Source organism: Citrus sinensis, chromosome 5, assembly GCF_022201045.2.
Source record: "Citrus sinensis cultivar Valencia sweet orange chromosome 5, DVS_A1.0, whole genome shotgun sequence".
Taxonomy (NCBI): Eukaryota; Viridiplantae; Streptophyta; class Magnoliopsida; order Sapindales; family Rutaceae; genus Citrus; species Citrus sinensis.
In genome coordinates, this window is record NC_068560.1 from 38,229,920 (window position 1) to 38,473,712 (window position 243,793).

A 243,793-nucleotide genomic window follows, 5' to 3' on the forward strand; every position below is an offset into this window, starting at 1 on the left:
AAATAAATTTTATTACATTATGTCCAATTTAGTCATTCATATTCTTACAGCAGTTTAATAATAAAATTTATCAAACACTAAAACTGACAATACTTTTAAAAATAAATTTTACTAAACGTTTAACTGATTATCTTCATACCTAATTATTTCTACAGCACAGCTACCCGTAATTATTTTAAAAGTTACAACATTACCAAATTGACCCTTAAAACTTTCATTAAAAACATAATTTATATCTAACAAAAATTAGTTACCTCTATAATCCAATTTGAAATTTTATGTTTTCAATAGCAAACAAAGTAATCATTGATTTAACGAATTGATGGTCATTAGTTATGTTAATTAGCTAGGGTGAGTTGTTTGTGAACATAATTGTTTGCAAACATAAAAGGGACCAAATCTAATACTTCCTTGTGTGTTTATTTATGAGATTAAGGATGGGAATGAAAATCATTGATAGTATTTACTTGCTAAATATGAGAATGAAATTAGAGTAATCTTCATAAAATTGAGAATGAAGCATTATGGTTGAGAATGAGAATAGAGGAATAAGAATGAATGGTGAATTAACATTTGTACCTTGGTAAAAATTAAAAGTTAATTTTTACCCTTTTAAATATATATATATATATATAATAATAATAATAATAATAATAACATCAACAACAACAATTACAATAATATTAATAATAAATATTTTAATAATACTAATTGTTATTATTATTATTATTGAACACCCATATTTCCATATGGAGATCAATTGCCGATTGGTCACTTTTTCAAAGTACTTTTGTGTCAAACCATAAAGACACCTTCCCTCATATGATATAAATCATGCACAACTCAGGTTAATATGCCAATTTATTCCATGCCACGTTACATGCTCTCAAAATGTGCTTTTAGTATGCTAAGGGCTTATTTATTAAATGCATGAAGTCGAAAGTTTTATTAATTTTTTAATTTTTTAATTTTTTAATAACTTATATTTAATTTTTAAATATTTACATTCTAATAAAAAATAAATTTTTGTAATTTTATTTAAATAAAAAAGCTCTGAATGAAAATAAGTATTATGCTAAAAAAAACTCTATAAATATAATTATTTCCTTTATAAGAATATAAATATCAAATAATTATTTTAAAGATTTTTTAATTTATAAAATAAACAAAATATCACTTACATTCAGATATTAAAAATAATTAAATATATTATTAAAATATTTGTATCAAACCTATTCGAACTTCAGAAAAAAATTCAAAATCATTCATATTTCACAACAAAAGACAATCCTACTCGACTGATAGGATAATTTTACTAATGATACTCTTGATGTAATAGTCTGCTCGAATTCATGAACAACAGCAAACTGAGCTCACTTGAGCAACACAATGAGATCACAATCATTGCAACTTAACTGTCCAGCTGATTTAAAACTAAAACAAATTCCAAAAGAAATTAGAAAATTGAGGGCAGAAGAGGGAAGAATGCCTTTCTTTTAAAATTAAGAACCTACAGGGTTCATTCAAGTAAACTTTCCTTCTTCAATTCGTAAATGAAGCTCATCATAAGCTTGTTCGGAGTTGGCAGCGAATCTCTCAATAGCCATGAAGGACTGTTTTAGACCAGAGTGCAGACTACCTGTACTGGTAATTTTATTCCACTCCCTAGCCAACGAAGTCATCTTTTTCTCTCGTTCTTGCATTGCCTTTTGCATCTTTTTCTCCTCCCTCTCCAAGATTTTTAATTTCCTATCCACATCCCTCCTGCCCATTGCCATTTGCTGCAGCTCCACATGATGTTGTTCCAGGAGTTGATTTATGCTAGAGCAAAAACTTTGCAGTGCTTCAGCCACTTCCTTTTCCGGTAGCATACCCATGGCTTGCAACCAATGATGAGAAATTACAAACACAGCGGGTGCTCCAATCCTACCCGGAGAGAAGGTCGCTCTGCCATCAGGCGGTTCTTCTGGTTCATGTGCAAGACATTTCAGTAGCCAGCCATTCAAGGCCTTGACATAGCCTTTCTGGGCTTCATTCCAATCGGAGAAGTTCAGGTACCAATTTTGTAGCTCAAACTTTAGTTTTATAGCAGCTTCAAGATGATGATTCTCAAGCTTTGCATTAGATGCAATAGCATCCAAACTTTTGGCTTCCATAATGATATGGGACTGACGCCTATGACATTCTAGCATAGCTTTCCACATAATGAGTAACCTGCCAACATCGCAAATAGATTACACTTGAAACAAGTATAACCAGCATCAGAAGCTAGAAAACTTCATTCCTAAGGTTTTTACAGACTAGGAAACCTAATATGGAAAAAGGGGAAACTGGCCATACAGGATAGAAACAGAACCACTGCTGATGGCAGTCCTAAGTGCAATATCTTTCAATCACAAATATAATAATAATAAGAAATGTACAACCACCAAGAAAATAAAAACATTTTTCCATCTCTCTTCATTGAATACAACAATTTTTCTATTTGCAAATGATGTCCTGGTATCTTCCTCTCTATAAGAGAACGTTGACATTTCCACTCATTTTCAATAAATATCTTACTGTCATTATGTTTTACTTGGACAATAACATTCATCAAAATTGACATGTCCATTATCAACTTCCAGTTAGATTCTCAGTGGTGCATGGGAAAGAAAAAATATATTTTCGTCTGAAAACAGAATTGTCACGCACCTGTGCACCAAATCATTTATCTGAGGCCACAACTCTTCATCCCTCAGCTTGTTCATAGAAATTGACATCTTGTCAATAACATGAAAGGCAATTTGAATTTTAGTAGATAAAGCCCTGAGCATTGTTCGAGCTGCTTCAAGAGTTTCGGCACCCTTATCATCCAAACTTTTCATCTGCTTGTACTTCCTTGCATAAAGTATACGTAGTTTTTCCTCAGCCTGCAAAACAAAGAATGCATCTTCATTTGCAACTAGCCAAAATATCTAATCGCCCCTGGAAAATTTGAAACTAAATGAGGCGAAGAGAGACTGCAAAAAGAGTTTGTGGTGTACTCATTACCAACGAGATGGAAAGAAAAAACTGCAAATTGCACTTTTTGTATCTAGTAGCTATGATCATTATTGATTCTCCATCTTATTGCAATTGCTTTGTCTTTTAGCAGCAAATTGAAGTTTTTCTAGTTCATTATCATGCTATTCTACAAAACTGCATCCAGTAACCCAGAAAACAAAGGAAGTCACTAAATGAGCTATTGTTGTTTAATTAGAGTGATGAGCAAATTTGCCACCATTGATTATTCCTAAGGATCCATCTTATGGTTAGATCACACTTTACATAACATATAGACAACAGCCTACACAATTAATTAATTCATAGCTAATGATCTACTTATGTTTGCTTCCCCCTGGGTAATCTCAAGGTATATCAACTTAAGAGGAAGTTTGGATGCACGGATATACCTTGATCCAGAGCAACGCAAATGTATAAATCCTAAGCAGATTAACATTCGTGAGAAAGTGAAAAGTCAAATCAAGTTTGGAGATAATTAGGCTTATATATAAAAGTGAATGACATGATTTTAAAACAGATGGGAACGGAAAATATCATAAACTCCAAATTTTTCAATAAAAGTAAGTGCGTCTTTATAATTTGAGTTAGTTATTTGTTTAATCTTATATTTAAAAAAAAATCTTAATATATTCTTATTATTAAACATGTTACATTCTTACCCTTATTTTTTCTTTACTTTTACAATACCCTAAAAAAGTATTATTGACATTAATTTATTTATTTATAAAAAAGTTAATTAGTAAATTAATGAATAATCATTTATTAGTAAATTAACCAATAAATATTGGTATGAAAGAAGTAGTATTTTTTGTATATTTGCAATAATATTACTAATAATTATTGATAAATAAATTAATATTAGCCAACTTAACATAATCTTATTAATAATCGCATTAAAAATTTAATTTACTAAATTAATCCTACACGAAAATAATAACATAAAAATTTACATCAACTGTTATTTTATTTTAAATGTGAATTTGATTAGTTAATTTTTTTTCATTAATACAACTAAAAATATTATTGTAAGAGTATTACTGTAAAAAAAATAGTAAAAATAGAAACATAATATATTTAACAGTAGAAATGTTTTGAAATATTTTTTAAAATATAAGGCTAATAAATTTTTAAGTTAAAATATAAAGAGTAAATAATTTATTTATCCTTTTTAATAGTAACTCAAATCTTCATCCAAATATATATACATTAAAGTTAATGCCATTATAAAAAAGATCACACCTAACTTTGCATTCGCCAAATGTTTCCTGTTCAGCTATTTTATCAATCAAGAGTCATAAAAAGTGAAAAAGAAAAGATACAACATAGACAAGAAACGTGGACCACAGTAAAAAGGCAAAGTCAGAGCGTACCTTGACTTCATCATACAGTTTCCTCTCCCACATACACAGTTTCCTCAGACTCGCCGTTAAATTCCTCGAATTCAGAACATCATCATCATCCAGCCTCTGATATCTGAGAGGTTTTGACGGAGCCACAGCTTTAAACATCTTGGAAGATACTGCAATGCAAGATAAAGCTGTAAACAATTTGACGTCTTCTTCTGTGTAATTCTCTGCAAACGCTAAGCTAATACGTACAGTATTGATTAAAGACCAAAAAACCAACAATCCAGAAGCATTTGCATATACACAATCAAGAAAAAAGAAAAGAAAAGAATCTAAAAATTCGAAGATAGTTACCTTGAGAAAGAGAATAGTACTTGTGATGATAACGAAATTTACCAGCATCAAACATCTTCAGAACATCGTTACCAGACTCCGACGCTTTCTCAAACAGAACTTGAACTTCTTTCAAAACCTCCGAGACGCCCGGTTGACCAATTGGAACCTTAGTCTCAATCCCCGTTGACCGCTTGTTCTCTGAAACCGGAACCTCCTTCTTACTCTTAGTGGGCCCAACCTTATCATTCTCTGCGGAAATTGAAATTGTGTCATGATTTTGTTTACTTTCGTTGACTCGTTTCGACTCACTTTCAGGAATGTAAGCCGGTTCATATTTCTCCAATGGCTCAAAGAAGTTCAAAAAATCCCAAGCGGAGCTGCTCGGAGTCGGCGGTGGCGGGGTCTTATTATGAGCCGGCCAATCACCGGCGTTAAATTCAGCATTGTACGTGGAGTAATTACCAAACCGGTAACTTGAACTTGAGGTATCTAGATTAAAATAATCCCGGTTAGAGGGTTGAAAATCTTTAATCCTCTCTTCCTCTTCAGAATCGGTATCGAATTGAATGTGCGAATCGGAGGTCAAACTCGAGGGAGAGCGATCAGGTGGAGAAGATATTGACTCTTTGGCTGCATGATCGCCGTTTGATGAAGAAGTAGCATCGTTATCGCGGTGATGATTGGAATTACTAGAACTAAAATGATCGAAAAACTGATGGAGAGTGGGGCCAAGAGTCTTGAGAGACTGCATGTAAGCCACGTGTGCATCGGCGAGGGCGTAGCTATGGCGAAGCGCTTCTTCGAGGAACCTGCAGCGGTCGCGGCAGAGAGCGACGGCCGGAAGGTTGTCCAGCTTTGACGTGGAGCATCCCATGGGGATGGGGATGGGGTAGCTCCAGCTCCGGTGAGGTTTTCTAAACGTCGCCGTTTACTTTGAATTTGAATTTGAAATTTGACGGTGCATTTAAGCTGCATAAGATGAGAGACAAGGGAATAAAGAGAGTGAGGGGGAGTGGGACTGGGACTCGGCTCTTTTCTTTTCTTGGTGAGACGGACTGGCTGAGAGCTACGCTACATATAAATGAAAACAAAAGGAAGCAGCAGCCAAAACATCGGCTTCGCATAATGTAACGTCTCTTTATTTACTTTTGCTGTTTTTGGTTATTTTAAACTATATATCATATTCTCTCTCTCTCTCTCTCTCTCTCTCTCTCTCTCTCTCTCTCTCTCTCTCTCTCTCTCTCTCTCTCTATATATATATATTTTTGCGTTTATGCCACTTTGATTCGAATTATTGCCGTTTTCCTTTCCCTTTTTTTTTTTTTTTGTTTTTTTGGGTGGGTAAAAATGAAAAGAAGAATGGTCCTTATTGGTTGTTTGGAAAACATAAAAAAAAAAAGAAAAAAGAATTACTAACTATTCAGACCTTACCTAAATTAATTCTACCATAAAGTAGTTGAGGTTTTTGTAAAAGAATCACATCCATTGATTATTATTCAAGGAGAGGTCACTACCCACTATATTGTGTATAGTCCTGAAACTGATTCTATATTTATTAAAAGAATTTATAGATTGGATTTTCATTTAATAATTGAAGAAAAAGATTTTGGCCTTTTTTAGCAAAACAAATAAACAAAGACGCAAAAAAAAAAAAAAAAACAGCTACAAGATACACACAGATTGCTGTTGCAGTTAATTTTAATTAAATAGATCTTTTTCTTTTTTCCCACAATTTGGTAGCTGATACCCATCTTTTATTTGATTATTTCTTTAGTGTATATATATAGAGGAAAGCCGGGAGATATTATTACATTAAATTAATAAATTGAACAATTGGCCAATAAATCTTTTCAAATGGATGATCATGCCGACGCATGCAACAATCGGCATTGCTGACGTGGTATAAAAGTTTTGTTACCCTACATGCAACAACCAACCCTAATGATTTCACGAGCCAAAGGGAAATCTTCCTATTCAAACTTCCAATAATACCGATCATAATTACGTTGGTTTTTGCTTCAAACTCCAAAATGATTGTTGAACCAAAAGTAGATTTAACCGCTTCTCAAATGCATAACGTCTCTCCATATCTCGAGGAATGCTATGAATTAATTAAGGGAATCGCGCACAATGCTTGGGAGAAATTAACTTTAACCCCAGCCCCAGGTACGGGGTATTTCTGCCCTAACGCGACGTGAAATGATTATAGAAGAGAAACCAAAAATTGGAAAGCGTTCGAATAAAAGTAACTAAAAGGAGCTAGCTTCAAGTGAAACCATGCAGAAATATAAAGATTCTTTTCAAAATTTCCAAGGTGCTTTCTAAAATAGGAATTTGAAACTAGATAAAGTTACTTATTTAAATTTGAATGTACAATTGGAGAAATTAAATTTTGGGAGAAAAACTCTGTAATTTATCGTCTGAGAATAGCCATTCACTACAATCTCAATGGTAAGCTAGCGCTTTCACTAATGTTGAGTTCGATCTCTTATAACAGAGCTCTTTTTTTGTTTTTCCAATTTTTTTAACAGAAAAATATAGATTATAAATAAAAATTTTTCCTCAATATTTATAACGTCGGAATAGATTTCTGTAGTATAAATGATGGGTGAGATTTTATTCGATTAATTATGAGGATACATATATAGACATAGATATCTCAAAAGGAGGTAATACAACTCAGTGAATCTTGTCTCTATTGTCTCCGCATTTTGTTGTTTTTTAGAGGACGAGAAAGCATGGTCCTCACTTCAGCTTGCCGCCTGCCTTTATCTCGAATTCTCTGTATCGATATGTTTGTTCATCACGTATATTCTCGTCGTTTTCTTTGGCCTTATGAATTAAAATAAATGTGGAACAAGTGATGGAAGGAGGATATATTCGTTACTTTCTTTTTCACTTTCATTTACGTGCCATCAACTTAGCTTTTGCTACGACATCAGCAAGGTCGACCTTCCCCAACCCCCCACAACAACACTTCATTCCTGCAAGTTGCAACTGCTGCTCTCTTTCTTAACCCAATAAGTTTATAAAAAAACCTGCCACGTTGAAACTTCAACATAACTTATTACTTGACTGTTACTAAATTTCTTGCTTTTACTGTTTAACAATTTTAATGAATGTGTCGAAACCAAGAGAAAGGCAGCCATTTTCAAACAAGCCTAAAGTGCCATTAGATATTGAGATTAGGCAATTGTTTTTTAAAATAACAGCATTCAAGTGTTTAATAAACACTTGTTGTTTTAGTTTTAGAAACTATTCTTTTTTAAGATATGTTTATCATATATCATCAACTTTGATTTCAAGATAATTGTGACCTCAATATGAAACAAAACCTAAGTTGAACACTACATCATTAATCATTATCTTTTTGTGAGGGTTTGCATTAATAGATATCGACATTCACACCTCTGTAAAATTCAAATTTTGTTACAATTAATTAATACACACAATAAACTATAGCTACAACATGTATGCATGATTTATTGTATGTCTAAATTGTGAAAATTGACTATTACATGGATATTTGAGCTTATAATGAGCCGAATTTATTTTCAAATTATCAGAAGATAATCAAATCCCACTAATGCATGGTAAAAAAAAATTGAAGTTTAGAGATTCTAAAGTTTAGGGATTTCTTATGCAGAAGGGAATCAGGGATTTTAAAGTTTTATTTTTATTTTTCTTTAATGTGAATTGGTGGGAGTGGATTAATATATATTTGTATTAATTTTTTTTTAATGAAAAATATATACGTTGCTATGATCGAAAAGGCCTCATAAAGGTTTAAATAGCTTTCCCCTATTGAAAATTCGTAATTTAAGGGAACTTTTTTTGTCTTATACCTTTTTGTCTCCCATGTATCTTGCTTTCCCGGACGTGATTTTAAATTGTAATTTACCTTTTCCTTTTAGTTTGTATTCTTCTTTTGTTTAATTATATTAATTTATTTTGGACTCCGTGTAACTGCAAAGGAAGCATTAAACTAGCTTTTATTTTATTTTATTTTTTTCTCCGAAGGAGCATTAAACTGGTTGCCCTTAAATCTAAAAAGTTCTCAATGGAAACGGACTCTTGTCCATAATGTTCGAGTGTCGGTGGGTGGAAAAAGGGCGTTCCTGAACGCGCAAGAAAACTATCTAAGCATACTCACATGTTAATAATGGGCCGTCATCGGTAAGTAATCCTTTCGGTTGAATCAACAATCTAAATTCCAGGCCATGATGGATTAGCCCACGGCTACTCGGGTAGTTTCCATGAACTTTGGGTTCAAGTAAGTCCTTGAAAAGGAAAATTTTCCAAAATTCATGTGCAAAACAAAATCAACTGTAAAAGAATTCACCAAGACTGTAAATCTTTTAATATATGAATGATGATCCCAATAATTGAGTCTCAATTATAATGAATCATTTATTTATTAGATATTGAAGTTTCAAATTAATAAAATTAATATTTAACATTCAATAAATGAATATCACATTAATTAGGAATTCAATTGTTGGAATTCTTAATATTTAATATTCTTAAAAGCACTTCTATTTTGGAATGCTAGGGAGGGGTTAAAAAAAAAAAGGCCCCCAAAACATGTACCGCTTCTCATTGAAAATATTGCTCATTGGCAAAAATAGGTAAAGATTATTAATTACCTAAATTAACTGAAATAAGACTAATTGAAATTAAAAACCTTTTTATCCGTATGAGTAGGTTGTAAGACAAAGTCTCTTATATCACCCAAAAACCAACCAGCGGTCTAGCACCGAGTTACCAAATTAACTTAAAACTATCCCAAAGCAAAAGAATTTAATAGACCAAAAATCAATTTAACAAAACTTGGAATGTTTAATGATAACAACTGGCCAACTCAAAAATGCCAATGATGAGAATACTCGGAACTCAATTATTTGAGGGGCCACAATCATGGAGCGTTGCGTAATTAATGCAAGCACGATACAGCTCTTTTTGTCGCAAAAATCTCCTTCTCATTGGACCTCATTGCAACATGTTCAATTCTTGAGCTCAAATCTGCTGTCAATCACAAGTGGAGAGGGAATGCCAATTATGTGAGACATAATGGTCGCGTATATTAATTCTCTTTAGAAGGCTTGCATTATCGTGAGATAAAAACAAAAAAAAAAAAATCATGATGAGGGGATGACTGGCTTGCTTCTAAATTATAGCATGACTTTCCAGCAAAACTTTACGTTTTGTTTATTTATCAATCACCTGTTTCGATTCAATATTATGTCTAACAAACCATGTGCGGTTTTGTTCTAATTACTCATATGCTCTGTCATTATGAACGTGCTAATAATCCCTGCAGTTTTATTTTCTTTTTAATAAAATTTGTTACAAGAACGTGCAGTTAAAAACTTCACAATTAATTCGATCCCATATGATGCAAAGAGGGAAACAATGTGAATCAATCTTTAGCATGTCTGGTAATTACCAAGAATGAGAATTTACATAATTTTAAAGAATCCGTTTTCTAGTGCAGATATTATACGCTTTAAAATATAAATTTAAATAATTTTAATTAAATCCTTTATGTTCTAAAAACTTTAAATGTAGATATAGTGATCTAATTTGTTGAATGTACATGCGTTACAGGTTGACATAAGTTAAGTAAAAATGGATGCTTGTGATTGCCTTTTTATTATTATTATTATTATTTCCTATTTTGTCGCGTGCATGATTTATTAAATGCACATGAGGGAATTACTTGCATTATCACCAAAGGAAAAGGAGATCATTTTACTTCAAAATAAGAAAGAAGACGTTAAGCTTACCTAACAAGTTTAGCAAAATGATTTATTATTATTTTTTAAATCCGAAACTTTGATTAACATTGGAGATAATAATGCACTTGTTGTAGAGCGCGCACGCACACATATATTTGCCTTGATCGCAATTGTTCAAAATATTGTTCTAGTTTTTTAAAATCAATGTCAAAATTAACATAATCTAAATTAAAAAATGGTCAAAAGTTAATTCTATGCTTTAATTATTTTTCATGTAATGAATCTACTAATTAATTATTGTAAACCATTCTTTTGATTTAATAGGGAAATCAATTTACAGAGAAAAAAAAAAAAAACTATACATCATTCAAGTTCTTCTATTCACATATGGAGACTAACTTTTCACAATTTCCATTTCTTTCTAGCGGATAGCACAGAGGAAAAAGAGATCAAGTGTTTTTTTTTTTTTTTTTATAAAAAAGAAGAAGAAGAAGAAGAAGAAGAAGAAGAAGAAGAAGAAGAAAGGAAGTACATCCCTTTTTTTTTGTTTTTGTTTTTTGTTTTTTGGTCTACTGTGTGAGCGTATTGAGCAGTGAAACCCTGGTGGTGATCAAACTTCTGAACACTTTCTCACTAGCAAATTCAATTTCACAAATGCAGTCCTCCAAATTTTGCATTTTCATCAAAACCACCTTCACTTGTTCATCTCCTTTCTTTCTGAAGCCCCACAAGCTATCAACACCGACCTGTTGAAACTCTTGAATGCCCTCTTCGAATTTTACTCTGTTGTCTTTCTTGCTCAGTCTCAAACCCATCCATGAAGATTTTCGCGGCGCAAAAGCCGTTGAAATCCCATTAAAAAGGGCAACCGTAACGAGCATTGTCACTCGAACAGCATCAGTGACGACACCGGCTAAATCAGAATCTACAACGGACGCCAGCATTGGTGGCGGTACCTGGTATTGGCCGATACACCGAATTGCACTGACAAGCTTAAGCATCTCTTTGGCCAATCTTTTTCTTGATTTCAAATACGAAGCTATCTTTGCGTCGTCTTTTTTCCTTATAGCAACTTTGGCAGCAAACTGCTCTTCCTTGAGTGTCATAACAGATGTTTGGAAGATTCCAAAGACATCGACGAAGCGAAGAAAGTCTTCGAGAAGCGTCTCGACCCACTCGTGTTGATTGCGAAGAGAGTCTTGTGTTTGAGGAAGATGGAGAATTTCATGCAGAGAATCATGAACGTCTTTGAGACGGCTCAAGCCGTCACAAAGCCAAGATGATGTTCTGTTATCGGGTTTAGTAGACCAAGTCTTGAGCTCGCTGATCTCATCTTTGATCTGGGAAACCAAAGGGTGTGATCTGCACGGAAGACTGATGGATCTAATGTGATGAGACATGGGTGGACGGTTGGGATGTTTGTTAGGGAATGAAAGGGAGCGCCCGAAAACGCCTACCATTTTTTGCTATTTTAATCTCAACTACAGTATTTTGCTTCAATTCGGTTTTCTTGACGATTGAATGAGAAAGAAATCAAGAGAGCTGGAGGGAGGAGGAGTAATGGGCGGGCGTGTGTTTACATACAGTATGCATATATATTCACACACACAATATAAAGGGAATATTTAAGTGGGAAGACAACTAAGGCGCACGAGGGGAGGAGACTGGATCCGCGAATAACTATAGCTGTTAACGCGGGCTTTAGACTTTAAATCATGTGGGTTTAGCGTTTACGCTTGCAAAAACTAGTCGTTTCTGTGTTCCTTTTCCTGTGGGGAGGAGACACCACGTGTTTTTGGCCGCTGGCTTTTCTTGATCAGCTGTAAAACTTTATGTCCAAACACCCAATTCAATTTGTGTCACTGCTCACTCACTAACCCATTTGTTAAAAGATATATAATTAAACTGATGAGGAGTTGGCGTTAATAATCTCAAATTTGTATTTGGAGAAAGTTCTTGTACATACATTCTTTTTCATTAAACTTTTGTGATCATGTGTGTATTTACAAGTAATTTCATGATTAGTGGAGAAAGTATTCATGACAAAAATCTAATAAATCCATGTGTAAATATATTTGGGATTACCCAAAATTTTCATATGTTTACTGTTCATTCCCAATAGAATGAGAGAGTCGTGTTGGATGGAATGTGTATACCACCACATCATCCTATGCCTAGCTTTTCAATAAATTCTTACTACAAACAATCAACATGCATTTTTAAGTTAACACATCAGTATAAATATTTTGATTGAAAAGAGGGAAATCGAGTCAAAAGCATTTGCATAGACTTTTGTTGCATAATTTGATTGCTAATTTTGTTTGCCCATGTTCAGTTGAAACGATTCGTTGAGTATGTTCGATCATATAATATGCCACAGGAATTATTCATCAAACTAATAATTTTATTTTGTTCGTTATTGAAAAAATGATTCAAAATCATTCAATGCTTACTTTGCATCCGCTTGAACCTCACCATTTTGGTCATTATTAGGGGAACACCCATCGTTGGACTTGTGCTGTGCCTGTCGCCTTGGCTGGTGATAAAACGTGATGGGTGCGACTCAAAAAATTCTGGACAAGGCACTGAGCCATCTCCATCTCCATGCTTAGTTATTCCAACTTCCAAATTCATTCGTTTTTACCAAACTCCACCTAACTAATCATAGAGATTGAATACTCGAGTGTTTTCAGCTTGGCTGTCACAAATATGACAGTGAAAACTATACGGCCAAAGGCGCGTATAAAGATTTGAATTGTTAATGCAAGTTGATGATCGAATCAGCGGCTGGTTGTCAATATGCCAATCTCGAGCTCCTCACTGGAGATTATTGATACCCTGAAATTTTAAGAAGTCGAAGAGGATTACACGGAAAGCTAATAATTAATAACCACACGCGTAATCTCGAATTGAGTTAATTGGAACTTGAAATAAAGATTTATAGGCACCTTAGAATCTTTTACACCCCAAGTCTTCAAATGGAGCATCTACTTTTTTTCTCTTCTGGCTCTCTCTCTTAGAGAAACAGAATGAGAGTGGAGAGTGAGTCTATAGGACTATTGTGGTCACTCACATAAGTTGGGTGTTTTGGTTCATGATTTTATCTCCTTTTTTCTTTCTTCTTCAGCTTTTAGCCGATCGTGAAAGTAAACAACGATATCTCAGTTTTCGGAAGCAAAATAGTTAAGCACTCTTAATGGACATTGATGAGCTGATTCGAAGGTGCCAAGAAATATCCTTGGAGGGTGAGAAGAGAGGTAGAGTGTCACTTAAAAGCAAAATGAAGATAGACAGGCCAAAAGATGGTGGACGGCTGTCTCCTGGCAGGGGCAGAGACAGCATATTGATTGACTGGGGGCTTACCCAACGGCGATAAAAAAATATAAAAAGTAATAAATATATAAATTTGAAAGATTTATCATACTTCAATATATGTTTACAATTGTCCTTTACGAGTTTTCATACATTGATAACGTTGCATTACAACTTCATTATCAATATTATTAAATAAGTCTTTTTCTATGTAAACAATTAAACTATCATTCATCCATTGCTCTCCCATTCGGTTTCGTAACCGATTCTTCAAAATGTTCATGGCTGAAAATGCTCTCTCTACACTCGCAGTGGCAACATGTAAAGTCAATGCCAATGTTATTAACAAGTAAACTAATGGATATACATTATGTCTCTTAGTCTCGATCATCCGCTTTGCAAGATCACCAATATCCTTTAATTCTGAAAACTCACCACTAGTGCGCATATCCAAAATATATGTATCAAGTTGAATCTCAAGTGCCATGATATCAATTGTAGAGAACTCATTTGGATACAACTGAGCTAGCCGTAATAGCTTCTGCTTGTTGAAAGCTGAAAATAAATCATTTGGAGATAAACATGCTAAGCAAAGAAGCAACTCAGTGTTTGTCTCATTAAAACGAGAATTAAGCTCTTGAAGTTGCATATCTAAGACTGCATAATACAATTCAACACGATAACGATGCAAATTTGTGATTTCTTGAGCTTTACGTCGTGATCGCCCTCTATCCACAAACATATCATCCATATTAGGCACATCAATATCATGCTTCGCACAAAAAAAAGTAACTTCATCAATCAAAGAATTCCATCCACTTTGTCTCATTGTTTGAAGTTGTAGTTTACATAACCTAACTAAGTTCATAGCATTCACAATATCTTGATCTTTCCTCTGTAATGCTTGTGATAACTCATCTGTAGCCCCTAAAATATTCCTCATCAAATGTAAACAGAACACAATTAAATGACAACATCAACTCTAGTAAATTCTTTGCTTCTCCTCTTTGCCCATATTTTGGTCCATCATCAATAATCATTTCCAATACACTAATTACTGCTGAAAACATGTTAATAATGCTCAATAATGTATTATAATGTGAACCCCAACGTGTATCACCACAACGTTTTAGAGTAGTCTCTTGGTTTAGGCCTTGCCCACTCGAGAGATCTCCAAGATTAAGTGCTTTAACAACTACATCAATTCAACAAATAATTATATATGATTTATAAACAATAAAATAAAAAGTAAATAAAGTGTTAACTTGTACCTTAATTTTATTGAATGAAGAAACGAGGGGTTGTTTGAAATTTGGAGGAATAAATGAAATCACTTTCCACTTTGCTTTTGGAGATGTCGAAACAAGAAGATGATTAATGCAAATTCCACTGTCAGTCTGTCACTGCTGTTTTGCTTTTGGAGATGCCGAAACAAGAAGATGATTTAGGGATTTTAGATTTGCGTATTGGTGCAGGCAGTGGAATTGGAGAAGGTACCGAATAATAAAATATTATTAATGGGTTTGTGGGCTATTTAAAAATTTGATTAATATTAATATTTGTGGGCTTAATTTTAGTTTGCAAAGCCCATCTCTTTTTATTTGTTTTAAAAACTTAAAGTATGTAATTATGTTTATGTGTTAGGGGTTTGAATATAAATTAGTGGGGGCTTAGGAAAAATTTATTAGAAATTTTTTATAAATTAAATTAGTTAGTAAAGGATTTTTTTTTTCAGTGGGGACTTAAGTCCCCACTGGTCCTAAGCTGGATCCGCCACTGTCTCCTGGGAAAGGTGTTGTTGGCTAGAGAAATCAACATCGTGGGTCTCAAAGCATCCCTGCAACAGGTGGAGAACTCTAAGAGAAGTGCAGATTGAAGAAATGGGGGACAATATTTTCTTGTTCAAGTTCGGAACAGAAACAGATAAGAGGAACATTCTAGCAGGGGGGCCATGGCACTTTGATAGAGCTTTGATAGTGTTAGTTGAACCAAAAGGTATCGGGGAGATCAATAAACAAGTTTTCACTCATGTATCCTTCTGGGTCCAGATACATAATGTCCCCATATTGTGCATGAATGAAGAGACCATCAAAGAAATTGGGGGAGAAATTGGATCAGTGGAGGAAGTGAGGACAAATGCCTCAGGAGAATGCTTTGGCAAATACGCCAGGTTGAGAATTTCAATTGATATTACTCAACCTCTGATTAAAATACTAGAGCTAAAGGATGAGGAAGCTGTAGAAGGGGAGAGTGCAGCAGAAAACGAATCAGGAAGGGAGTCTGCAGAAATGGTAGATACAGAAGCTAACAAGACAGAAAAAGAAACTACCAAAGGAAAGATCATCCCAATGCCGGTACTATATGAAAGGATGCCATATTTTTGTTTTGTTTGCGGATGCATAGGACATCAATACAGGGAATGCAAGCAATACAAAAACCAAACAAGAAAGGAAATGGCTTATGGGCCATGGCTGAGAGCACTCACAATGGCAGAAAAAATCAAGCTAAACAGAGGAAAGGAGCGATGGAAAGCAGAAGAAGAGAAAAAGGACAACATAATATACACAAGGTCCAAACCAGAGGTGGCCTCAAAGATGATGAAAGACCAACACAGAAGCAACATCAATGGAGCTGAGAAAGAACATGGGGTGACCCGATTACAAATGGATCTAATATTAGATAATCCGCAGACGGAAGGGGCGGGTGTTTCAAGGTTGTCAGAAAAAAGTCTCATAAAGTCAATGCAATCAACAGATATTAGTACAGTGCCTCAAAAACAGGGCCAAAAGGCGGATCCGAAATTTAAATAAGAGGGAAGGAGAAAGGGGAGATGAGCAAAATGGAGACTGGGTGAAAGAAACAAGAGAAAGGAGAAGGATATCACTAGTGAATGAGGCCCAATCAGAAATGAGCCCAATAGAAACCCAAGTTGTAGTAAGCTGCGAAGAAGGTGAGAGGCTGAATAAAACAAAGACTAAAATAAAGAAACGAAAATGGAAGCTCCAAGCAACCATCGAAAAGAACTCTTTGGAAGAAAATGGGCCAAAGCTTTTAAAAAAGCCTTCAGGAGAGGCTAATTGGGTGAGCCCAGATGGAAAAAGAAGAAAAATAAGCAGTTTAGACTAAGGTGCAATTTGTTCGATAAAAGCAAAGAACATGATAGAACAGGCAACCCAGCAAGACGGAGATGTCGAAATGATAGCAATGGCAGCTGTTTCAACTCCGAAAGGATTAATGGCGGTGGCTGGTAGCCAGCACCGCCCACAACTATGAAGATCCTAAGCTGGAATGTTCGGGGTTTGGGGAATGACCGAGCATTCTGGGAATTTAAAAAGATTCTCCAAATGCAAAGGCCTCAAATTGTGTTTTTGTGTGAAACTAAGATGAGGGCTGAGCAAATGCGGGTGACAGGTAAGAAGTTAAATTTCGAAAGTTGTTTTGCCGTTAGTAGTAGAGGTAAAAGTGAGGGGTTAGCTCTTTTATGGAGCTCGGAGGTAGTTGTGGATATTAAATCCTATAGTAGCCACTACATAGATGCAGTGATCCATTCGGAAAAGGGTAGCTATTGGAGAGGTACAGGGATTTATGGCCATCCTGAGGTAGAGCAAAAGCAGCATACATGGACTTTGTTGAGGAGATTAGCTAGCTTATACTTATTGCCATGGCTCTGTTTTGGAGATTTCAATGAGATTCTACAGAAAAATGAAAAGACGGGGAAGATCGACAGGCGTGAGTCAAATATAAAAGATTTCCGAGATGCTGTAAAATTTTGTGGATTGAGAGATTTGGGCTTCAAAGGCCACCCCTTCACTTGGTCTAACAGAAGGTTCGGTCCTCAGCTGGTGGAAGAAAGATTAGAGATTCTTTTACTGCAAAGACTGGGGGGGTATGTTTCATGCAGTTGCAGTAGAACACCTTAAAATATGGACCTCAGACCATAATCCGATAATGATGGCGCTCGAAGAAAGAGGCAGAAACAGAAGCTTTAAGAGAAGAACTTTCACAAGGGTGCATTATGAGGATATGTGGAGCCCTTATGAGAAGTGTCAAGAGATTGTTAAGCACGAATGGATTGAGAGTAGAAGCTGGAATTGTGAAGATCCCGTCTCTCAGTTTAAAAAGACAGCCAAAGATTCGCTTGCAGAACTAAAGATGTGGAGTAGAGAAGAGTTTGGTGGAAGGGAAAAGAAGTTGGGAAAGTTGCTGGAAGATTTGAAAAATTACAGGCAGAGCAACAATCAGTATGAAGATGGTAATGAAATTAAGATAATAGAGAGGCAGATTGATGACTTACTTGTGGATGAAGAGATTTTCTGGAGGCAGAGGTCGATGGCTGTTTGGTTGCGAGAAGGAGATAAAAATACGAAGTTTTTCCATTCTAAAGCCACAACAAGAAAAAAGAAGAATAGAATTGGAAGGATCTTTGATGAAAACAATAGGTGGACTGAGGAAGCAGAGGATATTGAGAGGATTTTTTGCGAGCATTATGACAACCTTTTCACCTCCAATAATCCATCCCAAAGCCAAATAGAGAATGCATTAAAAAACATGCCTCGTAGAATCACAGAGGAGATGAATGCCCAGCTAGACCAGCCCTTCTCTGAAGCAGAGATCACAGAAGCATTGAGTCAAATGCATCCAACTAAAGCCCCTGGTCCAGATGGCCTTCCAGCCGCTTTTTTCCAAAAGCATTGGAAGTCAGTGAGCCAAGGAGTCATTGCCACATGCCTGCAAGTCCTTAACGGCAGAGGTAACCTTACTCCCTTGAATCATACTTATTTAGCTTTGATCCTAAAAGTTGATAAACCGAAGAAAGTTAGGGATTTTAAACATATTAGCCTATGTAATGTAATCTATAGGATTATTGCAAAAACTGTCGCAAATAGGCTGAAACTGATCTTAAATGATGTAATCTCACCAGCTCAAAGTGCCTTTGTTCCAAATAGACTTATAACTGATAATATTATTATTGAGTATGAATGTCTTCATAAGATAAGGCTTAGTAAAGGGAAAAAGCATGGGTTAGTGGATCTGAAGTTAGACATAAGTAAAGCTTATGACAGGGTGGAGTGGAATTTCTTGAAATGTACTTTAGAAAAATTGGGTTTCTCTCTTGGCTTTGTTGAATTGATAATGCGTTGTATATCTACTTCATCATTTTCGGTGTTGATAAATGGGGTAGCTAAAGGGCTAATCTAGCCTCAAAGAGGGCTCAGGCAAGGATCCCCGTTGTCCCCATATCTTTTTATCCTTTGTACAGAGACTTTTTCAAATCTCCTAAAACAAGCAGAAGCTCAGCAGCTCATTCATGGGATAAAATTCAACAAGGAGCTCTCCATTACTCATCTCTTGTTTGCGGATGATAGCTTGATCTTCACAAGAGCTACAAGGGAGGACTGCACAAATCTGAAGGAGATATTCGATTGTTATGCAGCGGCTTCTGGCCAAATTTTCAATTACGAGAAGTCATCTATGTTTTTTAGTGAGAGTACCAGGCAGGAGCAGATCGCTGCAATTAAGGCCATTTTCCAGCTACAAGTGGTCTCAAGGCATGCAAAATACCTCGGTTTGCCCTCAATGGTGGGTAGAAATAGAACAAGTTTTTTCAAAGACATTAAACTCAGAGTTCTTGGCAAAATTTCGAGCTGGCAGGCAAAATTATTCTCTTGTGGAGGAAAGGAGGTGTTGATAAAAGCTGTTGCTCAAGCGGTGCCTGCATACGCGATGAGTGTTTTTAAGCTCCCTATAGGTCTTTGTGAGGATATGCAGAAGGCCATTGCTGGTTTTTGGTGGGGGAATAGCCAGAATCATAAGTCAATTCACTAGTCAAAATGGGAAAATATGTGCCAAGCAAAAAGTAGAGGTGGGCTGGGGTTTCGTGATCTGTCGAGTTTTAATCATGCCTTAGTTGCAAAGCAAAGTTAGAGGATTATCCAAGAGCCGAAGTCACTGGTAGCAAGAGTTTTGAAGGCCAGATACTTTAAACACTCAAATTTAATGCAGGCTCAGCTGGGTTCACATCCTTCATTCATATGGAGGAGTATTTTATGGGGCAGAAAAGTGATAGAGCAAGGGCTACGCTGGAGAATTGGAGATGGTCAGCAAGTTCTAGTGTACCAAAGTCCATGGCTTCCAAGACCTATGACTTTTCAACCGATATCCCCCCCATCTTTAAAATTAGACACAACTGTTACAGAGCTGATAAATGAGGATCAGGAGTGGAAAGAAGAAGTGATTAGGCATCACTTCCTGGAAGAGGATGCTGACCAAATGTTGAAAATACCACTGCCAAGGCAACCGAAACCAGATCAAGTAATGTGGCACCATGACAAAAAGGGCAATTATTCAGTTAAGAGTGGCTACCAATTGGCTTTAAAGCTGAGATTTCCGGACAAGCCAAGCTGCTCCGGGGAGAGATACAGATCATGGCATGCTATCTAGTCTCTTCAAGTGCCAGAAAAAGTTAAAATATTCATGTGGAGGGCAGCAAAAAATCTATTGGCAACGGCAGAAAATTTATGGAAGAGGAAAGTTGTTCAATTCCCCTGGTGCCAGAGATGCAAAAAAACAAGAGAAACTGTCTGTCACATGCTTTTCGAATGCAAAGTTTCAAAGCAAATTTGGAGGCTGACCCCTTTTGTTGTGGACTCTCAGTTAGGCAAAGTCAGAGATGTTTTTAGTTTGTTACAGGATCTTACTACAAAAAGGACAAAAGCTGAAATGGAGTTGATAGTTGCTGTGTGTTGGAGCATTTGGCACTCAAGGAATCTTGCCATTTTCAAAAATAAAAGGGAAGATTCCCATCTATCAGTTGCGGCAGCAGAAGCTTTGGTGCAGTCCTACAAAAGAATCCAAATGCCCCAAATGTCAAAAAGTCCCCCTACGAGTCCTGCTATCCAGCAAAAATGGAGCTACCCCCCTGAGGGCTGGTTCAAAGTAAATGTTGATGCAGCAGTAAAAATGGAGCAATAAAGAACTGGTTTAGGAATTGTGATAAGGAATTCTGAAGGGAAGGTTATGGCTGCAGCAATGAAGCCCTCAAAACAAAATCATTTAGCTCTAACGCCAAATTTGCCAGTGAGTGAGCTAAGGAATTACACCCTCGTGGAGTGTGCTGTATCTTCACTTTCTTCAGCCTCTTCATCCGATCTTGGATTTCAGAGATGACCCAAAAGATTTCGGTTCTTGTGCTCTTCTTAAGAGAGATTAACTCCACTACTTCCTTAGAATCAGATTCAATAATTAGAGGGAAACATCCAACATTTTCTGCTATCTCCAGACCGAACTTAGCAGCTTCAGCTTCTGCAGCATCAACCTTGCTAAGAAACTTGGGTAGATAATATACCAACAAACTTTTTGTACTTATTCACTCAATTGAATGAATGAAAGTTATACTTTCTCTCAAAAAAAAAAAAAAGAATCTTTTACACCCACACACCCGCATGAATATTTTAAAAGTCAAACTAAATTTTAAGTTTTGGATCCACGATTTGGATAAGCTACTACAATCATATTCATGTGAGATAGATACAGGGATAGTGATAAGTATGCTAAAATATATTAGGAAATTGCATCTCAATTAATGTGATATACAATGTGACGTAATTGAATAGTAGAAGTAGAATAGAAGTAAAACTAAACACACTTACTCAATCCAAAGTCGTGTGAAAATATGCTTACACTTGATATAGTGGTTATGAATCACTCTATCGTTTTACTTCTTGAGATTTTGTAAATTGTGAAGGTAAATATAATAAATCTAATTCAAGAAATACAATAAATAGGATTAAAATAATAACATGATATAAGCTTATTTCTCTAACTTAACTTAAATAAGAAAACTAACTGGCAATTAAAATATCTAAATGAATGCCTAATGTAACTCTAAATAAAATGACAACCATTGAAAAGGACCTAAAATAAATAAAACACTAAAATCTTCCCCCATCAATAGACAATCATCAAGTGATTGATGGATTTTAACAAATTTTGAGTGAATTAATCATATCATCACAACCTCGACTTGATAAATTTTAAGTGATTTAAGATACAATTTTGAGATGTCTAGTACTACTCTACAAAAAATAAAAAGGGTGTGAAATTAAATAATTAAGGCAACAATCTGAAATTGAAAATTATAATTAAGTTATATTTTATTTCTTCATATACCGTTATTCACGGGATCTGCTAGACATGTCGCCTTACTTATTTCATGTTTTATATGATTTCTCCGATGACTCAATTATTAATACGTAAACAATGACTCACGGACTAGCAGAAACATTGAATTATTAAGAAGAATTCTGAACTTTATGACCTGTGACTTTACCCAAAAGTAAATAAATAAATAAAATTGAAGGGTAAATGAAAGAAATGTTGCTTTAACATTGTAGTTAGATAAAACTAATCGTCCTTTCAGGGGAAAAGGAAAAAAAAAAAGGATAACCAAATTTCTATGAAATGCCAACTCCCAGAAGTGATGATCTAAGTAGTTGCAGCAGTCCTGAATCCAGACTCCTGATAAAAAATTAAAGATGGTTGAAATAAACATATCATCGGAATTTGCTAAGCATTTCTTTGCCTTTTTTTTTTTTAGTACTTGTAAGGTACCTCGGTGGCTCCACATCATTGACTATTGAGGTAGCTAATACGTTAACAAATATAATTTGGCTAAAATGACTAAGCCAATCGTTATCAGAATTCATAATTGAAGAAAAAAAACTATTCAAGTTGCAGATGTAGACAGCAATCGGTAGCTGCGAATGTAACAAAAGCGAGCAAAATAATTGAAGAAGGGCGTAATTTGCACTTAAAGAGCCGAGGATGTATTGGCGAATTACCTCCCCTAGTGGTATTGAATTTCGACCATCCCACTATCCAATTGAAAGCGTATTCTGATCCTTTTAATATGTTTTTTTTAATGGCTTATTGGTTGTTGGCCAGAGACTATTTAGTATAAATGGACAAAATTATGTCTTTATTTTTTTTTAAAAAAATATAAGAGACCTAAATAATAAAACCTATCCGAACTAAAATGTCAGATCTAAAGATTGACCAACTAGGTGAGTAGCTGACTACGTGGCGTTGAATCTGACTCGTGAATTAAGTTGCATATAAAATGAACTAATTAATTCAAAGTGTTGTGGAATTAATGGAGAACTGTCTAAATGCAAGTAAATAATATCAATGATAAAAGTTAAAAGGAAGGCAAAGATAATAGACAGGCTTGGAGAGCTTCCGTTGATGTGGCAGTGGCTTCTGTATTCAACTATTCTCTGTCAATATTATAAATTACAAACAACATGCCTCCTATTAATAGAATTATAGGTTAAAAAAAAAAATGAGCATTATTGAGTGGTGGAATCATTTGCCTGGTTTGAAACCCACGTACCAAATACATTACTACTGTTTGTACCCTTCAATTGACTCGGTGTTTGTTTCTCAACGCCATCTAATTTTATACGTTCACTAGTTTTTGCATCACTGCACCCAAGTGATGATGGATAGACATTACACAACACAAAGTAATTTAAATAATAATAATAATAACAATGATCACTAAGTACTAATCAAACTCCACTAGTTTCCGAATTCAGGCGCCTTTTTGAAAGTGATGACGACTTGGTAGCTCCGACAAGACAGATTGGCTTCGAACAACTTGTAGACTTGTTGTCGTCGAAGCTCTCAAATGACTGGCGGCAGAGGCACGAGATTCTTTCGCAAATTAACAGCATATGCATGAATCAAAAATCATGAAGTTTGTTAAAGGAATTCCCGTTTTGCATATTGCAAAGGATGATTACAAAGCATAATATTTTAGATAGGCATTTGGGCATTGCGGGTGTTGAGTCAGCCCACATGGAGCGTTGCAAATGGTAAGATCAATTAAGAAGGCATCGATCTTCGCCTAAACTTGAAAGAGGAAGAAGTCACGTTTTGTATTTGTGAGAATAATCTTTTGTTAAATTATTCTTTAGTTGGTGCTCTTTCAGAATTCTTTTGTTAGGTAAACCAAGGCGAAAATGAGAATAAAGAATCGAAATCTAGAAACAGCAAAAGGAGAACTGAGCCGGTTTGTTTGTTTTTTTTCTTTTTTTTAAATATCGTCGTCGTAAAAATCTTAAAATAAACCCTATAAATCTTACTCGTAGTCCCCATTTTCCACACCTTTACTATTTTAATCTCTTATTCTCTCAAATCCTATCCTTGCGCCACTGACTGTTGATAACCGATGGCAACAAAGCAACATTACCAATTAGATATTTTCATAGAAGTTGAAATGATGCCAAAATTGTATAGAATTTTAATTAGCTTGGAAAGTGAAACTGTCAAGACTCCAAAAATTTTTGACTGGTACATCAAAAGCAAAAAAATAAAAAATAAAAAATCAATTTAATTCGTGGCATGAAATGACTCTGTATTTTTCCGTATTCTGTTCCCACCTGCATCCGTATATAATAAACAACTCAGGCATATTCAATCGACAACCACCAGTTAGCACAAAATTTACAATCTGACATCGTCTTTTGGCTCACTATATAAACCGCAAACCACTGAAGATAAGAAAATTTACTTCTTTTATTTGTTTGTGTTGTTCTTCCATGGAGCTAAGGGCAACTGTGCAAGGCTTTTTCGTCTTCGTAGCAACCAAACGATTAAAAGGCTAATAGAACTAAATAGCTGCCGCTGCATGCAACGAGTGACGGGGCTGGTCATTTCAGATGCCACGTAATCAACATGTAACACGTTTCCTATTACCGGTTCTTTTGATTCGTTGACACGTGTGCTGCAACGACCCCGCGGATGGAGTCTTACAAAAAGGCTACGTATTTGATAAAGGAAAATGATAATCTCGTAACAGTGAAAGTAAAAGCAACGGAAAAAGACAGTGAGAGGCAGGGACAAGAGGGGAACCAGCAGCAGCACTAGCCACCGAACATTTCACCGATCAAGCCGCTGACACGTGAGCAGAAAAAACGGGGAAATCCTCCCGCTAGTGAAGCGCAGAGTGCTGATGCGCCACCTGGGTCTGACGCCAAGCACCAAGCTCCTCCTTCATCGGGTGACCGTGACATTGATATCACTGGCCAGTCTTATATTCAGTGATTAAATCACTTGTGTTTTTTTCCTTCTCCAAGAAACATGTTTTTCATTTCCTTTCTATTAAAGTTTGTACTTATCTAACTCTTCTTTCGTTAAAGAGCAGCCCCTTATAGTTCTCCCCAGCCCCATTCCATCATAGACTTTAAAATAAAATTTCTCTCCCAATACGAATTACATAATCCTAATATGCCCTTTACGAGGTTCATCCTTTTAAAAAAAAAAAAAATTCCACCCACTTAAAAATCCTAGTTCTTCTTTGGTGGTCTGATTGTTTTTTAATTGGAAGTTTCATATAGATTTAGAAGCCATATATATTTTCTTTTTTCTGTTTACACTCGTTGCTTGTAATGTTAACACATTGTTGAATTTTGAAAATAGTCTCACTTCGCAATAAAAAAAAAATATTGAAATTTAATTACTCATAAGAATTTCACAAATCACAAAATAATTAAAGAGTAACTGAATTGTTGAATATTATTTACTTGACGGTATCATTTTCTATAAAAATTTACATCAAGATTGAATCATTTTTAAAATCACACATCTATATTCAAGAACCACAAACAAAAACCCGAAGAATACTTTAACACCATATAAAAATACTTGCTTCTGCATTTTCGTTGCTTGGATAATGGCTTTTGCATGGATTCCTCTCCAACAACTCCATTCTCTTCATACAATCGATGAAAAAGCACGATCTCGATATGCTCGATCTGGGTTTTGAGCCGGGCATGGGTCAACGAGTTAGCCGGGCTCAAGGAGCTTTAAAGTTGGCGTGTTTTTAAAAATAAATTAAAATTATAAGAAGGATAAATTAGCGATTATATAGACTATATTGAGAGAGAAAAAATTACTTTGAAGCTTATGATGTTCTTAATTAAGAAATGGGGGTTAAGCGAAATTGAGATGTTTAAATATCACTATTCTTTGTCGAATGAAATCAGTGAAACGGCAAAGAAATCAGTGAAAATTAATTTGTTTCGTATTCTGGTTTTAATTAAAAAAATGTTACTTGGACAATTAGTGTGGGCTAAGCCATTTTTTTGAAGGAGTGGAGTTATTAACACCTTTAAAAATCTTTGAAAAATACATATTTTCTTGATATACCACATTTTAAGTATTTAAAAATTATATAATTTCTTTTAACACTATTTAATATTAAAAATAACTTTAATTTACCTATTCATAATCAACTACCTTCAACAAGATGTTCTTCTCAATTCTTTAGGTTTGTCAAACCTCTTCATCAATTAATTTTACTGTGACCTATTTTAATTTTTTTAATCCAATGAGCAAATACAAATTAAAGTAAATTTAATTATTTATCAAACATACTCATTAAAAAAAAATATTGGATAGTTTGGGAGGTTTTATTTTTTATTTTTAACTTGCTGTGATTAAGAGATGACAATAAAAGTTAAAACACAAACACGAAGAGAAAATCCTGAAGCCTGATCATTGAATCTCAAATAATCGTGATTTCGAGAATGTACTTTTTCTCTCTCATTAATCCCATATTTGACAATAACCAAACACCTACTAATTAGATTAATTTGTAACCGATTATGTAAATTCAGTAAAGTCTAAAATAGTAAATATGCATAAGGGTTTATAAGAACTTTGGAGGCATGCTAATTGGCTAACTAGCTATACCCTTTTTCAAGAGCTTTTCCATGCCTGGTGTTGAGAATGAGAGCTATAAATAATATTTTGCAGTCTGCAAGGCACATAAAACAAATTATCAATGCCAAAATTATCTTTGGAAAAGGGCCAAAATGTCTATTAGGCTGTGATCCAACGATCAAGGGCACTGCCAACTAGAAAGTAGAAACACACACCAACCCGATATGCAGCGTTCTTTTGTTTTTTTTTTTTCTTATTCGTCTTGATTTCGTTGAGTCAATCTGAAAAATGACAGCAATTGAACAAAAAACGTGATACCCAAATTCTCTAACTTAGTTGCACTTGCACAAACTCAACCATGGAGCAAGTAGCGTTCCGCTCCAGAGCAAAGCCCCACCACGCTGGACGCTACAGACCAAAACCGCTAATTTTCAGGAGTGCTCCGCTTAGCCTCAAATTAGTGTTCTCGGCTCTGCTCCTCCAAATCGAAGAGAGAGCAAAAACATGATATTTGATATCTCTTGTAAATTTTAAACGGTTTCCCTTTGGAGTTTAGTAGATAATTAGTAATAGACTTTGAACCTTGACTTAAATTGATTGTTGTGTTACTGTTCATATTTGTAGTCCCCGGGATTCAGATGCAGGTGTTTTTTTTCAGTTTATGTTAATGAGAGCTGGTGCACGCAAAATAGGGTTGGCAAAACCCTGAGCTGGTTTTTTAAGCCCCGTATTGGGCTGAGTTTTAACCTAGGTACTGGGATTTTTAATTTTTTTAATATTATATGTGTATTTTTTTATTTTTTAGTAATTTTATAAGCTTTAAATTTATTTCAATAAAATTTGATATGAAAATATAAATTTTAAGTGTTTAAAACTTTATATATGTGTCATGAATGAGTCAAATAAATATAAATATTTAAAATAATATATATTTTTTAATATTTTTTTAATAAAATTCGGGTTTTGAGTTTATCAAGTGATGTTCAAGAACAGCCCAGCTTCATACCCGGGCCGGATCACAATGTCTGGATACGGTCCAGGTTTGGACCGAGCGAGTATTTTTGGCACCCCAAATGCAAATGTTCATCTATTCTTTTTTTTTTCTTTTTGTTATTGAAATGTAAGAACATCTCTTCAAATAAAATTTTATTATTTATTTAAAGAGTGAGAAACACTATATTATTTAGAGTCTTTTGGAACGTTTAGTTTAATATTATATTAATTTTTATCTCATAATTTATGAAAAGAGAAAAGTGTTATAATTATTATTACGGTTATTGAGAAAATAAAATTAGATTAAAATTATATATATATATATATATATATATATATATATTATTTAAAGAATCTATAAAGAGGTGACTTTTTTTTTACTCTTCTATTTATCATATAAATAAATAAATAAATATTTGATGATACTCTAACAAGGAACAAAAAGCTAAATCGAATGAGTGGTGGCCATGGCTTTGTTGGTTGCCCGTAAATCGTTTAATTATATTATAAATATTTTCAACCCTTAGATTAAAGAAGGATTCATCGAATGGTTTATATAATACAAAACAGAAAGTTGAGCATGGTCAATAGCGCAAGTGCCGCGCAACAGTTGAGTAAAATAAATATAAATATTTAAAATAATGTATATTTTATAATATTTTTTAATTAAATTTGAATTTTAAGTTTATCAAGTAATACTCAAGATTAGTCCAGTGTCATACCCGGGCTGGGTCATAATGCCTGGATGCGGTTTAGGTTTAGACCAAGCGGGTATTTTTACCACCCCTAACGCAAATGTTCATCTATTCTTAATTTTTTTTTGTTATTGAAATATAAGAACATCTCTTCAAATAAAATTTTGTTATTTATTTAAAGAGTGAGAAATACTATATTATTTAGAGAGTCTTTTGGAAGGTTTTGTTTAATATTATATTATTTTTTATCTCATAATTTATGAAAAAAGAAAAGTGTTCTAATTATTATTACGGTTATAGAGAAAAAATTTGATTAAAATAATATATATATATATATATATAAGGAGGTGATTTTTTTTTTTACACTTCTATTTCTATTTATCATATAAATGATAAATAAATATTTGATGATACTCTAACAAGGAACAAAAAGCTGAATCGAATGAGTGGTGGCCATGGCTTTGTCGGTTGCCCGTAAATCATTTAATTATATAATAAATATTTTCAACCCTTAGATTAAAGAAGGATTCATCCAATGGTTCATATAATACAAAACAGAAAGTTGAGCATGGTCAATAGCGCAACAGTTGCAGCACAGTTGAATCCCACAACCTATGGCAGTATACCGAAATTATTTCCTAAAAAACCCAAAAATAACTTTTTTTTAAATTTTTTTTTTCATTTTATACAACAAACACACAAAAAAATAATGATTACAATAACAATGATATATGCTAGCTCCCTAAGCCAAGTCGGCAAATGTCCTCCGGTGGAGGAGCTTCCCAGCTAAAAGCTCTTCTCTTCATCTTATTAAAATCATCAACACATCTTCTCACACCCAAAGACCTAACCTTTTTTCTCGCAGAAGCAAGTTTCTTCCCAGCAACCCTATCAAAAATCTCCTCCCAATCACTCTCCCACCCACCGCGAGCATCACACAATTCAAGCGTCCCATTTTCCCAGTTCGTCCAACTCCACCCCTTGTAGAGAGAAAGCATGACGTCATTCACGCACGATCCTCGACACACGGCCGTACACGGCCTGCACTTGGCCCCACTCAACGGTCCCTTACTCGACATCGCCGCTACGGGCACACCAAATCTAGATGGAGGGAACCCGTACTTTCGGTCCGTTACTATGCAAAACGGGAGTCGTTTTGTTAAACGAGGCACGTGGTGGGTAGTGAGCTGAGCTTTGAACGCGGTCTCCGAGTTGAGTTGGCGAAACCCGGCCAAGTCGAGTTGAGGGATTAGAGACAAGCGTGAAAGTGCTACTATCGATGTGTTGAGGTCGCCGATACCCAGCCGGTCGTTGAGCCCGCCGAAACTGGATCCCGGCGGGACTAAATATTGATCCGGAATAAAGTTATCCGGATCAAGTGGCAAGTTCCAATACCCGTCAACACGGGTTCGGACTATCCATTTGTATGTGAAATTGTTCCCTTTTTGGTAGGCTTCTATCATGTTTAGACATCCTTCCACGAGATTGAAGTACTGAAGCAGACCCTGCGTAACATAGCAATTGTCAGTTATACCCCCGTTTTAATAATTAAACTCGTTGTACGCGCGTGGCGAGTACTAATGACTGGGTTCACGTGCTATATGTGCGCGGCCGCGAGTTATGAACCTATTCAACAAAGCAACTAAGCAAGGGAGACTTTTCTCCAGTAATTCAAAATTTTCGAAATTTAAGATCCGATTGCTTCTAGCATTGGATTCAGGAAAATTGTACCAAAAATATCGTTTTGGTTCAACAGAAATTATCTGCAAATAATAATAATAATAATAATTCATTTAAATAATAGGGATCTGGTTGATAAATTTCGCAAGCTCAATATTCAAAACCAAAAACGCTTTTTGCAAATTAGCTCGTGGAAAATGATAATCATTAAAATATTTTTAAAATTATTATAAATTTTGAATATAAAAAGTTCATTATTTCAAATAAAAATAGAGCAAGTTTGAAACATATAATAATTTTAAAAGATTTTATCATTTTATATGGGGTTATTAAACAAAATGAGCAAAGTTGTGCGGTTCCCAGTTTAAACCAAACACACCCATTAGTAAAACTATTTAAAGTCACAGACGCGGGGACCCATTTGGAGATAGATAGTTAGATACGGGTATACAGGTACAACCACAGCATACCTATCTCTTTGCTACCATTTTCGAAATCATTTAAAAAAAGAAAATTAAAGATATTTGAAAATTCTAATAATAGATAATAACCGGAAAAAAAATAGTGCGAACCTGGATGCCATTAGGTGAGTGGGCGGCGGTGAGAACGCGGACTTGTGACTCGGTCTCATTCAACGGCTTGGGCTCGAAAATTCGAACCGATGCGAGCCGGGGCGCGAGTTTTAGTAAAGAAAATTTGTAAGCATTTTTATCCAAAGGGCTGTGCAAGAAAAGGTCAGCATTAGGATACACTTCGAGAATATTCTCGATAATCGACGGACCGGTGAGTTCGAATCTCCGGGCCCCACCGACCAAACACACGGCGATTCTCGATCGAAGCAACTCGTCCTTCCACTGAGCCGCCGCAGGGTTAGCCCCATTCGGAGATGAGATTACGAAATCGGCCGAGTTTGTTGAGGTTGTGGTGGTGGGGGTGAGGGTACGGTTGGAAATAAAAGATTTGATAGGGGTAAAAGTGGAAAATGAATTAATGGGTATGGAAGATAAGGAGAGGAAGACAAGGATGGACAGAGGAGGAATAATTAACAAGAGAAGGCGCCAATCAAGATCGATTACCCATCTAGTGATTTGCATGGTGCCTTTTGTAGGACTCTTTAGCATTTTTTTTTCCCTAACGGCTGTGTTTGGATCTTGGTTTTGGATTCATTCGCAAAAGAAATTTACATGGAGATGGAGAGGTACTTAAAGAGAACAGACGACTAATATTCCCAAAAAAAAAAAAAAAGAAAGAACGAAAGAAAGAAAGATACAGAAGATGACAAGTTAAACTGTTATGGTGGTTTTAGAAGTAGTTGAGAAGGAAGATGAATCCGTCTTTTAGTGTGAAGAGAATGGACTTGGGTGGTAAACTTTTAAACTTTTGAGGGTAATTTTTTAATTTTGAAGTTTGGCTAATATGCTTTTCTTTCAAGTTACATAATAGAATTTGACTTCTCATGCCTAACAACTACGTCTTCAATTTTTATTTTTATTTTTCAAGCTTAAAAGAGTCGGTCATTATATTATATTTTGGGTAAAAGCTTATTTAGTCCCTATATTATGAGGTTAGTGTCTATTTAGTCCCTGTATTTTTAAAAACACCTTAAAACGTCCCTGCTACTACATATTAACACTTATGCCATTATTTTTTTTTTATTTTTAACTTGCTTTTACAATGTTACATTTTTACAATAATGTTTCTTTTTTGGATATTAATAAAAAATTAAATTATCAAATTAAACTCAAAAATAAAATAAAAACAAAAAAGGTATATATTAATTTTTGTGGAAGCTCACGTATGTCTAAAAAATTAATATCGTAAAAAATTACATTATCAATTTTTTTAGAAAAATTAATATTTTAACTCAAGGGCGTGTTCCACAAAAATTAATATATATTTTTTATTTTATTTTATTTTTTGTTGTTAAACTGGTAATTTATTTTTTTCTTTTTAATAATGTCTAAAAAAATTATTATAATAGGGTTATTTTTTTCTTTTTAATAATGTCTAAAAATTATTATAATAGGACAATATTATAAAAATAAGTTAAAAGGAACAAAAGATAATGGTAAAAATGTCAATAATTTAATTGTAGGGATGGTTTGAGGTATTTTTAAAAATATAGGGACTAAACGGACACTAACTTCAAAATATAGGGACTAAACGAGCTTTTACCCATTATATTTTATTTCAGGTGGGATAGCAATTTCGGAAAACCAAAGTTTATTTTTTATGATTATTATCTAAGAAGTTGAATATTGTACCACGTACAAAACTAATAATATTTTCTTAGATAAGTAAGACAGAACTCGTATAAAAGCTAACAATGGTTTTTGTAAAGTAATAAAATGGCGTTAATTAATAGTTTTTCAAATATTTTTATTCTTTAAATATTAGATTAATTCTATTTATATTTAGAATAAAAGAAAATTTGACAATGTATAAATAATACTCTTCGGTGTAGCTAAATAACTGGACTCAAAATGGATGACACTTTTTTTAAATAAATAATAAATAATGCTGTGAAATCTGCATAAATTAAATGCATGAGACCACTGAAATTTTATTAATTTAGCGAATATTAGTTAATCATTAAATTAATAAATTTATTAATTTATGAAAATGTTATTTTTTCTGGACAGTACGACCACATTGATTTATTTTGATTTTGTATTTGTTATGTTTTATTTGGATGGTAATTAGTTGCCTTATATTGGTAGTAATTTATTGTTAATAAATGATAATGCCATTTGATTTTTTTTTTTTTTTGCATTATGAAAAATTAAAGATGAGATTTAAGTCAAAATCAATTTCAAGAAGGGATTAAGTAATAATGAGAGCATATTTTACACAAAGGCATATAGACATTATATATAGATTTAGTTTCAAATTACGCAATTAATAATATAAATGGGAATATATGATTTTTTTTAAATATTATTTTATAAATTTATTGAATTATAATTTATCAGGCTGGCCTTAATTTGTAGCTAGTAAAAATGATTATTTAATTCAAATTATTAAATTATTGAGAAGTAATTTATTTAAGTTCACTTGTATTTAGACTTTTTCAATATTAATTATTTAGCCTAATGTATTTAAACATAATTATGCCTAATCAAAACATGCATAATAATAATAATAATAAGAAGAAGAAGCTATTTTTGAAGCAAATAAAAAGAGGTTCAGACAGAAAGCTTAGCATAAAGTAATAGACTTTTTAAGCAAAAATATGGAATTTATACCCTGAGAATTAATCTTGAGATGTGCGGGAATCAACATTAAGTTTTTATATTTATCGGCAGAGGACGAGAAGCGTTGACACGTTTGCACGTTTATCGAATTGATGGCGCAGATGTTTTTATTGGCAACGTGTACTCGGAAAGGCGGCCAAGGACGATGGTAATATGATTATGATCCCTTTCTAATCTGATTTTTATTCGATCAGTGATATTAATATAATTAGTGATTAATAAATAAATAAAATTAAATCTTAATAATTTATTAATATTAAAATATATGTGATATAAGATATGTAAAAGATTAAGAGTGCTTAGATCAAGAGAGGATCTCAATCCATAATAATATGATATAATGACGAATATAATTAATTTGAGGTATTAGCTACGGAGGAGTTGTTCGATCATAGAGGATTGCCTTAAAATTATATGATTAAAGTGATAAATCATAAAAAAATATGTTTTTATTATGATTGTGTGGTTATTAATTGTGTTTACGGTAAAACAACTCAACTATAATTAGATTCTTAATTTGATTAGTGAAATCCTAAATCCTGACGCTGACAAAATGGTTAATGACTAATCTCTATCTCTCTCTTGAGTTATTTTTATATTGTCTCTGATCATTATTGTGACTTAGTAACTGAACAAGATAATGAAGCCAGTATGACAAAACTTGAGGGAAAAATGAGAATTAACTAAAAATTTAGTGAAAATTTTCTTACATATTATATTTGATTAAAATTTTACTGTAGTTATGATGGTGTTGATTTTATATATTATTTTATTATTTTACATCTATTCTTGACGTTAGACATAAAATTTAAATATTTTGAAAATATAAATCACACACAATTGCTCCTAATAGTTGTATAAAGCATAATTTAAATTGCAATAACAATAGGCCGTATGTAACCACGGGAGCTCTCTCATAAATTATAATCCTATATAAAGGGGAGGCAAATAGAATATACTCCTATATAAAATTGCAATAATATTTAGCCAAAGTTAATAGCGCCAATGCAACAAAGAAGCCGTAATTTTTGGAAACCGCGTAATCATTTTTTTTTTTTAATATTTGTTCGATTTACATTTTCAAAGTAATTAAATTCTATGGCTGATAATAAGACTGGGCTAGAATAATAAATTGATATATAAAATTAACACCTTTATAATTGCAGAAAATTTGAACATATTTTTCTAAGAGTAATGATACAACCACAAACTCTTGTACAAACTGACATGGTATTAATTCATTGGTTGAATGAAAATATAAATTAATAAAAACAAATCATGTGGGCCAAGTGATATTTAATTCAACCAATCTTATTATGCCACATCAGTTTGTACAAAATAAATTTGTACAAGAGTTTGTGGCTATATCATTACTCTTTCTGTAAACAACGCAAAGATAAGCCTCACTCCCAAAACTTGAGCTGCAGTATAAAGAAATTATTAAACGTTATTATTATTGCGGTAAAACAATGGATTCATACCCATGCATTAATTGCCTGTGCTAACGATTATGGACAGATTAGCTTCTTGTTTCTTACCAAGTAAATAACAATTGGATCTTAAATGCGAAACTTGCAATTTATTAACTTACTCATCAAGAACTTCAAAATCATTTGCAAGCATATTTTGGCGTAAAATTGCTTTAAAAGTTGTTGAATTTTTGCCGCATTCAAATTATTTTTCATTCGAAAATTGACAAATTGTCAAGTTTCACGTTAGTCTTTGTATCTACACAAGCTGCATGCATACTCAAATTATTAAGCCCCGGATGGAAATGCATGATTGATTCGTCCACCCAAATATCGTTTGGGTAAAAAGAGCATGTGCAATTTTTATTTCTTATTTTTTTTTTAATCTTTTTGAAACTCTCTCTAATCTAAAATATGCATCATCCTCAAGCAAAATAATATAGATATAAATTCTTATGTGGTCGTGTAAATTTTTTGTCTATACAACCTATAAAAATATTAAATTTAATACAATTAATGAATTGAATTTATGTGAAAATTATCCAACAAAAATGTTATTGATATATATTTGTAAATAAAAAAAAAATAGGAAAATTTGTATTTATACATCGTTCATGCTCAATTGATTAGGAGCTTGTGCTGGTGGAAAATGCATAATTCATAAAACTAGAGTCTAAAAGGCCGGTTCATTGGGCTTTAAAAAGCCCAAAATTGGGAAAAAAATTTAAAAAGAAAAAGGAAAATGATGGAAATATAAGCTACAGTAATGGCGTTTGCCGATTGATGACTAAACTCCGAGTTTCGTTGAATCGAATCGAAGTGCAACAATGCAAGGAGGATCTTCAGGCATAGGCTATGGTCTCAAGTATCAAGTAACTCACAAAACTCGAACGCTCTTTTTCAATTTTTTTATAAATCCTGGTTCATAGATTCTCAAGTTTTGTCTTCACACGCAGGCTAGATGCATATCAGATGTCAAAGCAGACACGGATCACACCAGCTTCCTCACTGGAACTCTCAGCCTCAAAGAAGAGAACGAGGTTTTATTTCTTTTTCATCTTTAGAGATTAATTTGAATTTATGTTCCAAGTTTCGGTGGCTAGATCTAATGAATCAAAAATCTTTTAGGTGCATTTGCTTCGGCTTTCATCCGGTGGAACCGAGCTCATTTGCGAGGGTTTGTTCTCGCATCCTAACGAAATATGGGACCTCAGTTCGTGTCCGTTCGATCAACGGATTTTCTCCACTGTTTTTTCCACTGGTAACCGTTTGATTTCTGTATGTGTTGCGTTTGATTAATACATTTTCGTCAGTTCTTGTTTTGATTTTGTTTGGTGTGTTATTGAAGGTGAGTCATATGGGGCAGCAATATGGCAAATTCCAGAGTTGTATGGCCAGCTAAATTCACCTCAGTTGGAGCTTATCGCCGCTCTTGATGCACATGTTGGTAAGATTAATTGGTGAGTTTATTTATCACACATTCTCAACTTTTTCCTCAAAAACTCCAAAGTTTGACTTTTCACAATTATATTTTAAATTACAAGAACACTTGATGAAATTATAGAATAAATTGAGACACGACTTAATGAATTCAGTCAGACGTATTCATTTTTGATATCCTATTGCATTATATTATGGTAAATTTATTGTTGGAAGCACAATATGCTAAACAAAAATTTTAGGTCTTTTTGTGCATTTATGAGGAACTTAGGATTGTAGCTTTTTTTTTTTTTTTTTGTTCGCTGAATGTATATACTGTATATCCTTGATAGCGTTCTTTGGTGGTCATCTGGAAGACATGATAAATTGGTCAGCATAGACGAGGAAAATATTTTCTTGTGGAGCTTAGATTGTTCAAACAAGAATGCCCAGGTAAAACTCTTAATCAAATTCATGTAGTACTCTTTGCAATTTTGATTCGGTATGTACTTCTTGCCATGAAACTAAATTTTGGTGATAATGAAGTGCCTTGTGCTGCATTTTGAATCTTTAGCTGGTGGAATGGAAACTTATAGTTGCTGCTATGCAGAAATTTAGTGCAGACCCTAACATCAACCATAGTTTCGGTTTTCTCATTTTGCATCTTATTTGTTTATTTTTTTTAATCTAGGTACAATCTAAACAGTCATCTGGTATGCTGCATTATTTATCTGGTGGAGCATGGGATCCGCATGATGTAAATGCTGTCGCAGCGACTTGTGAATCATCAGTCCAGTTTTGGGATCTCAGATCAATGGGGTATGTTATTGCATCCCTTTTTCTCTTGTTTCTCTTTAAAATGATTATCAATTGATCACAACCTACTCACATAACTGTTACTAGATGCCTTTTTGACTGAAGCATGAGTATACGTATTTGTTGTGTTACTGCTTTTTATTTGGATAACCAGTAGTCCTTGTGAGTAAAATTTGCATGTGGATACCAACTTAAATGCAATAGGTTCTACTTTCTCTTTTCTTTTATTTTTGGTAAACACCAAACTTGCCATCCAGTTGCTTTACTGTGGACAAAATCTACAAATATTTTGCAATTCCTAGATTCTCGTTTTCTTTCAACCACGATTGGAGCGGAATTCCTGAAGCTCTTAATCATCTGATGTTTCTATTTATACAATGCATGCATTGAACATAAAGTTCTGCCATGGCTAATGATAAAAGTGATATTATTGCAGGAAGACAAATTCAATCGAGCATGCGCACGTCCGCAATGTGGACTATGACACCAAGAAAAAGCATTTACTTGTAAGATTGCTGTTTTCATGTCTCCTTCACACATATGAATCAATTAAGTGTACACAGATTGGGAAAAAATCTGCACAATCTGGGGTGCTGATTTGATTAGTGACCAAAAAGAAAAATGATTGTTTGGGCTATTACTTGTTGCACTAGCAGTCATGTTGGATTCTAGATCTGCTGGATAAATAATATGGTATTGTCAATCACAGATCATTTTGTGTAGTATCTTTTTCATTTAGTAATCTATGTAGATGACAGATTCTCGTCATTTGTTTTTGGTCACTAATCTATGCACTAGCAGTCATGTCGGATTCTCGTCATTGCAGTGCTATGTAGATGACAGAAATATTATCACTTGTTAAAACTCAAAAAATGAGCATAGTTTGAGTTTACTAAGGCTTAATTACCTAACAAAAATATATTTAGGCAAAATACTAAACTTAGAGACTTGTTTAGTTGAGTCAAGAACAAAATGTTTTTCTCTCAAAACTACTCTCCTGAATGTTATTTTAGTCATATCTCTTGAGGTTACTCCTGCGTTTGATCTTTTAAATATGATAATGTTAGTAACTTCTGTTCACTTCTCTTGGCAAAACAAATTTGTTACCTGTTATAGGTTACTGCAGCAGATGAATCTGGGATACATTTATGGGATCTTAGAATGCTGAAGGCACCTATCCAGGAACTCCCCGGACACACACACTGGTAATAGGTTAATAGGTTTTATCTCACTCACTACTCTGTCTACCTTTAGATTACTTTGTTGCTTTTACAAGATGCAAGTTTCCATGAGTGTGTGATATAGCCATTTTCAAGTACATTTATTTGATTTTTAATGATCTGAGTCCCTTGTAAATGAGATACTCCTATTGCAGTAGTTTCAGTTTTCTGATTGTGACCTGTTTTTGATAATTTTGGCAGGACTTGGGCTGTCTGCTGTAACCCTGAGTATGATGGATTTATTTTGGTAAGTCTTAATGGTCTCTCAAGTGGTAGATAGTTTTACTGATCTTGAATGCCAGAAGAATCTCAGATCTACTTATTCATCCTATGTGGTTCCTCTTTTGGCACTCTTTTGTAGCTATGGAAAGTGTTAGTTTCAAGTTTGAATACAGATTGCCCATTCATGGCTGCATGAGAATATTCTTACATTTTAGGGACGGTGTATTCCTTGTTGAAAGTAGTTAAATGACTGAAAAACATATTGTGTGCTTAAACAATGAAGATTTTTAAGCAGAGTTAAAATACTGCAGAGCGCTGGTACGGACTCGACTGTAAATTTATGGTTGGTTTCCACGTCTAACCATGATGAGCTTCCATCCGAAAGGTTTGTCTTCTTGTCTGTGTATTAGATGTTGTATTATGCATCTTATTCCCTTGTTTAATTTGATCTATAATATTTATTTCTTTTTGTGTTTTTGACAGCTTAGTTGAATCACCAAATCAGCGTGCTAATTCATTACTCAATTCATATAGTGATTATGAAGACAGTGTGTATGGTAATTGCTTCAATCCACTGGTTCATTATTCTCAGTAAATGTTGAACTTAATTTGACTATATTCTTATTATGATCACAGGCCTTGCTTGGAGTTCTCGTGAGCCTTGGATTTTTGCTTCTCTGTCCTATGATGGGAGGGTAAGAAATCATATGTTAGAGAAGTGATCCTGAAAGATAAAACAGATGTTTCATAGACATACTTAAAGTTTTAATATATTACGATCTCAGATGAGATCTAGGGTTAAATTAGTTTTGGATCCATGATTCTTGATTTCAGTGAAATCTTGTTCAGATAAGTTACTTGGAATTTGCTAATTTGCCATACGACGTTGCCTTTTGAGTGTATTATGTTTCTTATGTTTTTCCTTTACACTGGCTTCAATTGAGAATGTCAGTGTCTCATTGATTTAAATCTTTTGGTTGCAATGCAGGTAGTTGTCGAGTCGGTGAAGCCTTTCCTCTCGCGAAAATGAAGTCTATCATAAGTCGCGACAACCAGCATTGTCATCAAATTCGTGTAAATTTGTTACAGCTCATGTCTTTCCCTTTCCAAAATCTGAAGCAAGGAAACGTTCCACAGCTCCTTTTATATAGTTCAATTACATGGATAAAAATTGTGAGTTTGTGACCATGACATTGTTTTTCCGTGAGTAGTTGAAATTGTTGTCCAACTGGACGTTAAGCTTATCCAAATTGCATAATCCAGCGTCAGAACGCATGTCGGGTTTCCTCGTCTAACGGCAGACAACCTAGTTCTGGGCCTTTTTATTGATCGTTCCGACACGTGGCATCTCGATCCCCAAGAATTCTCTGCCACGTACTTAGTAACACGTAAGCTCCACGAATTCAGCTTATCCGCTAGAAGAAGATTATGGCCAAAAGATGTTGCCATGTCATCGATATCTAGAATGCGGACACGTGGTGACCCAGGTGAAACAAAATTAGACGAACGTGGCAGTACTAGTTGGATAAGATGCGGAGATTTCGCTTTCCAACAGGACTAAATAAAAGTCTTTTTTGATTCACGTCAAGTGGACACTCACCAGCGGTTGCCACGTTGTCATCGCTAAAGATTGCATTATGAAAAATCCGGAGATTCTTTGAGGAGTCTCTTAGATTTTGGGAGAACTAAGTGGATTGAGACCTTCTCCTGATACGAGTATTTTGGATATTTTATAGATTTTTTATTATTTGTATTTTAATATCAGTGAATGATTAATATTTAATTTTTTTTATTAACCACTAATTATATTAATAGCACTTGCTCAGATAAAAATCAGATCAGGAGATGATCTTGATTCGAACTAAGAAGGCTTGATGATACACTATGACCCTCTCTAGAATCTAGAACCATTAATAGGTTTGTTTTCACATGGCGTTTGTTGTTTCATTTTTTCCCAAAGGCAAATATATAGCCAGTGTTCACATTCACACATATCGCCATTTTTATATGAAAGCCGCTTAACCATAGCTTGCATTCCGTTTCAAATTAACCTTCTTTTCATTATAGTAAAGGAATGAAAAGTTACATATACAATGAGTTTTACGGTCTTAGCTTCTTATTTCGAATTTATGGCTTAATTTTGTTCTTATCGTGTCAATTTGAGTAACTTGCAAATGATACATTCCTCGACTTTTCCTCCCCCATTTATCATAGTTATCATGATTATAATTTTATAAAAGAAGCTTACCAACGTTCCACATCATGGTTTGTGTCACATCCTATATTTTTGATAAATTTGTATGCCAATAGATTTTAAAATTTGATAAAGCAATATTTGAAGATCCATACTTAAAGTTATATATTCATTTTTATAGATATCCTTGATTTATCTAATTGGCTTTTCAAATGCAAATGTAAATAATTTAATTGCCCTTCGATATTTTAATTCTTCAATATACGTAAATATTTTTTTTTTTAATGGAAACAAAAAATAAAAAATTGTGCCTAAATGTTGATAAATATTAATTAATTTTAATTGATTCAAATAATTCGCACAAAAGAAAAAGGCCAAAAAAAAGAAAGTGACGGCTCAGTGTGGGACACGTGGCAAATCAATTGGGGGCATTATGGATATAAAATAGCAAAAAGGTGGGTCCGGTTGTGCTCACGTGTATGATTAAATCCCAGGATTCGTAGCCGTGGCCGAACAAACAACCACCGATCTGATCTCGCCCCTCACAGTGTCAGTCACCCGCTCTCTTCTTTTTTAGCTTCTTCTTAATTCTCATCACACGACTGACCAGTGAAGACCCTTCCCTTTCTCCTTCAAATGCCCTTAACGCAAAGATTCCCCGAAATTCTCTCCTCCGCCTCATTTATCCATTTTTCAAATTTGTTACTTTTAATTTTTTAAATTAATTTTTTTAAAAAAAAAATCATAACAAGTACACGCACGGTTCCCCCCTTCTCTTCTGCCTCTCCTCTCCTCTCCAAGTTCATTATTAACACTTCACTCATTCACCCTTAATGGCATTTTCGTAATCTTTCAATGGCGTCGAGTTCTAGAGGGTTCACCACTCAGCTCGATTTCCGACTCCGCAGACCCGTTGATATCTCTCGCGGACAAGTTAATGGATTGGACGAGCCGAGGAAGCGGAAACGAGTTTCTTTTGAAGGTGAACGAATTGGAGTGAGTCGAATTAGCTGCTGTTGCTCTGACCCGGTAGTTCCGATTCGGTCATGTAAGAGTGTTGAGAAATGCGAGGAATGGAGGTTCGATCCGAAAAAGAGCTCTCACCGCTCCCGAATCCAAGCCTCTCCTTCAATGCCCTTCGCTTCCTCTCAGTACGTCACTTTTAATTTTATGCGACCCTGCTGTGCATATTCGCATTAACATTGAATTTCACCAGTTATATAATAAATAAAATAGGTTGCAATTAAGATTTGATTAGTTTTAAGTTCTAATGCTGTAATCACAAGTTCATTTAACCATCAATATATTATTGTGATTAGTGGCTAAGAAGCTATCTTAGTGTTTTTTTTTTTCAAGTTTGCCCTGGTGTGCTGATGTAATTGAGTTATTAGTGACATGATTAAGGTACTGTTTGATCCTTTGGCCTTGCTGTAGATAAGTTTGTTCCGAATTTATTTTTGAAGTTATACTGTGAGCTACTTAATTTATAATGTAAAGGATGATTGAGGGAAGCCTTTGCTTTTTTGCATAATAATATTAGCAGATCTTGTTCTGTCTCCAAACAAGGAAAATTTTATCCCCGTTGTACCCCGAGGAATTCAGGTCCACAGTCTCGCGACAGTCCGCCAAAAAGAGGTAATTTGTTGGAGGTTAAGAGGATTAAATATGATTTTCTTCTGGCTAATATAGCATTTCGAATGTCGTGCCTAATAAAAAGACATGTTCGCTGGTTTATTCACTTTAGACACTGGTATTGCAAATGAGAAAGACTGGGGCATCAGCTTATTAAATGAAAATGTTAATGAGACTGGCACTAATGAAGATGGCAGTACTTGGTATCGTGAAAGTGGGGAAGATCTAGGAGAAAATGGATACAGATGTAGATGGACAAGGATGGGTGGTCGGTCCCATGATGATTCCTCTGAATGGAAAGAAACGGTACAATTTTCTTTTCTTAAATCACGTTTGGATGTATGAATGTTGTTGATGCTGGAGTGAAACAAATTGGAAGCAATTCTGTGTAACAAGTATGCTTAAATGGGTAACACTCACCCATTTGCTTTTGAAACCAAAGTTGATTTTGAATGCTATTTTTTCAGATGTTTTATTTGAATCTAAAATTGTTTGATCAAAGCCATTTACACACTTAAGTTAATATAAAAGAATATTGATTAATTTGTCTGTATATTACATTTTATCTTAGTTGTGATTCCTGGGTTCTCCTCTGGTTTGCTTTTATCTCTCTCTCTCTCCTTTCCAAAGTGCCCTTTTTAGTAGCAGAACCTTCTGCCTTTTCTATTGCTTTGATGTTCAAATATCTATGATTGGATTTGGTGGCCTAGACCAGATCCAGTTGACTGATTGCATCTGCATCTGCATCAGTCAACTGTCATGATCTGTCTAGGTTCTTCTAGATTGACTTTGGTTTTATAACGCTATTAAGTATCATCCCAGGTAGATGCATTTAATTGGATTTATTGATCTCCTTGACAGTGGTGGGAGAAAAGTGATTGGACTGGATACAAAGAGCTAGGTATATTCCTTAACTTGTCAATACTTGATATGCTGTTTATTCACTTAATTATTCTGGGAGATGGCGGAAGTCTTTGGACAGTTTTTTGCACAGTTAGCTTCAATTTCAAGACATTAGCAACGTAATCATATATTTTGAGAGACTAGAAAACGAAAGGACTAATATTGAGAACTGTTTGAAAAGCCTGTATTGGTAATATAACCTACCAATTTGACACAATGAAATGTTGTCTAAAATAATTAGATTTGGTGTACCATTATGATACTCCGAAAGTAGAGAGGTGTTGGAAGTTTTCAGCAAAGATTCAAATGAGAGTGCTTTGGCCATGGCATTTCAATTAGGAATAACTTGCAGTTATGCAATACATGTGAAAGAAGGTCATTGAATTTGTTAGTGCCGAGTTTCTTTCATAAGGAAACAATCATCTAGATATAGGAGATGCTCTTCCTTCTTTATGAAAAGTGCTCACTTTCGGTAGAGTTCATATTTTGTAGGTGTGGAGAAATCTGGAAGAAATGCTGAAGGGGATTCATGGTGGGAAACATGGCAAGAGGTGCTTCATCAAGATGAATGGAGGTCCTTTACTATGTTTTACTATTCCCCATGAGTTTGCATCTTGTTTTCTTATTTGCTTCCTATCCATGAGATGCAAATCAATCATTCAATCTTACCATGAATATATCAGTTCATTTATTGTGCCAATTTGAAATTTGCAGCAATTTAGCAAGGATAGAGAGGAGTGCCCAGAAACAAGCAAAATCTGGCACTGAAAATGCAGGATGGTATGAGAAGTGGTAAGCTAATATTACAATGCTTAACAACTACAACAATAATATTTCGTTTGCATTAAGGATGCAGTTGATCGATGCCCAGGTATCCGGTATCTGCTACTTTACTAATGCATTTTGTTTTGGATTTAGGTGGGAGAAGTATGATGCTAAAGGCTGGACTGAGAAAGGGGCACATAAGTATGGTAGACTAAATGAACAGTCATGGTGGGAGAAGTGGGGAGAGCATTACGATGGAAGAGGATCTGTTCTAAAATGGTTCTCTCTCTTTCTACCTTAGATGTGTTTTTTGCAAAGTTCTAATGCTATAGGGAATCTTAATATTTTTTTGTAGTTACTGGCTGTAGTGAGTTGTTCAGAGCAATAATTTAGCACGCAGCATATTTGTTGTGGGATGTAGAGCAATGGAGAATTTAATTAATATTATAAACGCTGGAAGTGCTTTGACACTTGCTAAAATTCAGTCCAATTATGAAATTTTTTTCCACTAGAGTTGGTGTATGACTAATCCTTCCCAGTAAATCTGATAACGATCATGCTCTGTGGAAACATTAAGTGAAATAGGCATGTTATGTATGGCCAAACAAAGAGATGAAAACTATTGTCTTTCCAAGAGTACTTGTTTTTTCTTTGGAGAGAAACAATGAATAAATAATATTTTCTTAAATGTAGTTTTGCTTAATTCCTTTTTTCTTCTCCTTCAGGACAGATAAGTGGGCTGAGACTGAGTTGGGAACCAAATGGGGAGACAAGTGGGAAGAGAAGTTCTTCGCTGGCATTGGTTCACGTCAAGGGGAGACGTGGCATGTATCACCCAGTGGTGAACGTATGCCTTGTTCTCATACCTCGTCTTCCTGCCTGAATGATTTTCCTTTTCTCAAATTCTGTTGGTTATTTGCCCATTATTATCTCTTGTGACATTAGTTAGTTTCTATTATCTTACTGATTTTCTTATAGAGCTGCCGCATTCATGTATACGACTTTCTGTTTAGTTTGGACAATATGCTTACAGATCTCATGATTTCATAAAATGTGACAAGATCAGTTTCTTGTATATATTCTTCTTGGGCATTTCTTCACAGTTTTTTCCAAACCAAATCCTTTCACTATGCTGGTAATAAACATGGAATGATAGATGGTTTAGTTTATATTTGATCTAATAGAGAGTTTTATTGTGATCTTTGCACCTTTTCGTTAGGACTTTTATGGCTGTTATTGAGGAGTTGCACAGATACGGAATTATAGCTTTGACATCTGTTGTTTGAATAACACTATGCTATTGAGATGAAACAGTAGTTTGCTTTGTGAACCATCCTCACAAGGTTATTGTGATATTTGTACATAGGTTTGAAACTATGAATTTCAGGTTTTGCTTTAACTAAGAATTTATTATTTCATCTCGTGACTAGGTTGGTCAAGGACATGGGGGGAGGAACATTTTGGAAATGGGTATGGATCTCTCAATACCCTAAATTCAGTGAACACATTGCTAAGAAATTGTCTCACCTTATCTAACATTTCCAACTATTGCATCACTTCTTCAAATAGACATTTGAGTAGTTGTCTTGCCTTTTTGCTTCACCAGGAAAGTTCACAAATACGGAAAGAGCACAACCGGCGAAAGCTGGGATATAGTTGTGGATGAGGAAACCTATTACGAGTAAGAACATGTTTCCTTTCCACTTTTCTGCTTTTCCTGTTGTGTTTTGGACAATGCTTAATTTGGAATTTAGTCAGATTAACTCTCCTAGTACGGGCTGTAAGTGCCTAATCTTTATTGACAAAAGACAAATACTTTTTCGCTTTTTGAAAGGTCACAAAGTAATTGACAAGATCTAACATGTTTTTATCCAATGAAGGGCTGAGCCTCACTACGGATGGGCTGATGTTGTGGGAGATTCGAGTCAGTTGCTGTCAATCCAACCACGGGACAGGCCGCCTGGTGTTTTCCCAAACCTAGACTTTGGGCCATCACCTGATCCAGCTGACGACCAACCGGGCTAGTCTCCCCCAATCTTCAGTGAAGAGCTATGTTTAGGCCCCCATTATTTTGTTTTAGGTGGTTTCAAAATTATTGGATCGAATCATATCGGTTGAAAGAAACTCCTCTTGTAACTGAATATCGTGAATTCCTGTTCAATTGATTCATTCTTTCAATAATCAATTTTGCCCACTTCACGTTTTGATTAAATTGAGGACGTAATTACATTATTTGAGCAAAATTTTGGGAAAATTGTAAGTTATTTATTTCCTCTTTGGGCCGGGAGGAGCGCCAGCCCGCTGTTCATTTGAAGGTGAGTGCATTTATTAAGTCCCGGCGTTTCATCTCATAAGACCCCTCTAATATTCAAATTATCGTAAAGGACAGGATCTGTGCTGTATTTACTTTTCAATCAAACTCAACAACCCAGCATCTCTCCTCTTTTGTATTTTTACTTGCATGCTATAAGCATAAAAATGTTTTTATTTTTCAAAACAATGTATTTCACTCTTTTTATAGCGATTTGATGATGAGTACAACATAATCTCAGCTTGATCATTTTTTAGTTCTTTATTTCTTTTTCACTCTAAAATATGTAACTTCAGAAATTTATTTGTCTAAAAGAATCTCTAGTGGACACTTGCATAAGAGATGATCAATTTAAAATAAAATACAATAATGGATGATAAACTTGTACCTAAGTGTGTTGGTGTAATTCTTTAAAAAGAAAAAGATAGTTATAACAGAACACAAAGGAATTTGGAAGTAGATGGAAAGGGGGAAAAAAAGATAAGAGTCCCCTAAAATAAGAGAGTAATTTTCGAAGTTAATGGAGTCTTGTGAGATAACATGCGCAGGTTGAATATCATTACTCTTTAAAATTTAAGCTGTTGGGCTTCGATTGTTATGACAAGTTGTCGGGGAAGGGAAGACTGGATAGAAATCGCCCCCATCGATTATCTATTTATCTTACTACACCACCCTTGCCAAACCCTTGCCAAAAGGGGCACGATTCTATAACTTGTGCGTGTATAATACAACCTTTTACAGATTGAAATAAATAACTTCCTAGACTAAGGCATATCAACAAGAAATTTTTTTCAGTTCCAGAAAATATTGTTTTCTAATCTTAAGCTAATCACAAACAATGAAGTCCTAATCATTTGTTCAATTCTCTTCACCAAAAACTATTGTCATACACGATGATTCTTACCAGTGTTGTTCAATGAACATGAAAATACATCATCAACTAGAAAACCGGGCCCAAAAAAAACACCCCTATATATATTTATATCACCGTAAATGCAAAATTAATATGGATCAGGAACATAAGAACTAAGAAGTGAAAAAGGCCGATTCAATGATTCTTAAAATTTGTTTTCGTCCACCATCCACAGATCCAACATGCAAATCCGTTGACTGTATGGCGTCAGCAATCAGCACTTCAGATGTTAACGTACGGCATGGTTGAATGAACTTGAAAAGACTTACAAAACCAGTAAACATGCTACAACTGTAAAATTTCTATTCTCTCTATCCTTTTCTTTTGCATTTTTTAGCAAAGATGCCTCAATTAAATATCTGTTCACACAAATTAACTAAACAGTTGAATTACACAAACCTTTGGCTCGAAAACTTTTCTTGCACCACCCATGTCTGGCATTGCATTCTGCTGCAACATAGACTAAGAAAGCTTCTGGTAGATTCCATTCTCAACCAAGTGCCCCAACACATGACTAATAGAAATGCAGATCGCTTTCAATATGATTAATAGCTCACTGTCAGAAATTCAATGTTGCAGCCATCATCTCCATTCCAATGGTCTTATATACATCACTCTGACGTTTCTGCAGGATTGTTGAAGTTTTGGTTAGAGCTGCAAATTTTGCTAATGGGGGACACAAGGATGTATGAAATTCACAAATGAATTGGTGTGGTAGACCCAAAAAGCTCTTTTAAGTGTTATTCTGTTTAATCAGATAGCATCTCCTCCAACTCAGGTTCCTCAGAGATGATTGAATCATAATCCAAAACTGTTCCATTATTCAGTTCCTTGTCTTGAAGTCCTCTTTGGTCTTCATCATCATCGGGATCAGACCATTCTGGATCATCCTCATCATTCTGATCATCGCTTACCATAACTTCCTTTCTGGTTAAACTATCCCCCTTTCCATATTTCCTAGGCACTGAATCTTTCTTTGTCCGGGCCTCAGAATCTTCACATATGCAGGTGGCTGGATTCTCGTGAAACTCACCCCTGCCTGGTCTTACCTCATTTGGCTCTCCCATGAAGCCTCGCTGGTAACTACGAACTTTTGAGGCAAATGTGTCCCATGTCGTGCTGGTCTGGTTCAAAAATAACCGATAGAGCTTTTTAGCATTTGGACGAATGGTTGGCTTGTGCCCAAAATATTTCCTGCAAACAAAAGAAAGAAATTCTAAAGTTAGCCACCAGTTACAAGTATGAAAACAGCTCAAGACAGAATAAAACATGTGTACCTTCTTCCAGCTAAAATTTTGGCCATATTACCATTGTTATTGGTAACAAATATGTCACTTTCATCACAAACAATAAAGTCCAATGCAGCCATCCGCGAAGAGAATGAAGAAAATGGTTCCAACTCCTTGGACGCGATAGTCTCTTTAGAATAGAAGTTCGGAAATAGTGCCTTTAAGGGTGCCAATGTCTCTTCTCCTCCATAAACTTCACCAGAAGCCACATAGATATGAACGTCACTGCCGTATCCTAGTGCTCTTAACATTAGACCAACTTCTAGTGGAGTGAGTGGACATTTTCCATGCCTTCTTTCCTTATCAGGATTGCTTATCTGAAAATCAGTTGAAACAAGGTCTCTTCATACTGGATGTCCAAAATTTGGCAGTAGAAAAATCTAACAGGACCAAAATGAAGCTTATATCGAAGTGAAAATAGAACACAAGTCAAATACAACAAAAATGACTTAATTTGTCTTCTCTCTAGCAGATGTCAGAGCAATTTCCTAGCATCAATTTATTTTCTTTTGCTATTGTTTTTTTTACCCTAGCTGCTCTGCGCCATTTGTTGCAGAAATTTTTATATGAAATCTGTATTTCTCTTTGTATATTCACACATTCTAGGCCAAAAATGAATTATAAAAAAAAAAAAAGTCAAATATGTCAAGAAAACAGGAATTTTTTACTAAATAAATGTCGGTAGATGATCATCCTAAATCAAGGTTTATATTTTATAGTCTTACATGTAAAGTTTTCCATCTCTTCCGTATTGCACCCAGTTCCTTTCTCTCCTTATCACCTCCACCGTAATAGCATCCAGAGAATGCAAGCATGTCAGGTTCAAACCTGTAACAAGAGAAAAACATGTACGTCAAAACTGTCTTGTGAATGTTAGGTTCACTGCTCAAAAAAAATTATAATACAACACAAGCAAGATTCTCAGAGTGTCTATGCCATAATCAATGAATCACAACCAAATGATGCTCCGCTCTTATCATCCATCAATTACAGGCTTCAAAGGCAATGTTACCACAGCTTTATTTTTAGGATCAGCAGGTCAGGCCGGGCCTGCGGTTCTAATGATTCCGTAGATACAGAAAGAGTCAGTCTCAAGTGTGCAGTACATCAGACCATTATATGTAGTACGCAATTTCTACATGCATGTATCAAATGTGTGTGCACAAACAGTAGTACAGTATCCATGGGTGTCTAAAACAGTAACCAGAAATATAGAGGACCGAAGATTAATCATTCTACCTCAGATGCAAAGCAATGTAATGCTTGCCTTTCATCCTCATTTGATGGACCAGTTTTTCACCCATTTTTTGGATAGAATCAGTAAAACTTAGAGCATGGTAGTTAACCCTGCATCTCAACTTCTGCAGATCTGTATCCAACTTGTTTGCAAGTCTGTAATCAAACTTGGATAGCTGAACAGCCTGCCGCACAATGAACACCAAAAATCTAAATTTGGTTGATTATACATAGGTCCAACAAGCAAGTGAATTCAATTAATATCTAAACTAATTACATATGCACAAAAGGGGGAAAGAAATAAAGAAAAGGTATAATGCTAATTAAGAAATGTGATTAATCACAAAGAATAATCATATTTCTTCCCATGCGTGGATAAGGAATCAATCAAGCGTTGCAGGTGGAACAAAAAAAAGTGAGCTATAACAGGCATAAACAAGAGGAATGGCATCCTATGAAATGAAAAAAGAATACTGAAAACTTGTAACATATAAAAGAAAACAGGAAAAGGTTTAGAGAACTGAAACTTACATGCCTTTTCAAAAGAACAGGTAATACACGATTCTGATAACATTTTTCATTGCATTTCCTTGGGACACGCATGTGATATGGTGTCAAAGATTTTCCTCCTTTCCTTGGGATCTGCTTTATGATTTTAACATCTTTTGACAAAACTGATATAAACCGATCAACATCAAAAATCTCTGAAAAGTCGCTGCACAAAAAAAAAAAAAAGAAGAAAGAAAAAGAGAAACAAATGTAATAAATTAGTCAAAATTAAGCATCACACTATCTTTTCAAACTTGGACAGACATAAGAAACTATAAATTCAAATTGCAATAGAGATGACATAGAAAATGAAACCAGGTATTAACTAACCTGGCATCCTTCCAGAAAGACTTTTGGTCCAGCTTTGGTATAACAAGAGTAGCATTCAAAATTCGGGCAGCGACAACAGCATCTATGATCTGCCAATGACGTGCTCAGTTATCTTGGAACCAATGATAAAGAATTTAAAAACTTTAAGGTAATCAAGAAGTAACATTGCAATAACAAAATCAACTGATAGTTGATGTGTTTGGTCCATTCATTATACAGCCCTATCATTAAGCTTGTTCATAAATTAATAGAACAAAGTTTCATGTTGACTAATGACAACTAATCAATGTGAAGTAGCTGTGGACCACAAAAAAGAAAAAATTGTGATTGTTTGTAATGTAAGAAGCTCAGAAAGTTACCCCAGTTCTTTGCTGATTCAAGCCTCCACTTGTAACAATCGCCAAGTACCTATTTGAATGTGTTACGTCTCCAGCTTCTGCAACAACGTCAATACGAGCTCAAATGAGAGCAATAGTAGCTAATTTGTAGGGGAAACAGCTTAATACAGAATGGTTTAGTTAGAGCAAAAACCTAATTGCAGTTAAATCAGATCATAAGCAACAAAAAGGCAACATTGAAATAAATACACACTTGCAAACTTGCTGCTGGCTATGCTGCATCCGTGATAAAATTGGGCGTTTCTTGAGCTCCAAATGTCACGATCTAATTTGCCACCATCTCTCTGTTTGTTCCTCAAACGCAAGCAATCGTATTTAATTAAAATAAGATCCGATAATTTTAACGAAGATTTTGAATATATATATATATATGAATCCCTAACCTGAACACGAAAAACGGGTACTCCAGTTGGACCATCGACGTTGTCGGTCTGCATACCAAATAGATAAAGACAAAATAAAAGTAAGCCGCAAATCCGTTAAAAAAAAGGGAAGTAAGGTAAATAGGGAGAAAGAGAGAGAAAGCATACTGAGGTGAAGCGGCGAGGGTGATGGAGATGATCTGTATCTGACGGAGACGGAGCCAGAAAGGAGAGGAGCGCGAATAGAATGAGAAGAGCGGAGAAAACGGAGGAGATGATCGGAACTACCACGCGCAGGCGGTGCTGGTGGTTGTGGTGTTGCCGCCGCCGCTGAAATGCCATTATTAAACCGCCGCTGCCGCCGCCGCCGCCGCCAGTGGCTTTGTTTGTTTGTTTGGAGAAAGAAAAAGAGGGGTTCTGATTTTGAGTTTTGAGTTACGAATCACTCATTGCCAGCCTGATCCCGAATAAGTGTTTGGAGTGTTTGTCAGAAGCTAAACAAGAAGAAACGACAATAATTCATTCCCATTCATTTTGCGCGGGCGCAGAAGGCTTTCGCGCACAACCAGTGTGACACCGACTCGCTGTTTAATGAACAATGAGAGTGTCACCGTGCCTTGTCTGTCTCGAGCTGCTTGCTTTTCCTTTTATTTACATCTTCTATTTTTTAAAATTTTATTATTTATTTAATTAATTCATTTTTCCAAATCAATTTGTGTTGTGCGCCTTAGCTAATTTGACCAACCATAACTTATCACCCCAACCCAAATCAGACGGAGATTTGCTTACATAAAAAGTCAAAACAAAATCAAAAGGAGCCGCATCGGTATTCGTGTTGCAGCATACGTGATAATTCTTGACAAATTGAGAGCTTTTATCTATTTTTATGAAAGTAACCGACTGTGAATTTGAATTTGTAATAGTGTTTATGAAGCAACATTCTTTTCTTCTTTGGTGTTATTTTTCATTTTGTCATAGATTCTAAATGGGTAGGTAGTATTGTTAAATAACTAGATTCATGGACGAAAGCTCTCCATTCTCCTTGATGTTTCTCTATTCTAGTATTAGCAGTAGTAATGAATGACAATTTTTTTTTTTTTTTGGTTTTTATTTTTGGACGGGCGGTCAATGAGTCACATGGGAGCAGGTGAGAAAGCCAACCCCCACTGATATATAATGGTAAAAAATGATTGCTCGCAGTTTTAGTACAGCGAGAGAGAGAGAGAGAGAGAGAAGCAGAGCATTTTGTGCAGTGACAAAACACAATTTGTCATTTGCACGGTTACTTTATTTGGTAGGCAAAAGGTTGGAGCTTCGGACACAATTTCTATTTTTCATGTCTTTCAGTTGGATTAGATTCGCGAGACGGACAATATTGAAGTTGAAGGATAACATTTTGTTTACTTTAGAACCCAGAATCCTAGATCACTGTTCGTAAAGAGCCCAAAATCCTAAACCTAGAGCTAGATGGGTTCCAAAAGCAAAAAAAAATTATAAAATTTTGACAGCTGTGGGATTTGAACCCACGCCCTTTCGGACCAGAGCCTAAATCTGGCGCCTTAGACCACTCGGCCAAACTGTCAAGATTGGAGCTATTGGACGATTTTTAATTAATATATAAATAAAATGATAAATGAACAAAACCATGACAAAAATTTTTATCTTTCAGTTAATTTTGATGATTATTTTTAAATGTAAAATCATCAATTTTTTTTTTTTTTAAATTTTACAAAAAGGCAATTTTTATAGTTTATAATAGTAAAAAATAATGTTGCCGACAGAAGGTTAAACGAGCAGGAATATGCACATTTCTTGTGTCTTACTTCAAGCAATAAAACTAATGTGATGGTCTTTACTCTTTAGTCTTTACCTAAGTTGAGGAAAGTATTGCCGCCATTCTTTTCTTGCAACTCACGACTAGATGCAAAATTGAGTATTTCATGTGATTTAATATGTCTTGTTTAAATCTTTTAGCAAATTGGAATCAAGCTAGTGCTATTAATAATAACCGGAGTTGGTACGTCAAATCAAGATATAATAGGCATCCATGATCTTGTTCATTATTTGTGTCAAAATCTTGAAAAATAATATTAATATAATCTCTTAACAAGTTAGGAGTAAGGATTAAAGTGTAAATTCTACGTATAAATTAACATTGCACAGCTAACTAAAAATATGATAGCATATATGATAGTTTGATAAAGTTCTACGTAGGTATAACTCTCTTAAATTCCAAAATTTAAAAGGATATCTGCATGAAAAAAAAAAAAAAGTCAGTGGAGAAAAGACTCATGTATACATGATTTTATTGGGGGTGTTCAAAATCTAATCCGATCCGCTCAACATGTTTGATCCGTAAAAATTTAATCTGTGGATTGGTGGATTGGATTTGATTGAAAATTTAAAAATCCGTAGTCAGTAAATTTGATATAGATTTACTTCTAGAAATCCACAAAAAAATTTATTTAATAAAAAATTAAACTTGTAAATACAACATTAGTACTTATTAATAAACAAATAAATTAAAATATAGTTACATAATACCATATTATATCTTATCTGATAATAATAAAAAAATAAAAATAATTAAATAAACAAATATATCTTTCTAAGTAATTAATTTTCATGTATTGATCTAAACAAATAAGATTTTTTGTTTTTAGTGTGCTATATTTTGAAAATTTGATTGTATTTTCTAACTTTATTTAAACAATTAATTTATTTAAATTTTATTTAATTTTAAATTTGATCAGCAGTTAAATTATTTTTATATTAATTTTTTTATTTAATTTGCTGATAGATATGACATAATTAAAAAATTTTAGCCTGCAAACCAATCCGTAAAATGATGGATTGAATATAAATTAGGTCAAATATGCATCCAATCCGCAGACATAAAAATTAAATTTAGATTAAATTTTACTAATTGCTGAGTTGAATTGGATTAAAAATTTATAATCCATAAAAATTTAGATAAAATATAAAATGATATATAATCCGCGAACACTCTAATTTTTATTAGAGAGCTGCCAAGATACAGCCGTTCGATGGTGGCCGACCGCGTTGACTGTTGGTAGCATAAACAATATCAACGGTCAGATACGAGAGCTATAAACATAATCCTAAGAATGAGAATCAATTTCAGCCATCCGATTCGCAATCGATCTTCACGGTTTGAATGATCTACGAACCACGCCTCTGTTCAGAGATGAAAGCTTCACATTTCAGATTTCACAAACGGAACAAACCCTCATCTCTGCCTGTGACCTCTGGGAAACCCCGCAACACATCTTAATGGCGTCAGTCACAGTGTAAAGTAAAAATAAAAAAGGAAAAAGTGAATTGATTGAAAAGGGAGAAAAAAAAAGTTTCTGAAGCAGCTGCCCGGATGAATTCGTTGACAGCGAAGCCTTGCTTTATTTATCAACCACCATCTTCATCAGTTACTGTTGTTTCTTGTAGGCCGAAATTGTTTAGTTCAGTGAGATGCCCAATAAAGACGAAGAAGAACAATAACGGAAGATTGGCTTTGAGGATTCAAGCTTACGATTCTTCCAAGAACGAGTCCAATAATAACGGCTCCAATGATTCCAAGCCTCCCAACGGCGCTCTGGTATTTCTTTATTTCACATTACTCCTTCATTTACTTTGATGATTTTCTTTCACCATCCTGTTATCTCTCAGGCGTGGATATTTAAGTATAACTAAAACTGGGTTTGTATTCAACACTTTGGCTTCTGTGCTTGCAAACGTGCGCGAGCTATTTGTGATTCACCAGACAGTTGTAAAATATTTTTTGTATTTCAGTATTTGCTTCAGTTATTTATTGCTTTGCTGGATTCAAATTGTGTGTGTCTGTGATGCGTTGCTTTGTTAATTGGCAGCCCAAGGGCAGAAGGGATATTCTACTGGAGTATGTCAAAAATGTGCAACCAGAATTTATGGAGTTGTTCGTGAAAAGGGCTCCTGAACAGGTTTGTTTCCTCATCTCTTTTCTTTTCGAGTCTTGTGGTACATATTTAATATGGGAAAGAATGAAATTCTAATTTTTCGTGCTTTCTCTTTGGTGTTATGTATAGGTAGTTGACGCAATGCGTCAAACTGTGACAAATATGATTGGAACGCTACCCCCGCAATTTTTTGCCGTAACAGTGACCACTGTAAGTTACTTCAGATATTACAATATCATACACTTGTTGACTAAGGCTTGGTCAATATATAATAATGTTTTGTGGTATCTCAAGATAATGGAAATTCAGATATTTACCAATATTTCCCATTCTTTGTTTTAGGTTGCTGAAAATCTTGCACAGCTTATGTACAGCGTTATGATGACTGGATATATGTTCAAGAATGCACAATACCGTTTGGAATTACAACAAAGTTTGGAGCAGGTCGCTCTTCCTGAGGTCCTAGACAAAAAGGTCTTCTTGCTTTTACTTCATCTTCTTCTTCTTTCATTTGTCATTGTAACTCTTCTAGCATATTTGCACAAGTGTTAAATGGGTTATGCATTTAACTTTCTGTGGTGCTGTTTATATAATCCAGTCACTTGACTGTTACAGGATACGCCAGATTATGCACCTGGTACACAAAAGAATGTGTCTGGTGAAGTTTTTAGGTGGAATAATGTTTCTGGCCCTGAGAAAATAGATGCTAAAAAGTACATTGAGTTCCTAGAAGCAGAGATCGAGGAACTGAATCGTCAACTTGGTAGAAAAGCCACCAATGGTCAAAATGAATTGTTGGAATATCTCAAGACACTTGAGCCCCAAAATCTGAAGGTAAGGAGTGTCGCATCCCTTTTCATTATCTCTGTTGTCTTCTTGGCATATGTTGGACAGGTGGATGTTTTCCTGCTAATTGGTATTCTTCCGGCTGGATCATGTATATTCCAATATGACTAGGATGTTTATATGTACAAAATATGGTCTTTACATAAATTGCCAGTTACTGCTTTGGGTAAGAATTTAGTCTGCATGATCTTCTTTAAATGACGCATGTGCTGTGTTGTAGGAATTGACAAGCAGCGCAGGAGAAGATGTTGTGCTTGCGATGAACACATTCATTAAGCGTCTTTTGGCTGTTTCAGACCCTGGCCAAATGAAGGTTTGAGTTTTTTTATATTTGAAATGAATTAACAGTTGCAATTAATAATTTAGCTGATGATCTGAACTTTCACCGACCAATTTGAAGAAAAAGTTTAGTCTGTTTTGGTTAGCTGGCTTTAAGCATTGAGTTTTTGTACCCATGCTTGGTGGTGCTAATTTGCATAAAAGATGTTCAACATGCATTCTTCTGATGAGTGTTTTTGGATTATAAGATCCTACTGTCATTTCTAAGTTTGAGCTGGTGTAATTACAGACAAGTGTGACCGAGACAAGTGCGCCAGAACTTGCGAAGCTGCTTTATTGGCTGATGGTTGTTGGATACAGCATTCGAAACATCGAAGTTCGTTTTGATATGGAAAGAGTTCTCGGCACTCCTCCAAAGCTTGCGGAGTTACCTCCAGGAGAAAACATCTAAACATGTACTATGAAACTGCAGATGATAGGATTTTATGGCACAGTTAGAGGTCACCAATCTGAATGCTGTACTTTCTGTGCTACAGAGGCGCTGTAAATTTATTTTACAAAGAAGCTCTATTGCTCGAGGTAGGGACATTATTTTTTTACGTGACGCAGATGGTTGGCGTATCAGGGATAGTGATTAAACATGAGCTTGGCAACAAATATTCTTATTTTCTTAATGAACCGAGTTAATCTTTTTTAAGTCGTATTGACTTCTTCGGATATATTTAATCTTCTTACCATTCTTTCCGGGCTTTTTGATGATGGACTCTTCTTACTGCATGGGCTTTGATCGATCATGTGACCAGTTAGAATAATGCCTGTTCCAACTTCTGAGCACAAGCCAATTTTAACCGCAACGTTACGTGGAAGATCCACCCCGCCATTTTCGTAATATTATTAAACTATTATACGGAAATTTTGTTTCGTTTGGCTGGCATCTGCTGCCAAGATGATGAGCCAGCAGTCAGCAGAGTTGTATGGCTTAGAATGCCAACTGAGGGAGGGAAGCCGGAAGCATGCAATAACAGAACTTAATGGAAAAATGAATTTGTGAATAGCATACAAGGTGATCGGGGGTTACTTTATTATCTTGAAGCAGTGAAATATGAATGTGAAACTTACACCATTTGCAGCGGATAAGATTTATATTTTCTAGTTTGAACGTAAATTTTATTTTAAATATCTTGATTCTGGATGATGGGGGAAGCCAAATTGGGCAGGCATTTGATTTTGATTTTCCATGTGAAAGAAATCCCCTTGAACTTGCTGTACACTAAGGAGGCAACTTGGGGAACAGATGGGGGGGGGGGGGGGGGGTGGGGGATTCTTGAGGGTGGACGTGCATATTCAATATTGAATTCCACAAGCCAATTAAGCTTTTGTTTCTCAGACAACCTCAGATAGATACAATACAACAAAGGCCGCCAATACTTGTCCTTTTCCTTCGTTCCATTGGAATATTAAAGAAACAAACTCTTCAGTGTTGAAATTGCTCCTTCCTTTGGTTATCAATTAGTGTTATTTAAATTGTTTCATAGTCGGAACTGGAATAAGATAAGAATAAGCTTTGGATTTGAAGTGGCGCGCTATTTTTAATGCTCTATTACTGTTGCAGGGCCCGCTAAGCTTGTCTTCTCTTGTCTGCGGCCCAACTTCGATCTTATTCGCAAGGTTGATCCACAAATAGAGTCAAAGAAGTGAAATAGTTGCACAAGTTAAGTTTATCAAATTAATTATTATGTTTAATATATAGCAAATTGATTATCCCGATGAGTTTTGACGTGGCGTTTTTGTTCGCTGTATATATTCCTTTCATATTTGGGTCACGAGAAAGAAATTCCCTCCCACTCCCCCACCAAACAAAAGTGCCAATTTATAGCATCAAGAGTCTGAAAAATAATGTGTGCGCGCGCGCGTGTGTATATATATATATATATATATATTAAATTATTAATGCGTCTAGGCACTGCTATGAGCGCTATATATATGTGTGCGTAAGTCGCCTACCATATATAATATAGAACATTTCGAATTGAAGATTTGGAAATCATCAATGAAAATGGAGGTTGAAATACTTTCGAAAGAGTGCATCAAACCATCTTCTCCAACTGCCCATCATCTGGAAACCCACAAGCTGTCTCTCTTGGATCTTTATCTTCCTCCCGCTTATATTCCTTTGGTCCTCTACTATCCCATGAACCAACAGCACTCATCGGCCAATATTATTGATGATCATATTATCTCCACAAGATTGCAACTGCTAAAGCAGGCTTTATCAGAAACCCTAGCTCTCTTTTACCCGCTTGCTGGAAAGATAAAAGACCTCCATTCCATTGACTGCAACGATGAGGGGATTTATTTTATAGAGGCCAGAGCTAAAAGTCCTCTCGATGAATTTCTTAACCTTCCAAGTATCTCTTTGATAAAAGAATTTCTTCCAGATCCAGATGATGCCAAATGGAGGAGTATACCAACCCCAGGAGATTATGTAGCTAGTGTGCAAGTAACTACATTTTCCTGTGGTGGTATGACAATTGGTGCGTATGTTTCACACATGATCGGTGATGGAACAGCATTTAGCTTGTTTCTCAAGAGTTGGGCAGCTGCCACAGCTCGTAAGAGCTATAATGAAGAATCAGAAGCAGCACTACTACTGTCCCCTAAATTTGATGCTTCACTTTCATTTCCTCAAAATGATGCGTATCCAAGACAGGCTTGCTCCACCTCCATTCGCAGTAATCTACCTATCAAATTTGGTAGATGCGTTTGTAGGAGATTTTTGTTCGATGCCTCAGCAATAGCCAACCTCAAGGCCAAGGCAAAAGGCTCGACCGTGCAAAATCCAACACGCGTCGAGGCTGTAACAACACTACTCGGCAAATGCATCATGGCTGCCTCAAAAACGCAAGCAAGGTCATCATCATCTGATCGTGATTCTGACAAACCGTTTGCACTGATACATGCTGTAAATTTGCGGGGAAGAGCCACGCCGCCATTCTCAGAAAATTACATGGGGAACTTTATTTGGATGGCATCGGCATTATGCAAAACTGAGGAGGAACCAGAGTTGCAAGGCTTGGTGTGTCAACTGAGGGAAGCAATAGCGAAACTTAATGGAGATTTTGTGAATAGTTTACAAGGTGATGAAGGGTTGCTTAATTTTCTCGAGGCTTTAAAGTATGAAAGGGAAACTTATACTCGCGCAGCCGACAGAATTGCATACAGCAGTTGGTGCAATTTTGGTTTTTATGAGATTGATTTTGGATGGGGGAAGCCTATTTGGGCCAGCGTTACTGGTCCACCTGAATCACCGGCCACTGCGATTCTGAACGCAATCCTTCTCATGGATACAAATATGGGGAACGGGATTGAAGCATGGGTGTATTTGCACGAGGATACCATGGCTATTTTACAAGTTGATCAACAACTTCTTCAATACGCTACCGTGGATCCAAGTCCCATTAAAACAAAAATATGAATTATGCTTTCTCGTATCTTTCTTTTATCCAAAGCCACGTCATTTCAGTTGTAATTTTTGTCACCTTTTTATTAGAAAAGTCGTGTTTTAGGGATAGTATTTTCATACGTTCAAATAAGCCGTTCCGTTATTAATTACTGTTTTTTTATATTGCTTGTTTATGTTCCTGGCCGGAATTTGGATTAGCTTTGGATTTGAAGTGACTCATAATTTAATTCAATGCTTTATCGCAAGGCTGGCCTGGCTGGCTGGCTATATTTCCCCTTCAGCTGTTTTACTCGTCTTGTTGTGTAGCAGTGTTTGGCCAGATTTCATCAGGAAAGCTCGAGAATGTAAGCAGATCATCATCACTTGAAACATGTTATCTATAGATTTGATGCATTACTTTCTACCTTTATCAGCTTAATTTCATATTAGCAAACAACCAAAGAAGCAATCAACGACTATGCTTGCGATGTTCCGTTTTCATCAGTAGCGGCAAGCTAACAGCTGTAAGACGTACACGGTTACAAATGAACGTCTAGTATATTCGCCTCACTTTGTCGATCGAGGTTTTGTTTTGCTTCATTTTTCATTTTCAATATTGATGTTATAGGAAAAGATGAGAAAAATAATTACACCCTTAATTATAGACAATGGAGAATATGTTACACCAAGTAATACTTTATCTATTCAATTGAGATAACTCAATTCGTACCTTAACTAACGTGGTATTTTTTATTTATTGTCATGTCTATGTTATTAATTCATCTAATAAAACTACAAATTATCTCATATTTATTTTCTCAACTGTACGTGATGAATTAAATGATCTATTAGAAAATGGCTTGTACCAAAATAAATTTTCTATTACACGCAGTTTCTAATTTTTAATTAATAACATGTCTCAAGTTATGAATTACACATTTTTTGTAAGTCTTAAAAATTTGAAACATATATATGATAAAAAAAAAACAGGAGATATATAAATAATATAAACTCTGGTGAGATTGCAGAGAGCTTATTACTATATAGGTTCATCTTCAAAAGTCTGGGAAAATTTTGAAACTTACTAATTATTAAGTGAAAAACCAAGAATTATAAGCACTTTTCCGCTCTCATTCTCACCGTCCTCTTTTATTGCTTTCATAGTGTAGACACAGAATTTCTGGTCAACTAGGGAAATAAATAAGTGGGGTGATGTAATAAACAATACATAACGAGTTTGCATAGTTTAGCATTTAACCATCTCTTATGACTTTGGATTGTACGAATTGAGTAAAAAAACCATCGGAATCCAATTTGAACCTACCGAGCTAATTTAAAATAAATAAGATTGGATTCAAATTGAATGAATTTGAGTTTTGATTGATTCGAATTGAGTTCAGATTTGCGGCCATTTTGGCAATTTTCACATAAAATTTATGAAACCCATTACTAATTTTTTATTTAATTATTTATATTTATTTTTTATTTTTCCAGTAAGTAGTGCAGTTTGATCAGATCTGATGCCTAACCCTAACGACCACGAAAAAAAGAAAGAATAATTTCATTATTGTATTATCATTACAATTGAATTTTTGTTTAGCTATTTCTCTATTTATAATACAATTTAGACAACTCAAATTCTCAATAACTCATCCTTTTTTATGATCTTTTATCACTTAATTAAAGTATCATATGGAGTCAACATTTATCTTCTGACACTTCTCTTTTTTTCAAACTTAAATTGAACTTCTAGAGCCTCTAGATTCTTTTTATTTTAATGACTGTGAATAAAACTTTTCTAGGCCTGAACAAGGCTTCAAGCAATTGGACTCCAGCTGTTGGATTCACCAACTAGGTTATTTCAATTAAAATTATCTCCTATAATCATGCTCTCCTATTGCCGTCTTGATTTTGTAAAATGCTAAGAAATAACAAGAATAATGCTCAAATCAAGAATTTATTCTAAGAAATAATCAAGACCTACTTGTAAAAACTATAAAAAAAAATATTTATTTATATTTATTATGATTTATCCTAATTTGACTAGGCAATCTATTTTAATAAGACTCATACCTAAATTAAAAATACAACTCATATAAGTAGTGTTTTAACAATAAAACTCTAAATTGATAATCAAATTAAACTAGAATACAAATTAATTAAAATATTCTTAAATATTACAAATTTCAATTTAACTAAAAATTCTTCAATTATTTGCTCTACATCATGTATCAACAATTCTCTTTCTATAATATAATTTAGATAGCACAAATCCTTGACAACTCCTCCTTCTGATGATCTTTATAACTTAATTTGAGTTTCATCTAGAGTTGATATTTATCTTCAGCACTTATTTCCTTCTCAAACGCAAATTGAGCTTTTAAAGGTTCTAATTTCTTCTTATTTTAATAATCATGATTATAACTTTATTGGACCTCAATAAGGCTCCCAAGTACTGGATTTTTTTAATTAAATTTATCTCCTACATCTGTGCTTCCTCAGTTGCTTTGTTCTCCTTCTATTGTGCTCATTTGATTTATTCAAGTTTCCAACTATGGTCTTCCTAGCACCCAGACTTATTTGATTAAAATCTTATTTTCATTTTTTTGACCTTCCAAATTTCTTGTTAAAACGAAGAGATTAATTTCTTATTTTATTAAAAACCAGAATAGGAGAGAGAGAGAGAGAGAGAGAAAGAAAAAGAGAATGCTTCCAATTCTTCTTGTTTAGAGATGCTTTAATTTATACATTATAGGTTGCATATATATAGCCCTGAATCCAACTGGCTATTAAAATTTAATCTTCTTCAGATAAGATCAAAATTAAAAATAACAATTAATGGAGGTCAAATTAATTTCCATCAAGCCCTCTTCTCCAATGCCCCATCACCTAGAAAACCAAAAGCTTTCTCTTTTGGATCAGTCTCTTCATCTCATGTACATTCCTATGGTCCTTTATTATCCCATGCGGCAAAACATGAAGCTTTGTCCTACTAATAGCATTGATCATATCGTCTCGAAAGATTGCAACTACTAAAACAGTCTCTGTCAGAAACACTTGCTGGCTTTTACCCACTTGCTGGAAAGGTGCAAAAATAATCTTTCCATAGACTGCAAGGACGAAGGGATTCATTTCATGATAGCCCGAGCTAAAAACCCTCTAAACGAATTTCTCAACCAACCTGATCTCTCTTTGATCATTAGAGTACTTCTATTTGAGGTGGGCGATGAGGTTGGAGCATCTGCAGGGAGTCATGGAGCTAAGACACAAGTAACAACAAATTTCGTGTGGTGGTATTGTTATTACTTCATTCGTTTCATAAAAGATCAATGACGGAAAGACATTTGAGTCGTTTCTGAAGAGTTGGGCTGCTGTGGCTTGCAACAATGTTACTGAAGAAGCTGACGGCATGCACATCTAGTAACCCTAATTATGATCATGCTTCATCCTTGTTTCCTCAAAATGATGTATACCCAGGAGAAGCGACATGGGAAACTAGGACCACCCCGTTCGTCAAAACTGACGTATGTGCTACTCCGAGATTTGTATTAGATGCCCCAGCAATATCCAAACTCAACGCCAAGGCCACAAGCTCCAGCATGCAAAATCCAACACGGGTCGAGGTCGTGTCCGCACTCATTTCCTACTTTGCTGACCGATGCAGTAAATTTGCGACAAAGAACCAAGCCATCACTCGCACAAAGATACATGGGAAATTTGATTCGGATGGCGGCAACAGTATGTCCAGGTGAGGGAATAGAATTGAGTGGCTTTGTGCGCCAACTTAGACAAGCGGAAATTTTGTCAAAAGCCTACAAGGTGACCTAGGGTTTATAAATTTTTGTGAGGTAAATAAACATGAAATTGGAATGTACAGCGGTGCAAAGGAAAGGATTACGATTGGAAGATGGTGCAGAGACTTGGTCTTTATGATGTTGACTTTGGATGGGGAAAGCCAGTTTAGGCAGGCGTCGCTGGTAAGCTTAACTTTCCTACCTTTTCCGCTAGACGCCAGTGATATTATTCTGATGGGATCGAAGCCTGGGCGAACTTGCACGAGGAAGATACGACACTACTACAATTCGGCATACGACTCTACTACAATTCGACGTACAACTTGCTGCGTTTGCTAACCTTGGATCCAAGGTCCCATCAACCAGTGGTGTACTCACTCGGACAAAATGCTTGCGGATTGCTGGTGTTCTCTCTCTCCCTTTCCCTTCTTTCTGTTCTTTTCAAGTGGCGTTTGGATAATTAATGATGAATAACAACAGTACTATGTGGGATAATCAAATTCTCTGTGTGGATGCTCGCACATGTTAAAATGCAGTTTCAAGCTAAAAATTGTAGCTAAACAATGTTAATCTCACCTAGGTCCAATTTAATGCTACCATATTGACGTTAAACTATGCCATCTTGCTGGAATCTGCGTTATTTCAAAACGTGCAAACATCCACTGACAAGTAAATACCATTGGTATACACTTGCGCATATGGCAATTGATAGGCCTTGCAACTAACAGTTAATACAGATCACATCTTCAGCATGGGCAGGGAAAAAAAATTGTCATCTTTACCGAGCTTAAGCTTTAAACAAACTTCATTTAACCATTTACATATCACTACTAGAAACTCTTTTGCATCAATAAACAAGAATTAATGAGAACTGTATCACAACTAGTGAACTAACAGGATTTTCTTTTTCCTTCTTATCAACAGGGAAAAATATGCTCCCCATTGACCGCAAACTCACCATGAACAAATAAATAAAAGGGAAAACAAAAATATAAGATGTGGTGAGGGGATTGGCAAGATCAAAATAATGAGATAAAAAGGTACAATCAAAACCATTTTCCTCAACTGCTTGAACTTACAGCAATCTTGAAATTGGAATCGACAATCTGAACCAGAGCTTCATTCCCATTGACAATACTGATGCAATCTTATGCTTCAGAACCAAGCATAAGATATTGAACACCACCATTGTCTGTCAAGTGTCAAGCATCGGGAATCGATGTTCTGGCCACTTGGGATACGCACGCTTGTACAAGCTCATGCAAACAGTGTCACGCTGCTGAAGAATTCCATTGAAAACACACTTCATTGCCCCTGAGGAAAATTAAACGTTAATTGAAGAAATTTAGTTTCAAATTATCATCCAACCATGTTCTTTTATCTATAGAAAACCAAAAGTACATTCAACATCTACAGCTAATCCTCCCAATTGCAATGCATGGAGAGTTTCAACTATCTAAACAACTCTAGGAAAAATAAAGGTAATAGATAATTTTCAGGTCCTTAAGAGCATCACATGTATAGATACATACAAACAGACATCTCAAGCAGAAGAAGTGAATTAAACAAAGCGCAAGTATTTTGCTAAATCATATTTAACCATTTTCTTCAGCCTACAGACTGAAGAGCATTTAATCCCAGTTGTAAGATTTATATGGTCAAAATAAGCACCATACCATGTGTACCAACAGGTTCCTTAATGCGACCACGACGACCGCATTTTGTCCAAACTTCAACAGGCTGAAATCGTACACAATTATGTGAGTGTACAATAATTCTAAGGAACAAAAACAAAAAGAGCTCTCTTTACCTTGAACCATCTCACATCCTCCGGGTTATGAAACATATATCTTACTATGGCTTTTAGTTTTGATACTCGTTGAGGGTAACTGCAACAAATATTTTCAAGGTTTTAACAAATTAGAACCACTACAAATCATTCTTAACAGACCTTAGAATTAAACCAGTACATCGAACTTGACCAAATAAAGTATACATTGGTATTATGTGGTGCATATTAAGAGGGGACAAGTTGCAAAGATCATAAAAACTTCAATCAAGAAGTTTAAAATGAATCATACCCAGTTAAAACAATTTTCTTCAGAATTATTCTATCTGGGTCAATGCTTCTCAAGGAACCCACAGCAGCAACTGCAGGTGCGACGCCTCCATCTGCACTCTTCAGAACTATCAAAGGAAGAGGTGGAAAACAAATGGGAGCATAAATTGAAGCTACGGAGAAACACCCTGCATGAAGAAACCTCTCCATCTTATGCTTATCTGAATTCATATTGTCTGAGGAAAATATTGGCCTGCAAAGAGAAATACAATGACATCTAAAACTTCAATAGAAGTTCATTAAATGTGACAATTTAGAGGACCAGATACCACCTTGCAACAAACTGGCGAAACCCAACATGAAATATTAATTCTTCTTTTGCTTTTATAGGAGCATCATAGGTATCATGCTTCTTTACACTGCAAAACAATAGTAATCTCATAATCTGATATGAATTGATTACAACGCTATTTCCAAGGACAAGAAAAGTTGAACGCAGAAAATTTGTTCGTCGAACACACCTAAAATGAAGGACAGACATCTTGGATTCATGCTGCAAAAGTCCAGATGCTATTAATGGGCTTCTCTCTGCCATCTCACATAATCTGTGAGCAATACCTGCAGGTACTTCTTTGATATGAAGCCTCACATATAAACTAGCTGGTACACTGTCATCCATGTTCTCTTGCTCCATTTTTAAGGCATTTGCAAAAACATGCTTCTGTGTTCTTGTGAATTTATCAAATGCAAATATTCTAGCATATTCTGGAGGTAAAGATTCCTGATATTTCGTCAACAGGAAAATTAATAAAGCTCTTGTAAAGTTGATAGATGATAGAGAATATCAACAAGAAAAACTAATATTACTTTTGGGTCCCATGAAGAGGTCCTAAAGGACTTAAGGCCCCTATATTTCGCGAAGCGTTTTCTGGCGGGAACATCAAGCGGAGTATCCACTTCATCAGGAAATTCTGAAATATGAAGCCAAACAATGAACAATCCATAATAATACATTAATACTAAACTGTTAAGAGAAACATTAGTTCAACTAAAGTATAGGGTGCCTTTTCATGATTATAACAATCTCCAACTAGTTACAATAGTAAAACACATAAGTGTAGACATTAACTTCAGAAAAGATTTCACTGTTATTCGAGAAATCCCATGGCTTTGCACTGGAACGAAGTTTTCAAATGCATTTTCTTATGCATATTTGTTACCATGCAGTAAACTTAATAAATCCATGTCTATTAAGAGACACCTAAATAGTAGTCCCCAACCCAAATATTTAAGAATTGTTAGCAATAGTTCAGTTTGCCGCAGTGTGAATAATACCCCATAAGATACTATTTCTTAGAATGGATAGAAGAAAAATACCCTCATCTTCAGCATGTGCCTCTTTAATTTTTTTAATTTCATCCTCTATCTGTTCTCTTGTCAAGATTTCACCTTCCTGCATGACAAAGGAAAGCAACCGAAATTCTGAGAAGAAGTTGGATATAACATGCAAAGATGAGTAGAGAGAACAATTATCTTATGCGAACAAGAACTTCCAGTCAATCCATAAAGTAATTATTCCAAAGGACAAATTATCAGAATTGATGAGAAAAGTGACTCACCATCATCACAGAATCATTTTCAGTTCCATCGTCAGCATATCTGAAGTTTAGGGAAGCTTGATCATCATCAATGTCTGAGTTATTGGTTCCCTCATAGCCAGGAAAACCTCTATCTTCTTGGTCCAATACCATACCATCATCAGCATCATTATCACTATCTGAATCAGCCTCATCACTATCATCCACGATCCAAGCAGCCTACAAGACTTGAATTATAAATCAATTCCTTCCAAATGTTCCATAAAAGATACATACAGATATTTTAGAACAAACTTATGCATACCTGGTACTCTGAAGTGCCTCGAGGAAGAGCTCTTTTCTTCTGCTTTCTATGTTTTTGATTTTGGTCAGCCTCAGCCATTTCTGCTTCAGTTGGCCATGTCTGATCAAAGGAACAATAAGATAAAAATGCCAATAGACAAAACCATTACCAATTATCTCTCAACATATGGATAAGTTTTTACACTTTCATCAGAAAGTAGAACTTTTGCTCTTGGTTACGAGAAGATTCTGCCTTTTTCAATCCAGATTTAGATTAAATAAACATAAACATAATCATATTAACATGCCACCCCAAGAAAACTATTTTTTTATGCTATTAATTAACTAAGCCTTAATCGCAATATTGGGTTGGCACCGAAACTCATTTTTATAGTTGTTTTTTTTCAGGGATATAAGTGCCGCTCAAAGTTCTTATTAAAACGACAAAGATGCTCTTTCGATTTACCTGTTCTCCTGCAAGAGGATCTGGAACATTCTCAACAAGTAAAGGCTCCAGTTTCAAAGGGTCAGGAGACAAGGTACGAATGACCTGGAATCATGGAAAAAAAATCCATCAATTAATAGTTATCTAATCAGAAATACACTACAGTAAGGTAAAAATAAAAAATAAAACAAAGCCTGTTGCAGAAAGAACAATATTATCACAGCCAATGTAAAAAAAAGTAGAAAAATGAAAATCAATAGCATTTCTGCAGTGCACATGGGATACAACCAATCTGTAACCTTAAGCACAACAAAGAAAAAGACAAATAGTAACGATGTTCACCACTGACCCTCCACTAGTATATATATGAAACAACTAATACCTCCAGATCATGTATTTCATCCGATTCCATGGCATCAGATTCCTTTCTTGCATTCAAAGGAAATGGATCCTTCAAAATTTCAATTTTACCTAACTGGAAATCTCCCGCTCCAGAAATGTGAACCTGATTTGAAGAAAATGAGTCATACCTGTAAGATCCACCCATAAAGTCAAGAAGAAGGCTGAATTAATTACCAGCTGGTTCACAGAGAGACAGTGAGCACGCAAATAACCATGAAGGAGAAGCGTACATTTTCCTGAATTGCAATCATCTGCTACTACATCAACCTGTAACGGATTGGTGAATGAATTATCTTCTGAAGGCACTAACGTGAAAACTTATTTAAAAGGAAATTAAGAGCAAGATTTGCTACCATTCAATACAACATGAATGCGTGCAATAAAAGAGAATCATACAAATGAATCTTTGCAGCTTCTTCAGTAAATCAGTTTAATAATAAAACTAATTAGAATACCTTTTGCGCCATGAGGAAAGGCCGTTGATTTCGCCAGTGAGGCACTGTGAGTCTCTGTTCCTTAAAAAGCCACAGGAACTGCAACCATAAAAACAATTAGGGTAAATACTAGTAATGTCAAAATGATAAGTGAAATTCATTGCACATATTTTAACCGAATACCATTTATTTCTGGGTATCCCCAAAACATAATTGCTGAGTCAGCATTCTGAATAATTAGTTTAGAGGTGCAGACAATCACCTTATGTAACTCATCTTTTGTATCAGCAGCATAAAACTTACAGTCCTCAGGAAATTCAGAAGTAAGGCTAGAAATACACATCTTCTTTAAATCTTTCCTTTTTTTCAAATCGGTGGGTAAATCCTACAAGTGCAGAAAAAAAGTTTTAGCATCAAATCAACAGAGAATCCAAACTTTCTTCTCTATAAATTTCAAGCAAATGCAAGGCTCATCAACCAAGAACTTACACGGATCAACACAGCAGTACTTGGTAGTCCAAGAGATCTGAACACCGAAAGACATTGATTTCCAAATGAATCAATATAATAAGACATGCTTTCTTCACTGAAAGAGCTGGCTGATGCCACAAAAGCAACTAAATCAGCAACCTACAGTCATTCAAAAAATCATCTAAGCGTTAAAAACTAGAAGGGGAGGAATAAGAAATATGTAAACCAGTAATTCAGCAGAACATGAAATACAGGCATTAGAGAACGACTTACCTTCGCCATTTCCATACATCCCACTAAATCCCCATGAGGTGCTTGCAATACCTATGGTATACGACTTTAGTCAGATGGCTACAGATTGTCACAAAACGAATGATAAAAAAAATACATTTCTTTAACGTACAGATTAAAAATTTTGAAAATTCCAAATAACATCATCATAAAGTAGAACGATAACCCATATGCAACAAAAATAATTAAATGAAAAAGAAAAAAAATAGCAAATCTTCTCAGCAAGAGCACCCCCCAAAAAAAATCTCGATTTAACTACGGCTGAATGCATTAAAAGAAGTGACAACTTAGTTTAAAGTAATTCTTTTTTTTCAAAGAAAAACCCCTTCAATTATTATGTTTTCCTAAACAAATTCCTAGTGCCCTCAAGATGAATTACTGGCAAGTGGAAATTTAGCTCACCGTTGTTCTTAGTCTGTATTTGGAAGAAGAAACAGTTGAAGACAAAGCTCCAGTACCTTCTGAGGACAACTGTCTCAAAAGATCTTCCCTAACTGAATTCAGATTCACGGAAGCAGAGAGACCAAATAGAACCTGCCATTAAGCCAAATTAGAAACCCAAAACAGGAGATTAAATTAAAGTCCCAAAACATAAACAATTGATGACAGAAATCAAAACACATTAATACCAAAAATACAGTTTCAAATATAAAACACTTACTATAACACGAGGAGGACTCGCTATTCCACTCGAAGCTCTCTTTTCTTTCAAAAGTGCTAGTCGTTTCTGGTCCCTTAGCTAATAACAGGAACAATAAATTTGATTGAAATTCCACAAATTAATCTCAGAAAAAGAATTTAAAAAGAAAATTACCATTTTGTTACGCTGGACTCGGGCAGCCTTGGCTCCCTTTGCAACATTGCAGTCCGATTTTCCAATCCGGCTCTTATCTAATACATCAGAAGTTTAATTAAAAGAAATGATAACCAATAATAATTATTCGAACAATAAAAATAAATATACGAGAGTGATGGAAGAAGAACCTTTTGCAGCGGTTTTGTGAAGATTACGAGATGATTTGGTGGAGAATCGGGATTTGTGGGATTTGTTGACTTGAACTCGAGATCCTGTCATGGCAACTGCAAGAACCGAACACTGCTAGCTCTTCGAAAAACCCTAATGAGTCATCAGCAGTCAGCAGACGGCAGACGGCAGACGGCAGACGGCAGACGGCAGACGGCAGACGGCAGACCGCACGCAGGCACGCAGCAGCAGCCAGCCAAACGCTCAATTTTTGCTAAACCCTACTACGACGTTATGTGTAAATAGCGGCAAAGGTTTTTGGGTTTTATTAATAACTGTCGGTTAGTAGTTAACGTTATTTAATCGCCTAATTATAATTACCTACTTCCATTTCTATAATTGGCGGATTAATCCAGCATATAATCGAAGCTAACTGGGTAAGTGGATAGCACCAGAGCTGTACATACAACCTTAACATTTTCCTTAATATGAACTATTACCCTCAAGTTTTGAACACGGTCAATAAGACCCCTCACTTTTATCTCAATACAACCTCAACTAGTACCACACTGTAATATACTTTTATTTTTAAAAAAATTATTAATTTCAAATCAGCCCTTAAATTTTTTCACGAAAAATTAAGTAAAAATTTAATATTATTAATTATGAAAATGATAATAATAATAATAATAATCCAAAATTTTCTTTCAATATTTTTATTAAAAAACTTAACATTTTATTAATGTTAAATTAACCCAAAATTTTATGATAAATTAAGTACAAACTTCAATATCAAGTAGTGTTAGACATCTCAAAATTTCATTTTAAATTATGTGATATTGCAATCAGGTTATTAATGTGATTATTTTATATGGGTAGATCACTCTCCACAACAGTTAATTTGTTTTCTTTGAGGTTTTTTTTTTGAAATAATGAGAATTTGGTTTTAAAAAAAAGAAAAAGTATTAGTTTTCCTTATTGATATAACTTTCTTAACTTCGGTTTTTAATATATGAGAAGGAAGAAAAAGCCTATAGTAAATGGCAAATGTTGCCATTCAAATTAAGACAATCTAAAGAAAGAAAGATTGTCCCTTATACACCATTAATTAAATAATGAGATAATATGATTAATTTATTTAGAACTTGTAAAACATTATCAATTGTTAGGAATGATACATTACATGTCACATTAATTTTTTTAGAATTTTTATAAATAGTTTTAATTTTTTTAGAGAAAAAATTGATTTTATTTAACAAAAGTCATGTTTTTAAAAAGGCCAGTGATGAAAAAGTTGAAAAATAATAATGAGGATATAGTTAGAATGAACCGGAAAAAAATAATAAGAAAATGATAAAAATAATAAAAATGTAATAAGAATGAGAGCGTGATAAGCAAGCGATGAGAGTGTTATATAAATGTAGTAAAAGTAATGAAAAGAGAATTTTAGAGAAATTAACGAGAGGTGACCAAAATGTCGTAGAAAAATGGTAATACGCGACGAGAAGTGATGAAAAATGTGCAGAAAAGTGGTGAAATAAAGCTTTTCCAGGTTCAACTGAAGTCGATAGCTTATCCTGATGGTTAGAGAGATACCAACGGCGTCGTCGGGCCTCATTGCCTATTTTTCGAAATCTTGGCATGATAAGTACATTTAAGCTAAACACGAGTGGGCTAGGATGATTTTTAACCCAGTAACCGCTTCCCAAGTGGCAGTTAACAATTGGCCATGTTTTAATCTTCCACAACGGAACACAGCACTGAATTTAAAAAATAAAAAATAAAAAAGCACAGAATTAAGAAGCTCTTGATAAAATCCAGTACTTCGCGATGCAGGAAAATATCCGCAACCGTCTCTTCAAGAAGAGTAGAAGACGCACACGACTCGAAAGTACGACCACAAACTAACCAAAACAAAACCGATAATGCAACCTTCGCTCTTGCATAGTATCATCAACACTCACTTGTAATTCTAAATAAAATGATTCTTTTGCCTCCACAGCCTCTATCAGTTCGCTTCCCTGCAATTCATTCCGCTTGTCCAATCACACGCCACCACGTCATTTTTCAGCCTGCGTTTTCCGTTTCAACCATCACCGGCATAACCACCGCCACAGCTTCTGGAGAATCATCTTTTTCATCCTCTTCTTTTACTTCAAAACAAAACGACACCGAAGAAGAAGAAGAAGACGACGACGACGTTTTATCCCTACAAAAGCAGCGTTACGATTTCACTCCGCTTCTCAATTTTTTATCAGAAAATAGTAACTCTGAATCAGCTTCAGCTTTAGCTTCATCACCGAGTTCTCTTAATCGCGTTGAGTTCAAACTCGCTGAGTCATACCGAGCTGTGCCTGCTCCACTCTGGCACTCACTTTTAAAAAATCTCTGCTCCTCGAATTCCTCCATTGATTTAGCATACGCTGTCGTTTCGTGGCTGCAAAAGCACAACCTCTGTTACTCCTACGAGCTTCTTTACTCAATCCTTATCCACGCGCTTGGGCGGTCGGAGAAGTTATACGAGGCGTTTCTGCTCTCTCAAAGGCAAAGGTTAACTCCGCTAACGTACAACGCGCTTATTAGCGCATGTGCTCGCAACGACGACCTCGAAAAAGCCCTGAATTTGATGTCGAAAATGCGGCAAGACGGCTACCATTGTGATTTTATAAATTACAGTTTGGTTATTCAATCGCTCACGAGAACTAACAAGATTGATTCTTCACTTTTGCACAAGCTTTATAAAGAAATTGAGTGTGATAAGATTGAGCTTGATGGGCAGTTGCTAAATGATGTAATTGTAGGTTTTGCAAAAGCTGGTGATGCAAGCAAAGCTATGAGGTTTCTAGGAATGGCTCAAGGGGTCGGATTGAGTCCCAAAACGGCCACGTATGCGGCAGTTATAACTGCATTGAGTAATTCTGGTAGGACGATAGAGGCAGAGGCTGTTTTCGAGGAATTGAAAGAAAGTGGATTGAAACCTAGGACTAAAGCTTTTAATGCTCTTTTAAAAGGGTATGTGAAAATGGGTTATTTGAAAGATGCTGAATTTGTAGTATCTGAAATGGAGAGAAGTGGAGTGTTACCTGATGAACATACTTATAGTCTTTTAATTGATGCTTATGCGAATGCGGGTAGATGGGAAAGTGCAAGAATTGTGTTGAAGGAAATGGAAGTTAGTCATGCAAAGCCTAATTCTTTTATTTATAGTAGAATTTTAGCAGGGTATCGGGATAGAGGAGAATGGCAAAGAACCTTTCAAGTTCTGAAGGAGATGAAGAGTAGCGGAGTAGAACCTGATACACATTTTTATAATGTCATGATAGATACTTTTGGTAAATATAATTGTCTTCATCATGCTATGGCTGCATTTGATAGGATGTTATCGGAGGGAATTGAGCCTGACACCATTACGTGGAACACACTTATAGATTGCCATTTCAAGTGTGGAAGATATGATAGAGCAGAGGAACTGTTCGAGGAAATGCAGGAGAGGGGATACTTTCCTTGTACTACGACATATAATATTATGATTAATTTGTTAGGGGAGCAAGAGAGATGGGAGGATGTAAAGAGATTGTTGGGGAATATGCGAGCTCAAGGATTATTGCCTAATGTTGTAACATATACGACTCTTGTGGATATTTATGGACAATCAGGGAGATTTGATGATGCAATAGAGTGCCTGGAGGTGATGAAAGCTGCAGGGTTGAAACCCTCATCTACCATGTACAATGCCTTAATAAATGCCTATGCACGAAGGGTAGGTCTTTTACTTCATATGTATGCCTTAATATCTGTGTTTGTTTAAATCTTTTTCCTCATTTTGTATGTTGATGGATGTGGATAACTAGCGCAGTAGCATCAAGTGTGTGCTCTATACAACCATGATAGCTTAGTGCTTTTGACGGTATAAATTTTACTGAAATTGCAGTAATTGTATGGGAGTTTGTGATTCAAATCCCCATCGGTGTCAATGTAACCATCTTCTGCATGATTGGGATGCCTGTGCTCACTGCCACTGACTTCACTTTTCAGTATATTTATCAACAACTTTAATATTCCATGCTTTAAAAAAGGTCTCCTGAAACTACCTGTTTCAAAATGTTGGATTTATGTTTACGTTTGGGCAGATGACATTTGAGAATTTGAAGTTCCTTAAGATTATGTTATCTAGAATGTCATATGTTGAGCATGCAATTGATTCCTTCCATTTCATTTCTAACAGGGTTTGTCAGATCAAGCAGTAAATGCATTTAGGGTCATGAGAACAGATGGCCTAAAGCCTAGCAATTTAGCTCTCAATTCATTAATCAATGCATTTGGCGAGGATCAAAGGGATGCTGAAGCATTTGCTGTGTTGCAGTATATGAAGGAAAACGTTAGTTGCTATCTTAATTTTCCCCATGTTTCCCCCTTTCTATGGTGAAAGTTAAATCATCTCACATTATTTTACTACATGTCCTTTTGATTCATTACAATTGCAGGGCTTGAAGCCAGATGTGGTTACGTATACCACACTTATGAAAGCTTTGATTCGTGTTGATAAGTTTCATAAGGTATTCTCAAGTTACCTGTTCTTTAACATATATAAAATGCTGTCATATTCAGGTGAGAAATAGCAGAAGCACGATGGAACTGTTCATTGGTAATTCGTATGCGTGCAATCATACCAAAGATTGATGACAATGAAATACAAAATCATCACTACGTTTGTGTTTGTAGCAGGATTACCTAGAAGCTCTTATTTGTGTTGGGAGCTGATCCAAGTGGTTTATGCCTTTCAGGTTCCAGCTGTGTATGAAGAAATGATCTTGTCTGGGTGCACTCCAGATAGGAAAGCCAGAGCAATGTTAAGGTCTGCTTTGAGATACATGAAACAGACACTGAAAACATAGTTGACAAGCTGCGAATCTTCCAGCCAAAGCGAAAATTAAGACTAATTTTCATGTTTGAACTAGCTTGTCATGGTAAGGTTAGTGGACCCGGTCCTGAGCTGCAAGATTTTTAAGTTCAGTTTTGACATGTTACTGTCTTTCTTTTGAAGGAAACAGAACTTTTAAAGTTATTGATAGTGAAGTTTAATAATTTTGAACTTGAAAGAAACGTGAATGCTTTGCAACGAGATGACTTGCTGAATTTTGCTTTATCAGCAATTTCTCATGCTCTGTTTTTTTAAATGGTTTTGCAGGGAATATTGGTCCATGCTATTGCCAGGTCATCCTCTCCAGACTTTTGAAGAAATGATATCTCCAACAGCAATGTTTGGGTCTCTTAAATTGAAGAAACGAACCAAATCAAAATCTAAATAAAAATAGAGTAGAAAACCCACATTCCACTCCTTGAAGATAGGCTGTAATTTGGTGTCTGTTTTTTAAAAGCTTCGTCCACAAGAATGAAAATGAAGAAGCAGTTTGTTGCTGGTTCTTGTATTATATACATTACCACATTCACATAGGCAATTTCTGTATTTAACTACATTGCTTCGTACATAATTCGTGAAAGTTTAGTAACTATGAAGAACGCATCTGCTTATAATTTAAATCGGAAGCAGTGATTAGACTGGCGAGGAAAAAACAGTACCTTCAGGGCTTCAAATTTCAATTGAAAGAATTTTGTGTTCAACTATAAGATCAAATATCTATCTGGCGTCTACTTCTCAAATCAAAGTGAGTACCTTTTTTTTTTCCTACAGAATTTTAGCATTCACAGGGGGTGGTGGGTCTACTATACTTGTTCTTTGAAATTCTAGAACAAAACATAAACATTAATAAAACTGATGACAACAAGAATAGCCTGAAATATGTTCTAATCTCCTGCATTCCAATATCAAGCACCTCCAATTTCTTCCCATCTTTCTGTGTTCTTTGCATTAAGTATCCATCAAGATATTCATCGATAGATACCCGCTTGTCCCCATTGGCTGCAGAGGCCTTTGCCCGGAGTTCATCTAAGTAATGTGGTCCAAATTTGAAAATCGTTAAGAATGCAGCTGACCAATCATTAAGAACTCTCTGAACCAGGAAACAAGATACACCATCTTTAGATTTAAACCAACCATATTCATCATTAATCAACTGCAAACTGCCTCCTCAAAAAAGTTGGTTTTATATGGTAAATTAAAGAATAGATTAAAATGAAAAGTAAGGAAGGAATGAATCAGACAACTAGAAGGAAACAAAAGAGAACGAGCAATCGATTTTAGGAGTCACTGGACATACATTGAAGGTTGAGTGGTCAGTAGGATTGAACATTTTAAAGCAGTCCTTTGATGAGGCTGCACTATCTCCATAGATCTGATAATAAATGCAAGAAGTTATGTGCATGCATAACACAAGCCAGCTGCAAGAAATTATGCGCATGCATAAGCGAAGCCAGCTGTAAAGAAGTCAAAAGAGATTGCATTTCACAAACCTCAAAGGTAAAAGACATGGGAACCCTCACAACATTGAACATATAATCCGTTGCTGTCCCGTGAGCCAGATACCTAAAATCAAGCACATTTTTAACTCCAAGGAAGAAATCAATGCGTGAACACTAAAGCATAGGCAGGAGAGAACCACTGAGAAGCACTCAGGGAATAACCTATGTGTGGTCCCTTAGGGCCTGCAGCCCCATCGACACTAAGCCCATGTGGCCAAAGGACCACTTCAGCATTAATATGGCCTCAAGTAGAGGAATATTTACATATAATCAGCGTTCTCAGTCTTAAGTAAATACATACCCAACAGAGCCTCCTCCTGATCCGATCATGCAACGCTTCTGGCAGTGAATTTTATTGAGTTGTTCAAGCAATCTTCTCATCCGCTGTGAAGGTAATCCATCAGGTGTCGTATTTTTGTGGTCGTATGGCATAAATAGTGCCTGAAAAGTTAAAGTTGGCAACAAGAACTATGTCATCACTTGGGGCACATAACCAATAGCCCTAGAATGAAACAAAAATATTTAGCAGGTAAGATTAATTCTGGACTAACAATGAACATTTGGCAGGGAAGAATAATTGGGAACTGACAACAACTCACCTCCATTCCAGAGTGTACATTAACCCATATGTGAGGATCAAATGATAAGGCAAGTTTCCGCATTATTTGACTTTCAGGCTCACTGAAAGGAGCAGTTCCAGGATTTTCTTCATAAGGATCATAATCCTGTATTTGAAGTCACGACAATAATTACTATTAAAAAAAATTGACAATAATTACTATTAAAAAAAATTAACAATAATTACAAAGAGGGGCTTTTTCACATATTTGTGACATTTGAATAATCAAGTAATAGAGAGAACGGACACGAAACTTCAATATTGAGCCCAAAGTATCCAGCACTCTCCAAAAGATAAATTGTTAATGAGATGCACTTAAGTTAATATTACAAAATACAACTTAGCATATTTATGAAAAATGAAATAAGAATTATAAACTTAGACTGAATTTTCCATAATGAATAGGCATAATGGACCTTCTCCTTTTTGCCCCAATCTACGCTCCAGTTGCGGTTCAGATCAACTCCTCTGCCTGCCAAGAACTCAAAATCTTGTGAATTTTAGTATTCTAAAAGTCACATGAAATTTCAAATCACTAGATCAACTGACCATTCCTCCGTTCACAAAGATCTCCTTCTTCAACAAGTTTCCGGCCATTTAAGTTTTCCATTGGCACCACCTGATAAATTGTTTAAAAATTGAATATGGAAAATACCTAATTTCAACTTTTGAATGATGCAAGAGTTACCAAATAAGTATATCGGCAGTAACAGACTGCAGTTCCTGCAGTAAGTTGAAAGTCACCTTAATAACAAGCTCGTCAAGGGTACTGTTTAGAGAAACTGGATTCGTGTTAGGTAGAAACTGCTCTTCACTTAAGATTGACAAGATCCTCAAGGCAAGTTCCGTTGTAATAAGCTCCCTACCATGCTGCCCAAAACTCTGGAAGACAAGGAATCATCTGTCAAAAAAACCAGCAATTACCAATTTGAGACAATCTAAAGACTACATATCAAATTCACAATACATGACCCTATTTGATTTTCCAATGGAAAATACATGAGTTCTCCACCTGCTTCAACAACGCAATAACCTGCTTTACTACTGCCAACAAAACGATATTGTTACAATCTAATTATAAACACAACAAAAAGGTGAAAACTTACAAGAAGGATCCGAATCTTTGACCGGTCATCACTGTCTTTCCTTCTATGGCAATAAGTAACAACTCTGATCTCTGCATTATAGCCTTTGTTTCCCGCTTCGATTGTCTCCATCTATAATTCAAGTATAAACAGTCATAAGTTTAAATTCAGAAGTAGCACACAGCAGTTACCCCCCCCCCCCCCACCCACCCCCAACAAAAAAAAAAATAGTAAGTAAAAGCTTACACTGAGTTTGTCCGGGTGCCTATGTACCAAATTTTTTATCATTTCCATCAAATCGCCACTGCAAAATGACATAGAATTATAAATCATTGCATGCAAAACTCGGTAAATATAGAAAAGCAAAATAGTCCGCAGCTAAGTGGAATTGTTTCTAACACGTGTTGTTTAATAATCATTGAGTTAAGAGTTCGAACTTATAATTACAGCTAAGATTTGTTCAACGCGATTCAATCAAAAATCACCAAATCATCATATTTATATTCATCTATTTATTTCAAAAGAGAAAAATAAAAATAAAAATAAAACCTGGAATGATAGAGATCGCGATTAATGGGGGTAGAAGATGTTCGGTTGAGATTATCATCGCAATTAACGAAAATTGGCAGACAAGCAGCGAAAATGGAAAGGGGAATATAGTACAGAGAAAGGCTACGGCGTCGTATCATGGCCATCGTGAGCAAAGCCGAAGCGAAAAGAATAATGTTCTAATTGCTTTGTTTCTTTCTTCTCTTTTCATTTCATTTTATTTTCCATGAAAAATAAAATATATAAAATAATAAAGCGACCGATGCGATGCGATGACTTTGCTTCTTCGATGACGAAGATGGATTGGGCACCAGAGCGAAAGAAGGAATATGAGGTCTTGTCAGTTTGTCTCTGAATTTTCCTCGATCAATGGTCATTTTCCTTATCTTTTTTTTTTTTTTGCCCTTTATGCTATATATTCGGTCATTGCATCAGACGGTGAAAAAAATAACCAATCAGATTATTCAGATCCAAAAGCAAAAGTCGAAAAATGGATTATATCATTATGGTCCCTTTCCCTTCGTTTTGTCCTGATGTGACACATTCAATATTAGAGAGTGCGGAGGTATATTTATTATTTTATGGAAAATGCTACTTTAATAAAAGATTGGGTTATAAAATTTTGATTAAAAAAATACTAAAACATCTTAATCAAAATTAAGTTGTTTTTTTAACTCATTTTTCATCACAGCAGCATTGTTGGCATTCTATCCAATTCAAAAGCTGAATTAGCTAGAAATGTGGTAATAAGTTTAAATAAAATTCACCTCTCAATTTGAATAACTCAAACTCATGATGAATTTAGTAGGTATTTTTGACACCCCTAATTTTAAAAAAAATCTTTTTAATTAAAATTATTTAAATAATTTAAGTTAATTATTGTTTTGTATAGAAATTAAATTAAACATTTAGATAAATTAATTTTTTTTACTCCCACCTTATTCCATAATTTATATTTATATTTTAAATTTTTGTTGATTTTTTTCATAGAAATTATAAAAGTTTGGAGCTATGAAAATAGAAGTTATGTAATAAGAAAAAAATTAACATAAATTTTATATTTTAGGATTTGTATGTATAATTTTATGTGAAAATAATTATTTTTAATATATAAATTTGTATTTTATCAATTAAACTAAGGATATTCGAAGAAATAACATTAAAAAGGAGAGGGTGTTATAAGAATTTTAAAGGGGTGTAGGGTGTTAAAGCTCCGCTCTAACCAACTACAAGTCATAAGCTCGCTTTGTATTATTGATTCTACGCTATGTACAGGCTGTACAGTACAGCCTATGCTACAAATTTTTTAGCAACTTCTCCGTTCAATTTCCAATTTTTTGCAGTTCGTTGATTTGTTACATATTGCCTTAGAATTAAAGTAATTTATTTTTTAATTCAATTTTTAAGTAAATTAAGACGTATAATGAAAAGTTTACAAAATGTAAATTAAGACGTATAATGAAAAGTTTACAAAATGTACTAAAAGTTGACTTTACAATTTAGTAGTTGAAGTAGTAAAATTGGTTTTGTCTTGCACTTTAAAACAAGATATTTCTGGACCATCTAAAATTTGCAATTGACCATTGAACTAATAATTAAGTCCGGAATGCAGGCATACAGCAATCAAGTCTCGAAGTCAGTATGATTTGGATCCTTCGCATAGTTCTGAACTTCTGATCTGAAATGTGAAATTATGAGTCTGCGTGTAACTGAAAGGCACCATGTATATAGTTATGTAAACCACATACAAAACAAAACAGAAGTTGCAGAAAAATGATCAAAACCAGATTTATCATTTATGAACTTGAAGCAGAATGACCAATGAACGTCAAAGGACTTGGATCCATTGAAGCAAATTTGATGTACTCTGAGCTGCATTCCAAATTAGACATGTCTTGCTCATCCAAGGTCATCCAAGCTTCTATGCCATCACCATACCTTGTTTCAACCAAGATGACAAGATTCATAACTGGTGAACCACTTAAACCATAACTGCTAACCCAAACAGGCTTGCCCCGGCCAAAGTCAATTTCATAGAAACCAAAATTGCACCAGCTGCTGAATCCAACATGATCCACTTCATCTTTGGAGCATAGCTCGCCTATCTGTTTGAGAGACTCACACATCAACGAATTCCCTTCATCACTGCTTAGCTTCTTAACAAATTCACCATCGAGTTTTGATATTGCATCCTTCAACTCGCCCACCAGATCATGCAACTCTGGCTTGTCCGGAGTCATGCATTTAGCAGCTGCCATCCAGAGCAGATTTCCTGTGCAGTTATCTGATAGTGGCGGCGTCATTCTTCGACGCAGATTCACTAAGTGGGTTAACACACACGGCCTTCGAGTTTGATAGCCATGTTTTTCTTTGGACGCAGCCATGATGCACTTCCATATGAAGGCAGAAACTGCCTCAACTCGTGTAGGAGGAGTAGGACATTTAATTTTTGAACTAGTTGCTACCACTTTGAGTGCAGCTATTGCTGAAGCATCAAACACGAATCTTTTAGTAATACACTTGCCTTTCTTGAACAAGGAACCCCACATCACCATTGATGTATCTCTAAGCCACAGATCGTTTGCAGGGAAGAGTGAAGGAGCAGCGAAATTTGGATATATTACTTCCTCGCAGCCCCGAGCTGTGGCACTCCAGGCCCGGAGGAAGGTGCTTAGCGCTGCACCATCAAGCATCTTGTGCGAAATGCATATGCCGATGGCGATACCGCCACAATCAAAAACATTGACTTGAATGTTAGTCAGGTATGTTACTGCAGTTAATTCCTTCATGAGTTCGCAAGGAAGGAATCGATGCAATAACAAAAGATCAGGCTTTGTAAGGAACTCATCAAGACGACAGTTAACTTGAGCCTCTACAAAATAAGCCCCATCATCATTGCACTCGATGGAAAGGTCATCTTTAATTTTTCCAGCTAGAGGGTAGAAGCGAGTTAAAGTTTCTGATAAAGACCTCTTTAGCAAAGCTAATCTTTTGGGAATTTCAGCAAGAGTCATGCAATCATTGGGATAAAAGAGAATAATCGGAGCGTATGGAGAAGGAATGAACTGATCCAAAAGAGAAAATTTGAAGGTTTTAAGGTGCGGGGGTGTTGGGGAAGATGGTTTTATGTCTTCTTTGGAAATGATTTGCACTTCTATTTTCATTTTCAATCTCTTGGTTTTTCAAGATGATGAATATGCTTTATTTACATGGGAAAGAGGTAAAGATTGATACAAATAAAGCATTTTCAAGCAAGTGCAAAACTTAATGCCTAAAGATTCTCTATGCATCTAGAAAGTGAAATTTGGTTCCCACTAGAATTGCCCTCATAGATGGATAAATAAATTACATATCTTTTTTTTTTTTGGTAGAAAATAAATTACATATCTAATGATAGATAATGTAAGTAATATTTGTTCTTTTTTTAACTTTTATGGTGATGAAAAGTAACATGCTTGAGAACCTTGTCAGTTAAAAAGGGTCAGTGTCTTGTTATTTCAATACTATGCGTGAGTTTGTCAAGTCTGACGGTCTTTTTGAAGGACATTAATGATAACGCAAATGGCATCATGGCTGCCGTCGTGTCACGAACACCGGTGAAATTAGGGAAGGTAAAATCTTGTATGAAGTCTCACAAGGCTACCCTCTAAATTAGATAAATTTTGAATAATTTTTAAAAAATAAGGTGAGAAATAAAAATAATAATTTTTAAATTTTTAATAAGATTGGGTTTGATATTTTACTCTCTATCTCACTCCACTCCCACCCCAATCCTCATTATATATAAATATTTTTTTTAATTTTTATTTGATAATTTTTGTTTCATCTGTTATAATGTTAGTTAATATTTTTTTTTATTTTTACGTAATATAAATGAGTTATAATTAAAAAAAACTTACAATATAATTTTTATTTAATCTAAAATATTATTATATTTTTTTTCTCTCTTAAGATATCATTTTTTTCAAATATTTTTTAATTTTGATATTATTTTAAATATTTAATATTTTTTAAAAATTTTATTTAAATATTTTATAATATATTAATAATTTTATTTAATTTTTTAATTTTTAATTTATTAAAATAATATATTTATATTTATTATAAAATAAATAATTAAGTAGGGATAGAAAAATTATTCCCCAGTAAAATTTCCTATCCTAGATGAAATCCTGCACGGCTCTTGCTCAAAAACTGATGTTTTCTAGATGTGAAGGTGAAGCTCCTTGTTTTGTGACAAATGGCGCCGCCTTGCCTTCCTTGTCAAAATGAGCACATCTCGTAGGACACAAAACAAAATGACCTAATTTTTGGCCATTGGATTTGTTCTTTCTTTTTATCATTGGCCAGCACATTCCTTGATCCTTCACTACTTAGTAAGGTGAGTTAGGTCCACTGAAACTTGACTTTCTAAAAGTGTGAGCTACTTTCGTTTTGTTGTCATATCCATTCCGATCTGACGATCTGCCCATCGTTGTAGATTGTAGTAATCATAAATTTTATATGAAGTTAAGGCATAATTTTATAAACGAAACAAGTTAGGTGAAGATTTGTAATCGGTAACCAACAAAAAAAAAATCTAACCTATCATGAAAAATTTATAAATTCTGTAACATATTAAAGTTGTAAAGTACCATTTCCCTACCAATTTGATCTTGTAGATTACTATGAAAAGTATTAGCCCATTCTCGTATATAATTATTCATTGAGGGAACAACAGAAGTTCTGAGAATACTAAATCAAAAGAAAAGGGTAATTAATTAGTTGAAAGTCAACGAGTAAACTAATCAACTCAAGACAAGTTTCTGTAATTTTTAGCAACACAAGCAGCAAAGAGCTCAGCCAAAAACCATTTTTTCCTTCTTGGAGTTGCATCCCATGTCCTTGCACAACTGATCATTGGAGTATTTTTGCAGCAAAACACTGACACAAGATCTTCTGTAGCTCTCACCGGCATAAAGCCGCATGCTTTTTTCCCAATTCATCACGTTATGTTCCATCTCTTTTATGGTTGGTAAATTAGAATTCCCAGCAAGAAAATGTGCCAGGCACTTGCTTCTCATCTCTGTTGTGCGTAAAATTGAAGGACTATCTGCATATCCAAGTATTGCTAGCTGGGGGATTTGAGGATGAATGCCCTCCCTTATACAGAATAATGAAAACCTTTCTTAGATATTAGATTATGGTTATATGAGAACTACACTTTTTTCCTTTTTTTCTTTTTTTCAGGTTTCAATGGAAATAAAATTCAGAAGATATATATCATCAAGGAAATCCTGTGGCCCAATACCTGTACAATGGAGCTGATGATCCAGTTATCTGTTTTTGGAAGTAGGTTGATTTGAAAATGTTTTTGAGTTTTTCATCACTTTTATATCCAGTTGCAAATATAACAATGTCCGTCACCAGTGGAGTTGTCTCACCATCTATAACCAACCCATTTTTGCAAAAAGTAAAGCTTCTAGATTTCATTAAGCTGAGGCCACCTCCTTGGACTCTGTCATAGAAGTTACGTGGCAAAACTGTGAACATGCATGAAGAAATCTGATTAAGGAAGCTATGACCTGGAATCATGTTATATTTCTTCAACGGAAAAGTCCATTTGAGACAGCTCTCCACCACTTTTGAAGATAGCCAAAGCTAAAATCAGCAGCATAATGTCAAGTAAACTATATTTGAAATCTAAAGTAGTTGAAATTTCAGAAGTATTATAATAAAAGTTGACAGCTGATGTATATGTAGCTGACAAGTCAAAGGTGTCTGTGCATATTTATCCAAATAAAGGCAGAGCTACAGCGACAGAAAGTTACCAGGGGTGAAAGTGAAAGGGCTAAAAGCCAAGAAAAGAATCCTTCACCAGGCTTATGGATTATTAACTCTGTCCAGCGATTTAAACTTCGAAAAGTTGACCAAAGAAAGTAATCAGGAACCATCCAATGCACTGTCTTGAATAGCAGAGTACACGGGTATCTCACCCCTGATATGATAATCAAACAGAACATTCAGGTATCCCTGCTTGAAAGATATGATCCTAGATGGACAGTTACATCTCTCATTAAGTTCTTTCATGATGGCCCTATTTATCATATCCAAAGATCTGCTCTTATATCATCAAACATATATACAAGTCATTATTTAGCAAGGGTTCTCTTACTTTAATATGATAAGGATAAATTAAAAGATAGAAAAACACAAATTTCAATACATTAAAAGACAAAATATATTACATTAAGTGTGTGTTTTTCTTATCTTTTAACTTATTCCTTACTTTATGTAAGGGATCTTTTATTAAAAAATTTAACTGTATATATAATAAACAGATATGTCTTAATTTTTCAATGATGAAGATTTGTATTATCAATGATTTAGCTGGATTGACAATGAAAGTAGTTAACAAGAATCTAATGAAATTAGCGCAAAAGTTCTTTAGTTCCTAAAGAACATAATCCATTACAGTAATAATTGAAAAGAGAAGCAAAGGCTTTTACCATTTCTATTAGCAACCTCTGCTGCCACATCCACAGCTGATTTTTGGAATCCAATGACTGTGACCCGCTTTCCATTGATGAGTTCAGCAGCGAGATCATCATTCATTGAATGTAAGACCTTGCCGTCAAACACTTCAGGGCCTTTGTTCATTGGAAAATCCGGTGTGTTAGGCAAGTCACTGTACCTTCCAATGCAGAGGATCACAAAATCTACTTGGTAAGCCTGGCATCATAAACACACCAGTTTAAGGCTCTGAAAGTTTTGGCTGCTCTAAATTCAACAAAATCTGAAATAATAATTGGATAATTTTTTTCTTCCAAGGAGGACATTCCACGTCCTCGGTGCTGCTTTATTGAAATGTGTTACTTTTGGCGCTAATGGCTCATGACTTGATACATAGCCAGAACAAACTTATAGTACTAGTATGCTTACTTCAGTTGCAGACGATACATTCCGAGCTTCCTGTACGGTCACATTCCATTTCCCTGAAGATGAAAAAGGCTTCCCGGTGCCTCCCCACAAGTCCCAAGAATGCTCATCTTCATCAGATGGTACAAGGCGGTCGATGCTAGTGACTTTTGTGTCAAATTTGATCGAGGGGAAGAGGTTGAAGTGAGCAGCATATGCTTGGAGGTACTCCATTACTTTGTTGTGATCCGGAAAAGTCTCGGTCACTGAATTTGGCCATGCAAAATCCGAGAACTGGTAAAAACTCTTGGGCGTTTGGAGCTTAGTAGATTCGATGGTTTGGCTCCACACTCCCCCTATGCCGCTCCTGGCCTCAAATACAATGGGTTTAAAACCATTTTCCAAAGTGTATTTGCATGCAAGCAATCCACTAACTCCGGCGCCGATGATTGCAATCTTCCGCTCCATTTTTGGTCCAGAAGAGAAGACGGTGAAGCAAGAAAGCGATAACTGTTGGTCTAGTGTAATTTGGCAGCCTTCTCCTTTTCCCATTTACATAAACGGGTGACAATAGCAAAAAGCAATAGAGACACAAATTCAACGCCGAAGCTTATTTTTGGCTTGTAATAAGAATCTAATGTTAAACAAGTACCTGCGACTGCAAGATAACTGGAACAAGCCTATGACGAGTCATGAATCACCCTCTTTTAGGTTAAAGAGGACATAATTCAACCGATCTTGAAGAACGGGACAAATAGAGTCAGCCTTAGCACTGTTATACCAGCAAAATGAACGAGTGCTTGCCGTCTTCCACGTCCGTGCCATGCATTTGCTTGGCTAATGGCTTGACGTAACAGAGTATTGACATGTATTTCAGTCATTTTATAATTCCAGTACCTATGCTCACCCTCAAAAGGCAATGGGAGCAAAGCAGAAGATAAAAATTTCTAGGGGTAAAACCAATGGCTGTAGATTTGCAGACAATTTCAAATGGATAAATTGTATCCACACACTAACAGCAGTGAATATGCTTGCCATCAAGGGTAATATAACAACACTCATAGCATAGCCATGTGATTACATTGTTATGCAATTAAATAACTACAATTATAATTTAATCAAGCTTGTATTACAATTTGCTGGTTCCTTTCTTTGAAATGCTTCCCATGGCCTTCGCCTTCTCCCTTAGGACATATTTTTGCGTCTTTCCAGTTGAAGTCTTCGGCAGATCTTCAAAAACAACAGTGCGAGGAGCCATATAATGAGGCAGGCGATCCCGGCAGTAATTGATAATTTCTTCACCATTAGCAACACATCCATCCTTCAACTTCACAAATGCACAAGGTGTCTCCCCCCAGTGGTCATCAGGTCTTCCGACAACAGCTGCTTCAAGCACAGATGGATGACTAAAAAGCACCGACTCCACCTCAATCGTGCTAATGTTTTCTCCCCCAGAAATAATGATGTCCTTTGATCGGTCCTTTAGTTCTATGTAACCATCAGGGTGTCTAACTCCCAAGTCCCCACTGCGAAACCATCCACCATCAAATGCATCCTGTGTTGCCTTCAAATTTTTCAAATAGCCATTCATCACAGTGTTACCTCTGAACATGACCTCACCAATGGTTTTTGCATCGGATGGCACACTCTTCATGGTTACAGGATCTTTAATATCAATTTCGTCCAGGCCAAGATGGGGCACACCTTGACGGGCCTTGATCTTTGCCTGTTCTTCTCGAGGCAATGAATTCCAATCGGGTTTCCAAACACAAACTGTCCCAGGCCCATAGGTTTCTGTCAGACCATACGCGTGAGTCAGTGTAAATCCTAGTTCCTCCATTTTGTAAAGCACTTGTGGGGGTGGTGGGGCGGCTCCAGTCATCACTGCCACCTTCCCCGGAAGCGGTTTTCGAACACTTGGCGGTGCATTGGCTATCATGTTCAAAACTGTGGGTGCACCTCCGAAGTGGGTCACCTTGTGTCGAGTAATATTATCAAATATTTCTTTTGCATTGACAGTCCTTTGGCAGACATTAGTGCCACCCTGAGCAGCCACAGCCCACGTCAGGCACCATCCATTACAGTGAAACATGGGGACACACCACAGATAAGTAGGCATTAAGCCCATCTCATTGAACAGAGCTGCAGCCAGAGAGTTCAGATAGGCCCCTCTGTGACTACAAATAACACCTTTCGGGCTTGAAGTCGTGCCCGAAGTATAATTAAGCGCGATAGGATCACATTCATCTTTTGGACGTCTTACTTCTCGCAGTTTCCCGATAGCTAAAAGACTCTCATACTCTAAATTTCCAGAACTCGAAGCAACTGTGGAAACCGGTTCTCCACACTCTGGAACCAGGACTAGAAGAGGCAGCTTGGCTGAAGTCTTTGATAGAATTTCAAATGCTCCTTGAGCAATAGGTAGAAGCTGGTAATCTACAAAAATGATTTTGGCTTCTGAATGTCTCAGTAACACTGACACCATAGCTGAATCATGACGTGTATTAAGTGTACAAAGAACCGCTCCAGCCATTGGAACACCAAAATGTAACTCATACATTGCAGGAACATTTGGAGCCAATGCAGCAACCTATTCAAATAAGCAAAGGTCAACTATTTTATGCCAAACAAGTTCTGGGAGAATGCCTCTAATTCATCAAAAGCAGTTAAAGACAAAGCAATACTTAAAACAGCCAAATAGTCCCTTTACTTTCGAGAGATCTATCTCAATTACATTAAAGACAAGGGGAAAAATTGTCATACCGAGAAAAGTACACTAGAAAAGTAACCAGCAAGCTGAAATGTCAGCAAAGAGTTCCGACGCCAATGAGAATAGAACTTAATATTCGAGTCTCGTAGTTGTGGCTTTTAATTCAAAGTGTTTATCGAACACTTTAATGGAAGTACAACAATTAAATGGGCCCCAAGAATTCAATAGTGACCTATGAATAAACCCATCTTCCATAAACAATCTATGTATAATGTCTATCAACGACATAATTCAAAAGGCATCTTTTTAGTTAAAAACTTGAAAAAGAACAAACTTTCCCGCAAAATTTCCTCCGAATAATTCCATAAGGTTAGTTGCATGCAGACAAAAGTGATAATCAACAAATCATCAAATATCAAATATCAAATATCAAATATCAATAGATGGGTGCAAAAAGCTCAACACTTACAACATCTCCTGGAGAAATTCCCAAGTGGGCGAGCCCAGAAGCGAGCTTGACACACCTTTGATGGGTCTCTTTCCACGTGTACTGAACATCACCATAGACAACAGAGGGCCTGTCTCTGTAAACAACCGCCGAGCGCTCCAAGAAACTTATGGGAGTTAAAGGTACGTAGTTCGCGGAGCATCGGATCATACCCTCCATTGAAATTGCAGGAAGATTTAAGTTCTGTGAAAGATTAACGGATAAGTGGACTGGCTACTCGATGATGCCAACAAAGTGCAATTATATTCGGCGAATGTCTGTCTGGTTGTAATCACATGCATTTCCTTTAATAAATAAATAAATAAATAAAGCAGTAACCAAAAAATAAATAAATAAAGCAATTCTTTACTTGTGCAACAGCCCAATTGCGTCCAAAGTCGATGACTGGTAAGTACAGATTTTAACGGGGAAATTTTTTAATTAAGATGGTCGATTATATTAAAATTAGGAATAGATTAAATAAAAAATAATAATATTAAATTATCAGATTTAAAAATGTGTACTACAAAATTTTTTTAATCTGAGTTCAAACGGTATATTTTATCATGTAACATATTAAAATTTATATTTTTAATTTTTAATTTATTCCTAATTTTTATATGATCAAAATCTCTTGTTAAAAATTCATTCAAGCCATATATATTTTTCGGTTGATAAAATCAGAATACTAATTATTTTTCATCTAAGTGGTCTTTCATTTTATTATTAAAAAAATGGTGAACTTGTATTAATTCACCTTGAGCCACAATGGAGAAAAAATTTAGTATGCTATAACATTCATAAAATATAGTATGTTATAATGTAATATTTATAAAATTGATAAATATACATGCAAAACCAATATGCTAATTAAAAAAACTGAGTATAATCAATTAGAGTTCTTTAAAGTTGGTAGTTCATGTTCCCCATATGGTCGGCAATGTATAATTTCTCCTAATTTAAAAGTAGGCTTTCCATTAAAAAAAATGTTCTTTACTTTCAAATATCCATGCCTAGGCTGGCTTCTAATTATAATGCTAGTAAAATGTATTTTTGAGTGAGGCGGTGTTTGTTCTTTTATCTAAACGTGAATGTATCTGAATTTTTATAAAGTCCAAATAAATTTGAATATGAATATTTAAAATACATTTTTTTAAATATCTAAATATAAGTGACATCTTATTTATTAAAAAAAATCTCAAATATGATTATTTGGTATTTATATCCTCACAAATCAAAACAAAAAAAATTAAATTTTATAGTTTACAAAATAAATATATTTTGTAGAGATAATTTTGGAATATAATACTTAATTTGAATTTAAATCTTTTTTTATTTAGATAAAAGTCACAGATGTTTATTTTTTCTATTCAGATGTAAATACCAAACAAATAAGATATAAGTTAAAAAGACAAATAAATTTTATAAAAAGATTAAAATTATATATAATTCTTAAAATCAAATTTTAAAAACTTTTATACTTTAGACGTTTAACAAACAATCCCTTAGACTTTAGAGATCATTTGGATTACTTTTGAGAGGTTCAAAAGTAATCTTAAAAAATTAAACATTAATTTTGGCATTTAGTAAATTTTTTTAAGAATTATTTTTGACAAAACCATCTTTTCTGCACCATATTTTAGAAAGTAGGAAAGAATAATTTTTTAAAATCTGATTTTGATAATTATATATATATATATATATATATATATATATATATATATATATTATAAAAATCTAAAATTATCCCTATTCAAATAGGAAATAAAATCATTAAATTTAAAAAGATTATTATTATTATTATTATTATTACCAAATATATTGAATAACAAAATAAAAAATAAACTTAATAAAATAAAAATATTAATTTTAGTTGTCAATTGCTTTATTAAAAAAATAACAATATATACATGTATATGAATATGTAAATAGATAAATTGTATTCAACATTATATCCATTTTTATAAGGGGAGGGGCAATTTGCAGATTGAAATGTACTCTGCACACTTAATTACTCAGATCACTCATATATAAAAATTCAAAATTAAACTTTTACTATGTATAATTTGCCCAACCTCAAAAATAACCTTAATTATTTTTTCAACGCCCACAACTTTCTTCTTATTTGTTTTCTTTGCTTTTATTCTCTTGGTTTTGCTTTTGTAAAATATGTTAGGGAATTTTAATTCCACCCAAGATCTAACTAGTAAAAATATCAAAAAAATAATAAGTAGAAAACATATATGGTGAATAAAACTAGACACATAATATAAGAATTTAAGTGGAAAACTTCTATACCAAAAAAAAAAAAAAAAAACCACAGCTGTCATGGATGATGAGAGAAAAATATAATATGTGAAAAATTATTACAATCACTATAGTATTTTTCCTCATACCTAAAACTGTAATAACACTTAATCTTTTAATAGACTTATCGTTTCTCTCACATTACAAACTATTTACTTACAGAGAAACTAATTGTTATGTTATACAAATAAGTGAACCGAACTTCTTATATATAGTGATTATTTCTTATAGAGAAGTATTCCTTTTTTTTATACAAGTTATTCCTCTATGAATAAGCTAAATCTCAAAGGGGAAATTACTTATTCCTTAATTAAGAAAATATCTTAGGAAATCTTTATTAAAAAAGGAGATAAACTTCCTAATAATCTCCACCTTAGAGACAATATATAATCTACTGTATATATATACAACCATGTTGTCTCCACCTTCTATACTCCACCAAAACTATTTGATTACTCAGCATGATAGGAATTCCTATGAGCCCCATCACCCCCTTTTGGTAAGAATACGGTGAAGGTCTATACTCAATTCCTATCAAAATTGTGGCACTCACATATGGCTTATAAGAATCACTCTAACATTGATAAAATATTATCATATATCCAACAATCATAGCTCTCTACACTAAAGTCATCATACTTTACTAATTTACTTTATCCAGAATACTTAGATTCACATGTCAATTACCTTGCTAAAAATACACACTCTCATGTTTGACTTCCTTAAGAGTTCTCAGTCATCAATAGCAAAATTTCACCATGCACCTTGCATAAATACCAAACCATATCTTATGTGCATATCTTGTGGACTTGTTAGTAGTAACACAACATTTTCTATGCCACACCAAAAAGAATAAACCGATCTCTCACAAAGAAAAGAGACACATCACTTGGTGACATTATTAGTATCTCCATCTACTGATTTTGAGCTACTTGTCATACTAGCTCTATTCCAACAATCTTCTTTAAGGTGGTTTGATCATCGACACACCTTCAGGAGTTTCCATCAATGGGAACATAATTTACATTGCCCACACTTTCATTGTGTAACAAAATTTAACCAAAATATCTTTGACTTAAACTTTTCAGAAGCCAAAATTGATTCTTCCATCAAAATTTTATTTTTGAAAAATCATTGCTGACATATTTGCTATGCATTGCAGCCTTGGATTTGATATCACTTGTTAGGAAAATTTTAATACCATCCAAGATCTTCAAAAAAAAAAATCAAATAAATAATAAATAGAAAATTATAGATGAAAAATAAAATCAATCACACAATACAAAATTTAATGTGAAAAACTCATAATCCGAAGAAAAACTACGGTCGCAAAGATGATGAGAGAAAAACCCATAATGTGAGAAATAATTATAATCGCTCTAGTATATATATATTTTTTATACTCAAAACTGTAACAATACCCATTCTGTAGACTTACCGTTTCTCTCACATTGAAAATTATATTTGCAGAGAAATCGATTGTTGTATTATATAAATAAGTGAATCCAACTTCTCTATATATAGAAATTATATTGTAGGAGAAGTATTTATTTTCTTATACAAGTTATATTCCTCTTTAAATAAGTTAAGTTTTGAAGAAAAAATTACTTATTTCTTAAATAGTAATCCTCCTAACTAAAACAGTATTCTAAGAAATCTGTATTAAAAAAAGAGACACATTTCTTAACAAAATAAGCATATAAGATAAAATTTGAAGAAAGAGGTCACAACTCTTTCAATATATCAAAATATTCAAGACAAATTTGCAGCTTTATAAGTGTATCATTAATTGATAACTAAAATTCCAAGTAAATTACACAATATTTAAGAGCCGCAGCAGTTGTTTAATCCTTTCATGAATGTTTAGCTTTTTCCTTTATGAATCTTCATTCTTGCTATTTTGAATTTTCTGTGTTGAATTTTATGCCATAACTCGTGGAATTTATTTTTTATTTTTAACTAATGTGATCTGTGACATGTAATTAAAACTCATTGGTGAAAGCATTGAGGTTTTGATCTGTGCAGCATCTGGTTTGTATCTTTCATGAGTCTCTGATGGTGAAATGTTGAAGAAAATATAGATTTAGGGTTTATAATAAACAGGTGTAAAGAACTTTTATAGTTTTATTTCTTAAGTAATTATGTTATTTTAATAATTTCATGAAAGGGTATTTTTGTAATAAAAATATTTTTAAAATAACGAGTGTTGAAAATATTTGATAGAGTATAAATAGTCATACCATTTAATTATTTATATTTTTATAATAATTTAAAAATAATAATTACTAAATACATAGAACTATTTTTAAAATTTATAATATTTTTTAAAATAAATTTTATTATATTTATCTTATTTTTTTTAACTACTAATAATTACTATTTTAAAAATTATAATATTATCAAATTCCCCGTGCACTGCATCAAAGTAAGTCCTGCAAATTTTTAAAAGTAAAATTCTTAAACGAAGGATGGGACCGTCAAGATTTTATTTCATAAACTCAAAAAGGAAATAAAACCTCCGGATTCCATTACCTTTAATATCCCCATTACACACCTTTTAAATTTCAAACAATTCAGACCGTCCGATCAAAAATAGGACCGTTAGAGACGCTCCTATTCTGACGTGTAAAAATTCGAATTGACATCCATGTCTCCCAATAAAACCAAAACATCAACAGGCGAAAAAAGCAGAAACACAAAGAACAAGAAACCATCCTCAATCTAAAACGAAAAGGCAAGTAAATCTTATAATATAATATTTCTTGATAAGTCTCTCTTTGCGAACAATTTTATTCATTCACCGATTCTTTATTTCTCTCTTTCTACAGTTTTTTTTTTCCCAAAGAAAATCGGCAATGTCTAAGATGAGAACTGACCGGAAACCACCGCTGGCTAAATCGCCGATTCGAACCCGGCCGCGTCGTGTCCTCCGATCAAACTCAACTACTCTCCAAACCCCTCCAGGTAAATTTTGTTTGATGAGAGAAGCATGTGACATCTGCTTACATTTTTTTTCTTGAACAGTTTCTTGATTTCATACTCTTTTTTTTCTTTTCTTTTTTTTCTTAAATGTGACAGGTTCTTTAACGAAATCCCAGAAGCCGATTCGTTCATGGGACATGGAGGAGACGGATTTTCGAGCCGAATACCGTTCAATTTCTTGTGAGTTAAGGGCTTTGGCAAGGATGGTGCAAGACGAATTTGGGACGAATGAGACTAATAAAGGTGGTATTGGTAAAAGTTTATGTGCTAATTCGAGTCCTCTATTTGAAAGGGGAAGGTTTTACGAAGAGTACGCAGCGAGAAGAAACGAGAGGCTGAAGAGAAAGAAAAGTGAAGCTTGCAGTGGAGAAAAGACCCCGTATAATCTTGGAGTTACTGTTGAGCCTGCGAAGAGAAGGGACTCGAAGAAGCTTGAGAGTTTGAGGAAGTCGGTTATTGCTGCTTATTCAGTTGAAAGGAATGAGCCGAGGTATATGCTTAGGAGCATGAGCAAGGAGAACAAGAAACCTCCTCTGCCTCTCAATTCATCTGCAATGGCTACTACTGAAAAGAAGACCGTGTCTCGCAGAGCTGGAAAGATATGAATTTCATTTTCATGGCCACCATTTTGTATTAGGGATACTTCATTTACTTTGTTCATGGACTAAATATATGTTGTTGATTTTATGAATGCTCTTTCAATGATTCTAGACTCTACCATCACAAATTTATTAGTTGGGTTTTGGTTGTGTCCAGGTTCTATCATATTTTTCAGTATGTGATGTATCTGGATGGACCACAATTGACTGGCCTTGTGCATAATCTTTTTACTAAATTAGGTTGAATGAATGACGCTTTATTTCACTGATTCTTTGTTATGTTATTTGAATGCATTTAAAATTCATATATGTTCAAAGATTATTTATCTCTACTTCTCACCTCCGAACTTCAGCAGTAATGCAACTTTGAGTTGTTATAATCAAACACGGATTGCAGCAGCGTATTGATCAAAACTGAATTTTGTCAAGTATTGCTTGAGAATTTTCGCCTCCAATTACGAGAAACCAAAATGCCAACAAAACTGAATTTGAAGAACGCATGCATGCCGCTTATAATTACCTATATCAAAGAGCAGGATGATGCAAATCAGACTCGAAAAAGAACTTCAATCTCTCATATGAAAAAACCATATTGACTCTCATCAGCCATCATTAAGTTAGTAATCATTCGTAAGACTACCAGATAATTTGCTACCTGAATTCTAGGACTCAAGAGCATCAGGTAAAATAAAAAAAAGGGCAGATCAGAGACTTGAAATAATGTGATAATTTTTTCAACATCAGTGGAGGAAGAAATGATCATAAGAGAACCATCCCGTGACTTGTGATCAACAGCTTAATCCTTGAAGAGTGAAGTTATAGCATCTTATGTTGTGATGAGAAGATATAGAAGGCCTTTAAGATATTCGACAATTTCAGATCCTCCAAGCTTTGAACTTCCAAATACTCTGTCAACAAATGTAATTGGAACCTGCGGAAAATGAAAACATGAATCAACCAGCTTAAAAAATGCAAGCACAGGAAAAATAAGCAGATATACCAGTTTGTTTAGAAGAAAACAGATCTGCCGGTCATTGCACCAACTATGGAAAGAAAATTTTGAATTTTTCTATGGCCTTTAATGCGTTGAAATTTGAAAGACAATGCTCATTCCACGGAACATCAAGGAGAGTTTAAGGATGTAACAATCCAAATATGGTACAAACCAAAAAAATAAAAACATAAAACACAAAGCAATTGACTGAATTGTCATGCATAAATTTAATGATCCTAATGCTAACAAACTGGCAATATGCATGTTGTTTAGGGAAGATCTGTCCTTAAAACACAGCAGCAGCAATAACATCTGAGCAAATAATTCATTCATCCACTACCATTGGAACACAGCAGTTCATGCCACTACATAGCCAGTGTAGAATGTTACACCAGCAAGAAGAGCAGTTGTGTGTTTGCTACTATAAATAACAGCTATAAAGGAAGAATTGAGAGTATCTTGACATTAGGAGAGAGTGAAAAGCCTGTGGCATGTGCACATACCCAACTATAATTAATTAAAAATTCAAGTGATTAGCTTATCACAATTGAGTCCAAAACTAAAGGGAAAAGGAAAAAAAAAATGATTCAACTATGGAAAGCTAGTCAATCTCAAATTATCAATCATACATCACAACAAGATTAAAACATAATTTTACCTCTTCAATGTGGTACCCCTTTCTACAAGCACGAACAATCATCTCCATTTGAAAGACATATCCCTTACTCACACAGGAACTAATGACATCTTCAAGCACTGATTTCTTATAAAGCCTTCAAGAACCCAAAAAACATAAGTTCTCAAATTGTGAAAGTGCAAAGAGTCAAAGAGCTTAATACTTCAAACTAATTCAATTACCGGAAAGAACCAGTGAGATCTGATACACCAGGCCATAAAAGTGTTTGAGCAAGGACATTGGCTCCTCTACTAGTCAGTTTGCGCATAAGATTCCACCCATGCACACCACCACTTCTAACGTACCGGGTTCCAGTTACAATACTTGCACCTGTCTCCAACTGTTTCCTAATAACCATGTTGTAAGAAGACACCAAAAAATTCCAAAAATTAGGCATCATCCTACACTCTATATGATATGATACAAGAGAAACAGACTAAAAAAAATTCCTCACTTTATGAAGCTCGGCAAGTACTTTGGCTGCAAAACAGAAATGTGAAAAAATCAAAAGGATAATACATTGAACAAAACAAGATTACTCAAAATTACCATCTGCAAAGCACTTACATGGTGGGATAAATCAGCATCCATAATCACAACAAAACTGCCCGATGCATGTTTCAAACCATGAATGTAAGCAGTTCCTAAAGATTGAAGACGTGCATTAAGATCCAGTTTCTCCTGATCATCAACTCAAAATCTTAAACACATACCTAATCCAAGCTTCTTCGGTCTAGGTCTCAACAGCTGCACCATCCAAGAAGCTATAAGCATTAAAATCAATATAAAAGTCGGCGTCTGTAAAAGAAGTCAAATGCAAATCCAAATTCAGGAGTTAATTACGGTACTTACAATTCGATCTTCTCCGTATAATTGCTGCAGTTGTTTTACAACTTCTTGTGTACCATCAGGACTTCCATCATCCACCACGATTATTTCAAAATCTACATCCCTAAACAAACCAAATTTTCATCATTTGCAATGAGGATTAAATAATATCTCCAATTTGAAGAAGCCAAATGGAAATAACAATCATTTCTAAAAATAGAGAGAAAGTGTGGAATTGTATACCGAAGATGCTTGAAGATGAGGTAAACGATCAGAGCAATGTTGAGTCGTTCGTTGTATGTTGGTATAATTATACTGTATTTGTTCTTGTTCTTGTTCGTCTCTTCCATATTATTCCTAATTTGTTTCAAAACCTAAATTTCAAATCGAGAGATCAAATTATTCAAACCGACTCAGATCGTCGTTTTGTTTCCCCTTCTCGAGTTTTTTTTTTTAATTTTTTTGGCAAGTCAATATCTCTGTCCCAAACTTCGTGCTTTTAAGCCAAATTATCGTAGGCAATTTCTAAAATACCCTGAGAATTGTTTATTATTGTATTTCTAACTTCTGACGTCGCTGAATATATTATTCTAACCTTAGTAAGTTTGAGACAGTTTGGTAATCATAATAAGTTTGAGCCTTTGAGAGTTGTTACAGTTATTGTCTTTTTTTTTTTTATAATTATTTTACTACTTAATATTTACTGACATATTATTTTACTATCAAATTTTTTTATAATTATTTTTTCTCATTTAGTATTTTAGTTTTGTCATTTTATCACACAATCATTAGAGTTAACAAAATTTTTAATAAAAATATATTTTACTCCGAAATTGTGTAAGTGTAATTTAATCTTTTAAATTAAAAAATATATATAAATAATTAGAACAAGAGGGTGCTAAATAGAATTCACCTTCCCAGGCCATGGTTTAAAAAGTATCAAGCTTAAAAGAATTATATATACCACTATAAGTCATAGGAGTACAATATATAATATATTAACGTCAGCTAATTTCTCTATAATTTATAATTCATTATTAAATTAATTTATCAGTAATAGTGCATAAGTCATTTCACTTTATCTGTATTTACAAAATATTTAAATTTTATAGCTAACATCAAGGGGTAGAATAATATAACATCCTTATAACTATAGGGGGTTTGAACTTATTTTAAAATATGATGGGATTTTACTTAATTTCTTTAAACAATAGTGAGGTAATCCTCATTTTTCCTATGAAATACTGATGTAAAGAGTTCTTCAGTAAAAAAAATTGAGATTACTATTTATCAAATAGGAATGTCTTTTTAAGTAATATAATTTGCACACAAAAACGTATAAATATAACAGGGGTTCATAAGATTTTTTTAGGGATGCTAATAGCTCAACTCTAAGAATTGGGTTATTTAAATCTACTAATTTCCTTTTAGAACACACTTTTTTAAACTAAAATAATTATCAAATTATAACTTATTATTTTAATTCACAAATTCTCAAAATTTATAAAATTACCCTTAATTAACTACTTTTTCTCTCTATTGTAAATATGGTTAAAACCTAAATTAACTACTAATTTCTCTTTTTTCTATTCTTTCTCGCTAAATTACCTTTATTTTTCTGTTAGTTTTTACCATAACATTACAAGTTTTTACTTATTATTATCACTTTAGAGTTTGTGCTTTTGAAATTTGACCAAAAGAATTCTAAAAGATTCAAAGTGGTACAAAGACTTTTACGTTTGATTTCTACATGCTAGGTATTAATCCTTTCATCCCAAAGTGATCAGTCTTTTATTGAATAATTGATAATTTTTTATAGGATCTAATGAATTAGTTATAATATTTTATCAATTAATTAATGAATACTACATTATTTGAGATAGTTTTTTGGATAAAAATTTGAATGTTTTAGCATTACTTAATTATATTTTCACAATAAAAAATTTAATTAAAAAAATATAGTGAATAATTTAGTGGGTTCAAATAACCCCACACTTATAATAATTGTGTATTTTTTTTTAAACAAAAAAAAGTTAGTGTTAATAAAATTTTTCGGTCTACTTTTCATACTTTATTATTAATGCATAGTGGAGACAAGGATTGGTGAAATATTACTTGCAAGCAAAGTAGCTAACATTTGTCCATGGTCGAGACTTGTTTTCGTTGGTGTTTGCTAACTTAGTTCTGATTCCGGATCTGAATTGTACATTCGCAGTTGAAAATCTCAGTTTTGTAATCGGATTCTCTTGACGAAAAATTTGTGGCGAAAACTTTTAAAATATCTCATTTTTATAATTGGATTTTTAACCCAATAACCTGTTCTCATGTAATATGAAAAAACTGACAGGATAAAAAAATCTTATAAAACAAAAAACAAATAAGTGACTAGAAGTTATTTTGCAATTGTGGGCCGTCTAAAATTTGGTTACAACTTAACCCATAAATTTAAACAACGGCCTGGCCCCACCACAATAATTTTTTTTTTTGCAGGAATAGTTACTGTATTGGACATTTGGACAAATAGAGCTGAGATCATATTATTCGCAATCCAGAACCAGAAGGAATGCTTCAGACAACTAGACCACCCAAATGTTAAATTTTATGCGCATCCTGACTTCTCAACAATCAAAATCCATTGACTCTTGCAAAAATATCCCGTCCAAAGCACAACCGGATTCGCTTTTACACCCTATATGTATGTACACACACACACACACAAGAGAATGATTTCAAATGCAGATATCAGAATTTACAACCCATAGAGGATTCAGTGATAAATTCCCTATTATTTAACAGAGCTGTCCTATGAACAGCTGAGTTTTGCATATTAAACATTGGACTCCCCTCCCACGATTCTATTTTGCTTCTGATCTTCAATCTTTCTTGCAGTAACATCATCAACATCATCTGCTGCCAGGGTGGCTGATGATTCAGGACTTTCCAGCTCAGCTGGAACATCTGCTGCTAATTTTCCTTGAACATTCACTGGCTCACTATTGTTGTGCCCTTCTTGGCTTTCTTCTACTCTATAGTAAACCTGTTAAAGAATTTGCAACAAAATTAAGCATTTCATAATCATTGTTTTAAGCTGCCGGCAACAGACCAGGCAACAACATCAACTTGAAACCATTCTTTTCTGAAATTACATTCCATTTCAGAACATTCTGATACGTAAACTGATGAGCAATTGAACCACATGTAAGGTTTCCACTTTAAGAAAAAAAAAAAAAGAATTTGTAGCAAAAAACATACCACACTCGTGCGAGGTGGCGATAGTACTCTGAATGAGTTGGGACGGTTGTTGAAATTTGTTTCTGCAACTCCTGGTATCCCTTCTGGAGATGTGAAATGATCTATGTTATGCCCTACCTGCCAAAAGTATACTTCTAGTGAAAAAAACAACCGAACAAGCCGCACATTCAAACATAAGATTTCCCTCCCTTGAACCCACCCACCCCTCTTCTTTTCACTCTCCTCTTTGATCCACAGCCCCTAAATCCTTAACTGATATCTTTTCACGACTGTGGACAGGAGAAGAATACAAGTTACACAATGTATTCAGAAATTATGTTGCTTCTACAAATTTTCATTTATCTTCCACTATTCTAGCAATAACAAGAGGACTGCATATAGTTATAGAGGGGATTCCTTACTCTTCCATCTCCTCCGAATCCCCAAGCATCACTATCCAGAGCAACTCTGTACTTCCCTGGCAAGTCGCACCCAACTTTATACCTGTATATTTCAGATTATAAGTCACTGAGTTGAAGAAAAAGAAAGAGAAAATCCAACAAAATTGATGTTTTCATCGTAGTCCAAGCCCTATCCAAACTCCTTTAAACTATTGTAGTCCAGATAGCATGCAGCCATCCACACTATACAGACCATATTAACTCAGACAAACACAAAGCCCTGTCGCGTTATATAAAGCATGAATACCCTTCATATGTGTTTTCTGGATGAAAATTGAAGACAAAAACAAGATCTCCACGCTCAAAAACGATAACCTGTAAAGTCAAACAATTAATTAGTATATTTGTATAAAATCTGAATCACTGCCCTAGAATGTTCTTCACAATCCATGCTATAGTATAACCTTCACCCAAATTTCAATTTCATCAATTAGTTTAGAGCATAAATAGTTAAATATCACACAGCAGCATCCTTACCTTATCTTCTTCATTTGTACTGCTCACAATCTGCTTTGTCGATGCAAGGAATGGAAACTTATCATCAAGCTCATTCATAGCTCTGCCAAATGCATTCATGAACTGGACAATTTACAAGCACAAAGAAAAATATGATTTTAGTAATGTTAGATGAGAAAACAGAGGCGTCAAATGCAGATTAATTAAGCATGCAGCATCCATCATTCAAATGTCCACAAAGGCCCATATCCATAAACCAAGATGACGCAAACAAATTCTTTTCCTTTCTTTTTCTTGAGTGCCTTGGGCCCTGCCATGGAACATATTCTTAAGTTTTGATGAAATGGAATATGGTAGGGCCATTGAGTATCCTAAAAAGCCCAAGTGTTTATGGCCTAAAAATCAAAAGCAAAGCATGACCTTAAAAAATGAATGTTTTTCAGCAGTTGCTCCATTGTGCAAAGAGGACATGATTGAGAATCCACAATGAACGATGGAAGGAAGAGAGAGAACTAAAATATAATTAATGAAAATGAGATCTCAAACCTTATATCTTAAGTGATCAGCATCCACCAAGTTCCATTGGCGCCTGCATTTTTCATAACTCCACTCGTTGCCTTCTCTTGGAAAGTCAATCCACTCAGGATGACCAAACTAAATTATCACATGTGACAAATAGCTGTCAGAATTTGAGAAATTAACTCAGATGCAGTCTTTTGTCTGTTTAAGCACAATAGATTTCATGATTGTTGCAGTGAAAAGTCCACGGTGATTGACGATCTGCCTCATGCTTTTAATGTTTTTTAACAAACTACAAAGTTGCTCATGTAATTAGTAGCTCAAATAGAATTGGAATATGCCTAATTATTTCATCTCGTTAGAATATGTAGATACATGCCTCAAATTATTATTTTAGAAAAAGAGAAAATAATGTGCCTGTTGTGAGACAGTTGTTTTCTTCCTTTCTTAGAACTCAAGAATTTTGCATTGGCTGTCAAATCAAAGTCTTAATGAAAGACTCCTCATTAATCATATAAGTAAAAATCCCTGAGTTTGTCAAGTAGGATTTGAGGCACTGTATTTACCTCATTCCCCATAAAATTAAGGTAGCCCTCGCCTCCTAATGCCATAGTTATGAAATGTATCATCTGCAAAAGATAAAGATAATGATTATCAAATGTGCTGTCAGCAATTGTCTTAAAACTTTGTCAGAGGGATAGGGCCAGAGGCTTAAGTTCAGTTGCCCAACTTAATGGTTATGCTAGATTCTCTATAATTTGGTAAACAGCATACCTTATGGAGAGTTATTCCTCGTTCAATAGTTGGAGAAGCATCTGTTAAACTAGACATACCAGTATACATCTCTTGATCCATCAACAAAAATGCAATAGTCTTATCACCTACAATGGCCTGCAAAATAAAGCAACTCATGAAAAAAATAGTCAAATCACAAGGGCTGAATGAAAATTGGAAAGAAAAAAAACAATGATTTTGGGCCAGACTTGGAATGGAAGAGATATACTGTGAAGAAGCCTGTGAAAGTCTTGAGTGTCATTTCTTTTAACATCCTGGCCAGTAAGAGCTGACTTGGAGTTTGAGACACTTCCAATTGGAGTAAGAACGGAAACCAATATAAAGGTAATTGGATTAAACAAATATGTTATAACTACAAACGAGATGGTTCATACCTGGTCATGACTTTCTGCATAAGATATACACTTCTCAGTGTATCTCCTATTTGTCAGACTCTGCGATATTTCCTTCATCGACCATTCTTCATCTTTCTTGTTCTTCAAATAATCAATCCACCGGTCAGGGATGGCCATTGCCAAGCGGTAATCGAAGCCTATGCCCCCCATAGAAACAGGCGAACCCAGTCCAGGCATACCAGAAACATCTTCGGCAATTACAGTTGCATCTGGAAAAATATTATGAACCAGACAATTTGCCAGCATCAAATAAACAACAGCATCAACATCTGTTGCCTCACTGAAATATTCATTATAATTCCCAGTAAAACTCATGTTGATTCCATGATGATGATACAACATTGAAGTTACACCATCAAATCTAAATCCATCAAATTTGAACTCCTCAATCCACCACCGCAAGTTGGACAGAAGGAAGCGAAGTACTTCCCAGTTAGCATAGTTGAAGAGCCTACTATCCCACAACTTATGATAACCTTGATCTCCAGTGTGGAAATATGACTCTTGTGAGCTTTGGCCAACATCAAACCCATTAAGACCATCAGTGACATTGTTACTTGCATGGCTGTGAACGATATCCACCAAGACCCGCAGACCTAAGCTATGGGCTTTATCAATTAAATACTTAAGGTCCTCAGGAGTTCCAGATCTGCTACTTGCAGCAAAAAAGTTCGTAACATGATACCCAAATGATGCATAATATGAATGCTCCATCACAGCCATCAATTGGACTGTGTTGTAGTTATTTGCCCAAATACGAGGCAAAACATCATCTGCAAACTCTCTGTATGAATTCACACGAGGTTCTGAACTACTCATTCCAACATGGGCTTCATATATCCGTGGGGCCTTGGGTTTTGGAGGTCGAGGGTACTTAAACTCATACCTGAATAAACAGTTAAAGAATGGGTCAGAAAGAAACTCTATGTAACATATTCTACTTTTGCCACAGACTGCACTCATACAACAACACTCAAGCTTTTTGCCAGATTTTGATTGCATATGTTCACCCTGTAACAAAGACAGGTTGAGTAAGAGCCGTTACCTTTCTGAAGGTGGTGGATCCCAGTAGACACCATCATATGGTGCTCCAAACCTTGACGAATCCACGGTTGCATACTTAATCCATGCAGGGATTCTATCAATGAATACCCCATCATGTTTGAATCGGAATTTGACTCGTGAGCCATGTGGAATGGCTGGTTTTCCACCGGAATCAGGAATACTAATACTCCAAACACCAAATTCATTCCTTTCCATCTTGTGGTTAGATCCGTCCCATCCATTGAAATCCCCAATAAGTTGTGCTTCCCTATTTTATATGACAGATAAATCCTAATCAAACAATTAAAATATGAACTGACCCAAAAATCAAGTAATTTTGTATTTTCAAAGCTTCGAATTAAACTGAGGCCTTACTTCGCTGCAGGAGCCCACTCACGATACACAATGCCACCATCTTCTCTGTTAAATCCAAATTCGAGATAACCTACAAAGTGAAGTGGGGTGAATTTACAGTGAACTATTAGTCTGAATAAATAAAAGGAAATTATCCACCGACCACCCTTTTTTCAATTTTTTCAAAAATACATAATTTTTTTTTTTGACAGCGCTCCACCTGAAGTTAACATTTTTTTCATTGGTCCACTCTCGTTATAACACCATTAGAACTTTGCTGACATCATAAGAGTAAAATTGTCATTTCACAATGACACAGTGGTGGATAGGTACAAAACAATATAACTTCAAGTGGAGTTCAACAAAAATAAAAATTATGTATTTTTGAAAAAATACAAAAAAAAAGTGGTCGGTGGATAATTTATCTTTTACATTTGAGGGTAAAAAGATCATTTAAACAATATTCCGTTAGTTTTCTTAACGGTCTCCAAACAGAAGTGGAAAAGTGAAAAGAAATGTAACTTCAGGTGGATTCCAGTAAAAAAAAAAAAGAATTGTGTATTTTTAAAAAAATTGGAAAAAACGAGTAGATGATGGATAATTTCCCATAAATAAATAAGTAAAATAAAGCCAAACATGTAAGATATAACCAACATCAAAACAATACAGCAATGTAATGGCTTTTTGAAAAATTAGCATGCATCAAATTTTATTGTAGAAGAGAATTTAAGCGTTAGTCATTTCTAAAGAAAGCTAACTCATGTATGCACTTGCATGTCAAGTGTCAGTAATATCTTTTACCTCTTATGTCCACAATTTTTCAACTATTTACTAGTGTATATCATGCAAGTGTTCACCATGTCATTTTCCAAAAATGAGTCAAAAGTTAAGAAAAGAGTAGAATGGCAATATGCATATTACCTTTTGCAAATTCCTCCAGACCACCTTCATGCTTTTCAAGCAGCAGCTTTTGATCTACATATCTCTTCATTCTATATTTAAAGTGATCTTTAAATGGTTCCAAGCCTTGATCAGTGCTCAAGATACCAATATTTTCTGTCTCGTCCTCCATCCTCGTCATGGATGAGCTGTCATCAGTCAAAACAGACGAGATTGGGAAGTTTTGCTTCACCTGCTAAGGTAATAGAATAAAAAATAGCAACAGAGAAGCACCTGATTACCAACTCAGAAAAGAAATATACCTGCAGAAGAATTAACAGAAAATATTTTGTAGAGGCAATGCAGGGGATATGAAGCGAATCCTTGTTTTATAACTATAAATATTCACCATAGAGGATTTAATGTTTCAAATTCAATAGGAGTTCTAGATTCTACTTTTGAATTCGTTTTATTTAATTTATGACAATGACAGTGAAGTTGAATTTTAGATGTAATGCGAATGAGAATTTCTTGACCCAGGTTTCTCTATGATGAACAATCAATGAGTCTTGGTTCATACAGTCAAAAACCAACCAATCCAACAAATTTAACATGCAAAATCAATAATTTCATCAAACCAAGGACCAGTTTACTCCCACATAACTTCAATGCAACATGAATCACGCACAGTTTCCCAGTGTTTAATATTAGAAATGTCAAACATACTCTCTGGGGCACCAGAAATCTTGAAGTACTTATGTGATGCCTAAGCAATTTTTGAAATCCACACGTTCTCTTGATTGGTAATTGTTTGGCAAGCTCATTGTTTTCTGCAACCTGTTGAAAACATTGAGCATATCAACTTCAAAGAGATAGACTTCTTAAAAGTAAGTCAATAAACAAAATCTCAAAGCATATAAACTACTCTACAATTCAAAAGTAGGTTGTAATAGTGGAATTCCTCCAATAGGCAACAACAATAGCCTTCTTGAGCCTCAAAATAATTTTCCCAATTTCTTTATTTCTTTACTTACATTTCCCTTCACGAAGATCACGCGTAAAATGAAACTTACCATCATTCTGAAGAAACGTGAACCCATCATTCCATCAGCACCTTAATTTTAGCAAGCTCACCTATCTAAATATCCCGTGCATCTAAGATTCTAATATTAAATTTCGAGTAAAATTCAAATGAAGTACTACATACTGCAAAATATATTCAAGCAACATCAAAATTCATGTGAACACACCCACTCCCCCCGTAAAAACTCACTTCAGCTCAAATCGAATATTGATCATTTCATAAATACAAGAATGACTTCCATGTAAACTGAAGTTAACTCAAATACAAGTAATAACTAACATCAAATGTGAAAAAATAAAAATATGAAAGTGAAGCTGATTTTACTCGTGTGTAAGTTTTGCTTGATGGAAGTGAGGAACAGCCAGCAGTAAGCTGCGAAACTAGACTCAAAGAACCCAACATCTTCTCCAATTCAGCTTCTATTGTTCATCTGTAAAAGCCAGTGTATTATTGACCCTCAATAAAGCAGTTGTACCAGGAGTCCAGGACACGTATGCATGGCGATATTTTCAATCAGTAAAATCTGACCGTTAAATCTTTTTCTGGGCCCACGCTCGAAATCATTGCGATTTTTTTATTGTTTAATAGGCGATGATGATTTGATTGCGAGGAAGGCAACAAAGGAACGAAGTAAAGCATATGCTCCACGTGACTACTCACAGGCCGTCAAAATTTCTTAAATTTGTGAAACAGATCCCGCTCGTAACAGCTTCCCTCCAGTTTCAAATGTTTACGGTGATCGGACGGCTGTGAATTGATTAGATGACGAAAATCTATGAATTCGAGGAGTAATAATCTACGGGTATTTGAATTTTATATCTACTGCAACGGCTAGGCTACCGCCTACATATTACGCCACCTCAGACGTTCTGGAAGTTCTTTGTCACAGAAATATTCCAGCACTCTACTAATGTTGCATTTTATTACTAACACGTAATTGAAATGAGTTGGAATATTGAATCAAAATCTGCAGAAATCAAAATGGAGAATGAAAATATAAGTAAGTTTAATAGTAATAATTGAAATCAGAATGAACTATATTATTATTAATATGTTTATTTTATCTTGTAATCATAATAAAATTGTTATAAGTTATCAAAGTGACCTTAGTTCATTATTGTCATTATTTATAACAACAACAATAACAACAATAATTATTATTTCATCCCATTTTCATTTCTATTTTAATAAGTAAATACTATCAATCCTTCTCATCCAGACTCCCCAATCCCACAAACAAATACACCATAAATGACATAATTGCATCAAATTCACAATTTAGCCTTACGATTACAGTGCAGTATTCGCACTGTTATCCCCTAATACAATCATTCCAACAAATAATAATGCTAGGAATTCATATATTTGAGTCTCAACATAAGACCAATGTCATATGTTATTTTTATATTGAATGATGAATTTCATAAATTATAAAATTATTTAACCATCGTTCAATTAATGAATGACACATTAGTTGGGAATCAGATTAAGACTTGAATATTGGGTGCCTAACATTAGTTTTATGAAATGGGGTAGGTGTAAAATATTTATTAAAATAATTGTTTATCTAAATGTTTAATTAAATTTCAATTAAAAAAATGAATTAATTTGTGTTCGGTTTTTTAAGTAATTTCAATTAAAAATAAATTTTATGAGGAATTTTGAGAGATGTGAAAAGGCCCGCTCTTCAATGAATGCATTTAGACTCACTATAATAAAGAGTCTCTCTTCATGAATTAAATTCTCTATAGTTTACAAATAGTTATAATTGATTATCATTAAAGAGATAATAACATAAAAGTTATTCAAATATGGTTAAGGACTCTTTTGGAATAACTTTTAGAGGCTTAAAAGTAATTTTTGAAAAATTAAAGTTAATTTTGGTGTTGGATAATTTTTTTTAAATCACTTAAGAAAAAAAGTTTCATTATACAACAGATTTTGAAAAATAGAAAAAAGCAACTTTTCAAAATATGATTTTGATAATTAGTTTTATAATTAATACAATTCCTTATATATCCTCACTTATATTGTAAAATTTCAAAATTATCATTATTCAAATAGGAAATAAAATCATTAAACTTAAAGAGTTTATTATTATTATTATTATTATTATTATTATTATTATTAAAATAAAAAATAAACAACAAATTTAATAAAATAAAAACATCTCTTTTAGTTGTCACTATTATATATACAATTAAAAAAAATCATTTATACATGTTTATAAATATGTCAATAAATTTTATTGAGTGTTATATCTATTCTAATCATTAGAATTCCAATGGTAATTTGACAACAAAATTTACTGAATACATATAATTATTTTTAAAACTCATAATACTTTTGAAAATAAAATTTACCAAACATTTAATTAATTCTCTTCATAACTAACAACATTTATAACAATTATTTTAAAAACTATAGCATTATAAACTGGTTTTAACACATTTTGAAATGCCAAATTGACTTTAAACAATCATATATGCTTACAAATTTACATCTGACAAGTTTTTTCTTCTTAAATTTTTCGTTTGTTTCATTTTTTTAACCGCGGTAAATTTTACACTACACAATGGTGGTGTCAAATTAGATGGTCGTCTAAAATATTTTTGTAAAATTCCCATCGGGTCAGCTGTGGGAGTGGGAGGATTGAAACCTATAATTAAAAGATTCTGACATTAAATTTAACAATATAAAATTACTAAAATTGTAATGATTATTGTATTTTTTTCTTTGTAATTAGGTAAATTAAAAAAAAAATAATTACATCACATAATTTATATATGAAAAAATATTATATTACGCAAGACAATACAAAACAAAGACATGATTCGAAGTATCATGATTGAAGTCCAACATGAGAATGTGTTCAGTGCTAGAAGTTTAATGTAGTAGGGCATAATTCAAATAATATTATAATTTTGAAAAAAAAAATCAATAGAAAATGGTATGAAAATTCATATTTATTAAAATCTTTCAAATTCAATTCATTTACAATTGTAATTGCCATATTTTTATATGTTGAAAATGTTTAAAGATAACACTGCAAAATATATTATTATTTTTACGTATGTAATTATACTATTATTCAACAATTGATCTTTCATCCGGTTAGGACATTAATTCATTCACTATATTCAAATAAATTTGAGGCATTAAATACTAGGCCGGTGCTACGTTACGTTAAGCGTAACATACGCCACACACAGCAACAGTAACGGATCTCACCATAGGAACTGTTGCTGTGTGTGGATGTACGTTACACTTAACATAACGTAGCGGAATCCTAAATACTAATAGTATTATACACTGTACAATTTGTAAAAGTAAAAGGTGTTTTATTCATCCAATTTATTTTACGTAGCCTAGCGTCGAGTTTAGCAATAATGGAATGGATTTGCTGCAGAAAGAGAGAGACATTTTAAATTGGAAAAAAGAGATTTGAAGTAGGCTTCGTGGGGGTGACGGGTGACCCGATAAGGTCACTATCCACTTGAAAATCTGGGCCACGAACAAATTCGACGGGCCTCGGCAATCCGAACCAGCAAGGCCGCACAGGCTTTGGGCTCGGTCTCTCCCGTTCGGTACCTCTGGCCCCACAGCTGCTGCCTGCTGCGTCATCAAAACTGCGCCACGTCAAAGCTTCTTTAAACTATTTCAGATTTTCAGTACCAAAATTCCCTTTCCAAGTTGTCATATGACAAAATTGCCCCAAACTTTTTCATAATGCGTCTTTAAATTAAATCACTGTTCACAGACTCCTCTTCGGTCTAAAAACAGCGGGCACGTTGTCGATTAGGGTTTTACTTTTACTTGCACACAGCATTTGTGAGGCACAGAGAGAAAAGAAGAGAAGCCATGAGCAGAAGCTTGGGCATACCAGTGAAGTTACTTCACGAGGCCTCGGGGCACGTGGTAACCGTCGAGCTCAAGAGCGGAGAGCTCTATCGAGGAAGCATGGTAGAATGTGAAGATAACTGGAATTGCCAGCTCGAGAACATCACTTACACTGCTAAGGCACTCTAATTAGCTATTCGTTTGTTTAATTATTGCTTGTTTTTGACTTAGTATGCGATTTTGCGCAAACCCTAAATTTGATTTTTTTATGCGATTTATTGATCTGATGAATGTAACATCTAGATTGGTGAATTTTCCCAGGAAAGTCATAGTGAATAAGCCGTTATTACCCAGTGGCTGCTAAACCCTGATGTTTTGGGTTTTAGGGAAGAATATGATTTTTGAAATTTTTGTGCAGTGGTTGTTAAACCCTAATATTTGGGTTCTGGGTTTAGTATGATTCTGAATTTGGGGTTTGAATTATTTAATGATATGACATGGCATAGGATAAAAACTTTGAAAAGAAATTTAGCTTGTTATTATGCCTGGCTTGTCATGGAATCCATATTCTTTCACAGAGATATTTCAGAATAATAAAACTAGATGAACTAGAGATGATTTGTCTTCTTTATTCACTGATGATTAGAAGTCCCTGAACCTTTTTTTTATGCCGATGCCAAATTTTTATGTTTTCTTATTGGTTTCACGTAAATTATTGGGGGCAAAAAAAAATATATGTATATATATATATTTGACTATGATATCTGAAGAGGCAAAAGAGATAGAGGGAGGACGGTAGGGAGCACATTGAAATAAATAGTTGCTTAGGTCGTGCTTATCTTTTTGTCCTGGCTAAGTGGCTTGTGTGTAAGCTTGAATCTAATTTGATCCTTCAATTGAGTCTTGTATACTTTTCTCAAAGTCGTCATCCTGCTCTAATGATTTTTTCTTTTTCACTATTTTGGTTGTGTACTAGACTTTTGTACTGAAATTATCTTCTATTTATGTAGATCTTTCAAGCTTGAATAGTTATTTATTTATTTATTTATTTTACTGAATTTAGTCAGTTTCTTTCTCAACAGGATGGAAAGGTCTCTCAGCTTGAGCATGTGTTCATTAGGGGCAGCAAAGTCAGGTACTGAGATACCCATGTCATTTTGGTTATAATCATCAAGTTTACCATGCATCAACTGAGATGTTTGTTAGCTATTTAAATATAAGTGAACTGCCTGGAAATAATTTGAAATTTGCAATTTCCACAGGTTTATGGTCATACCAGACATGTTGAAGAATGCTCCAATGTTCAAACGTCTCGATGCTAGAATCAAGGTACCTTACAGTTGGTAGTTAAATAGACTCTTAATAGCTCACTTTGTAATTTGTGACTTATAATACTCTCTGTGTCTTGAAGGGTAAAAGCTCATCGATTGGAGTTGGCCGGGGTAGAGCTGTTGCTATGCGGGCTAAAGTAAGTCTCTCTCTCTCTCTCTCTTTAAAAATAAAAAAATATTTCAAGTTTTATCAACATTAGGAGTCACTTTAATCAATGTAAAAGATACTTGGATGTTCCAAATTCATTTGGACCCCCGAAGGATGGATTGTTGCTAGGTTACTGTTTTTGCATGAAAAACAAGTGCTTAAGTTGCAGTTTTGTTTGTTATGTAATGGTTCAGGCTTTCAAACCAGATCATGTGTAACCTATATTTATGGCCAATTCTTACTTACCAAACCATTTTTTATTTTTTTGGGTGCAGGCTGCAGCAGCTGGGCGTGGAGCAGCACCTGGCAGGGGCGTTGTGCCGCCTGTTCGAAGGTAGTCATCCGCTTTTTGGAAGAATGGTTGCTAATCTCCTTGGTCCTGGATCATTGCTTAGTTTACTGTAGTTCATGCCTTCAGTTGAAAATTCCTGCCATTGTGACCCTCAAGCTCCATGTAAAAGGATGATTATTATTCTAGCTTAAGTTGTTACAAATAGGGTGGGGAATGTTACCTGGACTTGCATTTTTGTAGTAATGTATTGAATTTGAATATTACTAACATGTGATATTTCTATAATGTGTTTGAGTTGAGCACAATTTCCAGCAGGGATCATTGCATTGCATAAATTGTGAATGGGTATATTTACCTGGGTAATTTTCAGGAGTGAGGGGAATTAGGTGATTGCAGTTTTTGGTTGGGTAATTTGATTGTATTAGTATATATGGCTTATGATTTTTGAAATAGAGAGAAATTAGGTGATTGCGCTTGTTATCTCGCCAAATTTATGGTTATCTTGATTGGGACAAAAAAATTCCCAAATCACTAGCTCATGTTGATTTGTCCCTGCATAACATTTGACGCAAGGAAGTCATGCAGTCGTTATTTTTCAAAAGCCTAAATGTAAATTTGTGGATAAGAAGAAATACAAGCCGCAATTTTCAACTGGACCACGGCCGTGGGCGGCTGCGGCTGTTACATGCCGCGAAAATAATCAAATTGAAGGTACCCATGCAAAAACAATTGAATCCAAGATTTCAAATTTTCAATCAACTAATAAAATGCGTGGGCTTGGCACTAAAATTTATTAGGCCATTTAAATAAAAGCCGTTGGATTGAATTGGGGTTAAATCCAACGCCTTGTTGTGTATACGAAAATTTCGGGATTAGTTGCCTCTTAGGCAAAGTAGCTGAACCCTTTTCTAACAACAACAACAATAATAACTCTTAAAAAAGTAGAAGAAGAATAATAGTAATGTTAATAATTAAGGATATTTTAATAATTTATTCATTCCGATTGTAATTTTAAGTAAATATATTAATATTGATACAATTTATTTCGATTTTGTTTTTTACAGTTTTAATAAACAACTTATTCTGATTTTAATTCCAACCTATTTTGATTACTGAATGATAGATGCAGTATTAAAGTGTTTTTTTGTTTTCATATTGGGTTATATTGACTAATACTATATAATTTTGGCTGGTCTCATTGTCCATTCCAAAGAGTTCGCAGATATACAAGTACTTTTTGAGTGTGCTTGGTATGGGTAGAAAGAGTTCGCAGATATACAAGTACTTTTTGAGTGTGCTTGGTATGCAGGGTAGGATAGGATAAAATGAAATGGGATGAGATAAGATATAATTATATTTAATAATGTCTTGTATTTGGTGTAATTCATGATTAGATTGGATTGTAATAATAATTTTTTTAATTACTATTATTAAAATTAATAAAAAATAAATAAATATTTACTTATTCACAATTAATTGAATCAATACAAATGAAAATTCATTTTATATAAAATATAAAAAAACATTTTTAATATCAAAATATTTTAATATTTTTACTTATAATAAGTTATATCATAATATTATGATTTACAAGTTATTATTATTATAAACTAAAAATCTTGTATTATTAATTATACCAATCAATGTCAATGATATTAATTAAATATAAATCATAATTTAAATAAATTTTTATTTCCATTTATTAAATATATTTTTAATATTTATATTATTGTTATTTAATAATCTATTATTTTATCAAAATTTATATTTTGAATTTAATAATTAATTTAAAATGCATATTTGAAATTACAAAAATATTTAATAATTATATAAACTAAAATAGTAATATAATTTAATGTGAAATTAATGACGATAATTAGCATGGTTTATAATTTACATTATCAAAATTAATATTTTTAGTACGTTTATCATAAATAATTATAATTTTGATATTTATAGATTGTTATGTTTGATTGATTGACAATATAATCCGGACCTAACGGCTCACCACATGCCATAACTTTCTTTATAAAATTAAGATTATCTTGTGGCCCAAGATAAGAAAATCCTAGTGCTCTTAACAGTGAGATTAGAATAAAATTTGGAAAAATGGTCCGATCCCCACTTTTAGTACTCCAACTACACGCACCCATTTGTTCTTGAAGAAGGATTAGCATTCAAAAGAAGATTTGGTACCGCGGTCCCTGTGCCGCGTGGTTCATCACATTAATTTATTTGGTGACTAATTTCTTTCATTGGCCATCTTGTCTGCTATAGATCATATCTGCTCTGATTTTTTGCTTTTATTCCTTCTTCTTCTTCTTCTTCTTCTTCTCCTTTTTTTTTTTTTTGCCAATTCAACACCTTATTCGAAATGGCACGGCGACCTGTTGCCTTTCGTTTTATTGGTTTATTCCCTGCGAGAGCACGCAGCTCTAACAAAGTCTCCCTTGTTGCCATCTTTGGGTGGTTTTAATTTAACTTACCGCATTCACTCATTTTCACGCGACTTGATGCATATACATGTCAACCTTTTTCTGTTCTCTCCTGATCAGATAATTAATAAATGTGCTATTGCTAGCTGCAGAATCTCCCGGTTCTTGTTGCTACCACTTAATTTGCATGATTCACAAGAGCGATTATTGTACCGATCACACTCCCGTATGCAAGAACCTCCAAGTCATTTTGCACAGTGCTTGTCCTCACATTCTTATAGTCTGACAAGAATTTAAGGTCGTTCACACTGCTGATACCCCATGCATAACCATGGGGGCTAGGTTAAATGTCTCTCTCAAACTGCTGCAAGACAATAAAGCTCTTAATTTTTTACATGTGAGACAGAGTTCGCTTATTCTAGGGCACATACCAATACAATAAATACCATGAGAGAGATTTGTTAGCCCCCCACTTATAAGTTTTCTTATCATCAGCTATACTATTTTATTACCCATACATTGCCGGCCATTACTTGCCGATAAGCAAAATACACAACACAACACTGCTGAAAAATTTTGTTACACTAAACAAAATAAACCCACGCTCTCCTCTCAAATCAATGGAAGTAGCCATATAGTTCCAAGAAGCAGATGCAAAAGTTCCAGGAGTTAGCAGCATCGGCAGTAGGCCCCATGAGAACAACCCGAAAGAATCTAAATGGACGCAGTGCATTTGGTCCAATTACCGCCCACGATGCAAATTGACCATGCTTGCACATTGTTTGATCATTCTCATGAACTCTGAGGTTTGTCCAGCTCTTTCCATCCATAGAGCCCTACAATGGAGATAATTCACCAAAAGCTCTTAATTCGCCGTCACTTCACTTGGGTTTATTTTGATACCAATTTCATGACCAATAAAAGAATATTGACTAAAAACAAGTGCAGCTGAAGATCATTTTACCTGAAAATTCCAATATCTTATGTAAGCCCTGGACCCATCCATTCTCAAGGTGTAGTAATTGCACATAAGCTGCATCAATACACATCTTGAGTCAGTCCTGATTTTAACTACTTAATATTGTTACTATAATGAGGAACTCTATGTGACTGAATCGATAGAATGAAGAGCAACATTAATGATCTCTTACTTAAGGAGTACAACTAATTGAAGTCAAGTAAATGAAAGAAACCTGGTGATCTTGGCCAATGTCGACCATCCACCAAGTGCAATTGTGTCCATCTTCCATCCGAGGCCCAGCAAAAGATAATCCCTGAAGTGAAAAAAGTCATCCAAGTACAATTTCATAAAACTTGGGGTAATTCCTTTGCATTTTTAACCCTAATGTTTGCTTCAACATACCTGGTAAGTTCTTGAAGCCAAAGCCTTGGGATCAGTGTATCGCGAAATGGGACTGCTAGCTGTAATGTTAATTCTCTGAAACATCCGATTTAATAAGGTACTCAAAAAATTAATCCTTTGCCGCCCCACCCACCAAAAAAATAAAATAAAATAAAATGAAATAGTCCAAGGAATTTACCTTAGCCAGAACTGGATTCACCCATGGATGCTCCCCATATGATGTGCCAGCAAAGTACAAAACTCCATTGCTGTCACCATCACATATGTACTGGAGCTCCTTGAAACTAGATCGTCTATGTTGAAATCTCACACTGCAAAGTATGATCACATTACCTAACTTCTTCTTAAGCTTGTCATCACTAAATAACATGTCATCATAGAATTTACTACAAATGGAAGCAAAGACTATTGAAATAACTAAACAAACGAGGTTGCATAGAGTTTCTTTCAGAATTGAAGACCAGCTCATCTGGAAGTTACGATATTTTATTTTAAAAAATAACCTCGTATGATATAATTCCTATGAAGCATTTAGAAGCAAACTATTCCAGGATAATAGAAATTAGGTTAGACCATCAACCACAAGATGAATAAAATTAAGAATCAGGAAATTTATTTTAAGTCCATAATAGAAACCCCCCCTCCCAAAACCCAAAAAAAAAAGAAAAAGGTTGTAATGATGCAAGATCAAGATGCATGATGATACTTAATGCTTACCTTTGGTTGCTTCCTGGCACTGCCAATCCAGATTCTATGAAAATGATGGCCTCCTTCACCTGACTCATTAACATTGAAAAACATTACAAGATAGTTCAAGTCAAAAAGAGACAGAGAGAGGAATGTCAATTTTTTAATTCAAGTTATTATCCCGAAATAAAACTGTCAAACTCACAAGATTATCAAAAATAGGAATCTGTCTATTGAGACAGCTGTTCTCCATCTGCAACATCATTACAGAAAAGCAAGTCAGACCAAGCTCTCAATCTCATTCGTAAAAGAATCACAATAAAATGTTCATCCAGGCCAACATACCTTCTTCAACAGGGCATGTGGCAGTAATGGAAATCGCACAAATGGCAATAAGTAATTAACTGACTGAAGCCTCTCCTCAAAAACTAGTTCAGGAGTTAATTTTATAATTAGTTCATCCATCTCCTCCCACCCACACAATTCCTTTGCTTTCATGCCCCACATGAGGATAGCATTGAGAACTCTTTCTTCAGATGTCACCGTCAGGTCCGGGTGCTGCAAAGCCCATAATTTGTTCTGATAAATAATTACATTTAACCAAAGCACTGAACACTATCTATTGGCTATTACTTCTAGGATAGAACCCTATCACTGTGAAGTAATTTTCATGTAATCCTAATCCACTAAGGTTTAAGAATTGTGACTTAAGACATTAAAACTTTCACCCCTTAAACTGAATCATTAGTCCAAGTCCTATACTCAAACTCAGTAATCGGTGGGTCAGATCCCAACAAATACCCTCGGAGCACTTCAGGACCCATTCTTGTATGTGAACCAAAAAAAGGGGAAAAAAATTAGAGCAAGAGAGTTATCCCCGACTATTTTGTCATTCCCAACTCTTAAAGTTAGCAACTAGTCTCCACTCGTGGAGAACTTGCACCCTCATGGTAGCAAGCTACTGGACCATATCAGCTTGTTCTAGAAGAAGTGAGTGTATTTAAATGCTTTAGTCCACCATGAATCTTAAAGTAAGTTAGCTATTATAAAGCAAGCACCTACCCGAATGATACTGCTAAAAGTTGCCTCATCTAAGAAGACAAAGTCAAGGCTCGCAGTTGTGCAGTAGTCAAAGTGCAATGCAAATTTCCTTTCACATGTTTCTTCAATAAGTTTACAAGACGAAATCGGTGTAACCACTTGAAGGATTGGACATACTGAGTCCTGCAACAAAGTTCAACAGTTAGCTTTAACAGCAACAGCACAATTACTTTGCCAAATTTGTCTGCTTCCTCGTCCAATAAACTTGTGCATAATAGAAAAACTGATGTTGTATGACCTTCATCCACTAGGAGAACTCCATCCCTGCATATAATATGTACATGAAAGAAATCAATATCTTTTAATTCAACAAAAGGGTTCTCTTCTTTTGTTTTCAGAAGTCCGAAACCGCAGGTATCTTCTCCGTTCATTTAGTTCGAGTCATACAAAAAGCAATTGTGACAACATGATAAATTATGCTTATAAAATCTTCATATCAAGTTAATTGTACAATAAGGATTACTAGACTACCTCCGAGAAGCATTCTAAAAGCAATTTGCAGCATTCCTGATGAAGGAGGGTGACTCCAAATTGATCAGACAAAATGAGAAGCTGGAGTAACAAGCTACCAAAATCCAAGCTATCTTCTATATTGAGCTCGCCACTGTACATGAACTCGAGCATTATCTTGAATGCTTTTAGTGACACATCTCTGAGATGAACATCTGAGGAATAGCTCTCACTCATTCCATTTGTGAACATCTGTCATTGCAAATAACTACTTTTCAATCATTTCTAGTAAATTGATAAAACAAATATTACCAAAACACAAGACAATCAATATGAATATATGCTGTTTACTTCACAAAGGGCATAAAGGAGACACAAAAATGAAGAAATATCAAGTTGGCTTACTTTGGCAAATGGAACACTCCATAAGCTGAGAATAATTTTATGAGATTGGGCAACAAGACCATGGCTCTCAACGTAAATGTTTACATCAGCATACTCGCAATTTGAGGCCAACTGCTTGAGCCTTTGTGAATTGATGGGGAGACCAAAGGGAAAGACTGTACAGTGGGGCCGAGAGCTTGGATATGACAATTCCACATTTTTACCCAAATCAAACAATTTTTTATTTAGCTTAAATCGTTCCATTGTCTCCTCACACTGCTTCACCAATGGCATCACTTGAAATTGTGAGCTCAAAGCCCATAAGGGACCAAGTAGTGGCTCTGAAATCTACACCAGACAAAAACCACATTTGAGTTTAAATAATATTAAAAAAGCTTGAAATAATTCTCACTACTTAGAATTTGCTTAAAAGAAACAGAGATGAAAAGAAAGACAGATATCGAGTAAAAAAGCAAGGAGGAGATAGATGCAAGATGAATAGATATGAAATATGACATGAGCCAGAAATGAAACCAGAGAGGTTAAACCACAATCCTTGAACCCAAACCAGAATGCCAATTTCAAAACTACAAAAGATATGATTTGAAGGCAAAGAAATTAAGCAACAGGACAATGCTGCGAGATGTATCGGATAGTTGAGACGAGTGGTGAGAAAAATGGATACCTGGGTCCGCCCCGTGTAAATAAACTGGAGCAGTGCATGTAGGATTGGATATATTACTTCTTGCAGCTGAACAATGCCTTCACCTGTCAAACTCAAAGGGAAATTACCAGATGCTTGCAAGATAACCTTGTGGGCTGGGACAAGCTTTTCCTCAGTACCAACAATGAAGAACATATCAGATAATTCCCAACTCTCAAAAAAGTTTTCAAGCCCCCATTTTTCATAACCGGTGCGTTCATCTATCATCATTTCCACATCACCATCCTCTTCCTCTTCATATTTATCACAATCCACATGTTTCCAAAGCATTATGTGATTCTGTGTTAGTGGCAAAACATTGACATTCCTATACCCAACATGTTTATCCCAGCTACTTAGTCCAACATATCGAACACTGCAATTCGGACTCGAATCAAGCCATTGAAACACAAGATTCTGAAAAGGGTACCTTCCCTTACCAATACTAATCAACCCATCATAGATACTGATCCAATAACTCTGAAATGCAGAAGAACAACAAAGACCAACACCAGCCACATCAACCACAGTTTTTCCATCCACCTCAATTTTCAACCTACGATTCCTATTACTACCAATAATTACAGTATAATGAGGACTGTTATCTCTCTTATAATGATAATGTTGGCTTCCCACATTCTCTCTAAAAACAACCGTTACATCATTGTGAGCAAAAGCTTCAAAAGCCACACAACCCCTCCCAGCTTCCCGGAATTTCAAATCTTTTCTCCAAGCACACTCAAACGGAGCTACTGTAAGGAATTTTTTCTCTTTTTTCTCAGCCATCTTTCCTCTGCCAGTTCCCCTTAACTGACACATCAAACCGAAAATCAAGAATGTTAATATAGACCTGAGAGACAGAGAGAGACAGCAGCCAATTTTCTGGAAAAAGAAAAAAAAAATCATTGGGAAATTACAAAATACCTGGCTCTAAAATTTACACCAGCCATTTACAACAAACTCAATAAAGTCAATCAAAAACACATGACAACATTAGATTTGTACTTAAAATTCACAATATATATGGTTAAATGGAACAATTAAAGTTAAAGCATCACTATCTGAAAGGAATCCAGAAGTTGCAACAACTGACCAACTCGACGAAAAATCTGAACCCACTTACAAACTGTAAATATCAATCAGAAGCTCACTATCAATCCTACACCACAAATCTTCGTCAATTATATAAAAATCTCAACCAATAACACAAGAACCCGGCCCACAAAAATCCAGAAAAGAGACAATAAATGAAATGGTCATGGAAAGGGACAACGAAATATCAGCTACAAAGAAAAAAATTCTCATGGTGGGTATTTATTTTCATACCTTGAAGAAACAATGTCCGTTAGCCAACTACACACGAAACTGGGAACCATACACGAACAGGATATTTAAAACAACAAGGAAGCAGTTGATGTTGCCGAACAAGTGAAAGGGAAATGGAAGTGGAATTGGAGTAATAACATGAGGGTCCCTGATTTTTGATCAAATGATAATAAACTACAGTTTGGAACTTTGCTCACAAATTTCTGTAATTAAAATTCATTTTATAAAATCGAATTTCTTTTGAAGTATTGATATATTAGTCGTCAATCGTCATGAATGTATTTTCAAAAAATATATATGCCTTTATTATTTGGTGAAAAAAAAATGGCAATTTGGTTAACGGATTAGAGTGCCAGCGAAGCAACTGTGGAGTGTGGGGTATTTGCTGGGAATTTATGGCATGATCGGTGAATGAAAGTGAAACGTGGCAAGTTGCCATGCACTGTGGCAAGTCTGATCCTGATCCACCACAAATTTCGTCCACTTCTGACGTCACTCCAGCTGGACATTCTCGGGATCGTATTATTTTTTTGTACCCATTCCATTGTTCAGTAGAAAGCCTTAGGCGACTCTCTCTCGTTCTCTAAAAAAAATTCGTAAATAATTTTCTTTTTCAATTTTGAATTTTGGTACTTGTAAAAGAATTGGAGAACGAGAACTGGGCTGGCTGACACAGGCGAAGGGCTTGCAGTCTAGGCATCCATTGGGATAGCCCAAATGAGGGATTGGGTTCAGAGGCACGGGTTGCTTAGTAGTTATCTATGTGGGCATTGCACCGGGTTTTTTTTTTTTTTTTTTACACACCCACAGTAAAAGAATTTACTGAAAGTGGGGTGGTAGTCAGATCGTACCCGCAGTGCTCGTCAGATTAAACAATATCGCCCTTTTGGGCTCTGTCGCTTTTGCTGCCTCAAGATCCAGTGTCGAATTAAAGAATTATAATTGGTTCAGGTTGACTCTCGCCCGTAACATGTTCGACGAAATTCCTTATATATGAGAATTATTTTCGTCACAATTTCAGTGTTCAATATTTTGCAGGCGCGCTCTAGATGTCTTGGCTGCTAGTAATTGTATCAACAATAGTAGTCTGGGTGGCTTCTCTATTCAAAATTCTCAACTCTTCACGTTCTCAGTCCAATGCCGCATTTCTTACTACCGGTAAAATTATTCCTATTTGTGTTTCTTCTGTTTTTGGTAATTTTTGTGGTTGTTTTTAGTAAACCCTTTACTTGTTAAAATCAGGTGACAAGAAAAATGTGTTGCTGGTTATTGCTCACCCAGATGATGAATCTATGTAAGTGTTATCGAAAACGGACTAGTAATTTGCTTTCTGCAACCTTTTGTTCTCACATTTATACTTGATTAATGTTAGTTTTACATCAACTATGTTAGTTTCCGATCATCCAATTATAATCTTTGTTAGTTTCTAATTCTGTTGAAACAAATCAACATGTGGCGTTTTTGCAGGTTTTTCTCTCCAACAATTAATTACCTGACTTCGAGGCGACATAATCTTCACATATTATGCATGTCAAATGGTAATATGATATCTTTATTAACTATTCAGTTTCATCATTCAGTCCATTGGGTTACATAGGCTTCATTATGCTTTATGAATTTGGTTGGCTCTCAATGCCTGACGATGAAATAGGCATATAAAGCCACTGAATTCTACCTCCACCATCTCCTGTAAATGCAAAAAGACTTTACTTTTTAGCTTATAGCAGCTTAGTGCATGCATGTTAGTGGGTGTCATTTGTTAAGGATGTAAATTGCTGCTTTAAGAGATGAAAACTGAATTGACAATGAATGATTGTTCATCATAAATCTTTGTTATCTGTTCGGTTTCAAATGGGATGGTACGAGTGTTAGTTTGTGACAAGTGTAAAGTTTCCATTTGTTCCTGATTTTACCTTTTGCATATTGCTGAGAGGGACAGTAAATCATGTCATCATTCATTAATGTTTTTGTTTTCTATGTATATATTAACCTTTAGTTTTACTTTAAGCAGGTAATGCAGATGGAATGGGAAACATCAGAAAAGATGAGCTCCATCGGGCTTGTGCAGTTCTCAAGGTAATGTGTAATTTGGTGTGAAAACAAGCTAGAACTAACATTTCAGTGTTTTTAACTTTTGTTGAGTAAATGTTTAATCCACTATGCTTCACTCTCGTTAGTGATAGCAGAAAGCACCAAGCAAATGAAGGACTTTGTGGTTGGCTTCTACTTGTTTAACGTTTGGTTCATTTACGCAGATTCCATTGGAACAAGTGAAGGTCCTGGATCTTGTAGATTTCCAGGTGACCCTATATCTTGAAATCCTTCTGCTATTGTTTAAACAAATATTCATTACATAAGTTTGACTTCAATTTGATTTAGCTACTGTGTTAGGATGGCTTTGACAAATTGTGGAATCATAAGTCACTTGCAAAGATTGTTGAAGAGGAAGTTGTTAATTGTAGCATTGACTTGGTGAGATCTTTTCTCCAGTTAATCTCATTAACTACTTTGTTCCCTGTCACTTAGTTTGATTGCCATTTTATAGCAAAATGTGCACATCTATTCGCTTAAGAGTTGTGAAAGTTTTCTAACATGGTATTCCAGATAATCACCTTTGATAACTATGGTGTTTCGGGTCATTGTAACCATCGTGATGTGCATCATGGGATATGGTAAGTCAAAGATTCTTTAACTATATATTGAATTGATGATATATTTGCTGGCTGACCTGTCATAAACGAAGAAGTAAAAGTCATTGAGGATGGTGTACAAATTATGTCGTCATACTCTCCATGCACATAATTGAAAGAAAGAATGTCATTAGAAATTTGTTTAATTTTAATAGTTATGCAAAATCTTCAATAAGTTTCATAAGATAGTATACTAATGAAAGCTTAAGCATAGCATAGATAAAGAAAATGAGTGACAAATCCGTTGTTTATGTAAACTTGCCGTTGTACAAATTATGTTGTTGTACTCTCGTGCACATAATTGGAAGAATGTTATTAGAAATATTTTTATTTTAATAGTTACGCAAAATCTTCAATAAGTTTCCTTAAGATGGTATAGTAATGAAGCTTAAGCGTAGCAAAGATGAAGAAAATGATTGACAACTCTTTTGTTTATGTAAACTGGCAGTTGGGTTCTTGCTACTACTGTTTAAGGGATGATAACTTGTTGGCAGATTTAGTGGATGGCTAATGCTTTGCTAGATTTTATGGAAATTAACATTGTTTTTTATCTACTATAATTGTAAGCAGGAGCTACTTGAATGGAACTTCAGAAAGAAACATTGAGGCATGGGAACTTGTAAGTCTGTTTTGTCTTTCCTTATCTTCTGTTTTCATTTCCTGTTTACTAGGCAATCTATCTGTTCTGCTATTCTTTAAACTGGAATATCTGGAACTTCTTGTTGTCACTGACATACATTCTGAGTGGGCCCCTATTTTTGTTGTATTTTTCCTCTCAGATGACCACCAACATATTGCGCAAGTATAGTGGACCCCTTGATATCTGGTTATCCATCTTATCTGCCACGCAGTACCGCAGAGGACAGGTTCATTGCTTGCTAAACGAACACCCTAAGAAAAGCTTTCTAGCTATGTCGCAGCACCATAGCCAATGGGTTTGGTGTGACTTCCTCTATTCTTTCAATCCTTAACTTTCATTCAACCTTTAGTTCATTGCCAAGTCAACTCCGTTCTCTCATTTTTCCATTTATCCTAAATTATGATAAATCTGCAGGTTCCGGAAGCTGTTTGTATCATTCTCCAGCTATACTTATGTAAACACCCTCAAAAGGATTAACGATTAGGCACATATGATTTTAAGGATTACATATTTGTAACAGCTTAACAGCTGTGCTTTTATTTTGTACTTAAGATGCACAATCCGGATTAAACGTGTCCAACTTTATTTTGCTCTAAGTAACAACAATAACATGTATTTTGGCCAAATGGAAATTCTGTCATTATGCTTCGAATGGAATTTTGCCATTTAGGCTTCAAATGTGCCTCAAGCGTTGTCATACATATCAATTACACTTGTCATTCAGATTAAATTCCATTATTTTGCTCTAAGTAACAACAATAACATGTATTTTGGCCAAATGGAAATTCTGTCATTATGCTTCGAATGGAATTTTGCCATTTAGGCTTCAAATGTGCCTCAAGCGTTGTCATACATATCAATTACACTTGTCATTCAGATTAAATTCCATTATTTATCCCCACTGGAAGAAAAAGAACCATTTATGTTAAGGAAAAAGAAAGATAGAATTGAAAGACACCAAAATCAGTTGTGGTGATGAAGTTCCCAGGGGCAACTTCTGTTGCTCAACTGCGCACACACCCCCCATAGAATGCTGAATTCCTAATTCCTTGGTCATTGCTAGAATCCGGCCCCTAGGAGAAAGTTAGGTAGCCGTGTTTTTGCAGCATAACCAAATTTTGATGTACTATACTTTCGGTGTACACCAGTGAGCTTCCCAGTTCCTGCCTTCTGATGGAAAATAACCATCAGCCTTGAGCATTCACTGCAGAAACACCAATAATCAGTAATAACATCAATAACCTGTAATGTTATGAAGGAAAAGAATACTTACAGAAGTTGTTCTTCCGAGTAGCTGGTATACCACTCACTGGTCTTGCTCCATTGTTTAAACCCACTTAGAGTACACTGAGCTGTGTAAACAGCAGCAGCAGCTAACAGAGAAGGCGGAAACTTGAGCATTTCATATTCAACAAGGCAAAGCTCTATCAAGAAGAATGACAGAAGCTCAAGCTGCTAGGTCATAATAAAATCAGTCTGATCAGAACTTGAAAAGCTAAAAAACCTAAAACCAGTCCAGTAATATAACAAACCTTTTTGTCGGATTGAGAAGCTTTAAGAAACCTCCTCATAAACACATACGGAGTGGGAACAGACATATTAAACTGTAAGGTATTGACCATTAACTTCTCCTGCAGCACGAATATATTGTCATATATTCATATTCCAACTCTGAACTGTTCTAATTCACATGGAAAATTGAAACTTGTAGTTAGAAATCTGTTTCAATCAAGCATACCATATCAAGCACTTCTTTTCTGCTGTATGCCTTATCAGATATTAGGATTAGATCCTCCACCACAGGAACTGATACTTCTTCATATTTGCATGCAAGAAGCATGGCAGTTACACCTACTAGCTGGAGCTTCTTCCTTACTACTGGTTGGACTGTTAAGAATCTATCGATGAGATTAACAGTAAGATATAAGGTCTCTTCCATTAGTTCAAACTTGTAGTGAACCTGTGAATTCCATCAAGATTGTTACTGATACCTTAATGTCACATTAATATCGGATTGCTGGGGTATAAGATGATGGTAAAAGTGTTTATGTACCTCAATTAGCCAGTCAATGAGGATGCCTCTCATCCTCTCATTGATATCAAATTGCTGGGCCATGTAGTTTGGTGGGACATAGCCAGAACTCTGCAGGCAAACATTGATATAGAATGTTAGCATTCTGCAGCTATTTTAGTTATCACAGAAACACATATTCCAGTAACAAGCTGTGAAAAGCTATTGCCTTATAGTTGTGAGTGAACAGAAATATTAGAGAATTTATGAATGACCTCTGCTTTCTTGTAGAAGTTATATATATCGTCAATATATTCAACAACAGCTTGCGGATTCTTCTTCTCTTCGTAGTCTATGTCCATAACTGGATCTTCAGCTACATCTTCCAATTCGTCCTCCTCCTGTAGAAAATAAAACATCCGCAACTCTCAGCCAATGAGATTGATACCAGTTCATGAAAACAGGAAAAGGTTAAATAGCAGTAGGAGGCTGTCTAAATACCATGCGATCAATCTCCTCCAGCATAGCTTCAGTGTGTTGCACGAACATCGGCACAGTTGATTCAGTGGTTGGTTTATAATTGTGCACATCTTTGATGGTACGATCATCCAGCTCACTTGAAATAGGGACCACTTGCGCTGATTTCTTAGTTTCCTGTTAAAGCAATCATCAATTCAATTTTATGATGGACGAAAAAATTTAAAATAATTTGTTAATTCACAAAAATGGCACCTCAATCTCTGGTTTTAGTTGCTGCTGCTTGTTAGCTATCTCAGCGGCAAACTTCCTACACAAACAGCAAAATCATCCCAAAAAGACCAATGAGAAGTTACATTTTGGCACAACTAGAAAGTGGTTAAGAACTGCAAACAATGGGCAGCTACTCACCTAGTAATTGGTCGATGCACCGGAATAGGTGGGTTCTTATCACAGATTGCATTGCTTCTACATAAAATAATAAGAATGAGAAGAAGAAGAAGAAGAAGAAAATCAAAAGTGGCTAACCAAAAAAATAACTTAAAAAATCAACATAAAGCTCCTTCTGCTTAGTTGAGATTAACTTAAATAGTCATCTAACAAGGGAAATTGAAGATAAACATAATTCCCAAAATCTTTTATTCTGCGAAGAGATAAGGGCAAATAGAACAGAGAAACCCGCACTCATTGAGCACCAAATACAATTTCTTGTCTTATTTGAATTTATTGAGTGAACTTAACTGAAAATAATAGAAATTCCTGTTCTTCGTACTCTCTTATACTATCAACCAAACAGAAAATAAAACACTGGGGGTTCTAAGAAATTACTCGGACAAAGTTCTTTTGTTCACTGCACAAGGATAAGGTGGAGCTGCGATTATGTTCCGATTAATGGCACTTAATGCTCGCCGATTTTGCCCAACCGCCCCCACGAACTTTCCTCCTCCAGCACGTATACACCCTTTTACATCAAAACCAAAAGAACCCATTTCTTGAATTAGGGTTTAACACTCAAATTAAAAAAATTTGAATCAAATTTGCTAAAGAAAGAATCAAACTTTGATTCAATTATACCATGAAGATTTGATTGGCCATTAACTACTGGGTTGTTCTCGTCTGATCCAGCCATTTTCACTTATCTACAAAGAACAGCAATAAATATTAAAAAAAAGAATAATAAAAAAATTCAAAAAAAAGAAGAAGCCCAAATCATAAAATAAAAATCTCAATACGGTACCCAGAATCCAGCGAGGTTTCTTTATCGATTTCGATCAAACAAATTTGAATTTCATGCGTTGATCCTGAACTCGAATGCGAATCACAGAGAGAGATTGATCAGAAGCTCTCCATTAATCACAGATTAGAATCTCTCTCTCTCTCGGTTCTGGTTTCTCTAGGTTTCTGGGTTCTGGAGGAAAAAAAAAAGAAAAGAAAAGAAAGAAGACGAAATGGGTAGCGAAATCGAGTCGTCGTAAAGAGCGGATATATGTCTGCCAAAAACAGGCTCTGTTATATTTTTAAATGTAACGGCTAGTTAATTGTGACCGTTGGATCTTGTTAATCAAAAGTTGCGTTCTTCTGTGCGAGGCTTAACGGTTATCTTGCCATGTGGTTTCAAAATTTCACTTCTTTGTGTGACACGCATGCACGCTCAGCAAATCCCTTTTATCGTTATTCGCTTGTATTAAAATTTCTTCCACGCTTCATTAATTCTTGTACAAGCGGATACCAAGGGGAACCCCCGCCCAGGGACACTGTCTATGGGTGGCTTTAAAGAATTTCTCAACGTTCTTATTTCTTCTGTTATGTGGCCAATAACTAGATTCATCCAATGTTAATTACCATATGTCACTTTCTGATTGGGTGTGAATCACACGAAATTCGATTTGGATGTCGTTGAGGAGGAGATTGTTGGCCTTAAAGGGGCAGTCAAATAATTTGATGTTTATTCTCCCAGCACCAAGTGATGTTTACAGTACGTAATATGACACCCATTACTTCAAAACTCTCATTTCACCTTATCATTTTGTCTTAAGTTTGATCTTGAGGTTCGTTATGCTTTTTTAAGATTGTTGCATTCATGCCACTTCGGCCTTCGCCGAAGTGGTGGGCTGCTGCCCTCACAAGCATTGTGAGGGCAGCGGTTCTAGCCCCCACAAAAGCATTGTGGGGGCTAAATGTTCTTTATATCATTCTCCCTTGCGAAATGCAAGTGGAGTATGGACATCCTCTCCTGTGATGGGTTATTTGTATTGGGCATGTACTTCATAGAATTCATTGTAATAATGTAAGTCCCAATCATGTATATCTGATTGTAAATATCAGTGTAATATCTCTGCTACAATAAGCAGTTGTTGTAAATATCTGTGTAATGCAGTAATCTGATGATTAATCAGTCTCAAAAAAAAAAAAAAAAAGATTGTTGCATTCATATGGCATATGGATGGATGGGATGATGGTGAATAGACATTTTAAATATTTAATTTTATTAATATCCATATGTGCATACAAGGTATTATTTGAAATGTCGGGTAATGTACGCTTAACAATTTTGTATAGTTAATTAAACAAACTTGATCCTCCACAACTAATTAACAATAAGATCGTGGGGGAGAAAATTATGGAAAGAAGAGAACTGCGATATCTTCATGATGGTTAAGAATGAACGGATATTGCTAACGAAATCTCATATGACACCATGGACCATGATGGCTATCACACTGTTATTAATTTCGAACATATAGGCCATGTGTCATTATGATTTTGAATGATGCAGTAGATAGTTTGAAACCATCGAGGAACGTATGGTGATCCTTATGAAATTAACAAATTTTCAAAATTTGTTTCTATTTTTAAGAACCAAAATCCCGGAAGAATATTGCCTAGAAAGACATTGTGCTACCCGAAAAGCCCGCCAAGAATTTCAGAATCAATCTGAAGCAGACCAAATTCGGAAAGGAATCCATGGGAACTAGGGTTAAGGTTTCGTTAATGAGCATTTCACGCTTTTCTTTCCCTCTTTTTTCTGGAAATTAAAATATGTTTATTTCCATCAAAACCCTATCGTTGCTTTCAGAAAACTAATAATTAACATACGTACCCCTAAACCCTGGCTAAGAAACTGAAATTTTGATATTTTTGTTGTGAAATATCAACTGCAGATGGTGATCATGGAGGGAGGAAGACGGGGAGGAGGGGAGATTATCATGGAGGAAGAAAATGAAAATTTCGCACCATCAAGCCCACAAGAAATTGATAATGTGATTCAAGAAATGTTGAGTGCCATTGAATCTGTAGCTCAGCTTGGAGATTACCGGAGAACTCAAAAAAAAGAATGTTATGGCCTTGTTAGACGTATGAAGCTTTTACTACCACTTATAGATGAAATTCGAGAACTTGACACACCCATCTCTGAAACTAATATGGCTGCCTTGTGTAATTTAAAGAAGGCACTAGTTGTGGCGAAAAAATTGTTGAAACTTTGCAATGAAGGCAGCAAGATTTATCTGGTAGGTTAACTTTTTCAAATGTTAATATTTTACGGGATTTTTTTTCACTTTTTATTTTTGTTCTGATTATTGTTTGCAATCCAGGCATTGGATATGGAGACTGTTATAATAAGGTTCCATGCTGTGTGTGAAAAACTGAGCGCAGCTTTGGATGGTTTGGACTTTGATGAACTTGGTGTCTCAGATGAAGTTAAAGAACAGGTATTTTATTGTTTCTATTATTATTATTCTTTTAAGAAATACTAATGAGATAAGGAATTACATATATAAAAGATATAGTTATTCGGGAAACGGATTAATGAGTATTTATTAAAGATATTATTCTACACATTGGTTGAGAATAGTTAAGCTTGAGATAATTTGAACTAATTTGAGTATGAGTTAGACTTATAGATTTCAATACAGCGGACAAAATGTTGATAATAAAATTTTTAATATGCCAAGAATTATTAAAACAAAAATTATATGAATTTTAAAAATACAATGTATCGCTTTTCAGGTTGAGCTTATGTGCCTACAACTTAGAAGAGCAAAGAGAAGAACAGACACACAGGACATAGAACTTGCAATGGATATGATGGTGGTATTTTCTAAAAATGAAGACAGAAATGCCGACATTGCAATAGTAGAAAGGCTGGCAAAAAAGATTAACCTACACACAACTGAGGACTTGAAGTATGAAACTATAGCTATAAGGAATCTTGTTAAAGAAAGAGGAAGCCAAAGTTCAGAAAGCATTCAGCAAATGATTGATCTTCTTAATAAATTCAAGCAAGTTGCAGGCATGGAAATAACTAATGTGCTTGATGATCCTATTGTTCCTAAGATGCTGGGGAAGAGCCTGTCTTTGGTGATCCCTCATGAATTTCTGTGTCCAATCACACTGGAGATTATGAGAGATCCCGTCATCATCGCAAGTGGACAGGTGATCATAATACATACTCACTTAAGAATTTTCAAGAGCTAACCTAACATAAACATATGGACCGGCAATTCTTTACACGGAAAGTCGATAAAGGATAAGATCTCGTCAACTTTGTACATGCGTATGTATAGAGTCCAACAAGTTTGATGATGGTTCAGATTTTAAGAATATGCATGCATGATAAAGACCATATTTAACATTAATGCTATTGGTTCGTTGCTGCGTGCGTGCATATACATATTTGTAGATTGAATTAGGAATCATATGGTCTGCTGATGTGCAAACTAACAAGCTTGTTTTTTCATTTCTTACATAATAAAGACATTCGAAAGAGAAAGTGTACAAAAGTGGTTCGACTCCAACCATAGGACATGTCCTAAAACCAGGCAAACACTGGCTCATTTGTCAATAGCACCAAATTATGCCCTCAAGAACTTGATCTTGCAATGGTGTGAGAAGAACAATTTTAAGCTTCCGAAAAAGGATGATTCCGAAACCTCAGAATGCACCGCGGAACAAAAAGAAGAAATCGTGTCTTTGGTTGAACAATTATCTTCTAGCAAGCTAGAAGTTCAAAAGGAAGCTGTCAGGAAAATTCGGTTGCTGTCTAAGGAGAATCCTGAGAACAGGATTTTAATAGCCGATTGCGGAGCCATTCCTCCACTAGTTCAACTGCTACCCTATCCAGATTCCAAAATTCTAGAGCACGCAGTCACAGCTGTGTTGAATTTATCGATCGATGAGTCTAACAAGAGACTCATTGCTCAACAAGGAGCCATTCCTGCTATAATTGAAATCTTGCAAAGTGGAAGCACAGAGGCAAGGGAAAACTCAGCAGCAGCTTTGTTTAGCTTATCAATGCTTGATGAGAATAAAATAACCATAGGATTATCGGATGGGATCCCACCACTGGTAGATTTGTTACAGAATGGGACAATTAGAGGTAAAAAGGACGCTGTGACTGCGCTTTTTAACTTGTCCCTCAATCAAGCTAATAAGGCCAGGGCCATTGATGCTGGCATTGTGTTACCCTTAATGAATTTACTTGAGGAGAGAAATTTGGGCATGGTAGATGAGGCACTTTCAATCCTTTTACTGCTTGCAACGCATCCAGAAGGGCGACATAAGATTGGACAGCTCTCGTTCATTGAAACTCTTGTCGAATACATCAGAGAAGGCACGCCGAAGAACAAGGAGTGTGCAACGGCAGTTTTGCTTGAGTTGGGAGCCAACAATTCTTCTTTCATTTTAGCAGCACTTCAGTATGGTGTTTATGAGCATTTGATTCAGCTGACAGAAGGTGGAACCAGTAGAGCTCAGAGGAAGGCAAATGCTCTTTTGCAGCTTATTAGCAAGTCCGAACACTTGTAATAATTAATTAGTTTCAAGTTGGTACGTAAAACTTTCTTTGATTCTTAAGTTAAATTGAATTAGTCTCTTTGTTTTCACGTTAAAAAGTTTATAATGATGGGTTATAACAGTAATTTAACTCCACATCATCACATCAAGTTGACTCTCGCTTTCTAAGACAGTGCTAGAGGAAGGAGAAATTTAAAAATAAGTATGGCCGTAAGAAGAATATACAATACCTCGAATCAACTAAATGCCAACCCAAGTGCAAAAAAATAAAAACCCAATTAATTAACAGTACACAATTCTTTTCCTTTAATTTCTGTCGGATGCAAGTGATTTGCAAATTTTATTATTTAGACTCTATTTAATATTAAGGTTGAGTAATTGTAGTTTAAAAACTACAATCCTAAAATATTTAGTAAACTTGACATTCTAAAACTAAATTGATTTGATGATTAAAAAATATATAATATTTTTATTATTTTTATCATACTATAAATTTTTATTTTTATTTTTATAGCTATAATTATAATTTTTTTTATAATAATTATAAATTTTAAATTACAATACCTCGATACTAAGAAATATCCGAGAAAGAGGCGAATGTCTGTCCGGGATGCGAACAGAGTTTTCAATGGGAGAGAAACCATGCTACTGTATGTGACGCACTTGAGATTGGGCAGTTGATCGTGGAAAAGAAAGAATGCTGGGCTGGGCTGGGCTACGCTGATATGTACGAACATTTGTCTTTCTGATTTTTTTCTCTCCAATCCAAGCTCTGACTCAGAATCATTACCATACCCATCATCATCACAGATATTAAACAATACTGATTTCTTATTGTATTTTAATTTTTATCTTAGTAAAATACAGAATGAACAAATGGTTAATGAATGAAAACCAACTGGTCCTTATCCACCTCAACACTATTCTCCACAACCGGCGCCACCTTAGCACCAACTCTTCCACCAACAGCGGCAACAACAAAACATACCTCAAATCTTATACTACTTGTTCGTTATGTTTTACAAAGATAAAAAGTTAAAAAATTATTAAAAATAAATGTTATTCGGTATCCACGATTGAAATTCAAAAAAGGGTTCAATCTAAAACAATTAAATCGTACGTCTGAGGTACTTAAAAAATCCTCAAATAATGGAAACTTACTGCTGAGTATCCAACGGCTGGGATTGAGATGGTGAACGAAATCAGAAAACAAAGCGGCTGTTTTGTTCAAGCAGAAGCAGCATCTCAGAAAAGAACGAGAACACTGAATGAGGATGACAGTAAAGCAGGCCGCGCCCCGCAATTCCCTGATACTTAAAACTGAGCGATTAAAGATGACGTCATAAGAACAAAAGCAGATTTTGTCATGACTCGGCGGCTGTCGGAATTAATCGTCTTTGTGGAACAACGACAAGGCACGGAAAAGCGCACACGAGGATATATACGCCGTGTTTTCATAGGCAAATTTGAGTCCGAAATGAAGCACGCCAATGAGTATAAGTAGGCATGGCATACCAAGCGCGTACGAATTTACATGCTAATTAATTAAATAAAGTGGATAAACTTATAAATATTACCCATTTAAGAGACATTAAGTCATAAATTAAAGTGTTTTAACTTATTCACTTATTTGATGGAAGGAAACGATAGATAGAGTTATGTTAACTCACTTTGTTTAATAATGGGAGTTCAAAAGTCTTAAGTTAAATCTTAGGGCTAACTATAAAAGATCTCTAGCCTTCCAATTCAAACTTGCAATAAGCTATGTTATTAATCAAAGAGTGACTCTGAGTGAAATAGACTATATTTATAAAAAGCTTTTATAAAATTAGTGAGTGTAAAGAACTTTCGATGCTTGAATTAATGACTATATTTAGAGATATGGTTCTGTCTATAATTTATCTTACATGTGGTATAAGAGCCACTTTCAATTCTACTTTGATACCATATATATTAAAAGTCAATTCTACATTTTTTTTAAAGGTTAGGCATATATTAAACTGTAAAATATACGTGGATTGTAAAAAAATCAAAAGAAAAAAAAAAGAGATAATAGTTTATGACTTTTTGTTGTTGGTCATTAATATCTACTTCAGTCGTTAATTAGGCAGAAAAAGATCGGCATAATATATGGGGGGTAACATATTACATATTTTTCGATGGTAAAAATATGATTGTAATTAGTTACCAATTAATCTAGCATTTTTTTCATTAAAAAATTATACAAACGACATCATGAGTTTAAATCATTAAATTATTGTATGGATGTATTATTTTAGTATTTTCAATGCACGCTATAATTAATTTCACATATTCACAACATTTATTAACTTATTTAGTTCAACAAAAAAAAAAAAAATCAATACATTAGAGATATCACATAAATTAATTACGTAGAGTTGTAATAACAATTTATATTAAACAGCTATCAAAGACAAAATAAAAGTTATATATACCCATATTAGACAGAGGTAAAGCTAAGAGTTGGCTAACCTGGGCTGTATCCTGGGTAAGCTTTTTGAAAACAAAAGTTAATTATAATTTATAAATTTGTCTTTATTAATAGTTATAAAAAAAATAATAAATCTAATAGCCCACCTTAAAAAATGATGCTAGCTTCGCCACTGATCTTAGATAGATTAAATGTATTTGTTTTATGATGTGATTATCTATCGGTAATTCAAATGATTTAAAATCAAAATGGATTGAAATCAAAATGGGGAACGAAAATTAAAATAAATTATTTATTTTAACTTATCAATTAGAACAGTAATGAGTTGTATTGCTATTAATGTGTTTACTTTATTATTTTGGAAGTGGAATGAATTGTTGCAAGTCATTGAAATGACTTTAATTGATTAATTATAATAATTGTGATTATTATTGTTCAAGTAATCATTGTTAATAATGATAATAACAACAATAACATTATTATTATTATTATTATTAACAACAATTACAAAAATAAGAATAGTAACAATAACAATAATAATATAATATAATAATAATATTGTAATTAAGGACAAAAGTGAAATTATAAAATTTAGGTGAGATAAAATGATGATTTTAAAGAATAGGAACTTGATTTCCTATCCTTATATGTATTAAGTTACCATTTCTTAATTTCGAAATATATGATCCTAATTCCTACATATTTCATTTTTATCTTTACCACTATTTTAATAAATAAACAGTATCAGTCATTTTATTTTTAAATTTGTATTCTTCACTGATTCGATAAGTAAATGCGCCAGTAAACGAACTATTGATACAATGAATAAATATTAATTTTTTTTTTCAATAATAGGATATTGAAACGGAAAAATAAACTGTGAATGTGACAGGCAAAAATACGCGGTTAACAAAATTTCAACAAATTAACTGACAGGGAAATTTTTCATCAGAAAGCCTAGCTAGCCTCCAGTTAAGGCTAGAATACCGTACACAACCACCGCCTATAATAAAGATACTGCATTGCATTATTGCAGCTGCAAGCTGCAAGAAAAGATTTATGCCGACACTACTACACCGCAGCAGCTTGCTAATTAATGCCATCTAATATATATTAATATAGGGGTGCGGTGCTCTCGCTCTGATCCACAAGTGTTATGGTGTCACGCGAATATCTATAGAACTGGATCGAAAATGACAAGCTAACCTAAAAGAAGACTTCATAATTTATGCCTTGAAAGGAAAAAGAAAAAGAAAAAGAAAATCAATTAATTAAGGTCCGGACGCCCTGTCCTACAATCCACGCCGGTCATTAACTAATTTGTTTCTGTGTTCATTTTTCTCATTCGTCTTCTGCCAAAATCGCTAGATTCTGGACCATCTTTAATTTTCAACAAGAACGTGCTTTGACATTGATTCTTTAACTACCCCGAGGGAGGGAGGGAGGGAGTATAAACTGAGTAATTTCTGTGTTGTACATAGATATCTAAGTAATTTCTCTTTCGCTGCCAACATCCATGCGTTAATTATAACATTGTTTCGGATTCTTTTATTTGATGTTAACGGTGTATGACATTGAATTCTAAATTGGATTTTGCTATGTTACATTGAATGTACCATACACAACTAACAAGAACCACACAATTATGTGGGTTCCATAATTTGTGTGGTTCTTGTTGGTTGTGTATGGTACATTGAATGTAACATAGAGGCTCCCTTCTAAATTTAGTCTTATCAATGCATTCATGTAGCAAATATAATTACACACATGTGTGTCTAATGCACATTTTAAAAAAAAATATTACTAAATATATGTCAAATTTTGTTTGGACATTTAAAGAAAGTCGTTAACTCAAAGTTTAAATATAGGATTACGGATAAGTTTTCGTCACATAAAATGTAGATCTAAACAAAATCATGTGAAATTAGAATGGATGATCTAATATTTTAATTAAAGAGCGAGCATTTAAACACAAAAATTCAGTTTTAAAAAATTGCTTAATTGTAACTCTCTCTTTTTTGGAATTATTATATTGTTACTTTACTAAGGTTCTAGATATACATTTACGTGGCACTCATTTAATTCAAAAATCTACTTCTACAATTATTGATGAGAAATCTACGTATAAAAAATGAAATTTCTCTTATAATGACATTGAGCGCGTACATCAACTGAGTTCTTAAACCATAAGGACACCTAGCATCTCCAACTCCAAGTTAATAAATACTATCATGTATGGTACGATCGATCGAGTCGAACGGTTAAGATCGACTTAAGAGTCGGTGAACATAACCCAACAATTGAGGTGACGCTGATTTGATCACTCCGCTGCCCACTTCCTCGTTTGGTGCATATTCAATTGCTGCTTTTGAAGTGCGTCAAGTGACACTTCCATGATGGAATCACCACGTGTTAATGTTTTAAAGCCAGGACTCCAAAGCTTATAATTATTAATAATTTAAATTAAAAAAATTATCGGTCATATACTTTTAAATAGCGACCTTATTAAATGTACTATAATATTTTTTAAATATATCACTCGTATATTTTAAGTTGATAAAATATTTCTATCGTCTATTAATTCATTAACTTATATTAGAAAGTTAACAAAATTATGATAAATTGACTATTTCACTCTTAAAACTCAAAATAAGGTAAAAATATAAATTTATTCAAAAAATTAATATAAATTTTCAATACACTTTCTTTTGTTATTAACAATACGTTTTTTTATTAAAAAATATGAATTATTAATGGTATATATTATTAATAATTATTCGTAAAAAATATCTATATTATACCATAAAAAATTATTAACAACATATTATTTACAATTATACATATTATACCATAAAAAATTTCAATTGGAGCTTAAAGGAGTAGATCTTAAAAAATTTAGGTTAAATTTTGGAGGAGTAGATTCGGTTGTAAAATAGTTTTTTTTAGCAATTATTAACAATTATTTGATAAATGAAATGACATGTCATTTTTATCAATATATATCATATGATATGTTATTTTTTATTAGATAAACAGGATGACATGTCATTTTTTTAAAAAGATTAGATTATCCTTATAATATCAGCGCTTGCAAACGACAGTTAACGGATAAGTAGATGGTAGAAGTGTTTTGTCAATTTAAGATATACAAATAATACACTTAAAAAATATTATAATATATTTAATACATGTATTATTTAAAAATATATGACTAATAATTTCCCATTAAATTATCCTGTGTAGTCGCGACCGAGGACGAAAAATATCTGCGTGACCGTGATTCCTGGGTCCAGAATATCTGGTGTTGTGGCTAAGCTTGTGTTCGCGCGGTCCATCCTTATCTTATCACCCCGTGACTTTATCGCAATTAGGGAAATAAAGTAATAAAAAACTAATGAATGAATTTGCAGAATTTTTGGCCTCCCAGTTCCCACTCAACGAAGTAACTTGAGAAAACTGCAAAAATTTCCAAAAACAAACGCGTGCCCAGTCATTTTCTATTTGGATCTCTCTGCGAAAACGACTGCCATTCTTGCTCATTTTCTCCGTGAGTCACATCATAGTTGCTACAGACAATTACCACACCAATTGGGCGTGCAATCACGAAATTACGACGTGCCTCCTCAATTATTGTTGGATTATTAGTATATTCCCATTAAATAAAAATAAACAGTAAAAGAATATCCAACGTTCCGCATCTCGCTTTTCATTAATTTTTTTTTGTAATATGCACCCCTTGTATGTATTGTTTAACAGCGAAGCAGAGCAATCAACTTTGTATGAGTAAATAACCTTTCTATAGTCAAAATTGGAGTTCGAATAAAAGTCTTAAGAGAGACAACAGTGATTCTTCATCCTTCGATGCTGACTCTGCATCGATCTGATCACTGACTGGCTGATTGCTCTGGATATATGTAATCCATATTATCCATTAATCTGATGACTTTACAGCTCAATCGTGTCCTACCATGGATAACGAAATGATGGGGTAGGAGTCGAATAATACTATATATTAATGTACGTTAAGTCTTGTTTGGAGCAAATTAAAACTAGAAATATATTGAAGAAATTAATTCTGAAGATAAAACACTGAATTTAGTGTTCGGCGACATTTCCCCATTTTCCACCTTGCAAATAAGTTATTCATTTTACAAAATACGAACTGCAGTCATATATAAGCCAAAATAATAATAATAATAATGATAATGATAATGTTGCACTAATTCCGTGAAAATTAAAATGCAGATGCTTGCAGCGGAAAAGAATAAAAATGGAGAAGAGAAGGGAGAGAATTTGATAGCGTATAAAGTCCGAGTGTTCGACACTTCGACCCATCCTGGAAATATATAATTAAACAAGCAAACAAGTTGCATATAAAGATTACTTCTCTTCTTTTTCCCCTTTGAGGAATTGTAATGTTTCTTTGAACTTGTGTTACACGACTCATACACATATGCATCCTACATATAAGGAACACCGTGAGATATTAGCATATTACTAAATATAACAACTTTACAAGTTCACAAAATACAGGTGAGAGTGGCCTCACTTTCCAATTTCTAATGAAGGAAAAACAAAAATCATTATGGTTATAACAATTAAATCACTAAAACATTGTATTTTCCATTTAAGTTTATGGTCAGCGTACCGTGCACATTTAGTACAAATATTCGCATTTTAAAGTCAATGAATTTGAGTTCATAAATTTTTTTTTTTTTGTGTGAGCATGTAATTCTTTGTACCAGAAACTACTTGCAAAGAATTTCTTGGGTCTCCACTTTTCTTAAAATGTTGCAGCACTAAGTAGCGGCGGTGTCAGAAATTTGTCTTAGCAGGGGTTAAGTTTAAATAATAATATAATCTAAAAAATGTCAATAAGTAACAAGTATCAAAAATAAAAATTTATTAATATATTCAATACATTTATAATTGATCTCAACATGTTTTTATATGTTAAAAACGTTAAAAAATAAACTTATTATCAAGAATACAAAATATATATTTCTCTACATTTGCAACAATAATGCTACTCAATTATTAATCTCTAATCTGATTTCACATATGATTTTTCCTAAAATCCATAGTTGAAAATGCATTTTACTATTGTAGTCATGTCAACTAGTAAAATCAATGTTAATGTTATCAATAAATAAATTAATGAATATAATTTATCTTTTTCAGTATCAACTATTTTTCTTGTTAGCCTATCAATCTCTTTCAACTTTGAAAATTTATTATTAGAACCCACCTATGTAATGTAAACATCAAATTGAATTTTAAGTGTCATAAGATTAATTGAAGAAAAATCATTTTGATAAACTCAATAAGATAAAATAATTTCTGTTTTTTTGTGTGAAGAGAGTTAGCGTGCAACGAATCTCAAAATATCAATTTCTTTGTGGGTTAGAAGTTAAAGAAAAATACTTAATATTTTGGTTATTTTTAAATTTTAATAAGGACTTTTATGATAAATGAGACAAATATTAAATTAAATTTATAAATTTTGCAAAGTTAGAAGGGGCTTGAGCCCCCCTAGTTTCTAACGTGCATCGCCTATGGCACTAAGTGTCGCTGTGTCTACACATTTTAAAAAATGAAGAATTAGATTTGATGGTATGATCTACTTAGCAAAAATTGATTAGATATATATATATATATATATATATATATATATATATATATATATATATATTAGCATCATATTTGCAGTTAGATTGCTCGTCTAGACCAAATCCATATACACTTAAAAATGTGTGCAGGCGTCAATCTAGAAAAAAACATATACCACCTCTCTCTCTCTCTCTCTCTCTCTCTATATATATATATATATATATATATATATATATATATTTTTAGAAATTATGAATGTATATCGTTAACAAAATACAAATGAGAGATTATTGTTGTTATGATAACTACACTGCATTATTGCAAAACGACATCATATTGTTCTATTTTTACTGTTTAAATTAGTGGTGTGTCGTAAGTGTGGCCATTGATAGAGAAAAAGGATATACTAAAATATTTAATAATAACTCAAAACTTCTCTTATGATTATATAAAATAATTAATTTTCAATAATTCAAAGAAATAAACACAAAAGATAATTATAGATGGAAGAAGATGCCGTTGGGGGTGGAGAACTTCCAAAATACTAAAAATTAAAGGAAAAGGACAAGACTTGCATCCCACAAAGTGAATAGTGCATGAAAGGAGACACAGACAACTTGGCCGGTCCCATTCCCAAATAATTGACTCCTCACCGTTCTGAGTAAGTGACGATTAAATCGGCCCGAGTTACTCGCGCTTGCCACGAGCCCCTTATAAATATAAACCCATCTCCACGTTACGCTTGCCACACTCTTCTTGAGTCTCGACTCAACTCCACTTCTCCTTTCTTACGATAATAATAACAGTAGCAAAATCTTCAGCAAGAAATATCGCCATGGATCCCTACAAAGTACATATACTTTTGCTCTCTTACTATTTAGTTCTTCATTTTTTTTTTCGATATGATCACTTGATTCTTAATTTGCACTCTTATATTGCTGTGGCCGTGGCTACTAATTAATTAGATTATCTGTTTGCTATTGATCTGGTTCATGTTCGTGACACCTGGTTTCCCCCCACCTTTTTTTTTTTTTTTTCTCTCTTTACTAAAAGTTCAGTTTGTATGTAATATGATCTGGGTTGCTACAATTTATTCATCGGATCGAGATCATGCATGATGTGGATTAATTTATACATATCACATGATGATCTGGGTAATTGCTATAAGTTTATTCATCAGATGGGGAGATCATGCATGATGTGGATCATTCTCTTTTGGTCCTGAGTTAGTTGTCACCTTTTATTTATTCTATATTTTTTTTGACTGATCGCTTGCTTTAAATTGATCCCCTTTAGAGTTTTCAAATGATTATTTCACGCGCTCCTAAGGGTTAAAGGAGAGGATACCAAAGAGAAGTTAATTTAATGTTCCGCATACGCATTTATATATGTAGGCAGTAGCCAGATCGCCAAAGGATCGAACAAGAATTTGATAAAACAATCAAGGAATTAATTCCTTTTTACATAAAATGGGCTCAACCGCCTGTGTTTATTACTGATCAGGCAACAGATTAATTAGATCACGAGATAAATTTGGTAGCATAAAGAGTATTTCGTATTGAACAATTTACATTATTTTTTTAAATTATTATTACCGTTTTAAGATCATGTCTTAAAATTCATTTTTTTTGAATTAATTAAATTTCTACTTAAAATAAAAAAAGTTGTTTAAGTAATTTCAAATACAGAGAGATTTTAAAAGAGATTTTGAAAAGGCGTCAAAAGGCTACTCTAAATTAAATCTAAATCTAGATCACGAGCTGTCCGAATACGATCATATAACGTCCTTTTCCAAATAAATATTTCTTGTACGAGTATCACCGTACGGAGGCTGAAAGGCCCGTTAAACAACATCGACCCAAAATTGACTGACCCAAGAAACTTCCAAATTACCGCCTCAATCACAAACAAATCTTTTTTTAATTTAAAAAAAAAAAAAAAGGCGAACGAACACTCCAAAATCCAAATTCTGTAAGAAGAATGAACGCACACTCTTTGCTTTCGCGTTCGAGTTCGCGCTCGAGTTCGCGCTCGAGTCTTGCCGCTAATACAAAATTTTTTCAATTAGGGTTTCAAAATCTTTTTTGTATTTTAGGAGGTTATGATGTATCGGATAGTAATTTTGAATATATACATGTTGATGACGAGTGCAGTTGCTTCCGTCAACTACTCACAATGCCCCCTTTATGACTACAAATGCCGGCGCTCCTGTCTGGAACGACAATCACTCCTTGACTGTTGGAAGTAGAGGTATTCATTTTATCTAATCTGCAGCCCTTTTCTTTTTTCTTTTTCGGTTGGTAATTGCTTGCTCTCGTCTTGGAATGCAATTATTGAGATCATCATCACAATAACAGAATCTCTGTTTAATTACTTCGTTGTTGTTGTTATTATCACTAATAAAGTAATTAAGGAACTAAACATGGTGTTTTGGATCACTCACTAACAGGTCCTGTCCTTCTTGAGGATTATCATCTGGTGGAGAAACTAGCTCATTTTGCCAGGGAGAGGATTCCAGAACGTGTCGTCCATGCTAGGGGAGCCAGTGCTAAGGGTTTCTTTGAGTGCACCCATGATATTTCTCACCTTACTTGTGCTGATCTTTTTCGAGCTCCAGGGGTTCAGACACCTGTCATTGTTCGCTTCTCCACTGTTATCCATGAGCGGGGCAGCCCTGAGACACTCAGGGATCCTCGAGGATTTGCAGTCAAGTTTTACACCAGAGAGGTGAGGGTCTATCTCTAATGCCTTTATTTTTCTATATTGATCACTAAAATGTATTAGATGATAGCATATGTATCCACGTCATGGCTGCCAGAATCATGAAAACAACATTTAATCAGTAGATTTGATGGATGTTCTGTTGTGTTACATAGTTCCCGTGGGATTCTAGAAGTGCCAAATAAGAAATAGGGAAAATGAGAATTTTGTAACTCTTTGGAATTCTTTGTATAATCACATGCGGCTTTAATTATATCTTTCTAAGATTATTTCCTGTACTTCTTAACATTTCATATATGTATGAAGTTACAGAATTGTAAGCTAACAAGCTCTTATTTGTTCTATTGCTTTACACATTCTTATTGTGATTTTTTCTTGTGAACTCAGGGTAATTGGGATCTTCTGGGTAACAGTATCCCTGTTTTTTTCATCCGTGATGCAATCAAATTCCCAGATGTGATCCATGCTTTTAAACCTAATCCAAAGTCTCACATCCAAGAGTACTGGAGGATCCTCGACTTCTGCTCCCACCTTCCTGAAAGCTTGTCCACATTTTCCTGGTTCTTTGATGATGTGGGTATTCCACAAGATTACAGGCACATGGAAGGCTTCGGTGTTCAAACTTTTACACTGGTCAATAAGAATGGGAAAGTGCACTATGTGAAATTCCACTGGAAACCAACTTGTGGAGTTAAGTGTTTGATAGATGATGAAGAAGCAGTAAAGGTTGGTGGATCTAATCACAGCCACGCTACTCAGGATCTCTACGACTCAATTGCAGCTGGAAACTATCCTGAGTGGAAACTCTACATTCAGACTATTGATCCCGATCACGAGGACCAATTTGACTTTGACCCACTGGACGTAACCAAGTGGTGGCCTGAGGACATCATCCCTCTGCAGCCAGTTGGACGCTTGGTCTTGAACAAGAACATCGATAATTTCTTTGCGGAAAATGAAATGCTTGCATTTAACCCTGGTATCGTGGTTCCTGGGATCTACTACTCAAATGATAAGATGCTCCAATGTCGAATCTTTGCCTATGGTGATACCCAGAGGCATCGCCTTGGACCCAACTACTTGATGCTTCCAGTTAATGCACCCAAATGTCCTCATCGCAACAATCATTATGATGGTTTCATGAATTTCATGCACAGGGATGAGGAGGTACTTAGTTTCTACTTTCCCCCCTGGAAACAAAATTTATGAATCAAAATAGGCTCGGCACCTATAATCTATCCACATTTATCTTAACTTAGATAATGGTGCATGTCTTAAAGATACAAGTGCTTAGTACAAGTGGATGGTATCAGAATCTAACCTGTTGTGTGCTAGTGTTATAAAAAAATGCTCTAATTGGATATTATGATGCTTTGTTTTAGGTCGATTACTTTCCTTCGAGGTATGATCCTACTCGTCATGCTGAGAGATATCCCATTCCTTCTGATGTAATTACAGGAAGGCGTGAGAAGGTAAATTTCTGTACTTGATAATTCTTAAATCTTGAAATTCTATTTTCACTTACATTAGGAGATGGGTTGGTTCATAAACATAATTGGAATATATTTATGAAGGCTAAATTTTCCAAATCTATTGGTAAACGCAGGCTTGCATTGAGAAGGAAAACAACTTCAAGCAGCCTGGAGAGAGATACCGATCCTGGGCCCCAGACAGGTAAATTCATGTTTGCCCCCATTTTTCAATTAAAATATATTTGTGAAATCAAAACATTAACCTCTTTGCTACATTTTTATATGGCTTAGGCAAGAGAGGTTCCTTAATCGATGGATTAAGGCTTTATGTGACCCACGTGTCACCCATGAGGTTCGCAGCATATGGGTCTCTTACTGGTCTCAGGTGAGACTCCCTTTCATTTCAACCTGTTGCAAATTATGGCTGCAACTTTGAAAGTTGGAATTTTTGGTGATATTGTTCTCAAAATTGAATAATATATGTAGCGTGTATCAGCTAAACTAATCATACATGGTATTCTTTGCTGTTATGTATATAGGCCGACAGATCTCTGGGTCAGAAGCTAGCTTCTCGTCTCAATGTGAGGCCAAGCATTTGAAGGTGTCACTTGAACTGGAACACTGGATGCTTTTGACTTGCCAAGAGTGAGCAAGGAGTGAACACCAAGGGTGCAGCTATGTGAAGAATTTCGATCCTATGTTTGCTGTTGTATATTGTAATATAGAAAATAAACTTGCATGTTATGTGACTCTTTTCCTGTTGTTTCAATTAATAAAAGTCTGTTTTATGAAGTTCAATATCGGATCTAGAGTTGTTGAATCAATGTTTGCTGCTCTGGTTGCCTCAGTCTCCTAATTAGTGATCCTCTTCCAGTAGAAAGTTTCGTAATTGCAAGAGCTTATTGTATTGCCATTGTTTTGCATCAGAAAACGAATAGATAGATTCTTACTCACTGGTTGAATGCTTGAACTGTCTTGTTCTAGAGTCTCGATTGCTTTCAACTTTGTTATGCTGCAGATTAGAATTCTGGAGATCAGTTATAAGTTTACTCTGCAAAGTGATTTCATTCTACTGTTCGTGAATTCACAACTCTTCCTGCTCAAAATTTCATTTTGCCATCTATAGACAAATGTGGTTTATCAAGAGTCGTGTCTAGACGACAACCAAACCCTAGATATCTACGGTGCGCTCTCACTCTTTTCTTGTGTAGGCATTCATATTATGTGTTTTAACTTTTTCATATCTGTGCATTTGTAGTAATAGATTTGGTGTGTTTTGTGTTTAAAGTAATTTTTAGAAGCTGTCAAGCTAGTTACATATCAGAATTTTTTTTTTTTTGGTGGAAAAACTAATCAAGTGGCAGCTTAACTGAGTACAAGACTCATGAAGAGATTGACAAATATATATATATTTTTAATATTTTTGAGAAGACCAAATGAATGTTTGCAGCTGAACTTTGAATGACTATAAAATTTTCCGGACATGGATAATAGCACAAAGACCAAATTTTGCTTGATGTAGGTGACGTGGAAAAGGAAATCAATATAGTAAGTGTTCCTAATTGCTGCTAAACCACTGTAAACAAGAGTTGAGTTATTGAGATTTAAAATATTGTGCCAGATTTAACACATTTCTTGTTTGTAAAATAGATTTGTTTAGTTGGGCTATGATCTTTTCTTCGTCCATGTCATTATTTAACTGTAAAGCAGAGCAGAATAATATAGCAGCGGGGAAAAATGAGGGAAGACACATTGCTCTTTTGATTTTGAAGCACTGTAAAATTCCTTCCATTTGGAGTTCTAGCAAGTTGCATACCATAGGACATAGTGATTTATGCATGTTTGATTTGGCATTTCCCAAGTGGCTATCAGTCAAGATTTCTTTCTTTCATTCTGCAGGAGAGAAGCTCCCGACACCTACCATGGTGCCTTGAGAAGTGAAGGCTTTTGGGAATCAGTTTGGTTCTGTGTAGATGAGTTTGCACTGATACTCAGGAAGTTATGTTGACCTTCTCTATAGCATCAGAAAGGCACAATGCCAATATATTTCATTTAGCTTAGAGATTTGCTAGGAGAGCACAGTTGTTCATTTGGTCTGTGGTTTTGTTTCAGATATACGAATCAATGCTGCCAGTTTTCCAAATACAATTCCTGTGGGTTCAGGTGTTAGCTTTAAAGAAAGTGGAGCAAGGCAATAACGTGGTGATGGTTTGTAACTATCGCTGTTCATTGGACTTGGTTTTGATGGACTTCTTGGAACTTGGATGTGTTTTCTGGTTTATTTGAATGATACTAATCACAGCATGATGATAAAGAATCCTCGTTTGTGTGAAAAAATTATCAGAATCAGGAACTTGCTCAAATCTTCAACAATCTTTATATTCACAAAGCAATTGTAAAATTGCTATGAATCATGAATGGATATCAGGGAGGCTTTGTGAAACAATAACATGATCCCAAGCAACATCGATTTTTTACCTGTTGGATTCATCATGCTTAGCCACTTGTTTGAAATATTTAGAAGCACTCTCGAACTCAATAAGTATGCCTGGGAACACAAGAAATGCTCTTGCTTCAGCCTTATTTGCAGTTCTTCCCAGATGACAACCCATTATCAAACCATGGACCGATGCTGGAGGTAAGCTTTCAATTTATCCAAAAGTTCCAACATTTATGTTAGATGTTTTGAGTGAATCATGTTTGCTTCTGAATATGTCTGCTGATCGATATTTTGCTAGAAAGACCAGTTTGTCAATATCATAAACTGCGTGATTGTAAATAAATGAAAAATTTCTTATAAAACTCCACATGCTAGATGAATGTGCAGCCTAATCCTACAAATGCATCGATTGACCATAACATATGCCGCAGTTCCCTTCTTACTACCATAGAGTCACTTTTCCTGAGGGTAGCCCTTGACCGTTAGGTTCGTAACACCATTTTACAAGTTTGTATTTTATTTGTACCATGGACCTCAGCTAAACTAGGGTGCAAAACTCGAGAGTAGATTATATAAACTCTAATATAAACCTTCTTTTAGGAAGGAAAATGAAAGATTGCAGGTAAGGCTTTAGGCCACTAAATTGTTTGCTTAGCAGTTTCAGCATAGTACACACAAACACACACACACACACACACACGAAGGTACATATATACACTTTTTTAATGATGTGTTGGCATACGTATATACAAAGTTCTTCTCTAACGAAGATATCCTCACATTATTAAAGTGAGGATGTTACAAATATACAAAAAAATACAGATTTTACTACATTGAAAACTGTGTTCATTTTAAAAAAGTGCTATCAGAATGATAAATATGCACCCAAAAGATTCCTTTATTCTCTTTTGTATAATAAACATTACATTATTATACTATATGATTTAATCATTTTTTTTGTCTTTTAATAAAGTCAGGAAACGTTTATCAAATAAGTACTATATATATATATATATGGAGAAATAACAAGATTTAGCAACCTCTACATAGCATAGTAAATTTTATTGAGAAAGAAATGAAAAGATCATTGATGGGTAGAAGAGAGAGAGAGAGAGGGCGGCGAAGCTGAACTTGATAATTGATTTTTGATACCCATTTAATTTAAGTTTTAATGAAAACGAAACACACTCAATTAGGAAGATACTAATATTCTAATAGAAGAATTCGCAATTTGAAATTATTAGTAATGGATTATTTAAAATTTAAAATTATTATAATTACATAAAGTGGATTGTATAGATGGTTCAACCAATAAAACATTAAAACTATCAGTAATGCTTGATGAGACTTTTACGGGAATGTTATCCACTTTCGCATCAGAGTTTGAGAGTGGTTTTTCTTAAGCAGAATAATTTATTGATGCACTGAAAATAGTTTAGACAATTAAAAATAATATACAAATATGATAATTTATCAATGCTCAGAAATGTATGCATTTAGATCCCCCCCCCCCCCCCCCCCCAAAAAAAAAAAAAAAAAACAAAGAAGGTATGCATTAAAAAGTGGGTCCAAAAGAAGTCAGTCTTGTGGCGGCAAAGCTCACCTCACCACACGCCCATTTTACTCTTTATCAAAAGCGTAAATTATACCGTTCACATTGTAAATCAGCAGCTTTCATTTCGCGCACACACTCGCACAGCTCTTCGAGTCTATCTCTTGACACTTTTCTAATGATAGAGCACACGTCTCAATGCTCTTCTGGAGACGTGGCGTCACCAAGCTGGTCCATGTCATCTTCTGCCCATAAGTGGTTACGAATTCTTTGTAGTAAACTTCCAAAACACTGGATAAGGAACCTTGAAATCCTGTCGTTCGCAAAATATATAATTTTTTAATCTTTCATCACCTTAAGGATAATCATCTCTGTTGCGGGTCCCATCTCTTGCCTTGAAAGAATCAATATCGGCGGAGAATTAAATTTAATATAACATATCATCCAATCCACGATATTTTGTCCTAAATTATTCAGAAATATTTTTTTAGATTATTTTATAATTGGATAAAAAAAAAAGTGGGCATAACATTTTAGATTATTTTGGCCTGCAAATAGGTACTATTCAAGGCCTTGCTCTTTTTCCTACAGCCCAGGTCTTCAGTTTGAATTTCAATATATGCATGATTTAATAATAAAAAAATATTTTAACATAAATGATAATACAGTTGAAAATTTTAGTAGAAATTGATATGACCTAAATTTATTAGTTTAATAAAAATATAAAATAATAAAAATAAATTATATTGACGCAAAGTTATTTAATTCAATTAATTGAATTATATCATATTAGTCTGCACAAAAGAAATTTGTATAAAAGTTTATAACTCTATTATTATTATTTTTTATTTAACACAAGAAAATAAAAATATTTGACATATTATTTTTACTAAGACATTTATTAATATCGGTTAGTAAACTAATATATATAGATTTTTTAAAGCTTATAAATTAAAAAAACTTATTAATTATTTTTTAGATATACTAAGATTATCCCAAATACTTTACCTTGAATGAAGTGATAATATTGAATGACTATTCTAGGTATGTACTAAATAGCCTTAAAATGATAACAAATAAATAGAGTAATGATATAGCCATAAACTCTTGTATAAATTTATATTGTACAAACTGATGTGGCGTTAATTCATTGGTTGAATTAAATATTTATTAGCCCACATGATTTATTTCTATTATTTTATATTTTCATTAACCAATGAATTAATACCACATCAATTCGCATAAGATAAGTTTGTACAAGAGTTTGTAGCTGTATCATCACTCAAATAAATATCTTACGCTTTTCTAAAATAAAAAGATAGGATAATTTTTTAAAATTCTAATAATATAGTAATACTCGTTTTCTATAAATGCCTATTAAACTAAGGCTCCGTTTGGTAGAGCTTATTAAATAGAGCTTATAACAGTAGAGCTTATAGCAGTAGAGCTTATACCAATAGAGCTTTTGAACAAAAAGTCATTGGGTATTTGGTTGTCAATAAAAAAAATATTTTTGAACCATTAAACTGTGTGATATTTTTTATATTATATATTTTTAAAAAAACTCTATAGCCTCTACTCCCAAAAGCTCAAAAATAGAGGTAAATTAGCTTATTTAAGCTAAAAAAATTCTATTAAAAAAATAACTAAACACCATAAAAATTTTTAAAAAGTGCTTATACGATTAAATAAGCACTTATGGTTCTTAAATAAGTCATACCAAAAAGGCACTAAGCCAGTTAGAGACTTACATAATAAAATTGAATCTTTTTTTCTTTTTCATAAGTCAAAAAATTGATTGTACTCTTTCTATACTAAGATGAAAATTAAGTAATATAACATTCTTTTTTTTTTCAGGCTATTAAGTATGAATAATATTCTCTAATTTTAACTTTTAAGTAAACAAGAATATAAATGACTTTTAGTTGTTGTATTAGATTAATTCCCCTATTTTATTATAGTAACATAGAAGGAGAGTGAATGAAGATTTTTGAACATTGTTTTTATTTTTTTTTTAAGTAGTATTTAAAGAACCACCAAAAAAAAATAATAATAAAAGAAGGAATAATTATCAATTTATATTAATGGCGAGACGTGATATTGGCGAGAAAATGAACACGTCGAAGCTTGTTTGTCTCATTACGGATTTTTGGTGTCGCTATAGATAGAAAAACGGGTGAGGCCTCTCTGACATCTGAGGCTGGCAGAAATTAGAAGCGCGAGCCACGAGAGTCTGTGTATATAAATAAATAATAAGGCAGTAGTATTGCATTCGTGATCACCGGCTTTTGGTTGCCACACAATCCCCATTTGTCTACTCTCTCTTTTTCTTTCTCGTAGTGTAGCTTCTCGTTCAATCTTTTTTTCTGCTTCCCTCCCGCTATGGATCCATACAAGGTACTAATCCCATCTGTCTATTTGTTTTAACTCTTAATTCAATCGATTGCTTTATTGAGTTTCCATCCCAATATCTCTATTTGATGGGTCAGGCTATTTTAACTTGAATTTTTGAATGATTGGAATCTGTTTCGGTTTTCATCATCTGCTTTATTAGATATTCAATTTCTAGATCAAAGCTATGATCTTCCTTTTTTTTTTTTTTTTTGGTTTGAAAAATTTTACCGTGTCGTTAGGGTTTCCCCAATGATTTTGAGAAGAAGTTTTAAATCTTTTCGCTTGTATATGTTTAGCTCCCATTTAAATGAAGAGACTTGTACTAATAATCTAATATTGTTTGTGTTTTTGTATCATGATGATACAGTTCCGCCCTGCCAGTTCTTTCAACGCCCCCTTCTTTACCACCAATTCCGGCGCTCCGGTATGGAACAACAACTCATCAATGACGATTGGACCTAGAGGTATCAACACGTTATTGTTTATTCACTGTTTTCTGTTTGGTAATTGATGTTGTTTATTGTGCTAGGAGTTAGCAACTTGCCCTTTTGAGTTGTTGGATTTGTGTTTGACTTATTTGCCATTCTCTCGAATTAGATTTATGTATATTATTGCTCAGCTGTTTTATTATTTTGGTTATTGCTTTTATCGCATATCAAAGTCTCTGTTAATTTGGTGAGCGGGGGCCATTATCATCATCTTTGTCATTATTCATGTAGCCAGTGGAAGTAAAATAATCAGAATATGTGCTTTGATCGGATGAGTAGCAAACTATAGGTATTCTAGTCTCTTTTGTAGACTATCTTATCTTTATAATATGGATTTCCGATACTGGTCTCTGCTATGCAATGTCAAATGGAATTAATAAGTTAGATCTATTTTCAAAAGTATTAATCTTGAGGTATATTTTTTAGTGTCAATCTACAAAACCAGAATATTTTTCCTTTCTCCATCTGGCTTGGCAGAACATTTTAATTCATAATAAGATTCCTTATTGGCTAGTCCTTTTTATTTTTTTGCTTCACTTTGATGGATATGGTTTAAACTTTTTAATTCAGGGATTTAAGTTGCTTCAATTTGACAGGTCCAATCCTCCTTGAGGATTATCATCTAGTGGAGAAACTTGCAAATTTTGATAGGGAGCGGATTCCAGAACGTGTTGTCCATGCCAGGGGAGCCAGTGCTAAGGGTTTCTTTGAGGTCACCCATGATGTTTCTAACCTTACTTGTGCTGATTTCCTTCGAGCCCCAGGGGTTCAGACGCCTGTCATTGTCCGCTTCTCCACTGTTATCCATGAGCGTGGCAGCCCTGAAACCCTGAGAGATCCTCGAGGATTTGCGGTCAAGTTTTACACCAGAGAGGTGAGAGGGGCTTATGTCATACTTGTTTTATTACTAATGTGTATTAGATGGTATGTAATATGTGGGGGATCATGGAGATGATCGTTTAGTTACAAATGATGCATGTATTTAGGGCATGGGTACTTGTAGCTTTAAGTTGCTTTTGCTGAAAGAACAGGAGATTTTTCTATTTTGATTATGATGCTTCAAAAATTTTATAATTGTAATGGTGAAATAGGGAAAATAAGAGTTCTTCAATTGCTTCGGCAGATTTTCCCATGTGATGTGGTTGCTATAACATATTTTCATGTGTCTTCAATCGTATGTAAATATGTAATCACTTAGTCATGAAGGCTGCATAGGTTCAGCATTTCGTGTGTTTTAAGTCATCCGATATTTTATTACTCCATGAAGGTGGACAAGTTGCAGGCTGTCAAGAAGTTAGCTCCCCTACTTGTTGATAGGTTCTTACGCTGACCTTTTTGTCATGTGAGTGCAGGGTAATTTTGATCTTGTGGGAAACAATTTCCCCGTCTTTTTTGTCCGTGATGGAATGAAATTCCCTGACATGGTCCATGCGCTTAAACCTAACCCAAAGTCTCACATCCAAGAGAACTGGAGGATTGTTGACTTCTTCTCCCATCATCCTGAAAGCTTGCACATGTTCTCCTTCTTGTTTGATGATGTGGGTGTCCCACGAGATTACAGGCACATGGAAGGATCTGGTGTTAACACTTACATGCTGATCAATAAGGCTGGGAAAGCACATTATGTGAAATTTCATTGGAAACCCACTTGTGGGGTTAAGTGTTTATTGGAAGATGAGGCAATCAAGGTTGGAGGAGCCAACCACAGCCATGCTACTCAAGATCTTTATGACTCAATTGCAGCTGGAAACTATCCTGAGTGGAAACTCTACATCCAGATTATGGATCCCGACCATGAGGACAAATTTGACTTTGACCCACTTGATGTAACCAAGACCTGGCCTGAGGACATCTTGCCCTTGCAACCTGTGGGCCGGTTGGTTTTGAACAAGAACATTGATAACTTCTTTGCAGAGAATGAACAGCTTGCTTTCTGCCCTGCTATTGTGGTTCCTGGCATCTACTATTCAAATGATAAGTTGCTCCAGACTCGAATCTTCTCCTATGCTGATACTCAGAGGCACCGTCTAGGGCCGAACTATCTTCAACTCCCAGTAAATGCACCCAAATGTGCTCAGCACAACAATCATTATGACGGTTTCATGAATTTCATGCACAGGGATGAGGAGGTACTAAAATAACTAAAGAAAATATCGGTTACTTGCTATTTTAAACTACTTGTATCTCAACCAAGATCATGATGCATGCCACAAGATATTACTGCCATGTGTTAGTTGCCAAAATGGTCTGCTGGTGTTGTTTGTTAAGATTGCTTTCTAACTAGGTACAATATGATGATTCTTTTTAGATCGATTACTTCCCTTCAAGGTATGATCCTGTCCGTCATGCTGAGATGCATCCAACTCCTCCTGAAATCTGCGGCGGAAGGCGCGAGAAGGTCAGATCTCTACTTGGCTTTTCTTTTTTTCCTGAAATAATCTTAATACAGATTTGCATGAAGGGGGATACTTTACATTATGTCTATACTTGCTTAGTGACCGAGTGAGATTTATATCTTGATTCTGTGGAGTTTTTGATAGAATGGGTTTAATACTAGACAACAGTGGATGGAAGTATTTTATTTATTTATTTTTTTCAAAATCTAAACTAGTTGAATCTGTTGTGTTCAATGCAGTGCATAATTCCAAAGGAAAACAACTTCAAACAACCTGGAGAGAGATACCGATCTTGGGCACCAGACAGGTGCCATGTTCTATCCAAGTTTTTTAGTAATAGTGATTGTTGAAACTGTACCATGGATCTCTCTTAAAATTTCTTCATTCAATTGCTTGTAGGCAAGAGCGATTCATCTGCAGATGGGTTGATGCTTTATCTGATCCACGCGTCACCCATGAGATCCGCCACATATGGATCTCATACTGGTCTCAGGTAAGACTTCTAGTCCTTGCAACTTTTTGTAAATTGAACATGGGTTTGCGAAATTGTTCTGATGTGATATTTGATTCAATACATATTCAGGCTTGCAAGTCTCTGGGTCAGAAGTTGGCATCTCGTCTGAATGTGAGGCCTAACATTTAATGGTGATGCGGAGCTGAGTGATTTAGAAAGAGTTAGCAAGGAGTAAACACAGAGGACGTCAGCAGTTTAAGGAATGCGAATTCGTTTTCGGGTGGTGTGTTATTTTGTAATACTAAAAAAAACATGTTGGTCCTGTAATTCATAAACATGATGTTCCTTAAAATAAATGCTGGTTGTACGCTCAAAATTTGTATAAAGTACAATCATATTAGTACTTTTCTGTTATTTTCGTTGCATGCCGCTGGATTTTGTTAAGTTGACGCTTTTGCTGTTCTAGTTCTTCAGTATGGTGGGTTTTGTGTGTTCAGCTGTCTGCATCAAATAGGAAGCCGGGCAATGATTGTGTTTGTGGTGTTAGTTTGCTTTGAATAAAGAATGCATGTAGAGTTGGTAATGGGGGAGGTAATATGCAGATTTCTAACTTCTGAAATGCAGATTTGATCTAGCTATAATTTAATATTTATTATAGATTTATAACCAAACACACGCACGATAAATAAATCTTTGGTTAATACAGTATCTCTTTTATTAATTTATAGACAGAATAGATAAATTTTTTAATGTTTGTAATTATTTGTAAGAGTTGATATTTAAACTATGTTATTATAAAATAAATATAATTAATTCTGATAAATATATGAGGTAAAATATCATTTAATTATGTGATACATGTCACTAATAAAAAAATAACAAGATTGAAGATGTTGCTGCGTGAAGTCTTTTTCATTACACAAGACACAAGAAAAGATTTATCGACGGGGAAAATGCGTTTCGAGTTTTTTATTTGAAAGGGTTATGATTACGAGAGATAAGAGGGAGGTGAAGAAATAGAATAACGACACACGATCGATGTAACCATTAGAATCCTAGAAATATGCAAGCAATAAAGAAAGTTACAGTATTTTTTTAAATTTATTAATCGAGTGGACCACAGTTAGTTTATTATTTGGATCCAACTAGAATCCCAACCATCCTCGTCGATCGTCATGACTTGCCTTCTGCGTTTTGATTTGATTACCAATCACAACTTGCACCTAATTTAATTTAATAAACTGCATTTTCTTTAAAATGCAGCATGAAGGTTGAAATAATCACTAACTCCCCTTTTGAGTACTTAAATTAAATAGACATCATTTTTGTTTTGTCTTCTAAATATTTGCAAATTTTTATATATACTTAAAAATAAATAAAAAACCTGTATCTCCTTTCCCATTGACTTGAGGAATAAGAACAACTGGGCTTTCCCTCATTAATATGGTCTTCATTTCATTTGGGGATCATTCATTTTCCAGCCACGTCTTTTTGGCTGAGGCACGTATTTGTCTAATGAAGCTGTGGCCGGAATATTTGTAGAACTAGCTTTTATTTTGTTTTATTATTATTATTATTAATTTATGATTCGTCTCTGAATAAACAAAAGGAGCTTCATAGTCATGGGAAGTCGTACTTCAGTCAACACAGCATCGGTGCCTGAATGGATAGCTATTTGATATAAATGATTAAACTGGTCATTATTTCATAAAACAAACAATTTAGGGGGCCTGAATGTTAGTATCCGCAACTGACAAAAGAAGACTCCCAAATCAAAACACAAAACGCCCACACAAGTCTCCACAACCAGTTATGCCATGCCCCGGTTGTCGTCTGAATATCGCCAAACCCAAAATATTATGGAAGGGAGAATCTACTCCCATTATTATTTGGCTAATCCTAAAATACATGCATGTAATTTAGGGGATTCTTATTATTTATGATTATGGAGGAGAATTCAATCCAGTGGGGAGCAGAGCATCTGAGCAATGCAAGTGGTGCACACGCAACACACCCCTCCAGTTTTTACCACTTCGAACAAATCTCATTCCTCTCTCTTATATTAATTATTAAAGTACAATTCCTTTGAAAAGAACAAAAAAAAAAAAAAAAAAAAAAGCTTTTATCAAACCATTGCATCAGCAAAAATGATCAGCTCCCTATCTCTATCCGAGCACAAAAGTTTCGACTATGCAGCGAGTATTACAAGGTCTAAAATGCGAGTTGTTTAAGTGGGGTCAGGAGTCAGACATTGGAATCAGCATCTTCTCTTTGCAAATTGCCGGGAATCACCGAGTGTGTTAAAATTCTTAGGATTGGCTTTGGCTTGCCAGATAATTACTATGTACACAAATTAATTAATTTATTTTTTGACAGACTGTTTAAAGCTTTTTATGAGATTGTCTGTTTGTTTGTTCCGTTCATGTTCCAGCTCCTCAGACACTCAAGCTTTATTGGGTATTTTTGGCAACTTATATTTTGGAAAAAAAAAAAAACACACCCATTTGAGCGTCTTCAAGAATCTGAAACTAGTGAGTTATTCTGCTGCCTTTGATTTTTGTTTTGCTTAGTTTGCTTATTATGAATGAAGATGTTATGTAAATTTCATGGCTTTTTTCCTTTGTTGGTAAGTGTGTAGTTAAGTGTATCCCTGTGTGCTCTGAGCATATTGAACGAATCTGTAGAAAGTGGGTTGTTGACTTATTGTATTGTTTTGTTTTTTTCCTTTTTATGTCTGAAATTTATGGCTGCTTTGATTGATATGATGGTCCATAAATTGGGTTTTATTCTCTAATTAATTTGCCGATGAATGATGATTCTTTGACTGATATTGGATGTGATGGCAAAAAAGACAGAGGGCTTAATCTTCGTACAATATGCATAAAAAAAATCATTTTTTGTTATTTGCCTGTTCAATATTCTGGACTTTCTTGTTCTTATCTCAACTTTTTCTTCTAAATGATTCTTACCAACAATGTCTCAACAACAGGAAGAAATTATATTTTGAAGATTGGATTTGGTTTTGGAGTTTCATCTTTGGAAAAGTTACTAATAGTTGGGAGCCTTAGATTTCAACAATTGTGCTAGACAAGATTGTCAAAATGGTGTTTTGAGAAAATATCAACATGGAAGATACTGTTTTTTTGCCCGGTACCATGCGTGGAGCTTCATTGGATTCTGCAATGGACTTGGACTACATGAATGAATTGCTGGCAGAAGGATGCTGGCTGGAAACTATTGATGGATCTGAATTTCCTCATCCAAGTCCCTCTACTTCTACAGCCCTCTTTGACTCTTCATTTGTATGGCCAGCTTCAGAGATTACCAATGGTGATACGGGCAGAAACCCTTCTCAACAGGGCAAGCAAGATGATATGCAACAATCATTCTTTCTGCAGACTTCATCTATGAATGACCCCCAACAGAACGGCCCTCTTAGTACCCCGTCTCTTAGCCAGGGCATGGTTAATGTTGATGAAGACGATGGTCAATTGGATGATAATATTGCTGAAGGTTCTGAACTCAGTAAAAGACGGTGGATTGGGCCCAGGGCAAATCTGGGGCCTGCAACTTCCGTTATTCAGAGATTAGGATGGGCAGTTGGGTATATTAAGGATTTCTCAATTAATAAAGATGTCCTTATACAGTTATGGGTGCCTGTGATTAGGGCTGGTAGACAAGTTCTGACGACTTATGATCAGCCCTTCTCACTTGATCTTAAATGTCAGAGACTTGCAAATTACAGGGCTATCTCTATTAAGTATTATTTCTCAGCTGAAGAGGATTCCAAGGATGTGGCAGGATTGCCTGGTCGGGTTTTTTTGGGTAAGGCTCCTGAGTGGACTCCTGATGTCCAGTTTTTTAGAAGTGACGAGTATCCACGAGTTGATCATGCTCAACAGTATGATGTCCGTGGTACCCTTGCTGTGCCTGTTTTTGAACAAGGTAGTAGGACTTGCTTGGGTGTTATTGAGGTTGTGATGATGACCCAAAAACTCAAGTATAGATCTGAACTTGAAAGTGTTTGCAAAGCACTCGAGGTCAGCTTTCTATCATTACATTATAGTTTCTCCCTTAAGTTTCCTCTATATTTTCTAATTCTTTCATGTTTTTTACATTATCGAGCTCAGCAAGTACTATTGTTAAAAACTATGCCATCATTGAATATTAGACTTTTTTTTTTTTGTTGAGTGTTGATATTTGTACAATTACTACGGGATCGGTTCAATTAAACAATAGAATGTCCTGTAATTTCCCAGGACGAAGTAATATGTAATCTGGATCTTCAATTGTCTCTTGCAGGCTGTTGATCTTAGGAGCTCTGAAGTTCCAAGTACTAAAAACATGAAGGTAATACGGTAATGGTTAAAAGCTAATTATCTAATTAATGGATATATTTCATTTTGTGTTCACCAGTAGGATTCCTTTTATATCAGGCATGGAACACGTCATATCAAGCTGCCTTACCTGAAATTCGAGAGGTCTTGAGATGTGCTTGTGAGACGCATAGATTACCATTAGCTCAAACTTGGGTCTCATGCATCCAACAGGGAAAAGTTGGTTGTTGGCACTCTGACAAGAACAACAATCATTGTGTTTCCACTGTAGATGATGCTTGCTACATTGCCGATCCTGATATGTGGGGTTTTCAAGAGGCTTGCTCTGAGCATCACTTGCTAAAAGGTCAACGTGTTGCTGGGGAAGCATTTCTGACCAACCAACCGTGCTTTTCAAATGATATAACCTCCTTGAAAAAGACCGAGTATCCTCTGTCTCACCATGCAAGGATGTTTGGTTTGTGTGGCGCTGTTGCAATACGTTTGCGGAGTATTCTTACTGGTAACTCTGACTTTGTATTGGAGTTCTTCTTGCCCAAGGGTTGCCGGGATCCTGAAGAGCAGAAGAAGATGCTTAGTTCTTTGTCCATCGTAATACAACAGGTCTCCAGGAGTTTACGTGTTGTAACAGACAAGGAGATGGAGGAAGAAACTAGTTTGCCAGTTAGTGAAGTTATTTTCCCTTCGGATGGTAGACCCAGCAGGGAAAAGATATTAAAAGTGGACTCTCATTCTGAAAAGTATTCTCATGATAATTCATTTCAATCAGCCTGTCTTACGAAGGTCCAAAGAGATTGTGATGTCTCATTAAACCAAAATGGAAAACCAAGGAAGGTATCGGGTAAAAGGTTTTTGGAGGGGGGGCACCGCAAAGAAGATTTTAGCCTGAAAGGAAGTGCTGAATATTGTGATGATTCAAATTCTGTTGAGGGTAGCTTCTCAAGTGTGGCTTTGGGTAAAACAGGAGAGAAAAGACGTACCAAAGTAGATAAAACTATCACCTTGCAAGTTCTTCAGCAATATTTTTCTGGGAGCCTAAAAGATGCTGCAAAAAGTATTGGCGGTAAGCTTACAAACAGCTCTCATTTCTTAGCAAAACTTTAGTAGTGTATTGGTGGCTGTTACATTCTGTTTTCATTATGGACTGTTGCTTTCTCCGTAGAGCCTTTTCAAGCAAATTATTAAACTCTATATATTGTGCTTTAATAGAAGTTTTTATTGTGTTTCTTTTGAGTAAGTTATCTTCCCAAGCATATCCACAGGAATATTCCAGCGCTTTTTTACCGTACTCAAAAGCATAATACACAACTTCCAAGCAATGTGAATAACGTTAAGCTTATACAAGTAATCTTTATTCTGACATTTATATACTTATTACAATTCAGTTTGTCCCACAACCTTGAAAAGGATATGCCGGCAACACGGGATAAAACGTTGGCCTTCTCGAAAAATCAAGAAGGTTGGTCACTCCTTGCAGAAACTCCAGCTGGTGATTGACTCCGTTCAAGGTGCCTCTGGTTCTTTTCAAATTGGTTCCTTCTATACAAACTTCCCAGAGTTGGCTTCCCCAAATTTATCAAGATCAGGAGCTAGCCCTTTTTCGAATTCATTGCCAACTGATCAGCAAAAGCTGACAGGCATGCAAGCTAAGGGTGGAACTTTAAGCCCCCAAGCCCAAGCTGCCAAATCACCATCTTCCTCTTGTAGTCAGAGTTCAAACTCCAGCCAGTGTTGTACCAGTGGGACTCAGCAGCACCGTTCTACAAATAACATTGCTGGTAGTGAGGATCCTGTGGTTGGAGAGAGCTTTGATGATGTTGTTCTGAAAAGGGTTAGAAGTTATGAAGAGCTGCATGCCTCAAGTCAAGAACCAAGACTATTACCGAGATCCCAAAGCTACAAATCTTTCAGAGAACAGCCTATTCCTCGTTTACCAGAAAATGGTTGCCGGATGTCACAAGAGGTTGTTGATGGACGAAGAGTAAAAGTCACATACGGAGAGGAGAAAATCCGGCTCCGCATGCAAGACAATTGGAAGTTTCAAGACTTACTGCAAGAAATTGCCAGGCGATTCAATATAGATGACATGAGTTTATTTGATGTCAAGTACTTGGACGATGACTCTGACTGGGTGTTATTAACCTGTGATGCTGATTTAGAGGAGTGTATTGAAGTATGCCGATCATCTGAGGGACAAACAATAAAACTCTTGCTCCAAGTCTCTCATCATCTTTTCGAAAGGCGTTCAGGTAGCAGTGGGAATTCCTGATCCTAAGAAATTCTGTTGCTCTCTTGGAATTATTACGAATCCTTCAATTAATTCAGGTATGGGTTTTTTTTTTTTCAAGTCTTTGCCAGTAAGCACTGAGCGAAATGTTCTAGGCTTCAAGCATTGTAAATGAAAAGCTGTATTAGGAAAAAGTTTCCAAATGCATGCAATCTAAGGCTTCGGTTATTTGACATTGGAAAGCTGGATGAATGGGTTTCTTTTCACAATGTCCGAAAGAATTACTGAAAAGAAAAATGTTGGAACGACGGGACAAATTATTTGTAGTGTAATATTAATTTAATACAAGCAGTTAGAATTATAAATCTGCTGCGTCAACTGTCAAATTTTCAACTCGAAGTTGAAATGAAATGGAATTTTCTCCACGAATACTCTTATGTTGCGTTTACTTTTTGGATTGGAGTGGGAATCCTTGGATTAAGAGTGTGGAGTGGGAGTGGGAGTAGGATGTTTACTTAAACTAAATAAAAGTATGGATTGTCAATCAGAATCCTAATTATTTGTTTATTTTGTCTTGGATTAGGAGTAAATTGTTTAAAATTATAATTTTATTCTTATGTACAGAATTATAATTTGTAATTAAAAAATTAATAAAAAATATTTAGAAAATAAAATAAATATTTTATTATATTTATAAATTAATAATAATTACTAATATTCTTAATTATGTAAATCATAATTTTTTATTAATTTTAATTTAAATTATGTGAATAAAAATTATTAATAATAGCAACACAAATGAAATATTATTATTGATAATATAGTACAAAATTAATATTTTTTTAGAATAAAATATTTATTATTATTAATTAAATAAATAATTAATATTTATTAAAATTAATGTTTAATATTATTAATTTAAATATAATATTTATTTATTTTTATTTTATTAAATTTAATAAAATAAATATGATATAATTATTATTTTTAATAAATATGATATTATTTATTTTATTAAATATGATATTATTTATTTTATTATAGGGATAAAATGGAAAGAGGGGGAGTGGATTCCCACTCCCACCTCCCCCCATGGGAGTGGGAATTCCACTCCCCACTCCAAAATTGAGTGGAACTCACGGATTCCCACTCCCACTCCTACTCCTCCTTTTTTAAAGGTAAGTAAACACTGAAGTGGGAGGAATCCACACTCCACACTCCTACTTCAAAAAGTAAACACTACCTTATTGTAGAATTATTAGGTGGCTTATTTTTATTATTTTTTACTGTAAATATGGGTAGCCATGCGTCCACAATTAGGCAATGTTGTGTTCTAGAGTATTCTAATATTACTCAAAGCAAGGTCGTGATTTGATTCAGGTGATATGATGATAACTATTGAAATCTTCTAATATTGTTTTTTTTTTTTTAAATTAATCTATTAATTATCATTTTATGATTAATGCATAAAATAAAGGATCCAACTACGGTACCACCGTGTTACCCGTACCACTGGTTTTGTCTTTTGTGCCAACTGTGTTGTAAATTTTCATTAAACCCCTTTCATTCATTTTTATTTAAACTTTACCTCATAAATATTAAATTAATTTCTATTGCATCCATATAAACATTATAATTAGCACCTTATACTATTTGTTATTTATACATTTTTCTTCTATATTACACATTTATCACAATACCCCTCTTTTTATCACAAATACCGGCGAACCCGACCCGAATTTCGTTTCCATTTCCGTCCACGCCACCGGCCAAGGTTGGTACCGATCGGAAGATCGTGCGACGCCGGTCATCTCCACGCCATCCTTGTCACAAAAATAACCGGGTCAACCCGACCCGCGAACCCGACCCAGATTTTGTTTTCGTTTCCGGCAACTCCACCGGCCAAGGTTGGTACCGATCGGAAGCTCGTGTGATGCCGGTCATCTCCATGTCATCCTTGTCGCCGTAAAGCATTCGGAAAGCTGCCAATCGAAGCCGTGAAAAGTCACAGAATCCCCGCTTCAATTCGCCGTTGTTTCTCCAGTTTCCGGTGACGCCACCACTTGAGTTTTGTTCTCCACAATTCTCTCTGTCTTTTCTGACCAACCACAGCCACCGGAGGAGCCGATTTGCCGTTGATCGGCCGTTGAAGGATTCACGAGTTTGGGAGAAATGAACTTAATATTTTTGAAGCAAAGTTCAAATAAGAATAAGTGAAAGGGCTTCATGAAATTTTACATAAAAAAAGACAAAAGTAGTGGTATGGTGCCACTGTTGCACGATAGGCGAGTCCTAAAATAAAATGCTTACAAAATCATAAAAAAGTAAAAGGGCGAAGTGGGCCCATGGTGATTGATAAATGTGCGGTCAAATCCACGATATTATTGATATTGGTGAATATGAGATTCTACGTCATTCAGGTTACGTACATAATCGGGAATTGGTTAATTTAATGCTAAAACGAATAAACGATACGACCATCTGATTTGGTTTAAAAAAACGACCTTAGTCTTCTATTTTTTGAGTGCTTCTAGAGACGATGACGATGGAACCTTCCGCAGCGGATTTGTCATTATTAAATATGTTTTTATATAAAATTTATTTGTTATAAGTTTTGATAATTATTAAATCCGTAATGATATTTGACAAATTTGTTATGAATTTTTATATTTAAAATTATAAATATTCAATATATAAATTTAATGACTTAAAAGTTTACCTAACACACTCAATTCTAAATTTAACCAATGTAAATGAAAAATTAAATTTCAACATCAATCCAACACAAATACTCAAATTTAAATATAAAATGTACAAATTCATAAAAAAATGTCAGAAATTAATATTTAAAAATAACAGTTATCATTTCATATTATCATTTGACAAAAGTTCCAAGGGAATATCTCCATTTTATTCACCACCATTAGCACTCGTCCAGTATGATTCTTACAACAATGGTTAATATTAATATTTTCTAAAGAATAATATTTTTTAAATACTAATCCTAAGAACAAAATTATAATAATAAAATAATACATGCATTAAGTTAAAGAAAATTTAATTAAATTATAATAAGTATATAAAGTATATTTTGAATTTAATTATTTTGAATTTAATTAAAAATAATTAAAAAAACTGCAGGTTCGTGAATACCAATGTGAGTATCTGTTGGATATTTGACTAATACCAAACTCACCTGTAACCTAATATGAATTATAATTTATAATACCAAACCCGTCTGCAATCCATAAAATTACCCACAACAAGTGAATTTTGACAGGTGCAGATTTGCGGGTATTATTGTTATTCCTAATGTGTTTCTCTATTAAAGAGTGTAGAGATACCATCATAAGTAGTAATCTTGGATTCTTAGTTCATGCCAACGATACTACTATACAGTTACGATAAGCTGTCTTAAACTTTATTATAGTTAAAGATCAAGCTCACAAATTTTTAAATACAATATCTGATAAAATACATTATATTTAGAATGTATATTTTTGTGTCTTTTAATTTGATCCCGAATTTATTACAATCCGAAATATCTGATTACTAAAATGTGATTGCAAGAGACCAAACTAATTCAGAAATCAGATATTCCTTAAAAGAGGCGAGAAACAGCTGATATACTTGGGGTGAAAAGAATAGTATAATAATAATTTTTGCTAATGAATATTTTCATTTTTCTCCTTTCTCTAGGTTAAAGATTTTAGTACGCTTTACAAGCTATTCAAAGTACTTTTGAACTATAATAATTATACAAGGAATTTGAGTATCAAAACTGCAGAACTTTAACCCTGCCCTAAAAAGAAGGAAAAAAAAAGAATAAAAATTGATGTACTGCCATGGATTCAGTCACAGCGAAGAAACTGATGGTCTCTCTTCTTGCCTCTCAACAAGCATACATCTTGAAGGTGGACCAAACACGCTTAATACAACCTGTGGCCATAGGGAAATTGTTCACAAAGTTATCTTTACTTGCATACAGAATATAAATTTTTGTTTCACTTTACGCCACTTGGGGTTTTGGCAAAAGTCTCTACAAATTGGAGACTGCAACAATGTACCATGCGTAAATCGATGCACTTACCGGTAGAAATACAAGGCCGTGCAAGAAACCGAGAAGGACCAGAGCTAGGTACATTTGGAAGTAATAAACCTGCAAGATATAAAATGGTAAAAGTATTAAGTGGGCTGGACAAGTAGTGCCTCCTGCAATCTGAGAGTTAAGTGTAGGAAAAGATACCACAAAAACTTCTGTCCTTGAGAAGCAAAGAACGATAACTCCAACTAGCTTTGTGAGCGTGATTCCACTGCAAAAGTGGTTAAAGGGATGGTCAAAAGCTGAGATGTGTGAAAAAAATTAAGCTGAGGGAGGAAGCTTCCTTTTTTTTTTTTTACATCTGAGTTAGGAGGATCCTAAATACTCGGGATCCATTGTTCCATTAGCAAAAAGGGATGGTCAAAATGTCAATCAGAAGTCACAAGTTCATTGAAGAGAACAAAAAGAACCTGAAGACAGAAGCCCCCATCGTACCAAGAGCCTCTTTCATGCGCTGGTTTTTGTCTCCACTGCTTACCTGTTAAAGAATTGCTTGAGAACATGCTAGAAGAAGATATGTTTAAAGAATAGCATAAAGAAAATGAAATTATAAGGGGAGTATCAAATAAAGAAGGGATAAAATTTCCTTCGAGATGCACTATATAATTGGTTGTAGTGCTAAAAAAATTCATCCTACCACTGTAGTATCAATGGCATACTTACAACTGTTCAAATACAAATCATTAGGGATGCGAATTCTGTGCTGGGTTGAGTTTTAACTGAACATTGAATCAATGGTTGCTAGGCAACATAAATGAAAAGATAGAAATAAAAATAAATCCTAATCATTGATTTAGTGCTTGGCAAAAACTTAGCTCAACGGTAAATCTTAATCCAATCATCAAATATGTATATGTGTCTTCAAAGAAAGAGAGAGAGGACCCTTCTTCTCTTTCAACTAATATATATAAATAATATTTATGGGATTTATGGTATTAATTTGGGAAGAGTGTCTAGCTAATAGTTTATGCAAGACATGGGATGTAAAACATAAATTTAAGAAGAGAAAATGGAAAAGATACTGACGGAGAAAGCATGTGTTATATGCACGCAGAACTCGACAGCAATGCCAACTGCCATGACAAGATTAACAACAGAGACTGCATTTAGTTGGATCTTCAGAATTGCCATCACACCCTACAGAAGTTCAAGTTTTAAGCAGATGTTAAAAAGTAAACAGACAATTGATAACAGAGCTGCTTGAAATGAAAGAAGTTTAGCACAAGTACCATAAGATCCACCACAATCATTGTCAACACCAGCAAAATGATTGCTGAACTCCAAAAACTACATTTAAAAATCAAAGAAGGTAAAAAGTCATCTTAAAAAAAAATACAAGCCTAATTAAAAAAAGGCTAAAATTAGAATACCGACCTGCATGTGGTAATTAAACAAACAACAAATACGGCGCCTGGTAAAATATTTAAACGAATCAAATCAATGTTTTGGACCAGTGGAAATAACTCCCAAGTCAGCATAAAAGTGAAGAAATATATATATATATATATATATGAAGTCAGAATTATAAAAATACAAATCCAATAGAAACAACCGATTACTGTTATGTGGGAATAGTGAGTATTTTCTTCAGAGAAAGCCACAGGCTATAGGGCCAGTAATAAGCTTGTGTGATTTCCAAACATACTTATTAAAGCTATCCAGTTTCATACTAGGAAGTGGGAAATCGAGTCATTGTCTTATATCCCAAAAAGTCTGTATGCAAAGAATGATATATAATCACAAGCTTCCTCTCAGAGCATAGAAACAAAATGGCATGGAAAAGAAGGAGAAATATGAGTAGTGAAAGAACTGGTTTATGCAATACAACATTTGCTTTTGATGAAGACCATTTAAAGTCTAACCTTAAAAGCAAAGAGCAATAATACCAGTAAAGAAATTCCAGTTTATGATGTACTACAAAATCATCAACAGTTTCTGAGTGCGGAAGTCCTGAAGGTACTAACCAATAGCTATAGCAAGGTTGATCAGTGCAGTCCTCCAAATATCAAGGTATTGCTCAAAATACATATAAAATACAGAATACGGAAAGATCTCCATCTGCACCAGAAAAGAAAAATTATAATTGTAGACAGGGTAGAACTAATATGCTCTGCCTATTCTGCTAAAATGTATTACAGTAAAATAACAATGGGCTTCCCTGAACCTCCAACTATACACATGCATAAAGCATCTATGGAGTTTATCAATACTGACTTACAGTTTTTAGCATGACATGGAATTTTTGCTAGCAACATACATCTGCTGCCTAACATGGGAGCAAGACAAGACAGTTGCATGGATACTAGCCAGAAAATATAGTTAATAAATATAAATGTAAGTACCCAAGTGAAACTATTGAGCCAGTCACCAACTTTTGATTTATTACCTGCAAAGAATCAGAAACTCTTGAACTGAATTCTCGAGCAGCTCTCATGGAATTAACATAATCAATCTGAAATAAATTTACAGTTGAATTAAATGCCATCTCCACATAATTCCCAAAAAAATTAAAAAGAATGCTCAATTTTATTAAATAGAAGAAACTTTTCCTACCTGCCTGTTGAGGGGTGTATGATATGTACGAAAGGAAGAAGCTTGTACAATTCCATTTTCATAACCTGATGATGCAGAATTTACATAATAATCCACCAAAGGTAGTTCACAAACAAAGCCACCCATACATATATCAAATTGTAAACTGTTTCAGTGTCTGGCTTGTTGTTTAGAAGCGGAAGTAATTGAGAAAGCAAAAATGCAGTCCTTCTAACCTTTCAAATCCACACTGTTGGTGTATGCACCATGGCCACCCTTCGCACAACTGGCCGAAGGCAGAGCATTCAGGAACCATGGAAGTTTTTCCTTGAACTGTATGGTAGATGGTCGATCTTTAAGCAAATCCGAGTGGTGGAAGCACTGAAGAATGTCAAATTTTCTCAATAGTTAGAACTCAAAAAGTAAAAATGAGAAAACCTGTTGCCCTACTCCAAAACAATTATATAACGAATTGACTCTAGGGAGTAGATTACCGTTGTACAATCTTTGCATACTCCAGCCGAGCCACAGGAACTTTGACCAGAAGGGCAGCAAGGAGGCTGGAGGGAAGACTATTTTAGTAAATTATTGGATTCCCACTAAAAGATGGAAAATCTTAAAAGCATCAAGGTTTGATGTCCAAAAAGTGCCAGGAAAGCATTATCAAAATAGTATGCCACCTCATGATTACACAGTTAAGCAAATTCTCAACAATGGAGGCTTAAAGAGTTGAAGATTTATTGTGCCATTACTGTAAAAATGCTAAAGTGAAAAGAATTAGTCACATAATATTAAATTCTAATTGTTTTATCTAAGCTACTAAATAATCAGTTTACCACTTGTAATTTTAAAAAATTCCAGCACCTTTAAAAAAATTTAAAAACCAGAGACAACATAAGGCCTTGGAGCGAAATAGTACATAACAACAACAAACTGACTGGGGAAGCTATGAGAAAGACAGAAAGAGAAGGCCACATAATTCTGGAACCATTTAGGCAGACATTCCTCAATTAAATGAATGAAACAAGAATAAAAAGATGGAATTTTAACCTGGTCGTCAGGTGGGCAATAACTCCCATTTGTGAACTTTCGACAGCAACCAAAAGCTTCAGGAGATATCCATACAAGAAAATCATCAAGCCATGAAGCAGCTGGCTTAGCAATGTAGCTTGATTGTGGAATCAACGATGCTCTTGAAATCTAGTCAATAAACAAACATTTTGCATCAAGGATGTAATACTGTGGAAATAACATAGACGAAGAAGAAGGAATAAATATATTGACAAAGTGCAGAAACAAAGATTAACAGGCTAAACAATTAAAAATCAAACAAACCACACTTAAACTGTTCCACACTCAATGGAAGACACTTTGTAATATAACATGAATCTTAAAACTGTAAAAGGGAGATAAGGGGGAACTGTTCAAAGATATGTTCGAGTCTCAGAACTTGTATCATCAAAAAACAAAGATATTAAACATCTCCTCAACACAAATACGTATTCATGAATAGAGAGAAATTCTCTATCACTTATATGCTGCTTCAAATTTACAAACATAGACAAGTATTAGTATAACTATAGTTTTACAGACAACTTAATTAAAAAGTTGCTGAAAAAAAACTGTATAACATTGAAAGAATTTCTGTACATAAATAAAAGAAGGCGAATCAGAATATAAATGGCAGAAATCATCAAGTGAAACTTTGCATGACAATTAAATGAGGTGATCTTGGAGGTTGACCCAAATATAAAATAAAGATGTCCAGAAACTAGAATTTTATCTGAATATCAACAAAATGAGAAGAAAGTTCAACCTCATTCAAAAGAGAGTTTGAATCACATTGGCTGATTGAACACAGCTGATTCGTCTGCCTTGATTCTGAGCTGAAGTATAGAGTAATATTAGCATGAAAAACAAAATTGAAATGAAAAGTGATTAAAACCAATGTATGCCCAAGTGCTTGCAAATGGAAAAGTAAATTTGTAGCTGATTCATTTTTGAGAACAGAGGGACTGCTATAGATAATATCAAAATAAATGAAAAATAAAAGGCAAATTTATGCAGGTATACCTGTAATTATAGTTCTTTACAACAAAATAAAGTGGTGGTCCAATTCTGAGATGCTCTGAAATATTATTAAAATACCCCTGCAGCAAACAGGAACTCAAGAGTCAGAACTGCTGTACTGAACACAATAAATAAATACACAAGGACTCAATAAAATGTAAGAGTTATGAAGGGATTAAACCTGAAGATATGAGTCTCGTGGAAGAACAATCTTCTGCTCCAAACCAGGTTCAATCCGGGTGCATAATGCCTGTTAGTTTTAGAAATATGAGCAACTAAATTAAAACACATGAGAAACACATATCAAAGAACTGTAGATCCCATATATTTTTTGAAAATAGAAACAAATAGAAAGCAACTCACAATGCTAGCCAAAGTGAATGCAACAAATAGAGAAATAACAGCTATTTTCACTCCCCAGAGACTGAGAATCGTTGCATGGACCTCCTAAAAGAATTGGAAAAAGAAGCTCAAGTGGATTGGAAATAACAGTAAAGATGGAAAATCAAATTCAAATTATGAAGCTCAAAATTACCAAAAAGATGCTGCTGAATGAACTTTTAGCATTAAGAACTAGAGGGAATATAAAAAGAAACAAGTATGATAATCTTAATCCACACATCAGTAACATAAATGTCCATTGGCTAATTTAGCCAGAGACAAATATTAATAACATGTAATTTTTCTGCCCTTTTATTTTAATTATTTATTTGGGCATGAGAGTGGAACTTGTGGGGGCAGTCCCACTACCACGCTTTCTTCCCCCCACCCCGCGCCAGAAAGAGCTGGCGATGTATCTCGCACGATAATTATCATTCACGTTTTATCTCAATTATTAAATAAGAATTCATCATTAATACTGCAATCAGTTGCAACTGCCATTGCCAAACTTGTGTAATCAAATTTGACTTGTAAGAAAAGCATTAAGGGATCTACTCCTTTTTGGCAGATCAACCCATGTTTTGTTGAAAGTTTTGTCCCATGAAAATTGACACTAATTCAATACCATAGAAGATCTCATAGGATCCTTTTTTTTCATCATAAAAGTTTGTTAATATTCGGAACTATTAGGTTTTCCCCAATCAAATATGTGGCTTAGATGAGGGTCAAGCATTTTCATAGGGAAAAATTATTACTAGAGGCTCTGAGAGAAAACATCATGAATCTAAACAAAGAATGTTTGTGCCATGGAATATAGTTGAGAACTGTGAAACAAATATGACTTGCCAGGGAAGTTCAATGGCCAGCAAAGTTTAATTACCTTCATATATCGAGCCAAGAGTCCAGGTTTTCTCTGACCAATGCCTAAACTTCCACAACAAAAACTTTAGTCAGAGTTGATTTCAACTTCAAAACAGAAGATTGAAAAAACGAAGTGAGAATTAATCACCTAAAACCAGGTCAGGTAATACTCTAAACATTAATTAAGCAACTCTTAGAAGTACCTTTGTCAGAGTCAGCATATGAAGAAGATAGTTTTAAGCATGGAATACAGTCAACCCTCTTATCTTCAGCTCGCAAAAAGTCAAAAACTATTAAAGCAACAAAAGCAGTAATTTGCAGAAGGAAGTCCAACAAAACAGCTAGCGCTGCAAGAGTACAAAAATTGGAGTTAAAAAACACACGACAATGGACATCATGACAGTCACTCAAAAAGGACGAAAAATTATTTCATAAGTTTATCAATTTAAATGGATGACAATATCTGACCGGCAAACATGGAGAAGACACGGCAGGCTGGCATAGGAATAAAACTTCCAACTGCAAATGCTAAAACCTCAGATAAACTAGCAAGTGTTATGGATGGTCCAACTTCCACAAGTGCATTGCTTATTCGTGTTTCCAAAGGTAACTCCAGCTGCTGCCGCTTAACAGCATGCACTAGTATACACATATTATCCACCCCAACCTGTTATAGCAGAGGAGAAAACAATTACATGCTGCAACAGAACTTGATGACAGATATTGCAACAATTAAATAGAAATAAAAATGGATCAATCACCAAATTTTGAGAAGATTTTAAAGTTAGTTATTCTAATATTCAGATTGAAGGTCTTTTGACCTTTTGAAAACTGTAATTAACTAGCTTCATGGAACTTAAAACATAAAATGAAAAGGTTAAGAAGAAAATTTTCTGAAGAACTGAATGTGTCCACTTAAAGCTCATGTTCTGTTAAATATTAGCTGATGATTCTACCAACATGGTAGCTTGCATTATGTGAATCCAGGTCTGTGCCTAATTGAAGTACTCAACAGTTATTGGTACAAGGTAACAAAAGGGACTTAAGATGCAAAACTTTTCACAAACTTCGGGCCAATAGTTTTCATTTCCCATCTCATGGAAAACCATTTTCGCTCTGCCTAGCCCTATCCCCTCTAGTGGTATTTTAGTGATAGGTTCTATAGGAACCAGGTTTTTTGTTACTGGGATAGGCAAATTCATAGTCAAGTAATCCAAGTTTCTAAGCACTGATTTTATTTCCTGGAATCTGCAGGCTTAAAATTTTTGGTTCATAATCCACATTTCACACATGGCCCAAATCACAAGAACAGTGAACTCGCATCTAAAATTATGCAATCTGGCATCATATGAAATCGACAGATGGTGGAACTTACAGCTAAAACAAGAAAAGGAATAACTTCCATGATGATGAGGGTTGATTTTACTCCAATTGCACTAAAAAAACCAACTGATCCAAGAACAGAGAGCATGACAAGAACAACCCCAGAAAGGCCAAGCAATACCTGCAATCCGACCAATCATATACTGAGATAAGTTTGAGAAAAAATATGGTCAATTTCTAATGTGTGTATGTGGAAAAAATAGTGGATTAAATGATACCTTAGAAGAAATGTAGAAGGAAGATAAGTGAGGTGTATCACCCAATGTAAGAGATATGTACGCAAACATTACCAAGTAGCTTATCTGAAATGGAAAGGGAAGCAAAATTATACTCAGAAGAGAAACACATCAATTTGGCTCTGTTGTAAGAGAATGAAGTAACAGGGTGGTTTTATGTTAGCTGACCTAAATAGCTGTCCGAAGCTTAGTTAAGTTGAGTTATGATAGCATTCCGATTACAAGAAAGTTCATATTTTCGAAACAATAGAAGATGAAATATAGGACAAATTTAACAATCAACTCAAGTAAGTTTCAATTCCCAAGACCAGTTGGTCTACCACAACAATCATTTTTCTTCGATCCACACTACCCCAAGCCAAATTAGCATGAACGATATTATAGATAGTTTGAGATTAATTTCGTAACAGCAAACTAACATAAACGTTAAGAAATAAATATTCACCACTATAGTTATGGCATCTGCAGTACTTTCTCTTTTCAGTTCTTCCTCAATGGAGCTCTCCGATGAAAAAGCAAGTGTTAAATTTTTTGACTGAACCATGGGCAACAACTCATCCTGAAAAGAGATTAAATTAGCCACAACTTTAAAAGGAGTGGCAATTAATGACCACCAAACTTATAAGAAAAATAGATGAAAAACATGGGAAATCAAGTGAAGAAGATAAAACATTTCTGCATGCAAGATGCACCATCGTCCTAAGCCTAAATATAAAAAGGTTGACACAGTGGTCAACTGTTTGGCAAGCTACAAGAAAATCAAACAAACAAACAAATAGCAATCAATAGTGAACCACAGATACAAACCTTTGCTAACTGAACAAAGGCCTTTTCCCAAGCTACTGCTTTTTTGGTTTCATTTCCTTCTCTATCTACTGCATTGTTTACTGGATATGTAACAACAAAAGCAGATGCCTGTCTTGGAACATTACTTTAAGTTAAAGACTCCAATGGTACAATTGTATCTGAAATTTACAAGAGCTGGAAAAATTACCTCAGAATAGTTGTTCCCAGAGAAACCTCCTAATGCGGTGCTTGGATCAAGGGGACCTTTGAAAGCACTCATGCATGATTCTGTAGATGTATAATGCTAAAAAGACATGTAGCATAATCAGTAGGCCAGCTTGTAGAAAATGAGGCTTCCATTATTGTAAGAGAAGAGATCAAAAAGGAAAATTATAAGGCAAACAAATTAATATAATTCTGTCAGACACATACAACAAGAACATCGGAAGAAATTATAAAACAAATGCCACCAACAGAGCACACAATACGATTCTAACCAGCAAGGAAATGCAGATAAAATTGTTCTATTGACTAGTAATTTAAGATTCGACAACTTTTATAAACTTGCTTATCAGAATCTAAATAGCTCTATCAGTTGAACTTTTGACATTATTCTCAGTCTCAACTGCATTTAAGTCATCATCATTTTTTCAGATCAAAGTAGCACATGATTCCAAGAAAATATAAATAATATCATTACCAAGGGAACAATTGGATTTTTCAGCATAACATGATGTCTAAGTATAGAATATAGCAGCTCGATTGTGACATGTGCCATTGCACGAATTCATGCCCACACAGCTATGCCAATTTCGAGTTCATAAAATGTGCTTTTGCAGAGTTCAACCCTTTTCAACGCCCAAATGCCAACAACACAATGCTTCACCAGTCATACTCAACTCATGCAAGGACAAATATACTTTAAATATTACATTTAATATTTATAGTATATAATCTAAAGCTTAATTTTTTATCAGACATAAAAGATTAAAGGTCAGACATTTTCACTTATAAACAATAAAGGCATGCTCTTGCACTTTAAACAATATGGAGATCAAGATTACTAATGTGTACCTGAAAACAATACTTGACATGTTCAACTCCTCCGAAATCATCAAAATTTTTAGGATCCATTTTGAAATACTATCATAAGGAAATAGCAAATAATTAAGGAATATGTTAGTCCAAATAATTTATTTATTAGGGAGCTGGATGCAGTAGTTAGGGAGTTGTCACAGAGAAAGACATTACCTGCAGAACGCTTTGTGTGGCACAATCCTGGCCCAGTGGCTTCATGCAAATGTCTGTGAGAGATATCATTGAGCCAGAATAATTTGCACGAAGTCCATCAATCTATTAAGATTGAGTTGTGAATTGAGTTATTTAAGTCAATTTGTCAAGGAGGTTCAAAAAAGTTACAAAAACTTCAACTTAATAAATTAGAAAACAAATTTGCATGTTAATACAGTTTAATCATAACAAGTTTCATCAAACTTGCCTTCTTCTGTATTTCAAAAAGTAACTTAATGTTGCTCTCTGTCACAATACTCGGTAAGTTCCCATGAGTGGTGTCTGGAATGGTCGCCAATATTAGCTGGAAAAATTAAGTTCCATTAGTTCTTTCTATCTATGAATTATGCAATAATAAAGATTTGTCCTGGTTATACAGTGAAAAATCCTCAAAAAAGAAGTTACCAGATAACTAAGTCTTATGAAAAGTCACATCGGTATAAACTGAACTAGGCACAAATGCATTCTAGAAAAAATAAATGAAGCATAACAATCCAAATGAGAGCCTTTAACTGAAAAAAAGGAGCTCCACAATAGCTTAAAGTTTACTTGCACACTGTTACATGCAGGTGAATTTTATTCTCCCGCAAGCATATAGAAAAACGTTAACAGAATGATATCGTGGTCTTTTTCTCCACAGATCAACTGAAAATAACAAGAATTTTCAGTTGGACTGTGCTTGTTTCTTTCAGTTATATTATAACAGAGAGGATGTTAAACCTACTTTGGCCTCCAAACCATAATCAAAATTTCCCTCTTTTGTACTTCAAAAAGTAATAAAAAACACAATAACTACAAAATGCAAACCTCTTCAATTCTGTAGAAAGGAGCAAGGTGGCTGTCGAAAAATAGTTTCTCCTCTGCGGCTCTACTCCCAGGCCCAACCCAAAGCTGAAACAGTACATGTATCAAGAGTTGACAGAGAACTCAAGCAAAAAGAAAGAAATGCTAAAATTATGGTAAAATAATCGTAAATATATGTAATGTTCACAGAGAATAATGTAATAATTTAACCCCTGATAGCCCTTAATGAATTTAAAGGACATTCAAATCCTTAACAACTATTTTTGCATTCTTTCGGTCATGTTTCCCAACTGCATATCACTTTGTAGTTTCTACTTTAATCATTTACTCGGTTTATTGTTTTCCATTTCTTTCCACATATGTTTATTAAACCACCCAAAATTTATAAAATGTGAGAAGTTTCTTTTTTTCTCTCTCTCTCTCTCTCTCTTTTTTTTCGGGCTACTAGACATTTTCCCAAATACTTGTGAGATTCTACTTGAGAAATTCTACTTTATTGAAGTTTCTCTGCTTCCTTCCGCACACATTCGTTGAGCATATAAGATGGCCTCGCCACAAGCTTCATCTATGGTGGGACAATAGAACCAACTTATGTCCACATGAGAAAACAAATGACAGGGGGAATTGACGCCCTGAGGATTTAGGAGCTATGAATCTTTAAGAAAATCCATGTATCATAGTAAGAAAGAGATGGCTGCACTTTCCATTGAACAATTATTAGAAAATGGCATCCTCAAAAGATTTAAATCCTCCCCCCTCTGGAAGTTACTTCCAGAAATTTTCTACTGTAACTGAAATTATCCAGATTAAGTCAAGAATATATTATTTTGTACTCAGCCCTACTGCAGTATACAAACTAATTATCCCTGCCATAACATGTCAAAGTTCATTAACCAAAAGACAGTGAATCACATTTAAACTGAAATGACAGCAGCATATTGAAGCAGAATTGAAAAGGATGAGTAGCAGAATTGGGGACCAAATAAGGCAGAATTTTTTTTTAAAAAACACTATTCATATATGATGTAAAATGCTGCTTGAGCCAAATATTACCTTCTCAGGCCGTGTTTCGACCTCGAAACGGATTAGACCTAAACAAAGTAGAAGAACCAAAGCCATTGACAAACTCAATACAAGGGTTGGATTTCTAGCAACCCATTTTCCATATTTCCTGAGCACAAATATGTTTCAACAGGTCAAAATTCATTCTGCTTGAAATGATGTATAAGCATTAAAGGTAAAGGCAGTGACCTGTAAAAATTTGACATGTATCCTTGCACAATCGAAAGCTGAATTCTGTTTCTAGTTCTAGGAGTACCAAGCATCTGATACAAAAATCCAGTAAAAAAAAATTTATGATGTGAGTAGACTAACCAACACACAAAAGAAAGAGAGGGAAATAAGGAGTTAAAAAAAGAATAAGGGTTTGTCAGAGAAATTTATCCAAGCATGAGTGAGTCCTAGTGTATATGTTAGAAATAACCTAATAGTAGATTCGCTGTTGCATGATACACAGAATATCTTTATTTACAATTGAAGGTAAAAAAAAAGAGAAGGGAATGGCATATCACTGGCTCAAGATATATAGTACATGAATGTAGCCTGTGAATGTGCAGTATTATGCGTCATGATAGAAATTGAAGATCATAATATACTAGAATGAGTGAAAATTGGCATGCACCTGCACCTGCATGGGGAGGTTCTCTTCTTTCTGCCTTTCAACAGAATGCAGTTCACTACCATCCATTGCATTTACCAGTGGCTTCATTCTAAAGGATCGGCTCCTTTCTCTTTTACGATGAAAGAAACCCCACCCAAAAAACAGAGAAACCAGTATTATATACAGGATTGCTAAAGCAAAGTCAACACATTTGGCCTGCAGATGTCAACCAGTGAACATTAGCAAAATATATATGATACCTAAAATTACACTACATGAAAGTCTAAAAGCATTTTGATGACAATTGCATCCAGAGCAAACAAGAAATTGAATGCAACAGCCAAATTTGATACACAATGGTGTTGGCTCTCACATTAAGAGATCCCATTTTAACTGAACAGGAGCTGCTTTTGTGTGGAGGAGGTGCTGTACTAGAGCAGACAGGAGAGGAAGTGCAATCACCACAAGAACAGCCAAGTGAACCATCAGCACATGAATAAGCAGATACATTCATAGGTATCATTCCAGATAACTCAGGAGCACTTGGCCAAAACTTAATAGTATATGGTGAACCAGGCAGATTGGCAGCAGCTCGCCTACCAATAAAAGCAAACCAATCTGCAAAAAGAAAACATTCAAACACAACAAGTTATCAAGATCATAGGGAATATATCTATAGTCTCGTTGGAAAAATAAACTAGTAAAAAGTGCAGACACTTTTCAGTAACAACCAGTCCACTTTTCAAGTCCCATTTGTGAAGACTTTGAAAATAATAACTGATGCATCCATTTCTTTAGTCAATGCACATAATTATTCTCCCAAAACCAAACCTAAATCCAAGCCGCTGCAGCTCAAGCCGACCTTTGTAGATTTTCTTTTCAGCTGTTTCAAGGTTCTGAAATATAGCGGGCTACAAAATTGGATTTAGCCCTTCTAAACCTACCCAATCAACCCCTCATTGGGTAGCCAGACCATGGAACTTAGCAATTAGAACAGTTAGCATCCAGGTATTTGAAATCAGCATTTTCAATTAATCTTTAGAGGTGCCTATTAAATTATTCTTTGGAGGAGCTAAGAATTAAAAGGATATTTGTTTTACACCTCCAACCATAGCAGGTCATCGAAAACAAAAAAAAGGAGAGATAGAATAGATAGAGAGAGCAACCTTAAGTTTAATCACCGAGCATCAATTTACCTTTAAAATTTTGAGCACCCCCACCAATAAAATCTAATGCTCGAGTATTCATGGTACCAAATTTTACATCCTTGCAAGATTCATATAACCCTTGACCAAAAGTGTCAGTTATATAATAGTCAATCCCATCCACTGTCAAATTATTACTGACCTGCAACAAGTTTAAGGAATAAATAAATTATACATGCTTCAAGGTATTTTCTGTCTCCAGTGGGAAATGTGATGAAAACCAGAACTTAAATTCTTGAAAGAGTATGTTACTGCATAGGAAAATTAATATTTAAATTGTAGTTTTTTTGTAAAAAAAAAAAATTTGAACAACAGCAAGATTGAAAGGCATGTTAGATTACCAGAAGACTAAATGTGCTTAACATGTCACAATTTGTGTCCAGGTAAAACAATCCAAATGATATAACAAAAGAAGCAACATGAGAACAAACTGACTAGCATGTGCTAACTCAAAATAGAGGAAACACAGAGGACACAGATTCTTATTTTTTAAATCTCAGATAACAGAATTGCTTGCTAGTTGTCAGAAGGGAGACCTAATAATATTGGAATGCTTAGAGATCTTTTAAAATGAAACCATATAACAATAATAATGATTTCTGACCTTGGAAACAGAAGTCACATTGATAAATAAACTCTGATTTGGAGAGCAGGTAAGCTCACAGAACAGATTTAAAAAGTTTCTCAAACATGCTGGACAACCTACAAGAAAGGGAATCGCCTGCAAAAAGAAATACGTACATGAGAACTGTACAATTGGCATAATTTTCGGTTGCTTGAGTATTGGAAAAACATAACTGTAACCAAAGCACCCTTCCTAAGAGCATGGGCACATGACTGTGGGTATTCATAACCATTTCCTTTGAAATAAAAAGGTGATTGTTCCATCTTATAGATGGGCTGCCTTCACAGCATTTCAGGTCTCTGTGGGAACTGGGAAAAAGACAGAAAGAGGACCTGAAATCATGAGACAGGATAGGACGAATAGGTTCAGATAAAATTCTTACTTGCTGAACTTGTGTCCGTAAAGTATCAAATTGATCTTCTGTACAGCAAACATTGCCAGTAATTGTCGGGCATAAACTTTGAACTTTTGATGAAAGCAAGTCATCTGGCTGGGGGAACACAATGAGATGTAATCATCAGATGGTTATAATAAACGACAAATGAAGGAAAGAAAAAGTTTGTATAAATTTAAGAACCATCAATAATCACCATTACTGTAGAATCTATGCTAGAAGAGCTGCAAAAGATACCTTAACAGATGGGATATTATAAGGACAATTCAACACTTTTCGGTCACTACGTGCTCCACAAATGTCGTACATTGCACAAAATTCCTCCACATGTTTCACCTCCCTAAACAAGAATCAGGAGCTCAATTCTTCAAATATCAAGTAAACAGATCACTAATATCCAAAAACAAGATGGCAGAATTAATATTAGTCCGGATTTTACTGTTAAATACGAAAAAGCAATAATCAACGCACCCTGCAACGGAGTTGGATGTCGCAAGCAAGCGTGCGTCAGGCCTCTCTGCACGAACTACACATAAAATAAATAAAACCTGCACATATTATGTAACTTCGAGTTCAGCTACCTTTCACAAAAATGAATCATCACATGATATCAGTTCACTTCAGTACCAAAACTGAAGCTCAAATAAATAAGACTCTTCATTTTTTTTTTAAATTAAACATATATAGAATCTGCTCAACTAAAAACTAAAAACACGCACAATCCGCAACTTCTTTTTTTCTTTTAACTTCATATTTTGAATTCTCATCCAAACTTAAACTTCAAATATATTACGATAGCAGGAATCTAAATTCAAAAAAAAAAAAAAGCAATGGCAGCAAAGCTTCTTGCCTGAAATAAAGAAATCGATTGGAGAAACTTTATTTTCCTGCGTGAGAGCTTCATTTTGTCGATCACGAATGCGTTGAGAAAATGAACATAAAAGCAAGAGAAAATGAAATGTGGAGCCGAGACTTCAATTTCAACAGAGAGTCAAAAAAGGAGCGAATTTATAGTTACTGAGAGAACAGTCTTCTTCGCTTGCCGCTGGCGACTTCACTCTCATCAAGCGCGTTCGAATGAGTCTAGTTTCGTGTGCTTATTTACGGTTTTGGCCTTGCTTTCGGTTAGTTTGTCTCGTCGGACAAGTGTTCCAATTTTTTTTTAAAAAAAAATCCATTTTTTAATATGTAATTAAGTGCAAGGCTGCTTTGGTAATTTTGAAGTGACGAAGTAACGTTAAATATATAACAAATAATGATTTCATCTAGATCACAATCGGACTGGCCCACAATTTTAATTCTCATCTGTGGGAACCCGCTGACTGTGATAGATCCTTATTCATGAGTTGAGTTGTGTCCTCTCTCTCAATTTAATAATAAGAATAATCTTTTACCAAGTGTCTCTCATTTTATTTGAATTGTGTACTGAATTAAAATATAAGAAAAATTCACTCTTTATTATAATGTTTTTTTATCCTTCATCAAACCCCTTTATTTCAATTCATTATTCTTTTCCTCTTAATTTAGTTTTCATTTTGTTAAAATGATAAAAAGATTCCTTCTCTCATCCCTTATGCTTAACAATTTTTTTTTATTATCAACATCAAATTTTCATTACATAATTCATAGGATTCCAGATTTTTAACAAAAGCATTAATTATGTGAAGTGATGTTGAATTGACCAATTATAGCCCAAAAAAAAAAAAACCACTCTTGAAATTCCTAACCTGATTTAAAAAAATTATATTGTTATAAAACATGTTTTGACTCAAATTTTATATCAAATTTTTAAATAAAAAATGTAAGTTAAAATATCTCCATAGTTCATATGCATGTTTCATACAAATTTTACTCGTGCGGACAAAATTTGGATAATCGAGAGTGATTTTGCTTGATATTATCTTATTTGTTTATGTACATATGTTTTTACATAATTTATTAAAACATGCACGCGATAGTCGATATATTTGAGATTTTGAGCATGTTTGTGATTGCTTTAAAATTGTTAAATAACCACTTATTTAACAATTTAGCACCCAAACACTTTTTAAATTGGATTACTTGAAAATCTATTCTCAAATAACCTATTCTTATCTTAAACATTAAAAAGCTAGTTTTGAAAATTAATTTTTTAAAAGAATATGATATTATAATTCATAATACCAAATTTATCCTCATCTTACCAACAAATTTCCAAAAATACATGTACACTGAAATAATATAATTTATTAATATCCATAAATTTATCTTTAAAAATAAAATTAGAAAAAAATTGGTGATATGTTTCATCGCCTCAGATTCGGAGGAACTTATCCTACGGCGACACCGTTGATACCACTCGATTCAGAATTTTTCGACCGATCTAGTGGTGATGACATCTAAGACATGCAAGTTATCTTCGTTTGTTGCACACCACTTTAATTAGCGGGGACCCTATAAAACCAGCATAAAATGGCTTGAGCATTAAGGCTTCTGTAGGTCCGTATTCAGGTGGCTGTATACCTTATATCGTCATCAACGATAACATTTTTTTATCACCAAACAATTTATCAAATTATTTATAGTCAGCTGAGCTGCTGCGTTGGAGCAACTTTAACTTAGAGCATTTTTCAGAACCATTAGATGGCTATAACTGAATGGCAAATGCTAAGTTATAATAATTGTAACATACATCTCTCATGTGAATCACATAAATTATGGGTCCTATAATTTTATGTGGTTCACACGAGGGATGTATATTACAATTATTATAACTTAGAGGCTCCATAACTGAATTTGAAACAATTGTAATCATGTGCATCCAATAATTTTAGGAACTGCTCTGCCTTAGAGTTGTTTTAAGACAGCTGAACCTTTATTTATATAGCTTTTTATATTAGAATTTCCATAAGAATTGATTATTTCAGAAGCGAAGACAATCCCGAACATACCCTTTGTTTGTGGTATCAAACAAAAAAATTGAAAGCTCAAATAAAAGAGTTGGTTATGAATTGAGTGATATAGGGTTTGGTGAATGAAAGTGACAAAAGCAAAGATAGAAATATTCATGCATTAATACTTTAATAGAACCCAGTACGGTGTTTTGACAGGTAAGTGAGAGTTGGTCGTTGAGGGTTCTTTAGCGTGCGGATTTAATAGCCCAACTCAAATTCCATCGTTTGCTTTAATAATATAATGGGAAATTTTTAACCTACCTCTAAATAAATTGACATTTTATATCGTGCACTCAAAAAAATTGATGTGTTACATCGCACCCTTAATTTCATTAATTTTTCAATTATTTCTAACGGCTCCGTCTAACTTTTGATTGAATGATAAAAATACCCCTCTCTATGAAAAATAAAATAAAATTTTTAATTCATTTAATTTTTTAAGATTTTTATTTCAATTGCAATAAAAAAAATTCTTGTTACATGTACATTGTCACCACTATTATTTTTCCTTTAATTTTTTAAGATTTTTATTTCAATTATAATAAAAAAAATTTCTTGTTACATATACATTTGTCACCACTATTATTTTTTCTTTAATTTTTTTAAAATTTTTATTTCAATTGCAATAAAGAGAATTTCCGTTAAAATTAATTTAAAGGATTAACTTTTAATTTTACCTCTCCACTGTTAAATTTAACTGAAAAAATAAAAGAATTCAAGGTACGGTACAATAAGTCAAATTTATTGAAAATGCGGTATAAAATATCAATTTATTTGGGGTAGGTTAAAAATTTTCCTAATATAAACCCTGAATTGAATTTGTCAAACAGGGTGTGAGAATTCAATTGTGGGAAATGAAAACGACAAAGAAATTTGTGGGATGCCCCTTTTACATTGATAAGTTGGAAGGAGCCATAGGAAATACCGCCACGTTTGGATTCTCAACGACCCCACTAGAGTCAGTGTTGCTCCAGAACAGAATTTCTCAGCATCAGTCAGTGTGGATCAACCACTAATCCACTATGTTATTTTGAATTTAATTTCCCATTTTCTCTGTTTAATTAAAAAAAAAAAAACTACTCCACAGTTTAAAGCGTAAATACTCGGATTTGATATGACTACTTGGATTTTTCTTTTTAATTTATAGACATTACTTGCAAATATTATGTCAAAAACTTCACGCAACGATACATAGTATTCAGTAATCAATTAGTTTGATTGAATATGTCCCTCTTCATCACCTATAGTATTAAACTAGCAATTACATCCATATAGATTATGTATTCTAAAAGAAAGATATATGCTTAAATGAAATAACACATGATGTTTCAATCATTAAATGAATTCATAATTTTCAAAGTAATATAAGACATAATTTAACTACTCAATTTTTATTTATTTATTTTCTATAATAAAAGTGTGAGAGTACTTGATTAACAAATACTATTTTTATTTAGGGCGTACATTATGAAATAAGTTTTAAGATTTGCAAGTGTTCGTATGAAAAAGTAACGATTTTCAAACTTTCCAAATATATGAAAGGGATCTTTTACCACTTCATTTTGTTTTATTTTCCTTGAGTTTGTGAGGATACAATATTAAACAGGTTATGCATTAAAAGTGAAAAATATTTGCACTGGCTCAGAGTATTACGATTTGCTTGTATGAACGAGGATATATGATCAATAATATATGTGCAGTAATTGCAGTTATCATAGAGCTTTTAATGGTGTTCTTTAATTGCCATCATCCGAGTCCTGCAACAACTGCGGTCGCTCTTTTTTTTGAGACTGATTAATCATCAGATTACTGCATTACACAGATATTTACAACAACTGTTTATTGTAGCAGAGGTATTACACTGATATTTACAATCAGATATACATGATTGGGACTTATATTATTACAATGAATTCTATGAAGTACATGCCCAATACAAATAACCTCTCACAAGAGAGGATGTCCATACTCCACTTGCATTTCGCAAGGGAGAAGGATATAAAGAACATTTAACCCCCACAATGCTTTTGTGGGGGCTAGAACCGCTGCCCTCACAATGCTTGTGAGGGCAGCAGCCCACCACTTCGGCCAAGGCCGAAGTGGCAACTGCGGTCGCTCTTTGCCGCAGCTACATAAGCGTTGGGTACACAATGTAACAAAATACTAAGTATAAAGTACATGATTAAATTAACATTGTAAAGGGTAATTATTAATTAACAGCTGCAGAAAATCAAATTGTAAGTGGGACTAATTATTAAGAGTGTGATGGTGGGGCCACAGAGAGCCCAAAGGGGTTGGAGTCACTCTACTTTACTAGAGAATAGATTCTAGATGTGTTGGGAGGGGGGGGGGGCGCGTCCTGAGCGAAACTAAACCAATTAAATTAATGGAAGCTCGCCTGCGCTGTTATGGGCTTTATAATTTGTAAGACTCAGTCGTCGTCATCATTACTACTCATTTGACGTTATCATAACACTCGGCGCCACGCCTCAATCATGCAAATTGCAAGTTTTGCCACACGCCACATGCAATTGAAACTCAGCCGGCTAAAATTAAAACCAGATTCTTGATTCTTTCATTCACATCACACCCGCTCACGCTGACCACGCACATTCACACTGGATGCGTGTAACGCTTAAAAAGCCGTTACTCTCTGTGTGTGTGAATTGCAGTTGGATGTTGGTTGTATGCACGTTATATATCCCCGTATTTTATTGAGGCTTTCGTGGCTTATTCTGTTTGCGTGAGCTTAACACTAAGCAGCATTTACTCCATTTGCTTTACCCTACTAACACATAAAAAAAAATTATTAATTATTTAATTTATCCATATATTATTAATAAAATTACATATATACTCTCATTATCAAATTCCTCTATTTAATGGATTCTAAAAGCAATTGTCTCGTCTCACGTTTGGGGCCCAGTTAAGAGTACCGGGGGAAAAAGGGTGAGGTCTTCAGTAGCAGGCTTGCTTCAGTTTCAAGTTTTAGCTCAGGCCGCGCGGTCCACAGGATCGAAATCATTTGGCATTTGAGTGTACGCATTTCAAATCGCAGAACACGCGCCTAGGACGAATTTCTCAAATATTTCATTAATTGCTAGTATATATTATTAATTAACAGAATGCTTTTCCTAACATCCCCCGAACCCCCACCCCCAAAACTATATATATATATACAGTAGCGGACCCAGAAATTTTATCTAGGAGGGGCTTAGTATAATACAATTAAAAAAAATTCACTAACAAGTGCTAATATTAACCGGCATGCGGCTGTTTTAACTTAACAAAGGTACTCAGTTCGAGATTTGGGAATGCAATTACGTTAAATACTTGTTGGGAGAATTTTACCGCCTTAGTGGTCGTACCCGGCTCGAATATAAATTAGTCAGGGCTCAATGTGGTCTTTAGATACCAGATGATTTAATAAACTGAAAAAAAATTCAAACAAAAACAAGTGCCAAATTATTGAACTTCATTGAATTAATAATTTTCAACACATTAATGACTATCCTCGACTCATTTTCAGTTTTTAAAAAATTACATACTATAATAATTTCATTATCAGCTTAATCAACAATTTGAAATTTTGTTGTTTTCATGCAATGACTTAAATTAGAACAATTATTTGAGGCAAAAAAAAAAGGTTACCACAAATAGTAAGAAATTTAGTTGATCAAATAACTCTAACTCAACTAGTCATGTTTAATTCATATGAGAAAATCTTAATACTTCATTCGTTTTTTATTTGAATGTGATAAAAAGACCGTGTAATTTTATTTTTGAAAGAGTGATGAAACCAGTTGGCTAATTAAAAAGCTAAAAACCAATGAATTTTACCTTGATATTTTTGAAAATTTAAAGTTATAAGATGACACTTATGTCAATCAATTAAATATTCACTTAAACACTCCTTTCAAGTCTAGTACATATATAACAAACTAAAAAATGAGCCAAACGTAAAAAATATTTTTAAAGGAAATTTTTTAAATCAACCAATTATAATATATATTTAAATAAATTTCAAAGCAGCCCCTCCTGGGCCTACACTAGGTCCGCCCATGTATATATATATATAGACAGACACACACATATATATAATTAAGAAAAGAGAAGAGAATGATTGGTGTCAATACAAGCCGGCCAGTCATTTTCAATAAATTATTTTAATGATATTCCTGCCCAAAATGGGTCCTTGGATTACGTATACAAAAATGAAAACTAAGCACCCAAATTGTAAGTCCTAATCATGTAATTTGAAATGGGGCCAAAAGCTTATTGTACAGGAACAGAATAGCTTTCGGGAGGTGGTTTGTTCTGCAGAGTCTGCGAGATGCAGTTTTTAGAGATCCGAGGAATAGGATTTTGTTCTGCTGAAAAGTCTTGTGTGAGATAGGGACATACTGCATGCAGCATGCCCAATCTCGAGCTTTGTAGCTTTCTTTCTTTCTTTTTACCAAAGCCATATATAAAATGTCATCTTCAAAGTTCAATTGTTCATTGCTCTGACCAAAAAAGTAGAATGTCTAAGTTGGCCTAATCATTTGCCATCTAGAATTATAAAACGTAAAAGCAAACGTCACCCCCTTTTTTTTTATTTCCTTTTCTTTTATGATTAAGCATTTTGACTCCAATATATGAAAAGTGGAGAAAACAAATTAAAAAAATTATCGGACTAAGAGCATCACCAAAAAACTCTTCAAATAAGATTTTATTACTTATTTGAAGAGCCACATCAATATTTAAAGCTCCAAAAGACATTCTAATTAAGATTATTCAAATAATAATTGATTGTCTCTCTTCAAATTTAGAGAGTTAATTTCTCCCTCTTTAATTTATATTTTATTATTTTTCATTGAAGAAAGAGAGAGAAGTGTTTTAATTGCTATTGACTTTTCATTTAAAAAACTAATTATATGATTAAAATAATATTAATTTATTTTTATTTGAAGAATCTTTTAAAAAATATCATATTTTTTCACCATTTTATTTACCACATAGGTAAACAAATAGGTATTTGAAAAGTAAAATTTATAGAGTCTTTTGGAGATACTCTAAATACAAAATTTTAAGCTTTTTATTTCACCCATTTTGCGGGTGTATCGGACGGAAATGAAAATTTTTAGGTATAAATAAATATTCGCTCATTATAAAATTCGGGTAGTTTAATTAACACTTACACATGGGGTGCGAATGGCTAAATTTGTGCAAACACTTATACAATAAAATTTAGAGCCGAATCAGAAGTAAATTTTTGGACACGAGTCATGACAATGAAATGCAAACTCCGTGGACTGGGACTGGAAAAAAGAAGCTGCATTCTAGACTGTTTAATCAAAGCCATTGATTGTTCATCATATTATCAATAATTAGTAAGAAATGCGCCGCCTGCGGCCCGTGGGTTCCCCCGTTCACACTCCACGCGTTTAGCCAAATGGGTCCACATCAGCCAAGCCAAGGCAATCGCGCGCATCCGCATGCAGATGCAAATGCAAGGACCGAGCTAGCATTTGCCGAGCCGCTTGATTAAAAAATTCTCTAAATTGCATTCATTATTGAAGTTCCTACCCCGTGAGCTTGAGCTTAATAAGAGTTGAAAAATTTAAGCCATTGACCTTATAAAGTTAATTAAAATACCTTATGAATTGAAGTTGTGATCACTTATATATATATATATATATATATATTGAGTTTATTATTATATTACTTCCAAGTTCCAATCAACTAAATTCTAAATTTATGACTCCGTCCCCGTGAAAGTGAAAAGCCCTTATGATGCAAAGTTTTTTGCAGCATGTGAAATCATCAATCATGCTTTCAAACAGGGAATTTGGAATCCAATTTACAGTATTTTGATGGACAATTTTGAGCTCTCACGTGCAGAAAGAAGCACGGCATGTCACGGTGGTTGTTATACTATTAATTAGATGACTTAAAGTGAAGCAGTAAAGTGGCTTGATTGCCATTTCTTCAATTAACAGAGCCTGGAGCCCAGTTAATTTGGTTGGAGATTATTGCACAGCTGGCTGTCGCAATGTGCATGCTTAAGTCTAACTGCCTATGAAAAATTAAAAAAAAAAGAGTATGGTAATTTAGGTGTTTCTTATCACGATATGAGCGGAGACCAAGACAAGAGCATCCAGAACTCTCACCAACGAACAGACGAGCTCGGTCTTATCAATTTTTCCGATTTCACAATTATGAAGCTTCTTTCCAAGGGAACTGTTTGGTGACGTGGGCAAAACTCAAAAGAATTATTAGGGTCGGCAGAAGTAGAAAAGGATTGTGGGACACGGGCGTTGCTTCAATGAGACTCGTCGAGAACTGCATTCACATCGCCCAACCAAATGTCATCACTGGAGGCTTGCCGTGGACCATTGGTGTGACCATCACATCCATCACAATTAGAAGAACAAACGATCCCTCCGGTCTTGTGCGTTTTTCCAGCTGGAAATAAACTAAGATAAGGCAATATATTCAGTATTTAAGTGCTGATAGCAGCATTTTCAAAGGTGGAAGACGCGATGTTCGTATTGGGCATAATTTCATTGCTTAGGCCCATAATTTCGTTATCATGGTTTAGGAACAATCAGTTTCACACAATGACGACGTAAAATTAATTAGTATTCAATAAGGGCAGCGAAGCGAGAGTGCCCCGTTTTTTTGTCCAATGCCAACTGTTTGGGAGAGATACTGTTTGGGAGAAATACGTCGACGAGACCAGGAATGACGAGCAGATATGACGAGCAGATATCTGATGGCAGAGTCCTGCGAACCGGTGTGTTCCGTAAAAGCTTGGTGCGCGGAGGAACAGGAGCAGAAATATCCTGCTCGTCCACGATGTTGTCATCCGCGAGGCCAATTCCCTATAAGAGGTATACGGCCATTCCGGCTAGAGGTCGATAGGCGAGGAGACCCGGTCGACGGCAGTTGGCAAGACATGCTCTCCAGCCCGAGAATCTAGGCACGACAGCCACGCTTTCCCCTGAACCGTGGCGTAACACGCAAGATCTCACAGAACCACGACAGCCACGCTTTCCCCTGAACCGTGACGTAACACGCAAGATCTCGCAGAACCACGACAGCCACGCTTTCCCCTGAACCATGGCGTAACACGCAAGATCCCCCGTTTGCCCATAACGCAGCAGTCAGAGCCCCAGACCGTCTCGAAAAAAGCGGAAAACTGGGATTCAGAGGAAGCCTATAAAAAGGTAGCCAACGAAGGTAAAAGGGTTAGCAATTTTGATTCTAAAAGAGAGAAAACAATCTAAGAGCCATAAGATTTGTGGCAAGCGTTCCCCGAACCTTCATATCTGACTTGAGCGTCGGAGGGTTTACGCCGGGAAAACAACCGGCGTACTCTGACTTGTCTGTGTGCGCAGGAACCTCCGGGGAAGAAGCCTTACGCGGAGACCTCCTGGTCGTGGTGAAGTTGATCGAGCAGAGATCCTGGTCGTAGGCAGAGGAGAACCAGAATCTCGCATCAACATTTTGGCGCCGTCTGTGGGGAACAGAGCAAAAAGCTTATGTTGATAGCAAGAAGAGGGGTGAAGCAAGTGAAAAGCAATGGAGACAGGAGGAAGTAGTGCACAAGGAGGCGATAGGAGGCTTCACGACCCCGTGGCGCTGAGGGAGATAGTCAGTGAAGCACGGGAAAAAGTCATGTTCGACCGGATGGAACGGATGGAAAAACAGATGGAGACCTTGACAACCATCCTGCATGAGCTGCGGAGCGAGCGAAGGGTAACCCAAGAGGGAAGGGTGAGAGGCGGAGGAGTGGCACAGGGTCCCGATAGTGCGAGGAGAAGTCAAACCACCAGGGGATATGGTGGTGAGAGAAGTAACGTGCCTCTGCGGGGAGAATTCCATAGAGAAAGAGAGCAGTCCCCGGCAAGACAGATTTCGGACGAGGCCGACGGGGTGGTGAATGCGGAGGAAACAGAGTTGAGGCAACACTTGCATGATGTAGAGCAAGAGCGGGATCAAGTTGTTGCACGTGACCCTGGTCGTGCAGGGCAGCTGGAGGAGGAAGTGCGCAGACTAGCGCAGGTAATTGACGACATGCAAGGAAGGAACAGGGCCCCTGGTTGGAGGATAATGCTGGACGGAGAATCACCGCTCGCAGCAGAGATCATGAGGGCGGTTATTCCGAGAGATTTCCGCCTCCCAGACCTCAGATACTCGGGAAGAACTGACCCGCTGGTGCACATAGAGCGCTTCAACGACATAACTGGGGTACAAGGATTATCTCAATCCCAAAGGTGCAGGGTGTTCCCACTATCCCTTGAGGGACGTGCACGAGAATGGTACAGGAAACTTCCTCGGGGCAGCGTTAAAACCTTCGAGCAGATGTGCCAGGAATTCGCCGAGCAGTTTAGTAGGGCAATGGCACCAGAGGATGACATGATGGAGCTGAAAAGCATGAAACAGGGGGAGCAAGAAACCCTTCGGGAATTCATCAAGAGGTTTCATCGGGCTGTCCTCGATTTGGGAGCCTTCAACCACCCTCAGGCGTTAAGGGGGTTGAAAGACGGGGTGAAGATAGGAAGGCTGTGGTACAATTTGAGAAGCCCAGCCATTCAAACGTACGCAGCCGCATACGAGCAGGCTAAGAGAGACATCGAGATTGAAGAGGAGAAGGCTGCACGGATTAAGACAGACCAGTTAGAAGGGTCGGGGAGGAAAGAGAAGAAAGCATTACCGGGGAATGGACCGATTAGGAGGAGGGACCACCAGGCCTCCGGTAGTGGAGCAGGAGGTCGGGTAACTGCTTACCAGCCTCATCAGAGGCCACCACTGTATCAGCGCAGCAGGGCGCAACCTCCTCGTTCCCCAGCTAGGGAGCCTTGGAGAAGGCATGATTCGACATCTGCTGGTCTTCATCGATATTCCCACGGTAGCAGAGCGAGCAGACCAGAAGTGCTTCCACCGCCCCCGACTCAGAGCGGGGCAAACAGAGAAAGAGCAGTGCACCTGATCGACCAGGACCAGGACTATGGGCGGTACACTTCCTTGAAGATGTCCCTGGATGAGGTCTACGAGGCCATAAAGGATCGGGGGCTGCTGCACCTCCCCACACCAATAACAAAGCTACCCAACATGAGGGATAGAGGACGTTATTGTAAGTTCCATGGCACCCATGGCCATACCACAGCAGAGTGTAGAGATCTCAAGACCCAGGTCGAAGATCTGGTGAGAAATCGGTACCTGGACGAGTTTGTGGATGGGACTTTCCTGACGGTGGCGACAGCAGGTGAAGGGGAGCAGAGTGATAGAGACCTGAGGCGCGAGCAGCCCGCAGTAAGGGTGATAGCTGGGGGTCCAACATTGGCCGGAGATTCCAACAGATCCAGAAAAAATTATGCTAGGTACGCCATGACCAGTAAAGAGATACTCTTCAACACCCCAGCAGCCAAACGAGCAAGGGTCAGGCAAGTGCCAATCATGTGGACGGATGAGGATGAGAAAGGGGTTCTATACCCCCACGAGGACGCTTTAGTCATCAAGGCTACTGTTGCCAGCAAGAAATTCGACCGGATATTGATTGATACAGGGAGCTCAGTTGATGTACACCAACACTGGAAGAGATGGGAATAGCCGACCGGAAGTTGGAATACACCAACACCTCCTTGAAGGGGTTCGGAGGAGGGAAGCTGGTCCCGCTGGGCGTGGTCGAACTGCCTATCACAATTGGGAGTTCCCCGACAGAAAGGACAATAATGCTGGACTTTGTCGTAGTGGATGAGGAAGGTCCTTACCAGATGATCCTAGGTCGGCCATTTTTAAGGATGAGCAAAGCGGTGTTGTCCAACCATTATCTGGCTCTGAAGTACCGAGTGAATGGGGTAGTAGGAGTGGTACGAGGAGACCAGAGGATCGCGAGAAGCTGCTACTCCTCGGCAGCAAGGGAAGCAATGCAGATAACATCCCTCGATACCCGAGTGGAAAACAAGAACGGCAGACAAGAGCCTGTAGAGGATCTGAAAACCGTAAGCCTGGGGCCAGAGAACCCGGGAAAGACAATCAGAATCGGGTCGAGACTTAAGGGAGAGCGAAAGCAGGAGTTGGTGAAATGCTTACAGGCTCATGCTGACGTGTTTGCTTGGACACATGAAGACATGCCAGGGATTGACCCTGAGGTAGCATGTCATAAGTTGACAATAAAGAAAGGTGCTCGGGCAGTAAGGCAGAAGAGGAGGTGCTTCAACCAGGAGAGGTATGAGGCTATAAATGGCGAGGTGGAGAAGCTCCTAGGAGCAGGGTTCATTCGGGAAGTCAGTTACCCTGAGTGGATATCGAATGTAGTGTTGGTAAAGAAGGCAAACGGCAAGTGGAGAATGTGTGTGGATTTCACAGACCTCAATAAGGCGTGCCCGAAAGACAGCTTCCCTTTGCCCAAGATCGATCAGTTAGTAGACTCAACGGCTGGGCACGGTCTGCTTAGCTTCATGGACGCGTTCTCGGGATACAACCAGATCCCCATGCACGAGCAGGATGAGGAGAGCACGGCTTTCATCACTAACCAATGTTTGTTCTGTTACAGGGTAATGCCATTCGGTTTCAAAAATGCTGGGGCCACCTATCAAAGGCTGGTGAACAAAGTCTTTAAGCCGTTGATTGGGAGAACCATGGAGGTGTACATGGATGACATGATCACCAAGTCCAAAATCCCGGAGGAACATGTCAGACACCTCGAGGAGACATTCGAGCTTTTGAGGAAGTATAAGATGAAGCTCAACCCGGAGAAGTGTGCTTTTGGGGTCGAGTCAGGGAAATTCCTTGGATTCATGGTGAGCCATAGGGGGATTGAAGCGAATCCCGAGAAAATCCAGGCGGTTGTGCAGATGAAGTCTCCTCGAAACCTGAAAGAGATGCAGAGCCTCACGGGGAGGTTGGCGGCGTTGAGCAGATTCATATCCAAGGCTACAGATAAGTGTCAGCCATTCTTTCAAGTGATAAGGAAGGGAAAGAAAACAGAATGGACCCCAGAATGCGAGGAAGCCTTCCAGAACTTGAAACAATACTTGCAACAAGCTCCGCTGCTGTCCACACCGAGGGAGGGGGACAAGTTATATCTGTATTTGGCGGTATCGGATCGGGCCGCCAGTTCTGTTCTGGTGAGAGAGGAAGAAGGAGTTCAGTATCCGATATACTACACCAGCAAGGCCCTCCTCGACGCTGAGACCAGATACCCACCGTTGGAGAAATGGGCACTTGCCCTTGTGGTTGCTGCTCGGAAGTTGAGGCCATATTTTCAAGCATTCCCAGTCTCGGTAATAACAAACCAGCCATTGCGTTAAACTCTACACAAGCCAGATGCCTCTGGTCGGCTCGTCAAGTGGGCTGTAGAGCTGAGCGAGTTCGACATAGACTATAAACCCCGCGCAGCGATAAAGGCCCAGGCAATGGCCGATTTCGTAGCTGAGTTCACAGAGCCCGAAGCATGCTTAGATCAACAAGATGCAGTTATAGGCAGTGACGAAACTCAAGTATGGTAGATGTCTGTGGATGGGTAGTCAGGGGAGCGGGGTTCAGGAGCAGGGATTGTCTTGGAAGGCCCAGAGGGGGAGGAGATCTCTTATGCTGTAAAATTGGAATTTGCAGCCACAAATAACCAGGCAGAGTATGAAGCCTTGATAGCAGGTCTGGAATTGGCTCAGGCCGTGAAAGCAGACAGAGTTAAGATCAGAACTGATTCCCAGCTGGTGGCGAATCATGTCAATGAAAGATTCCAACCAAGAGAGGAGAAGATGGAGCAGTACCTGAAGATAGTCAAGCAGATGATGGGGAAATTCGAGGCAGTGGAGGTGATACAAATCCCTAGGGAGCAGAATAGTCGAGCAGACATCTTGGCTAGGATGGCAGCAGTAGCCGACCTAAAAATGCCAAAGTCGGTCCCTCTGGAGGTGAAGTCCGGCCCAAGTATCGAGCAGAATTTGGGGGTGCTGCGGATAGAACAAAAATGCTCGTGGAGGGACCCGATAGTTTCATACCTTAGAGACGGGGCATTACCACCAGATAAGCTGCGAGCTCGGAAGATTAGAGCCCAGGCCTCGAGATACACGATGATTGATGGGGTATTGTATCGGCGAGGATACACACTACCGTTCCTTCGGTGTTTGGATGAGGACGACGCGGATTACGTACTGAGAGAAGTACATGAAGGAATTTGCGGAAATCATTCTGGCGGGAGTTCCCTGGCCCACAAGGTTCTAAGGCAGGGATATTTCTGGCCGACAATGCACCGGGATGCGCAAGAGAAGACCAGGAGTTGTGTAAGCTGCCAGAGTTTTGCAAATTTCTCTAACCAGCCCCCAGAGAAGCTCACCTCTATGGCCTCCCCTTGGCCATTTGCTCGATGGGGAATTGATCTGATCGGCCCATTGCCAAAGGGACGAGGAGCAGCAACACATGCAATAGTTGCTATAGATTACTTCACGAAGTGGATAGAGGTAGAGGCCCTTAGCAGGATCACAGAGAAGAAAACAACAGACTTCGTGTGGAGAAACCTGGTCTGTCGATACGGGATCCCTTATGCCTTGGTAACGGATAATGGCAGGCAGTTCGATAATCACAGCTTCAGGGATTTCTGCCAGAACCTCGGGATAGAGCTGAAGTATTGCTCGCCTGCTCACCCTCAATCGAATGGACAAGTAGAAGCAGCCAACAAGACCATCAAGAGGCTTTTGAAAACCAGGCTCGGAGCAAAAAAGGGTGTGTGGGTTGACGAGCTGCCAGGTGTGCTATGGGCATACAGAACAACCCACAAAACCGCAACTGGGGAGACACCTTTCGCTTTGGCTTTCGGACATGAAGCGGTCGTGCCGGCTGAGATAGGAACGACCACACACCGGACAAATCATTTCAATGAGCAGGAGAACGACGAGCAGATATGTTTGAATCTTGATCTGCTAGCGGAGAGGAGGGAGCAAGCAGCCAAGCGATCAGGCATTTACCAACAGAGGGTTGCTCGGTATTACAACCAGAAGGTGAACATACGGCAATTCAGGGTCGGAGACTGGGTACTGAGAAGAGTGAATCAGAGCACCAAAGATTCGACTCAAGGAGTGCTGGGACCGAATTGGGAAGGGCCATATAGAGTCAAGCAGATAGCGGGACCCGGAGCTTACAAGCTGGTTCGCGCAGACGGCCACGAGGTGAAACGCCCATGGAACGCAGCACACCTCCGGAAATACTTCCAGTAAGATTTGTACACATGTGAAAGCTATTTTCGCTCATGTTCATTACCGTTTATCTTTCACCCTTATTGTCAAAGCAAGTTCATGTAAAACCAAAACCTGCAATTGATGGAACTTGAAACTGTAAGAAAAATCAAAGGCACGCAAAGGCTCACCAAGTCTCAAAGCCTGTCTTATGGCGAGACAGAAGCCAAGCGTGCCAGGATCTGCTCGGCCACGAGAAGGCAGCAGAATCTCAATCCTCGAAAAATCCAAGGCACACAAAGGCTCACCAAGTCTCAAAGCCTGTTTTATGGCGAGACAGAAGCCAAGCATGCCAGGATCTGCTCGGCCACGAGAAGGCAGCAGAATCCCAATCCTCGAAAAACCCAAGGCACGCAAAGGCTCACCAAGTCTCAAAGTCTGTTTTATGGCGAGACAGAAGCCAAGCGTGCCAGGATCTGCTCGGCCACGAGAAGGCAGCAGAATCCCAATCCTCGAAAAATCCAAGGCACGCAAAGGCTCACCAAGTCTCAAAGCATGTCTTATGGCGAGACAGAAGCCAAGCGTGCCAGGATCTGCTCGACCACGAGAAGGCAGCAGAATCCCAATCCTCGAAAAACCCAAGGCACGCAAAGGCTCACCAAGTTTCAAAGCCTGTCTTATGGCGAGACAGAAGCCAAGCGTGCCAGGATCTGCTCGGCCACGAGAAGGCAGCAGAATCCCAATCCTCGAAAAATCCAAGGCACGCAAAGTCTCACCAAGTCTCAAAGCCTGTCTTATGGCGAGACAGAAGCCAAGCGTGCCAGGATCTGCTCGGCCACGAGAAGGCAGCAGAATCCCAATCCTCGAAAAACCCAAGGCACGCAAAGGCTCACCGAGTCTCAAAGCCTGTCTTATGGCGAGACAGAAGCCAAGCATGGCGGGATCTGCTCGACCGCGTAAAGGCGAGCAGAATCCCGAACATCGGAAAATTTTCTAAGGCAGGTGGCGAAACCATATACCAAGCCATAGCCAGCTCGACCAGACGAAGACGAGCAGGCTCTCGTAATTACCACACAAGAGAGTAATCAAAAACATTTCTATTAATTTGTTAATAATTAACAAAGCAGATAATCTTCACAAACATTGTTCATTACAATACAAGAAACATATCAGGAAGGTTGTGGATCAGTAAGCCCAGCAGCGTCGGTTGGCTGGACCTCCTCAGGTGCAGGAGGAGTATCACCAGTTGCATCCAGAGGGGCGCTCGCCTCGCCAACATCAGCAGGGACTGCACGAGGAGGAGAGTCTCCCTCCTCAATCACGATCGGCTCTACCCCTTCGGCATCTTCCTTGGCCGCCTCCTCGTCCATATGTTGAGCAACACCAGCTGCAAGGTCATCCATCTTCAGATCAGGGTGTTGCTTTCCGAGGACGGCCATGATACAACGATAGGAATGCCGAAATCCATGGTCGTACTGGTTGTCGGCCTCCCTCTCCAAGTTCTCTACATGAGCTCGGTGGGAATCGCGGAGAGATTCGAGCTGAGCCTCATACATAGCCCTCTGCCCTTGGAGATCCTCCTTAACCTTGGTCAGCTCCTCCTCGAGGGTAATGGCTTTTGCTTGAGCAAGAGACTCTTGCTCTATCAGCTTGAGGTTCTCAACGTTTAGCTCCCCCGCTTTTTTCTCGGCAACGTCAGCTCTGGTCGTCGCCGATTGAATGTCCTCCTTCATCTTCCTGTCGTAACGGCCTACCTTGGCCTTATAGTAGGTGGCCATGCAGCTGAGATGGAAAGCGCTATACTGCATGGCTCCCACCAGCTCGCCCAGGGTACAACCGTCAAAGCCCTCCAGGTCCTTCTTGCTCACGAGTTTAGACAACTCATTGAGATAGGGAACCAAGTGTTCTGGTCAGCTGTCGGGTAAGCGAGACCGAGGCACAACAGGTGGAGAAGAGGAAGCAGGATCAGTGGCTGCTCCACTGGATTCCCCGACTTTAGCAGAGGCAGGAGGGAGGAACCTGCTGCACGATGTTCTTTCGCTTCGCAGCGGGAGCATCTTTGTCCTGGTCCCTATCGGTTGTTGGAGGCCGAGAGCGTTTCCTGGTCAGAGCTCCAATCACTGCGTCCTCCATCTTATGGCCAGGAAGTATCAACCGAGACTCGAGTAAGTTGTATGTAGATAGCAGTTCTCGGCTCGAGCAGGAATTGGCCAGTACAGCCTCGACCCGTTTAAGCTGACCAGGTCGGAGCGGGAAGTGAACACCCCAGGAAACTACAGCACAAACAGACACTTGGTTAGAGACAAACCAATACAGCAAGAACAATTATGGATACAAGACATCTAAAGCGAGCAGGCAACCTGGGACCGTGAAACGGGGTGGGACGCGACAATCCTTCCCGTCTATTTGTGCAACTTGACCCCAGGGACCCCCAGCAAAAAAGAATTTCCTCTTCCAAGTCCCACCACCACCAGTTGGAAGATCAGTTATGGGTTTCCTGCTCTTGGTACCAGATTGGAAGTAGTACCAGCCGGCATCTTTAGGGTTGCTCTTCAGCTGGTACAGGTGCTTCACCTCATCAACCGTGGGCTCGCTTTGGCAACATCTGTCCCACAATATGAACAGACCAGAGAGCACTCTCCACCCGTTGGGGTTCAGCTGACCAGGAGCCAGATTTAGCCCGTTAAGTATCCGGGCAAAGTAAGGCTGCAAGGGACACCTCAGCCCATACTTAAAGCTCTCCAGATACAGGGTAACGTATCCCCTAGGAGGCCGGCTAGGTGTATCCTTCTTTCCTGGGATCTTAAGAGGTATCTCACCAGGAATACTATACCTAAGTCGGAGGTCATTGAGCTCGTCAAACGTGGTCGTACACGACATGTAATCAATGGCATAATCACGCGACAAGGCTCTACCTCCTACTGTACCCCGTTCTTCTGGTCGTGATGTTCCAGATGGAGACACCTCACCAGAATCACCTTCCCCCTTCTCACTCAAGGTGCCTCCAGAGCCAGAAGATCCCTCTTCACCACTACTTCCGCTCGTGGAGGTCGTTTGGGGGGACATCCTCCTAGCGCTAGTCCCGACACTAGACCTAGTGGGTTCTAAGGGGGCCCCGGGGTCAAAAGTAGAATCAGCGGGTAGACTAGGCAAAAAACCTAGTTCGTCGTCACCAACCTCAACGACCTTCTCCTTACCCTTCGACATATCCTAAGTTCTAACCAAAACACCACCGCCAACTACAACCTCAAGCAAAGCAGAGAGAAAGGAAATTACCTACAACTAACCAATACCGAGAAAATAGAAGAAATACCTGAAGCAGGGACTCGGTCAGAGAGAGACAGGGATGACAGTTTTGGTGCCGAGGTTCATTCGCCGGAGAGACAAGAATGGAGAAAATGACGAGTTCGTGTTTGAAGATTTTGGGTTTTCTTACTGAGAAGCAAACTCTTGGGCTGCCAGCATTTAATGACGCATATTCCGAGAATCTCGCAACCGTAGGTTTGAAATTCAAATGGAGGGGTAGATTTCCGCCACATCACCGCATCCGCAATTAAATGCGACACGACTCTTGGCAGCCTTTTCCAGTCCCACGCGAGCAAAAACCGTCGAGTTTCCACTGCTGGTCCACTACATTACCCAACACCAGAAACTGGGGGACCGGTGTTTGGGAGAGATACTGTTTGGGAGAAATACGTCGACGAGACCAGGAATGACGAGCAGATATGACGAGCAGATATCTGATGGCAGAGTCCTGCGAACCGGTGTGTTCCGTAAAAGCCTGGTGCGCGGAGGAACAGGAGCAGAAATATCCTGCTCGTCCACGATGTTGTCATCCGCGAGGCCAATTCCCTATAAGAGGTATACGGCCATTCCGGCTAGAGGTCGATAGGCGAGGAGACCCGGTCGACGGCAGTTGGCAAGACATGCTCTCCAGCCCGAGAATCTAGGCACGACAGCCACGCTTTCCCCTGAACCGTGGCGTAACACGCAAGATCTCACAGAACCACGACAGCCACGCTTTCCCCTGAACCGTGACGTAACACGCAAGATCTCGCAGAACCACGACAGCCACGCTTTCCCCTGAACCATGGCGTAACACGCAAGATCCCCCGTTTGCCCATAACGCAGCAGTCAGAGCCCCAGACCGTCTCGAAAAAAGCGGAAAACTGGGATTCAGAGGAAGCCTATAAAAAGGTAGCCAACGAAGGTAAAAGGGTTAGCAATTTTGATTCTAAAAGAGAGAAAACAATCTAAGAGCCATAAGATTTGTGGCAAGCGTTCCCCGAACCTTCATATCTGACTTGAGCGTCAGAGGGTTTGCGCCGGGAAAACAACCGGCGTACTCTGACTTGTCTGTGTGCGCAGGAACCTCCGGGGAAGAAGCCTTACGCGGAGACCTCCTGATCGTGGTGAAGTTGATCGAGCAGAGATCCTGGTCGTAGGCAGAGGAGAACCAGAATCTCGCATCAACTTGTCATTAAAAATAATTCCAAAGCAATGATATTATTACTTTCTGGCATGCTTTTACTTGAAAGGAGCTAGCGTCTTGTCTAGTTTTCTTATCTGTGACGGGCGGAATTTTGTGTAAATATGTCAATTGTTGTGCAAAAGGTCTTGCTTACATTTCTACAAATTATTTGACAAAATATTATAATTTTGAAATATCTAATTGTTTTGGGGGGGGTGTCGTGGCTGTGTTACATAAAGAAGTTGGGGGAGATTGGAGAATATCACAATTCACTGCCCATTATTAATTCGATAATTACAAATAGGATGGGGCTATTTAAGCCTAACAAATTCTTTTCTACACTTATTTTTAAAAATAAATTCATTATTAAAATTTTAAATTTTAAAGATCTCAAAATTACCCTTCACTAATCTTTTTCTCTCCCTACATTACAATTGCATATTCGTAATCTCTTTCTCTCTCTACATGACAATTGAATATTCGCTCTCTACTCTCACGTTTTATAAATTAAATACTCAATTTTACTCTTTTTTTCCCATTTATTAGTAGATCATGATCTCTATTTCATACTTTTTATTTATTAGATTTTTTTTCTTGGTATTCATTAGCTTTTGTGTTTGGTAAAAATTAGTTTTCTTAATATTTATTAACTTTCATGATTGATAAATTTTTATTGATGTCCAATTTTAAATAGTGGGTTCTGGTCCTCTTAATTTGTGATATCAATTGATTGTAGTTATAATAATATATCTGAAAGAATTGTTGAGAATTTTTTTAATTGAGATAAAAAAGAGAAGAGATTGTTAATTAAGTAATTTTTTTTAGAAATTATTTAGATAACAAATTTTTTAATTGGAAGGAAAGTGTGGAGAGGAAATTAATAGGTATAAATACCCCATTCCTTGCCAATATAGAGGTCCTCAAATGGTCACATCTTGGGCTACTTATTGGGCTTTCTTGGGATTTGGATCAACAATGAGATTGAGCCCCAAACTGAAAAACAACAAGATACACACACCCATTGATGATTATATTGATACCGTCAAAGAATGGGTCAATTCAACTCAGCATGAGTGGTGGGGGTGCAGTTAGTTATCTATTTTGGCATGGCTTGGCATCGCAAGTTACAAGTAACGCGGTAAAACTGTCGCATCTCCCATGCACGTATAAAAAAAAAAAAAGAAGGTACACGCATTAATGTCTTTTTTTCACCGGAGACCGGAGTCATGATAAAGATTCTGAACAGAAAATTTGACCTAATAGTGATAACGCCGAGCTCTGGTTCCATTGTTGTGATCACCGTGCTTGGAATGGAGCGGGGACTGCGACCGACGATTATGAGGATGGCCACGTTGATTATCGTTGCTGTTATTATTATAATTGCCTCTAGCTTTAGCCTTCTTCTTGGGTTCAATCTCGATGACACTAATGTTTTGCAAAGTTTCCAAAACTTCCTCCATTGACGGCCGATTTTTGGGCTCAGCTTCTAAGCATTTTATTATTATCTGACCAGCTAGCAATGCACCTTTTATTGGATATTGCTCCTCTAGCCTTGGATCCATTATTTTCTTGAGCCTTCTTTTGTCAGTAAGCGATGGCCTCGCAAAATCTACCAAAACGTGCTCCCCAGAAGGCCGATTTGTATCAAGTGCACGTAACCCCGTCAGCATTTCCAGTAGCACAACCCCAAACCCGTATACGTCACTCTTTACGTACAAATGACCTGTCAATTTTAATAAAAATAAGCATATTTATATTTCAACTCATTATGAAGCAGAGAAGACGTATCAAAAATAATTTATTATTATAATATGTAAAATATGTCTAAAACAAAGAGATTTTACCGGTCGCAACATATTCAGGAGCTGCGTAGCCGTAAGTGCCCATAATGCGCGTTGTTACATGTGAATTTCCATCAATAGGTCCAAGTTTCGCCAACCCAAAATCCGAAAGTTTGGCATTGTAAGACTGCAAAAATGAAATTTGGTGAGAATGTAATTAGGCAGCAACAAGTTTTTAAAGTAAGGTGCTGGATTAATTATTACCCCGTCCAACAAAATGTTAGAGGCCTTAAAGTCTCTGTATATGACACTCTTCTCGGAGGAGTGCAAGAAAGTTAGGCCCTTAGCGGCGTCAATTGCTATTTTAAGGCGGGTGTTCCATGGGAGAGGCTCGGCAGAACCCTCTGCAATGAATAATAATAATAATATATATCAGATAATGATCATGCCAACCACAAAGCAATTTTATTAATGAATTCTTGTTACTTACTTCTGAAGAGGTGATTTTCCAAGCTTCCCTTTTGCATGTATTCATAGACAAGAAGAAATTGTCTATCTTCCCAGCAATATCCAATAAGTTTGACAAGATTTGGATGAGAAAATTTTCCCAGGAATTTCACCTCGGCCTGCACCCACCAACCCACCCAAATTAAAATTTGTTTAACTAATTTTCCCAGCAATATAAAATATGAATGCATCGATCTCCCGCTTAACTGAAAAACATGGTGTTGCGTCATCCATTTTGTCATTGCACAGGATTCAATTTCATGATCTAGGCTGGCTGGCTGGCTGGCTAGCTAGCTAGATGTTAGCTAAGTTAATTTATTAATACAAAATTCTTTCAGTTTTCAAAGAAATTAAAATATTCTAATTCAAAGAATATTCTTCAATTTTTGCTTAGTCAACTAGGAAATTTTTGCTTTTTTTTTTTTTGAATTTTCAAAAAACATTGACTTGGTGCGTTGTGAAGCATAGACCCGTACAAATTAAGCTTGATAAAAATAAAAATGAAAAACAGGTGTCGTCGTCATGGTTGCATTGCGTAATTAACGGTTAGTACCATTATTGGCTAGAATACATACACACACACACACACACACACACACATAATATCATTAGTTAACAATGATTTCTGAATAGCAATTAATTACAATTTCTTCCGGCTTTTCGTTATATTGAAAATCTTATATGAGTAATAAAAAAACAAGATAAGTATATGGGAAAAAATTGTAACAATATGGTTGTGAAAATATACACAAATGAAACTGAAAAGTGAATTAATATTTGCATAGATGACAGTCGGCCGGCTGGTTATTGTGGAATAGAAAAGAGCTGGACATTTGTAGAGAAATTAATTGATAGTACGGAAAGTACGTACGTATACGTATTAGAAATGAAAAAACAGCAACGATCCGGATTTGATTCTGAATCTGGTGATGATGTTTTTTACGGACGGACGTTAATGCACAGAGGGTGGGTAGGATGAAAAGATCATAAAAGCAGGAAAATGTGAAAAGAACGGAAGAAAGAACTTACTTGCCATTCTCGCAAGCCTTGGATGCTATCAGGGTTAGATTTCTTGACGGCGACGGCCTTGCCAACGCCAACTTTGGTGGGGGCAAGGGTTTTGTGATCAACCCAGCCCTTGAAAACTCGTCCGAAACCGCCCTCACCCAGCATTGTATCGGGTCTAAAATTCTTGGTGGCCGCCCTCAGATCTTGCAACGTAAACATTTTCAAGTAGTTCGGCGTCACTATCTCTCCACTCGATGGCATATTCTTATCACCACCATCACCATCCCCTAATTGTCGACCTTCATCAGCATCATCAGCTTTCCTCTCATGTTCATCCTTTACGTCATTGATCTCTCCCGCCATCTCTAATCCATCCGCTTTGTTTTCTTTTCCAGTTAGTGAGTTGGCACCTGTTCGGCTACCTGGACTGGGCGGTTTGCTTGGGCCATCATCTACTGGAGTTCCATAGCAGAGACCCATGTTTTATTTTAATTTGATTGATATATGACGATGTTGATGATGATTTAACCTTCTCTCTCTCTCTCTCTCTCTCTCTCTCTCTCTCTCTCTCTCTCTCTCTCTCTCTTTCTCTTAATTCTTCATGGTCTATATATAGATATATATAGATCATGAACATGAACTCGACTGACCTGGTGGCTTCTTCGCTATGCCTTTATGTTAATAAGGAGACGACGACCTTTTTTATTTCATATTCTATTAGAATTCCTATGTTTTGTTTTTGCACTACGAAGGCGAGGCGAAAGATCAGACAAGATTTTTTATTTTTTATAAGAAAAAAAAAGAAATATAAATAATATAAGATAGAACAAGAGACAAGGCAATTTAAGTTGTAGTATAGTACAGAGAGTTGTCGGACTGTTTCTTTTAGCATTCACACCTGCTTTATATATCGCTAATCTCTCTTGTGTTGTTTTTATCGATTAATTCCTCTTCTTTCTCCCACTCGCAGCTTGTTCCATACTTTCCTTTGGAAAAATTTTGAAGTATCTCTCAGTCATAAAATAAATAAATAATATTAACTAACAACCGCATAAATTAACCGGCAAGGGGTTGTTTTATCTTAATTAAAATTCTCGGTTCGAGACTTGAGAATGCAACTGCGTTAAATATTTGTTGGGAGAGCTTTACCGCTCTAGTGGTCCTATCTGACTTGAATCTAGATTAGTCGAGGTCCAATGTAATCTTCGAATACCAGATTGTTTAATTTTACATATTTTTTAATTGTTTGAACAATTTGAATGAGAAAGTTGTCAATAAACTTCCACAGAAGCAGTTGGGTTAATTAATTAAGTTGAAACCCAAATTAAAACTAATCGAGGAACAAGAAAGCAGTTGGGTTAATTTTGCAGTTAGTTAAATTAAAACTGGCAATGTTAATATTAAAGAAGCAGAAGGAGAACAAGTATTAGCAGCCAAATGAACATTGTATGTCTTAAATCGTATCCAATGGTCAATAATGTTATTAGTCCACAGTCCACACGAGCTTTCTATATATTTATGCTGATAAAGTGAACAGCATGGAAAGAGTCAGCGTTGTAAACTTTTGGGACTCCCCATGATTTTCATGAGGTGGGGTTAAGCGCAGGTACATGAACAATTTCAGAAACTTCCCAATAATTAATTGGTTGTGAAGAAAACTAACATGAAGAGAAAAGAAAGCAATCAATTAAAAGAGTCAACGCTCGGAAATTGCATACCCTTTTCATTTTTCATGTAGGCAACCCGGTCTTCCCTTTCATACCACTGAAGAAGCGTTCTCATGACTTTTTTCTTGAAAGATTCGGGGTCTATTTGGATTGATTTTTAGAAGTTAAAAAGTAATTTTATATTTAATTTAAGTGTTTAGAAAAAAATTTTAAAGTTATTTTTTTTATAAAATTACCTTATTTTACCACAAACTTTAAAAAATATGTAAGTAGTTTTTTTTTTTTGTCCGGCTATAGTGCCCTTGTGACACCGTACTCCCACTTTTTGTCATTTTCTTATAAGTTATTATAAACCATATGAGGTTTAATATAAAAGTAGTTCAATGACTTATATGGATTTAATAGGTTATTAACTCTACAATCCCTATTGTTTGTTTGCTCATTAAAAAATGATAAAGTTTCAACATTTTGACACATAACTCCAAATTGTTTAAAATTTGTATTTATATATATAAATTATTTAATATATAATAGATCTATATATTATTTAATAATCACTATTTAGCATATGATAAATTTGACTGCACACATAATAAATTAACATGTATTACTTTGCTCTCAATATTTTAAAATGTGATTAGTCCATCCTCATCTATTAGATTTTTTTTATTTATTTAATCATTGACCACCTTAATCATATAGAATTTGATCATACCCTTATTAAAATTAAGGTTAAAAAAGATTAATTACCTTCACGATTGGTTCAAAAAATGATTTTCTCATTTGGTTCTAATCACTATAAGTTAAAAATTGCGTACAATCAATGGTAATTTTATTGTCATGATTACAAATAAAATTGCTCAAAACTTTCTATTTCAACCATTGAACTTTTTAGCAGCTTCTAGACATGAAGAATTTAAATCTATAATTTCTAGGCGCAATTGTATTTGCATATGCCATGAGACAATACTCACTAGCATTATTTTAATTCTTAATTGTTACTCTTTTTTGTTCCCTTTTTTCTCTCTCCTCTCTCTCTCTCATTTCCCCCCATTTTCCTTGACTTTCTCACTTCCCAAACACCCATTATAAAATAATTTTTTTTTAGATTTTACTATCCTCGAGAATTATTCTTGTACATGATGAAATAATTTTAATGGGTGAAAACTAAAATTAAAAGATAAGACTATTTGAACCCATAAATGTATTCATCATATGAGGATAGCTTATGAATTAAAAATTTTAGGGCACCATAGCCGGACCCCTTTTCAAAATATGATTTTAAAAATCAGTTTTATACTTAAATACAATTTTGTATATATCCACATATATTATAAAAATTTAAAATTGTTCATATTAATTAGAAAATAAATTTAAAAAATTTAAAGAGATTATTTTTTTATTACTGCCAATTATTTTTAAAAATTTAATAAAATTAATATATTTATTTTAATTATCAATTATTATATATACACAATAAAAAATATTATCTATATTTATAAATGTGTAAATAAATTTTATTAAACATTATGTTCATTTATGTAATTAATATTCTCACAATAGTTTAATAATAAGAATTATTGAACTCATACGGTTGTTTTTAGAACCCATATCAACTTTAAAAATAATTTTTATTGAACATTTAATTAATTCACTTCACAACTGATTATTTTTATGACATAACTAACAACAATTATTTTAAAGTATTGAAAAAGTACGTGTTTAAAGCAATAATCTCATTTAATTATACAAATCAAATATTTCAATGTAATTAAATAATAAATTTTATAATTTAATAAATTAATTAACATTAATTTCAAAGTACCGGAAAAGCACGAACACGACATCTAAATACTGGTGTTTGGCTTTTACATATATATATATTATTTTTATTATTATTGTGGGATCTAGTATTGTTATAAACAGAGAATATATTGATGTTAAACCTTACTTTTAAAACTAATGTCGAATTCTTTATCCAGTCATTTAAGCTTTGGAGGGTTGAATGGTTCCCACTAACAAGTAGCACTCAGCCTAATATTCCAATTGAGAGTGAAGTGCAAGGCAATTCATGGAAAAGTGTCGATTGAGACATGTTGATAAGAAGTCTGTGTGTTAAATTAAAAAAAAAAAATGAATGTAGCAAAATCCATGACTATATCTACTCAAGATTTCAGCCACATATTAAAGAAGAACAATATCTCAGGACCAGGACTTCTAAATTTAACTAATCGACAAACATTCGTCTACTCTTTTAAAAATTTACTGTCACCGACACCCATAGAAGCTTTTACAAAACTAATTTGATTTGTATACCAATCATGGGTCTTCACCTAACAGCAAAACATGATCTAATTTGCAACAAATGAACCGAGACCATGGCATTTCGAAATTGATTAATTGAATATGAAACAGTTGCCACGGTATCTTATGTTGATGACAGTCGGACTCAGATACTTTGTTCAATAAGATGGTGAGCCGCCGGCCCAAAAGCTGTAGACTCATATTAAAGAAAATAAAATAACCCACCATTAATTCGCAATAAACAAATTGCCATTGAACTTAGCCTAGGTTTGAACAAAAAATGATAATTTAATTCAAATGTGCCACAGGCCACAGTAAGAAATAGATTATATAGAACACATGTCAAGTGAATTGAATCCTCAAAATCCTCGTAATCTGTAGGGATCAAAAGAGAAAAGAAGAATGATAGTAAAAGATACAAAGGTACGACAAAAGTCAAAGATTAGGGTCCCATACGTCGATTAAGTCAATATAAAAGTTTCATCATAACCTTCGAAGATGTTAGTCGGAGTCTTAAATATGGTCGGCAGGCTAGTATTAATATTACATTACATCTTAAGCTAATTTAACATCGTATCCTCGAGTATCTAGTTGTAGATTCATTATTCGCTTTGTTAACTACTACCAATATGAACATGTTATCATTTTCTATTGTGTATTTTTTTTTTTATTATTAAAAAGAAAATAAGTGTGCACACAAGACAAGAGGGTGTGGTTGGTAAATTCAAGCCTAGTTGCCAGGATAATTAGATGATGGAAAACTAAGCCGAATCAAATTGGTTTAGTCAACGTAATTAAAATTTTCTCTTGTTCAGATTTGGTTTAATTTAGTTTTGAGAGTTAACCCCCCCCCCCCCCTCCCCCCAAAAAAAATAAATAAATAATCGCGTACGGTGTATACGTGAACATTTTTTAGTATTTGACTATTTTTTTTTTTTTGAAATGGAATTTCATTAAAAACAGAAAAACATTACAAATAATTTAATAAGCATAGAGGTGGAACATGACTCCACTCTCCAGGATCTGACATAAAACTTCCTGCTCTAGCAACAGAATGACCTGACACAAAACCTCTGCTCTAGTATTTGACTATTTATACCTTAATTTTTATTATTGTCAATAATTTTAAGGATGGCTCAACTAATCCAAAGTTTATGACAAGCACAAGCTGCGGACAATTTTATCTCTATGAAGATAAAATCAATGGAAGAGCATTAAGCCCAACGGAATAACCAAATTTTGTACTTGTTAATATTCTGCCAGTTGCCGCACCACGATCACAATGATTTGAAAAATATTTTACAGAGAGTTTTCTTTTTAGCCAAAGCTTACGTTACATTAGTTCTATGTTACAGCTAAAAAATTTAAACCCTTAGAAAAGATAATAATTATTGAAAAAGTCAATAAATTTTATAGTTTTACTTTACACTCCCAAGCTGCAGCTAGGTAATAGAACCGTTAGTCTTTTAATTTTTTTTAAAGTTTTCCATTTATATTTATAGTAAATTTAGTACTAAATTACTCGGCTTTTTTTCTATTTTATTTAATTGAATATCTAACTTGTTTAATCTTATATCTATTGAGTATTTATTGATTATATTAATGGTCTCTTATTTTAATATATCGTGATAATCAATATTGAAGCCTTTTATGAATTGTTTAATTTTATTAAATTCTTTACTTAGTTGATCTCTTAACTTATTAATTTATTTTATATTTCCTTCATTGAAATTATTAATTTCTAATATTTTGTTTACCCTTTCTATATCATTTATAGATTAATTTGGGCTTTCTAATTTATTTAATAAATACAGTGACATTTAATTTAATTGATTATTTCTCCACATGTTTGAATCATTGATCAGATCAAATGGTTGAAATCTTTCGTTAAAGGTTTTGGTAATTTATTCACTGTAACATTTTTTTAATGATTCATTAGATTTATAAGATATATATCACATATAATATCTCTTATAATTCAAGATACTAGATTTAGATTAAAAAATCTATGTGACATCACTGATAGTATGTATTTAGGATGAAAAATAGATTGAATGTGTGTGTGCGTGTCTATGTGTTTGTTAGAAGAAAAACCTAGTCTATGTCTCAAGAGAGAAAATAAATTATAAATGTAGGTACAAAAATTTATTCAGAATTTGTGATTTTTATGAATATAATAATAATAATAATAATAATAATAATAATAATAATAATAATAATAATTTAAATCTTTATAAAAATATAGTAAAAACTTTATAAAGTTTAAAACATAATTATAGAAGAGATGGATGAGAAAATCATTAATTATAAAAAATTAATGAGGACTTATTTGAAAAAATAAGTAAATATATGATTTGAAGTGAATTTTTCTATAAATAACAATTACGCCTGTACTTCGTTTTAGGTTAAAATTATTTTTATCCATTAGATTTAAAAAATACCAAAATCTATGACCTATATTTATTGGTTGTTTGTTACATTATTTGTAAGGTAAGCTTTGCCTTCTTTTTAAATCTAACGCCTCATCAATTTTGATCTGAAAAAAGTTTACGTGTTATATGTCTAATGTTGTACACCATCATCCAGTCAAATTATTAGAGATGTCGTCATTCGTTTGCCGGGGTTGGTGAACGTAAAACCCAAAAAAAAAAAAAAAATTCCTTAAATTCGTCTATGGCATTGCGTTGACGGAGGCGTTATCTCTTACACTAATTTTCTCACTGGTCTTTTATTTTTACTGTAAAAAATAAAATTGATTTTTTTTTTTGGGTATGGTAGAATCAATTCCCCGTGAATCGATCTCCATTGAAAATAATTTGATATAATTTTCTCCCAGTTCGTTGCAGTCGAAAGCACAACTGTTTGAGACGACTCTTTCTTACTCATTACCATAATTTGGCAAGAAACTCATCACCATATTTTCACAAGAAACAATGCTGCTACTTCTACTCCATGCCCCAATATGTACAAACATCTACATATAAATATATTATATATACCCACTTTGATCGGTAGAGGAAATTTGGGAGTATTTGATTGGATTCTTCCAAGGTTTAGCAACCTGCAATCAGAAATTTGAGTAGTTCATGAGTTGATCAGAACTCGACTAAGTTTTGAAAAATCTTTGACATGCGTCTCCCAAGTCATATTTGAATAATGTCTGATCTTTTATTCTTTTCCCTTTCCTTAACCATTAGTCCCATGTCTGTATTCGCTTGGTAAAAGCTAGGATTAATTGACAACGAAGCATATTTCGTTGTATTAAAGAAATAGACATGCCACCAAACAAGCCTCTTATTTAAGAAGCAATATTGCTGCAAAAGTAAAGCGGATTGATTACTTACAGTGATCAGCTCATTGATTGTTCCCAACAGCCTTTTAAGCAGATGAACTACGTCTTGAATTAGATCCTTGAGAAACATCAGATGCTGATGTGGGGACACCACGTGCACCAGCATTTCGGGATACTGGATGACTGTCTCTCTGAGAGACCAAGTAATCAAGTGCTACAACAATGTCATTAATCAGAGGGCGGAAATTTGCTTCCTCATTGAGGCACATAGCAGTAACAGCTACTGCATAGTTCAAACAGCGACGAGGATACCGTCCGTGCAATAGTGGATCAACCAAATGCACAAACTTCTTCTGGTCTTTTAAAAATGGACGAGACTGCAATTAAATAGGAAATCATATAATGAAACAAGCAGAATCAATTAATTTATCAGATACACAGGATTTCCATTAAGTTCCCAAATTACTCACCCAAAACACACATGCAAAAAAAAAATGCATTTAGAATTCGATGCGCGAATGTCTAGGATAAGCTAGGAGCGAAAACAAACACATAGCAAGCAAAACCAAGGAGAGCAGCCCACCCTTCAAAGCTGAACTATGAATAGAAAAAGCAGAGAGTTAACTCACCCAAGACACTAGGTTCTGCTCTCCTTGCCCCTTACTAAGATCCATTGCCTTCCTCCCTGTGATTAACTCCAAAAGCACAACACCAAAGCTGTAAATATCGGACTTAAGAGTCAATTTGCCACTCATTGCATACTCTGGAGCACAGTAACCATATGTTCCCATTACTCTGGTTGAAACATGTGTATTATCACCAACAGGTCCCAGTTTGGCAAGCCCAAAATCAGAGAGTTTTGGATTGAAGTCATTATCCAGCAAAATATTTGCAGACTTCAAATCCCGGTAAATGACAGGAGGATTGGCCTTACAATGTAGATACTCGAGGCCCCGAGCAGCACCGACTGCAATTTTCATGCGAGTGTTCCAACTCAATGGCTCTTGATCAGGTTCAAGATCTGAATATAGGTAGTTAATTAAAATTATTTAGCAGAATGCTCGTGACAAATTTATTTCAAATAATCAATCAAAATGCAAGAATTGTAAGTGATGCTCAGCTTAAACCTGAACAGTGAGCAAGTGAAGTAGATAGATCTAAAACAGTTTGAAATGAAATAAACTCCTAAGGAAAAGCACGTAGCAATAACAACAAATCAGGAACAATTGCAGTCTTGATGCGTAATATCAAGTGCTGACCAAAGATATCCTATGAAAAGGGATATGGCATGCAATATCAATTTCCACTCGCACCTTCGGCAATTGAACCTAATGGTCGCCCAAGCAATGGGAAACAGTAAGGATTGAAAGTTGATAATCAACAGAATTAAAGGATAAATAAATTTACCATAAAGATGATCCTCCAAACTACCCATTGGCATATATTCATAAACCAAGAGTCTTTGATCTCCAGAAGTGCAGTAACCAATTAAGGTAACAAGATTATCATGATGCAACAGACTCAACATCAGAACCTCCACAATAAACTCTTGATGACCCTGAAGACCCTCGTGATTAAGTTGTTTGATTGCAACAAGCTGATCACATAACCAAACTAAACCCACATTATAAAATTTGCAGGACAGATAACAACATAACATTCTACCTCTGCAAAAATTATCGCATTAACGAAAAAACTCTCAAGCAATTTGAAAACAAAGCATCTTTAATATGCACAAAATGTTATAAAATTTATGCAACTTGCCTGGCCTGATTCCAAACGACCCTTGTAAACTTTTCCGAAACCTCCTTCACCAATCAAATTCGCTTCTCTAAAATTTCTTGTAGCGATTGCTAGTTCACGGAAAGTGAAACTACGCGCTCCACTTTTTTCCTTTCCACCATTTCCCTTCCCATTCTCTGCACCCAAAACGAGCATAATCAACACTAGAAAAAATATTTTGGCAGGGTACATCGCCACTAGTGTCACTCACCGTAACAGAAGCAACCTTGTCCGCCACAACATTCTAATTAACACTAAATAATAATAAAAAATTATATAACCTGTGGAAACAGGCCTTTCGACTCCAATGATAAATTCAATCATAAAGCAAAATGTCGCAAAATTCTCAAAGAATTTGAGCACAAAAAATGGATAAGAAAGAAAAAAGAACCTGAGGATTCAGAGGAATAACGGGACTTGGATCGAGGGGCATCATCAATATCAACTTTAGTATCCTTTGTTTGGCGAGTTAAACAAGAAAAGCAGCTCATTGCTCAATTATATCACACACACACACACACACAAAATAAAAAACAAAAAACAATTGCAATCTTCCTATACCCACAAACCAAACACTTCCTAAAACATAAACATTATGTATAAAATTAAAGAACCCTAATCCATTCAGGAGAGAAAGAGTCTCTCCTGCCAGGTAAAGACAAATTCAAGAAATGGAACCCCAGGGATTATCAATTTACAAAATTCCTTTTATGTTTTGAGATCCCACTCAGCAAAAGACGCTGCAATTAAAGATATTTCCAAATTAAAATCCCAACAAAAATAATACCATTTATGAATGTCATTACCCATGGACAAAATCACCCAAAACGTAACAAAATTATTCATATATCACAGAATTTAAAAAACTAAAAGTGGGTCAAGGAAAAACACAACGGAAAGTGTGAAACAGCTCACAAAAAAGTTTTATTTAGAAGCATTGTACTTTGTGGGGATTTTGTTGGAGGATTCGTGGGGTTTATTAAGGGGCTTAATTTAGTGTGAGAGTTGAGACAAGTTACGCGCCACAGTGAGTTGTGTTCTGTCTTCTGTGATGCAAGAATGAGTTACCCATTTTTTTATGGTTGCTTTTCTGAAGTGGGCTTTTTCAATTTCCGCTTTGCCATAAGTGCCCCTCATATTTTTATGTTTTCTCAAAACAAAGATAACCTTTTCATCATTTTCATTTATATCAAATAGTCTCTCTAAATAAATATTTTATGATGACTCAAATACTCTTTATCATTACATTAAGGTCCAATTTGGGACTGCCAATGGAGAGGTAAAAGTAATTTTCTCTACGATAATGTTCATTTTAGTTGTTTACAAATTTTGAGAATTAAGGGGGAGGAAGAAGCTATTTTTAAAATTAATTTTTCACAATTAATACATACCTATATAAATTAAAATATAGCTCTTGATATATGCTTAGTACATACTGAATTTATAATGAATGAAGTTTAACAATGAATTTTATTGGAATTTTTAAAACTAACAACTTTAAAAGTATAATGCCGTAATTAAAATAACCAAACTATCCGTTGATGTGTTGGTTATTTTATTTATTTAATCAGATTCACTGATTAAATAAATAAGCCAACTGTGTCTTCACTTCATATGGGAAAATGTAAAGATAAGAGGAATAATTTTAATCCAAATTAATTTTTTTTCTTTTTTATTGTAATCTTTATGGCAGCATTGACGTTTGGGCATGATTGTTTTATTGCGTGTCGCTTTCCATCCTTCTCATCACTTCTCTGTTTCCGCATTTAAACGTTTCGGTCTGCTGGGATTGGAGTTGGACAACTGTGATGACTATTCTGCCCCTCGTGTTTACTCGTTTCTGCTGCTCTGACACCGCGTGTTCTTGGTTAATATCACCGACCGCATATGATGATTTTAGGTGAGGCTTCGATCAATTTTGATTGGCGGCCTGATCCGTTTGTCAAACTGCGGGGCCCACTGCATCCTCTATTTTTGGTCAAAAGCCTGTAATGCACTGTAATTTTTAATGGACATCTCTTGACTTCTACAGATTTTTTTCTCTGACAAAGAAAAATGACGAACTCCAATGTATATATATATATACAAAATTGAAGTGTGAATTTGAAATCTCATGATATTTATTTGACTTTTTTTTTTTTCCATAGATGCAAGCTGTAGCTCATGAAAAACGACACAATAGTTGAAAAGAAATGTCTGATTTGAGGAAAAAAAAAAAAGATTAAGAAAACAACTCGTTTGAAATTTACATTAAAATCAATGAAATAATGCTTCGGCCTGAGAAAAATAGAAATTTGACTGAAAGACAAAACTATCCTACGTTAAGGACAAAACTATCTATTTCATTAAACTGAAACAAAATTTTTAAAAACCACATAGCTTTAAACTGAAATTTAACTTAATTCTATGTAAATTTTATATTTAACCCTCTCAAATTCACTTAAGTTTCATTACATCTTATAGCTTCTACCAACAAAATGAGATATTGATAAATCCAACCAATAATACTAGGAGTCTTAATATTTAAATCTTACCGCGTGTCTTAATTATATATAAAATTACTATTTTATTATATGATGAATTTTAAAACTAATTAAAAAATTATATAATATATAATCCAATGATATAGAATCCCAATATACAATTGAATATATGAATGTATATATAAATTGGGACCCCCCACTATTGTATGCTTGACAAGTAATTATGAAACTAGACAAAAGCGATAATTGGTGAGTTGGGTTTAGAATGGAGTGGGCTAGTGCTAAAATTAAATGCTGCTAGAGAGCCTTCATTGAAACTTGAAAGAATGGCCCATGGCCACGAGGCTTGTCAGAATCTTGACAAATAACCGAACGAGCGGAGAAACTCTAGTAATGACGGGACCAATTCCTCCACAATTAATTGTGTTTTTCGTTTGGGGCAAGAGGAGTAAGTATACGGCTTTTGTGCACTACATGCATGCGTATTCAAATTCAACATCTAATTCCAAGCTCCCCATGGACCATGGTCCCCTTTCTTTGAATTATTTCTCAAATATTGGCCACCCATGACGAGTTTGTCGACCAACATAGGTCTAAATATTTAGATTGTGGTATTATTGAATTAATTCGAGCAATTTCTCGGATGATATTTGATTATTAACACCAATAATTTTTATTTTTTATTTTCAAAAGATTTTGTCGAAACACACAATTTAGATTAGTCTTGGGCTTAGTGCTTATTTGGTATGGCTTATTTAAGAGTCATAAGTGATTATTTAATCCTATAAGTACTTTTTAAAATTTTTTATGGTGTTTGGTTATTTTTTTAGTAGAGTTTTTTTAGCTTAAATAAGTTAATTTACCTCTATTAGCAAAAACCTAAAATTGAGATTTTGGGAGTAGAGGTTAGAGAGCTTTTCCAAAAAATATATAATATCAAAAATATCCTTAACATATTTCATTAATTACATAATACCCTTTGTATAAAACCTACCCAACGAAAATTGTTGCCGCCATATAAACATATTGCTGCCGCCACTTCACTTTATCTCTTTTTGTTTTTTTTAAATAACTAGCACTTTAATTTTGCAATCTCTAATACATAACCAACACTTGAGAGAGTAATCATAGTCATAGCCAACGTTTTTGGTGAGAAGGATGTCAAGTAATACGACACTTCTCATGTTCCGTTAATATTTCAATTATATTATTAATTATCATTTTAATTTGGATAGTATTATTTGTTTAGGAGAATATATCAATTATGAAATTTTTTATTTTGAAGATTAAAGAAATGATTGAACTGATTTTTTCTTATTAATTGATAGCTTAGATGCATTTTGTTACATGTTAAATAATTATGAATACATAACCTTTTTGGTAATTTAATTACACAAAAGAACTTTTAATTTTACACAACCAAACCGTTTAATGGTTCAAAAGTACTTTTTTAATTGACAACCAAACACCCAATGACTTTTTGTCCAAAAGCTCTATTGGTATAAGCTCTACTGCTATAAGCTCTATTTAATAAGTTGTGCCAAACGGAGCCTTAGTTTGTATCCTCAAAAGAGCAGAGCTTTTAATCCCCTTTTAAAATCCTTATAGCATCTTCTTTGAATTTTATTCCCAAAATATTTTAGTTTAGTTTGTGACCAGCAAGCCCGTATATCAAAATTAACCATTTGCTCACAATTTTTCACTCAAAAAAATAGTAGTTCCTTTTTGTTTATATTTATAAAACACACGCGAATCTTAAAATCTTAAGTTATGTTTTTATTACATAAATTTCTACTGCCAATCGCTCTAAACTCTTATGATTTTCTCAATGAAGTATTTTTTGACTATAATTTAAAAAGTAAATTATGTAATGGATGTGTAAAAAATTTGTTAAAAAATAATTTATTTAACTATTCAATTGAGTTCTCATTTAAAATAAGAAATAGATTAAAATTTATCTTTATTTATTTAAGTAATTTCAATTAAAAACAAATTATAGGAAGAATTTTGAAGAGTGCCAGGAGGTTTACTCTCTCAGTATTAAATGGACCAACCTATCATCGTGATAATGGGCTTCATGTTTTTTTCAGTAGGCCCAAATTTAAGGATCCAATGACAAACATATTTTCTGATTAATTGAAAAAAAAATGTGGACAAAACAGAAGACAACGAACATGATTTGTCCAAACAAAGATGTATTTTATGTTAAACATATCACTTACTAAAAATGGATCTAATAAACATGTCGCTCTCTCTCTCTCTCTCTCTCTTTCTCACTTACGAACATGATTTGTCCAAACAAAGATGTATTGTGATCAATATAAGTTGGCCATAATTTGTTAAGATCTCAACTTCAACCATGAAAAATTAGAAGAAGAAGAAGAAGAAGAAGAAGAAACCAACCAAAAGAGAAAAGAAAATTAAAAAAAAGAGAGAATAAATTGGCTTATTAATTTTTTTTTTTTTTTACCAGCGACTTTTCCATTTTATCCTGTTGAACGTTACGGATAACGGTGAAATAGATGGTATTGGACGCGCGGTGCCAGTGTTTGGAAGTAGTGAATGCGTAGTGTAAAATGTCAATTTTTTTAAGGAATAGGTTGCAAATTACGCTATTTAATTAATTGAAATATAGCTAATTAGCAGAATCAGGGAAACACTTCGAATGCTTTCTATGTTTTCTCTTGAACAAAAATGATTTTTATAATTGGGCACCTAATTGGTATAATTGTTAACACGCGTGGAGTTTTATTTTAGGCTTCTCAATACCATTTGTAGTGCTTAATTTTACACGTTACTTATTTTTAGACACTTATCTGGCGACAATAATAAAACCATTATAATGGATTCAGTGATTCCAGCCAATGGTATGCATAAACATAATGAAATTATTATGAAATGAAAACTATTTAAACAAATTAAAATTAGCCCAAAAAAATAAAAATAAAAGTATATTGAGCACCGTATGAAGTTATAGAATTTGGATGACTTCCTTCATTGTCTAAAACAACTTTTAACACATGCATGCAAGAATATACAATTCTATGAATTGTTATTGTCTAAAATCTAATAAAGTAATAGGTGAGGTAACTTTAGAACCAATTAAAGTATAAATATATAAATATTAAATAAACCACTTTCAGTCATCAAACTATATATATATATAGAATGAACTTTGTGTGCAACTGAAGTACGTACAGCTTTGGAGCGAGAAATTTTCTCAAAGCATGAGCTGTAAATTAGGCCCTGCCTGCGCTTTCCTATTAATCATTGATAATTAATTTTCTAGCTATATATACATATACACACACATACGACTTATTCCAAGATTATAAACTTTGTTAAAATTCAAAAAAAATTATTACATTATATAGCGTAAGAGTATAATATGGATAATTTATATATATTTGAATACAAGTTCATAATCTGGGACGAGCTAACAACCGTGTTAGTATACTTTTACAATATTATCAAATAGTTTATAAAATTGTAAAAATATGTTCACAATATTATTAATTCATCTCAAAATTTTTAATAAAGTTCAGTATATTGAACCAAGTCATAACTCTTTCTCTCTCTCTTTATTTATATATATATATATATAGATTCCATGTCACAAATGATAAACTTATGATATATACATATAGGTAGGACTTCAAACTTTCCACCCTTTTTAATTCTCTCTATAGATGTCGTGTTATGCGCACATTAATGATAGTTTGTGATAATGCTTTCAAGAAATTAAATTTAGTGAAAGAATATTCATGATCGATATTAAAAATTTTATGAATTAAACATGTATTGGTGAAGCTAGCTGGAATTTCTAAATAAATATCAGAGAAATTAATTTATACAGTTTTAGTCAAATTAAGTAGAGAAAAAGGAGAAATAAAGTAACTGTAGCTGGGAACACCCACACTCTTTGGTGTTTTATTGGTTTCAAACTCTTTTAAATTATGGTAACTCTTGAAAGAAATTCGTCTTCTTTAAAGCCCTGGCAACTTTTAAATAATAAACCTTATCACAAACTATGGTAACTTTTTAAACTTACCCATTAATTAAAATCTTCGCATCTAAGCTTAAAACTCAAGTCCACATTACGTGCAGGAAATGCTTTCTCTTCTTGAAAAAGTGTCAGGGAAGATGCATGTATAAATTTAGAATCATCAATGAGTGTCTGTATGCAAATCAGATGATTTGCATACATGTACCGCCTTCTCAGCGGTATAAACCATAAACCTTCATCAACGTAACTCATCGTAATATATGTACGTACAGCCCAAGAAACAACCAATAACAAAGCAGCAATGGCGTATTATCAACGAACTTTCCCCCCTCCTCCTGATTCATCTTTATCTGAAACGACGTCGCGTCGCAGAACTCGCGGGACCGAGCTCTTTTTCTCTCTCCTTCTTTTCATTGCCTTTTCATTTTATTTCTCCAGTACACTCTCCGGCACCGATCTCCGATTCCTTCCGGCGAAACGACCGCACGCCAGGAATCTTATCAGCAACGTGATGAAAGATGATTTCCAGGAGGTCACTCGCCTGAGCCGACACGTGTCCTCCGTCCAAGATTCAGCTAAATACCAGTCCGTCTCCGTTCTCCTGCCGGATTGGGAGGTTCTTGTGCTTCTCTCGCCGGAGACTTCGTTGGATTCCGTTGAGGGCTTTTACTGTCTCTTTTGGAACAGTCAAACTTCTCCGGCAAGATTCTCGGGAGTGCTGCCGTTTACGGAGCGAACGGCGTTTAAATGCGCTATGCCCAACGGAGCTCGACGTCCTCCGCTTTGGCAACCGATATTGACCAAGTATCCGGTGAAGGAAAATCCAGCCAAAGAGCGTGAGCTATTGAGAATGAAAAAGTTAGCGTACGAATCGATTTCGACGGAGGACGACGTCGTTTTGTTCGTTAAAGGCGTGAATGCCCGCTCCAGAAGCAGGTCTCCTCAACCTCAGGATTTCATGTGCGTTTTCGGTGACGCCGTTAAGATTCCCGTCACAAGCTGCACACAAGAGGTCTTCAGGTGTTCTCACCCTGACTTAACGGCGTTTACTTCCGGCACGGACCAGCCGATCAAAATGTCCCTGCAAATAATGCATCAAGTCCAAAACCGAACCCTTCCTTCCGTAGCGTACTATAGACCCCGGCAGAGCCATGCTCAAGAGCCAAAGTCGGAGATCTGCGTATGTACAATGGTTTACAACGTGGCCAAGTTTGTGAAAGAGTGGGTGATTTACCATACCAAAATCGGCGTAGAGAAGTTCATTTTATACGATAACGGCAGCGAAGACGATCTGCAAAATGTTGTTAACGAGCTCAATGGAGACGGCTATAACGTTACAACACTGCTGTGGATTTGGCCCAAGACTCAAGAAGCTGGCTTCTCACACAACGCAATCCATGCAAAGCATTCATGCAAATGGATGTTGTACATAGACGTTGATGAATTTGTATACTCTCCATCCTGGCACGACTCAGGCCCGTCAAAGCATCTGTTAAAAGCTTTGATTCCGCAACTACATTCAATCGGTCAGGTTTCTATAAGGTGCCTCGATTTTGGACCGTCGGGCCAAAAATCACATCCAATTGAAGGAGTGACTCAGGGGTATAATTGTCAAAGATGGGACGTCAGTCAACAAAGGCACAAGTCTATGGTATTATTAGAAGCCATTGATGATTCGTTAGGTAATGTTGTACACCATTTTCGGTTGAAGAACACGTTTCAATGGAGGGAACTGAGCATGAGCAGTGCATTGGTGAATCATTACAAGTACCAAGCCTGGTCCGAGTTCAAGACTAAGTTTCGAAGGAGGGTTTCCGCTTATGTTGCTGACTGGAGAGATGCCACCAATCCCAATTCCAAGGACCGGACACCCGGATTAGGATTTGAGCCCATTAAGCCTCAAGGCTGGGAGTTTGAGTTTTGCAATTTTACGGATGATCGCTTAAAGTTGCTGACTCAAAGATGGTTTGGTCAGTTAACACCTAACGGCGGTTACAAAATGGCGTGGCAAAGATGATGATCATGATTTTTTTGTTTTTTAAATTTTATTAATCGAACCTGACATATATATGTATACGTATACGTATACGTATACATATATGTATATTTATACATACACATACAACTAGGAATAATTAATTTTGTGTTCATTCATGTATTGTTAGCTGTGCGTAGATTAATTTGGTGGGGAATATATGATGGGTTTCTTCATCTTTATTATTATTTTTTTCCTTTGTAGACTATAGAAAAGAAAGGAATATTTTTTTGATTTTTCTAATGTTTTGCTTTCTTGTCTACAAACTTAGTTTGATTATTTTTTTTTGTTCATGCATTTTGATTATGTAAGGCTTTTAATCACGCTAGCAATGTGATAGATCCATGCAAAAATGACACAATTAGAAGCCGACCAATGAGATTAGAGGCGACATGAATCCCGAGACATGCACGGTGTGATTAACATAATGTATATTTTAATGCTGGATCGGATTAGTATTACTTGGTTTTATATAATATAATATTTTTGCCTCGGAAGATGAAGAGCATGAGGCCCTTACATAGCAGAAATTGTAGAATACTTATAATATATTACAATTAATTGATGATGATAAATTATAAAATATCTATCATGTATTATAATCAATTAATACACGCATGACATGCGTGGTTGAATTTAATATAATCATCACTTGCACACATATCATTGCATTATTTATTTGTTATATAATTGACATGAAATTTCTGATGTATTTTATAATTTCTCCTTATATAGACTACAGTTCGGTCATGCTACAGGCACTAGCCAAAGCCTTCATATCATTGAAGCCAACTTACGAGAATAACTTGATCAATAGTTCCTTCTGGTTCTGTGTAACAGAAGCAACAATAAAGCACAAATTCAGTCTATCATAAGATCACGAGGTCTCAAAGTAATTAGAGATTATCTTACCATTTATTCTTTACTTATATGGCAGTTTTACAACCCTCCTTAAGTAATTGGAATCTTCAAAAGAGCTACAGATACATCTTGAAAAAACTTCTACTGATGTTGCGATTCCTCTTGGCAATAAGAACAACACGGAACTAGCCTGAGCAAGTCATTTGCGTAAAGTCTGAGCGAATCACCAACCATTTGGATGTATCGGTGATAAATTTGGTATTAGAGTCGAGATAATATGTCAAGACTCAAATTTTATTTTATTTTTTTCACTTCCTAAAGAAGAAAAATGTACGTCAATGAAGTCTGGAATTCTGGATCAAATCAGTATTTTTGGTGCAATATATGCCAAAATAATCAAGCCAGGATCATAGACATCAAAATGTATCATCAATGATCTCTTGAATGTTGTATTACGTAAAAATAGTGTAAAGGTATCCAATTTTTCGTCCCAAAAATGTGTTTAGAGCAAAATCTGCAATGAATTTTCTCAATGATGGATTTTCTGAAACCAGAAAATAGCTTGAGGCAATAGAAAATTTGTTGGAGCATTTTGCAAACTCATTTGGTGGAACTGGAACTTAATAATATAGCTTTTAGGGACTAGCAACCATAAGGGGTACAATTATAGATTTAGGAATTCTTGTGGTAGTTTGTTATTTGCATTAAAGTTTCTTATTTGTTTGCACCAGTAATATACTTAGGATGTGTTTGGCACATTCTGGTGTATTATAATATATTACATTATTTGATGAAGATGTATTATAATAGAACTGTATTATGTATATTAATACCATATAGTTTTTGGTCCTACATTGTAATGTTTTAATTTTTAATTATTTTATGTTTGGTACCGGATTGCATTGCACTAGACTATCTTAATTTTTGGTGATTAAATAAAATAATTTCTTTGAAAAATTAGTATTATAATAACTTGGAAAATACTAAATATAAACTTTCTGAAAAAAAAATGCTTAGATTTTAATATAAAAGACATAGATTTTAAAAGTCTAATTTGTATATATAATTTGTAAAATACACCAATTTTTCAGATTATAAACTATTAAAAATTGGCGAAAATAAATTTATCAAAATAAAACACCAAACTTCAACAATTAAAGGAGAAAAAAAAAGCACAGAATAATAGCTAATTAATAACACACAAGTTTTATTAGTAAAGAATATAATGATAATTTGCTGAAGTTGAACAAATCAATCGCAAACCTTTGCAATGGGATTAACAATTATTATAGTAGCACGTGCACTATATATATATATAACATAAAAATTCAACTTAGAAGAAGAACAAACATAATCTTCGATTTTGCTTGATGATTTAGGCCGCGAAGATCCGACACAACGGCAATGGAGAAGCACCTGTAGCGCACGGCAAACCAGTCCTCGAATTCACACGACGAAGGCAATGCAGATGATGGGTGTACGCAGAAGCAGCATGCGACAAAGCTCTGTTGACGGATTCGCCGCCAAAATAAAATATAAAAAAACAATGCCCTTCAAGGCAAGGTGGCGGAAAATAGAAAAAGCAGCTTTGCGCTTTTTAAAACATTTTTTTTTTCTTTTTTCCGTTACGCTTTATGCATACCCGCGTAGACCCGACCCTCACGAGTTTGGTTAATGCAGGTTTCACCATATAATTTTTACGTGTTATCCCATGCAAATGCAGGTGTAATTCATAGGCAAACACAGGTAATCATAAGTTTAATGCTGAACAGTACTTTATATCATGCAATACTGGGCACCAAACACGCCCTTAAGTTATTGTAACTGGTGTTATTAAAAAAAAAAATTTATTATTGTAACTGGTCACTGTTTTCATTTTTATTAACTACTAAGTAGGTTCATATATTTACTAATGTGAAAGCTAAGATGAGGGTGGATAGTTATTATTATTTAAAAATTTATTTACGGAAGTTTCTGATCAAGGGTGGATGTTTGTAGTTTACAAAATGCAATTCTTTAGAGTTGAACCTTAATTTGTTTTTTTTTTTTTTTTACCGAATGGTCCTGACTCCTGATTCAACGAGGAAATTTATTCTTAAAAAAAAAAAAAAAAAGACAAGAGAGAGCTCACAGCTCAGCCATTCCGTTTCAAGCAACAAAATAAACTCATAAGAACTTCTGGTTCGGAAGACCCCAAGGATTATTAAAAATGACAATCTAAATATTCGGCCGTTGATACCCAAATTTGCTAAACAGCCAGTCACTTTGGTTGCCTAACGAAAAACATGCGAACGGATGAAGGAAATAGCTGCCATAGAATCCCTTTTACAGCCAAATATATCTCTACAAAATAGCATGAATTGTTGCCATAATTCCAGCATAGAAAGAAGAATTATTTTAACGCCCAAATTTAATTGAAAAGAACCCAAAAATGCACCTTTGTAATCCAGAATCACCCCCAAACCAAGCTGAGATCCCAAGATTCATCATTGAGAGGCCAAATTGTTGATATGAAAGAGGGTGCCAAACAACATGACCAGGAATCCCAACGTCCTTTTAAAAATCCTTAGATAAGATTTGCAAGTGAAGAAACAAAGCCTGGACAAACTGAAGAGCAAGAGAACTGTAAGTATGATTCATAAGGAACCCACATAATATGAGAAATAGAAATCTAGATAAACAATATGTTGTTACGGGCTTTCCGTTTAGTCTTTGAAACATGACATACGCCACACCACTGCCACATGCATGAGAATGAAAGAAATTGAGAGAATTGACACTGCATATATACAAATGTGATCCAAAGATCCGGCGGACTGAGGCTATAGAAAAGCTAGCCGCAAGTATTGAGAGTCCCAACTTTTGCAAGAAAATAATTATTGAAAGAAACCAAATGTGATCAAGCATTTATCACTGCGGATAAGTATTCAAAACCCATAAACAAGGAAAGTAAATATGCACGACGTACTAATCCTGATCTTGATTGAAAATGGAAATGGTGATAAACAAAAGAAAATAACAATATATTTTTTCGTTTTTTAAAGGTCAATTAATGTACTTTTAATTATAAACTTTTTTTGGGTAATTGCATGATTGTGATATTGATGATTGCAAAAATGATTCTAGGAAGATCATGATGATTGATTTTATATATGTTGATATACATTAATTATTACTTCACTTATCAATTCATAAACTTATCTTCTCTTTTACGATACATTAAGCAAACTCCAAAAAAATCAATGCAGGTAACTCATCAGCCTTCTCCCTTTCTAGTTACTCGCCAATTCTTTATAAATTGTAATCACTTGCAGAAACTCATCAGTGCTCTCATTGCAACAACTTTTGTCTTCATCCTTTCCGATGCTGTCAAGGTAATTAATAATAACTTCCGCAAGTACACATTTTTTTAGATTTTATCTTCGGTGCCTTTTCTTGGTGTGTGAACAATGGAAGAATTGAAACAGGAGGGACAAACATGTGTAGCAAATATTATAAAATGTAACAAGGGTTTACACTGCGAAATTTGTGTTGCTGATCGAATCTTATGGCCAAGATGCACCAGAACGATCAAGCCTCTGAACCCTATTTCAAAGGTCTGTACGATTTATCTTAATTAGTTTATATTATAGTCTTGTTTAGGTGCAGATGTCCAACGAAAAATTCATGCAGATAGAGTTAAAGGACAAAAAAAAAAAAAAAAAAAACAGAGCTCCAATACATTAAAAGACAAAAAAAATTAAATATTCGTTGCATTTCTTATTTTTTAACTCCACCTGCATTTTAATTTCATGCGGACGTCTGCATGTAAGCACCACACAAACATGATCAAGTATGTGCCATCATGCGTGTTATCATGCTCAACAGGACACGTCTCGTTTGATCATTGGTTGGAAGTTGACATGTCCCATTGCGTACCTGATCAAGACTCCATATATAGATATTTTCAGTTTAGAGATATTTGTACTTTACTCAAAATTGTGAAAGCTGAGGCTTTAGGAGGAAAAATATAAACTAGCGATTTTATAATTGTAAATTGAGAGTCATGAGGATTGAGGAATATATAAATGACAGCTCGGAAAGATTTTTTATTAGGAAAGTTCAATTTAGCATATATGAATATGATATTTGAGGGAAAAGTGTGTGTGTATACACATATACATATACATATACATACACACATATACATTTATTTGAGGAAAGTATAATTAATAAGATATCATTTAGAAATTACCAAAATTCATTAATATAATTGAAAACTCAAAATAAATTGAGATTTTTAATTATCCACTTATTTAACCTCTTTTTCAACATGGATTTAAATCATCCCCTAATTTAATTTTTCCAAAGCTTTGCCAAAGATTATAACACATGTCATACTGTTGGTTAAAATATGACCTTAATAATAAGTGAACTGAAAAGAAGCGATACGGCTAGAGCTCCCAAGAATTTTCCCATGAGATGACATAATTGAATGGAGTTGTACATGTGATTTAATTAAGGTTGATAGGGCCTTGAAAAATCTCTAAACCTTATGTTGTAGCTGTAACCTCTATGAACAAAATCTGCATGCCAACGTCCTACACTTGAAAATGACTCAATAAATATTCATGTTATGGATCTGCGGTGTTTGTTTCTGTTGGATAAATTTAGGAGAAGGGGCTGCCGTTTAATCGATATTCATGGTTGGTGACTCATAATTCTTTTGCAAAACTTGGAGCTAAGTCTGCATTTGGACACTTGGCACTTGCACCAGAAAATCAGCAAGACTCGATTACTAATCAGCTCCACGTATGTTAATTTCTCTCTTTGTCTAATCATCTCTGGTTGATCTGGTTGATTACAAATGATAATTATTCGCTCAATTATATATTCTCTGTTAACTGATAATAATGACTCTGTTAAAAATGGTTCCCTGATATTGCAGAATGGTGTTAGAGGTTTAATGCTAGATATGTATGACTTCCAGAACGATATCTGGTTATGTCACTCCTTTGATGGACGATGCTATGGCAGCACTACAGCTTTCGTAAGAGACATATCAAATAATTAAAGCTTTTATTATTCCGTAGAAGGGAAAAAAAAAATAGCTAGTTGATTTAATTTATTTTTTATAATATGATTTTCAGCAACCTGCCAAAAATGTTTTGGAAGAGGTTCAAGCATTTCTTGAAGCCAACCCAGCAGAAATTGTCACCTTATTCATTGAGGATTATGTTACATCACCAAATGGGCTGACTAAAGTATTTGATGCTGCTGACCTGAGAAAATACTGGTTTCCCGTATCTTCCATGCCCAAAAATGGTGAAAGTTGGCCAACAGTTGATGATATGATCCATGAGAATCAGCGTTTAGTGGTTTTCACTTCAAAATCAGCCAAGGAAGCTTCGGAAGGGATTGCCTATCAGTGGAGATACGTGGTCGAGAATCAATGTGAGTTCTATATACTAGTATTTCATTCATATATATATATATAAACACTTTTTAATTAAAATGGCTACACACATGATGTCGATCACTGTCATACCCATGTGGCCAAAAAAAAAAAAAAAAAACTATGACAGATGAAGGTGTGATTGGTTCCTAGCTAACAGTTATATATGTATAAATTACAGATGGAGATGGTGGGATGAAAGTGGGTTCGTGTCCAAACCGCGCAGAATCATCCCCCATGAACACAAGATCAAAGTCATTGGTTTTAGTGAATTACTTTCCTGATATGCCAGTGTTACCCCTAGCTTGCAAGGATAATTCAGCTCCATTAGCTAGCATGGTGAGCACATGTTATGAAGCTGCAGGCAAACGATGGCCTAATTTCATTGCAGTTGATTTTTACAAGGTATGCATGCGTTATTGATTAAGCATGTATATATCCCCATATATATATATATATATATATATAAAGAGAGAGAGAGAAAGAGAGAGAGATACTAGACTCTAATTTCTAGCTAGTTAGTTAATTTAAGCAAGTATATATGTGAAAGAAGTAATTAATTAATAATATGTATATATATACTATACGCCGAAACAATTTCTATGTGAGATTTCAGAGTAGCAATGGTAGGGGAGCGCCGGAAGCTGTCGATGAGGTGAACGGTCGTCTGGTTTGCGGGTGTGGAAACATTGCCTATTGCAAGGTTTAATTAATTTGCAGCACTTAATTAATTACTTCATTAGAGATTGTAAGTATGATGATATGAATATCTGTTATCGCCTGCAGGCGAATATGAGTTATGGAGTGTGCGATCTGCCAGAGCCAGCAGTAGATGATCAATTTAACTTTGCTTATTCAAATAGAAGAAGATCAGTTAAACTATGTTGGCTGCTTGGGTGGATGATTCTTTGGTCATTAATGTAACAATTGATTTGTTTTAACTTGTAAGTCGATCGGGATAATGCCTTAAGAGGTGCGTGCATGCTGGCTGCGATCGCTGGGATATCTTCAATTTGCACTTTCTATACAATATACAAAAGACGTCTGATATTTACAGCTGATGTAAAAGGTGTTACATAATAACAAAAACAATTTGTGTCTTAAAGTTTTTTTTTTTTCATTTTTGCAATGACCATCATTAATTAAGTGATGACGACTAAGTAAGCCGCCACCGCCCGCATTTCCTTTTTAATCCACTAACAGTAGACAAACTTGAGTAACTAGCTGGGGTGTATGTAGGCAATGTACCCTGTGATATCTGAAATCCCCTTTACAGGAACAAAACAATCATTGATGCTCCATCCTGTTCTGTGCTTCTCTGCCCTGCGCAACAAGTCAACAGCAAACAAACATGTATATTGCTCATTACAGTTACAAACATGTATATCTGCTCTGTTCGTAACATAACATTAGTTGCAAGCTGTTTGGTTTGTTACTGACTTACTGCCCCCATCAAAACCCGCAGGGGGAACCATAACAATTTCTTGTCCCATCTTTCAGTTTTACTACGACATATATCAAGATTCGGGGGGGTCTTAAAACAAGCAGCTCTGCCATCTCTGTTTGTTTTCTTGTCCACAATATAATTATTATTCGATACCGGCAATTTCTTCTCCTCCCCCCTTTTTCAATATAACGTTCGAAAATTATTTTACTCTCGGAAATTTCAGAGTTACAAATATTAATTAAACTCTGGTTCTCACCTGAAAAATTTTGATATATTAATCTGTACAAAATCTTTCCCCACAGCATTGCATGTGGACTCCTCACACAACTTACTCCGGGAGCCACACAAATCAGAAATATCGCCACCAATGATTTCACAATTTACACACTTCTTATTTGGTTTGAAACTTGTTGATACTGTAATATTCATCATCCTCAGAGCTGTAATGCTAAATCCGGCTGCTGTGGTGAACCGATTTGCAAGTTAGAAATAGGTGAACCGGGTGCAAGGAACCTAACATTTAAGTCGGGAGCAAATGTATGAAACTCCTGTTTATGCAATGTTGACAATCCCCGCCAGGATGTATCACCCATTAGCCCTGGATCCACTGCTGCATGTGACCCACCGCCAGAAACTAAGACTGAAGAACAACTATCTGACTGCACTCTACTTGAACAATCTGCCAACTTCACAGTATTTGAATCATAACCGCTTGCAGGCATCAAGGAAACAGCATGGTGATTGTTTGGAACCGTGCCAAAGGCACTATTGCCAGATCTGGAGTTTCCAAGTGCTCTAGCAAGTCCTACCGACCCCACATGAGGCAGATAATTAAACCCAAAGCCACCACTACGACTAAAACCATTTATATTAGAGTGAATAATGGGTCTTGACTGGATCTGCGAACCAGGCGCATGTCTTATCCCACCAAGAGTACTATTCTGAAGATTTGAATCACTTTGGGGGTTCACTTCTTTAATAGTTTCCATTTCTTCCCCGCTTTGCAAGGAATATCTATTTTCTAAAATGAAGTTTGAATCAGAAGTAGCTGGAGACACAAGTCTGCTTGAATGGTCACCGGATATATAATTGTTTGACAATTTCTGTTTCTCAGGGTATGAGTACTGCTGCCGCTCAGTAGCCTTGTTTTCTCCTACCCACCCAGGACTAAACTTGACCCCAAGGGGCAAAACACTCTCAATCTTCTTAGAAGCAATATTCCAAACAACTGGTCCAAGATCTGATGCAAATCGAGCCAAGCTTCTTGCGTAGCCATGCTCAGTGTTTAAACCAACCTAATTAATCAAATCAACAAATAAATAAAAAAGCACATTACCAACTGCAACACACACATATATGTGTGTGTGCGCGTGTCAAATTTGGTACAGTTATGTATATATTCAAGGGACCATTTGGATTGCCTAACTTCCACGAGTTTGTTTACCATCTTAATTTCAGTCATCGTGATGTAGAAAGCAATATTAGCCAAAAGTTAATAACTGTAATATTCATTTCAAACAACTTAATATTCCTATGAATAGAACTTTAACTCGCATTACTAGAACTCAACCCCAACCCCAACCCTTAAATATCCAAAAACTAGTACAGGGAAAAAAAAAATCTTTCAACCACAGATCGAATGTTGAAAAACTTTAACATTTCCTTATAAATAACAGGTTAAAATAATGATAATGGAAAAAAAAAAAAAAAAGCCATAAGAAACAAACTTTCCAGCTGCACATACCACCGTTAGTTGCTTCAACTCTCCTTCAAAGGTTGTTAAAACAGATGGCTCATGCCTAGAAGCCATGGAATCGTGATAGGTATCTCGTCTATTCACATCTACTGTAAACTGTTTCTTCCCATACTTCAATACAGCCTTCACAACAGAAGCTACAAATCAAGAAAAAAAGGTTTAATATCCTTTATCACGAAGGTAGAAAATAAAAGATGCTTTAGAAAGTATGGATACCAATAGTAGAAATGTAAAACTCAAAACCTGGAAATTCATTCTCCCATTCAGATAGCCAGCTAGTGTAAGTTTCGCCTGCATGAGAGCCATGTACATGAGACCCATGAGAGGCTCTGTTCACTGAATCAGCGGGCCGAAACCTGACTGAAGTTATTGGTCCTTTTCTTAAATTGTGAGCACTAGCCCAACTTACATTATCTCCTCCATTAGCAAGAGTTGCATCGGAGGAGAACTCAGAAGCAATACGATCTGAAGGAGAGGAGTCAAGTGACTTTTTCAGGCTCTTTGGTGGCCTGCCTCTCCTCACAACTTTCACACGGGGTTGTGGTTCACTATCATCGCTATCTTGCCTCAAGTTTTCAAAGTCCTTTTTTGCCAGGTCTAGAATGGATCTTGCCTATGAATATATTTTAAACTTTTGAAAAGTACAATAGATAGAATCCTGACATTAAACATATATGTTTTATCAGATCAAACCTGTCGAAAGTAAATTGTATCAGGTGCATTATACTGCATTGCGTTCGAACATATGAGAAAAACATCTTGCTGCAGGAGGAAGAAAAAATGAAGTCATAACGTCAGATTCCTCAATTCAATATCAAATGTTTTCAACAGAAGGCAAAGCAAGAGCAGTAGAAACCAGAAGCATTTTAAAAAGGTAAACCCCACAATCCAAAGTGTATTTGGCCACATCAAGATGTCATAGAATTAAAATGAGCAAGAAGTACAGGGAGTATCATCGTGGTGAGGCCACAGGATAATGAGTAACGACCCTATAGTAAAGCTACTCCATGATTAAGTTCCCGACAAACATATGCATGGAAAATTTGTTCAATACACGTTCGATAAAATTACATATAGCAAGGGTGCATTCTTGATTCTGTGTGTTTAGTTTAAGAAGATATTAAAACTTAGAAGACACTTAAATGTACATAGGTAGGTACAGAAAAAAAGTGAGGTTGCCTGTATAAAACATGATTTACAGGCTACAAAGACTGCCATCTCATTCCTGACTGCCTTGTCCACACTCCTTTCCCCATCTCTTATTCTCATAACACCATTGGCCCAAACTAATTTATACATCCTTCTTATAGCAGTCACTTTCACCTGATAGATTTTCTCCTATCCAGATCAAGATCATTGAGTTCCAAAAGTTGTCCACTTATACATATATTATCATGCAAAACAGGTGTGGACTCTACGAGTGAAAAACCAGGCAATTAGCACCACATTACTGAATAATAATTGTTATAAATATTCCATGTATGAATAACCAATACAGTTCTGGTCAGAAAAACGAATAAGATTTTCTAATTTACAACTTCAAAAAGCAGTGTCAAAATCCCAGGTTGATCTCTGCAAGTGGACTATGATTATGTACTCTTTTCATTAGTAACCATTAAAGATTGGAAGCCAATGAAAAGGAGTTGTTTGAACTTCAACCAAGTGCAACTAATGAAGCTCAAATCATAAAATAAAGTCCCTATAATCAAACCAAAAAGTGATTTCAAGGAAAAAGGCAATGCAACCACCCTGCTCCCAGGGAGACAAAAAGCAAATGAAGTTCAAGCAAACTCTGGTAGCAGAACCTAAACTCAGAATATCCAAAATCACAAAAGAAAAATGTCTTAAACCAACCTCAAATTCTTCCAAGTATGAATAAGCTCCAGCATCTAGTTTCTTTCTCACAGTTGCAAAATCCATAGGATGCGCAATGATCTCATGGTAATCTGGAAGCTATACCCAAAAAAAAAGAAAAGAAAAAGCAATAAACTATCTCAACAAAGGAATTCAATTATAAGTTACGCAAACATTAGCAACATCTCCAGAACAAAATGCTACCTCTGCTGGATCCACCGGCTCAGAGAATACCCCATAAGTATCCTTCCTACAATTAGATTATGCGCGCACCAAAAGACAAAAAGCAATCAAAAACCAACTAAAACTAATTATTAGTATAAAAAGAAAATCAAATTACACACACTTTTGAAGCCTGTCAAGGACGAACAGCAACAACTTTCTGTCTGGCAAAGTTGTCGTGGGACCAGCAGACTCCACCGGTAACCCTGTCCACAGATAAGATCAAATTATTTAATCTAAATTCAAACACACTTTTATTCATTTATTTATTCAAATTCCCAGAATATCGAAACGAAACTGATTGATACCATGTAGAGTGTCTGTCGCTTTCAAAACCTTTTCCTCCTGCAAGAAAATTTAGTCCAGTATTTTAATTATTAAATACAGATTTTACCCATAACATTAACAAATCTGAAAAGCCCAACAAAGTACAGGCACAATATTATAAATTACTGATAATTATTGTTATTCATAAAGAAAAAGACAAAATCTAAGCTTTTTTAAAAATTACGAAATAAAGAAAGAAACACGTCTCCCCAAAAAAAAATTAAAATTGATTAATTAATTAATGTTAATGAAAAAAGAGGAAAAAAACCTGGTCAAAGTTCATTCATTGAATCATTTTCCAAAAATTCAACCAATCATAAACTTCAAAATAACGCGCGAAATCCCAAAAAAGAAAGGAAGGAGAGAAAAGAGAATAAACATTAAAATCCAGCAAGTCAAGATTTTCAAAAAAGGCGCCAAAATTTATACCATCTGGTCAGATCCCGTAGGGATCTTGCGACGGCCGTCGTAAACAGAATGAAGAGCGGGAAAATTATCCAAGCCGTGTAACAGCTTGTGCTTCTTCTGTTGACGCTCGTCGCCGTCGTCGTCGTCGTCGTCGTCATCGTCGTCGCGATTGGAATTGAAATTAGGGTTTTGGCGGCGCGCCGGTGGACGGTTAGATTTGAGAATGGAATTAGGGTTCTTATTTTGAAATTGATTTTGTTGTTTAATAGAACGTTTTTGGAGGTCTAAAAGCGAAGGGCGTCCCTTCTTTTTCTTCTTCTTTGTTGCTGTTGAAGTTGAAGTTGTTGTCATTCTTGTTGCCAATTCACCGCCCATTCTTTTTTCCCTTCCTTTCTTTCTCTCTCTTAATTTCTGTTTACAAAATACATCACATACAATGAATGGGGCCTATTTTCCTCTTCCCTTTTTTCTTTTTCCGTTTGTTTTTAATAATAATATTAATAATGCCGTATCGGGAATTGAGAATGCTGACGTGGAGAGATGGTCACGTGAAACAGGCGCGTTCTGACACTCGACGTAAGGTCAAATTCGTCCGATTAAGACAAAAGGAGCGCCAGATGGTGGTTACCCGAGTGTTCAGAAAGTGATTGTCTAATCATCCGAATTTTAGAAGTTCGGCCACCCAAAATTAAATTGAATTGCAACCCTCCCAAACACAAATTGGCAATGGGCCGAGCAGCATGAGGCACGGTTAGAATATGATACGTGTTTGTATAGTATGATACGATATGAGTATATTTTAATAAGGTACGAGATATAGTATGGCACATATGTGGATCGTGTCAGATCTAGAATTTTAGATACGCAAATTTTAAAAGTATGACATAATTAGAGATATGTCAAAGTATGACACGTAAAAAGACACGTAATAAATACGTTTCATTGATGAGCTAAGCACGCGGCCCGTGGATCACCAATAGAACGTGAGCTAAAATATATCAAAATAAAAATTTTTAATAAAAAATAAATATAAAATATCATAATTTTATAAATATTTAGAAATTAAATTTTAAATAGGCTCATGCCGTGGGCCATGCCGAACCCTTATAAAAAAAGTGGACAGGATATGGCACAGCCCACTAAATTGGTGGGCCGTATCGTGCCGGCCCACGAGCCCGCGTGGATCGACGTTTGGTGGATCGTGCCATACTTACTCCCAAATGAAATTAATTAATTTGATGTCACATTGATTGTCACAACATGATAAAGATTCTCTTTTAATCTGAGTTCTCATGAGTTTTTAATGATCTTGTGTTATATATATTTAAATAATAATATATAGATAGAATTTAATTTTTTTTATTTTTTTATTTTTTAACTACCAATCACCCATATATATTTTTACTCACGAAAAAATTAAATCATGAGAAAATCATAATTTGTCGCAACAGACCTACTTTGATGTAATAATACAAGTTGAATTTATTCTCAATCCTCCCTCTCTTCTCATGTAACCCATAACTAAATAATCGGTCTCGGTGGTTCCACGCCCAAAGAAAGTTATGAATTTTGAGTTACCAAAAAAAAAAAAAAAGTGAAGAATAAACTCCAAGTCTAGCAAGAATTGCATGACGCCTTTTGCATTGGCTGTCCAAATCAAACTTTATTCTTTCCTTGTGTCCATCGCATCCTTCACCTTCACAACCGAACATTACGCAGTGAATTAATTCAACTAGAACAATAGCAAACTGGGATAAGCCAACATCAACAATAACAATAACAACGATAAGAAGAAGAAGAAGAAGAAGAAGTACGAAGAAGGCTACAAAGGCACATGCTGCGGTTGGCAAAATTTAATTCCAAACGCCCAATTCCTGAAGTCCCCACGAATGATTTTGATATTTTTGGTTCGTTTATGAATCATTCCAAAAGTTCGAGCCGCATAGTTTGGTACAACCCCTTGTTATCTTTATTCCCTTCCTGAACCTTTAATTTGCTATGATATGAATTCACTAAATTGAATGTGCCCAACCCAATGACTTTATTTCACCAAGCGCATCAAGATGTGGCAATTATTAAGTATTATCTTTTAAGCCCCTACGGATAATTATTGATGAGTTACGAGTAGCTTCTATCGCCAATTTGATGTCCTCCTGTTGCGCCTTGATTACGTTATTGCAAGCCTCACAAATGGTTCTGTTCCCATTTCGAGTAATAATAATACTAATAAAACGGTTGTGCTTTGAATTTGATCACGTGGAGTTGATAATTGATTTTTTTTTTCTCTCTGACACATGCTTATCTAATTAATATTATATTCCAAAGACTGTTTAAAAAATCTCATGAATCATTGATTTTTTGTTTTGTTTTGATTTTCTCATTAGTCATGAAACAAATATTTCAACACGTTAGAGATATGTTCGAATTGCATCATAACATAATTTATTTAAACGGTATATCCTAATTGATAATATCAAAAAGTAAATTAAAAAGGAAAATAAATATATATTGATTAAGAGGACCAAACAAACAGATATACCCAAGCACGTGGATTTAAAATACCATGAGCAAGAATATTAAATTTATTATATTAAAAAAAGTTACCGACAACCGACTCTAATATAAACAAATGAGAAAACCATGTTAGAGTCGGTTTTCTCATCTAACTGCTATTAAATGGCGGCCCTTGATTTAAAACTATGTTAAGAGTACGTCTTTTTCTTATTTAAATGCTTTCAATTGCACCGCTTAACTCGCTTTGTTTCAATTGTAATAATGTTTACAACTTTTTTGCTCATTTTTTGGCCCACGAGTTGGCTATAATTTCTCAGTGGGGACACTTTTTTTTTTTTATTTTTTGCCCTTTTGAGATAAAGTTGATGTTTACAACAAAAGAAATATATTTATAAGTAAGGTAACTCATCAAATGTGAAATGAATCAATTACAGTTTCAAAAAGCTCTTTGAATGAGTTTGTTTTTCTCCGTTTTTAATAATGAAAAATAAATTCTCCCTCTTCAAATAATATTACATTATTTCAAATGACGTGACATTCACCAATTAGTTAGTGAGAAAATATAATTAATTCATTTTAAATTTTGTAAAAAATTACTAACTAATCAATAAATAACACATCATTTGCGATGAAATTTAAAATATCTATCATTATTAAATTTTTTTTCATTTCTTGTGAATGTGTACGTATCAAATATTCAAATCAATCAAAGTTCAAATTAGAATTAAAGAAACTTCAGTGTAAATTTGAGAAATTCAGAAGTACAAGGATTTACGAAGATACTAAAATAAAATGATAAATAATAAAACAAGATAAGTTCAAATGCTTTACTGCGTGTGTGAAACGGCTAGCTTTGTTATTGGTCAAATTTGTTTGTTTGCCGAGTGCCCAAGTTTTATATATAGGGTCTCCGCAAATGGAACGCTAAAAAGCAAAACGCATGCAAAAACAGCTGATGCTTATCTCTATCTCCCTTCTACTCTATTCTTATAATTCTTGCTAACAGCATTCATTTCAAACATCATAACAAGCAGAACAAATACAACTACTCAAAGCTTCGAGGATTTACACAATGTGTATAGCTGCGTTTATATGGCAAGCCCACCCGCTTTACCCCTTCTTTCTATTGCAAAACCGAGATGAATATCACCAGAGGTACCTCCTTTCCTCTCGATACTATGCATTTACTTCAAATCGGGTTTTGTTTTTAACATGATATTTGGTGTTTCAAGGCCTACAAAGCCAGTGGCATGGTGGGATTCTGGTGAAATATTGGGCGGGAGAGATGAGCTTGCCGGAGGGACATGGTTAGCTTGTTCAAGAACAGGAAGAGTGGCTTTTCTTACCAATGTGTTGGAGCTTCATACTCTCCCTGAAGCAAAGAGCCGCGGAGACCTACCTGTGCTCTTCTTAGAGGTTTTTCTTCTTCTTCTTCTTCTTCCTCTTTTCCAATGCTGCAGATCTGCAATCATTTATACTCTAATTCAGTATTGTCTTCTTCCTGAGAATTTTAATGCAGAGTACAAAGAGTCCAATGGAATTTGCGGAGGAGTTGGTGACAGAGGCTCACCAGTACAATGGATTTAACCTGATTGTAGCTGATGTATCATCCAAGAGCATGGTTTATGTCTCCAACCGACCAAAAGGAGAACCAATCACCATTCAAGAGGTTTCTCCAGGCATTCACGTGCTTTCAAATGCAAAGCTTGATTCCCCCTGGCACAAGGTTATTATTTTTACCCTTACTTCCTTGCTTTATGACTATGTTTCAGCTGTTGATCAAGCTCCATTTATGAAAGGTTTATAATTCATGCTTTCTTCCAGGCTCAGCGTCTTGGATTGAACTTCAGGGAACAGCTTGCCAAATATGGCAAAGGTCAAATACCCGTGAAAGAAATGGTTGAAAAACTAATGCAGGACTCGGTTAAAGCAGATAAAAGTAGATTGCCTGGTATTTGTTCTCTTGATTGGGAATTCGATCTAAGCTCTGTGTTTGTTGAAGTAGACACACCACTGGTAAACCTTAAAGCTTTTACAACGACTTTTATTTGCTTCCAATAAGGTTTTGGTGTTCTATTTAACTAGTTATCTTATGGTCTATAGGGACTTTATGGCACAAGGAGCACCGCTGCATTAACCATAGATGAAGGTGGGAAATTAAGCTTTTACGAGAAGTATCTTGAAGAGGATACATGGAAGGAGAAATCTGAAAAATTTTATATTCAGAAGCTAAAGTAGATCAAGATTCTGAAATATCGGTGTCTAAATAAGAGATTAATCATCTATGTTTTTGTACGTATGCATAAATCGTCTTTCCTTAATGTTTTCTGGCAACAGAGAAACATAATGGAGCTAGAAGGCAATGAATGTTGCCTTTCATGTGCTCCGAAGACCAGGCAAACTTTATCATGAAGAGCAGTGTGTCTTCTTCAATTATTCTGATGAATATGATAGATTCATTAAAAACAAATAAGGAAACGAAGGAACCCATAAGCACATTCAAGCTGTTGTGAAAAATAGCAATTAATTCCAATAATCAGCCGGAATAGATAGCACAGACAATTCCAGTGAATCTGCAAGTCGAGCTTTTAACAACAGGAACCACAGAAATGTCCGAACCATCGGAAGACCTCTAAATAAATTGTAGTGAAACTTAAAACATATTAAATAACCTGAATTCAGACTCAGCTCCCAGACAAGTTTCATTCACAGTAAAACTTTCAATAAATCTGTTCATTAACCATGAAGATATTAGTTTAAGTTTACTAGTGTCTTGATAAGGAAAGACTACCTGTTAATGATGTGAACATATCAATGAATAGAAGGAAATGTCGATGTTATATGTAATATAGCTAACTGATCACATTAAAAATGATGGAAATTTCAAATAGTACCTATTCTTGATTCCTTTTCAATTTGCAACAACTCTACAACTGTTTGTTTGTCCAATTTAAATCCTGCCATCTCTGCTTCTTTGCAGACATCCCTGCACTTTGCCAATCTTCCAGAAGCCATGAAAATTCTAATCATGTCACGGTATATGTCATACGTTGGGCAGAAACCTGCTTCCTTAAGTTTTGAAAAGTATCTGATGGCCCTTGATATATCATTTAAAGCAACAAAAAGCTTTATCACTACACGGTATGCAGGAAGATCAAAGAGACAATTAGAAGCCTCCATATTCCAAACAACAGTCAATGCCTCCCTGCATTTCTTCTCAGAAAGTCGGCTATGAATCAAAGTAGTGTACATAACCACAGTTGGATCACGTCCAGAGTGTGTGAACCAGTGAAACAAACTCTCTACAACACCAAATTTCTGAAGCCTTATACCAACTTTCATGATAGCCGTACAATCCTGCTGGCTTAAATTCAAATCATCTCTTTGTCCAAGCTCATCCAATAATGTCATAACAAGCATGTATTTATCAGGATTTTTACCAAGCTCCAATATCAATTTTGCATAAATGCTTGGGTCCAGCATCCTCCCACCATCCTTGGCAACCATGAGAAGCTTCCAGGCAAGCTTCAAGTTTCCGCCTTTAACGAACCCCTTGGCCGTGGCCTCCAATACACCCTTACTTGCCAAACTAACAAAATTCTCCAATTTGAATGGCACCTTCAACTCATGGTGCCTCGCCAAGACCTCAACAGTGGAAGCCAAGAGCCGATCATCTGGGAAAAGATGAGGCTGCTTCTGAGCCCAACAGAAAGTCTGCAAAGCTCTCTCAGGCAAATTCATGTGACCCAACTCTCTGACTGTAAATGACAATGAGCCCTTGCGCAAGAATCTACCACATTTATCAAGAACTTCAGCGACATCCTTGTGGGAATCAAGTCCCTTAATATCTCTAGCTAAACTAATTAAAAAGCTCGGATTCTTGTACACTTGCTTACATATAGAAGCTCGGGAAGAGGCTAAGCAAACGCGTTTCTTTGGAGTAGGGAGCTCCAATGGCCTTAATCTGTGAGGAAGTGGAAGAGGGAGAGGCCTTTCTCTGTATAACCTCCCAGGCTTTTGAGGAATTCTTCCCTGAAATAGAGACGATATAGCTTCTAACTCCTCTGATTCCCAAATAAAATCATTATCTGCTTCTTGTTCTTCAACAGAATCAGCTTTGATGGGGTCATATTCATCGCTCGGTTTTTTCAAGAACAAGTTAACTCCGAAGTCAGGAGGAAGCTTTGTGCGCCGTGGATTCTGAAGATTCTTGGGTAGCTTTGGGTGACGAGTTGTTGTTGGTCTCCTTCTTTGATTGGAATGTGCCATCAAAGTTGTAGTGATATTATTATTCTTCGAGATGGGGAATATTCTATTGGATAGCACGACGGGATGCAGACTCATATATGACAACGTACAATTCATTTATTTGTCTCCTTCAAACGAAAGCCGGCAACAGCAGAGAAATTGAAACGTTATCGCCGTTGTTGATAGTTTGAAAGGCTAACAGGACTTTCATCGAACACTTGGTCTACTAGCTGGGCGGAGAGAGAGGATACCGCCCCACCACGACGACAACAACGAAACACTTCTGAGGAATATGGGGTGCAAATTAATTAATTATTTAAAACAAACCCAGTGACAGTGGCCCATCCCATCCCGTCTTCCGAATTTCGTTTGGTGCAAAAATAATATCTCTGCTTTTAATATTTTATTTGGATAAATTTGTCTCTCACACTTAAACTGTGGTGTGGGCGCCCAGTCGCAAACTATGTTTAGCCGCAAGCTATTTGTCATCGTCATTTCTAACTTTAACATGCACACGTCTACGGCGAATGATAGAGAATCACGTATTTAAAAGAGTGAAAATTTTTCTTTATGAAAAAACTCTTTAACCAAAAATAAGTTTATATTATAAATTTTAGTTAATTTTTTTCTCTTAAAAAAATCCCTACTAATATTAAAATTACCATAAAGAATGGAAACTATGTTGTTTTTACTTTTTAATCAAACTCAATAACCCAGAATCTCTATTTTTACTTGCATGTTGTATGCATCAAATATTTTTGGATCCCTCTAAGTTACATGCAATTACCTTACAACCCTCTCACATGAATAGTGAGTGGACCCACATCATTCACTATTCATGTGAGAGGGGTGTAAGGTACATGCATGTAACTTAGCATTAGCCAATATTTTTATGTTTTCAATCTCGGCTTGATTTTTTTTATATGTTTTATTTCTTTTTCACTCTAAAATATTAAACTTTAGAAATTTATTTGTCTAAAGAAGCTTCTAGTGGACACTTACATAAGAAACGATCAAATTTTTTTTAAAAAAAATAAAATAATGGACGATAGACTTGCATTTAAGTGTCTATAATTCTTTAAAAAGAAAAAGTTGTTATGACATAACACAAGAAAAGTTAGAAGTAAATGGTGAAAAAAAGGGGTCTCATGAGATAAGAGGGTAATCTTGAAAATTAATGGGATATAAAAAAAAAGAGTAGGGTCTTGTGACATAATATGTGAGTTGAAATATCACTATTCTTTCGATAATAATATATAAAAAAATATTATAATATTAATTGAAGTGGAAAAACTCACTTTTTAACATTAAAAAAGCAACGCCGATATTCACACAAAGAAGAGCACAAAACTTTGCACAAAACGGTGCGTTTTGTGCAAAGTATAAAATGTCTCTATTGGTGCAAAGAGCACCTCACATACGCAACAGGCGCGCCCAAAGTTCACGCGTCTGACTCTTTCCCTTCTCCCTCATTACACTGCTTTTCCTTTCTTCCTCATCGCAACTCTCTCTCTCGTCTTCAAGCTGCCAGCCGCTGCATAAGCTCCACCGCAGCAGCCATTTTCTTCCGTCTCCACGCAGTTGCCCCATTTCCCAACAGTACAACAAGAAGTCTCTTTGCTCTCATACCCTCACATACACAACTGTACTCTCATCCAATGAATCGATCTGTTAACATCAGTTGAGTTTTGAAGGTGGGTTATGAAGAAGTCATTCAAGGTGATCAAGCTTCACTCCAACTTCCAAAAGCTTGAATCTAGCAATAATGTCATCACTGAGCCTTTGTTGTTGTTGTTCTCGGCTTTTGTTCTCAACTTTACCATCTGTCTCTTCCATCAACTTTGCAGCCTCTTGAACTTAGATATTTATGTATATTGGTCAAATTGTTCTAGTTTGTTTATCAAATCTATTGCCCACCATTGCCATAAAAAAAAATTTAGAGTTTGTAACTTTGATGAAAATTGCCATGCTTGTCAGTTAAAGTGAAGCATTTTTTTTTTGTAATTTTTGTAGTGTTTAAAGCAACTATGTTGTTTAATTAATTATTTTTCTTCCTCTTCTCGTGTTTGTTTTTAATTTGCTTCTTTGTGTTGCAATCCTCAGCAGGATACTTCTAGGATTAATTACAAATTCAACAAATTTAAATCTAAGTGGGCAGAAAAGATTAAGCAAAAGCACACAACTTAGTAAACAAATTAATTTCGTTCACAGCACCAAGTAATACAATCCAAAAAAAGGAAAAAAAAAAAGCACTACCACATTCTTCATTCTTGTAAAAAAAAATAAAAAAATACAAAACTATTTTGTGAAATCACTTCTAAAGAGTTGAATCACAGATGTGAGAGAAAGAGTCGTCAAATACTTCGAAACACTACTGCGATTATGTTGTGAGAAAAGGGACTGCTGCGGTTGAGCTTGTTGCAGCGGCTGGCAGCTTGGAGATGAGAGAAAAAGAGTTGTGATGAGGGAGAAAGGAAAGAGTCGGGCGCGTGAAGGTGACTGCTGGGTGCGTTTGTTGCGTGTGTGAGGTGTCCCATGCCTCAGAAGTCAGAAGAGATATTTCATACTTTGCACAAAACTCACCGTTTTGTGCAAAGCTTTGTGCACAACTTTGTGAAAACATCATTTTCCTTAAAGAAGGAACATAATACTATTGTTTAAAAAATCTTCAAATTCAACCTTTATTTTTTTATTTGTCTTCTCTAAATGAAAAATAAAATTTCATTTAAAGAATCTTTTGAAGATGCGGATACTCTTATAAAAGAATTTATTTCCTTGACAGACAACTAAGTTCAAAATTATTGCCTTCCCCGCTGTTAGTAAAGAAGCAAGGCAAGTAAATGAAAATATGCTATATAAATAAAGATTAATTTCATATTACTCCTCATAAATTGACTATTTTCAAGTCATCCCTCACTTTTAAAGGCCTTAGTTTACCACTTACTTTAGTTAAGAAGAAGAAGAAAAAAAAAAAAAAAAATATATATATATATATATATATATATATGAACCCCTCCCAATTTCCCTTTATATTTTGAACAAAAATAAAGATAATATCGGGTTTTCAAAAATATGGGAAATGATCTAAAAATAGTCAATTGATCACAAGAAGAGTAATCCAAAATTTGTGCTATAAATAATATTATTATTTACTATACACTAACAAATCATCCAACTTCCACGTCCACTGAGCTCCATTAATTTATCATCCTTATGAGTTAAAGAGAGACTGGAAATAAAAGAGACAATTGTGGAAGAGTGAAAAGAGATATTGCAAAATTGCAAGGATTGCCAAGGATTATTTGATATTCTTCTGATTTTTTTTTTTTTTGGATTTACTATTGAACCAGAGGATGCCTTTGATTGGATATCTAGTATTGAAGATTTTACCACTGACAACATTCTCGGAAACAAGCATGTCAAGTATATATCATCCTAATAGGGATTGGAAATGCTAATGATTGGTGGAGAAACTTGAAGGCAAAACGAGTTCGTGAAGTAAAGAATAAGATTTGCACTTGATACAACATGAAGAGACGATTAAAGCCTATTTTATACCTTGTGATTATATCGAGATAATACTTCATAAGTTTAAGAGTTGTCGACAAAGTATGAAAATCTGTCATGCTTGTAAATCTCAATTCTAAAGCTATTTCTAGAGATGATAAGCTAATTTTAAGATATTTGAGAGGACTACTGGCCGAGATCAAAGAATGAACTCCTTTATAACTCCTTCGCAAATTAAATTGCAAATCCAAAATGAAAAAAGTCAAGTTTTGAAGAAGTTAATTCCACCACAATCATGTACTAACCCAAGATCCATCATCCTATCACGAGTCAATAACCTAGAGTGGAAGATGTCAAGATGAAAGAAATTCGTGCTTCACCATATGAAAAAAGATGTGAGTAATGTTGCAGAAGAAAAGGTACATGCATATTGATTTGAGGTTTCTATCTAACAACTTG

General features: G+C 35.2%; 33 protein-coding genes, 1 non-coding gene and 1 pseudogene across 52 annotated transcripts; 15 read left to right on the forward strand and 20 right to left on the reverse strand.

The window, feature by feature from the left end:
• Nucleotides 1-1,270: 1,270 nt before the first annotated feature.
• LOC102608017 (hypothetical protein) lies at nucleotides 1,271-5,848 on the reverse strand. Its single transcript, XM_006473697.4, has 4 exons — nucleotides 4,746-5,848; nucleotides 4,416-4,564; nucleotides 2,695-2,912; nucleotides 1,271-2,214 (listed from the first exon to the last, which is right to left on the reverse strand). Exons 1-4 carry the CDS (start codon nucleotides 5,599-5,601, stop codon nucleotides 1,524-1,526), a joined length of 1,914 nt encoding a protein of 637 aa, XP_006473760.1. The 5' UTR covers nucleotides 5,602-5,848; the 3' UTR covers nucleotides 1,271-1,523.
• Nucleotides 5,849-11,034: 5,186 nt separating this feature from the next.
• Nucleotides 11,035-11,925, reverse strand: LOC102629660 (uncharacterized). Its single transcript, XM_006473850.4, has one exon. The coding sequence runs from the start codon at nucleotides 11,923-11,925 to the stop codon at nucleotides 11,035-11,037; it is 891 nt and encodes a 296-aa protein (XP_006473913.4).
• Nucleotides 11,926-28,835: 16,910 nt separating this feature from the next.
• On the reverse strand, nucleotides 28,836-31,287 carry LOC102608306 (uncharacterized). Its single transcript, XM_006473698.4, has 2 exons — nucleotides 30,444-31,287; nucleotides 28,836-29,696 (listed from the first exon to the last, which is right to left on the reverse strand). The coding sequence occupies exons 1-2, from the start codon at nucleotides 30,990-30,992 to the stop codon at nucleotides 28,926-28,928; spliced, it is 1,320 nt and encodes a 439-aa protein (XP_006473761.2). The 5' UTR covers nucleotides 30,993-31,287; the 3' UTR covers nucleotides 28,836-28,925.
• A 4,013-nt stretch (nucleotides 31,288-35,300) lies between these two features.
• Nucleotides 35,301-40,070, forward strand: LOC102608599 (WD repeat-containing protein DWA2). Of its 2 annotated transcripts, XR_008055276.1 has the most exons (14): nucleotides 35,301-35,466; nucleotides 35,551-35,634; nucleotides 35,723-35,855; nucleotides 35,943-36,054; nucleotides 36,367-36,466; nucleotides 36,705-36,832; nucleotides 37,266-37,335; nucleotides 37,946-38,034; nucleotides 38,251-38,296; nucleotides 38,583-38,656; nucleotides 38,755-38,828; nucleotides 38,908-38,966; nucleotides 39,260-39,444; nucleotides 39,535-40,070. XR_008055276.1 is itself a non-coding variant. In XM_006473699.3 (13 exons), exons 1-13 carry the CDS (start codon nucleotides 35,422-35,424, stop codon nucleotides 39,299-39,301), a joined length of 1,056 nt encoding a protein of 351 aa, XP_006473762.2. In that variant the 5' UTR covers nucleotides 35,301-35,421; the 3' UTR covers nucleotides 39,302-39,515. The 2 variants fall into 2 exon arrangements, 1 of the variants encoding a protein (XP_006473762.2); XM_006473699.3 differs by lacking the exon at nucleotides 39,535-40,070 and having other exon boundaries at nucleotides 39,260-39,515.
• Nucleotides 40,071-40,962: 892 nt separating this feature from the next.
• LOC102608893 (uncharacterized) lies at nucleotides 40,963-45,977 on the forward strand. Of its 2 annotated transcripts, none has more exons than XM_006473700.4 (11): nucleotides 40,963-41,616; nucleotides 42,006-42,100; nucleotides 42,210-42,403; nucleotides 42,959-42,998; nucleotides 43,493-43,574; nucleotides 43,715-43,792; nucleotides 43,919-44,044; nucleotides 44,491-44,612; nucleotides 45,196-45,235; nucleotides 45,372-45,446; nucleotides 45,646-45,977. In XM_006473700.4, the coding sequence occupies exons 1-11, from the start codon at nucleotides 41,321-41,323 to the stop codon at nucleotides 45,788-45,790; spliced, it is 1,293 nt and encodes a 430-aa protein (XP_006473763.2). In that variant the 5' UTR covers nucleotides 40,963-41,320; the 3' UTR covers nucleotides 45,791-45,977. The 2 variants fall into 2 exon arrangements, with proteins under 2 accessions (XP_006473763.2, XP_006473764.2); XM_006473701.4 differs by having other exon boundaries at nucleotides 40,964-41,616; nucleotides 42,009-42,100.
• A 1,126-nt stretch (nucleotides 45,978-47,103) lies between these two features.
• On the reverse strand, nucleotides 47,104-51,982 carry LOC102609556 (hypothetical protein). Of its 2 annotated transcripts, XM_006473703.4 has the most exons (10): nucleotides 51,322-51,981; nucleotides 51,175-51,222; nucleotides 50,985-51,075; nucleotides 50,753-50,829; nucleotides 50,394-50,482; nucleotides 50,046-50,229; nucleotides 49,518-49,699; nucleotides 49,004-49,106; nucleotides 48,267-48,595; nucleotides 47,104-48,183 (listed from the first exon to the last, which is right to left on the reverse strand). In XM_006473703.4, exons 1-10 carry the CDS (start codon nucleotides 51,493-51,495, stop codon nucleotides 47,739-47,741), a joined length of 1,722 nt encoding a protein of 573 aa, XP_006473766.1. In that variant the 5' UTR covers nucleotides 51,496-51,981; the 3' UTR covers nucleotides 47,104-47,738. The 2 variants fall into 2 exon arrangements, with proteins under 2 accessions (XP_006473766.1, XP_024952455.1); XM_025096687.2 differs by lacking the exon at nucleotides 49,518-49,699 and having other exon boundaries at nucleotides 50,050-50,229; nucleotides 51,322-51,982.
• Nucleotides 51,983-52,655: 673 nt separating this feature from the next.
• Nucleotides 52,656-52,735, reverse strand: TRNAL-UAG (transfer RNA leucine (anticodon UAG)). Its single transcript has one exon. It is a non-coding gene; the product is annotated as a tRNA-Leu (tRNA).
• Nucleotides 52,736-54,321: 1,586 nt separating this feature from the next.
• Nucleotides 54,322-56,925, forward strand: LOC102609846 (hypothetical protein). The gene is made up of 7 exons (XM_006473704.4): nucleotides 54,322-54,766; nucleotides 55,038-55,127; nucleotides 55,233-55,313; nucleotides 55,446-55,577; nucleotides 55,719-55,937; nucleotides 56,170-56,262; nucleotides 56,518-56,925. Exons 1-7 carry the CDS (start codon nucleotides 54,542-54,544, stop codon nucleotides 56,677-56,679), a joined length of 1,002 nt encoding a protein of 333 aa, XP_006473767.1. The 5' UTR covers nucleotides 54,322-54,541; the 3' UTR covers nucleotides 56,680-56,925.
• Nucleotides 56,926-58,141: 1,216 nt separating this feature from the next.
• On the forward strand, nucleotides 58,142-60,300 carry LOC112497719 (stemmadenine O-acetyltransferase-like). Its single transcript, XM_025096922.2, has one exon. The coding sequence runs from the start codon at nucleotides 58,279-58,281 to the stop codon at nucleotides 59,701-59,703; it is 1,425 nt and encodes a 474-aa protein (XP_024952690.2). The 5' UTR covers nucleotides 58,142-58,278; the 3' UTR covers nucleotides 59,704-60,300.
• Nucleotides 60,301-64,292: 3,992 nt separating this feature from the next.
• LOC102610155 (uncharacterized) lies at nucleotides 64,293-70,735 on the reverse strand. Of its 2 annotated transcripts, XM_006473705.4 has the most exons (21): nucleotides 70,431-70,735; nucleotides 70,261-70,337; nucleotides 70,108-70,185; nucleotides 69,849-69,980; nucleotides 69,429-69,479; nucleotides 69,174-69,314; nucleotides 68,947-69,069; nucleotides 68,706-68,783; nucleotides 68,425-68,517; nucleotides 68,231-68,353; nucleotides 67,870-67,953; nucleotides 67,426-67,524; nucleotides 67,143-67,340; nucleotides 66,901-66,976; nucleotides 66,391-66,494; nucleotides 66,045-66,304; nucleotides 65,856-65,942; nucleotides 65,546-65,776; nucleotides 65,275-65,353; nucleotides 65,141-65,204; nucleotides 64,293-64,778 (listed from the first exon to the last, which is right to left on the reverse strand). In XM_006473705.4, the coding sequence occupies exons 1-21, from the start codon at nucleotides 70,519-70,521 to the stop codon at nucleotides 64,660-64,662; spliced, it is 2,388 nt and encodes a 795-aa protein (XP_006473768.2). In that variant the 5' UTR covers nucleotides 70,522-70,735; the 3' UTR covers nucleotides 64,293-64,659. The 2 variants fall into 2 exon arrangements, with proteins under 2 accessions (XP_006473768.2, XP_052297935.1); XM_052441975.1 differs by lacking the exons at nucleotides 70,108-70,185; nucleotides 70,261-70,337; nucleotides 70,431-70,735 and having other exon boundaries at nucleotides 69,174-69,283.
• A 1,466-nt stretch (nucleotides 70,736-72,201) lies between these two features.
• LOC102610977 (pentatricopeptide repeat-containing protein At5g42310, chloroplastic) lies at nucleotides 72,202-75,885 on the forward strand. 2 transcript variants are annotated; one of them, XM_006473709.4, is made up of 5 exons: nucleotides 72,202-74,170; nucleotides 74,636-74,788; nucleotides 74,895-74,966; nucleotides 75,195-75,377; nucleotides 75,599-75,885. In XM_006473709.4, the coding sequence occupies exons 1-4, from the start codon at nucleotides 72,392-72,394 to the stop codon at nucleotides 75,303-75,305; spliced, it is 2,115 nt and encodes a 704-aa protein (XP_006473772.2). In that variant the 5' UTR covers nucleotides 72,202-72,391; the 3' UTR covers nucleotides 75,306-75,377; nucleotides 75,599-75,885. The 2 variants fall into 2 exon arrangements, with proteins under 2 accessions (XP_006473772.2, XP_006473771.2); XM_006473708.4 differs by having other exon boundaries at nucleotides 72,203-74,170; nucleotides 75,195-75,382.
• Nucleotides 75,886-75,964: 79 nt separating this feature from the next.
• Nucleotides 75,965-79,469, reverse strand: LOC102611465 (uncharacterized). Of its 2 annotated transcripts, none has more exons than XM_006473711.4 (11): nucleotides 79,084-79,469; nucleotides 78,781-78,838; nucleotides 78,556-78,666; nucleotides 78,194-78,331; nucleotides 77,999-78,068; nucleotides 77,866-77,921; nucleotides 77,430-77,555; nucleotides 77,132-77,271; nucleotides 76,822-76,894; nucleotides 76,629-76,703; nucleotides 75,965-76,357 (listed from the first exon to the last, which is right to left on the reverse strand). In XM_006473711.4, exons 1-11 carry the CDS (start codon nucleotides 79,227-79,229, stop codon nucleotides 76,280-76,282), a joined length of 1,071 nt encoding a protein of 356 aa, XP_006473774.2. In that variant the 5' UTR covers nucleotides 79,230-79,469; the 3' UTR covers nucleotides 75,965-76,279. The 2 variants fall into 2 exon arrangements, with proteins under 2 accessions (XP_006473774.2, XP_006473773.1); XM_006473710.4 differs by having other exon boundaries at nucleotides 75,965-76,421; nucleotides 79,084-79,467.
• A 1,072-nt stretch (nucleotides 79,470-80,541) lies between these two features.
• Nucleotides 80,542-82,422, reverse strand: LOC102611960 (stemmadenine O-acetyltransferase-like). Its single transcript, XM_025095859.2, has one exon. The coding sequence runs from the start codon at nucleotides 82,245-82,247 to the stop codon at nucleotides 80,880-80,882; it is 1,368 nt and encodes a 455-aa protein (XP_024951627.1). The 5' UTR covers nucleotides 82,248-82,422; the 3' UTR covers nucleotides 80,542-80,879.
• A 1,264-nt stretch (nucleotides 82,423-83,686) lies between these two features.
• Nucleotides 83,687-86,837, reverse strand: LOC102612257 (probable flavin-containing monooxygenase 1). Its single transcript, XM_052442466.1, has 5 exons — nucleotides 86,005-86,837; nucleotides 85,572-85,794; nucleotides 84,894-85,060; nucleotides 84,374-84,723; nucleotides 83,687-84,225 (listed from the first exon to the last, which is right to left on the reverse strand). The coding sequence occupies exons 1-5, from the start codon at nucleotides 86,530-86,532 to the stop codon at nucleotides 83,922-83,924; spliced, it is 1,572 nt and encodes a 523-aa protein (XP_052298426.1). The 5' UTR covers nucleotides 86,533-86,837; the 3' UTR covers nucleotides 83,687-83,921.
• A 122-nt stretch (nucleotides 86,838-86,959) lies between these two features.
• Nucleotides 86,960-89,488, reverse strand: LOC102612557 (butanoate--CoA ligase AAE1). Its single transcript, XM_006473713.3, has 2 exons — nucleotides 89,160-89,488; nucleotides 86,960-88,570 (listed from the first exon to the last, which is right to left on the reverse strand). The coding sequence occupies exons 1-2, from the start codon at nucleotides 89,355-89,357 to the stop codon at nucleotides 87,110-87,112; spliced, it is 1,659 nt and encodes a 552-aa protein (XP_006473776.1). The 5' UTR covers nucleotides 89,358-89,488; the 3' UTR covers nucleotides 86,960-87,109.
• Nucleotides 89,489-94,040: 4,552 nt separating this feature from the next.
• On the forward strand, nucleotides 94,041-95,330 carry LOC102613254 (hypothetical protein). Of its 2 annotated transcripts, XM_006473715.4 has the most exons (3): nucleotides 94,041-94,218; nucleotides 94,313-94,448; nucleotides 94,563-95,330. In XM_006473715.4, exons 2-3 carry the CDS (start codon nucleotides 94,340-94,342, stop codon nucleotides 95,069-95,071), a joined length of 618 nt encoding a protein of 205 aa, XP_006473778.2. In that variant the 5' UTR covers nucleotides 94,041-94,218; nucleotides 94,313-94,339; the 3' UTR covers nucleotides 95,072-95,330. The 2 variants fall into 2 exon arrangements, with proteins under 2 accessions (XP_006473778.2, XP_052298484.1); XM_052442524.1 differs by lacking the exon at nucleotides 94,041-94,218 and having other exon boundaries at nucleotides 94,238-94,448.
• Nucleotides 95,331-95,618: 288 nt separating this feature from the next.
• LOC102612860 (dolichol-phosphate mannosyltransferase subunit 1) lies at nucleotides 95,619-98,038 on the reverse strand. The gene is made up of 8 exons (XM_006473714.4): nucleotides 97,807-98,038; nucleotides 97,588-97,687; nucleotides 97,449-97,482; nucleotides 97,303-97,379; nucleotides 97,190-97,215; nucleotides 96,918-97,082; nucleotides 96,718-96,832; nucleotides 95,619-95,996 (listed from the first exon to the last, which is right to left on the reverse strand). The coding sequence occupies exons 1-8, from the start codon at nucleotides 97,911-97,913 to the stop codon at nucleotides 95,892-95,894; spliced, it is 729 nt and encodes a 242-aa protein (XP_006473777.1). The 5' UTR covers nucleotides 97,914-98,038; the 3' UTR covers nucleotides 95,619-95,891.
• Nucleotides 98,039-100,178: 2,140 nt separating this feature from the next.
• On the reverse strand, nucleotides 100,179-107,522 carry LOC102613730 (1,4-alpha-glucan-branching enzyme 1, chloroplastic/amyloplastic-like). Of its 6 annotated transcripts, none has more exons than XM_006473718.4 (15): nucleotides 107,106-107,496; nucleotides 106,424-106,534; nucleotides 105,740-105,950; nucleotides 104,840-104,909; nucleotides 104,466-104,732; nucleotides 103,400-104,306; nucleotides 103,234-103,293; nucleotides 103,005-103,121; nucleotides 102,797-102,859; nucleotides 102,258-102,365; nucleotides 101,733-101,834; nucleotides 101,503-101,570; nucleotides 101,217-101,298; nucleotides 100,816-100,932; nucleotides 100,179-100,600 (listed from the first exon to the last, which is right to left on the reverse strand). In XM_006473718.4, exons 1-15 carry the CDS (start codon nucleotides 107,181-107,183, stop codon nucleotides 100,391-100,393), a joined length of 2,571 nt encoding a protein of 856 aa, XP_006473781.2. In that variant the 5' UTR covers nucleotides 107,184-107,496; the 3' UTR covers nucleotides 100,179-100,390. The 6 variants fall into 6 exon arrangements, with proteins under 6 accessions (XP_006473781.2, XP_006473780.2, XP_024952047.2 ...); XM_006473717.4 differs by having other exon boundaries at nucleotides 105,740-105,953; nucleotides 107,106-107,494; XM_025096279.2 differs by lacking the exon at nucleotides 107,106-107,496 and adding an exon at nucleotides 106,771-107,070.
• Nucleotides 107,523-110,518: 2,996 nt separating this feature from the next.
• Nucleotides 110,519-112,697, forward strand: LOC102614429 (small nuclear ribonucleoprotein SmD3b). Its single transcript, XM_006473720.4, has 5 exons — nucleotides 110,519-110,801; nucleotides 111,704-111,756; nucleotides 111,884-111,950; nucleotides 112,033-112,089; nucleotides 112,376-112,697. Exons 1-5 carry the CDS (start codon nucleotides 110,643-110,645, stop codon nucleotides 112,436-112,438), a joined length of 399 nt encoding a protein of 132 aa, XP_006473783.1. The 5' UTR covers nucleotides 110,519-110,642; the 3' UTR covers nucleotides 112,439-112,697.
• A 2,495-nt stretch (nucleotides 112,698-115,192) lies between these two features.
• LOC102614713 (BTB/POZ domain-containing protein At2g30600) lies at nucleotides 115,193-121,055 on the reverse strand. 3 transcript variants are annotated; one of them, XM_006473721.4, is made up of 13 exons: nucleotides 120,842-121,055; nucleotides 119,498-120,397; nucleotides 118,834-119,160; nucleotides 118,450-118,680; nucleotides 117,940-118,101; nucleotides 117,223-117,435; nucleotides 117,083-117,130; nucleotides 116,908-116,966; nucleotides 116,369-116,501; nucleotides 116,191-116,265; nucleotides 116,021-116,101; nucleotides 115,792-115,860; nucleotides 115,193-115,663 (listed from the first exon to the last, which is right to left on the reverse strand). In XM_006473721.4, the coding sequence occupies exons 2-13, from the start codon at nucleotides 120,332-120,334 to the stop codon at nucleotides 115,445-115,447; spliced, it is 2,454 nt and encodes an 817-aa protein (XP_006473784.2). In that variant the 5' UTR covers nucleotides 120,335-120,397; nucleotides 120,842-121,055; the 3' UTR covers nucleotides 115,193-115,444. The 3 variants fall into 3 exon arrangements, with proteins under 3 accessions (XP_006473784.2, XP_006473785.2, XP_006473786.2); XM_006473722.4 differs by having other exon boundaries at nucleotides 119,498-120,325; nucleotides 120,842-121,054; XM_006473723.4 differs by lacking the exon at nucleotides 120,842-121,055 and adding an exon at nucleotides 120,440-120,774 and having other exon boundaries at nucleotides 119,498-120,325.
• Nucleotides 121,056-121,355: 300 nt separating this feature from the next.
• On the forward strand, nucleotides 121,356-124,855 carry LOC102615400 (uncharacterized). Its single transcript, XM_006473724.4, has 11 exons — nucleotides 121,356-121,792; nucleotides 121,880-121,999; nucleotides 122,084-122,135; nucleotides 122,309-122,379; nucleotides 122,853-122,917; nucleotides 123,097-123,141; nucleotides 123,233-123,313; nucleotides 123,446-123,513; nucleotides 124,102-124,150; nucleotides 124,311-124,471; nucleotides 124,586-124,855. Exons 2-11 carry the CDS (start codon nucleotides 121,891-121,893, stop codon nucleotides 124,653-124,655), a joined length of 771 nt encoding a protein of 256 aa, XP_006473787.2. The 5' UTR covers nucleotides 121,356-121,792; nucleotides 121,880-121,890; the 3' UTR covers nucleotides 124,656-124,855.
• Nucleotides 124,856-125,021: 166 nt separating this feature from the next.
• LOC102615702 (cyclin-B2-4) lies at nucleotides 125,022-128,275 on the reverse strand. The gene is made up of 12 exons (XM_006473725.3): nucleotides 127,897-128,275; nucleotides 127,734-127,798; nucleotides 127,488-127,620; nucleotides 127,071-127,127; nucleotides 126,915-126,969; nucleotides 126,684-126,836; nucleotides 126,458-126,583; nucleotides 126,225-126,314; nucleotides 125,910-126,131; nucleotides 125,704-125,802; nucleotides 125,445-125,623; nucleotides 125,022-125,375 (listed from the first exon to the last, which is right to left on the reverse strand). The coding sequence occupies exons 2-12, from the start codon at nucleotides 127,786-127,788 to the stop codon at nucleotides 125,231-125,233; spliced, it is 1,314 nt and encodes a 437-aa protein (XP_006473788.1). The 5' UTR covers nucleotides 127,789-127,798; nucleotides 127,897-128,275; the 3' UTR covers nucleotides 125,022-125,230.
• Nucleotides 128,276-129,829: 1,554 nt separating this feature from the next.
• On the forward strand, nucleotides 129,830-132,464 carry LOC102630839 (U-box domain-containing protein 15). The gene is made up of 4 exons (XM_006473854.4): nucleotides 129,830-130,168; nucleotides 130,253-130,369; nucleotides 130,668-131,093; nucleotides 131,415-132,464. Exons 1-4 carry the CDS (start codon nucleotides 129,830-129,832, stop codon nucleotides 132,462-132,464), a joined length of 1,932 nt encoding a protein of 643 aa, XP_006473917.4.
• Nucleotides 132,465-141,197: 8,733 nt separating this feature from the next.
• On the forward strand, nucleotides 141,198-145,505 carry LOC102615999 (catalase-like). Its single transcript, XM_006473726.3, has 8 exons — nucleotides 141,198-141,364; nucleotides 142,668-142,764; nucleotides 142,964-143,241; nucleotides 143,623-144,402; nucleotides 144,618-144,707; nucleotides 144,842-144,909; nucleotides 144,999-145,092; nucleotides 145,247-145,505. Exons 1-8 carry the CDS (start codon nucleotides 141,350-141,352, stop codon nucleotides 145,304-145,306), a joined length of 1,482 nt encoding a protein of 493 aa, XP_006473789.2. The 5' UTR covers nucleotides 141,198-141,349; the 3' UTR covers nucleotides 145,307-145,505.
• Nucleotides 145,506-145,732: 227 nt separating this feature from the next.
• On the forward strand, nucleotides 145,733-154,845 carry LOC102616866 (catalase isozyme 1). 2 transcript variants are annotated; one of them, XM_006473730.4, is made up of 12 exons: nucleotides 145,733-145,891; nucleotides 146,158-146,255; nucleotides 146,607-146,705; nucleotides 146,820-146,915; nucleotides 147,052-147,345; nucleotides 151,461-151,557; nucleotides 152,178-152,455; nucleotides 152,934-153,710; nucleotides 153,890-153,979; nucleotides 154,217-154,284; nucleotides 154,377-154,470; nucleotides 154,561-154,845. In XM_006473730.4, exons 5-12 carry the CDS (start codon nucleotides 147,271-147,273, stop codon nucleotides 154,618-154,620), a joined length of 1,539 nt encoding a protein of 512 aa, XP_006473793.2. In that variant the 5' UTR covers nucleotides 145,733-145,891; nucleotides 146,158-146,255; nucleotides 146,607-146,705; nucleotides 146,820-146,915; nucleotides 147,052-147,270; the 3' UTR covers nucleotides 154,621-154,845. The 2 variants fall into 2 exon arrangements, with proteins under 2 accessions (XP_006473793.2, XP_006473794.2); XM_006473731.4 differs by lacking the exons at nucleotides 145,733-145,891; nucleotides 146,158-146,255; nucleotides 146,607-146,705; nucleotides 146,820-146,915; nucleotides 147,052-147,345 and adding an exon at nucleotides 150,878-151,096.
• Nucleotides 154,846-156,146: 1,301 nt separating this feature from the next.
• Nucleotides 156,147-161,424, forward strand: LOC102617751 (protein NLP4). 2 transcript variants are annotated; one of them, XM_006473732.4, is made up of 6 exons: nucleotides 156,148-156,775; nucleotides 156,863-156,962; nucleotides 157,421-158,471; nucleotides 158,734-158,781; nucleotides 158,868-159,831; nucleotides 160,154-161,424. In XM_006473732.4, exons 3-6 carry the CDS (start codon nucleotides 157,557-157,559, stop codon nucleotides 161,035-161,037), a joined length of 2,811 nt encoding a protein of 936 aa, XP_006473795.2. In that variant the 5' UTR covers nucleotides 156,148-156,775; nucleotides 156,863-156,962; nucleotides 157,421-157,556; the 3' UTR covers nucleotides 161,038-161,424. The 2 variants fall into 2 exon arrangements, with proteins under 2 accessions (XP_052296777.1, XP_006473795.2); XM_052440817.1 differs by lacking the exon at nucleotides 156,863-156,962 and having other exon boundaries at nucleotides 156,147-156,775.
• A 3,221-nt stretch (nucleotides 161,425-164,645) lies between these two features.
• Nucleotides 164,646-180,364, reverse strand: LOC102618032 (uncharacterized). 3 transcript variants are annotated; one of them, XM_006473734.4, is made up of 39 exons: nucleotides 180,175-180,364; nucleotides 179,796-179,872; nucleotides 179,562-179,664; nucleotides 179,313-179,420; nucleotides 178,910-179,026; nucleotides 178,297-178,447; nucleotides 177,474-177,718; nucleotides 177,128-177,316; nucleotides 176,692-176,765; nucleotides 176,494-176,611; nucleotides 175,444-175,527; nucleotides 174,845-174,940; nucleotides 174,598-174,699; nucleotides 174,421-174,489; nucleotides 173,555-173,650; nucleotides 173,368-173,475; nucleotides 173,006-173,119; nucleotides 172,543-172,626; nucleotides 172,317-172,445; nucleotides 171,410-171,608; nucleotides 171,145-171,288; nucleotides 170,961-171,004; nucleotides 170,063-170,146; nucleotides 169,881-169,949; nucleotides 169,703-169,779; nucleotides 169,446-169,515; nucleotides 168,680-168,829; nucleotides 168,124-168,189; nucleotides 167,866-168,010; nucleotides 167,651-167,715; nucleotides 167,484-167,549; nucleotides 167,062-167,155; nucleotides 166,472-166,508; nucleotides 166,327-166,384; nucleotides 166,124-166,234; nucleotides 165,508-165,575; nucleotides 165,242-165,308; nucleotides 165,086-165,154; nucleotides 164,646-164,934 (listed from the first exon to the last, which is right to left on the reverse strand). In XM_006473734.4, exons 1-39 carry the CDS (start codon nucleotides 180,226-180,228, stop codon nucleotides 164,851-164,853), a joined length of 3,885 nt encoding a protein of 1,294 aa, XP_006473797.1. In that variant the 5' UTR covers nucleotides 180,229-180,364; the 3' UTR covers nucleotides 164,646-164,850. The 3 variants fall into 3 exon arrangements, with proteins under 3 accessions (XP_006473797.1, XP_006473796.1, XP_015384287.1); XM_006473733.4 differs by having other exon boundaries at nucleotides 177,122-177,316; nucleotides 180,175-180,363; XM_015528801.3 differs by lacking the exons at nucleotides 179,796-179,872; nucleotides 180,175-180,364 and adding an exon at nucleotides 179,104-179,238 and having other exon boundaries at nucleotides 177,122-177,316; nucleotides 179,313-179,416.
• A 16,225-nt stretch (nucleotides 180,365-196,589) lies between these two features.
• Nucleotides 196,590-198,627, reverse strand: LOC127902459 (uncharacterized). The gene is made up of 3 exons (XM_052441376.1): nucleotides 198,048-198,627; nucleotides 197,440-197,693; nucleotides 196,590-197,279 (listed from the first exon to the last, which is right to left on the reverse strand). The coding sequence occupies exons 1-3, from the start codon at nucleotides 198,625-198,627 to the stop codon at nucleotides 196,590-196,592; spliced, it is 1,524 nt and encodes a 507-aa protein (XP_052297336.1).
• Nucleotides 198,628-200,900: 2,273 nt separating this feature from the next.
• On the reverse strand, nucleotides 200,901-203,943 carry LOC102618506 (probable serine/threonine-protein kinase PIX13). The gene is made up of 5 exons (XM_006473735.4): nucleotides 203,209-203,943; nucleotides 202,163-202,298; nucleotides 201,937-202,076; nucleotides 201,736-201,859; nucleotides 200,901-201,614 (listed from the first exon to the last, which is right to left on the reverse strand). Exons 1-5 carry the CDS (start codon nucleotides 203,665-203,667, stop codon nucleotides 201,148-201,150), a joined length of 1,326 nt encoding a protein of 441 aa, XP_006473798.2. The 5' UTR covers nucleotides 203,668-203,943; the 3' UTR covers nucleotides 200,901-201,147.
• A 6,055-nt stretch (nucleotides 203,944-209,998) lies between these two features.
• Nucleotides 209,999-213,297, reverse strand: LOC102618785 (probable serine/threonine-protein kinase PBL21). The gene is made up of 6 exons (XM_006473736.4): nucleotides 212,624-213,297; nucleotides 212,215-212,369; nucleotides 211,858-212,047; nucleotides 211,080-211,471; nucleotides 210,503-210,827; nucleotides 209,999-210,219 (listed from the first exon to the last, which is right to left on the reverse strand). The coding sequence occupies exons 1-5, from the start codon at nucleotides 212,721-212,723 to the stop codon at nucleotides 210,537-210,539; spliced, it is 1,128 nt and encodes a 375-aa protein (XP_006473799.1). The 5' UTR covers nucleotides 212,724-213,297; the 3' UTR covers nucleotides 209,999-210,219; nucleotides 210,503-210,536.
• Nucleotides 213,298-219,022: 5,725 nt separating this feature from the next.
• LOC107176381 (glycosyltransferase family 92 protein At1g27200-like) lies at nucleotides 219,023-220,738 on the forward strand. Its single transcript, XM_015528797.2, has one exon. The coding sequence runs from the start codon at nucleotides 219,023-219,025 to the stop codon at nucleotides 220,736-220,738; it is 1,716 nt and encodes a 571-aa protein (XP_015384283.2).
• A 5,538-nt stretch (nucleotides 220,739-226,276) lies between these two features.
• LOC102631143 (PI-PLC X domain-containing protein At5g67130-like) lies at nucleotides 226,277-228,248 on the forward strand (annotated as a pseudogene).
• Nucleotides 228,249-228,747: 499 nt separating this feature from the next.
• On the reverse strand, nucleotides 228,748-233,524 carry LOC102619091 (uncharacterized). Its single transcript, XM_006473737.3, has 9 exons — nucleotides 233,087-233,524; nucleotides 232,639-232,675; nucleotides 232,455-232,536; nucleotides 232,313-232,358; nucleotides 232,109-232,207; nucleotides 230,948-231,016; nucleotides 230,498-230,867; nucleotides 230,243-230,391; nucleotides 228,748-229,793 (listed from the first exon to the last, which is right to left on the reverse strand). Exons 1-9 carry the CDS (start codon nucleotides 233,438-233,440, stop codon nucleotides 228,933-228,935), a joined length of 2,067 nt encoding a protein of 688 aa, XP_006473800.2. The 5' UTR covers nucleotides 233,441-233,524; the 3' UTR covers nucleotides 228,748-228,932.
• A 2,972-nt stretch (nucleotides 233,525-236,496) lies between these two features.
• LOC102619385 (uncharacterized) lies at nucleotides 236,497-238,015 on the forward strand. Its single transcript, XM_006473738.4, has 5 exons — nucleotides 236,497-236,734; nucleotides 236,812-236,995; nucleotides 237,099-237,305; nucleotides 237,404-237,595; nucleotides 237,683-238,015. Exons 1-5 carry the CDS (start codon nucleotides 236,652-236,654, stop codon nucleotides 237,815-237,817), a joined length of 801 nt encoding a protein of 266 aa, XP_006473801.1. The 5' UTR covers nucleotides 236,497-236,651; the 3' UTR covers nucleotides 237,818-238,015.
• Nucleotides 238,016-238,247: 232 nt separating this feature from the next.
• Nucleotides 238,248-240,282, reverse strand: LOC102619687 (pentatricopeptide repeat-containing protein At2g01860). Its single transcript, XM_052441957.1, has 2 exons — nucleotides 238,474-240,282; nucleotides 238,248-238,370 (listed from the first exon to the last, which is right to left on the reverse strand). The coding sequence occupies exons 1-2, from the start codon at nucleotides 239,942-239,944 to the stop codon at nucleotides 238,345-238,347; spliced, it is 1,497 nt and encodes a 498-aa protein (XP_052297917.1). The 5' UTR covers nucleotides 239,945-240,282; the 3' UTR covers nucleotides 238,248-238,344.
• Nucleotides 240,283-243,793: the final 3,511 nt, after the last annotated feature.

What these genes read in the sequence shown, in the direction of transcription:
- LOC102608306 (XM_006473698.4), bottom strand. Translation starts at nt 30,992, where the DNA reads ATGCTAAAGAGTCCTACAAAAGGCACCATGCAAATCACTAGATGGGTA. An exon ending in ACTCACCTAATGGCATCCAG is followed by an intron (nt 29,697 to 30,443) that starts GTTCGCACTATT and finishes TATGTTACGCAG; the next exon opens with GGTCTGCTTCAGTACTTCAA.
- LOC102611960 (XM_025095859.2), bottom strand. Translation starts at nt 82,247, where the DNA reads ATGAAAATAGAAGTGCAAATCATTTCCAAAGAAGACATAAAACCATCT.
- LOC102617751 (XM_052440817.1), top strand. Translation starts at nt 157,557, where the DNA reads ATGGAAGATACTGTTTTTTTGCCCGGTACCATGCGTGGAGCTTCATTG. An exon ending in CAAGTACTAAAAACATGAAG is followed by an intron (nt 158,782 to 158,867) that starts GTAATACGGTAA and finishes CTTTTATATCAG; the next exon opens with GCATGGAACACGTCATATCA. An exon ending in TGCTGCAAAAAGTATTGGCG is followed by an intron (nt 159,832 to 160,153) that starts GTAAGCTTACAA and finishes ATTACAATTCAG; the next exon opens with TTTGTCCCACAACCTTGAAA.
- LOC102613730 (XM_006473717.4), bottom strand. Translation starts at nt 107,183, where the DNA reads ATGTTGGGTTCTTTGAGTCTAGTTTCGCAGCTTACTGCTGGCTGTTCC. An exon ending in GAGGAATAACTCTCCATAAG is followed by an intron (nt 102,860 to 103,004) that starts GTATGCTGTTTA and finishes TATCTTTTGCAG; the next exon opens with ATGATACATTTCATAACTAT. An exon ending in TTAATTTTATGGGGAATGAG is followed by an intron (nt 102,366 to 102,796) that starts GTAAATACAGTG and finishes GTGATAATTTAG; the next exon opens with TTTGGTCATCCTGAGTGGAT.
- LOC102612257 (XM_052442466.1), bottom strand. Translation starts at nt 86,532, where the DNA reads ATGGGAAAAGGAGAAGGCTGCCAAATTACACTAGACCAACAGTTATCG. An exon ending in AGAGGTTGCTAATAGAAATG is followed by an intron (nt 85,061 to 85,571) that starts GTAAAAGCCTTT and finishes TTATCATATCAG; the next exon opens with GGGTGAGATACCCGTGTACT. An exon ending in TCATCAGCTCCATTGTACAG is followed by an intron (nt 84,226 to 84,373) that starts GTATTGGGCCAC and finishes ATTCTGTATAAG; the next exon opens with GGAGGGCATTCATCCTCAAA.
- LOC112497719 (XM_025096922.2), top strand. Translation starts at nt 58,279, where the DNA reads ATGAAAATGGAGGTTGAAATACTTTCGAAAGAGTGCATCAAACCATCT.
- LOC102615400 (XM_006473724.4), top strand. Translation starts at nt 121,891, where the DNA reads ATGTCTTGGCTGCTAGTAATTGTATCAACAATAGTAGTCTGGGTGGCT. An exon ending in TGGATCTTGTAGATTTCCAG is followed by an intron (nt 123,142 to 123,232) that starts GTGACCCTATAT and finishes CTACTGTGTTAG; the next exon opens with GATGGCTTTGACAAATTGTG. An exon ending in CACCATAGCCAATGGGTTTG is followed by an intron (nt 124,472 to 124,585) that starts GTGTGACTTCCT and finishes ATAAATCTGCAG; the next exon opens with GTTCCGGAAGCTGTTTGTAT.
- LOC107176381 (XM_015528797.2), top strand. Translation starts at nt 219,023, where the DNA reads ATGGCGTATTATCAACGAACTTTCCCCCCTCCTCCTGATTCATCTTTA.
- LOC102612860 (XM_006473714.4), bottom strand. Translation starts at nt 97,913, where the DNA reads ATGGAAGAGACGAACAAGAACAAGAACAAATACAGTATAATTATACCA. An exon ending in CTCATCTTCAAGCATCTTCG is followed by an intron (nt 97,688 to 97,806) that starts GTATACAATTCC and finishes TGGTTTGTTTAG; the next exon opens with GGATGTAGATTTTGAAATAA. An exon ending in TACTTGCCGAGCTTCATAAA is followed by an intron (nt 97,083 to 97,189) that starts GTGAGGAATTTT and finishes CATGGTTATTAG; the next exon opens with GAAACAGTTGGAGACAGGTG.
- LOC102608893 (XM_006473700.4), top strand. Translation starts at nt 41,321, where the DNA reads ATGGCGTCGAGTTCTAGAGGGTTCACCACTCAGCTCGATTTCCGACTC. An exon ending in TGTATCACCCAGTGGTGAAC is followed by an intron (nt 44,613 to 45,195) that starts GTATGCCTTGTT and finishes TCTCGTGACTAG; the next exon opens with GTTGGTCAAGGACATGGGGG. An exon ending in GAGGAACATTTTGGAAATGG is followed by an intron (nt 45,236 to 45,371) that starts GTATGGATCTCT and finishes TTGCTTCACCAG; the next exon opens with GAAAGTTCACAAATACGGAA.
- LOC102629660 (XM_006473850.4), bottom strand. Translation starts at nt 11,925, where the DNA reads ATGGTAGGCGTTTTCGGGCGCTCCCTTTCATTCCCTAACAAACATCCC.
- LOC102630839 (XM_006473854.4), top strand. Translation starts at nt 129,830, where the DNA reads ATGGAGGGAGGAAGACGGGGAGGAGGGGAGATTATCATGGAGGAAGAA. An exon ending in CAGATGAAGTTAAAGAACAG is followed by an intron (nt 130,370 to 130,667) that starts GTATTTTATTGT and finishes ATCGCTTTTCAG; the next exon opens with GTTGAGCTTATGTGCCTACA. An exon ending in TCATCATCGCAAGTGGACAG is followed by an intron (nt 131,094 to 131,414) that starts GTGATCATAATA and finishes TACATAATAAAG; the next exon opens with ACATTCGAAAGAGAAAGTGT.
- LOC102609846 (XM_006473704.4), top strand. Translation starts at nt 54,542, where the DNA reads ATGAATTCGTTGACAGCGAAGCCTTGCTTTATTTATCAACCACCATCT. An exon ending in AGCCTCCCAACGGCGCTCTG is followed by an intron (nt 54,767 to 55,037) that starts GTATTTCTTTAT and finishes GTTAATTGGCAG; the next exon opens with CCCAAGGGCAGAAGGGATAT. An exon ending in CTGAGGTCCTAGACAAAAAG is followed by an intron (nt 55,578 to 55,718) that starts GTCTTCTTGCTT and finishes TGACTGTTACAG; the next exon opens with GATACGCCAGATTATGCACC.
- LOC102610977 (XM_006473709.4), top strand. Translation starts at nt 72,392, where the DNA reads ATGATTCTTTTGCCTCCACAGCCTCTATCAGTTCGCTTCCCTGCAATT. An exon ending in TGCAGTATATGAAGGAAAAC is followed by an intron (nt 74,789 to 74,894) that starts GTTAGTTGCTAT and finishes TTACAATTGCAG; the next exon opens with GGCTTGAAGCCAGATGTGGT. An exon ending in GTGTTGATAAGTTTCATAAG is followed by an intron (nt 74,967 to 75,194) that starts GTATTCTCAAGT and finishes TATGCCTTTCAG; the next exon opens with GTTCCAGCTGTGTATGAAGA.
- LOC102618506 (XM_006473735.4), bottom strand. Translation starts at nt 203,667, where the DNA reads ATGGGTCTCTGCTATGGAACTCCAGTAGATGATGGCCCAAGCAAACCG. An exon ending in GGAAAATCACCTCTTCAGAA is followed by an intron (nt 202,077 to 202,162) that starts GTAAGTAACAAG and finishes TATTCATTGCAG; the next exon opens with AGGGTTCTGCCGAGCCTCTC. An exon ending in CTAACATTTTGTTGGACGGG is followed by an intron (nt 201,860 to 201,936) that starts GTAATAATTAAT and finishes TCATTTTTGCAG; the next exon opens with TCTTACAATGCCAAACTTTC.
- LOC102609556 (XM_006473703.4), bottom strand. Translation starts at nt 51,495, where the DNA reads ATGGCATTTCAGCGGCGGCGGCAACACCACAACCACCAGCACCGCCTG. An exon ending in AGCCAGCAGCAAGTTTGCAA is followed by an intron (nt 50,830 to 50,984) that starts GTGTGTATTTAT and finishes ACGTTGTTGCAG; the next exon opens with AAGCTGGAGACGTAACACAT. An exon ending in AAAATTTTAGCTGGAAGAAG is followed by an intron (nt 48,184 to 48,266) that starts GTACACATGTTT and finishes TTTTGTTTGCAG; the next exon opens with GAAATATTTTGGGCACAAGC.
- LOC102614713 (XM_006473721.4), bottom strand. Translation starts at nt 120,334, where the DNA reads ATGTGTCAGTTAAGGGGAACTGGCAGAGGAAAGATGGCTGAGAAAAAA. An exon ending in GGAGTGTTCCATTTGCCAAA is followed by an intron (nt 118,681 to 118,833) that starts GTAAGCCAACTT and finishes TTGCAATGACAG; the next exon opens with ATGTTCACAAATGGAATGAG. An exon ending in CTTTTAGCAGTATCATTCGG is followed by an intron (nt 117,436 to 117,939) that starts GTAGGTGCTTGC and finishes TGGGCTTTGCAG; the next exon opens with CACCCGGACCTGACGGTGAC.
- LOC102608017 (XM_006473697.4), bottom strand. Translation starts at nt 5,601, where the DNA reads ATGGGATGCTCCACGTCAAAGCTGGACAACCTTCCGGCCGTCGCTCTC. An exon ending in GTACTATTCTCTTTCTCAAG is followed by an intron (nt 4,565 to 4,745) that starts GTAACTATCTTC and finishes CTTGCATTGCAG; the next exon opens with TATCTTCCAAGATGTTTAAA. An exon ending in AACTGTATGATGAAGTCAAG is followed by an intron (nt 2,913 to 4,415) that starts GTACGCTCTGAC and finishes TTTGTTTTGCAG; the next exon opens with GCTGAGGAAAAACTACGTAT.
- LOC102616866 (XM_006473730.4), top strand. Translation starts at nt 147,271, where the DNA reads ATGCTCTTGCTTCAGCCTTATTTGCAGTTCTTCCCAGATGACAACCCA. An exon ending in TCAAGTTTTACACCAGAGAG is followed by an intron (nt 152,456 to 152,933) that starts GTGAGAGGGGCT and finishes ATGTGAGTGCAG; the next exon opens with GGTAATTTTGATCTTGTGGG. An exon ending in GGATCTCATACTGGTCTCAG is followed by an intron (nt 154,471 to 154,560) that starts GTAAGACTTCTA and finishes ATACATATTCAG; the next exon opens with GCTTGCAAGTCTCTGGGTCA.
- LOC102608599 (XM_006473699.3), top strand. Translation starts at nt 35,422, where the DNA reads ATGCAAGGAGGATCTTCAGGCATAGGCTATGGTCTCAAGTATCAA. An exon ending in GCTATGGTCTCAAGTATCAA is followed by an intron (nt 35,467 to 35,550) that starts GTAACTCACAAA and finishes CTTCACACGCAG; the next exon opens with GCTAGATGCATATCAGATGT. An exon ending in CATGTTGGTAAGATTAATTG is followed by an intron (nt 36,055 to 36,366) that starts GTGAGTTTATTT and finishes TATCCTTGATAG; the next exon opens with CGTTCTTTGGTGGTCATCTG.
- LOC102619091 (XM_006473737.3), bottom strand. Translation starts at nt 233,440, where the DNA reads ATGGGCGGTGAATTGGCAACAAGAATGACAACAACTTCAACTTCAACA. An exon ending in CATACTTGGAAGAATTTGAG is followed by an intron (nt 231,017 to 232,108) that starts GTTGGTTTAAGA and finishes TTCCTCCTGCAG; the next exon opens with CAAGATGTTTTTCTCATATG. An exon ending in AGTTGAAGCAACTAACGGTG is followed by an intron (nt 229,794 to 230,242) that starts GTATGTGCAGCT and finishes TTGATTAATTAG; the next exon opens with GTTGGTTTAAACACTGAGCA.
- LOC102612557 (XM_006473713.3), bottom strand. Translation starts at nt 89,357, where the DNA reads ATGGAGGGTATGATCCGATGCTCCGCGAACTACGTACCTTTAACTCCC. An exon ending in GAATTTCTCCAGGAGATGTT is followed by an intron (nt 88,571 to 89,159) that starts GTAAGTGTTGAG and finishes TTATTTGAATAG; the next exon opens with GTTGCTGCATTGGCTCCAAA.
- LOC102611465 (XM_006473710.4), bottom strand. Translation starts at nt 79,229, where the DNA reads ATGGCCATGATACGACGCCGTAGCCTTTCTCTGTACTATATTCCCCTT. An exon ending in CGCGATCTCTATCATTCCAG is followed by an intron (nt 78,839 to 79,083) that starts GTTTTATTTTTA and finishes GTCATTTTGCAG; the next exon opens with TGGCGATTTGATGGAAATGA. An exon ending in TTGACGAGCTTGTTATTAAG is followed by an intron (nt 78,069 to 78,193) that starts GTGACTTTCAAC and finishes ACAATTTATCAG; the next exon opens with GTGGTGCCAATGGAAAACTT.
- LOC102613254 (XM_006473715.4), top strand. Translation starts at nt 94,340, where the DNA reads ATGTCTAAGATGAGAACTGACCGGAAACCACCGCTGGCTAAATCGCCG. An exon ending in TACTCTCCAAACCCCTCCAG is followed by an intron (nt 94,449 to 94,562) that starts GTAAATTTTGTT and finishes TAAATGTGACAG; the next exon opens with GTTCTTTAACGAAATCCCAG.
- LOC127902459 (XM_052441376.1), bottom strand. Translation starts at nt 198,627, where the DNA reads ATGTCGAAGGGTAAGGAGAAGGTCGTTGAGGTTGGTGACGACGAACTA. An exon ending in CGGGTGGAGAGTGCTCTCTG is followed by an intron (nt 197,694 to 198,047) that starts GTCTGTTCATAT and finishes TTTGTGCTGTAG; the next exon opens with TTTCCTGGGGTGTTCACTTC. An exon ending in GAAAGAACATCGTGCAGCAG is followed by an intron (nt 197,280 to 197,439) that starts GTTCCTCCCTCC and finishes CTCGTGAGCAAG; the next exon opens with AAGGACCTGGAGGGCTTTGA.
- LOC102618032 (XM_006473733.4), bottom strand. Translation starts at nt 180,228, where the DNA reads ATGAAGCTCTCACGCAGGAAAATAAAGTTTCTCCAATCGATTTCTTTA. An exon ending in ATGTGACTTCTGTTTCCAAG is followed by an intron (nt 178,448 to 178,909) that starts GTCAGAAATCAT and finishes AACTTGTTGCAG; the next exon opens with GTCAGTAATAATTTGACAGT. An exon ending in TATGCAAAGATTGTACAACG is followed by an intron (nt 168,011 to 168,123) that starts GTAATCTACTCC and finishes GACATTCTTCAG; the next exon opens with TGCTTCCACCACTCGGATTT.
- LOC102614429 (XM_006473720.4), top strand. Translation starts at nt 110,643, where the DNA reads ATGAGCAGAAGCTTGGGCATACCAGTGAAGTTACTTCACGAGGCCTCG. An exon ending in ACATCACTTACACTGCTAAG is followed by an intron (nt 110,802 to 111,703) that starts GCACTCTAATTA and finishes CTTTCTCAACAG; the next exon opens with GATGGAAAGGTCTCTCAGCT. An exon ending in CTGTTGCTATGCGGGCTAAA is followed by an intron (nt 112,090 to 112,375) that starts GTAAGTCTCTCT and finishes TTTTGGGTGCAG; the next exon opens with GCTGCAGCAGCTGGGCGTGG.
- LOC102615999 (XM_006473726.3), top strand. An exon ending in TCAAGTTTTACACCAGAGAG is followed by an intron (nt 143,242 to 143,622) that starts GTGAGGGTCTAT and finishes TTGTGAACTCAG; the next exon opens with GGTAATTGGGATCTTCTGGG. An exon ending in CGATCCTGGGCCCCAGACAG is followed by an intron (nt 144,910 to 144,998) that starts GTAAATTCATGT and finishes TATATGGCTTAG; the next exon opens with GCAAGAGAGGTTCCTTAATC.
- LOC102619687 (XM_052441957.1), bottom strand. Translation starts at nt 239,944, where the DNA reads ATGAATTGTACGTTGTCATATATGAGTCTGCATCCCGTCGTGCTATCC. An exon ending in TGAAAAGGAATCAAGAATAG is followed by an intron (nt 238,371 to 238,473) that starts GTACTATTTGAA and finishes CATCATTAACAG; the next exon opens with GTAGTCTTTCCTTATCAAGA.
- LOC102615702 (XM_006473725.3), bottom strand. Translation starts at nt 127,788, where the DNA reads ATGGCTGGATCAGACGAGAACAACCCAGTAGTTAATGGCCAATCAAAT. An exon ending in TGGCCAATCAAATCTTCATG is followed by an intron (nt 127,621 to 127,733) that starts GTATAATTGAAT and finishes TTGATGTAAAAG; the next exon opens with GGTGTATACGTGCTGGAGGA. An exon ending in ACTTCTACAAGAAAGCAGAG is followed by an intron (nt 126,315 to 126,457) that starts GTCATTCATAAA and finishes GTTTGCCTGCAG; the next exon opens with AGTTCTGGCTATGTCCCACC.
- LOC102618785 (XM_006473736.4), bottom strand. Translation starts at nt 212,723, where the DNA reads ATGAGCTGCTTTTCTTGTTTAACTCGCCAAACAAAGGATACTAAAGTT. An exon ending in TTATTCCTCTGAATCCTCAG is followed by an intron (nt 212,370 to 212,623) that starts GTTCTTTTTTCT and finishes TTTTGGGTGCAG; the next exon opens with AGAATGGGAAGGGAAATGGT. An exon ending in GTCGTTTGGAATCAGGCCAG is followed by an intron (nt 212,048 to 212,214) that starts GCAAGTTGCATA and finishes TTATGTGATCAG; the next exon opens with CTTGTTGCAATCAAACAACT.
- LOC102610155 (XM_006473705.4), bottom strand. Translation starts at nt 70,521, where the DNA reads ATGACAGGATCTCGAGTTCAAGTCAACAAATCCCACAAATCCCGATTC. An exon ending in CCTCTTCATGGGACCCAAAA is followed by an intron (nt 66,305 to 66,390) that starts GTAATATTAGTT and finishes ACGAAATATCAG; the next exon opens with GAATCTTTACCTCCAGAATA. An exon ending in ATGTCTGTCCTTCATTTTAG is followed by an intron (nt 65,943 to 66,044) that starts GTGTGTTCGACG and finishes ATTGTTTTGCAG; the next exon opens with TGTAAAGAAGCATGATACCT.
- LOC102619385 (XM_006473738.4), top strand. Translation starts at nt 236,652, where the DNA reads ATGTGTATAGCTGCGTTTATATGGCAAGCCCACCCGCTTTACCCCTTC. An exon ending in CGAGATGAATATCACCAGAG is followed by an intron (nt 236,735 to 236,811) that starts GTACCTCCTTTC and finishes TGGTGTTTCAAG; the next exon opens with GCCTACAAAGCCAGTGGCAT. An exon ending in TTGATTCCCCCTGGCACAAG is followed by an intron (nt 237,306 to 237,403) that starts GTTATTATTTTT and finishes GCTTTCTTCCAG; the next exon opens with GCTCAGCGTCTTGGATTGAA.